Source organism: Antedon mediterranea, chromosome 1, assembly GCF_964355755.1.
Source record: "Antedon mediterranea chromosome 1, ecAntMedi1.1, whole genome shotgun sequence".
NCBI classification, from domain to species: domain Eukaryota; kingdom Metazoa; phylum Echinodermata; class Crinoidea; order Comatulida; family Antedonidae; genus Antedon; species Antedon mediterranea.
This window is the reverse complement of record NC_092670.1, coordinates 3,405,853-3,654,337: the sequence shown is the minus strand read 5'-3', so window position 1 is coordinate 3,654,337 and position 248,485 is coordinate 3,405,853. Positions and strand designations below refer to the sequence as shown.

The 248,485-nt window shown below is 33.5% G+C and overlaps 20 protein-coding genes and 1 pseudogene across 30 annotated transcripts; 12 read left to right on the top strand and 9 right to left on the bottom strand.

Moving 5' to 3' along the window:
- Positions 1–6,783: 6,783 nt before the first annotated feature.
- On the bottom strand, positions 6,784–27,735 carry LOC140053769 (sodium-independent sulfate anion transporter-like). Its single transcript, XM_072098517.1, has 16 exons — positions 27,587–27,735; positions 22,984–23,280; positions 21,673–21,889; positions 20,594–20,759; positions 19,688–19,742; positions 18,970–19,066; positions 18,223–18,374; positions 17,590–17,662; positions 17,275–17,325; positions 14,524–14,584; positions 14,108–14,304; positions 13,537–13,781; positions 10,783–10,950; positions 10,168–10,299; positions 9,557–9,653; positions 6,784–7,513 (listed from the first exon to the last, which is right to left on the bottom strand). Exons 2-16 carry the CDS (start codon positions 23,182–23,184, stop codon positions 7,506–7,508), a joined length of 1,920 nt encoding a protein of 639 aa, XP_071954618.1. The 5' UTR covers positions 23,185–23,280; positions 27,587–27,735; the 3' UTR covers positions 6,784–7,505.
- Positions 27,736–28,088: 353 nt separating this feature from the next.
- Positions 28,089–32,413, top strand: LOC140053817 (N-sulphoglucosamine sulphohydrolase-like). The gene is made up of 5 exons (XM_072098520.1): positions 28,089–28,258; positions 28,665–28,931; positions 29,283–29,430; positions 29,834–30,066; positions 30,428–32,413. The coding sequence occupies exons 1-5, from the start codon at positions 28,174–28,176 to the stop codon at positions 31,192–31,194; spliced, it is 1,500 nt and encodes a 499-aa protein (XP_071954621.1). The 5' UTR covers positions 28,089–28,173; the 3' UTR covers positions 31,195–32,413.
- Positions 32,414–32,478: 65 nt separating this feature from the next.
- Positions 32,479–37,600, bottom strand: LOC140053875 (phosphomannomutase 2-like). Its single transcript, XM_072098612.1, has 7 exons — positions 37,437–37,600; positions 36,153–36,344; positions 35,641–35,732; positions 35,429–35,528; positions 35,146–35,221; positions 34,639–34,748; positions 32,479–34,083 (listed from the first exon to the last, which is right to left on the bottom strand). Exons 1-7 carry the CDS (start codon positions 37,503–37,505, stop codon positions 33,976–33,978), a joined length of 747 nt encoding a protein of 248 aa, XP_071954713.1. The 5' UTR covers positions 37,506–37,600; the 3' UTR covers positions 32,479–33,975.
- A 316-nt stretch (positions 37,601–37,916) lies between these two features.
- LOC140053743 (sorting nexin-14-like) lies at positions 37,917–56,963 on the top strand. Of its 2 annotated transcripts, XM_072098513.1 has the most exons (30): positions 37,917–38,060; positions 38,329–38,523; positions 38,907–38,985; positions 39,297–39,340; positions 39,607–39,694; positions 39,902–39,986; positions 40,212–40,368; positions 41,006–41,081; positions 41,330–41,374; positions 42,769–42,852; positions 43,146–43,263; positions 43,414–43,569; positions 44,176–44,236; positions 44,445–44,511; positions 44,739–44,797; positions 46,114–46,237; positions 46,766–46,992; positions 47,237–47,286; positions 47,428–47,531; positions 49,666–49,768; positions 50,086–50,126; positions 50,217–50,287; positions 51,354–51,422; positions 53,240–53,285; positions 53,587–53,713; positions 54,025–54,118; positions 54,565–54,635; positions 55,055–55,150; positions 55,434–55,582; positions 56,019–56,963. In XM_072098513.1, the coding sequence occupies exons 1-30, from the start codon at positions 37,939–37,941 to the stop codon at positions 56,058–56,060; spliced, it is 2,850 nt and encodes a 949-aa protein (XP_071954614.1). In that variant the 5' UTR covers positions 37,917–37,938; the 3' UTR covers positions 56,061–56,963. The 2 variants fall into 2 exon arrangements, with proteins under 2 accessions (XP_071954614.1, XP_071954615.1); XM_072098514.1 differs by lacking the exon at positions 51,354–51,422.
- A 5,405-nt stretch (positions 56,964–62,368) lies between these two features.
- LOC140053851 (transmembrane protease serine 11C-like) lies at positions 62,369–66,181 on the top strand. Its single transcript, XM_072098575.1, has 7 exons — positions 62,369–62,409; positions 62,700–62,870; positions 63,446–63,460; positions 64,265–64,427; positions 64,550–64,827; positions 65,317–65,459; positions 65,993–66,181. The coding sequence occupies exons 2-7, from the start codon at positions 62,783–62,785 to the stop codon at positions 66,170–66,172; spliced, it is 867 nt and encodes a 288-aa protein (XP_071954676.1). The 5' UTR covers positions 62,369–62,409; positions 62,700–62,782; the 3' UTR covers positions 66,173–66,181.
- Positions 66,182–67,196: 1,015 nt separating this feature from the next.
- LOC140053841 (trypsin-like) lies at positions 67,197–71,918 on the top strand. Of its 2 annotated transcripts, XM_072098537.1 has the most exons (7): positions 67,197–67,324; positions 67,939–68,058; positions 68,326–68,496; positions 68,907–69,087; positions 69,858–70,135; positions 70,324–70,466; positions 70,731–71,916. In XM_072098537.1, exons 1-7 carry the CDS (start codon positions 67,246–67,248, stop codon positions 70,908–70,910), a joined length of 1,152 nt encoding a protein of 383 aa, XP_071954638.1. In that variant the 5' UTR covers positions 67,197–67,245; the 3' UTR covers positions 70,911–71,916. The 2 variants fall into 2 exon arrangements, with proteins under 2 accessions (XP_071954638.1, XP_071954649.1); XM_072098548.1 differs by lacking the exon at positions 67,939–68,058 and having other exon boundaries at positions 67,225–67,324; positions 70,731–71,918.
- A 526-nt stretch (positions 71,919–72,444) lies between these two features.
- Positions 72,445–79,606, top strand: LOC140045817 (uncharacterized). Of its 2 annotated transcripts, XM_072090565.1 has the most exons (5): positions 72,445–72,587; positions 74,459–74,513; positions 75,016–75,405; positions 75,886–75,930; positions 76,198–79,606. In XM_072090565.1, the coding sequence occupies exons 2-5, from the start codon at positions 74,498–74,500 to the stop codon at positions 78,759–78,761; spliced, it is 3,015 nt and encodes a 1,004-aa protein (XP_071946666.1). In that variant the 5' UTR covers positions 72,445–72,587; positions 74,459–74,497; the 3' UTR covers positions 78,762–79,606. The 2 variants fall into 2 exon arrangements, with proteins under 2 accessions (XP_071946666.1, XP_071946667.1); XM_072090566.1 differs by lacking the exon at positions 72,445–72,587 and having other exon boundaries at positions 74,484–74,640.
- Positions 79,607–81,774: 2,168 nt separating this feature from the next.
- On the top strand, positions 81,775–92,777 carry LOC140053665 (tektin-3-like). Its single transcript, XM_072098507.1, has 6 exons — positions 81,775–82,695; positions 85,967–86,037; positions 86,567–86,710; positions 89,262–89,484; positions 89,975–90,129; positions 90,468–92,777. Exons 1-6 carry the CDS (start codon positions 82,000–82,002, stop codon positions 90,688–90,690), a joined length of 1,512 nt encoding a protein of 503 aa, XP_071954608.1. The 5' UTR covers positions 81,775–81,999; the 3' UTR covers positions 90,691–92,777.
- Positions 92,778–100,555: 7,778 nt separating this feature from the next.
- LOC140053592 (uncharacterized) lies at positions 100,556–102,454 on the bottom strand. Its single transcript, XM_072098500.1, has one exon. It carries the CDS (start codon positions 102,316–102,318, stop codon positions 100,930–100,932), a length of 1,389 nt encoding a protein of 462 aa, XP_071954601.1. The 5' UTR covers positions 102,319–102,454; the 3' UTR covers positions 100,556–100,929.
- Positions 102,455–102,661: 207 nt separating this feature from the next.
- LOC140053608 (oxidized purine nucleoside triphosphate hydrolase-like) lies at positions 102,662–105,156 on the bottom strand. 5 transcript variants are annotated; one of them, XM_072098501.1, is made up of 4 exons: positions 104,986–105,156; positions 103,816–103,993; positions 103,429–103,574; positions 102,662–103,233 (listed from the first exon to the last, which is right to left on the bottom strand). In XM_072098501.1, exons 2-4 carry the CDS (start codon positions 103,974–103,976, stop codon positions 103,052–103,054), a joined length of 489 nt encoding a protein of 162 aa, XP_071954602.1. In that variant the 5' UTR covers positions 103,977–103,993; positions 104,986–105,156; the 3' UTR covers positions 102,662–103,051. The 5 variants fall into 5 exon arrangements, with proteins under 5 accessions (XP_071954602.1, XP_071954604.1, XP_071954605.1 ...); XM_072098503.1 differs by having other exon boundaries at positions 103,816–103,988; XM_072098504.1 differs by having other exon boundaries at positions 105,103–105,149.
- Positions 105,157–105,799: 643 nt separating this feature from the next.
- Positions 105,800–122,358, top strand: LOC140053576 (nuclear distribution protein nudE-like 1-A). The gene is made up of 9 exons (XM_072098499.1): positions 105,800–106,407; positions 111,683–111,836; positions 112,209–112,357; positions 116,805–116,850; positions 117,111–117,201; positions 117,350–117,547; positions 118,076–118,203; positions 118,667–118,749; positions 119,501–122,358. The coding sequence occupies exons 1-9, from the start codon at positions 106,325–106,327 to the stop codon at positions 119,574–119,576; spliced, it is 1,008 nt and encodes a 335-aa protein (XP_071954600.1). The 5' UTR covers positions 105,800–106,324; the 3' UTR covers positions 119,577–122,358.
- Positions 122,359–125,590: 3,232 nt separating this feature from the next.
- LOC140053560 (ubiquitin carboxyl-terminal hydrolase 43-like) lies at positions 125,591–146,664 on the bottom strand. The gene is made up of 11 exons (XM_072098498.1): positions 145,468–146,664; positions 140,543–140,875; positions 138,254–138,492; positions 137,621–137,732; positions 134,691–134,788; positions 134,057–134,137; positions 133,789–133,918; positions 133,207–133,332; positions 129,847–130,090; positions 129,266–129,538; positions 125,591–128,816 (listed from the first exon to the last, which is right to left on the bottom strand). The coding sequence occupies exons 1-11, from the start codon at positions 146,539–146,541 to the stop codon at positions 128,599–128,601; spliced, it is 2,928 nt and encodes a 975-aa protein (XP_071954599.1). The 5' UTR covers positions 146,542–146,664; the 3' UTR covers positions 125,591–128,598.
- A 1,185-nt stretch (positions 146,665–147,849) lies between these two features.
- LOC140045801 (uncharacterized) lies at positions 147,850–149,695 on the bottom strand. The gene is made up of 5 exons (XM_072090564.1): positions 149,529–149,695; positions 148,971–149,066; positions 148,416–148,655; positions 148,114–148,306; positions 147,850–148,003 (listed from the first exon to the last, which is right to left on the bottom strand). The coding sequence occupies exons 1-5, from the start codon at positions 149,565–149,567 to the stop codon at positions 147,975–147,977; spliced, it is 597 nt and encodes a 198-aa protein (XP_071946665.1). The 5' UTR covers positions 149,568–149,695; the 3' UTR covers positions 147,850–147,974.
- A 304-nt stretch (positions 149,696–149,999) lies between these two features.
- Positions 150,000–162,678, bottom strand: LOC140053466 (sorting nexin-29-like). Of its 4 annotated transcripts, none has more exons than XM_072098490.1 (19): positions 162,612–162,678; positions 158,836–159,038; positions 158,664–158,722; positions 158,397–158,571; positions 157,999–158,131; positions 157,570–157,681; positions 156,627–157,358; positions 156,110–156,209; positions 155,906–155,967; positions 155,706–155,769; positions 155,312–155,440; positions 154,943–155,028; positions 154,539–154,611; positions 154,247–154,400; positions 153,969–154,021; positions 153,762–153,858; positions 152,953–153,093; positions 152,660–152,799; positions 150,000–152,409 (listed from the first exon to the last, which is right to left on the bottom strand). In XM_072098490.1, exons 2-19 carry the CDS (start codon positions 159,033–159,035, stop codon positions 152,307–152,309), a joined length of 2,613 nt encoding a protein of 870 aa, XP_071954591.1. In that variant the 5' UTR covers positions 159,036–159,038; positions 162,612–162,678; the 3' UTR covers positions 150,000–152,306. The 4 variants fall into 4 exon arrangements, with proteins under 4 accessions (XP_071954591.1, XP_071954592.1, XP_071954593.1 ...); XM_072098491.1 differs by having other exon boundaries at positions 162,616–162,671; XM_072098492.1 differs by lacking the exon at positions 162,612–162,678 and adding an exon at positions 159,927–160,038.
- LOC140053528 (large ribosomal subunit protein uL16-like) lies at positions 160,104–162,381 on the top strand. Its single transcript, XM_072098496.1, has 6 exons — positions 160,104–160,182; positions 160,353–160,380; positions 160,618–160,676; positions 160,835–161,081; positions 161,881–162,043; positions 162,153–162,381. Exons 2-6 carry the CDS (start codon positions 160,358–160,360, stop codon positions 162,312–162,314), a joined length of 654 nt encoding a protein of 217 aa, XP_071954597.1. The 5' UTR covers positions 160,104–160,182; positions 160,353–160,357; the 3' UTR covers positions 162,315–162,381.
- On the bottom strand, positions 162,388–168,783 carry LOC140053512 (tRNA (guanine(26)-N(2))-dimethyltransferase-like). The gene is made up of 15 exons (XM_072098495.1): positions 168,702–168,783; positions 168,392–168,544; positions 167,910–168,086; positions 167,631–167,686; positions 167,176–167,273; positions 166,711–166,898; positions 166,355–166,580; positions 165,667–165,815; positions 164,838–164,921; positions 164,549–164,621; positions 164,315–164,452; positions 163,876–164,070; positions 163,636–163,712; positions 163,283–163,402; positions 162,388–163,154 (listed from the first exon to the last, which is right to left on the bottom strand). The coding sequence occupies exons 2-15, from the start codon at positions 168,445–168,447 to the stop codon at positions 163,034–163,036; spliced, it is 1,758 nt and encodes a 585-aa protein (XP_071954596.1). The 5' UTR covers positions 168,448–168,544; positions 168,702–168,783; the 3' UTR covers positions 162,388–163,033.
- A 108-nt stretch (positions 168,784–168,891) lies between these two features.
- LOC140053544 (uncharacterized) lies at positions 168,892–174,048 on the top strand. Its single transcript, XM_072098497.1, has 4 exons — positions 168,892–169,005; positions 170,301–170,449; positions 170,779–171,029; positions 171,671–174,048. The coding sequence occupies exons 2-4, from the start codon at positions 170,318–170,320 to the stop codon at positions 171,786–171,788; spliced, it is 501 nt and encodes a 166-aa protein (XP_071954598.1). The 5' UTR covers positions 168,892–169,005; positions 170,301–170,317; the 3' UTR covers positions 171,789–174,048.
- Positions 174,049–174,859: 811 nt separating this feature from the next.
- LOC140045785 (protein FAM227A-like) lies at positions 174,860–185,844 on the top strand. The gene is made up of 14 exons (XM_072090563.1): positions 174,860–175,024; positions 176,736–176,891; positions 177,144–177,197; positions 177,496–177,519; positions 178,288–178,343; positions 178,812–178,853; positions 179,398–179,571; positions 180,225–180,365; positions 180,760–180,988; positions 181,379–181,824; positions 182,127–182,284; positions 183,024–183,176; positions 185,321–185,393; positions 185,575–185,844. The coding sequence occupies exons 1-14, from the start codon at positions 174,904–174,906 to the stop codon at positions 185,647–185,649; spliced, it is 1,902 nt and encodes a 633-aa protein (XP_071946664.1). The 5' UTR covers positions 174,860–174,903; the 3' UTR covers positions 185,650–185,844.
- Positions 176,315–176,435, bottom strand: LOC140063726 (5S ribosomal RNA; annotated as a pseudogene).
- A 17,452-nt stretch (positions 185,845–203,296) lies between the features above and the next one.
- On the top strand, positions 203,297–215,877 carry LOC140051296 (NLR family CARD domain-containing protein 4-like). Its single transcript, XM_072096465.1, has 5 exons — positions 203,297–203,350; positions 205,415–205,445; positions 206,523–206,573; positions 214,944–215,693; positions 215,843–215,877. Exons 2-5 carry the CDS (start codon positions 205,439–205,441, stop codon positions 215,875–215,877), a joined length of 843 nt encoding a protein of 280 aa, XP_071952566.1. The 5' UTR covers positions 203,297–203,350; positions 205,415–205,438.
- A 63-nt stretch (positions 215,878–215,940) lies between these two features.
- LOC140045768 (uncharacterized) lies at positions 215,941–229,067 on the top strand. Its single transcript, XM_072090561.1, has 17 exons — positions 215,941–216,338; positions 216,602–216,764; positions 217,244–217,341; positions 218,091–218,378; positions 219,123–219,328; positions 220,831–220,920; positions 221,255–221,431; positions 221,645–221,887; positions 224,525–224,719; positions 225,129–225,293; positions 225,388–225,666; positions 225,988–226,083; positions 226,399–226,618; positions 226,818–226,841; positions 226,985–227,011; positions 227,128–227,400; positions 228,228–229,067. The coding sequence occupies exons 1-17, from the start codon at positions 215,972–215,974 to the stop codon at positions 228,788–228,790; spliced, it is 3,474 nt and encodes a 1,157-aa protein (XP_071946662.1). The 5' UTR covers positions 215,941–215,971; the 3' UTR covers positions 228,791–229,067.
- The last annotated feature ends 19,418 nt before the right edge of the window (positions 229,068–248,485 follow it).

The following is a 248,485-nucleotide window of genomic DNA, read 5'->3' as shown; positions in this document are numbered from 1 at the left end:
TTAATCGTGTTGTTAAGTCTGTTCTATTATGAGTTAATAAACACGTTATAAATTTGATTCTGACATGAGTGATGAGGCGCTTCGATAAAGTTAATTGTCAAAGTCAAGGTTAAAACAAATGTTGACACTATGTTGATTTATGGTTTTTATCGAATTAATACGATAAACAGTCATGTATTCATCCATTTTATAAAATGATGGGTGGCTAGTTCCGGAAATCACGAATTGTTGTCACTTAGCCACTTTTCCATGGGATGCAATCACTGATACATATTCCTCCTGAATATAATATTCACTCACGCTTCTTCTAAAGCTTTTTCTACACTATCAAAGTAGTTGGACAAAACAAAAGTGTGATGTGTCCAAATATGGTAGTGATATGCCCAATGGTAGTGATATGACATCATCATGTCCATATATGGGCACATCACATTTTTTTGTCACATAAAGTTTGATAGTGTATACAAGGCTCTTTTTTCTATCGGAGTTGAATACAATTCGACTTTTAAACACGTATGGTAACGTGGCACCACCGGGTGTATCTGGAAACTATCGGATCGGAGGTAAATCGGGAGTTCACGGCGCGAGTTATAGTGTGCAGTTTAACCGGTAACACCTATGTCGGATGTATAACTGATACCGACAGTCTTAAGATATGTCTCACTATCAAACTTTATGTAACAAAACAATGTGATGTGCCCATAATAATGGACACGACATGATGTCATATTCCAGAACAAAATTTAGAAAAGTTAATGTACGGCCAATGCAATATTGAAGCTTAACACCAATTAAAAAACTGATATAATAATTGCGAGGAGGCGTCAATATCAACTGTCATTTCGGAATCGGATGACCTTAACCGATGTACAGAAATGCCACATTAAATTAAAATCAACGCAATTAGGTCATGAAATGCGTTCTGAAATCAAATTTTACTTTTTGTTATAATTAAAAAATGAACACTTTAAAAGAACACGAAATGTACCAAAATGGCGGCCTAATGGAAAACTAAATCTGGTTTTTTTTAACATGATTTGTTTGGACATTATTATAATGAAAACAGTAAATGCTTCATAGAGGTTCATCATTTTAAATTTTTTTATTTTTCAAACGATAAACGTCAAAGCCAAGTGTACCAATAACGGCAATCTAAATAAGGTGAACGAACTATAAAGGATTACCCCCTTCATCCCTTTCCAATAATTAAAATAGTAAAAATAACGCCAAGCTGTCATAAAAATGACCTTACCCAATGTTCCGGGTAAGCCACGTGACCTTCAGAACGTAATTGGGTCGTGAAATGCGTTTGGAAAATAGTAGTACATTTTAGTGGCGTCGTGTTCCAAATTCACGAAAGTGAAACAATATGATCGAAGAAGTTATATGTGTGCGTTATAATAAATATAAAGCTTCATATTCATGAGACTTCACAATGTCGTATGCCCAATGTAAGTGATTTGACCAATCACAAGAAGTGACAATTCGAATGATCCACCTTGTCTTGATTGGTCAAACGACCTTGCTCTGCGAGTGGGAAAACTTTAGAATCTATAACTATTAAACAAAACAAGTGTGATGTGCCCAATTATGGTGATGATATGCTTAAATATGGTAGTGATATGAAATCACATCCTTTTGTGACATAAAATCTGATAGTGTAGACAGAGCTTAAACTGATGATGATAATGAATCTGACAAAATAGCGAGACAATAATTTATGATAATGATGATAGTGACGACTATTATGAATCCGTTCGGTCTTACTCATTTACCCGACTAAGTTGTTGACTGAATGGGCTCAGTTATCGCTAACTTTGCTGGGTAGGAACCAACGTACCCAGGTAAACGCGCCCAAAGGCAATAACGAAAAAGATAAGGATAATACAATGATGAAATTATGATGATTTCGAAACAGTGTTATAAAACAGTCAAAAAAGTCTCGCCTACACAATAGATGTGTTTCTACGGTAGTAAACATTTGTGGTAAAACGTTTTTGTTTAGGTGTTTAATGTTTGCTAGTTAATAACTTCTCACTTGGATAGTACTTTCATGTAATCGACAATTTGTGTGAATTTAAACTTCATTGCTAAATGTAAGACAACATAAAACAGACTCAGTAATATCGTTTAGTTATGTACTCTGTCCTAATCTGTTAATCGTGTGTGTGACACTTAAACGTGGCCACTCATTTCATGCCATAATTATAAGCAATTTAGTTCGATTTTCTGGCGTCACCGGATTATTATATTTAAAGAAATCCCTTAAAAAAAGCTTTTCTGAATTGCATGGATATTTTGGCTTGTAAAGCCGATTTTCCACTGGGCGAAATCGTTCGCGCGAATCGAAAGTTTCAGCTTACACGCATGCGTAGAGGGGGATTTGGAAGATGGAAACATGAATACGTGAATATGCTGACGCTTTCGATTCACGCTTTCGATTTCGCCGAGTGGAAAATGTGTTCGCGCGAATCGAAAGCGCCAGCTTGTACGCATGCGTATTAGCTGACGCCTTCGATTCGCATAGTGGAAAATCGGCTTTAAGTAGCGCGAATGCGAGGGCGTCATCATAATGATGTTGTCTGACTCGCGCGCGCGTACATATTTAGGACTGGCTAGGGGTGGAGTTCATCATAATATAGACACAATAGGACTAACTGTACAGAAACAAAAATATGACTATTTCTCCCATGATAAATTATATTTTTCAAATAACCTTCCAACAACTAGTTAATTATTGCTCAATACACTTACTTACTTTACTTAAAATGGAAAGCCCTTAATAGTATTAATTAATTTTAAATTAAAAAAATATATTTTATTTTATGTTTTTGTATAAATCCTTAACATTGTTCATGCATATAAAATGAATATTGCTTCTTAATCCTACGAATAAAAGTCCAAAAGTATATATTATTATTATTCGCCCAGATTAAAGCATCAAATCCGTAAATTAGATACACATTTTAAAATCAATAATTTAAAGTAAAACATTTCTTACAATTGGAATTATTTATATACATAACCTGGTTCTGCGAAAACAGAAGTGTAAACTTCTCTATGCAGGATCCTTGCCATCATTTATGCTATAAAACTATATTTATAAAGGATGAGTAAATAAATGTAAAATCATGCATTTTTATTCGTTTTAGCATTTTAAGAGCAAAAGATCTTAAACTGCACAGTAATTACGCAATATGCAATGATCGTTGGAGTGGCACTATACACGTAAAACAATTGATTGATGGATTGATCGATTAATAGATTGATTGATTAATAGATTGATTGATTTATTGAATGGCAACATTCAATAAATACATTTCACACTGTAAAGACGAAGACGAAGATACGTGTGTTAGCTGTTACGTAGACACCCTACCTATCGATCTTTTAATCTTCGGCGTGTACGGTAGAGTCCAGTAGATACCCTTCCTTTGGGATACCTCTATTCTAGGGACACCTCTAAATATAAGAACACCCTTATTCTAGGAACACCCCTATTATAAGGACACCCCTATTATAAGGACACCCCTATTATAAGGACACCCCTATTATAAGGACACCCCTATTATAAGGACACCCCTATTATAAGGACACCCCTATTCTAAGGACACCCCTATTATAAGGACACCCCTATTATAAGAACACCCTTATTCTAGGAACACTCCTATTATAAGGACACTCCTATTCTAAGGACACCCCTATTATAAGAACACCCTTATTCTAGGAACACTCCTATTATAAGGACACCCCTATTATAAGGACACCCCTATTCTAGGGACAATCCATAAGGACACCCCTATTCTAGGGACACCCCTATTATAAGGACACCCCTATTCTAGGGACAACCCTATTCTAGGGACAACCCTATTCTAAGGAAACTCCTATTCTAGGGACAATCACCAATTAAGAGGACACTGTGAAATGTAAATATTGTTTTAACACTATGGCTAACGCCTATTCAAGGAACAACCCCTTTTTTCTTCTTTTTGTTTGGTCTTAATAGGAGTTTACTGTAGTTCTATGGATAGGACATACACGTAGCAACAACAGACACTGATCAAATCAAAACGCCTTCATCTTTAAGCGGATTCGCAAGTGGGGTCTCAAAATAGAGTTTCTCTTCACTTAAAAATATATATCTATTTAGCACACACTTAACTGTAGAGTATTAAACTATTCTTACTAATTTAACGACTTTGTGGATAAACCACAGTATTACTACTGTATATATAAATATTTCACCATTATGATTTCTGATTTTTCTGTTTACACTTGTATACTCTAAAAATCATTATTTTATTCTAGCTTTTAATAAAAACAAATAATGTATATAAAATGGGGTTTTTTTGGTCTTGTATAGCCATGGCATTTGGTGTGATGAATAAAATGATAGTACTGTCTTGTAAATAAAGGTGTTTAAATAGGCACAATAAGCACCTCCTACTTCTATACTACTACATGTAACCATACAATGTATGATTCTTTGTTTAGAGCCAGTGTGGGTTTAGGGGGTTGGGGGTATAGTTGGATGATCATGGTCTTGATGTTGACTTTCACTGGGATTTGTTTAGAGCCAGTGTGGGTTTAGGGGGTTGGGGGTATAGTTGGGATGATCATGGTCTTGATGTTGACTTTCACTGGGATTTGTTTAGAGCCAGTGTGGGTTTAGGGGGTTGGGGGTATAGTTGGGGTGATCATGGTCTTGATGTTGACTTTCACTGGGATTTGTTTAGAGCCAGTGTGGGTTTAGGGGGTTGGGGGTATAGTTGGGGTGATCATGGTCTTGATGTTGACTTTCACTGGGATTTGTTTAGAGCCAGTGTGGGTTTAGGGGGTTGGGGGTATAGTTGGGATGATCATGGTCTTGATGTTGACTTTCACTGGGATTTGTTTAGAGCCAGTGTGGGTTTAGGGGGTTGGGGGTATAGTTGGATGATCATGGTCTTGATGTTGACTTTCACTGGGATTTGTTTAGAGCCAGTGTGGGTTTAGGGGGTTGGGGGTATAGTTGGGATGATCATGGTCTTGATGTTGACTTTCACTGGGATTTGTTTAGAGCCAGTGTGGGTTTAGGGGGTTGGGGGTATAGTTGGATGATCATGGTCTTGATGTTGACTTTCACTGGGATTTGTTTAGAGCCAGTGTGGGTTTAGGGGGTTGGGGGTATAGTTGGATGATCATGGTCTTGATGTTGACTTTCACTGGGATTTGTTTAGAGCCAGTGTGGGTTTAGGGGGTTGGGGGTATAGTTGGGATGATCATGGTCTTGATGTTGACTTTCACTGGGATTTGTTTAGAGCCAGTGTGGGTTTAGGGGGTTGGGGGTATAGTTGGATGATCATGGTCTTGATGTTGACTTTCACTGGGATTTGTTTAGAGCCAGTGTGGGTTTAGGGGGTTGGGGGTATAGTTGGATGATCATGGTCTTGATGTTGACTTTCACTGGGATTTGTTTAGAGCCAGTGTGGGTTTAGGGGGTTGGGGGTACAGTTGGGATGATCATGGTCTTGATGTTGACTTTCACTGGGATTTGTTTAGAGCCAGTGTGGGTTTAGGGGGTTGGGGGTATAGTTGGGATGATCATGGTCTTGATGTTGACTTTCACTGGGATTTGTTTAGAGCCAGTGTGGGTTTAGGGGGTTGGGGGTATAGTTGGGATGATCATGGTCTTGATGTTGACCTTCACTGGGATTTGTTTAGAGCCAGTGTGGGTTTAGGGGGTTGGGGGTACAGTTGGGATGATCATGGTCTTGATGTTGACTTTCACTGGGATTTGTTTAGAGCCAGTGTGGGTTTAGGGGGTTGGGGGTATAGTTGGGATGATCATGGTCTTGATGTTGACTTTCACTGGGATTTGTTTAGAGCCAGTGTGGGTTTAGGGGGTTGGGGGTATAGTTGGGATGATCATGGTCTTGATGTTGACTTTCACTGGGATTTGTTTAGAGCCAGTGTGGGTTTAGGGGGTTGGGGGTACAGTTGGGATGATCATGGTCTTGATGTTGACTTTCACTGGGATTTGTTTAGAGCCAGTGTGGGTTTAGGGGGTTGGGGGTATAGTTGGGGTGATCATGGTCTTGATGTTGACTTTCACTGGGATTTGTTTAGAGCCAGTGTGGGTTTAGGGGGTTGGGGGTATAGTTGGATGATCATGGTCTTGATGTTGACCTTCACTGGGATTTGTTTAGAGCCAGTGTGGGTTTAGGGGGTTGGGGGTATAGTTGGGGTGATCATGGTCTTGATGTTGACTTTCACTGGGATTTGTTTAGAGCCAGTGTGGGTTTAGGGGGTTGGGGGTATAGTTGGGATGATCATGGTCTTGATGTTGACTTTCACTGGGATTTGTTTAGAGCCAGTGTGGGTTTAGGGGGTTGGGGGTATAGTTGGGGTGATCATGGTCTTGATGTTGACTTTCACTGGGATTTGTTTAGAGCCAGTGTGGGTTTAGGGGGTTGGGGGTATAGTTGGGATGATCATGGTCTTGATGTTGACTTTCACTGGGATTTGTTTAGAGCCAGTGTGGGTTTAGGGGGTTGGGGGTATAGTTGGATGATCATGGTCTTGATGTTGACTTTCACTGGGATTTGTTTAGAGCCAGTGTGGGTTTAGGGGGTTGGGGGTATAGTTGGGGTGATCATGGTCTTGATGTTGACTTTCACTGGGATTTGTTTAGAGCCAGTGTGGGTTTAGGGGGTTGGGGGTATAGTTGGGATGATCATGGTCTTGATGTTGACCTTCACTGGGATTTGTTTAGAGCCAGTGTGGGTTTAGGGGGTTGGGGGTATAGTTGGATGATCATGGTCTTGATGTTGACCTTCACTGGGATTTGTTTAGAGCCAGTGTGGGTTTAGGGGGTTGGGGGTATAGTTGGGGTGATCATGGTCTTGATGTTGACTTTCACTGGGATTTGATTCACAGAACAAAACATGCAAGATTTGAAACGATTTTTTCCAGGATTTGAACCAGAGCATTTACCACTGGTCAAAGTCACTGATAAATAAAGTGAAGTTCTGTTAAGCTCTGTCTACACTATCAAACTAGTTTGACAAAAAACTGTACGATGTACACAAATATGGTAGTGATATGCCCAAATACGGTACTGATATGACATCAAATATCCATATATGGGCACATCACATTTTTTTGTGTCACATAAAGTTTGATAGTGAAGTTCTGTCATACAAAACACACCTTGCCCTTATCAAACATAGGACATACCACAATGCAAGCAAGAGTTGAAGCCAACACCCTGGGATTTAAAGTGAAGCATTTGGCACCGATACTAGTAGAAAATCACTTAAAATCGGTGTCAAGTTGTTGGATACAGAACACACCTTGGCCTGCAGATAAACACATTATATAGGGCATAGAACGAGAGGAAATGTTTTAAACTTATTGATAAAATAAACCATTCAATGAAATCACTGCTGACAGGTTACATTAATCATTATAAACAGATTTTCCTCAATACAGAATCAAGTTCAAATAAAGTTCCTCTTAATGTTTTAGTCATCTGAAATTAAATTAAAAAAAACAAAACGATTAATATCAGTTCAGGGAAGGGGCGGTGGAGGAGAGGGGGAAAAGAGGGTGGGGAAATAGTGTTACATCCCACCAATCTTTAGCTTTAAAGACATGCAGCTCCCATGCAACAACTATCTTGTTTTTTTTATATTTGTCCAAATTAGGTTTTTAATGAAATCTGACAATGTTAACAGAGCTATGTATTAAAACTAAATCATGTTTATTAAATTATTTACCAGATACAAAGTGAGATTCTATCAACAATGAGGTGTTGAAATTGAGGGTGAATCACAAAATAGACGTGAGGTGCCGAGAACATAGTTCTTCTGCTGTAGTGATTATACACACACATATGTAACTATGTATGCTAATTAGGAATTGACTTAATAAAAGCCAGTGGTTACTGCCTCTGTGGCAGTCAGTACATAGAAGCCAATGGTTACTGCCTCTGTGGCAGTCAGTACATAGAAGCCAATGGTTACTGCCTCTGTGGCAGTCAGTACATAGAAGCCAATGGTTACTGCCTCTGTGGCAATCAGTACATAGAAGCCAATGGTTACTGCCTCTGTGGCAATCAGTACATAGAAGCCATGTCTGTTGTTAAATATATGATCAAGTATAGTCCCAGGAGGCTTGGGTATGACAAAAAATGGAATTTGTCAAACGATTGTGTCCAAATTTAGCCTATATTTTGGTGTGGGATTGAACTCATATACACTACAAAACAGGTTTGAGCTTTGTGATTATATTCAGTCATCTTGAATTGGAGATATTTTAATGAATGTGGCAAGATACAATACAATGTTTCTGTAATTTGTAATAAATACAATATTAATGAGAGACACACAGTAAATTAAATAACATGCTTTGCGCAAACATGTTCATTTGTCTTTCAGTAGCTTACATTTGATATCAGCGCCCTCTAGGGACCATCAACAATAATGCGCTTCATTTATTTATTGCATCATGTAGGAGTAGGAGTTTGTTTTTGATCATCAACATAAATTAGTTGCTGTATGCTTTATAGGATTTATTACATTAAAATATAATCAACCAGATCCCTGTGGGGCCAGAGGTTCATAATTGCAACAAAACCAAAATACTAATATATAATATTTGTATATTTGGTATTAATTTATATTTGTATTTTTGATAATAATTCATTTTTAAATTATATCATATAGATATATATATATAGATTTTTAACTGAATGAATGCAAGGCATGTTTTATCTATGTTAACCTTTATCTAAAACACATACGATGTTTTATCTACCAATACTAGACGGCTTATCATTGTATATCTAGTATATTCGTCCATATCTTCAAAACACTTCCCAACAATTACTATTATCCTTTCCGGTTGGTATTATTTCTCTACTTGTACATCTTAGCCCTAATGTCCAAACTTGGCCTGATCATTTATCAGCGCCAGGGACGTGTTTCGGGTTGAATTAAATGAGTATATGCGCATTTCTACGATTATGATGTGGCCAATGAACGTGAACACGATTTTCATGTTTTGCCACAACATACGATCATTAAATAGTATTTGTCATCTTTTCTTTACAGAATGTGTACATACGCACATTTTTAGAATATATTTTTTGATTTTGAGATTATGAAGCTAAATACATTAGAAATATAACAATAGTGTTTGTTATCTTCTCTTTAAAGATGTGTAAATACGCACATTTTGAGAATATGTACAGTTAAATATATTTAATGATTTTGAGAATATATACGTTGTTGTTTGTCATAAAATTTCTAAAATTGGATATAGATTTTATTTTGTATCTGTAACACTAGGTTCTTTTTCGAAAAAAACAGACAACGTAATTGATTGTGTCTGTGTACATATCACAAACATGAAATAAACAACTTGCAAATGACGTGAACCCAACACTCTGTGATTGGTAAGCAAGCTTGTTAACCACCAAGATACAATGCCACTTCAAAAGATATTTACCGAATGATTTAATTTTATATTAGTTTGAAATCAAAAGAAGCATTAAACTAAAACAAATACTTACAACTTGAAGCCAAACTACTGAGGGCAGTGTTCATGTCAGCACAGAATGCCACGGCGTCACCAAACTCCGCCTGTTTCAGCTGGTTCTCAATCGTCTCCTGTAAAAGGCAATCACAAACTGTGTCAAAATTCCCAACGGTCCACGTACATTACTTTTGACATTAACATTTACAAGCAGAGATGACCGGATATTTGTTTGGTTTTCATTATCAGAATTTAGCCATAGATGCTGATGTGACCTAACAAATTGGCAGTACTGTATGTAGAGCACATACTTACTTGGCTAATTTATTTATTTATTCTTTCTATATATTATTATATAATTTTCATGGTACAGTTTAACATACAATAAAAGTAAGCAAAAGAACAGTATAAATGACAAATAAAAATATAAAAAGTAAATCAGAAGTAATTACATGACCGAGTTTAGTACATGCTCGAGTATAATCCCACTCCCTAATTCAGACACTAGACTTGATGGCAAATCGCATTATTAATACAATCCCAAAAATGTTCTCCAAATGCTATACTTAGGCCCGCTGGGACTATACTCGGTTCTATATAGTTATGGTTGTATATAAATATATTTAGAATGAAATCAGAAATACCTACATTCATTCCAGTAAAAACAATTATAACAGGCACTTGACGGGCAACTAGGTTATCACTTGGGGTGCCCTTTATGGACGCGATGTCAATACTGCCACGGCTTTTCTGAAAGGCTGCAACAAAGTCTTTTAAAGCCTAAGAACAAAAAAATTAAGAAATTACACATTTTACAGAAGGGATCAAAAAAACCATAGAGCAAGCCAGAACCATCCTTTTGTTTACTGATAATTTCATCATTGCGAGTTTTAAAATTCCTTTAAAGCTCTGTCTACACTATCAAACTAGTTTGACAAAAAAGTGTGCCCAAATATGGTAGTGATATAACATCATCATGTCCATATACCACATTTTTTTGTCACATTAAGTTTGATAGTGTAGACAGAGCTTTATAGAAATACAAGTCAGTTAAAACTTGATGTTTGGAATAAAATTAATCATATGTACAGTCCACAAGAAATTCCTGCATGTACTATTCAACGCTGTAGCGAGAGATTAAAAACAGATGAGGCAAAGATGCTTAAATATAATTATTAATATAAAATATGATTATCTCTGCTGGGAAATTGGGGGTGGGTAGTGAACAATTTCAGACGAGGCTCCTGAAAAAAAGAAACTTACTACAATAATGGAATAGTCCAAGTTTGTTATCCGATCAAAATCTATTATGGCGCCCTCAACCTTAGGGTTCATAACAATCTCACTCGTGAGTTTGTCTTGAATGAACTCAGCAGATGGATAAAACAGTCCTTGTAATAGATGAACTACTGTAATAGTTCCCAAGTCAAACTGAAATGTAAATAAAAATGTAAATAAAATTAGTTTTACGCCCATTACAGACCCACGGCAGCCAGCAGTGCAGTGTCAGCGCCTCCAAGATCAGGTATATTCCTCATATTTTTCGAATAATGTAAACATTTCTCTTTTTCTTTATACACAGGACCAACAGATTTATACCACATCCGAAAGACGAGGCAACAAGAGTGAAGCACCTTGCTCAAGGACACAATATGGCACAGTCAGGCTTGAACCCATGCCTCTCCGATCCCTTATCATTACGTCATCATCTCCCTTTGAAAGATATCTATATTTTTTATTTGATTAAATCAAAGTTACGTAACAGGTAACTTGTGAAAAAGATCCATTGACTATTTTAATTAAACAATATACTGGAATGACTTCTAAATAAAAACACAGAACATATTTAAAGTTAATTATCATTACATTCATACCACATTACCCAACCATTGTAGTACTGTATAATAATTACTACTGCAGGTGGAAAAACCTTCACAAATTCTCAGAAACTGCTCATTAGTTATGCTTGAGTGCATTCAATTCTGACATCATTAAGTTGAAAAATATGATACTAAAAATGTATTTCTGATATCCTTTGAACACATTATATTAATTTCTTTAGAGACAAAGATTCTTTGTTGTCTCAAACATAATATAATAATTATATCGTGATATTGCAAAACTGATTAATAAACTTTTAATGCAAATTTATGTTCAATATAATGTTGTTTCACGTACACACATCTCCTAAGACAGAAACATAACAGTCATTTGTATATCTTGTCTATTAATGCACTAATAATGAAGACAGAATTTATGGAAGAAAAATAATATTGTAGGAAAACTAACTAATGAAATGAATCATTAATATCTGTTGTAATTATGGATACTTAATAATTAACTTGTGCTACTTAATACAGTGTGTTAAACTAAAATGGGTAAATGTGGATACGTGATTCTAGTAACTTTTGACTTAGCTACAAACAAAAAATACAGTAGAACAATTTACTGTAAGAGTAAAACACGCAAACCAGCTTAAAATATAACTGAAGCCTACAATATTTGAAAACATTTTAAAGCAAATGTCTGTATCAAAATATAACATGAGATTCTATCTAAGCTATCCCTGCTTGTTTTGATCGTTAAGCAGTATTCAAAAGAAGAAGCAGCTCCGGGTTGGTTTAGTATGTTATAATACATATCTTGATATCAATTAATTCTCACATAATTATGTTTGATATTTATGTCATTTTATTTTGGGAATTGAGCTCGATAGACATGTAATTGCCTTTTCTCTCATTCCTTTTTATCCATTCTTTTAGTATGTTATATTATATATTTATAAATGCTTGTATCTGTATTTTTTGGATGAATAAAAGAAAGTTGAGGGTGTTTAAACAGGATAGTTGGCGTCCCTCTTCTCATCATTTTAAAGGGGGTACTTGTGTCTAACTTGGCATATATTTATATTATTGATATGATACTATGACCTCTTGTTAAAATGTTGTGACAGGAAATCAAGTATGTGTTTTATTTATCACAACATTAAGATATCACATTCCAATTAAAAAGTCCAAATGATTAAATAAACAAACTTTTTTTTTCATAAAATAAAACATACATGATTCTAGAAAAGCAGCACACAGATGTACTTTATCATAAGTTTGATATACCACACAGGTTTCAGAAAAAAAGGTTAGAGTTTAAATTTGATGGCAATGGGTGCATTTGATGGTGTGCATGGTAGACTCTAAACTAAAAAGCATCTATGTTGATATACACTGAGTGACAGTAAACCCACTTTGGGTTATTTATTCACAAAAAGTGGATATAACAGTATCATAGCAGTAGAAAATGGTAATTTGTGCTTAGGTATCAAAACAAATTTCACCTAGATACAAGTGAATCAAGTTTGGTGCAACACTTAATTCACACTAAAGTACAGAAATAAAGTTTATGCCCAGAAAAAAGTTTTAAAAAAAGCATGCACTACCCACGTCACTACATGACAAGAATTACAGTAGGATGCAAATTAGACAGATTTCTACTGTATAAAACACACATGGTAAACACATGTGCATGTATATCACTGAACAAGACACGCTAATCATTTGCACTTTCAGTTTGATCACATGCACAACAAAAATAATCACATGCACAACATAAGCTATCGCTTGCATAACATAATCTATCACATGCCCAACATAATCTTTCACATGCACAACAAAGATTATCACATGCAGAGCATAGATTATCACATTCACAGCATAATCTATCACATGCACAGAATAATCTATCACATGCACAACATAATCTATCACATGCACAACATAATCTATCACATGCACAACATAATCTATCACATGCACAACATAATCAAATTCACAACATAATCTATCACATGCACAACATAATCTATCACATGCACAACATAATCAAATGCACAACATAATCTATCACATGCACAACATAATCTATCACATGCACAACATAATCTATCACATGCAAAACTAGAAAGATCAAATGCAAAAGAACATGCAGTAAGTTTATACTATACAGCATGCATTAGAACCATACCTTCCTATTGCCAAAAAGTAACCCATCATCAGGAACCGATTCACCTCCAACCGGAACCACCGTTCCATAACCTCTATGTTGACCCCTGGTAAAAGAGTTACCCAGAAATTCTACCTTTATCTGTGGACGCGCACTCGGATAGAGTAGTATTAGAAGATCAATGCCAATCCCAATCAATGTGCCATATGCTACTCCCAAGAACAAAGAACTGATGAATGTTGCAGACAGAGGTAACAAGTCCAGTTCTGTAATTTAAAAAAAATAAGAGTATGGTTTGTGACAATGTCTGCCTATTAAACAAATCATATGGCATAATTTAATGTAGTAAATACTGATATTATCTGATTTAAACAAGTTACTTAAAGATATATTGTCCCCCAAAATCATGATAAATAAAGATTCAACAAAAAGATAAAAAATAATAATTTTTTAGGGGGGCATATATCTTTATGATTTCATTCAGGCTATAGAATATATACTATAAAAATAATATATACTTTTTGATCTATCACACTTTAATATTGTGACATTTTGGTTCTATACTTAACAAATCACTATTAAAAGAACGTACTGTTTAGTTTCCATAATTGAAGAAAAATACGAAAGTTCATCATATTGAAGACTGCGCTGATGATGACGGCCGCCAACGCCGCTTTTGGAATGTACTGGAACGCAGGAGTGATGAAGAGTAATGACAATATAACAAGAGTACCGGTTACTAAGTTTCCTGCTTGCGTTTTCACGCCTGACTGATTATTGATTGATGTTCTGTATGTAAGGAACATTTTAGTGAATTTTTTTTAAAGTTTAAATAAAGTATTTTCAGAAAGTGAAATGATACTATACATATATGATATGTGCCAATATATGGCACAAGAAAACAAAGTTTCACAAACAGTCTAAACCAAATTGTTTTGATTATTTTATAATCTTGAAAATTTGAATTTGCTAAATTTTTTACAAATTAAATAAAACTAATTTTTTTACCTAGAAAAACTTCCAGTTACAGGATAAGATGAAAAGAAGGAACCCAAAACATTACAACTACCTAAAAATGAAAAAGTACAAAAATAGAAACAATATGATTGAAACTGTTCATCTGGTTTGTAGATATAAGTTATTTTGGAAATATTCTTCTTCAGAAATAATGACGATCTATCATCAAACAGATTGACCTCTAGAGGGCCTATTCTGTTTAATACAGCGAGTGAGTGGCCGAGCGGTTAAGACAGTGGAACCGTAATTACGTAGCCATAACATCGGCAAGGGTTCGAGGCTCACTCGCTCCATGGTTCTGGTGGTAGAACGAGTCTTCTCGGATAAGGACTATAAACCGTAGGTCCAGTGTACACATAGCTCATGCTCACTTTAAAGAACCTAGTACATCTTTCGAGACGAGTAGGGGGTTACCCCGGTGCACAAACACAGCCACTGTCACACACAGCCACTGTGCAAATTGGGACTGGACCGTTTTAGAGGTGTTTACCACCTGTTGGTCCAGATCCTTCACTAACTGAGTTAGTGAGAAGTCGAATAAATAAAAAATAAATAAAAAAATAATGACAGGGTCATACAAGAAGGTTAGTTTACTAATTGTTGGTTTGAAAAAAAGAATATTTCCAAAATAATAGAAACAAACTAACTAATAGAGTGGACTTGACTAACCAGAAATAACTAATAGACTAACTAATAGAGTGGACTTGACTAACCAGAAATAACTAATAGACTAACTAATTGACTAACTAATAGAGTGGACTTGACTAACCAGAAATAACTAATTGACTAACTAATAGAGTGGACTTGACTAACCAGAAATAACTAATAGACTAACTAATTGACTAACTAATAGAGTGGACTTGACTAACCAGAAATAACTAATAGACTAACTAATTGACTAACTAATAGAGTGGACTTGACTAACCAGAAATAACTAATTGACTAACTAATAGAGTGGACTTGACTAACCAGAAATAACTAATAGACTAACTAATAAACTAACTAATAGAGTGGACTTGACTAACCAGAAATAACTAATAGACTAACTAATTGACTAACTAATAGAGTGGACTTGACTAACCAGAAATAACTAATTGACTAACTAATAGAGTGGACTTGACTAACCAGAAATAACTAATAGACTAACTAATTGACTAACTAATAGAGTGGACTTGACTAACCAGAAATAACTAATAGACTAACTAATTGACTAACTAATAGAGTGGACTTGACTAACCAGAAATAACTAATAGACTAACTAATTGACTAACTAATAGAGTGGACTTGACTAACCAGAAATAACTAATAGACTAACTAATTGACTAACTAATAGAGTGGACTTGACTAACCAGAAATAACTAATAGACTAACTAATTGACTAACTAATAGAGTGGACTTGACTAACCAGAAATAACTAATAGACTAACTAATTGACTAACTAATAGAGTGGACTTGACTAACCAGAAATAACTAATTGACTAACTAATAGAGTGGACTTGACTAACCAGAAATAACTAATAGACTAACTAATTGACTAACTAATAGAGTGGACTTGACTAACCAGAAATAACTAATAGACTAACTAATTGACTAACTAATAGAGTGGACTTGACTAACCAGAAATAACTAATTGACTAACTAATAGAGTGGACTTGACTAACCAGAAATAACTAATAGACTAACTAATAAACTAACTAATAGAGTGGACTTGACTAACCAGAAATAACTAATAGACTAACTAATTGACTAACTAATAGAGTGGACTTGACTAACCAGAAATAACTAATTGACTAACTAATAGAGTGGACTTGACTAACCAGAAATAACTAATAGACTAACTAATTGACTAACTAATAGAGTGGACTTGACTAACCAGAAATAACTAATTGACTAACTAATAGAGTGGACTTGACTAACCAGAAATAACTAATAGACTAACTAATTGACTAACTAATAGAGTGGACTTGACTAACCAGAAATAACTAATAGACTAACTAATTGACTAACTAATAGAGTGGACTTGACTAACCAGAAATAACTAATAGACTAACTAATTGACTAACTAATAGAGTGGACTTGACTAACCAGAAATAACTAATAGACTAACTAATTGACTAACTAATAGAGTGGACTTGACTAACCAGAAATAACTAATAGACTAACTAATTGACTAACTAATAGAGTGGACTTGACTAACCAGAAATAACTAATAGACTAACTAATTGACTAACTAATAGAGTGGACTTGACTAACCAGAAATAACTAATTGACTAACTAATAGAGTGGACTTGACTAACCAGAAATAACTAATAGACTAACTAATTGACTAACTAATAGAGTGGACTTGACTAACCAGAAATAACTAATAGACTAACTAATTGACTAACTAATAGAGTGGACTTGACTAACCAGAAATAACTAATTGACTAACTAATAGAGTGGACTTGACTAACCAGAAATAACTAATAGACTAACTAATAAACTAACTAATAGAGTGGACTTGACTAACCAGAAATAACTAATAGACTAACTAATTGACTAACTAATAGAGTGGACTTGACTAACCAGAAATAACTAATAGACTAACTAATAGACTAACTAATAGAGTGGACTTGACTAACCAGAAATAACTAATAGACTAACTAATTGGTTAACTAATAGAGTGGACTTGACTAACCAGAAATAAATTTCACAGGAATTACTAATTATTGGACATTGATATAGAAAATATTGTGTTCTTACCTAATGCAATTAATTCTTGATTTGGCTCAACTTTGTAACCATTTTGCCGACCTGAAAATAACATTTAATAGGTATTTAACAAAATATATTATTTGTACATAGCCCAGATGCCTGCAAGGGCTGTGATTTCTGTGTTAAAACTTTTTAAAGCTCTGTCTACACTATCAAACTAGTTTTAAAAAAAAGTGTGGTGTGACCAAATTTAGTAGTGATATACCAAATATGGTAGTGTATGACATCATCATTACCATATATGGGCATATCACATTTTTTAGTCACATGTTTGATAGTGTAGACAGAGCTTTATACACTTACCAAAACCTTTTCCTATGGCTATAGCTTCCAAGAATCCTATTAATGGAACAATAGCAATTCCAACTCCTAATATCTATTAAGACATAAAAGAAAAGAAATGTTCAAAACACAGATAATAAATACAACAGTCCGGTAGGCTGTTGGTACTCAATGTTATCTTGAGCACACAGTTTCCACCCTCTATGCCACTTAATGCTTCCATTCTTTTACTCATAAAGATGCCTACATCCATACTTACATCCATTAAGCCTGGAAGACTAAAGTCTGGTGGGCTAGGACTTGGTAGGCCTGCTGGTACTTCTACTAATAATACTTACATCCATTAAGCCTGGAAGACTAAAGTCTGGTGGGCTAGGACTTGGTAGGCCCGCTGGTACTTCTACTAATAATACTTACATCCATTAAGCCAGGAAGACTAAAGTCTGGTGGGCTAGGACTTGGTAGGCCTGCTGGTACTTCTACTAATAATACTTACATCCATTAAGCCAGGAAGACTAAAGTCTGGAGGGCTAGGACTTGGTAGGCCTGCTGGTACTTCTACTAATAATACTTACATCCATTAAGCCAGGAAGACGAAAGTCTGGAGGGCTAGGACTTGGTAGGCCTGCTGGTACTTCTACTCATAATACTTACATCCATTAAGCCCGGAAGACTAAAGTCTGGTGGGCTAGGACTTGGCAGGCCTGCTGGTACTTCTCCTGTCAGTGTAAGTGCATCCTCATGTCCTGTTGACTCTAATATCACAGCTACTAGGGCTGATGCAATTACAACAACAGCATTTCTTGCTACAAAACAATACATAAATAATATTCATACAAATTTTATTTTCAAAAAGATGCAGTACAGAACAGGGCCAATGTCAATAAGGATGTTTTCAAAACACTTCTTTGCTATAACTTATGTCATTTTATTCAATAGAGTTGGAAAGGTTAAAACAGGGCGATGCAAACTAAATATCGTCAGGTTCCTCGATCACTTAAAACTGGAGGTCCAATGTACAGTACATATCTTCCTTGTGTGCATCATAGAGGTTACTCCATGTTCTGGTAGCTTTCATCTCATGTCGTTGCATTGATATAACAACCTACCAGTTGAATCATTTTGATACAGAAAACAGAGGGTCCCAACGAGGTAAAAAATAACTAACTTTTACTTGTAGCAATTATAACAAGCAACACATGTTAAGTGTATTATTAGGTTTGGCAAGTTAATGAGTGACTCAAGTTCTGTCTACACTATCAAACTTTGATGTTCTTATATATGATAGTGATATGACATCATCATGTCCATATACAAGCATATCACAATTTTTTTGTCACATAAAGTTTGATAGTGTAGAAAAGGCTTTAGATTGCTTTGTGTTAATTTACACCAACTGACCTGTACCAAGTAGCCATAAAGACTTGTATAAAACTATATAACTTGTTGGGGCATCACGGTCTCTCTCCTCCCACTTCATTGAGGCATCTTTTAAAACCTGCAAAAATAAATCAAAACTAACTTTTAAAATATACACAATGGGAAAATAAGTGTAAAAAAGTGTTGACAACACCTCATAGTCTTCTTGTCATGCTCTTCGCTTCTTCCGTTCGCAGAACGTACATCGGTGCTGCTATTGAAATTCACACAGATTTGTTTTCATACGCAATAAGTTTTTTTTTTTTCTTTTCAAAAAAAGTCTATTTCACAATTGTTAAATAGTACATACTATTGCACACCATGTGACCCACAATCAGCTTATTAAATGACAGGAATTTATTTAGGGGTTATATAAAAAACAAATAATGAATGTATTGTATTTGTTGAATGGAAAGAAAATGTTGTTATATATTGTTATATTTTGTTTGTTTATATATTAATTGAATATTGACTGCTCTATTAAATAAGCCTTGTTAAATAGAACAATCAATCTTTCAACTCATGAAATATTCTCACCATCGAACTCGTAAACATTCATTGTGTACTATTGCAGGATTAAAGCAAATTGGAGACACACATTTTTATTAACCTACTTTATGACATAAGCAATTAAAATATATCATTAACTGTAACAGGAATAAAATAATGCTGGTAGTTATCAAAACATAAAGTAACTTACTTTTAATAGGAACAGTATAATGAGAGACACTGAACCTAATAACAGATCCCACACGCTGAAAGATAAAACACATACAAACCAACATTTATTATAAATTTAGTTTTGTTATACATATTATTTTTTTATCAGATATATAGTTGAGTTGGATAGCCGAGTGGTTAGGACACTTGACTGTCATACAGATAGACCCGGGTTCAATTCCCGACAACTCCCAGTCCACTCAGCTGTAAATGAGTACCTGGTTGAAAATACTAGGGAAAAAAAAGGCGGCGTGGAAAGGAACTGGCCACCCTACCACATAATGCCGAGGCTTAGTACAATGAGCTCCTAACAGCTCATTCCCCTATGTTCAGAGAACACGGGACTCACCTTTACCTTTTTATCAGATATAAAAACAGTACAGTTAAGGTAATTTAAAGTGACTAGCCGTAAATTACCTAACGCAGCATTCAACAGTTACAAAATGCATTTTTCGTACAAATTGGCCGTTCTATGGATAAAAGGTAATTAATCGCTAATATCGGACCTGCGGTTTAGGAGGAGATAGAGGAAAAAATGTTAGCTTAGTGCTATTATAATATAGATAATAATTAATGATATAACATCTATTGTGTATTATTCTATCCACTACTTTGTACGACAGACTGTTATTTGATTCTGTATCGTTTTTTTTTAAAATGTAAATTGAGCTTTATTGTAACCTTTTTAATTGTTTTTATAGTTCTTTTTAAAATCTATTGTTGTACATTCAGTTTTACTGTGAAGATTATTTTAACAAATGAATATGAATTACAGTTTATTTTTTAACAATGTTTTACCTACATTTTTTATACAGTTGTTTTTTTAACTTAGTATGTCAAGTAAAGATGTTTTTGGAGTGGGTGGCAGGGGGTCCAAAATACTTACTTTGTGTCTGTTATATTTGAAATCACACCAATAATATCTTCATAGAAAGCATCTCCCTCGTAACTTATACCGAACAGATTTTTGATTTGTCCAGCTCCTATCGTAAGAGCCGATGCTGTTGTGAATCCAGAGATTACAGTCGCCGAGATAAAGCTTGTCAAGGCACCTATCATAATACAAAGAAATGATAATGAATTAAATACAGAAATTAAAAATAATTGTCCTATTCCTATATTTATCATTCATACTGTACTTATGTAAACCTCTTTCAAATCCAAAAGATTGAGTTGAGTCTCCCGAATGTTAGTGGAGTGTCACAGAATGCAGTGAAGTGTCACAGATTGCCATGGAGTGTCCTGGAATCCTGTGGATTTTCTAAAGCTCTATCTACACTATCAAACTAGTTTGACAAAAAAAGTGTGATGTGCGCAAATATGGTACTTTTTTCAATTCAACTTTTATTTCAGACAATTGTCCATATGGTATAATACATTACAAAAAAAAGATAAAGGAGAGAGGATCCAAACTTTTATCAGGTATATAATGCCTCTCTCCATTTGTAGTTCATGTTTAAATCCATCAACAAATATTTATATATACAAATTAACATTCTGCTTTCGCTTTTCATTATTCTTGTGAGAAATCGGTAAGTCGAAATCCTCAAATATTCATGAAATGATAGAATATTGTTTTCCACAAACAAATTCCTCGCACTAACAAATCTGGGTTGTCCCAATAACCTCCGGAAAGCATCATTATAACAAACTTTAAGTCGGTTGATATTTTATAAAAAATGATTAGACCATAAAGGAGAACAGTACCTGTTAATCTGAACAAAAAACATTTGGTACTTACTTACTTACTTTGGTGATATGCTTAAATATAGTATACTGTATAATGGACCATATATGGGCACATCACATTTTTTTGTTAAACTAGTTTGATAGTGTAGACAGATCTTTAGATTGCTGGAGTCTCAGTGCCAAGGACGTTCTCAGTGCCATGCTCCTAGAATGGCTTTGGATTTCCCAAAATTGTTGTTTTTTTTAAATATTTTAATTTTTATATACAGTACAAACCTAAATGTAAAACTCCAATAACAATTTGGATGAGCCCGCATATACAAGCTAACGTTATTGCATACGCCGGATCATTCAACGTATCATCCGTACTGTTAGACGTTCCATACGAGGACACGAGCAACGACATAATAGCTGTCGGACCAACGGTGATGTCTTTGGACATTCCAAGAAAGAAATACACAAAACATCCCATGAAGGAGGAATATAAGCCATACTAAAAATAAAAAACAAATATTTATTATTTGGCTATAAAATAAATCATACGTTTAGTAGAAAATTGGTAACAGTAACATCAGTAGGATGATATGTCCCCATATTTACCATTCATACTCTACTTAGGCTTACTTTACAGTATGCAAACATCATTCAAACCCAACAAATTTTCATGGGTGATGAAAACAGTTTCCCTCAGTCCCAGATTGCCTGGGAGTCACGCATGGCCATGAAGTGTCAAAGATTGCCTAATACCCATTTCACATGTGCAAAATGTAACAAGTTGTAACCAGGTTTGCATAGTGTGAATACAACACTTTTACAAATTTTTATTAACAAATATGCAAATTATATAGACCTAAAATTATGATTGACTTTTCTTGTAAATAATAGTAGATATTTTTATAATAATAATGATTATCAGAATTCGGCATAAATCAAACATGTAATTAAAATTAATTTGTAATACTGTATATAATTATAATAGATTCATATTTTTGTATAATTATTGTAATATTGTTTTTCATGTTGGGAACAAGCCTTTGGGCTTAAAGAGCCATCCCCTGCTTTCCATGCTTACAACAAGCCCATGGGCTTAAAGAGCCATCCCCTGCTTTCCATGCTTACAACAAGCCCATGGGCATAAAGAGCCATCCCCTGCTTTCCATGTTTACAACAATCCCCTGCTTTCCATGCTTATTTTATAGTTTAGTCTTGTATTATTATATTTAATGTTTTCCCTTTTATTTCATTTACATTATACTGTTTTATAAATTTGTACTGCTCTTGGAAAGCAATAAATATTACTTATTTACTTACTGATAGTGATAAGAGGATCTTTTTTATTCCGATACTGTGCACATGTGTATTACCCTGATTTTAAACTGACAAATCATCAAATAGCATGCAACTATGCTTTCCTTCAGAGATTTCTCAGAGTTTGCATTATGTATATATGAAAACATGTAATTACATGTGGTTACAAGTTGTTACAAGTTACAAATTAATGCAGATGTGAAAAGGGTATTAGATATACACAATGTAACAATATTGAACAGCTAAAAATGGTTGCATATAGTATTTGTTGATACTTACTTGGGCTGGGAGCTTTGCTATACTTGCATAGGCGAGTCCCTGAGGAAGAACAGTCAAAGCAACGGTTATCCCGGCTACAAAGTCATTAATTGCGTATCCAATTTTATAAGTCGGCAGCCAGATTGAGATTGGAAAACGTGCCTTCCATGTGTCTTTGGAACAATAGTCGGAAACCTTCTCTTTTATCTCGTGCATTTCCATCGTGAGCGAGTATGATTATGGAATTGATGGCATATAATGTCTCCGTTTATGAGGGTACTACGCCCTCTAGTCTCACCTCGTTAAAATCGTCATGATCTATTAAACAAAAAATGTTATTCAATAATAGTTTTATGAGTAAATTAAAAAGATTAATTTGGTCCTCTGTAACGATTATTAAAACACTGCACGCTTAGTTTTTACTAATCTTTTCAACTTATGTCTAGAACTGATTGCAGAATACAGTCGTTGACACAGTTTGAGTCTCTAATGTGTGAACAGTACAGACAGTACCACAGTACAGAAGCAAATAAACTAATAAAATAATACTACATTACAATGACAACGCAAATATAAAGTGAATAACAGAATTAATAAAGTAGGCGATAACATTTAAGTAATTAATTTCAAGATTTTTACCATCGAGTTGTGTAATAACTAAAAACAAAACCCTATTGAGCCTCATCAGATCATGGTTGCTGGTTGAAGCCTATTCTGAGTTCACTAAAATAGTATAATATTCATGAATAACTATTTATTTATCCATTTTTTATTCAATTTCTGCCATACATTACAAAGAAGACAAAACAATTATAAAAGGAGGCACGAAAAGACCAAACAGGTGCTAAACACCTATGCTACTAGTTGGTCAACCCAGAACAGAGAAAAATAAATAAATTACGTTCTACAATAAAAGCATCGACAAGAAAGCGACCAAAACTACACACATTTTCAATATCAAAATTATTTTAAAAATAGATATTGAGATAATTAAGTAATTTACACTATATTATTACTAATTTATTATATTACACTATCACTTCATGCAAAATTGCGTATTACTGCCTAATGACAATTTTGTAGTATAAAATATTAATAATGAATAGTATATGAATTATGATGACAACATTTGAAAGTTATGTCACACAAACCATACAGTATGTTGATAATGATAACTGATAAATAAGTAAATAAGTTTTGACAAAGGAAATATATGGAGTGGTAGCTAAACTATAATACATTGTAGGGAATTTTAATCAATCTTGGCTGTAAAATATGAAAATAAGAAAATATTGGAGAAAATTTTCACCAGCAGTATGGCATTGGCAAATGTTACCCAATACAACCTTGCCTACTCTCAATTGATTAATAGTGCTCAGTTAATAATACCTAATCTTTTTCTTTTCACTGAAAATATTTCATAAAGATCAAATGGTAATTGGTGAAAAATGAAACGGATAACAACAATGAAATATTGATTGACTACACATACATACCAACATTTCCACTATCAATAAACTAGTGATGTAGTATTAAACAGTATATACATAAAGTATATGGATACTGTACAGTCTTCTTGTTCCAAAAAAAAAAGAGTCTGTGGTCTGTTGATAAACTAAAGCATTAGAACACACTGGATCTTCGGTTTATACAGTATAGATTTTAATAGTCATACACATAAAACACTGCAGCAGTGGTCCAACCTAGCATTTTTTAAATAATATAAGCTTTCAGGATTTTTGCTGGTACTTTGGATATAATTCTTCTACATATGATAGTTATTAGTAGGATATATATCAAGCTACAGTTAATGGTCATTCAAACATGTAGTTAATTATACTGTTTTACCTAATAATAAATAATTAATAATATAATTAATAATAAATAATTTCTTTGGTAATAAGAATGACCCAATGTTACATATAAATTATTCATTTAGCATTTTTTAGTTTTGTTTAATTGATATCTTTCTTTACTTTATAATAACTATAAAATAAAGTACAGTGTGGATCCACTCCATTTATCATTCAATATTGAATATCAAAACGTGGTAGGCTAGGCGCTTGACCTTTATCAAGATCGCCTAAAATGTATAAATTTAAACTTACGATACTTAGTATTGTATATTCAGGAATAGCCGCTCCATAATCTCTTTGCTTTTCTTCCTTATTTATGTTTTATATTTTTTAATTTATACTAACACATATCTTTTTATAAATATTATAATCATAACAATAAATATTAAAAAAATATATACAAAATAATATTTATCGCATAATAAACAGTCTGGGATAATTAAATTAATTGATATAAAAAAACATTACACCCAACTACTAGGCCTATCTTCATCTCTTTTTGCGGAACATCATTTGAATAATAGAAGAAGTCACACATCTACACATAATCAAACATCGTATACTCTATCTCTAACAATTTTTCAATCTTCTATCGACTAAAGCCGAAGTATAGTCGTTATCTCGGGAAAGTTCTATGGTTATTACCACCAGGTGGGCTTACTTCATTAAGGCTTCTATGAATGGATGACGAGTTGGGAGTGGGAACGCTAGTAGACCAAACCCCGTACCGTTTTTATTACGATCAATCGGGAAATTACCTCACGACGTTTATACTATAAAATAAAAGTCTATACATTGTGGATCCACTTAATTTACAATTTAAATATCCAAATTTCTTGCCAATAATAATTGTAAGTTTACTGTATGGTTTATTGGTAATAAGGGGTACACTGCACACATAAACTAAATTGGTACACTGTACACATAAACTAAAGGGGTACACTGTACACATAAACTAAAGGGGTACACTGTACACATAAACTAAAGGGGTACACTGTACACATAAACTAAAGGGGTACACTGTACACATAAACTAAAGGGGTACACTGTACACATAAACTAAAGGGGTACACTGTACACATAAACTAAAGAGGTACACTGTACACATAAACTAAAGGGGTACACTGTACACATAAACTAAAAGGGTACACTGTACACATAAACTAAAGGGGTACACTGTACACATAAACTAAAGGGGTACACTGTACACATAAACTAAAGGGGTACACTGTACACATAAACTAAAGGGGTACACTGTACACATAAACTAAAGGGGTACACTGTACACATAAACTAAAGGGGTACACTGTACACATAAACTAAAGGGGTACACTGTACACATAAACTAAAGGGGTACACTGTATACATAAACTAAAGGGGTACACTGTACACATAAACTAAAGGGGTACACTGTACACATAAACTAAAGGGGTACACTGTACACATAAACTAAAGGGGTACACTGTATACATAAACTAAAGGGGTACACTGTACACATAAACTAAAGGGGTACACTGTACACATAAACTAAAGGGGTACACTGTATACATAAACTAAAGGGGTACACTGTACACATAAACTAAAGGGGTACACTGTACACATAAACTAAAGGGGTACACTGTACACATAAACTAAAGGGGTACACTGTACATATAAACTAAAGGGGTACACTGTACACATAAACTAAAGGGGTACACTGTAAACATAAACTAAAGGGGTACACTGTACACATAAACTAATTTGTTGTCTTTAGTAATGTAAGCTTTGTCTAATCTAATATTCTTCTAATTCTAGACCATAGTAATTTTGCGTAGTTCCACCAGCAGGCATTTCATTTTTTTACAAGCATAGTTATGCACTTGTCAATTGTATGACCCACTATACGACTCCCGGGAGAGGTGCGTCATTTGTCCGATTTGCGTCATACTTTTGAACACCATGACGCACCCGTGCGTCAAAAAGGTGACTTACCTTTAGGTGACCATGACGCACCCATTTTGACGCACTGTGACCATGTTGTTTATGATATGGTGGGTGGTAAAGTGACGGACATTGACACACCTTGTTCATTGATGCGACGTACCATCTAGGTTTTTTGACGCACCCCTGCGTCAGTAATTATTTGTAAATGACGCACCCATGACGCACCTCTCCCGGGGGTCGTATAGTAAGTCATACAATTGACAAGTGCATTATGACAATGCCATGTTACATGTGGGGAAAATATTTGTTCTTTAATTAATACAACTTGGGCGAATTGCTGAGAAACACACGTCCGAAGTAGTCACGCTATTTTTTGCTAAAACAAATCTAGAATTTAAACTGTAATTTAAAACAAAACAGACATTTAAAACGCAGTCGATTTCATTGATTGTATTCGTAATAGCATAAACAGTCAATATTAAATCTCATCATGTCATATCAATTTGTACAGTATGTACTATGTATATGTATTTATTTCTGAAAAGTAAATTTTGATTATCAATATTATACAAATAAATTATTGTAAAAAAGTTAGTTAGTCCAGCTGCCACGTCCCTTGTTTCATGAAGCCATACGTCTGGTGGATGGCATATTAGCTTACTAAAAATAGGCTAGGCCGGCCCCTACCTGTTTCGCAGTGGGCCTTAGTTAGTAGGCCCTAGGCCTAGTAGGTCTCTAGCTAGGCCTAGAGGCTAGTTTAGGTTTAGCCCTAGGCCTAACTAAACTAACGAAGGGGCGAAGAAGGCAGCTAGCTAGCCGTCCTTCTAATTAGGCCTACAACTTACAAGTATACTCCCCACCATAGGCCTAGTAACTAGTAGGCCTAAATGACAAACACAAAACGTTATACTTTTATACCATCCTTATTTTTAACGACGACTTTACTGTACCTTTGAAAAGTTTTTTACATGCGCATCATCCCCACACACTCTCAATTCTGGCGGCGGCGGTGCTGGATGTATTAACTCGGCTCGCAAAAATGATCTCGAGCGTAGAAATAAGATTTAGATTTGGCTATTGGCACGTTTAACCATGTTTTGATTATACGACTCTAAATTTAACTATTCAAGATTTAACTAGCACGTTCAATATAATTGCTTGCAAATATTAACATTTTATTCGTAGACTAATTATGGATATTTGTAGTTTTTATTTATTTACTGAACCATTCATGTCAATAAAACTTTAAAAACATAGCGGCATGACCGTACGTGCCGATAGCTGTGTCCGCCAGTCAGGTGACACACATCACATGACATGTTTGTTATTGGTGGGCTTCTTCTCACTCTGTGCCTCCACTGTGTGCACTGTGTGTGTGTCAAAGACAAAATAATACAGTGTAAAGTTAAAAACAGCAGTTTTTTTTACCAAAATGGTGATCCATCCCATCTTCTTTATAATTGGCTTCTGTTTGATCTGTTCTGAAGGACGGCAAAGGAACGTCCTTCTTATTATTGGTAAAAAATAACATCAGTTTTCAACAATAGGCCTACTAGCCTACTAGGCCTATATTATATAATAATAGGCCTAAGGTCTAAGTAAGATTAGTATAGTAGCTAGAGTTTAGAGAGACTGAGAGATTTAAAAAAAAATTATATGAAAATATAGGACTCACTCAGTGGTGTATATGAAAGTAATAATACTAATAGTAATACTTGGACTGTATGTCAATTGCACAAATTGTTCAAATTGCGCATAACATATGTTACTAGGCCTAGGTCTAATTAATTTATACAGTATGGCAAAATAATATAATTATGTATGTCTAGCTGTACAAGTCGTGAATGAAAAATGTTTGTATTGTCCTCCTATACTAATTTATTTCCCAAAAAAGCCATGTTATTTTCTTTCAATTTTCATTAGGTGATGACGCCGGCTTTGAGTCCCAAGTGTACAACAACACAGCATGTAAGACGCCAAATTTCAATAAACTTGCAGAGAGAAGCTTGATCATTAAACATGCGTACACCAGCGTCAGCAGTTGCTCACCAAGCCGATCTGCCATCTTAACTGGTCTTCCACAACATCAAAATGGCCAGTATGGATTACATCATTCATATCATCATTTCCAGTCTTTTGACAATGTCAAGAGTTTGCCGGTCATGTTAAAAAGTAGCGGTATCAGAACAGGTGAAGAATTAAATTTGATTAAAAAGAGGGAAAGTTACCAACCAGCCAATCATCCCTCTCTCCCCAGTCTGTTCCTTACTTTCTCCACTCTCCTCACACTTTCTCCCCTCCCCTCACTTTCTCCACTCCTCCCACTTACCACCTTCCTCACTTTCTCCACTCTCCTCACTTTCTTTCCTCCGTCACTTTCTCCTCTTCTCCCAAAAGTCTTTAAGGCCTCATTTTACCTCTCTATAATAAGTAACTTCAAACCACCTATATTATTAATCTTAGTACACATTTCACTAAGATTTTTTTTTTGCTTTATCAAGAAATATTAATATTACACATTTTGTTTAAATATGTTTAAAGGTATTATTGGGAAGAAGCACATTGGACCGGACACTGTGTACAAGTTTGACCATGAGTGGACAGAAGAAGAGTACTCATTGCTTCAAGTTGGTCGAAATATCACCAACATTAAAAATCTAGTTCACAAGTTCCTAACAATGGATACAGGGTGGGTTGAAAAATCTAAATCTAATAGCAATAATAGAAGTAGTTGGCTGAGTATCTTAATTTTGAGGTTGAAGTACACCTTTTTTGGACAAAATATAATTTAATAATAGAATACATTGACAGTGACATCTCTTCTTGCCTTGCTATAAAAGCCTATGATAAAATGTACAATGTTGTTGGTTATTCAGGAAAGCCTCCTAATGATGAAACCCCTTTTTGAATGGTGCAGTGCTTTTTGCTTAAAATCACCGACTCCAGATTTAATTTGCATACATTTTTTAAAGGCTAAATGTAGCCCCACAGAAGCCAGCCCTTTAAGCTACAAACTACTGCATGTCTTCCAGTCTGTAAAAAGACCAGAGCCACATTATGCCCTAAAATATGTTAAAACTATTGTTTTTCAGACCTTTCTTTCTGTATGTAGCTTTCAATGACCCACATCGATGCACGGGTAGTAAGTATGGACAGTTCTGCGAAAAATTTGGTGATGCAAAATCAGGTTTTGGCTCAATCGAAGACTGGAAACCAACATACTATGCCCTAGAGGATGTGGCAGTGCCGCCATATTTACCAGACACTCCAGAGACCCGTAAAGATATCTCAGCCCAGTATACAACTTACAGTAGATTAGACCAAGGTATTTTCTTCATATAATCTCTTTTCTAATGTTAAAAGTTTAATTTAAGAAAAGTCAACTCTCCCAATCTTGGACTGGCCTGATGTCTGGTTTTCTAGAAAGCCAAAATATGTTTTAAATGATAACAAATTTGTGACCTCTTGCACCCTCATATCAGGAAAAGTCTGGTTTTGAGAGAGTTTCCCATTTTCAGAGAGACTGGTATTAGGAGAGTTAACTGTATATTATAGACAGCGATTTAACTTCAAATTAATAAAAAGAAAACTATTTTTGCATAAATGGCAATGGAATCTAATAACAAAAAACTTATGGCATGTCTACTTTGTCAATTACCTACAAAAAATTGTTTTGTAATTTCCAGGAATTGGATTAATCATGAAACAGCTAGAGTTAACTGGACACTTAAATGACACTTTGGTTATCTATTCCGCCGATAACGGCATACCATTTCCAAATGCCAAGACCAATCTCTACGAACCAGGAATGGGGGAACCAATGCTGATCTCCAGTCCGTATCATACGGAACGATGGGGAGAAGTGAGTGGCTCGTTGACCAGTACTACTGATCTAGTTCCAACAATACTGGATTGGTTCAATGTAGACTTTCCAAAGTACAAGATTTTTAGCAAAGAGGTTAAACCAACTGGTTTGTCGATGCTTCCTTTGTTAACCACCGAGCCATCATCTGGTTGGAATTCCGTGTTCTCCAGTCATGACCTCCACGAGGTCACGATGTATTACCCGATGCGTGTGATCAGAAATCAGCAGTATCGTTTGATACACAACCTGAACCATGGTGCTCCTTACCCAATAGCGCTGGATATCATGGTCAGCCCGACATTCAACGACACGCTGCAAAGAACGGCAGAAAAGAAACCGACTAACTGGTATAAAACTCTTCAGCAGTACTACTATCGAGATGAATGGGAGCTATTTGATGTCAATAATGATCCTCTGGAAGTCAAGAACCTCGCAAAAGATGCTGATCATCAGGATGTTTTGAAAAACCTGAAAGAAAACCTCGCTAATTGGCAAGAAGCTACTGATGACCCATGGAGGTGTGTCCCTGGTGGCGTCCTTTACCAGAATAAATGTCTACCACTTTACAACAGTCGTAACGAGTTATAAATATATGTTATGTATATAAATACAAAAAAACAGGGTTTTATAATAAGCTTTTTACAGCCTTAATAGTAAGTAAATTATATTTTTTATTTGTAGCTGACTTACACTAAATTCATGTGTATCACATTATTCCTGACTTTTGATCAAAGTTTTTGCACAATTAAGACTTTTTACTTACCATACGTTTGTCTTTCAACATGTAAAGGGAAAAAACCAGTTCAATTTTGTCTGTTGGTAGAGGGCTAATGTATTGAACTTAAACATTACTAAGTAAGCAAGTTTATTTGTTTAAGATATAAATCTATGTGTATGTTTATTCTGTAGAGAATACATTTATATTTTAATCCGTATCAAAAGCCTCATTTAATAAATATTCATAAAAATATTTTTATAACCAATTTTTATACTGATATATTTTATAGTAAAGTGTTTCATTCAGAATATCACACATATAATGTGAAATACATTCTTTATATTAAATTTTCATTCCAAACACAGTGCAGTGTTGTAATTGTTGTATTCAGAAGTGTTTTTGTTTGACCAAATATGGTAGTTATTAAGACATCCTCATGTCCATTTAGCTTTAGCCTATGTCTACACTAGCAAAACTAAACTTTTGTTTGCAAACCCATTGTTTGCCACCGTTTGGGTAAGGTTATGAATCCTGTCTACATTAGTTACCAGAGACTGTTATCTGAAAGATCACATGACTGCCAAAATCACATGACCGCTAACATCTCATAGATTGTTATTTGATTGACAGAGTTCACAAACATCAGGTCAAGAAGGTCCATGACCCAAGTTCAGCAAACTAGCTTTTTTGCAACTTTCCAAAGTTTGTCAACTGGTCTACACTGGTAAATTTCGGAAAACCTTTCATGCAAAACTGTGAGTTTGCAGACTAAAGCATTTCTATCTGAGTAACAATAACATGCAAAAATCTAGGGGCCCTTCAAATCACTGGGGCCCTTGACTACAATCATTTCCATCTGGACAGGTTTCAAAACTGATTTTAAAGCCTGTCTACACTATCAAACTTTATGTGACAACAAATTTGATGTGCCAATATATGGACATGATGATGTCATGTCACTACCGTATTTGGGCATATTACAACCATATTTGGGTACATCACACTTGTCAAACTAGTTAATAGTGTAGGTAGATATAACTATACAGAAAGAGAAAACAAAGATACATTTTATCACCATATTCTTGTACATCTTTATTAATTAGTTTCTTTAAAACTACTGTACATACAGTAAATATATATTATTTGGTCACTAATTGTACTGTACACCTGAGCTAAATTCTGGTTAATCTAATTTACAATACAATTAATAGATTAATACAATTAAAATTTGATCAGACACATATCTCAGCACAAACACAAGAAGTAGTAATCACATACATGGTATTGAAAGTACAAGTGGAAAGTTATTAATGGATTTTTGTGGAAAATATGAAGGTTATGAGCACTTGATTACTAGATAATTAAATACATTATTTGATTTTTTTGGAATTCTTTTATTTAAAATATTCTAAATAGCACACTCAACTTAGAACCTTCTTTGTGTACATTTTGACAATTAATACTTCATAAATACAGACATATTAAAACAAATTGAAACATGTTAAAAGTTATACAGTAATTCATTTCAAGTAATGCTGTTTATAATTTAAATCAGTTCACTTAAAAGGCACAATTTGGACAACAAATTCAACTAATAAACGAATAAAAAGACTGACAAATTGTAAAAAAATAGTTTTTAAATTTATTTTAATATAGATTCTTCTCTTTGAAAAAAATAAATCCTAATTTTGGTTTTATTTATGTTAATAAAACTATATTTAGATAAGACCATATTATACTGTGTGTTGATGAAGCACCACAGTGGAGCTGTGGCTTGGTGGTTATGATGCTTGGCTACCAATCTAAGGGTCCTGGGTTCAAGTCCTGTCATATGTCAGGGTTTTTTTCTCATGACAATTTACAACTCCACTCCCAAAGACTTAATAATAAGTCTTTGTCTATGTAGAGCATCTTGTGTATATGTTTGTCTTATATGTTCTAGTGCAGTATATGGAGAGCCATCTCGATAGTGCTTTGCACTCATGGCAATCCTCAGGGTGCTGCACCGCTGTGTTGTCATGTATGTTTGCCTGAAAATTAAATAAAATAAAAAATAAAATAAAAAAAAATTACAGTACTGTGTATCTAAGCTTGTTGTCTCTTATTTGAAGGAGAAGCCATTTCAATAAAATTTTGTTTGTTTTAATATGTGGATCAAACTTACTGTAAAACAGCTATGAAGTTTATTTAATTCTTTAAAATATAAAATATCTAAAACTGGAATCATATTAAAACAATACTGTACTACAATGGAATAAAAACAATACTGTACTACAATGGAATAAAAACATTTATCAATTAGCAATTAATTCTAGTACTAGTTTATTGCTGTAAGGAATACATTTTGTTTTATAAACAAAAAACAAATATCGGTTTCAGTGCAATAAAAACCTCTATTAGTACAAACAGAGCTACATAGGAGGTATACAAAGATGGGTACCAGAATAACGACATTTTAGTAGAACCAGTGATAAATGTTAGAGGTATGTGAACTGTAAACAGGGAATTTTAATAATTGGTATTAAATATTTAAAGCACTGATTAAATATGAAAGATCCTAATCACCATTATTACCTGATTCAAGGCATGTGCAATTATTAGTGACATATATTAGCCTCTACTAAATTAAAATTGCAACATATTTGCAGCCTTTATAGAGAGTTTAAAACTTCTGTTACTTGTTTTCTTGTATTTTCTGGACTTGTCACTGTGTATCCAATTGTTCTAGGGTCTTCAAATATCTCATGGTCATTTCCTCCCTATTAAAAAAAACGGTGGTTGAAAAACATTTAAGTTCTAAGGAGTTTCTCCTCCAGGAATATAGTATTGTTTTCAGGTGTGGATCAAGGATTTTTGGAAAGTATGGAGTTCTAAGCAAATAGAAAAAAAGTAGTTCATAATGTAATTTTAGCTGTAAAAAGAGGGGAATGTGCGACCTTAGTGCTCCTCCACCCCTTGGATCTGCACTTAGTTAATAGAAGTAAGACAATGAAAGTAGGTAGAGGCTTATGTCACCACTTATCCGGAACTTTCAATTCAACAAAATTCCTAGATGTTTTAAATACTAACAGCTCCTAAACTCCGTCACGGGATAGTCGTTGTACTAAACAATTAAGTCTAGTAAATGCGATTGATATCTTTCTAAAATTAATACTACCTGGATGAATGAGAATATTCATATCTGAAAGCAGGTACTGCATTGTTCTCTTATGTTTCAATATTGGGATATTGAAATTGTAATATAGGAAATCTATGCAATTTGTCAGTAAAAAGTCAGTAAACGTTCAAGCTTCACTTGGTATATATATACTTACAGGCATTGTTTTATCTCCAAAGAATCTTATTGTCTTATATTCCTTTATATAGTTTAAACAATAGGTTTTGTCCCAGCCTTTTGGGAACACGTCTACACTGATTTGACCACCTGCAAAAATAATATTATGCAAATGAAAAACTATAGACAATTAAAAAAATAGTTTACAATAGTTTCCATATTAAGTCTAAATAAAACACTTATTAGGTAACAAGAAAATAACTTTATTTAATATTTGAAAACTGTTGTATTGTATTTTTCAAACCTTTGTATGTAGGCATGTACACAAAAATATAATTGTCTTTTGAAACACACCATAAAAATGTCTACATATGTTTTACGTTATAACCTGCTGGTATATACAACATATGGTGTCTTTATTATGGTAAATCTGATTTAAATAAATATGTGACCTTTGACATTCTATTCACAAGTTATTCATTTTGATAATTTATGGGGACATAGGTTGAGATAGGGATTTAAATGACATCTTTAAATTGTCACTTACCAATAGCAAATATAAGGTCAGTATCTGCAAACTCTTTCCTCATTGCCGACACCATATTTTCCCTAATTTTGTTTTTCTATACAAAACATAAATATTATATTATTATTACTTTTGATAGAAATAAAAATGTGCTTTATTTGATTTGCTTATTATTGGACTTTGTATTTGTTTTTTTTTTGTTTAAATAAAAACACATACATTATTTAAAGTGTAAATACGAAAGCTATCTACTGTATAGTTTAATAACAATAATCAATTGTTTTTGATAAACGGCCAAACTGACCTGGTCAAACTCGAAAAACTGCGTTCTTTCTGCCTGGCTGCAGCTTCGACCTACTGGGCACACATTGATCAGACCACTACGAAATTCAATGAAAGTCCCTCTGAATAATAAAAAAGATATTTTGAAATATTTTATTTTGGAACATAACAGTGTTTGGATAAGAAAACTTAATTACAAAGAAAATTTAGCGGATTGGAGAGGGGGAGGATTACCTTTTAACTGGAAGTTCTAATTTTGACAAGTATGCTAGGGCGTAATTAATAAATCTTTGGACAAGTTCTTCTCCGAGGTGCTTCTGTATATTCTGAAAAATAAAAAACAAATATAAAAAACTTTAAGAAAATTGTGTAATAATATATATCTTCTGTACTCCTAGTAATGCCCATTTTATTGAAAATACTCTTTTGTTGAAATACATACTTCATTGCATACTTAATAAGAGATAACACCATGTGTACTTGTATCTGTGGAGGGTGTAAGTTTGGCCCCCCTGCCAAAATATTATTCAGGCTTTTAATTACCAACCACGATACTTTTACATGGCCTTGCTAAGACGAATCTAAAGACATGGGTGCTATATCAGATTAAACAAACTCAGATATTGCTAATCATTAATTTTAAGAATAAAAGTCAAAGACTAAGACAAAAGAGTGAAATAATACATCTGCATGGTATAACAATCAAGTGGTTACATCACGGAGCTACTCCAAGATTAAGTTCTTACCGCTCTAGCTAGAAGTTCCCCTTTTTTGTAAGCAACTAGACCATTTTCAGAAAAGAAATAGTCAAAATGGTTCAATGCCTCTTCACCACCTAACTGTTCTAAAATTTTGTCTTGGTCCGATCCTCCTACCAGACACACAGATACTTTTTTGCGTAGATCACATAAGAAGTCATCCATTTCTTTTGTTATTCTCTATATTTAAATAAAGTGGGGAAAACAAACAAATATTAGTTTATAAAATGTTTAGAGTGTTGCATTCTGTTAAAAAATGGATTTTATTTCTTATCAGAATTATTTTTTCCAATGTCAAAGGGCATGAATTGACCTATTGACCTTCAAAAGTAAGGAATTGCAACAACACACAGTGTATTGTTTACAAGCCTTCATGAGTAAACAAAACTATTATCAGGAAAAGTATTATCTATTGTATCTGACACACCTCCAAATGGAGGCTTCTGATTGGTTGATGAATGCCATGTCATACAGCAGTAAATCCAAGAGCTGATTATCATGCATGATAAGGCACAATTGTTAGGGAAATTGCTAAATAATTTCCCAGTATTTTATGAATTAGCACAAATAATAAGAAATGATCTCATTGATAACAAGGATATAATTTAATTGTCATTTTGATTCATAGAAATAAAAAGAAAATAGTAATTATTACACAACAAATAATGTGAGAAATAGAAATACTGTTAATTATGATAGTTAATAAGAATCCTACTTGCAAAAAAATGTGTCTACAAAAAAACGAAAACATTTATAATTTATAAACAACCATTTTCGTATGTATAAATAAATTATTTAACTTCAAAATATCAGATTTTTTAAATATTAATTTAATATTTTTCAAAGAAGTTTAATTATTTACAAAATAATAGCCATTCATTCAATAAAAAACAGCATTCATGATGTTAATGTTTATTATTGAATAATTACAAATTAGCCTATCTATGCTGTAAGCACTATGTATACTACTGTTTTTAATATTTACATTTTTAACCTGGTATAATAATTTTTATAGAACATTGTTTAAGTATTAAAGGTTAGTAATTTAGTAAATTTTTTTGTGAATTGTTGTCCTAACTAATTATTTTAAAGTGTAGCCTACGTGATCTGAATACGGTATTACTATTGTATTAAGGGACATATATAATAGATGTTTATCTCTATTGCATCCGTTCAACATTTTTTTAATACTCTAGCTAAGCTAGGCTAGGCCACAATGTGCGTGCAATACGTGTCTGTATGATGGTGGGCCTACCACACTGACTAACTTACCTGTCTAGGTGCTGTTAACGTTCCGTCAACATCAAATAGAAAACACACAGATTCGTCCCTTGCAGTCATTTTAAAAATCAGTTGATACTACAAGAAGTTTACTTTGAAAACAAACTTTGGTAAGTTTTATTGAAGAGAGAAATCAAGCACCGGTTACACGACGACGACTGTACCACTTATCTTGTGTGGTGTGGTGAGAGATATTGAGAGAGAAATAAATATTGCAGATACATATGTCATCCAGTCGTTACTTGGGGCCGTAGGAAAACAAAATGAAAATGTATGATAATATAGGTAGTAAGACTATCATCATTATAATAGTAATGGATAGATATATGTTATTAAATGTTTAAGAATTGTCTAACAATGTAAATTTTAAACATTAATTTTTATGAAATTTTAAATATATATTTTTTTGTTTATGTGTGCACAGCGACTTTTTAAAGGCTAAGAATAAAGAACAGCGCCCTCACAATTTTAATGGCGAATTAAATGTCAAAAAATGAATCCCGGTGTAAAAAATCGAGAAGTTACTGCTCGTAAAATTCTTGAATTATCAAAACAACACTCATCTTTCACTGTTGCATCTGTATCTTTGTTAGTGCTTAGTATTATTCTGTATAGGTTAGTATATTTTGGTTAAATTAAAAAATAATTAGCTCGAATGAAGCTAGGCCTAGCTAGCCTAGCCTACTCTTTCTATTCACCCTTTCAGATTTCACTGATTTATCCACCTTAAATAACATAGCGTCTATTTAGAGGAAGTGATCATATACTATCCAAATTTTAAAAGGGGTAAAATCATTGTTGCTTGTTAACATAGCAAGCATGCAATGTAGCACAATCAATAAAGTAATCAATAATTGTTTTTCTTTCCTTTTATTTATTTTAGTTACCTTCATATTTTGTTTGTGGCATGGGCGTTTCTGGCTGGAATTGGTTCCTTTTACATTATCTTCAACTACGTGTCAGTTTTACCAAACTTTATTGCTGCATTTGAGCGCAAGAAGACTCCAGGAAACAAGTCACTCAAATCTAAAGCACATGCTTGTGGTATATGCACAGACAGTCAGTGTTGTCGACATAGGTAAACTTTTCTCAATTTATTAAGTCTAACATTTTCTTAAATATTTTAAGGAATTGGTAGCAAGTTCTCAACGGTCGAAGAAGGGCGAACATTAAACGATTATTAAATACGGTCCTGACGATGAACGAAGTGGTGCATACAGGGCTTATATATATGGACATGAAGATTAATCTTGTCTTCCACCCTCCCAGACCAAAAGCTCATTAATATTTCCTATGTAAAAAAAACTATTTTATGTCATGTTATGTCAGTTATTGGAGAATGATAACTTTTTTTTAAATTAAAAAAATCTTTCTTTTAAAAAAAAAAATATATATACAAAATATTAATAATAATCATGGTACAGTATAACTATATGGTTTTTTTTATTTTATTAAATACAGATATTTTGTAGACATATCATCAACACAGCCGTGGACAGATGTATATATTCCACAAAGAGTTGATAAAGCTTTATCGGAGGTTTGTATCAATTAAGTTTCCCTTCTGGCAGGAGAATTATGGGATTTCTGATATATCGGTTAATAAGTTATTATTAAAGCCTGACTTTCTTCCTCATACAAAGGTATTTTAATATAAAAAACAAATAGATTATCCAAGACACTAGTGTAGTGTATCATTTAATTGTTGTGTGTTATTGTCTTGTCAAATCGTATTTTTGTGAGGGTCTCTAATGGCTGAATGGACACCCCTTAAAATATTGTTGAAATAAATTTCTTTCAATAATAACAATGATAATTTATATATTGTATATTTTTTACTTTCAATTTCAGCTCTTTGAATTGATACTAAAAGATTTTGTCTACTCCTGGTATAAGTAAGTATGATAATGAAAAACAAGTTTGACCAAAAAAGTGTGATGTGCCCAAATATGGTAGTTATATGACATCATCATGTCCATATATGGGCACATCACATTTTTGGTCACATTAAGTTTGATAGTGTATACACGGCTTTATGTAAGTTAAACTGTAAAACAAATACGGAAAATGTATGTATTTAAGGATCCCAAATATTAGGATCCATTATTTAACTAATTAAAAATAGATTTTTTTTTAAATAATATTATTTGTGAATTTACAGGGATATAAGTAAAGATGAAGAATTTGTGAATGAACTGAGGTCTGGCATTAGATATATAGCAGCAATACTTCTTAAACGTTTACAAAAGGTATTTTCTTTGAATTGAAATTCTTAAGTGAAACATTAAGATGTATCATTATTTTGTACGTAATAATAATAAGTGATTACACGTTATAAGGGGTGTCGTTTTAAACTGGTGGCCGGCACAATCCAAAATATTACGATTATTACGATTAAAGGTATCAATATTCACAATACTTTAAATTTTAAAATCATATAAATTCATATTTTACAGGTTGATCTACCAACACTTATTCTTGACAAGCTTGTTAAGAACGGCTTGTCACATCTTGATTTAATCCTACGAACAAAACGTAAACGTAAGTTGTTTTTTTTTGTAAACTTGCTATATATTTCATTTTAACATATCACTGCAGTTTCTAAAGCCTTGTCTACAATGTGACAACAAAAATGTGATATGCCCATATATGGACATGATGATGTCATATCACTACCATATTTGAGTATATCACTACCATATTTGGGCACACAAACTAGTTTGATAGTGTAGACAGGGCTTAACTTTATATTGTTCTTTCTGTTAGTAAATTCAAATGACAATTTTGATGTGGAAATACTGAAGGCCTATGGATCCAATCTTCACTGTGCTGCAAGAAGTAGAGATTATGAACTGCGATATGTTCGCCATTTACTCGATGCCATCTTCCCAATGCTTATTCCAAAACATGCAATTAACTGTCAGTAAGTTTAACTTAAATATTTAATTTAATTTTGTTTGTGAGTACTTACCAGGATAAACTGAGTTATTAGCTGAATGGACTACTGTAATATTAAATTATTGTCTAAAAAGACACTGCAAAGGAAAGTGGAATAGTCCAGTCATGAACAAAATGAAGCATTGTTTCTGTAAAATCCAAATACTGTATTTTCAATTTTTTTTCACGCTGTTGCTCTAGCCAGCTATGTCCCATGAGGACTACTCAATCATAAGCTAAAGCAAGCAGCAGTTATAGTATCTGCTGGACCCAAAAAACGTCTGGAAAAAAAGAGTCTATGAGGGCTCACAGTTGAACGATTTTGGATTCTCGCCCTTTGATTGGTTGACGCGAATCAATAGACTGGGAAGAATTTTCATGATGTCACGTTGTCTCTAGAGGGTATTCAGTTGCATACCAAACAGGTTGAGGTCACACACACACACACACAGCACAAAAATTGACCATTTTTAAATGGGCATGTGAATCATAATTTGTATGTATTTTTGCGATTAAAAGACATCTTTTTAATAATTAATCATAAGTATATCTGAAGAAAGAACAATGATTAATTTTAAAATGTCGAGCAGCGTTTTTTGTAAGAAATATTTCTTGTTTTACAGAGGAACAAAAAATTTCTTGCGGGAACTTTTAGCAGGCTCTGTTATTATACCAGCAATGGATGTTCTTGCGAATCCAGTGAGTTTTTTTCTTTTGTAACTTAACAAACATTCATCAAAAGTTCTCAATTATTGACTATGCATATCTCCCTCCAAATCAGGACCACATTCGAGACAAGAGTTCTAATCTAGTAATTTATATGTTCTCTACCTAGACTTGATACAACCAAAACATTTGTATTCATTTGGTGGTTTATTTCTGCTTAAAATTGTAGTTTTTAATTATAAAATAAAAATTAAATGTCTTTATCATTTCTTTACCTTTAGAATGTTGTGAATCTATTGCTACAGCTTTTGTTTGATGAAGAACCAGTGAGTATATTTTGTACTCTTAAAATGGACCTGAAATGGACTTTCGATTTTCAAGAAATTCACAAATGTTATTTAAATGTATCAAATTAACACAAGCCCATACAAATAAAAACAAAATGTATAGTATTTTGAGAAAAAACGAAATTTTAAGATACCTTGGTAAATTAGCGAAAATTACTCACGCCATTGCAATATTCTATTTCAACGGCCGTCGGGAGCATCTATATTCACGAAGTCACATATACACACGACGATATCGAGAGCGTATATATGCCGCCCGATAGTCTGTGAATGATCGACGGCCCGGAAAGATACGCGAAGCGTTGACACTAATACTAATTTATTCAATATATAATGTTGTTGAAATATAGTGCCCTAAAATGTACTTTGTTTGTTCTAAAACCCGAATTTAGAAGGCCTAGGCCTAGGCCTACCTCCCAAACCTTTACTAGACCTAGGCCCCAGCGCGCAGAGTCGATCCACCACCCACCCATATGCGAGGCTCCGTTTCATGTGCATCCAAAGCGATATCAACAACTTGCTGCTCATTGTCAAGCCAAAGTAAAATATGAATCAAATTCGTTTTCGAACTGCCTGATTCGTGACAAATAAATTATCATCTCATATTACTTATTTAATTCTGCTAAACTAAAAACTAAAGAAACTAACACATTTTAGCAGTATAAATTACGAACGATATACACAATACACGAACGGAAAAATATGGATACGCATCATTGCACACGGCGCTGTATCCCGGACAACGTTGCCAGGCTAACGTCTGGATTGCCAGAAAAAAACCGTTGATTTGGAGATTTTAAATCGTCATTTACTCGATGAATAACCGTTTATACGGTAATAATTTTATCTAAAAAAATTCTAAATACGTTTCTGCAAAAGCACAAGCATTTTTTAGAAAATACTCCATATATTTCAAGAGTTATAGCCAAAAAACTGCAAATTGTCCATTGGAGGGATAGGAATATATTCGCAAAGTGACATCACCCGCGAATTTTTTTGATTTTCAAATGGGGCTTTCCCCAATAGGGCGAATTTATATTTTGTAACAATATACATTCTAGCAACACCTAATAGCCCCCAAAACATCATTCTAAAATGAAAAAAATCGAAAATCCATTTCAGGTCCATTTTAAGCTCCGTCTACACTATCAAACTAGTTTGACAAAAAAGTGTGATGTGCCCATATATGGTAGTGATATTCCCAAATACGGTAGTGATATGACATCATCATGTTCATATATGGAAACATCACATTTTTTGTCACATAAAGTTTGATAGTGTAGACAGCGCTTTAGATTCAATTGTTGTACAAGAATACATTTCCCTGACATTATACCTAATTAACATAATCTATGAATATTCATTTTATGAAGATGGCAGTATCAACTGATCCTCCAACCGAACCTGTTCTCATTCTGCAGGCTTTCTGTGCAACTAACAGCAAAACAATCCAATCAGTAAGTACATAGGGCCTACATACAGATATTATAGTATTATGCTACAGTGTAAATACTGTATATATAATACATTTAGTTATGGTCAATTTTTTTTCAATTTTGATAATGTTTTCAATTGCTTGATGTTGTAGATGCTGTAATTCTAGATCGTAATTTTGTTTTTATTTGTCTTTTTTGGGTTTCTAGCATAGGTGTTTAAATCTTTCCTTGGCTTTAATATCTCTGTTTTGTATTCTGGTGAAATTTGAATTAAAACAAATTAAGATGTTTAAATAATGCCGTTTTGTTTTCAGCCTTTGCGCACTGGTTTATCTGAACTACTTTCCAATAAAGACAACACACTGTATGAATTTGTGAAATTCATGAAAACTGAGGGCGCTCTACATATTCTCAACTTTTGCCTTGGTGTTGGTGAGTTGTAAAAAGTTAAAAAGAAAATTAAAAATTAAAATTATAATTTTATTTTATTTTTTTAACATCATTTATCATAATTTTCGTAACATTAATTATCAGAATTACACAGACATCATTTGTCATTCATAAATCTTTATTTATTATCAGAGGAATTCAACCGTCGTATAATGAACTCTGACCTGACCCAGAATCAGATTCAAGTCCTCCACAAAGAAGCAAAAGACACATACCACATGTTCATAGCCCCAGATGCCAGTGATAGGATCTCATTTGGTGAGGACATTGAACAAGAACTTAAACAGAGTAAGTTGTAGTAGTATTTTGGTGATCGTGATGATAAAAAATTGTTTTTTTATTATTTTTTTTTGTATGTCTTTAGGCACATGGGGCCAAGGATTACCAATAGTAAATTAATCACTCTCCTATCAGATAGGTGGTAATCCCCCTGATACAGGGGCTATTTTGTGAACCAGTTCATTGGGGTAATCCTCTACTCGTCTTGAACAATGAACTGGGTTCTGTGTACCCTGGACCAACGGTTTGTAGTCCTTATCTCAGAAGACCTTTTCCATCACCAGAACTAGGAGAGAGTCGGCCTTGAACCCTCTCCGATATTGTTGACTCTTTAGGTACGGTAAACGGTGCCCCTGCCTTAACTGCTTGGCCAGTTGACTTGCTTGAATCTGGTGATTGTATGCTTGAAATATAATACTACTCTATATTTTAGCGATAGATTAGATAAATTCAAGTCAATTCAATTCATCTTATATTGGTCTAAAAATAAAAATCAGAAAATCTTTGTTAATACACTGCAGTTAAAATACATCCACAATGTTAAAAATAGTAAATAAGTAAAGAAAAATAATAATAAGAATTTAAATGGCTAGTAATAAAATCTTATTCTTTTAGTTATTAGTGGGCCATATGAAGATGTTATGAAATTGAGACCAGCAAATACTGCTCTTTTCAGGTAAAAACATGCAAGCTATTAAACCAAATAATACTCTTTATAGGGGCGTGTGGTACAGTGTGTTGGACGGTAATAGGGGTATAATAATAATGAAGTAATAATGTTTCACAACATTAGGCGCTATATAAATCCAGGATATTATTAAGAGTATGTAGTATGAAGTATGGTATGGCGTTTCTTGTATCTGAAGTATATATGGTTTTTACAGAGCTTATGGCCAGGCTTATGTTGTTTTGGAGACTGTTTTCTTGCCTTTGTTTTATCAGAGTGATGCGGTAAGTTACATAACATTTAAATAATTATCAGACAATGAACAATTTGTTTTATTTTCATGTAATAAATAATAAGATTTTAGTGTTCATTTTTGCTATAATTTATATACAATATAACAAGAAAATTATTGATATTGATGTTATCATATGGTGTTTACACACACCGAGTTGTCAACCCTTTCATGCAAAAATCACCCTCAATTTAACAATTTATCTTTTACTTTATACAGCATTATACACGAATCTGTGGTGAGCGACTTCAGAAGTCATTACAGCGGTCATCATCAAAGTATGTGTTTCTGAGTGTTCCCTCTAGAAGGATTGTCCCCTGAAAAGGGATTAGCCGTACTGTAGTGTCAACAAATATTTCCACTTTAATTCACTTCATTTCAAATTGTACTTAAATGATGAATCTTAAAAGATTTAAAAAAATTATGATTAGGTCTTTTGATGATTTAATGGCTATTTGCACTCAATAAATATAACCTTATATCCGCCTTTAATTTCTTCAACATAATACTGTATGCTATTTTAGGGAGTAGATTTGACACATATAAAGTGACATTAAGGTTAAAATAATGGATTGAACATTCCCTGTTGTCTTGTTAATTAATTAAATAGATAAATGATGAAATAATAATACATTTTGATTTAGTTTATCATCAGAGGACCTTTCCTTGCCCCTACCAGCCACACCATCCAGGTAACTATACACATCCCTCTCCTCCCCCCCCCCCCCCACCACCTCTAGCTCAAATTATCTTCATTTATCATGCATTGATTGCCTTTAAACTTTTTTTAAAATGTTTTTTATGTGTTGCCATAATGTTGTTGTTCCCATGAGGTTTGGCGGTATTGTAGAAAGTTTTTACATTATTTGAGATAGTCTGTCTTTGCAGTAAATTATTTGTACAAATTCTTCAAATTTTTAAATTTTTTTTTATATATTATTTTTTATATAGTATGTTTACTCTTAATTTTAATAGGAAGCTATTTTGTATCCATCTCTAGTCGCTTTGTTTTTTTATGAAATGATCTGTTTCTAGACAGCTTGTGGTCATACATTTGGGGATTGTTACTTTCTTTGTAGTTTAGTGAAATGCTACCAAATCTGTCAGTTTGTCTGTCTGTCTCCTAGTGTGTTCGTATTAGTACAGTTAACTCTCCCCATACCTGGCACTCTAAAAACCAGTAACTCTCCCATACTTCTCTCAAATTTCAAATGGTCAAAATTTATTTTTACCATTAAAACACATTCCGAATACCAGAATTTCCAGAAAACCAGATATATTTGGCAAGCCCAAAGGTGTCTAGTATTGGTAGAGTTGACGTACACATAGGTGAATCCAAGGGTGTTGATAGAATAAACCAGATATATTTGGCAAGCCCAAAGGTGTCTGGTATTGGGAGAGTTGACTGTATATTGAAAATTGTCCTGTTTTAAATATTGTTTTATGTATTATACATGTATTATGTTTCTTTTCCATCTTGTGCACTTTTAAATCTGTTCAGTCAGTCTGTCTGTCTGTCCATCAAATGCAACTCTTGACTGTCATCTTGAAGGTTATTTCTCTTTTGAAATAATTGGGGTTTTTTTTTTGGTAGGGCCAACATCAGGCGTTCAAATGAAGCATTGATTAACAAGATTGGTAGCAAGTTAAAGGGAGTGTTTCGTAGTAATAACGCTGATCAAGGAATGCCAGTAGAACCAGAGGGAAGTCAACTTAGTGTAAGTCAATGATCTTTGTAATTCCTTATGAGGAAAATAATTTTTGATATTAACAAAATAGAGAATAAAATATATAAACAATTAACTGTATTATTGCATTGATTTAGGAATCACTGCATAATGCATTGGTAAAGGGTCTTTCACACCTGCACGGTTTCGGGCCAGTAAAGCGAACGCAAGTGTTTCGTATTCATGTCATAATTGATATGCACGTAGCTGTATGAAAACGAAACATTGTTGTTCGATTTGATTCATGCCGTAACAGGTGTGAAAGACCCTTTAATCATAACTTAACATCTGGGTATTTTGCAGCCAGAAAAACTTGCATTACATTTAGGTATGTAACGTCAGTCCAGTGCAAGTACACCATGTAGCAGAAAAGCCAAAGATTACTGTCTCACCTGGTAAATGACGTCTTTTCCGTCTGTCCCTCTTAACAATCGTCATTTCTATACTTGCAGCATCATACATTACTGCATTAAAATATAGACCTTTAAAGATATTCCCACTTTTATATGTCTTATCCAGCTGAACCAAGGCCTGGAGACTTTAGATCTACAGTCTTCAGATGATGAGGCATGCCTGCCAGAGAGTGTTGCCTCACCTAACAGAGACCTGACAGCCTGGCGTATTGAGATCCCAGGCCTAACCATACTAACAGAAGGAAATAAAGATGTGTATGTGTACATTATCAATGTTAAGAGAATTGACATCCAGGCTGAACAGGGGCGTGAGACATCCTGGGAAGTACAAAGGTAAATTTGTGTTCTATTCTGGATAATTGCCGTCCCCAAATAATTCTTGCAAAAAATTAAACCTAGACATTTGGCTACACAACAATACCCCATTCTGTGATGGATGTGACAATGATTCACTTTACTGTGCCCTGACTATCTTAAAGTATCTTTTAGACATGGTATCATAAGTGTAATCATAGTTCTATTCATTTCACTTCCTTCATTTTTATGTAAACAATGAATATATATTATATCTTTCTAGACGTTATCAGGAGTTCTATGTTCTTGATAGCAAACTAAAGGAATTTCACGGTAGGACTTTTTTCTTTAGTTTTCCTGATTGAAGATACTACCATTTAAATAGTAAAATTGAATAGTAAAAAGAAAATAACTGTATGTATACATTTACCAATTGAAATTAGATGGTTTATAAGTGTTACTTTGTTTATATAGGAGGGGAGTTTGATGACGTTCCCTTGCCAACTAAGAGACCATTTGGTAACAAATCGAAAGAGTTTATTGATTCTAAGAGAAACTGCTTTGAAAAGTATCTACAGGTAATTTTTATTTTTTTAAATATATTTAGGCAAATTGCCCTTCTTAAATCCTGTTTCGAGTGGAGTTGCAAATTGTCATTAGAAAAAATCCTGACATTGGATTGGTAGCCAAGCATCATAACCACCAAGCCACAACTCCACTCAAAGTCAATTTCTATTTTTCTTTTCAATTTAAACATTTTACTTTTCTAATTATTTAACTCAATCAACATAATGCACGTGTCCTGTCTTTTTCAGAACCTTTTAACCAAACCAGTGTTACATCGTAAAAGATTGAATTCAATCAGCATATTGCATCTTTCTTATTTTTTTTCAGAACCTTTTAACCAAACCAGTGTTACATCGTAAAGGATTGAATTCAATCAGCATATTGCATCTTTCTTATTTTTTTTCAGAACCTTTTAACCAAACCAGTGTTACATCGTAAAGGATTGAATTCAATCAGCATATTGCATCTTTCTTATTTTTTTTCAGAACCTTTTAACCAAACCAGTGTTACATCGTAAAGGATTGAATTCAATCAGCATATTGCATCTTTCTTATTTTTTTTCAGAACCTTTTAACCAAACCAGTGTTACATCGTAAAGGATTGAATTCAATCAGCATATTGCATCTTTCTTATTTTTTTTCAGAACCTTTTAACCAAACCAGTGTTACATCGTAAAGGATTGAATTCAATCAGCATATTGCATCTTTCTTATTTTTTTTCAGAACCTTTTAACCAAACCAGTGTTACATCGTAAAGGATTGAATTCAATCAGCATATTGCATCTTTCTTATTTTTTTTCAGAACCTTTTAACCAAACCAGTGTTACATCGTAAAGGATTGAATTCAATCAGCATATTGCATCTTTCTTATTTTTTTTCAGAACCTTTTAACCAAACCAGTGTTACATCGTAAAGGATTGAATTCAATCAGCATATTGCATCTTTCTTATTTTTTTTCAGAACCTTTTAACCAAACCAGTGTTACATCGTAAAGGATTGAATTCAATCAGCATATTGCATCTTTCTTATTTTTTTTCAGAACCTTTTAACCAAACCAGTGTTACATCGTAAAGGATTGAATTCAATCAGCATATTGCATCTTTCTTATTTTTTTTCAGAACCTTTTAACCAAACCAGTGTTACATCGTAAAGGATTGAATTCAATCAGCATATTGCATCTTTCTTATTTTTTTTCAGAACCTTTTAACCAAACCAGTGTTACATCGTAAAGGATTGAATTCAATCAGCATATTGCATCTTTCTTATTTTTTTTCAGAACCTTTTAACCAAACCAGTGTTACATCGTAAAGGATTGAATTCAATCAGCATATTGCATCTTTCTTATTTTTTTTCAGAACCTTTTAACCAAACCAGTGTTACATCGTAAAGGATTGAATTCAATCAGCATATTGCATCTTTCTTATTTTTTTTCAGAACCTTTTAACCAAACCAGTGTTACATCGTAAAGGATTGAATTCAATCAGCATATTGCATCTTTCTTATTTTTTTTCAGAACCTTTTAACCAAACCAGTGTTACATCGTAAAGGATTGAATTCAATCAGCATATTGCATCTTTCTTATTTTTTTTCAGAACCTTTTAACCAAACCAGTGTTACATCGTAAAGGATTGAATTCAATCAGCATATTGCATCTTTCTTATTTTTTTTCAGAACCTTTTAACCAAACCAGTGTTACATCGTAAAGGATTGAATTCAATCAGCATATTGCATCTTTCTTATTTTTTTTCAGAACCTTTTAACCAAACCAGTGTTACATCGTAAAGGATTGAATTCAATCAGCATATTGCATCTTTCTTATTTTTTTTCAGAACCTTTTAACCAAACCAGTGTTACATCGTAAAGGATTGAATTCAATCAGCATATTGCATCTTTCTTATTTTTTTTCAGAACCTTTTAACCAAACCAGTGTTACATCGTAAAAGATTGAATTCAATCAGCATATTGCATCTTTCTTATTATTTTTTCAGAACCTTTTAACCAAACCAGTGTTACATCGTAAAGGATTGAATTCAATCAGCATATTGCATCTTTCTTATTTTTTTTCAGAACCTTTTAACCAAACCAGTGTTACATCGTAAAGGATTGAATTCAATCAGCATATTGCATCTTTCTTATTTTTTTTCAGAACCTTTTAACCAAACCAGTGTTACGTGGTAGTGGACTCCTTCATAGTTTCCTTACTCCAGGCACCGAATTTGTCACTAAATTCCTTAGTGACGTTAATCTGGGTAAGTTTTCAAATTAATTTCACTTTATATGGTGTTATACAGTTTGTATTGTATATCTGTTCAGTATCACTATTAGATGTGAAAGTATAAAGGAGAAATAGTTGTTTTATATCTTTACCTTTAGTTGTCATCAAATGCACACACACGTTAAACTGTCTATTATGTTATTTCTTTTCCATAGTCATTCCATCTCAATGAGTTAAACCCTTCAATTTACAAAACCTCCTTCAATTTGAGTGAAATTTGGAGTATGGGTAATTTAATTAAGTCTTTTTTAAAGGCTTTATTCATTAAATTCTGTTGTGTTTCGGTTTCAGGGAGGATGGTAAAGTCTGTACCTCAAAGGCTAATGAAAGAGGTATGGTTTATTTTTTTATGATACTCTACTATTTTATAGAAAAACTCAAAGTATTTCAGAATAATTATGATGTTTGTTTTATTGTTTTAGAAAGGACAACATCTAGAGGCATTTCTACAATCATTTCTAAACTCTGTAGAAGCCCCAAAGCCAAAACCAAGGTAAGCTTCTAACACTTATCTTTCATAATTAATTGTTTTAAATCTTATTTTATAGTTAAATATGAAAACATAATATGCCTATTTTATAACCATAAACAAAATTTTCCAGAAATTTGAATAACTCCACCACAATTTTTACACTGGTGAAAATACTGCAAAAAAATAATCTTTTCATGTCAAAAATATTCATATTTATTAGTAATGTTCCCTCCGACTCTCGTCCTCTGTTTCCTTTGTGAATCATTATTTGCATGTCACCCCCTTGTATAATGTTTGTCAATATGTTATTATCAATAAATAATGAAGTTATGTTATAATATTTTATGCAAATAGGCATGCAAATTAGAATGAGAAATTTAAATATGGCATTATCAGGTGTTTGTTTTACTTGCTGTTTAGTTATAGATAAATTTAGCAGGTGACTCAACACGAAAATGATTTGAAATGCATTAATGGCCAGTCTGGCATTGCATGAAATATTAATATAATAATATAATTTAGTGTCAGTGAAAATTATAAAAGCATCTCTCTCTCTTAATCTGTGAGGTAAAATTATTTTAAGGAAGAAAAAGTGTTATTTTGATAGCAAGCCAATATTTTGTTAATAAACCTGATGGCTTGTCATACCTGTAGCCTTAAATCCAAATAGTTAAACCCGTCAAGAGTAGCCTGCTAAATTTGTGGTGTTAGTTTAATATAGTGTTGTTTTTATTTGAAAACAATTAATGTATATAAATGAAACTGCATATATTTTATTCTTAATGATTTTATTTTCATCCCTCATTCCTTAACAATTTTATTTTGTGTTTATACAAATACTATAGATAGAGAAAAATATAAACCGAACATTTTTTTTAATAATCATTTTGTTACAATAATATCATTTTTCATTAATTATTAATATTTAAATTTGTAATAATTCACTAGTGCTGCAACAAAATGATTTATTTACAAATATAAATAAATCATTTTTTATTTAAATATCATTTTTGTTTTTTCATTAATATTAATTTAATTTTTAAACATTATTTACTCTTATTATTTTAATTGCCTCTGGACACTGAAGGAAACAGAAACCGTTTCAGAATTTAGAGGCTTTTAAAGCCCTACGTGGTTTATTTGGCCAGTTTATGGGGTAAACTCAATTGTTGGCAATGTCCTTAATAATAATTTTCACCATAGTTTGTATATATTTTAATTGTATGTCTTAACTAACCACTTTTGCCTTGCCTTATAATATTTTTCAATTTTTGAAATGAAATATATCAGAACAGTATTCTGTATTCGCTTGAATACAGCCCTCAATACTCATGCGAGAAATTACCAGTTTTTGTCAGCTAACTATGTTTCCTTCTTATCGACTGCACAGTTATAAGCTTCAGTGAAATGTAGTGCAATAGTATTATTTTATAATGGTATATTCAAGCGGGTATAGTTAATGGTATTTTAAAAATAATTTAATATTATTATTCCAGACTTTTCTGTTTTGCCTAAATTAATTTTTGAAATAATTTAGTTAATTTGTTTATTTTGATTTTATCCACTATAAACCAAAAGCAAAAAACACACTCATGCATTTATTAAATGTAATATGTATAATGTTGTATCCACATATTCCACAGTTTTTCTTTCTTTTTGCAAGAAATTATTATAAAATTAAAGCTTTCCTTACTTATAACACATTTACCAGCTCATAAAAATGCTTGGTATCAGATACGGTAGTACATTCTCTCTCTGAAATCTTTTGACAGATTCTCTCTCTGAAATCTTTTGACAGATAATAAACAAACTTCTAAACTATATATTATAAAATAATATTTAAAATGTTTATAATATAAAATCAAACTGTATAAAGAATTGAAAGGGCCTTCTTAATAAACTGATAGCCTTACATGTTTACACCTCCTTTCAAAACTAAAAAAAATAAATAAAATTTGTACTTTTGAATGTTTGGTGTTGTAAAACAGTGTTGCTATTTTGTGATTAGATTAGATTGCATGTAATTGTATAGTTCATAAGTGTCTACCTTTATCACCCAACATCCATTTTGTTTCCATATTTGCATAATAAGTATTAGGATTGTTCCATTTCCAATTGAGGGATGTTCATTCTGAGAAAAGAATGAAAGACTAGCACTGTATGTAAACCATAAAAGCATGAATTCTGCTCACCTTCAATTACTGGAAAAAAAAAGTAATGTCTCATCATTTTAATAGAAGTTTAAGTAAAGAACAGTTTGTGGATGTAAACATAATAAAAAAGTATTCTAATTAGCGACCAAAGCTACTAAGACCACTAAACCTAGATTTTAAAGCAGACTCTAAATGGGGACCTATGCTTTCATATCAAAGAATGAATATTTTCTGTGTTTATATTGCTATTTTTGTGTATCTTTAATGTCTTTTTACTGAATATATTTATATATGCTAATTAATATGTAAATATTTCTATTTAAATTTATTGATAATGTATGTACTCGATATAATGATAATATATAATATATATATATCGCCTTTTATATCGGTAAAATATAAGATTTGACATCCACTCGGGAATGATATTATGTTCTCGAGAAATATATATTCCCTCAAACAAAATATCAATCCCTTTGGGGTATGTCAAATCTTATATTTAACCTCAAAGCAGTCAATATCTGTATAATATTACTCTCTATTTACCTGTACTAACAATTTTGTTATATTGTATAATATAGTTGTTTTTTAAACTTTGGTCTTTTTAATGTTGTTTTTCAACTATGTATTTGAAATTCTCCCAATAGTCTGTGCTCATCCACTAGCATTGAAGGTGCAATATAGTCACAGTACCTTAGCCATGTGAATAACTTATAACTTATATAACTTAATAACGTATACATATATACCATCACAATGCAGGCCATGTGAATAACTCTGAATTTTTCTTTTAACTTGAGCCTATATTTTTTTATTTCAGTAAAACAGAAGTGACAGAACCCAATGCTTCTGACATGCAGAGTAAAGTAAGATTTCTTGTTTTAATTTATAAGACACCTGACTGTATTCGTGCAATTTGATTAGTTAATGTCGCATCACATGTCATTACAAATAATATTGATAATTAACATGCTCTAATGCATGTTCAGCTTTCTGTAAACATCTTGAGAATTTTTGCCATGTGACGTTGTTGTCTGAGCGCCTTTGAAAATCAACTTCTTATGCACACTATATATAATTGTTCTACTTTATTGGATTGTCCATTGTCCATTGGTTATACAATACGGAGTAGCACAATAGGCTGGCAATAATCTTTTTTTTAATTAGTTGACAGGTACAATGTTTGGCAATAATGCAGACATGCTCGCTGACAAGGATACCTTACAACAATGCTCAAACCCAGAAGCAGATATTTTACATTTGGACGGCATATTTGATTACATTTTGTATCTAGGTAAGACTCATTTAATAGCCTTTCATAAAAATTATTATTAAATTACAACATACACATTATAAATAGTTGCTTGTGTCTAAGTATATATGCTAGTTTTACCTTAAAGCACAACTTTACTGAGAATCATTATTTTTATAACGTTAGGATGTACTTATGATTTCAACAACTGTACGGCAAGCGATTGTTCCGAAATCATATGTACATCCTAAATACATTGCCAAAATATTATTCTCGCTAAAGTTGTCCGTTATCTATAGAAGGTAAAAAATGAAATATTTTGATTATTTTGTTGTTTGTTTTTTTATTTCCAGCTCGTTCTGTGTTTGAGGTTCCAGCAAGAGTACATCATTGTCTTGTCACTCTACAAAAGATATTCAAAAATCTTTTAGAAGCTTTCATTGACAGGTGATTTGCTAATTTACATAAATGTTAAATATGCACTGCTTATGTGTGTAAAATTATTTTTACACACATACTCTATGGAAGTTTGTTAAAAGTCCATAACATTGAAGTTATATATAAACTGCTATTTCACAAATTTAATGCATATAAAAATAATATGTCATCCTGTTTATTTTAGTTTTGTTTTCTGTTTTCTATTCGCATATTATAGACTTGTGTTACCTCTATTAAACAGCATACCCTCTGCATTTGCCCAAATATTATAATATATAATAGTAATATAATATTATACACAGTTTCTGACTGGTTAATTTATTCAACATTTGTGCTCATCTCATCTGTTTAGCAAAAATGCTTATTTAAATGTCGTGGCACTTGTTTATCATCTGGTACTACCCAGATTTTTTCATAACTTCTTGTTCTTTTTTCTACAATTGTGTTCATAACAGTTACCTGGGCATGAAACTTGACCAAGTTAAAAGTGAAGAACAAATGGAAAAAATTATCCATCTGCTCAAAGGTAAGTTTGTACTTAAAATGTATTTCTAGTAGTATTCATTTGCAGTGGATTTAAAGTATATATATTTACAAAACCATTTTAATAAATGTTAATAAATTTTTATCAATCAATTTTAATTAATAACTTCTCAATCATTTTTATCCATCAATTGTTATCAATAAATTTATAATCAATTTTAATCAATAACTTCTCAATCATTTTATCCATCAATTTTTATCAATAACTTTCCAATCAACTTTAATCAATAACTTCTCAATCAAGAAGTGTTATCAATACCTTTCCAATTAATTTTAATCAGGAACTTCTCAATCAATTTTTATCCATCAATTTTTATCGATAACTTTCTAATCAATTTAAATCAATCAATTGTTATCAGTCATAAGAAACAATAAACATTAATTCATTTTTTTCTTTTTTAGATGCTTTGTTTTTTGATGATGACCCACCACTTACAGAGGAACAAGAACTAGAGAGAAAAAATGAAACATTTAAGCAAATGATGGACTTCTTCCCAGGTATTGTTGTCATCATCTTATTATCATTTACAAACCGTTTGGGTAATGAGGTCAAATTTCATCAACTTGTTGACCTTGTTGAAAAGACACATTATTCTTTTGTAATAGAAATTATAAAACTGATTGGTTATAGTAGTTTTATGGCTATAATTTGCATAAATATTTACTAATACAAAATACAACTTATTTATCTTTTCACTGCAAATACCTAAACGGGAGAAAATTTTTATTATTCAAAAGAAATTTTTATTTGTGATATTGTACAATTGATTTTGTTTGTTAGGTGTACTACCATGGTTGCTAGGCAAAGATAAATTCCATGACGGCTTCAAACTGGTGTTTGATGTTTTACAGTACCCAAAGCTAAACAAACAACTCTCATACGTTCTACTAGATACCGTTATATTGGATCTATTTCCAGAACTAAATGAGGTATGTTTCAATTTGTGTCTGAAACAACACTAATAAGATCATTGTTAGCTCTAATTTAAATAAATGTTTTCCCACACTTAATCATACAAACTGACTAACCAATTGAAACCAAATATGAATGGACAATGACAAAAACTAACACTGAAAAACTAACAACTAACGATTACTGACTAACGATAAGTAACAATAGACTACTGTTGATGACTAACTTAAGCTCTGTCTACTCTATCAAACTTTATGTGACAAAAAAATGTGATATGCCCATATATGGACATGATGATGTCATATCACTACCATAGTTGGGCACATCACAATTTTTTTGTCAAACTAGTTTGATAGTGTAGACAGAGCTTTACATTGATAACTCGCTTACTAACAATACAATAATATCATTCACAATTTAATTTTACATGTTCCATTTGTTATTTTGTTTCAGGAGTTGGCACCGTCATTATCATTCAAATCAAAAACAATCTAAAGAAAGTTAGATAATGCTGAAACATTCCATCCAACTTATAGCCATCTTGAATCCTTAAAAACTCTTAAGTATTTCTATGTTTAATGTTGTTTGCTAAAATTAACAATAGACTCACCACAGCCCAGCACAGACTAATATTTTCAGGATTACAATAATGATTCCTGATGTTGTTGAAATGAATGAAAGAAAGAATAAAAATAAAAATGGGGTCAATCGTCACATTTTGAAACAATATAATATATTTAGAGTATGTTTCAATACATTTCCTTGTTTATTATAACAAATAATACAAATATATAAAATATCTATAAATTGTAAATACTGTATTTAATAAATGTATGGTTGTATGTTGTTACTCAGATGATATTGAAAGAGGGGAATATTTGTTATTTGTAATTCCCTAAAATCATTTTATGCAATATATTATTTTTAATATTTGTTAAAACAAACAAAACTATTGAGTTTACTCTGTGTATTATCCTTAGTAGAAATACATTATTCTGGATCGTGTGGTACTTCAGTCCCTGTAAACAAAATTAGACAACCAATCGTTGTATTTTTATAGCACCAGCCCAACAATCATTGCAAGGTGATGACGAGTGTCTGATGTATTACAGTGAATGGTTCCAGGTCCTAAGTCCAACATTATTGAAATTCCCATCTCCCCAGCTATGTTTTCCCCTTGATGAATGTGTAGGAACATTTCCTTTCGTTTCACAAAATCAATATTATTACTTAAATATATGTATAAATTAAGTTAGTAGCGACAGAAAAATTCTAATCATGTATACCGTAAAACGAGTATTATTAGTGACGTACGTAATAGTGACGCACTTTCTCCGATGTCGATCTAGTGTAAATATAGAAATAATCTATAGAATTATGGTGGGGTAGAATGCTGGGAGGGGGGTGGGGTGGGGGTGGTTGTATTGGAGAGGGGGGTGTATTCTGGGTGGGGGGTTCGGGGGTGTGACAATACACTATTTTTTATGTTTTAGTTACTAAAGTGCAATAAGATAGGAAAGTTTACTATGATAATAAAATATATATATGTGGATGTATAGCAGAAAATTGTTACTTTTATTGTATGTAAATTGTCAAGCAAAAAAATCTTACAATAAATATTATTGAAAACGATGACTTACATAATGCTAAGTTTGAAGTTTCGAAATCGTGAAAGAAATCTATAGCTTTAAATTAATTATTGGAATGAAGAAAACACGAATATCAGACCACAACGTTCGCTACCGAATTTTGCAAAGTAAAATCTTGGCATCGAGGAATTTGATAATCTAGATATGTAAAACGTAATACTGCGACAATGATTGATATGTTTTACTGTTAAAATAACTGGTTCTATTCTATAATATATATTTCTGTTATGAATGAAGAAATTCGATCCGTTGGCCGGTTGTGACAAAGGTAAAACTTGGTGAATAGTCGAATCTGCTAAAACAACACCACCATATGGACCGGACGTAGGCCTAAACACTGATTTGTATAAGCAGTTTAATGAGGCAAATAGTCAAAACTACTCGTAAAATTTACTTTTGTTTAAAGTAAAGATACCAATTTAAAATTAGGTATCCCCACGTCACACAATTTAGTTAAGAAAACAAAATAATACACCGTGTGCAATCGATTTCACTCTTGAGTTATGTCTGTGTTCAATGATGAGTTGTAGAAATCAGTTTCTGTAAAAGTAAATAGCATATTGCAAGAAGCAATGAATACAAGAGTCTGCTAAGATAATACAACGGTAATAGTTACTCAAACCATTAATTAGTTTCTGGAAAAAAAGTAAAATACAGGTCCAAAAATGTCTACTACACTGGTTCATAAAGTCAAAATAACCATTCACCAATTTCGATAAAAGTAAACACAGAAGAGAAAGAAGACCCAAAAATCTATATGAAATTCCACAAATCACAACTCGTTCACACCTTGGGAACATATGCACATTAGCTGAAATATGCAAATTAAGGGTGTTCAGAATATTGTAAATTATTATTAACATCCACTAAAAGTATTACTTAATGTAATTTGTATTAATTATAAATTACCAGTTATTATAGGGTAGGCATCCATTGAGAAGTCCATGAGGACTTAAGCTTCTTAGGTCTTAAAATTGTAATACAATATGAAATGAATATGCGTAGATAATGGAAATGAGAATAACAGAGAGAAATAGTTAAACCGGGTGTGGCGAAGAGTACCGTATACTTTGTGTGTAGGCCTACTATACGTTTAATTAGGCACAACAATAGTCGAAAATGCGCTTCTTTATTCCATTAGATAGCCATGAGTTAGTTAAGAAAACAAAAATAATGGACCGTGAGCAATTGCTTTTATAACACTTGATGAAAATATTCTGTTCACTTCGTGTTGGTGAACACAGAACGCCAGACGAGCTATTCGAGTGGTTCCAAGATCTAACAATTTAGCAGAACCTGAAGTAAGTTTTTAAATTTAATAATTACTTTATTATTTCATAATGCTAGTTTCTTCTCAACAACATATCATGTGCTGTAACTATGCCAAAATAATCAAGGATTAAAACTTGGGATTGATGAACGAAAGCAGAAAGTTTGAAAGTGAGAAAGTTTTAGAAGAATGAAATTAAAAAAGTTGAAACTATAGGCCTAAAGAAAAGTATCCACAATAGTAACATTTCCTAGTGTAGTAGTCATTTTTTACTGATTTATAATAATAATATACACATTTTATTTTTAGGACATCAGCAGTAGCAAAGATGAAGGTGATCTGTTACTTGTTGTTTACAGCATCACTGGTAATACTCGGTGACGCAATGCCAGCTAAAGATAAACAACATTTGGTAAGTCAGCACATTCAAACAATCTTACAAATAAATAATCCGATAAAAAGAAAAATGTATATTGTGTGCAGCTCCCCTAGGTGGCCCTACATATGTGAAAATGCGGTGTTGGATGTAAGTTAGCATAACAAAGTAGTAAAATATGTTTCAAGTCTTCTCCTGTTTCTACCTCTTTCGGTTTCTACGCTCTCTCTCTCTCCCACCTCTCTCTCTCTCTCTCTCCTCCCCTCCCCTCTCTCTCTCTCTCTCTCTCTCTGTTTATATACCTTGATTCTCTTTCTCATGCTCCTTCACAGCGCAGATCCGTGTTAAATGTTTATAATGAGAAGCAAAACAAAGTTTTAGTCGGTTTAGTATCATCCTCGAACCTCAATGTATCTGAAATTACGAGTCATTGAAGTTATTATTCATTTTTTGTTATTCTTTCATGCAAGTTGTATTCTTTAATATTTGGCTTAATTAAGCCGCGCCGTTATATACCTAAATCAGGAAATGTTTGCAGATATAACGCTTTCGCATTTAGTTACTTAACTAATTGAGGTGGAGCATCAATACAATGCTATTTTCATTGAAGGACCATCTAGTACTGGAATAAACTCCAGTCTACTCTAGAACAAAATCACATGACCTCGCTACCTATACTAAAGTACAATATAAAAAAGATGATATTTGAAACATATAGCTAGCTTATACGATCATTAAAATAATTGTTACCTATTGCCTGCATATTATGCTTACATTATATTTTAGATTTAACGCCTAAGACGCATGACCCCTCCAATTGTGGACCAGTCCACTCCTCATCCAATCGGTGTCCACACACTGTACAGCCTAGATGGAGGCCGGGGATGTCCAGGACTGACTGACGACTGCTGCTGGCTGCCAAAGTCAGCCGTAGACATAGATTTCCGACGGTGGTCCAAATTGGAGGGGTACACATTTTACACTGCATCAATGAGTTGTAACTATTTTGCATTACTTCTAAAATGTTTAACTCCCTCCATGATTGCATTATATTTCTATGATATGTTTTTATTATGCTTGATCTCACTTTGTATTTTTTTTCTTTTTCTGTCTTTTTTTTAAATTGTAATGCGTCCGTCTATGTTTTAAGTTTTATGTTTAGGGACTACAAAGACAAGCCACTTTGGCTTCTGTGTGTCTTGACCATAAACAATGTAAACTGTCTGTTGATGTTGAATAAATGTTGTCGTTTTTGCAATGCAAATACTATGAACCTGCTCAGTACTCAAATTCCTTTGCGTCAAACGAATGCGAATTTCTAGCTAAAGATACTATTTTCCATTAGCGAATAGTTCGGGAGAATCGATTATTTATGAGTTCTGATTGGTTGCACAATTTGTTCACGTCACAAAAACTAGGCGAAAATATGCGCACTAGTCAACATTTCTATTTCCGTGAATAACTTTCCTGATGGAAACAGTTTTTCTGAACGTTTACAGACTTTCTTGGTTTTTTTTCTATACTTCATCTTAGTACTCCATTATTTATGCGTAGCACGCGGCATGTGGCCTCCTTTACAAATCATTAATATTCATAGGAATAAAAGTTAAACTTACGAATGTATTAGGCCTACTAGATATTCTCAGAAGTCAGTTACAGTTAGTAGACCCAGGGAAGAGTTAAATTACAATTTAACTCTTCCCTGGTAGACCTAAGCATGACCATCCTGATAAACACGTTTTGATTTATTTTCAATATAGAAACAGATCGTAAAGAGTATAAAGAAGACAGCAGGAAGTATTGAACAACGTAAGAAGTTTCAACATTATAAATAAATGAGACGCTGCTGACCTAGAAACATTTTGAAATAGAAATAGAAACAGTCTGTAATTTTAATGTAAATTTTAATATTTTTTATAATCCAGCGTCTTTGATTTGAGACGCCATTATCTATAACTGAGTGGTTGGATTGTTTATCATTTATAATTTTACAGGTTCTGGTTGCTACGCCTTTGAGTTCACTTGTTCCAATGGTAACTGCATTCCATTTTACTGGGAGTGTGATGATTATGATGACTGTGGCGACGATAGCGATGAACAAAATTGTGGAGGTGCAGGTGCAGGTAAGGATAATAGTTCATCAACATTTTAGCGCCAGTATCACAATCAGTATTATCATCAATTTCGCCGTTGCAAATTGTTATTGAAAAATGAGAAATAAAATGTCTAAAGTAGGCCTACCATGTTAAAATTACTCTACTGTAGTTACTGCAGTAACTAGGCCTACATTTTTTTTACACTAACCTGTTTTTGTAATTCGGTTTGAATAATAATCAGGGTGTAGTAACCATGAGTTTACCTGTTCTAATGGTGAGTGCATTCCACATTACTGGGAGTGTGATGATTATGATGACTGTGGCGACGATAGCGATGAACAAAATTGTGCAGGTGCAGGTGCAGGTAAGGATAATAGTTCATCAACATTTTAGCGCCAGTATCACAATCAGTATTATCATAAATTTCGCCGTTGCAAATTGTTATTGAAAAAAGAGAAATAAAATGTCTAAAGTACCATGTTAAAATTACTCTACTGTAGTTACTGCAGTAACTAGGCCTACTTTTCTTTACACTAACCTGTTTTTGTAATCTGGTTTGAATAATAATCAGGGTGTAGTAACCATGAGTTTACCTGTTCTAATGGTGACTGCATTCCACATTACTGGGAGTGTGATAATTATGATGACTGTGGCGACGACAGCGATGAACAAAACTGTGCAGGTAATAAATAAATATAATCATCATTGTAACCATATCATACTCTCTTTAAAACGTATTATGCATTATTGTTGTGATTATAATTATGAGACAGTAAATTCTTAATCTTGAATATCTTGCAGCCTGTACTGACTATGACTTTGTCTGTGCCAATGGTAACTGTATTCCATTTTACTGGGAGTGTGATGATTATGATGACTGTGGTGATAACAGCGATGAAAAAAATTGTGCAGGTAACAATAAACTTTCGCAATAGTTTATCGTCATCATTACTATCTTTATCTTATATTATATATTAATATATATTATTTTTTATATATACAGCATCGTCATCAGCCAGTTTACCATTTTCGTCATCTTTCCCATCATTTATACCACCATCATCATTCTCACTAACATCATGGTTTCCATATACCTTTTCATCACTGCCATCATCATCATCATCATCATCATCAGTTAAACGTTTTTCATCGTCATCATCATCATCATCATTTATACCACCATCATCATTCTCAATACCATCATGGTTTCCATATACCTTCTCATCACTTCAATTATCATCAGTTGCACATTTGTCATCATCATCTTCATCATCATCATCATCATCATCATCATCATCATCATCATCGTCGTCATCATCGTCGTCGTCATCGTCGTCGTCACCATCATGTAGTGACAGTGAGTTTGCCTGTGACAACGGTAAATGCATAGAGGACAAGTTGGTGTGTAATGATTACAACGATTGTGACGATAATAGTGATGAACAAAATTGCGGTACGTTTACACCTGCATTTGGTAATAAATAATTTGTTTGCTCTAGTGACCTTTGACACCTGGTGTAGGACAGATCAACAAACTGCAGTTAAATCTAGGTTTGTAACAACATTCAAAAGCACATCAAATTCTCCAACTGCATAAAACAACTGTGAAGTGCACTAGGTACTTTCGTCACCAATGGCTCTGGTCACACGTACTTTAGCGTACTCTGCGTACACATACGTCAGAGAGAGGCTGTGACAGGGACATCATAATGACTTAGGCCTACTATTTATTTGTTTGTTTAGAAGAATGTTCTTGGGGTGAGTGGTCCTCTTGGTCTGAGTGTAATACCAACTGTAACAATGCTGGTATCCGCGAGAGAACCAGGATGTGTTCTTGCAGCAGTGCGACAGGCTGTGACGGAGAAGACACTCAAGTGGAGGCTTGTTTGAAGCTTACGTGCAATCCGGAAGGAAGTAAGTGCTATGGAATTACTAACAGTTTGGTTACTATTGAAGACCACTTCGTAAAGATATAGAAAGTAATGGTATATTAGTTTCAGATGCATGCCTGCATTTCAGACATAGTATGGGCTTTATCTGGCCTTTAAGATCGGTTCCCACTTAGACACGATGTAAAGCCATTGACCAATCATGATGCCATGGGTCATCATTGTTCCTAGGACGCCCTTGCATTGCGCTTGCGACGTCCTTGCATTGTGCTTGCGACGTCTTTGTGCTGCGGCCGTCCAAGTGGGAACAACTTCTAGCTTTAAGTAGATTTGATCTACTTTGGAACACAGACACTACGACGTCCTTGCATTGCGCTTGCAACGTCCTTGTGCTGCGGCCGTCCAAGTGGGAACCACTTCTAGCTTTAAGTAGATTTGATCTACTTTGGACCACAGACACAAATCCAAATGTTAACATAAATACCAATATAATATCAACTGTAATGTTATTGCTTTTGAAGACTGTAAAACCATCTTTCTTTGTAACGAACTCGTCGGTAAAATAGTATAAGGTTATTTTACAATCAATTTTGTTCACAGCTGAAGGATGCGGTATGTTATGCGCGATTTGAACGATTTGCGCAATTTGAAATTGCGCAAAAAAATCCTTGCGCAATTTGAAATTGCGCAAAGAATTCTTGCGCAATTTTAAATTGCGCAAGGATTTTTTTGCGCAATTTCAAATTGCGCAATCAACTTGCGCAATTTCAAATTGCGCAAGAAAATCTTTGCGCAATTTTAAATTGCGCTGCACAATTTGTAAATTGCGCAAGATAGTTCTTGCGCAATATGACACCTTTGCGCAATTTGAAAACGAACTGTAAATTTTCCCATACATGGCTAGGCTAGGCCTAGGCAGAGGAGTTTAAAATTTAGTATTTTATTATATAAATAAGACCATTTCAATGAAGATAATGTTTAATACTCACTTTTTAAGTTTTTAATATTAGTTTAAGCTAGGCCATGTAACCTAGTCAGTATCAGTAGTCCAGACCCTAGCTAGGCTAGAGTAGTATAGCCGGCCGCCCGCGCCGCGCCCGCCTGGTGGAACACCACCGCTTCGTTTTCCTTCGTCGGTTCTTCGACGGTATGCTAACTTATAACAATATTTGCACTACTAAAATAAGGAAATGCGATATTTATCTTTAATTTTGAATCATTCTTAGAAATTACTATAAAAATATGGGTGTGCATGATTTCACAATCTGTCGAAAAACCTTGCGCAATTTGCAGATTACTTGCGCAATTTAATACGTTGCTTGCGCAATTTGAAACACATGTTTCAATTCAAATTGCGCAAGGATTTTTTTTGCGCAATTTCAAATTGCGCAAATCGTTCAAATCGCGCATAACACGGTACACGTAAAAATCTTCAGCGGTCGTCTCGCATTGTTGGCGGCGAAGACGCAGACGATGGCACCTGGCCCTGGCAGGCTATGCTCTACAATAGGAATTCTTTCACTTGTGGAGGAACTTTGATTGGTAGAAAATACGTTATTTCAGCGGCCCATTGTTTTGAAAAGTATGTACAGTAGTTAGGTATATTTGGTCTTGTAAGGTTCCAAGATATTTACTAATATAGGAGGTGTTTATGCCGGCGTTGGTTCCAAAGAGAAGCAATTAGAAACTGTTTATTTCTTTTAGCAACAATGCGCAGCCATGGAAGGTAAACCTAGGTAAAAATCGGCTTGGAAAGAGCGTAGATACGGGAAATGGAGAACATGGCGCAAAAGTAAGCAAGATTATAATCCACGCTGAATATGACTCTGGGACAAGTGACAACGACATAGCACTGATGGTCCTGGAGGAAGATGTGCCAACCGATTCTGATGTCATCAACACAGCTTGTCTTGATTATTCTGGTAATCGGATATTCGATCCAACGTCATCCTGTGTCATTACTGGTTGGGGAACTACCGAATGTAAGAAACCATTTATTTGCTGTTCTTTAGCAACGTTATTTGAGTTAGCTGCAGAAGATAAAGTTATGCCCTGCTCTACTGATTGGTATTACCTCCGCCTAGCCCAGGAGGTTATATTTGAGGTTCGTGCGTTGGTCTGTTAGCAGAATAACGTAAAAACTTAGGAACGATCATTATCAAATTTAAACCATAGATAGATAATGTGGTCACGGAAAACTTCATTCAATTTTGGAGGAAATCAGGACCAAGATACCATTTCTGGACCACTTTTATTTTAATAATAGGCCAACGTCAAAACGATTCTTGTGATCCCTTTCCTCTTTTTTCACTCTTGGCGGAGTTTCTTATTATAAAATGTTTGTGAGTTGAATAGAGAATATCTGGTCAAAGATTCTCCCAATTCAACAATTAAGCCTACGTTGTTCAATGGGTGATATCGAATAGCATCTCGATTGTGTTTAAAATAATAGTATAAACATTTGTTTACAGTCGGAGGAAATGTGGCAGAGATTCTTCAGGAAGCAGAAGTACCAATAGTCGACCAGAATGATTGTATTGATTCCTACGGCAGCGACATAACAGACAACATGATTTGCGCTGGGTACTTAGCCGGTGGCGTAGACTCTTGTCAAGTAAGTTTGGTATTGGAAAATAGTTACAAGTAATGACTGTTTTGTACAGGACATCAGATATTTGGCATACAACAAAGACAACGTTAACGTAGCCCAGAGGAGAGAGGACCAAAACTTTTATCTATTGGTATATAATGCCTCTCTCCATTTGTAGTACATGTTTGAATCCATCAACAAATATTTATATATACAAATTACCATTCTGTTTTCGCTTTTCATTATTCTTGTAAGAAATCGGTAAGTCGAAATCCTCAAATATTCATAAAATTATACTGTTTTAGAAGCTCCATAGATTCTACGAATAGTGGGACAAAACAGCATACAGTTAGACTTTTTATTATTATAAATAATATCATGCTGAGAAGCAAAACCCACACACGTGTTAACCAGTTTTTGAAGGCCTGAGGCAGAGGGAGCTAACACAACCAAATCATCAGCATAGCATTATTGATAAACATACATTGGTAAAATAACATCCATATCTACTTTACGTATTATTTGGAATGTGTTTTGTTTTTCCTTTGTTTACACAGGGTGATTCCGGTGGACCTCTCGTGTGCTCGTCTCTCAATGAAGATAACAAGGAACATTGGTATCTGGTGGGGGTCACCAGTTGGGGTTACGGATGTGCTGCTGCTAACTACCCCGGAGTGTACACCAAAGTTTCAAATTACATTGATTGGATAATGGAAAAAATTGACGAAAACCCATAATATTAAAACAAAAAATTTGAAAGATTTAAATCTAAATTATGATTTTAATAATGCATCTTTTTTTGTAGATGAATTTCCGTATTAATTACTAGTTTTATTTTTTACTCTGTTCTGATTGTGGCACACCTTTTGTTTCTTTAGATGTTGATCAAATGTAATCTATTCTATCAATTCCACAATAAACCACATTATACTACGTTTCGATGAAATAATAAACGTTAATTATTGATAACAGTAACCGGAAGAAAGACACTCCTTGTAAAGTTATTTTGATGTTTTAACAAATTTATTTTTATTCCTCCTGGATATCAACAAATACCCATTAGGCAATTTACATTATTTAGCTACAGACATGAGTTTCAGATATAATATTTGTTAAGCTCTGTCTACACTATCAACCTAGTTTGACAAAAAAAGTGTGATGGTCCCAAATATGGTAGTGATATGCTTAAATATGGCAGTGATATGACATCCATATATGGGCTCGTCACATTTGTTGTCACATAAAGTTTGATAGTATAGACGGAGCTTTAGATATTCATAAATTAATATGTGAATAACGGCACCCACGTATAGTCTAATTATTGACATAATGACGTCATCAAAATGAAACATGAAGATGGCAATGTTGAAAGATAATTGTCTGAGCAAGAACATATTACAATTTGGAAGAAAGTTAAACACGTAAGCGAGATAGACGCTCTTTTTACAATAAACTTACAGAGACAATTTAAAATTGTTCTTATGGGTCTTTTCTCGTCTACTGTATAGCTAGTGTCTTATTATCATTTAAGATTGTGGCACTCCTTTTGATTTTGTTTGTCTATTTCCACATTTTACCACAGAATTTTAGTTTTTTAAAATATTATTTAATTACCAGGAAGGACGCGCCTTTTAAGATTATTGCTTCATTCTGCAGTATTATGATCAATTTTGATTGGATCCAAATTCAGGAAAAATCTGTTAAGGAAATAAATTGAAAAAAGTAAGTGATATATAAAGTAGGACTGAAGATGATAGGGCGTAGAACGCCTTGTGTATTGATAGTAGCTTTCCAAGCGTCGAGTGACACGATGAGCGGTCTAAAATCTAAATTGTTATTTCTTCTCTTGATTTTCAAAAGCAGTGCTATCGAAGATGACCATTTCAATGGTAAGTAACGATTGCAGATTGTAACGTTTTTTAACGTTGATTTTTACCCCTTTTTCCTGTTAATCGTTAACGATTTTAAACACAACGCAACTTAACGATCGACAGGAAAACAGGCTTAAATCATTTACGTCTGAGATTTGAGTTTTCTTGGTTTCCACTTGGACGCAACGCATGCTACGCAATCACAAGCGACAGTTCGTGATTACGTTGCGGCGGCCAGTAGGAATCAAGCTTCTCAATACTTTATGTAGATTTTCTGCTTCACATGTCTCCTAGTATCATATACAACCTAACTCTTAACATTGCATAATAAAGGCACCACATGTGATACAAATAGGATGCTGTATTACCAAATATTCCGTGATGGGCAAATTTTGTCGTTATGTGGAGATACAGTATTCTGGTCAAGTAGGCGTGGGGTTAAAATTGCTTATATTATAACTTAAATTATATGTCCAACAATAATTATTTAACAGCAATTTTTATAATCTTATAGATTTTGGGTTTCAATCGCAAATGTGTATTTCAAGTAAAATTTATTTAGTTTTTGTTGTTTTCAAAATTTAAAAAATATATTATTGTTGTAATGATTATTATTATTTTTTTATAATTAGGCCTATTGTGTCAGCTTTTTAACTTATTCGAATGTTCTAATGGTCACTGTATCCAACCTCGCTTTCTATGTGACGGTTATGATACCTGTGGCGACAATAGCGATGAAGAATATTGTCCAGGTAACAATTAACGTTCAAGGTTTATATTTATATATTAAAAAATATATGTTTATAGACATGCTTTTAAAAAATATTTTAAAACATAATTATTACAAAACGCTAAAATTGGTATCATTTCATCATTTATAAAAATAAAACAATAAAGAAGAGGTCAAGAAAAACAAATAGGAATCCATCACAACTAGGTTGAAATTCAGTGGGTGACAGAAATAAAAAAAAAGGTTAGAATAGTTTTTTTGAAGTATAATCTCACTTCTCTTTGTTCAGACAAATGTTTTTGGGGTGAGTGGTCATCTTGGTCTGAGTGTAATACCAACTGTACCAATGCTGGCGTTCGTAAAAGAACCAGGATGTGTTCTTGCAGCAGTGCGACAGGCTGTGACGGAAAAGACACTCAAGTGGAGGCTTGTTCGAAGCTTACGTGCAATCCGGAGGGAAGTAAGTGTTAATGTCAGATGTTGGGTTCTATTTTAAAGACAACTTATGTTACTGGTGGTTTTAACGTATCAAATAGAAAGAAGGATACAATAATCTGTACAATCATTCTGTAACCACTGGGCGTCGTGGTCTTGAGTAACAAGTGAGTTGAACGGTTTCCCTCCAAATATTACCTTTTTAAGAACCAATGACCCCTTTTGTTCCACAAGAATGCACAACAAAATCGTTAGCGTTATTAAACAAATGTGCCTTTGAATCTTTTTGTAATGAACTCTTTAGGCTAGCTTGGTCTGCAGTAATTGTTATTATATCAATTATGTTTACAGCTAAACCTTTAAATCTCTTTGTAATGAACTCTTTAGGCTAGCTTTGGTCTGCAGTAATTGCTATTCTATCAATTATGTTCACAGCCGAAGGATGTGGCACAAGTAAAGAACAGGAACCGCCGTCATCTCGCATTGTTGGCGGTGAAGATGCAGCCGTTGGTAGATGGCCCTGGCAGGCTATGCTCTACAACAAGAAGTTTTTCACTTGTGGAGGAACGTTGATTGGTAGAAAATACGTTATTTCGGCAGCACATTGTTTTAGGAGGTATGTAAGCTTAACTGTTATATATTTATATACTGGGTTCACTGTTCCTAAGATATTTACAAAACCTGGTCCCTTGTGGATTGTATGGTTCTGATTGACTATCCATCTATTATTTTAAAATTAGAAATCAGGCAAGCCAAAGCCATTAAAGATGTATTGTCCCCCTGAAAAAATAAATATTAAAATTTTTGTTGTAGAATATACCATTTTCATGTCATATAATAGTTATCCACTTTATCCAAAAATTAGATCGAAAAAAAAATTGAATGGGCTGCCAGCCAATGGATTTTCGGTTGAATTTAACCATTTATTTTTTCATTTTATAATATTTTTTTACGGAAGTGATTAACTTTATTAAACTACAAAATAACCTATTCAAAGTCTGATTTAATTAATCTTCATTTTTCATGTTTTTAGGGGACAATACATCTTTAAACATCGAAAACAAATATTAATGAAAATATAGTATGCTTTATTGACTCAAGCACTGTAAGCTATACAATAGAAAAAGAGCATCCCATATGTAGGCCTATGTATGTATGTAGGCCTATGTATGTAGGTAGGCCTATATATATAAAGTTTTCTGCAAGCCATCTTTGATGTTTTTTGGCTAGTTGATTATTTAGAGGGCTAGGTTCAATTATATTTAGAAAATAGGTCGACTCTAATCTCATGCATTGTTCATTATTTCTGCCGCAACAACTAAATTAATATCATAGTAGATAGTACTATGATATTAAGCCATTATAGTCGTTTTCATTATTTTTCAGCGAAAATCCAAAGCCATGGAGAGTAAACCTCGGTAAAAATCGGCTTAGAAAGAGAGTATTTAAGGGAAATGGAGAACATGGCGCAGAAGTAAGCAAGATTATCATTCACCCCGACTACAACTCTTTGACAAATGACAACGACATAGCACTGATGGTTCTGGAGGAAGATGTGCCAACCGATTCTGATGTCATCAACACAGCTTGTCTTGATTATTCTGGTAATCGGATATTCGATCCAACGTCATCCTGTGTCATTACTGGTTGGGGAAAAACCGAATGTAAGGAATTGTAAATTGTGTAGGCCTGCTGGTGTTCTTTAGTAACGTATTAATGAAGTTGAATCAAAGAAGGAAATGTTCGAAAATGTGCAAAGTTATAGGCTTTTCAATGTTGTGGTACATGGGTACACACAGAGTAGTTTACCGTCATTTTTTTTTGGTAAATATTTTAACCTTTTTTTTTACAGTCGGAGGAAATGTGGCAGAGATTCTTCAGGAAGCAGAAGTACCAATAGTCGACCAGAAGGATTGTATTGATTCCTACGGCAGCGACATAACCGACAACATGATCTGCGCTGGGTACTTAGCCGGTGGCGTAGACACTTGTCAAGTAAGTTGGGAAATGAAAATTTAAAAATTAAAAATATTAACACCGTCTACAATGGCAACGTCATCACCACTGGCGTACGAATATTGATAACGGTGACACATGTTGACAGCAGGCTTTTATGGTCCTATTGGAACTGCCTATTTGCACTTCCTATTGGCACTGTCACAATTAGCACAATGCTAACGTACACGTATGTTTTATTTTGCCATATTTCTTTTGATTACGGGTACGTAATAATCAATATGTTTTCCTTTGTTTACACAGGGTGATTCTGGTGGACCTCTCGTGTGCACTTCTCTCAAGGAAGATAACAAGGAATATTGGTATCTGGTGGGAATCACCAGTTGGGGTTACGGATGTGCTACTCCAAATTTCCCTGGAGTGTACACCAAAGTTTCGAATTACATCAATTGGATAAAGGAAAACATTGACGAAAACCCATAGTTAAAGCAAAAGATAGTGTTGTATTTATTACAATAACTCCTTTCAATTGTTTCTTCTATTTTACGCAATGAAAAGCGAGCTGCTATTTTTAAATCAGTTTGTGAACTATTCTTTGTTATAATTACATTATAGCCAAGGCTTTAGTTTTTCCGATGTAAAGGGTAGTTCCGGTTTAAAAAGTTTCTATTGTTTATTGTAAATATTTGCAACAACATTGATAATAATCCACTTATTTTTCGTCAATTACCGTATTTTTCGTTAATGCAGAAAGACTATCGTATAGGCCTATCATAAAAAGTTTGGGACTTTTTCATAATGTTACAAAATGTATTTTTACTGATTTTCAATTACCCTAACCAGATAACAATTTAAAATAAAGATAGCATTGTGTAAAAGTGATTGTTCCTTTGATTTATATACTTTGTCCTCAAAAAAGGAAGAAAATGTCCTCAAATTTGCATATATTACAGTAAAATTTTGTAAATTTCTTCCCTTACCTATAGCATTAACAAAAACGCCTGTAACCACACATTTTTTTTCTTAAAACCGAACTTATTTCACGATGCTCTTTCTGTAGTTATGATCAAAGTTTACTTGTTGCCAGTTTTTTAAAAATAGGAACTTTGTAATCGGAACTACCCTTTAAAATGAGTATGTATGTTATTTCGTTTTCCTGATAGCGTTTTCAAATTTTTAGATTAATTCTGAATTAGACTTACATTGTTCTCAAGTAGATTAGGTGACAAGTATTTCTTTCTTTACCTAATCGAAATAAAAATGTATTGCATAAAAGTAATTCAGAGGATTTTTTTTTCTCCAAAATTCCGTTCGATACAAATCAATGTATATCTCGTGGATGTGTAATTCATATCATGCTCAGTGAAATCAGGGAAGAGTTAAATTACAATTATAATTGTAATTACAATTAAAATTACAATTACAATTTTGTTTGTCTGAAATTTAAATTTGTTTAGTTTATAATTTACCGTACAGTTTTGAGTGCAATATCAATTGTTATGATTAATGATAGGCTTGTGATCTTAAGGTGGATTCGAATCCCACCCGAATATTCTCAAATGTAGGCTTACTTCAAGTACAATTACGTCCGGAGTATGCAATGTTTATTATTGGTGCAGGCGTACTGGAGTCTATTTCGAGAATCAATTACTCAGATCAAGTATTGATGCCGTCATTGTCTATTTTGGTAATTCTTTTGAAAGTGAAACTAAACAAATTTAAATTTCAGACAAACAAAATTGTAATTGTAATCTTAATTGTAATTACAATTATAATTGTAATTTAACTCTTCCCTGATTTCACTGAGCATGATATGAATTACACATCCACGAGATATACATTGATTTGTATCGAACGGATGGTGGTGAGACCTTCATGTCATTTGCATAATCGATCGAGCCTCCCTATTGAAACGTAACAGGAACTAAAACAGCAGACAGCAAAGATTGTATAGCGCCGCTATACAATCTTTGCAGACAGTAGTTTGTTTCATTGTAACAGACGGCGTAAGTAGTGCAGCACCACACGGCTTTTGCACTAAAGTTACCACCATACGCCTATTTATTCCTGCCATTTCTGGATAAGATTGAATTGTGCACAACTAGTTGTACCTGCAGCCTTCCTATGTTGACTATATACATGGTGAATTTCGTATCAGAGGTAGGTATAATAGGCGCATTGTGATCAATTCGACTAAACTCAATTATTACTTTTACTCGACTCGACGGCATTGAACTATTAGTTCATAGGCCTAGGCCTAGGTCAAACGGTACAATTTCTTTAAGAATTAGATTTAGCCCCGCTTAGTTATATCTTCGATTTCTCACCTAAATCTTCCTTTTTCACACTCACAACATGATATTATGTAACATGTCTATACGATTCGATCACTTACGAAGTAATTTATTTTTAAATAACAATACGTTTAAAAACATTTTAAACGATGTCAACTGCCAACAATTACCAGAATGTATGCTTCATTTTCCCCCAAAAATGTAGAAACTATAGAGGGTAGTGTTATTAAATCCGATTACACATATACAGTATTTAGAAAAAAAATTGTATTGTTAGTTTTGAAAGGCAACAACTTTTTTTCAGCTGGCGTAATAGAGGTTACATTTATATTTCATTATTATTATTATTAAAAACTCGCGCCATATTAATAGGGCCTACTGTATCAAAGAAAATTATCTCGGTCACTATTCAATACATTCATTCACTAAAACAAATCAATTTCAATTTTTTAATACAGTGTGACAGCAATATTTGCTATGATGATAGACAATTTTAGATATGTTTTACATATTGAAATTGAAATTTGATTTTAGTTACTTTTTGTTTTGTTCAGGCACTTTCAACACAAGCTTTTGCTTTTTAGAAATTGTGCCTCCTTCATAATATTGTTTTATTCATTTTAAAGATGAGAAAAAAAAAAAAATTGTATTGTTTTAACTATCTTTCTTCTCGTCATGAATTCTGTATTATATTATTTATTTTGTATATTATGAAGGAAATAAATGTTACTATGAAATGAAATGAAATGAAATAGGGTTTATGATTTTTAAAACTATGCATGAACAGCATTCTTACCTTTAGTAAAGTTAAGAGGCATTGCATTGTTTTTAAAATTTAAAAATGTTATATGTACAGACATATCTTCGCCATTTTGATATGTACAGCTGGTTTTTTATAAAACCACTCTTACCTCTATAATTTAAAAATAAAAACAGATAATAAACAATAAAACATACATTGATTTCTGGCAATTTTCTGATTCTAAAATGGCCCTAGTTCAATCGAAGTATTCGAGGGAAAAGGAACTGTTTTGAAAGGCATTTTTTGTTGTGATAAAGGTAATTTAACGGTTGCTAAATCATGTGAACATGTTACATAATCAATTGATTGATGTGGGTGTGAGAAACAATTTAGGTGAGAAATCGAAGATATAATAGTGTGGTGCTAAACTGCAGTAGCGCCGGAATTTTAACGTAATATTATTATGTATTTACTTTGGCCTATAGTTTAGCTTAGAATTTATGTAGAGAATGCAGCTTACAGGTTGAGAGGCAAGGAGACATTTTAATCTGTATCTTGTACAATAGATCTTTCCCTCGGGAATGTGGTTATTGCAGAGTCGTCAGTCAGTATTGGTCTTCTCTTTACACGCGCGGCGCCATGTTTGAGATCTTCTCCAATACCAAAAACTTCTCACACCTCTTTCATCATGCTTCACTGGCATAACACTTTAAACTCATGCTTCAACAAATCTTGCTGCAATATCAATCACCTGGTTTACAGCATTCAATTGTATAGGTTTTAACAACAATTTAAATATCCAATTGTTTAAACATAACATCATGTGCTTTCAATTGTGATATATGAATATTATTTTGTTTATCCTATTGCACAATTAAAAATCAATGATGTTATGTATAACCATAGACTTCTCTATGATATAATGTTATTTTTTTTGGTTTATTTTCATGGTTATTATGGTGTTTAAATTTCAATACCGTATTATTTGGTTTCAGGTATGGGACGCTAGAAGAGTAACCGAAAATAACTAAAATATGGCTAGTAAATTAGGTAAAACTACATATTTTTTATTCTTACTGAATTCGTTTTTGATGAAAATGTTATCTCGCAGTAATACGGTATAGGGTAGGACTAAATGGTGACATAAAGTGCCAACGATTCATGTGCATCTGTCAAGGTCAGTAATCGCTATGTAGGTGGCTATTAAACTTGCCTCAAGTCTGTAGTTATTGTATTTTTTATGTTGGTCCACCAGTCGGCGTTTTGATTTGTGTTGAAATTGTGAGCTCAGGTATTATACGTATGATACGCCATATGTGCCAAAATATTTGTCTTTTTACTAATTTTACTTTAATTTCACTAAAGTGGTTATTGTATACGTAAAACTGTTTCACACTTAGAGCAAACTGTTTATAATCTCAGATTTGCTAGGTTCTTCCAACCACAATCATTATATCACAATATCCTGTTTAAAAAAATCCAACAAAAAAAATCCAGGAGATGGAGTACTAGGAATGGCCATGACCCTTAATCAATGTTTGTTTATTTACAGAAAATGATTTCTACATCATAAGTGATGATGTAAAGTGGGAAAACAAAGTGTTGCAAGGTTTAAAAACGGTGAATCCAGAAGTTAAATGTATAAGTAGAAAGGACTGGCAACTTGGTAAATTCACAATAACAAATTTGATTGAACCAGTGCAGCGATGCAAGAAAGTTGTAGTAGGTTTTACATCTGATACAGTAGCCGACAAGCTCAAGTATGTATCGGCCACGGCTATACAGAGAATGTTGGATGACAACACCCTAGACCAGGGTAAACTGATTCCTGTAAAGGTTACAGAAGATGCTGTGATACCTCCTTTTTTGGGAACATTACCAGTGTTCAATGGTTGGGAAGATGACTTATGTCATAAGCTTCTTGGCAATCTTCTTGAGCAAGGTATATATATTTATTTTTGAATGAATTATTTTTTTGATGAAAAGATATTCAAACTTTGTTTTGTCTTGTCAATGGATTGTGCACAAATAAAAAAAATAATAATCAATGATATTTTCAACATTAGGCAGTAGTAGGCTTCTAGACATATCATCAAATAAAAATAAATATTTGCCTTTCAAATAAACACATTATTTCTTACACAATTTACTTTTTGTCTGACGAAGAAATAATAACAACTACAATAAATCATAATGTATAATAAATTGGAATAAATATAAAAGTCAAAAAAGTTCAGGAAGTAAAAATCAATTGAAAAATTCAAATAAAAAAAACTGTAAGCCATTGGTAAATATGCATACGACGAAGCAAAATCAAGATTCCAGATTGAAATATATACCGAACACTCACACTGCAGCAAAAGATAATTATTACACAGGTTTGAAGTATATATCTAATTTGTTATTTCTATTTTTTCCCCAGATATTTTGTTATCACCAGCAAAAGGCTTACAACATCACAGCCAAGGTATGTTTGTGGACAATTTACAAAGGGTTGTCATATACTGCATGCACTTAATGCATGTTTAATTTTAGTACTGTACACTATCGCAATATTGTTAAAAGTATAATACAATTAGAATACCAGTTCTGTTTAAAATATTATTGTTTTGATATCTCTCAATTCCTCATCGATATATTATTTTGCGAGAGAAAAAGAATTTTGAGCAAACAATCGATTACACTTAATAAATTATCAATGATGGGTTCTATTAATTGCCTTCAATTCTTGTAGAAAAGATAGAAAGTTATTTACTTAGAAGACAACAGAAATTGTGCCGCAGTGCAAGCAGATTTACACCAGCAACAATGAACACGAAATACAAAGTTGATATCTCTGACCTTTTCACTGATCTTCAACTACTCAAGGAAAATGAGAAAAGGACCGAAGACCCGATAACATGTGAAGATGTGTTAGATCTTATCGAATCCATACCTGCATGTAAGGTACTTATGGATGGCGAAGGGGGTATTGGTAAAACGACCATTTTAAGGCACTTAGCATTTAACTGGAGTACTTGCCAATCAATTAGAGTCTTTGAAGGTAAAATAGTATTTCTTTTGAATGTAAGAGATTTAAATAAAGGTGATGGTATCTTAGATCTTATTGAAAAGCAATTGGATATAAAAGATTTTGGTTTACGAACTAACCTTCCAGAAGATATAAAATTAATCAAAACATTCATAATAAATCATGACGATAAAATAGTATTGTTGATTGATGGGTTAGATGAATTGATATTGAATAATAGAAGCATAATTAATCTGTTTAAAAACAACGAATTTGAAAGAAGTACTGTCATACTTACATCTAGATCAGAAAACATAGATGAATTCATTACAGAGTGTAATGTACATGTGCGAGTTAATGGATTTAATGAGGAGAGAATAGGGAAGTACATTGACAAACACTTTAAGCATTTTAGAAAACCTGAATTGGGAATATCCCTCAGAAATGAATTGCAAGTTGACAAGTTTTATTTCTATCGTGAACATCCAGAGATACTCTCATTGTGCAAAAACCCAATGTTACTCCTCTCTGTTTGTATTATGTGGGAAGAAAAGCAAAATCTTCCTCAAGATAAAGCTGACCTTTTTTATGAAATCTTTCGCTGTTTTTTTAATCAGTACAACAAACAACAAGAAAAATATCGAAAGATATCTAAATTTGAAAACGCTCCAACCGAGTATGTCAATGCTATGATTTTGTTAGGAGAATGTATGTACAAAAGCTTGAAATTAAATCAGCTTTCAATAAACAAAAAGAATTTAAAGGGTAAAACAGAAATGGTTGACCTGGCCTTAAAACTTGGATTTGTTTATGAAGAAGCATCCAGTTTAAAATCAAGCTTTGACGAAATTTACATGCCTCCTCATAAATTAATAGTAGAGTCTTTGGTTGGATTTTACTTGTGCAAATTATGTGAGGGTATAGGGGATGAATGCGCAGAAGATGTAAGACGATTACTTACACCATTAGATAGTAATGAATGGCAGGTAATAAGGGAAAGTGATCATTTAAAGATGGCAAGAGAGATTGCAATTTGTTTTCTTGGTGTCAATGCCGATAAATTCCTAAACAATTGGATTACTAATAATTTATCCACATATCGCTCTCTAACAAGTAATTTGAGGTTTGTTAAAAAGCAACATGAAGTTGCAGTGACAGATGCCCTAGTTAGCTACATGACTCAGGCGGACTTAGAAATAAAGCATCACATTGATGATATATCTAATTCATTAAGAATGTTTATACATCATATTACGGATGTACATTTGGACGGAGATACACATTTTATACATCTTATTAAAACACTTTATTCTACAGTGTATTCTCACAATAATCTAAACACGTTTTGTAGTAAAATATCCGTTTTTCGCAATGGAAGGGTCCTTTCGCACATTCTAGGCATTGATACAAAATGTCCCTTAGTGACACTTAATGTAACAGGTGATGTAATGAATGAAATGATCAGAGAGTGTTCCGATAGAGGAATATCATTACAACTAAAACAACTCAATGTCCATGGCAATGATCTAAACAACAGTGATGGTATGCTATTGGGTACTTTATTGATGGTGTCACCTGAGTTGTGGTTACTTGACATGTGTAACTGCAGTCTATCCGGTGACGTAATAAATGATATGATCACAGAGTGCTTTAATAAGGGAGTAAAACTAGCATTTGAAACGCTCAAAATTAGTGATAATAATTTGAGTAACATCGATGGTATTTTACTAGCTTCTTTATTGGTTATGTCCCCTAAACTACGCAGTCTAGACATGCATAATTGCAACCTTTCAGGTATCGCAACAAATAGCATAATCAGATCGTGCTCTAATATAGAAGTAAAATTATCACTAAACTGTCTTGATATTAGTGGTAATGATCTCAGCCAAGTTGACGGTACTTTACTGGGTAGTTTATTGATTTTGCCTCCTAAGCTTGAAATAGTTAAGATGAGTAATTGCAATCTTTTAGGAACTGTAATGAATAATACGATCAAAGAATGTTTTACTAGAAGATTTAAATTATCATTAAAGCATCTTGATATAAGTGGTAATCAACTCAATGAAATTGATGGTACTTTACTGGGTTCATTATTGATCTTGTCTCCTAAGCTGTCTGACTTATATATGCAGAATTGCAATCTACCAGGTGTCGCTATGAATGGTATGGTTAGAGAGTGCTGTAATCGAAAAGTTGAATTATCAATAAAAACGTTCCATATCAACGATAATAAGTTAAACAAATTTGATGGTACTTTACTGGGTTCTTTATTGATTATTAAACCTTGATGTGTGTCATTCTAATCAATCAGGTGATATAATGAATGACATGATCAGAGAGTGTTTAACTAATAGAGTTCAATTAACATTAAAATGCCTTAATGTAAGTGACAATAATCTCAGTAGCATTGATGGTACTTTACTTGGGTCTGTATTAAATATGTGTCCAGAGCTATGGAAACTCGATATGCATAATTGTAATTTATCAGGTGACATAATGAATGAAATGATCAAAGAATGTTCTGATAAAGGAGTGAAATTACCATTAGAAGAAATTAATATCAGTGGTAGTGATATCAGTAATATTGATGGTACGTTACTGGATTCTTTAATAATTATGACTCCAAAACTGGTGAAACTTGAGATGCTTAATTGCAATCTGTCAGGTGAGTTGATTAATGACATGAAAATAAAGTATTATAATAGATTAGTTGGGTTGATTCTACAGTAGGCCCTAAAGGATTTTTGTAATATTAATTGTACTTAAGAAAGTATACAATTCACTATAATTGCTTTAGTCTATCTATATTATGTTATTTCGAAACTGTTCAGGCTTAATCATACAGAACATTAATAACAATAACATAATACAAAAAATGATTGTGAGAATAGAATAGAAAGAAATACATTTAATGAGAAATAAATTCAAAATGATTGAGCTACAAAAAAGTATACAATAATATTTTTTTTAAATATATTTCATATATTAAGTCATGTACAATTATGAATGCACATATAATGTCGGCCTAATTTTCATTTACAATAATTTTACATTAGTCTTCAGATTTGTTATGATAAGTTTAATGTTATGCCTATTATTTTTATCGTCAGTTTTAAATGGGATATTGATTAAACCAATAAATAATACATTAGAAAATAATTGTTTGCGGTTTTAATTAATTGTCTTTGAGATTTTTAAAGTATCATCAGATATTATCTCTTATCTATATAATTTCACTTTGAGTGCATATTACAAATAGTAAAATTAATATAGTGTTAATTATTTTAATTATAATAAAAAACACTTGTTGTGGTTATGATTTTATGGTACGTTTAATGTTATGCCTATTATTTTTATCGTCAGTTTTAAATGGGATATTGATTAAATCAATAAATAATAAATACCAAATTGTTTTATTGGTCTTTCAGATTTTTACAGCATCATTAGAATTTCACTTCATTCAAAATAGTGCATAATCTATATATAAATTTACGTAAGGGCAAAATTCGGTAAATCGCGCGTTATTTCTAGAATGTTTACTCGATGGTATATACAGTTGGTTAGAATCTCGGTACTGATTTAAACCACCAGATGTAACCCTGTTTACTAATTAAATTGAGTTAGATAATTAGTTATTGACAATTAAAACGAATTTAGGTTCAACGATTTGCCCCAAATAGGGGTGTTTTTCGATCGTGGTATACACTGTCTAATGGATGTCCGTCTTGAAAAATACCCACAGACAATAATACGAGGATGCTTCGCATTTTCCTATCTCCTCCTACGATAATTGTTTTTAATGGCTGAAAACCGGTTGAACAGCTCGAGTACAGCATCATAATGTTGAAGACAGGCCGCTTTTCTTTAAAAAATACTATTTTGATAGATTTAATATACGTTTATACAAATGTATTGATTTGCGATGAATGGAACATTCCAATCTGTATACTCATAACAGAAATTCGATCCATTTTTTTTCAATCTGTGCTGCAGAGGTTGGATATAATTTTTTTTTTAACGGATAATGAGCTAGCGTTTTCAGTCGCCGTATATTATGTACAAATCTTTATTATTGCATTTAAACCACCCACATCATCACCCTTCCCTCACTGGCATGAGTAGCGTTGTAAAGCCAGTAGAGGATAGGCCTACGGTGCATCACATCCCCTAAACGCAGAACAACTTTGGTGGGTAGGGTAGGAACCAACTTAAGTATGAATTGGCTCTAAGAAACAATTGAAAACCATTAGGCCTACTAATAAAGTTGAGTTGAGTTTAATTTTTATTGACGATTAAATCGATTTTATGATTTTCCTCGAATAGAGGTGGTTTTCACAAATTGTTTTAGGCCCTACATTATATAAACATACACGTCGTAGTGATGTATCGTTACATGTACTGTACTATTTCAATCGACTAGGACGGTGATAGTTTCAACAAAGTATTACATTACAGCAATGTTTTACTGTGTTTAGTGATATATTATTTGTAAAACATGAAAACAATTAATATTTCGTTACTAAATGGATAAAAAATATATTTAATATATTTAAAAATTGTTCCTCTTTGCACCCATCCTCTTCCCCATCCCTCACCCCTAATGTTACATACAAAACACAAATTAAGTTTGTTTAAATTTGACTTAAACAATTGGTCTCATTTTGTGACAAGTTTCTCTTTCGGAAGTAATTCTCAGGGTGCTAATTTTAGTTGAGTACATAAATCAGTGTCTATTTATTCGTTCCTGTAAACGACATGTATTATTGTACGTACATTTGAAATCGCCAGTTTTTTAACACTGAAATTATTATGTATTCGAGAACCATCTGTGGGCACCACCTAGATGGTACGCGAGCGAAGCGAGCGTACCATCTAGTTATTACAATTAGTATAGTGTTAATTAATGTCATTACATTTGGTAGACCTATAATAAAAAGATAAACACTATACTAGGGTTGTGGAGGGATATGTGTAGTACACAACTTGGAGAGACTGAAAGTCAATAACCTTTGTTGGTAAACATCACAGTGGTAAATGATTCAAGCAATCAACAAGGAACTAGTGTTGTTAACACAATGCAAAGTAGACACAGCGATAAAGGTATAATATGTTAAAATCCACAAGCTTGTTCTATTACGGACTTTGTTCCGTGTGACTGTTACCAACACTGTTTCTAAGGGGCGGGTCAATGAAGTTCCCATTGTGACGGCTCAATGGTCCATTCCGTTGATTGACGTGTGGGATTATAATACAAAACTAGCACGTATATAGAACAAGGGCCATGTGGCGTCCATAGCAACCGTGTAATGCATCGTTGAATATATAGGAATACTGGCAGACTGCGACGTTTCTATAAACACAAACGTGTGGAATCAACTTCAGCCGGTTTGTGGTCTAGACTGGTAATCGTTTCTGGTAGGCAGCATTGACAGGCTTAAACGCCAGTGAAAAAATAAGTGAGTTTTTAGATTGGGACTTTAAGTTCAAACTTTATTTCCGGATTGAGTGTAGAGTCGATTGTTCAACATGCAGGACTATTACGGTCAAACGATGACTTCGAGCTACTTTTCAGCCCCACGAGTCGGAACAGGGGTAGGCTTTCTCCCACCGCTAGAAAGCACAATGCAGGCCTCCTACAAAAGTTATGCCCCGCCGTATAACATAAGTCAATCGCTAAACCTGCCTTGGAAGCCAAGTACGTACTATCGTGGGGCTGAGAAATCAATGCCAGTGTCGTACAGTGCACCAACAATGAACCCTACCACCTTATACCGCGATGATATTGTATCCAGAGTTCCACCACTTTCAACGTCTGCGAGAACCGCTCTTTTCTCAAAGTACACCCCGACAGATTGGTTTAGAAGTAACAACCAGAATTACCGGACATCCGACATGACAAGAAGCGCGGCGCAGAAACTACGTGACGAGAACGCGCGAATCTGCCACGATACAGACGCACGCACGGTGAAGACGCAGCAGGAATCGAGTAAAAGTATTGGAAATAGAATCAGTGACATAAACTTCTGGAAATCAGAATTAAATCATGAACTGGATGAGATGGGTAAAGAGATAAACGCAATCACTGAAAATAAGAACAGGCTGGAGACGTCACTGAAGGAAACAGAAGGCCCGCTTAAGATAGCTCAAGAGTGCCTATTTAACAGGGAGAACAGACAAGGCATAGATTTGGTCAATGATGTAGTGGAAAAAGAACTGTTACGGGTAAGAATTTAATTTTATTTAATTGAGAAAATTATTTTTGTAATAAATTAACACAGTGATTTGTCTGTATACACCCAGACATAAAGGGTAATTTGTATTTATGAAAAAGAAATTTACATACAAGTAAAACGTTATATAGATTATATGATAATATATACTATTAAGAACATTTAACATTCAATTGAATAAATAAAGTCATCGAAATGTAGGGCCTAAGATAAAAAAATTAGATTATGGGGATGCGTTCCTCCCACTCTGGATCCGTCACTGCAAACATTGATGTGTACATGGGCAGAAGAGCAAATTAGAATCATAGTAGGCCTATTTATAGTATACAGAAATATCTAACAAACATGACCCTTTGATTAATTGTTGATAACCTGCGTGTTACCTATTCGCCTACACAACATCGATAAACTCCACCACCACTCAAAGTAAACACGTCAAACTATTAAGAAGATCAAAACAACTTAAGTCGTAAAGTACACTTTTCTTCTTTGACTTTCTATGATGACTTTCACTTGATGCCTCTGGTTATTTGCAGACGATAATTGAATGTTTATTTAAAACTTTCACAAAGATTCGTCCCATAGCAACAGTACCGTTTTGATCAAACATTCATCCATGACACGTTTAGAACAATCTCTATTCACACGATTATTATATGTAATGAGTGTACGTGTCTACAGATAATGTCTATTTACACTTCGTAAATTAACACATCCGTGTTCATAATGGTGGGCATGTCCTGCCTTTTATTCTCACTACATTACACTAGTTTTAAATTAACACATCGTACATAATGCGTAGATTATATAGACATATTCTATTTGCACTTATATCGATCCCTGCCATGGCATTATTAATTGACGCTTCTACTGTAAGTTACGCTCGTCCTGCAGAAAATATAATTACTAGGCCTCCTGTGAAAAGTAGCAAACTTTTTTCAAAGTATAAATACATTTTCCAAGCAAAATCGTCATAGGGTTGAATATTTCGACTTCATTATTATGTCATGACCATCCGTCATCAGGAATTACTTGGCTACCTTAAATTATTGGATAGCCTAACAACCCTACCGAGTCGATTAACAGTCGCTAAAAACTGGTGGAATTACATGTAGACCACATTAATTTCTGCTAACGCCAGATGCTTTAATAAACTTAAATATGCCTTTTGTAGTAAAACAATTGTAATTGTCGAGGCAGGTATTTAATCATTTACGGTATTTTATTTGCGCATGTTGAGAGTGGCTATCAACTTTATTTAAAGGCCTAGCAGATTCTATTCATAAACATTTTTATCAGATGCCTGCCAAATTCATGTAAATATCGATTCTGGTGGAACGAACATTTTAGTATAGACACAATTGGTCTATGATGTCATTTATAATCTAATTAAAGCTTGATTATTACAAATTAATATCACTTTATATTTAATTATGCAACTCTTGTACACACAAGAACGGTAAAAGTGTTTACTGTCACCATGGCATCCATTGTCACGTGTCTATACGACATGACATACATTTCAAATGGATTCTGTGATCAACATATCTTACTTTACGCAGTATGTCCCGTCTATGTTACTGTTTCAACACGTCTGATTATATCACATGTGTTTGTGTTGATAAACAGTGTTACTGCCGATACTAACTGCAACATTATATTGTAATAAATGTTGCGATTGTCGACCTTAGGCCCTATTTATTATAGGGTAAATGAATTAGGCATGAATTATAATTATAGTCAAAAAATTACAGTAAATGGTAGAAATGGGGAAGCTATGCAAAGTGGCTCTAATGCCTTTATGGCACATAATGAATCTGTGCATTATAGTATAATACTATAAATCTATGTCGCCTATGCAGTACAATCAAACAGTCACAATGATGCTACCAGTAAATGACCTTTAGGGAAAACGAATTACAATAAACTCAATTGTTGTTTTTTTTTACAAACATAATCCAAATTTTAAATCGATTTTGTGACCCTGTAGCTGCTAAGTAATATATTGTGTCTCAGCCACCATGAGCCATACAGACTAGCATGTTTTCAATAATAACTCATTTGTTTAATTTTACAGAATACAACAATTATTCTTATATTCATCTTCTTATTGTCAACGATTTTAGATACTGTTGAATGTGTTATAATAGGTCTTAGTAATCATGTTTTTAAAAAAATAATACATTGAATATAAGGCCCAAGCATATACTTAAATTAAACACATCAACTCCAAACCAGGACATAAGGTGTCGAGTGTTCATCACGACCATTAGCCAACCGTAGTGGCGATGTTTTGAATGATTTTTTACTGAAACGTTTGGTAATTGGTGTTTTATTTTAAAATGAAAATTGCCTCGGATGTTAATAGATTTATGACAAACCAATATTAAAAAGACAAATGTTTTATTTTAGAATGTACTACTGTATTATATCCGTAGCTGAACGTACGCATGCTTGCTATAAGTGTTGTTGTTATGTATTTGTTTATACAGAGACTCGAGTCTCGCACAAACAGATGACAAAATATATACAATACGTAGGCGTAAACAAAAAGTATAAACACTAATAAAAGACTGTAAAAAAATAATAACAAATAGAACAATAATTTCAAAACCTCATGTAGCCACATTATTGAATCATTGAAATGTAGTACTATTATTTCAATATTTTAAAGTTGCCATAGTTACAGTAAACAAAAATGAATATAATCCGGGAGCAAATATTGGTTGTGGTAGATAAAATGCATGCACTTGTTGGACAATATATTGCGTCAATTGTCCATTAACTTTCGATAAAGGTCAAGTCAAAACAGTTAAAGTTCTAATTACTTCTATTTTTAGTCTTTGTTTCCCTAACAACCTATTCAAGCTCTAATTAAGCTCCTTATACAATACTAATACTTTAAATCACTACTAAAAGTTTATCAAAAAGTGTACGCACTCATCACCTCAGCAATTCGCAACGATACAGATCTGCTAAATGGAGAGTTTCGTCGATTTCTAGTTATTCATCCGCGGTTAAAGTACGTTAATATTTTATATAATAAGTGATTGGTACACTTATTACCCCTTGCCCAAGGGGGCTGTAACATTAAAGTTTACGACTGCCCAAAGCGGCCTAGAAAAATTTTACTTCTTGTGTTCGCCTGCATGACAAAAAAATAGTACAAAATTCAGTCAAATGTGGAAAATAGTGTGTTGATTAAAGTTTATTAGTTTAATTTTTATTTTATAATAATAAATTATATTTGCTTTATTGTACAGGAAGTAGAAACGATACGTCAAAGCCAGGATAAGTTGAAAAATTCGATTGATAAAGCCAACGCACAACTAAGGTATGTAGCATGGTTTACCTCATCAAGACAAATATACATTTCAATGTTGTCTGAAAATAAATTTGGAAAAAGGTCCAATTAAACGTGTACCATTTTATATAAATGTAGCAACTATTAATTAATATGTTGCTTCTTATATGCAAAAGACAATAGTACCGTAGTGGAGCTGTAGCTTGGTGATTATCGTGCTTGCCTCCCAATCCACAGGTTCAGAGTTGAATCCTGCCAGGATGTAACTCACGACTCTTTCAACTCCACTCCCTAAAATAGTTTATCCCTCCTGTAGGCCGTTTCTCGCTGTTGGATGCGTATGATTTTTTTTTTTTATAAATAATTTGTTATCAAATAAACATTGCAGTAAAAAGAATAAGGAAAGAAATATAACTATGCACTCTTGTGTTCGTTATCATAAGCCTACTATAATGCACCGTATAGTTTTAACATTTGTGCCGTCACTAATGCATTCAAACTTAGCGCTTTAGAAAATGTGGGTTTTTTTGGTAATTATTATTATTGTTATTCCTAACAGCATGAACCGTGCAGCTCAGCATGAACTGGAGAAAGATGTCAACGATAAATTCAGAGCTTTTAACATAGACAATAGATGTCATCAATTACATAACAACGCCCAGGGTACAGGCTTCTACCGTGGAGTAGAAGGAGTTGATCAGACGTAAGTAACAGGCCTAGCTTTCTTCTTTTAGTAACAACTTAAAACTGACGGCTTAAACAGCGCTTGGGTGAGCTGGGCAAAGTAGGCCTAATGAATTATGATTGAATTTTGCTCTGTATTTTACGTATATTTTCAATTAAAGATCACTTTAAGCTCCATTCCTCTCTTAGTGGTCCTTAAATTGTATGTTTTGATAGGGAGATAGTAACAACGTTTTCAATTTATAAACATAAAATCTTTACTAAATATTTTTCAACCTACTATGAATAAAGTCGATTTTATAAGATAATTTAATTCAATAATAATAATAAAGAAAATCAATGTTGAATAACGACAGAATTTTTGTAATATCAGCGTGACAATGTTGCCATGACAATGCGTTTCAATAAATTGTATCTTGATATCGATGTGGTCAATAATAGACGATGTTGGGGGTAGCCGTCTCCTTCGTTACAGAAAATATTAATCAAAATACAAATATATAACTAATATCTATTTCTAATTACATTTATGATCAATAACATATAGTGATGACAGAAACTATATAGTAAGCCAAATGGTAGCCCAGTTTAGTAGTACTAATTTAAATAGTTTTTACTTAGTTAGAATTACAGTAGTGCAAAATGGTTTTAATGACAAAATGTATATTTGAAGCATGGATGCAATTGTTACCTTATTCATGTTTGCGGTATACTATCGATGGATACACTATTTAACATGGTAAAATGGAACGATGTGAGCTAAGGGCCGCCCCAATCGCGAATGTAAATGGCCTAGTCGGACACTCTGAAATTAAGCTACATCACAGAATTGTCATCACCGCGCGCGCGTACAGTAACAATTTTGAACTCCGTTTAAATATTCTGAAGCTCTTTCAAATTCAAAAAGGATGGTTCAAGTAGGCCTACTGTAAAAAAACCAGAGCATCACGTCAAGGTCGAAGGTTACATTTATTAATCTTGAAAATTTATAATAAAGTATAAACAAATGAGTAACTGAGAGGAGCAAAATAAAAAAAAGCAAATCTTGTGAAAAGCAGCCAATAAACTGGAATGTTTCAGCAGAACGCATGTACATGCCCTTATTTACTATAATCATAAAAATAAGGGTATTTTTCGGAGTACTATACCTTTCTCTTTCTTTTTCAAAATTGACAACACAAACTCATAAATTATAATTTTCTTTGGTGTGTGCAATATTGTGTTCTTTTGCTCATTGTAATATTTCTTTATAGCACTGTGTATCATATTACAGTACATGGCCATACTATTCTTTATGCAATAATATTGAAGGCCTATTGTATTTTGTATTTAGAGAGACTATTGTAAACCTTTCATCTTAATTCGAACATTGATTTTTTACACTGTGCTGTTGTGTAAATCGAGAGTTAATTGAGTAAGAATTCGAAATTATAGATATATTGACAGAGAATAAGAATAGAATGACTTCTTCACGTTTGAATTGACACAAGTCTACGATAATCTTACATGTGGCTTTTCTTTTTCAATTCAATTCAACTTTATTTCAGATAAATTGTCCATATGAAACATATAGGCTTTACATACAATAAAAAAAGAGAGAGAGAGAAATACTCCACTCATTGATATCGTATCCACTAAAGGATTTTGTTGAGGGTGTTCCTGGGGTCTCTGGGAGTGTCCCTTAAAGAATGTCCCCAAGCGCGGTACAAAACATTTGTAATCTCCACCAAACTGGTCCCTTGATAAAATATGCCGGAAACCCGGGCGGAAACCATTGCTTAGTGATAAAATAACTTTTAAATCATTAAAGATCAACGCACGGCTACTCGCCTCCTATCGATGTCAAAAACTGTTATTTTCTTACATACATTTAGTAAACATTATGTCTGTTTTTGTCGTCTATGAATACTGTATGAGAAACCCTAGAAGAAAACTTACAACGAATATTATCCATGCAGCGTATAACACTTGTAATAAATCTCAAGTTATGTTGGTCTTGTTTAATTCGAAGGAAAAAAAGACCGCTGAATTATTTATTGTAGAAAATACCGCAATATCGTTGAAACATGCCTGAAACATTCCAAGCTAGAAATACTAGGCCTACGTGAAGGAATTATCTCTCATTCACTGCTGCATTCATTCAATGTTAAACATTTAACGGAATTATAATGTCTACTTTCTTTTCTTAGTTCTCAGACTAGGCCTACATTTACTAAATTTAAAAATAAATTGATAATAATATTGCCTTGCTTTTGCAAAACACGAGGAAGCATTGTAATATTCGTGCATACGCAAGTCAGCGCGCAATTTAAACTAAAACAATTAAGCTTGTTCCCACTAGAGACGCAACACAAGGACGCAACGCAACGTAAGTGAGTTGACCAATCACAAGCGATGGATTATTTGAACTGTCGCTTGTCATTAGTCAACACGCTTACATTGAATTTACATCCTTACGTTGCGTCCTAGTGGGAACCAAGCTTAATGCGACAGCTCAGGGATGGTCCATCGCATTGTTGCGTCGAAGTGGGGATCCAATTTAATAAATATTTTTTATATTTTATTTCTAGGGTATCGTTGCCGGAGTCTTGGGCTAAATTTACCGGCGACAACATATTGCGTTCCCAACGTGAGCGTAACAATTCCACGCATTTGAGAGGAAACGGCGACAACATCATGCAGGAAACATCTAACAACATGTGGACACAGTACAACAATGTTAACGTCAGCTTCAGTGGTAGAATTGCAGAAACAATGGACGCAAGAAACACAATTCAAAGCCATCTTACAAGGGTAAGTAATTAAGAGACGGTTTGCCCCCAAAATAATTTGTAGGTCTTTGATTGAGCGTCGTCCTTTGCATCTCCATAGGATAACAACTCGACTTTCAACAACTTTGTTTATGTAGATCTCTGTCTACACTATCAAACTAGTTTGACAGAAAAAACAATATCCAAATATGGTAGTGATATTCCCAAATATGGTAGTGATATGACATCATCATGTCGATATATGGGCACATCATTTTTTTCACATAAAGTTTGATAGTGTAGACAGAGCTTTAGTTTTGTCTTGTGAATTATGAGCAATATTTGGCAATACATAAAACATACTACGTCACTGGTACCGTACAGAATGCCTGGGTAACAACACTAAATTCTGGGTACGTGGGGATTCCACGTGGATGAGGTTCGCGTTGCAATTATAGACCACAGATTAAATACTCCATAAACGTCGATAGAACAATTTCATTGAAATGATGACTAACTTTTGTTCATATTAGGTTCTTCAAGAGATGGACGAAATGCAAAACAACATCCATGTTCTTCGTAAATCAATCAAAGACAAAGAGGCCCCGTTACAGGTTGCACAGACTCGTCTTGATAGTAGAACAAGGAGACCAAATGTCGAGCTCTGCCGTGATCAACCTCAACACAGGTAAGCGTACATGCAAATCCTTACATTATTAATGAGTGATTCTTAACTATGTCCAATGACCAATCACAAGCGACGTATCATCCGGGTTAACCCTAATCCTAACTGTCATTTGTTATTATTGGTTCAATTACTCGCGTAGTGCGAACTTTCTTCGTGTTATTGTAAACAAAGCTTTAAACAAACTGCAATTTTCAGAAGTTTTAACTTCTTGCCGACACAACACAACAGACTAGGCCTAGGCACAATACAATGTGTTGATCAATCGTTAGATAGATATTTGCTTGATTTGTGCATTGGTGATAAATAAATTATAATTTATACTCCAAAATTTCTTACAGGCTTGTCCGAGAGGTTGGTGAACTATATGAGACAGTTGATATACTTCAGAACCGCCTAAGAGCAGCGGAGAGTGCACTTAGTGAGCTCATACGAACCAAGTCGACTCTAGAACATGACTTGTCCGTCAAGAACAACAGTCTGTACATAGACAAAGAGAAATGCATGGGAGTCCGAAAAACGTACCCAACCACCGCCAGACTTGCAGGCTATCGAGGACAGTAAATGGCGGTAAAACGCTATGGTTTCCGTTGGACAAAATACGGATGTTCGTTTGCGGGGCGCGGCGGTTACAGACTTGGTTCCTACTAAAGTATTAGACAAAAACAAACATTTTTGTAACGATTAGTGTGTCAATCTGAAGACTGTGCAATGTACTTTTGAGTGGCATATCAGTATCTAGCAAAACGTGTCTTTGTTGGAACCGAGTCTCGCGGTACTGATAGAAATCCTTTACCATGTCTCGCATGACACACGCGTGTAATGTTCGTTTGACACACTCATTGGCCAGCTTATACGAAGCAAAAGGAATGTTGTTCCTCGAATTTCACTCGAAAATTACATGGGATCAGGGCCGTTTATTAAACTTTTTTAAATAAGATATATTGTAAAACGGTAAAGGTTTTTACGGTGCTGTTTATGCCGCGCCCAGAGTAACCATGGGAACCAAAATGTATAGGCATTCCAAGCCACGTGATACCAAATATTATAATTGCAATGTAGTGAATCAAAATCATTGTTATCGTTATTGTATTTGTAATTTTTTTTTCATTTGAGATTATTGTTTACCAGGTCTATGTTATTATTCTGTCTACAATCTTCTTCAGTATAATTGTAGGCCTATATTTAAAATTGTTAGTAATTTTATAGGCCTAATTTACCACACATTGGTATCACACGTTCCTACTATATTTATTCACTCACATATTTTATATAGCATACTAATATTCCTAACCTATATTATAAAATAAGTGACTACCTCTAAGTTGATATTTACTGTGCTAACAAATTGCGAAAAGTAATTTAGTGTCTCGTATGTTTACACATACACATTTTACGGCAAACTTTATTTCCATTGCGCACTCATTTAAATAAAACTACGTATACGTACTAATCCTAACGTGATTATAATCAGTACTTCATTGCTTTCAATATTTACATCAGTATTAATATTATAACTGTATATTTAATTCTATTAGGTCAAGCTAGGTCACCAAAACGGAAACGCCATTGCAACCCCCGTCAGCTTCCGTTTATACTAGAAAACCATGTTTTTAGGCCCTTCTAATTTATATTCTACAATCAATTTATTTTCTATAGTATATATTTTTCAATTATAAAAGAGTATTTTTGCAATCCTGGATTTAAGTAAGCGTAAATAAGATAATTTTTTTGGCTATTGATTTGACATGCATTATTTACTCGCATAGATTTAACGCACGCGTACATCTAACGCGCGCGTACAAGTATTGATATTCGTAATGACTGTTAGTTTCTTTGAACAGAGCATTTGTGCAAATGCTGATCACTATAGCACTGTTTCATTCTATGCAACCTGATGTTACGTCATATATAGCCAAACTTGAGATATTAGTTGTATTTAGTGAAAATTATACTATAGAATTAAGTTTATTATGTTAGCATTGTAAAATGTTAAGGTAGCCCGTTGTCAGATATCCGTCCATAATTTTAATACGGTTTGTGAGGTTCGATCGTACATTTTTAAAAGTATCTAATTATGTATGGTGTATATTATTGTTAAAAATGAGAAAATTTAAAAATAGCAATTTATCAAAAGCCTTGAGAGCAATCACAGTTCTATTTAGCATCGAAATGATCAAACTATGTGCTTTAGATTAAGATAATATGGATGAACAAAGAAAGTAAATACAATCGAATGCCATCTTGACCTTTGATAAAGACATCTTCGCTTGATCTTTAATATAAATTTGCTTTGTTATTTGCAATATTATACGAAACAAAATCTAAGAACATTTTTTAATGCAATTTTAGGCGTTATAATAACGTGAAAATATTTATCTTTTTACAAAATGTTCATCAACTATTGTTGCGCGCGTACAAATGATGATATATGGTACCCTGAATTGTACGTGCGGGTGATATAACTGATCATGAAATATATAAGATATATTGTATATATTGATTGTAGTAGGCATTGCATTGTGGTATTGAACATAATAATTGCTGTGCAGTCACTGTATGTTTAATTTGTAAATTGTGAATAAAAGTGCACTGTTTAAAACACTGTATTACTTTGTGTATTTGATAGCATTGACAAATTAGTGAATTGATGAAAATAAAATAACCAACTCAACAAACTCTTTTTCGTACATCACTACCAAGCTACATACGTATCTGCTGCGGCCCTGGCAAATCATGACGTCATATCCAGGCACTTTGCATTTGCACGTGCACTTCACATTCCTCAGACCAGGTATGAGGTAACTACCTCATTTTGCAAAACTTTTACCATTGAAGATCATATTGGAATTCCTTCTATTTGTTTAGTGTAAGGCCCTACGTGTAAGGTAGTGTTGTGAGCTAAAGTATGGTAGGTGAGTTTTACTGTTTGTCCACATTTAGTGTTATGACGTCAGACTTTCATTCTTACCCATAAAACCGAATGGGCAGACTATCCCGTTTTCATGCTTTGCTGCTGCAGTGCATAGGCTGGTTTTAGTTTTTGAAGATAAACCCTTTTTTCAAAGTATGTAGTAGTGGTCTTTGTTTGCTATTGACTGTTATATTGTTTTTCTGCAACAATAACTCGTTCTACCACAAATAGACTAACCACCAATTCTAGTAGTCCCTGTATATCTTAAGGGACATTAACCCGTCATGAAATTGCTAGTGTAAAGGAAATTAAGAATCTTTGCGATGCTTGGCTGTTTTGTTAATAGTTTATCTACAGGAAATGATCCTTGATCATGGGCCGGCTGTAAATTATAGTTTTTGAAGAAATAATTACTTTATAATCTAGAATTCCTATAATATTTCATTGCTTAGCAACAGCCATGAACATCGAATGAATGACTAAATCATTCTTTCAATAATAAAACACTTTCTATAGTAGATATTACAGTATTATTGAATATGCCGAAAAGGAAATTACCGGTAGGTATCGCTATATCAAGAGGCACACTAAACACGTCTGTTAAGCATTTAAAGGCCAACTCAGACAGCGTCGTACGACGAGGCCCGACGAGACGTCTTGTCTGGACCCGTCTTTCGAAAGTCCTACCGACAGATAATCGTGCCAACGCTCCGCGACGGCTCAACTCAGACAGCCCGACGACCCCCGACGCGACTATATTGCCTGCGCTTCTGATTGGTTGAATTCAAGATGACGCAACAAACCATGCAACGCGTACGCACGCCTGTGATTGGTCAATACCCAACAAACGAGTCGTCCCGTCGGGTGAAAATTAAACATGTTTAATATGCTCACGACGACCTAAAACTACCCCCGACGCTACCTCACGACGACCCGTCTCGTCTGGATTCAACTCAGACAGCACGGACGAGTCAAGTCCAGACAAGACGTCTCGTCGGGCCTCGTCGTACGACGCTGTCTGAGTTGGCCTTTAGGCCCATGACGATTCTGCGTTTGCTGCTCGGTGGTCTATGAGAAAAGGTATAATCCCTTGTGGCTAGTCTTTCAATTTATATGTTTAGAGCCCTCTTCAATTACGGTGAAATTTCAGAAACGCGAGGGAAGGTGAATACTATTATATGCTATTCACTTACATCAAGACAATCTAACAACAGGATGCTGAGATCTGGAGATCAAAGTGTGTATCGGTGGCTGCGACACGATCAGCTCCACGAACAGATACGGCACGCCGCGGATAATGTAGTAGGCCCTACTGTTAGTAATTGTCGCTGCCAGACTTAAGATCAAAGGACTGTACGTTTCTATCTTGACAAGGCGAGCGCAGTTTCCTGTTGTTAAATTGCCTTACTTACATCATAACTCTAATAGATTGAAAGATCAGCATCAAAAGTCTCAATACGGTAGTACGATAGAGTTACATTAACAGGCGTTGTTCCAATAAATAAGTTGCTGATATTTAATTTATTTCCACCTTTGGTGATTAACGTCACACTGGATGACTTTTGGAACGCATTAAGCGCAAAAAATGATGTTATTTACATTCTATAATGCCCGTAGCATTATTAAGTTATTTTGATAGCAAGTTTAGCTATTAGGCCTATTATTAATAAGTAATTATTTTCTTAATAAATATCCACGTTCATGTTGTTTAGCATATCGTCAGACACAATATGAATCAAATTTTACAACAAAAAATAATGGAAAGTACAACATCGTTCGTACGAAGGGATAACAATTAAAATCGTTAGCATGCACACGTACGTACATAAACGCATAGCAAGTAGCAACCGTTCGTATCCAGGGGGGGGGGGGGGGTGCGTTGGGTGCAGACGCACCCCCCCCCCCCCCCAAGTCCCAAAAGGTCCACTATTTCCTCGGTTGGTATTTTTTCTTGTCTTGTTTAACTAAAGACAATATCATTATATATATACAAAATTTACATTATCAATGGTATACAAACAAAAATATGCTAATATAAAATGAAAAAATACCGGTAATTAAATTACGGAATCTGAACTGACTACAAACTCGATGTAAAACATGCGCAGTCGATCATGTGACGACAAGCAATAGCTTAGCGCTTCATGTACGCGGTAAAGTGTTTGCTGGAGAAATACAGACAACTTAACGTCAGGGAACACGTGTACTTTTTGTCGGGGAATATAATATACAGTAAAAAGCGTTCGCGTTCACTTCGTAGCTAGCTTCAGCGCCTAGAAAACCGCGACGTTTCATTGACCGTGAGAGTACGTCAGAGTGATATTATGCACTTTATATGCATTCATTATTGCCAGCGATCTAACTTACTACTAAACAATAGCTAGGTACGCACTTGTCTGGCGGTATCCCTTTGTACGAATCGTTCAACGTTGGGTCGAGACGCGTGATATCAAGTTTCATCCAGGGACCAAAATGTGTAATGTGTTATTTTCCAGGCGAAGTTTACCGACGGTTACGTCGTGTACTGCGTCGACGTACGCTACACTACAGCAAAAACGAATTATGTTAATTGTTCGTTTGTTCACCAATTTTTTAATTTACAAGTAACCTTCTGTACCGTGGGGCACCTAAAATAAATTTTTCATCCATTACTAAACAAAAAAACATGCCATTTTCGCTTAGCCAACATTATAGCTATAGTTATTACATTTTCAATATCCTGTATGTCATGAATTTCTCACCACTCGGAAGTCCAGATGGTACGCATGCATACACCTGGGAGGAATAAACTTTTTTCCCCGACTGAAAAAGGTCTACGCTTGCGTTTTTTAAGCCTCTAGGCCTGATGTTTCCAAAGTATAAAATGCAATTTTTTGAAGACCTGCAGCTCTAGTTTTAAACATTTTCTTAGCTCAGCCCCAACAATAAAGCTGGTCATATTTCGAAGAACAAGAAGTACATTTTCCGGGACCTAACATCTCTATTTTTCAAACATTTCTTAGCTCAGTCACAACCCATGATAGGGACTTATATATTTTTTTTCATGTTTTGAAGTATAATAAGTCCAATTTCCGGGACCTCCAACTCTATTTTTCAAAATTTTCTTTGAACTTTTATTTTTTAAATTGAAAAATATGGATTGAAACCGTCATCGCGAATCGTTTTTTTGCACGCAGTATTTTATTTATGCATTATAAAAAATGGAAAAAATGGCTACCCTAAATCTGATCTGATCCGTAAAGATCGTTCTGGAAAAAAAGGTGGTGGTGTTAGCATCTATATTAAGAATACCATATCTTATAAAGAAAGATCTGATTTATATGTAAATGATCTGGAGGCTGTATGGCTGGAGCTATTAGGACAAAAAAGTCAAAATATTTTAATATGCTGTTTATACCGCCCTCCAAATGCAAATTATGAATATTTTAACTTAATTATTGATTTACTTGAAAAAGTTAGTATGGAAAACACTGAAATTGTACTACTCGGCGATTTTAATATTGATTATGTCTTAAATGAGAACCTCTCGAAAAATCCTATCAATATGATCGAAAACATGTTTGTTATGACCCAGTTGATTCATGATAAAACAAGAGTTACGTCACACTCATCAAGTTGTATTGATTTGATACTAACAACAATTCCAGATCAGCACTATTTAAGTGGTGTTGCTAAAATAGCTTTAAGCGACCATTTTATGGTTTACAGCTGTTTAAAATTTAAGGAAAAAGAAGCTAAACATAAAACAATATATTATAGAGATTATAAGAACTTTGATGAAGGGGCATTCTTGCAGGGTGTCACGAAAGCTCAGACCACGAAAGCTCAGACCCCCTAAGACCTAAGATCACGAAAGCTAAGACCCAACACCTAAGATTACAAATACTAAGATATACTACAGATTAAAAACAATACTTGTTTATCCATACATAATTTTAAACACAGTAGGTTTCATTTATTACCATAAATATAATTTAATACTACCGCAAAACATAGATAAACTCACATTATTTTCGCCCGTTGAGTAAATGTATATTTTTTCTTTACAACAAACAAACTTGACGGGTTGTTTGTTGGTATATATTTACTCCATTGTGTTGGTTCAGAGGATGTTTTTCTTACGCACCTGCCTTTCTTGTATTTTGACTCCAAATTTGTTGACTAACTTTATCCTGAACACCACACTTTAAAATTAGGACTTATAAGTACTTTCAGAAAGAGAAACACATAATAACAAATAAATAAATCCTTTAAATTGATGATTTTACATATGTGTTTCTTTGTATACTGTAATGTAACTCCTCGAGCTCCCACCATGCTCAATGTTTTTGTTTCCATGGAGCGCCAAAAGAGCAACAATAATAGTACAAGCATAAAAACAGAAAGAAAACGAAACAAAAAAACTTATCATGATTTTTAAATTAAAATTTATTTTCCAGTATTTATTTCTTCGTACTTGCATGATTATACTATTATCATTACAATTTTCATTTTACATTGTTCCATCCACACTGTAGATGGACTCCACAGAGTTTTCAGCCCTCTATATAATTTTTGCTCTTTTGACGTTCCATAGAAACAAAAACATTGAACATGGGGTAGGCCTACTGTAGTACTGTAGGCTAGTCATTTTGTGTGCGAGAAAAACGTCTGTAAAATCATCAATTTAAAAATGTATTTGTTACTTTTTATGTGATTCTTTTTCATGAAAGTGCCAATTCTAAGGTGTGGTATTCAGAATAAATGTTGGGAGTTAAAATACAAGGCAGGTGCGAAAGATAAATATTTGTAATCTTAGGTGTTGGGTCTTAGCTTTCGTGATCTTAGGTCTTAGGGGGTCTGAGCTTTCGTGGTCTGAGCTTTCGTGACACCCCATTCTTGCATGATATTTCCCATTCTCAGAAATTACAAAATATTCACAATATTAATAACGTTGACAATGCATGGGGTACGTTTAAAAATTGCTTTCTAAATTTAAGTAATAAACATGGGCCTATAAAAAATTCAAGAATAAAAAATAGATTCTCTCCCTGGATAACTCCTGAAATTATAAAGTTAATGTACAAAAGAGATTATACTAAAAGCAAAGTAAATGTTAATAATCCAGGATTAAAAACTGAGTATAGAAGACTTAGAAATCTGGTTAACACTAACATTAAGAAAGCAAAGTATAACTATTTTAATAATGTAAATATAAAATATAAAAATAATCCAAAAAAAATGTGGAACGAGCTAAATAAACTAACTGGTAAAACGAAATCTAACATTAGTAAAACTATTGATTGCGAACATTTTAATGAATACTTTACCAACATAGGAGTTAAGATGGCGCAGTCATTTGACGATACGCTGCCAAGTTGGAATAATCCACCTAGTGAATATTCCTTTAATTTTATAAATGTTGATGTAAATACCATTAAAAGGAAGCTTTATAATTTGCCAGAAAAAAATTTAGATGTTCTTGATTTTGATAGTAAATTGTTAAGGTTAGCAGCTCCGTACATTGCTTATCCATTGTGTCATATTGTGAATCTCTCTCTCATGTCTGGTCTTGTCCCAGCTGATTGGAAAGTAGCAAGGACAACTCCTATATATAAAGGAAAGGGTAGTAAAGACAGTATGAGCAACTACAGACCAATATCTGTCGTTGCTCATATCGCAAAGATTATAGAGAGAGTGGTTCAGGAACAAATCATTTCTTTTCTTAGTTTGTTTGATTTGATTAACATTGATCAATTTGCCTTTTTGAAAAACCATTCTACTGTAACATGCTTGCACAGAGTAGTTGATGATTGGTTAGAAAGTTTTAATGACTCAGAGGTCGTCGGCGCTTGTTTCTTAGATATATCCAAGTGCTTTGACACGATAGATCACTCAATTTTGTTATTTAAGCTTTACAAATATGGTTTCCATGAAAATGTTGTTTACTGGTTTAGTAATTACTTAAAAAACAGAAAACAGTTTGTATACTGTAACAATAACAAATCTACACTTAAAGAAATCAATATTGGTGTTCCACAAGGAAGTGTCCTGGGACCCATCTTGTTTCTCATTTTCATAAATGATATTTCGCAGTCTATAGTAAATGGAACTTGCAGCGTTTTTGCTGATGATGTTGTGGTTTACACCTCAGGTGATACTGCTAAGATAGTAAATGATTCATTACAAATAATTATTGATAACATTGGTAAATGGTATGATGACAACCACCTCTCTATAAATACTGAAAAAACAAAGGTTATGTTACTAAGAAACAATCATACAGCTGACAGTAATGATTTAAATATACAAATTGGAACCAGTAAATTAGAACAAGTTGATAGTATAAGGTATCTGGGAGTCGTAATCGATGAAATGTTAACTTGGAAACAAAATACTCAATGTATTAGTAAAAATATTGGATATAAAATAACAATGCTAGGTAAAATGGCTAGTAGTTTAAGTAAACCGTTACTTGAAACTCTATATATAAGTACAATTCAGCCTTGTAGTGATTATGCTATAACAGTCTGGGGAAATACGACAGAGTTAAACAAAAATATTTTAAAGCGACATCAAAAAAGAGCTGCTCGAATTGTAACTAACAACTTCGATTATATTAATGTAAGGGGTGACAACATCATCCAGAACCTATCGTGGCAAACTCTTGAAGAGAAACGAGATTTCTCCCTAGCATGTCTAATGTATAAATGTGTTTACGGCCTTGCACCAATTAGATTAGTAAATGAAATTGAATTGATTCGCGATATTCACACCCACTTAACACGTGGAGTAGAAAATTTGAATGTAACAATACCTAAATACACCCTTAGTAAAATGAATTCGTCCTTTAAAGTTGCAGGCGCAAAAATATGGAACAATTTACCAATTAATATTAAATCGGCACCAACAATTACGTCCTTTAAGGCTAGATACAAATCTCATTTCTTTTCATAAAAAACTGACATGTATTATATTTAATTAAGTTTCTCTATTGTATATTTTGATTAAGACAGGACCACAATGTAAAACAGATACACTGTTATCTGATTGTTTTATCCTGTATAAATATATTATTTATTATTTATTATTATTATTATTATTATTATTAAAAAGACCTCAAATGACGCTAGAACGCGTTGCTTCCGGGGGCTTCGCCCCCTGGACCCCCACCGGGGCCCCTTGGCGGCCCCTGGCCCTCAGCCTAGTGATGTTCGCTTCGCTCGCATATCCCCCTCGTCGGGGAATGTAGCCCCCGCGTCGGGAAGATCCTGGCGCCACCCCTGCTGAGTTGGCCTCATCATGAAAGCGTTAAGTTCTGGTGTCCATCGTTCAACTAGCCCAAGCCACAACAGAGAGTCTTACATCAGTCTTTAGAACGTCAAATAACGCAAATTTTTCCAGGGCCTTCGGCCCCTGGACCCTCACCGGGGGCCCTTGGCGGCCCCCTGGCCCCCAGCCATTGTTGCTCGCACCCCCCCCCCATTATAAATGCTGCATACGGGCCTGAAAAGGGATAACAAACTACATACCAGTCATCCGGCCGTTTGTATTTTGCGCGCCTACAGAAAAGGATAGCAAGAAAAACCGTTGGTACGCACGCGTACAGAAATGATAGCCAGTATAAACCGTTTGTACTCACGCGTGCAAAATAATGATTACAGGTACTAACACGTTTACTGACGATATCATTTATTTAAAAGGTATCAATACACAAGTCAAAGTATATACACACATCATACTCTAGAAGCACGGTTTGCGAAATTGTGTTGGCGGTCGCCTTATTTTTAAGTACGAATTGCCAATGAAGAAAAACTACTGTGGAGGTTGTCTGATTGGCTGACTCCTAAAATGTTTGTAATCAAGAATTTATATGACAATTTGGCAATTCTGTTCAATGGGTAACCATTTTAGGCGTTACTGACGTCATCATAAGCAGGTGGAGGTTGGTCGTGTTCTGATTGGTCAATAATTCCGAAACCCACTTCGTTGTACATTGGGGGTGGTGGTTCGTTTGCTGTATGACTTTCGTTTGTCTGATTTATAATAAGACTGTTATAATCTGGCGGTAAACTTCCAACAAGTTGTTGATTTTCAAGCAGAGGAACTGTTGCTGATATAGAAATTGCACGGTTAGCAGACAGACTAGTCGAACTAAATGTGGGTATACCATGGCTTCCAACCGCGCTTCGGTTGTTTCTGTCCGTAGTCGTTCTTGATGGAGGTCTATGCCTAGACGAAGTAGGTCTTCTACCATAAATATCATAATCCCTGCGCCTGTCAGCTCGCTCCATGTCCCTAATCAAGTCATCTTGGCACCGCTTCAACATAAATCCACAACAGGTAAAAAAGAGCACGAATGCTGCTGGAACAGCGACGAAAAATGCAAAGTAAATACTTATTCGAGCTTCGCATTGCGTATGAATTTCATTAAATTGTTCACTCGCGCGTACTTCTTGTTCAATGACAATGTCAGCAGTATGTAGCGGTAAAGAAAGTGAACAAGATGTTTCACCAACACAGGCGTCAGCGATGTCCTTGATAAGATACTTCGTTCTGTAAAATGTAAATTGGAGGTCTAATTCAGCTCTATCATACCCTAGCGTGTAGGCAAAATAAACTATATCTGTTGAAGAGAAAGTCAAATGTACCTCAGTAACTTTGTTCAAACTACACGGTTTGAATGTTTCTTTGGCGTAACAAGAAGAACATCTATTTTCGCTCCACTTCTTGTAGTTTTCTTCTCCGCGAATTATATACAAGCTAGCGTCCATTGAGTAATCAGGCATACAACCGCGTATAACCATAGTGTCTGATTGGTGAAAAGTATGTACAATGTTAACGTAGACGCCATAACTGAGGTACAAGGTATCATTTAAAGCGTATCTTATCTTCGCTGGCGTCCTGGCTTTATTCATGACAGCATATGCATTGAAAAGAATAGGCGGCGTTGATTTTGACGTCAGCTTTAATCCTGAACAAAACAGTCGTGAATACGAATTATCATCATTTTGAGATGATCCATCCGAAAACATAATCTGATCGCCATTTCCCACTATATATCTGTCAGGACCAAATGAACCAAATCTTATGATGAGAGCTGTGATAACGATAATGGCCGAAAGTAAGGCGGCAATAAACCCGACTTTGCAGGCGACAGGTAGATACCTATACTTGTAATAACACGACCGACAACCAGGGGAACATTTATCGCAGTCAACTATATCATCAAGGTGAATTTGCCATTCGTATCCCTGCCATTCCTGTGCTCTGGATTGAGACCTGTAGGTTGAACTCATGCTGTAATTTTAGGCCCACTAGTCTCACCGGTACATTACGTTTAAGTTCAGAAAACCCGGTTTTCCTGTATGGTTTCCTATTTCCAACGATTGCATAAAACGATCTAACACTAGGAGGTAATACTTTATCAACATCACATGATCGTGCTTACACTTTGATCTGTGTGCGTTCAACCGTCAGACTCGGGATTTCAGTTTTATGACGAAATGAAGTTAGATCCGGATTACAAATAAAGTCACTCCCCTCTACTACGTCATATTCCATATGCCTCAATTACAATATATAAATGTCAATATTGAATTACGACTCAGTAAAGTAGCGGAGTGGGAGAGAATTTCAAGAGTTTATTTCAACTGATTTAAAAAGAATTGCGACCGTTTCGGTAATAATTATCGAAAGAAAGAATACTGTACATGGGAACACGGTTATTTCTTTATGTCCTACATATTTATTTCCACCATAGGTGTACCAATATAATCTGTGTAGTCACTCGATAAAAACGTACATAGGTTTCCAAACGTACAGTATACAAAAAAGAAAATGGCTGTACAGGACAGGTATATGCCTACATTTGGCGAGGAAAAAATGTAAAAAGGTTCACCAAGTTCAGCACCTATCTAGCCTAAAATACTAAAATATAGTCTTCGCAATACAGAGTTGTTCCACTGATTATGCATAACTACAATGTCATCATGACCTTTGAACCTAGTTTTAAAATGAAAAGGTTGGTCACTAAACATCGTCCAAGTTTTCCACTTCTGATATTGTATGTTCTACGATATCATCATGACCTTTGAACTTAAAATATCCATAAAACTTTTTGCCAGATAGCATTAAAGGGAACCACATGACGTCATCGGGCCACATGTTACTGAATGGGATTTCATTCTCATGGAACCACCGAGGACGCATTTCTGAAATAAACGCACAAACGCAATATTATACGGCGGGTAGACGATTGTTTAAGGAGTTTGTTTCGACTACAGTCGTGCCTTCGTATCAAGATAAGTAATGAAATAATAACAGTAGGCCTACAACTAGTGAGTCGGCTACCACGATTAAGCCTTAACCACCTTCAAATAAAACTGCAGAAAAAATGAAATACATACCTTCTGTTTCTTCAGCATTACCGTGATACTCTGTAGCCTGAAACACGTGAACCTTCAGTATCTGAGGGTCACCAATAAACTCAAAGTCAAGACGCCCTACTTTGGTGATTTCATTTAACTTTAAGCAACATTCTTCGAGCACTTCCCTTAAAATAAACATTAAAGGGAGCTTCGATTTAGAACCCATTTAAGTTATACGTCATGCACCGAAAATCCACCAACTGTGTGTTGAGGAATAAAGTGAAGAAATCTCTTAAATCGAAAGCTCTCTATTAACTACAGGATAGTAGCCTGATAATTGTTGATGTACATATTCTCCAATCAAATGATATTGGAGGGATTTCGTACTGTACACCATCGTAATCAAGAGCTAGACTAGCTACCTACCGTCTCGCACCGTCACATATAGTTTCACCAACTTCTACTTTCCCGCCAAAACCATTCCATCTGCCTTTCCCGAACCCTCTTTTCTTCATTCCCAATAGTATCCGTCTTTTTGTTAAATCGCGAATTAACACGAGCGTGAGTACCTTTGGTGGTACAGCCATTATGACGACAACCTGATCTGAAGGGTACATGAAAATGAATACAGGTACTTTGAAAGTCAATTAATTCACATAGTTTACCCTTCACGTCTATGTCTACTGCTGATCCTCGGTCGGTGTCTTTATACATTAGTTTGTCCTTTGACCTCCCATCTTCCATAATTCAAATTCATTCAACACAACTGAATTCACACACGATTTAGGAAAAGTTATATCTAGTCCCGAACCCACCTCAGTTATCTCTCATTATTTTACTAATGACATCAATCAAGATATTACCATTGACTCAAGTCACTACAAACAAATGTTATGTTAGAGTAACACATTGTCTTTCATACAGAATATCTTCAAACCATTAGGCCTAAGTTCCAACATTTACACAATGTTCAAGTAAAGATAGATTTAGTTAGCCCTAGTTCATGAATAGATCGTATACCAATCTTCATTTCAACAGATTTGAAAATATTGAAATTAAGGACATCATTTTCCAATCTGTTTAATAATAATATTTAGACAACAAAACTGTCTGATTAGGCCGATGCCTATATAGTTGCAGTAGGCTACCTCACCATAATTTTACAACATCCATGGCCTAATGATAGCTGTAATTAGCCTACCCGACGTGTGTACTAATACACATTGGACAGATAGGCCTACAATGCCCGGTAGATCTTTCTGAAAGAACTAAAAGCCTGGCCATCGGCATCATCGACACACATGGCGTGGTCTAGACTCCGGGTTACATGAAGATGTCTGACAAACATTGTGAATTAAAAATAATATACTGTATCTTAAATCGGATCCCGCTTACTCTAGTGACATAAAACACATATTTCTAGAAATATTCCTTTCTACTATTTGGCCTAACTGTCGCATCCCACTCTCACCATACAGATATTATAGTATTCACTATAATATCTCTATGCTCTCACACACGTATCCGACATATCGTTACAGTGTCAGAGGGTGCCTGCCCTGCTAAAATTGAGTAGCGCCATTAATTAAAACGTGCCTTCCACAATACACCTCCAACCGATACTGATAATCTAAATTCTAGAATAAAGATGACCACTACGAAAACCTAAACTCGAAATAAAGATATGCTGTGAGAACTGAGCAGACGATACACCTTAGAGGAGTGACAACGTGGTGCTCTTTTCGCGCGCCTTCCTTTCGGACGTTTAGAAATACTGCCCTCAATTGTTTAATCTTACTAAAGGTGGCGCACTGACAGTTATATTATTGTTGTAGGCTAAATTTTACAATATAATACAACAAATACTACATGGAATACGATTACTTGGCCTCTGAACGCAAGGATCAATTCCTGCGCAGTTCTCACAAAGTCTGTATTTCTGTGTGTTCCAATTATCCTTTTATCAATATTAACTTGAAAAATCAAGATAAGAATTGTCGTATAACAATCACTATTTATTTAGACGCATTTCTGTTTCATACCCACCGGGAATTAACATATTTTTAGTGGCATGAAAAAGATGAAAATCATTGCGTCCGATATAGCGCCGACGAGACGTTGCTTGCAATTGTCCCCCTGAACAAATATTTTTATTTTTGTTGTTGAATATGCTACTTTAATTTCACAAACTATAGGAGTATTTCACTAACCATGACTCACTTTTTTTCGGAATCTTTTTTGTAATTTTTTTTTTAAATTTGTCAAAGGGACAATACATCTTTAAATAAAAGCTTGAACAAAATAATAGGCCTTTTATTTGTTTTTGTTAGTTTGACAGTTGGTGCCTATTGTAATTTACTTCCGGGGGGGAAACGGCCTTATCGATCGGCTCTCTTCGGTGGTGGCAGCATTTACATTTAAAGTGTCGATATCCGCCATTGGTAATACGTTATATTTTTGGAATAGGCCTAGGAGGCTAGGCCTAAATAAGTTGTTATAGTTTTATATACATTAAACTGACGTGTGTTTTGTTGATTTTGATCATCTTTGGAAGTGTATGTTTATTGTTTTCAGGACTAAAATTTGAATCTATTTGTTAAACGGAGTATTTAGGTTGTCAAACTTACGCTAGCTAGGCTAGCTTGCTTCTTGTTTTTGACCGAAAAGGGAGAGGTGACGATCAGCTGTTTACGGAAGGCGAGCGTGTCGATTACTGGAAAGCAAGATATTGTGGTATTCCAATTAGGCCTACAGAAGGATACATGTTGTAATACATTTGGGATCCAGAATTTATATTTAAAGGAACAGTAGTAGAGCACTGTGTTTACCTAGGTCTATCTAATCAAATTCACTGACTGAACTACAACAGTACATCTCATTTTTGGCGGTTGTGGTTTTTTTTGTCTGGATATTTTATAAATAAAACAAAACAATAATGGAAGTAGATATTCCAAAGTTTGCCACTATAGAAGAAGAGGCTTTATATTGGAGAAATTTATCATTTGATTTCAAACAAAGGTACAGTAGGATAAATTGATTATTTTTACTTTTTATTTAGTAAATTTGGTGGGTTTACCTTTTCAGTGTTTCTCTAAATTTTTTTCTGCAAAGGATGAAATAAAGTCTGTTTTTTAATTTTATTTTTATTAACTTTTTTTGGAAGTTGTTTTTTTTCTTTGATTCTATTCTGACTCGATTGTATTTATCATTCATGTAATTGTTTTTTGGCTAAAATAAAATATAATATTATTAATAAATTAAATTATTTGAACAGCTACAACAATACAAAATCATCCTACAGTAAAGTAGGTAGGACTGTCTTGTATTGTTTTGTTTAATTAATATTATTTATAAAGTAATTTAATAAATGTTATGCAAGTTATAATTAATAATATAAATAGTAATTTGTAATGTATTGTAAATGAATATAACATGGGTTGCAAAAAAAAACGATAACAAGAACATCTACTAACTAGGATTATTGTTATCATTGACATTTCACGATATTCATTGTGAAAGGGTAAAAAAATGCTTTTGCATAATATGTTTGGGTAGATGGAAGAACTATGTCTACAGCTTCATCTACAATACAGTAAAAATATGTATTATGCTTCTGTATAGGCTATACTTTGTTGTGCTTTTCCTTGGTTGCCAGTACTGTATATGTAAAATGTACACACTTTACATTATTTACAGGCCTAGAGTAGGGTCTGTATACCCAGTAAAAGTGACCCTACCCTCTTTTTTACCCAGCACAATTATATTCCTGATGATAGAGTAAAGTACTGTTGTACCATCACTACTTAACCACCAGATTAATATCCTGTACACTTGTACCTGCAGTAATCCTAAAATATTGTGCCTGAAGATATGTTTCAAATAAAAAAAAGTTAATTACATAACATATTTCTCATTTAAAAACTAATTAAAATCTGTCCATTGATTGATAATGCCATGCATAATTTTCTACCATTTCAATGATTGAAAATGAAGGTACACTACAAACTTCTTTTTGTATGAATTTTGCAGATTTTATGTCCAACCTGTACAGTACTTGTAGTACAATTTCCTAATTGCAGTCTTTTTAACATGGCCTAAACAGTAGCCTTAGACATTTCCAGCCAAGCTAATTACTTGATACTGTAGGCTTAAGTGTGTTGCTTGAAACCCAGCACTTTCTTTGAGGTCTAAAGGGTCCGAAATTCTTTCTTACCAGTCAGTACCAGTAAAGTTTTTTTTTCGGATTAATTTGGTTGTCCTGAATTCATCATCAAATGTTTTTTCTTTGTTATTTTTCTCTGATGTTTTTCATTTTTAAAACTGTTTTTATGTACCGTACTTTGGATGGATTTGAAAGAAAAACAAACAAACAAGTATGATTTTTAAAATCCCTAGTCTGGATGATAATAAACAAACTATTAAACCACATTAGAACGAATTGAATGGATTGTAGTCATTCAATTGATTTTGTCTGGCCATGAGTTCATAAGTTGTTTCATTAACAAGTAGCACAATAGAATGTAATGACATTCTATTCACTATACTTACCACCTATTCTATAATTTTGCTGCAGATTATCATATGGTGTAGACTAATATTGTCTGAATGGTTTGCGATACAGTTTATGGTTCCTTCTTTCCGTTTTGACTTTTAAGATTTACACTAGACATTATTGCAATCTCACAGTTACCAGTTTTATCTATTGTACTGTAGGGTGTAGGCCTACATTACTGTACAGTATGTTGTGCATGATGCAGTATTCCTACTGTACAATTGAGATCAGCGCTTGCCCACTAAACATGGCAACTGATTACAGCAGCCTACTGTATACTACTATACATATAAAGCTTGTGTATTTCAATCAAAGCATTTTTTTTTCCTGGAAAATTTTAAATTAGGAAAATCAGAAAATGATTTCTTTGATATTATTGTCTGTAGGAATACACCATGAGTTGATTGCATCATTATACACACTTGCCACATCACATGTCATCTTCTATTGAGAAATATCTCTATAGCAGTAATTTATTTATAGATGATAATACTTCCTGATGAATTTGACCTTTGTGACCTGAATATACTATCCTACATTTAAACAATACTACTGTAATGACAACACATTTAACCAATTACTAATAAGTCATAATAGTGACAATAACATGAATAGTTTGTCCTTCTTACAGGTCAATCATAATATATGAATAATTTATGAATGAAAATTCATAATGATTTGAATGCATTAATTAAATGATGACAATTCTAATGACATTTTATTATACTACTCTGTATAGTTAAGATACTTTTTATATATTTTAAAATTCCAATTCATGTTGTGAAGTGTAAGAGGTGAAATATTTTGAGGACACCGCTATTAAAGGGGACACTTTCCTATGAAACAAACGAGGGAACATTATACTGTATGTTCACTATGACCAATCCCTATTCAATTGACATTCCATCATTCAAGGGACGTTTTGTTGGTGTTCCCTTGGTAGGGGATCTATTGTAATAGTTTAATACAGTATTTCCAAAAAAAAGTGTGCATTTTGCTGGTTAAGGAAAATGTACTGTATTATTGCAAAATACAAGAACTGTTCTTTTGGTAAACACCCTTGCAGGTCCTCTTGTCTACAAGACAAATTACATACTGTACTGTAGCATGGCTTATACTTTTCACACTCAGCCTCTAACTATTAGCAATTTAAGGAATGCATCTCAATAAATAACTTACTGTATGCATCAGTGCCTTTAAGGTCATTCTAACCATCTACTACTACTACTTCTTTATGAATGACCTCATTCTAGTGATGATACAGAGAGGGGGACCGGAGAGAAGAATGAAAAACGCCATTGGCATTTCTTAACTCTATTTGTGATTAACATTGTCATTTGATGCAGTTGAGTAATTTCTAACTGTCGTACAGTATATTAGAGACTTATTACTGAATATTGTTAGACTTATGTTTGATCAACGGACTGGCTGGCACAGGTTTTTTTCCAATCTACTAAAACAGTACAAGCTAGAGGTAAGCGATAAATACTGCTTTACTGTATGTTATGTATACATTAGTGTTCCTCTACTTTTGAGTGAAATCATAGAACGAAAGCCCCAGTTCATTACTAGATAGAATGAGGGTCAAACTGAGGTCAATGTTATTTTGGTGACATTTTTTTATTCTCGATGGTTGTCAATCCTTTACCGTACTAATGATCTTTAAATTGTAGGGTTGCCTCTTCTGGTTTCTAGTCTTTCTCTCTCTATACTGTATGCAATACTGTACCTCGGTTTCTGGACATCATACTACTGTTCTGTAGTTGTTGATTTGTCCATGTACAGTACTGTAGTAAATGGTGTATAATATTTTCACCTTTAAATTTATTTCAATCAACATTCAACGAATAAATGAAATACTAAATTGTATAAATTTATTAATTACAATACTTTTCTTTGAGATACTGATGGATACAATTATTGCAAGTACTGTATGACATCATGTCAAAAAAACATACAATTTCTACAAAAAATCATATTATTTACCAATCAATAAAAACAAGAATATGGAATTAGGTCAAATTATGCAGAATATTTGTTGGCTCGTTAGAAATTGTATGCATGATGACATTAAGTGGTTGCCGACGGCTGTAGAGTCTGTTACCAGCCATCAATTATTTCGCTCTTTTCATTCTTTCACACATTCGCATAAAAACATGACAGCATTGCTTACATATTCTAATACTCAACACTGGCTAATATTCACCGATAAAATATCACGCTACGAAATTGCTCTTTAAGGAAAATTTGATGCTTTAGAACGCGATGTTTGGTAGCTGCCGTAAGACGTCGATGTTATCTCATTGATTAGTTTACAGTCATCTAATTTTGATCTTAGATTTCTCGTAGGTCAGTTATTCATTTTTTGTTTGCATGTGTAATCGTCGTCCCAGTTGTAATTAATTTGTCTGTGTCTAATTTAACTATTTTCAATTGTGTAACAGTAGGTTATTTTTAATACAGTTTGACTGTATTTTTAGCAGTACAGCAATAACAATTAGTTTATTTTATTAAAATTGTACTGTTCGAGTATATTAAATATAACTACTGTACTGTTAGCGTATTTAGCTTTATAGTACTGTAGATGGAGACATACTGGTTGAAGTAGTTATATTTTTAATTATAGTTTTAAGACTAAGAAGTAAATGTTACTATATAAATTAGTTAATTTCATCAAATTTGTAATGTTAATGTTGAAGTTCACCTACAGTATTGCACAGTAATATGCGCTTGTCGTATGCTGTTTTGTTTTGTCTAAAAGCGACTTGAAATCCTACTTTACATACTGTATACACTCTGTACAGTCACACATTAATTCATTTCTACATAATAAGTGATTGCATTATGCTTATGATATCAATAATAATATTATGGTAATAACCATCACACTGTACAAGTACAGGTAGAGTACTGTATTACAGTACTTTGCCAAAATTAAAGGCCTCAACATATTACCATACAGTACTTTAACATTTCAGGACGTGAAAATAAACTCTTCACAGTATATTGATTCATGCCTGCAATTTCGCAGTTGCATATTATATTATCTAATAATATATTCATTATTCCTGAATATTTTATTTCCGATTAGAATTGTGATTCTACCTGCAGCCGACTTAGTTTGTCATTTATTTCGGTTCTACCAAGATTCCTAGTTGCCATTGTTACGTCTTGTCTCGTTTTTTTAATCGATTCTATTGATGATTCTTTCTCGACTCCTAATAATATTCTATTGTTAGGATTCTCTTTTATCTTTCTGTGTCACTGTAATTATGCTCTAGACATTAGTTGCAAATACAGTATCTTTGGTTTATATTGTCAGCCATACTTTCTAGTTTCTTCTGATTTCAACTCTCTACAATGTTGGAGGCTTCATAAAGATTTTAAAATATTTATTTTAAAACTATACCTTACTACTAAGCTAACTGTTATTTGTTAGTTTTGTTTACTACCCGGTAGGACTTCCTCAGTTATGACGAATAAAGGAATACTGTAATGTCAGAAGATTTTTAGACTTGAACATTGAAGTCAGTCTCTTGGACGTAAAGTTAGTACCTGCTGTAGTTTGAATTGTGCAGCAGTACAGTACTAGTACTACAGTACTACCCACATGTTTTATACCAGACACTACCTTTGTCTTGGTACCATATATGTGTCTATTCCTTTCACCAGAGTTTCGATAACAAGTTCATTTTGAAAAATACTTTATAAATACTGTTTTACTTTTATATATCTTTGCAGTCTTGAAGAAACGAAAGAAGATTTTGAAGAATATCAGATAAGTAGTCGAGAATTAGAGGCTGAACTTGAGACTCAGTTGGAGCACGCAGAGGCTAAAATCAAAGATCTTACGTCCAGCAACCAAAGACAGCAGATGGAAGTAGAATCATTAAAGGTAGACTGTCACATTGTTTATGAAAAGTGGTGGCAACCATAAAAACATCCTGTTTTTAGTAGCATCCCAGTGCTAGATCTCTACATAATGTAATTAACTAATTCCGAATCATATATTTGGTAAATTAATACTGTGCAGCATCATTCATATCACATGTTGTGCCTGTATCATGTAAGGTTAGGTTATGTTACAACTAAATACATATGAAACACATGTGATGTTGTAATTATTAAATATTCCTATGATACTTTGGAAATAGATACAGTACTGTACCGAGAATCGTGCTTCTGTACCAACACTTTAATTTCCCGCTTTGTTTTGCATAATATTGTACACTATACAGTAATTGTTTATTTATCTTCTTTATTTTAGGAAAGACTTGAGGTATCACAAAGAGGTTTTTTAAAACAAATTAATGAGTTAGAAGATACATTAGCGCAGATCACAGCCATCAAAGATGAACTACAAAAATATATACGTGAATTAGAACAGTCAAATGATGATCTTGAGCGAGCAAAAAGGTGCGGTTTATATTTTGTTTGTTTTTTGTTTTCTCACACTTCGACAATAATACAGTGTACAATGGATTGAAATTAAATAAATAAAAAATAAGAACATTAAAATTTGATGATTATTTTGGAGAGAATTTTTTTTGGAATGGGAGGGCTAGTTAGAATAGATACTGTAGAAAATACTGTATAACTATAAGTTTGTATACATACAGTAGAGACATGGGCGTTTCCAAAAGTGGGTGGGGCCAGGGTTGAAAGACTTTCACATGTTATTCTTTCTTTTAAGTTATTTTTTAGACAGATCTCAAGTGTACAACGTTCCAAATATCTTGCATTCATTGTAAGAAAGACTTTGTACCAACTACAGTCCTTGTACAGTACATGTTTTTAATACATAATTAATTTATGTTTTTTGAGGAAGCATAGACCAATAATGATAGTACGATATTAACAGGAAATGTGGTAGGCATCTACCAAAGCTCATCATCAGTGTGACGTACAAGAAATATCTGCAAAAATAATCAATTCAACGCTTCCTTTATCTCAGTCGTAGTATTTCCCCTGAGATCATCGTTCAAATGTCCAAATTTCTTGAACAATCTTAAAAACAAAAGACTGAAACCATCTTTCTTTGAATTATTATTCAGTTATTTATAAGTTGACTCAGCATTTAATACCTGCAGAAACTTGAAACTCTATTGTTAAAGAACAATAAATAATTGAAAAAAGCAATTGTAATATAGATAGATATTAGAATTATAAAGTTTATATCGTGCCTACATACCCGGATAAACTGACATAGACCCTTTTCCCTTGTGAGGAGAGAAAATTGGTGGTATAGTCTGTGAAGCGTGCTCTAGTCTCACAATGCAAACCTCAGTTACCATTCCCAAGACATTTGTCGCACGGGGAGGAGGGAAGGTTGTTTAATCCAGGTACAGTAAATGGCACTCATTAGACTACTGTACCAACACCACTTTTGGTTTGTGTGTGTTGTGCCTACTTAACAGATTACACAATTATTGTGTTTCTTTTACGCTAATTATGACCTTACTCAGCAGGTTCTATCATTATTATCAATGATATTCAATTTTTACTGCAAAACAAAAATATTGCCTTTTGATCTTATGACCTTAATCCATTCATATACAAGTGTACTTAAATGCAATCCGCTTTTCGATTAAATACATTACATGACCTGACAGTAGTATTCACCTTTTGTTCTTTAATTCCATTTCGTTTAGGATAAATGGAAAGGTCAGCAGAGACATCATGTTAATCAATTATTATAAAATAAGTTTAGTGTTTTATTCTTAATTTAATCTGTTTTTTAAGGTTAGTTAACCCATGGTTAACCTATTGTGATGTCACTAGGCATGGACCAATTCAATTTTTTGTTTTGATGATGGTTATGTGTTGGGATGCTACCACAAGGGGAATGTTTATGGAATGTACCATTATCTGATAGGGATGTTTCAGAAAATTGTATATATTCGAGTTGTAGCTCTCTTCTCGGAGAGAATATGCCAATGCAGGGAATGTACTGTACCATTATCTGTTTGGGTGTTTCATAAATTTGTATATATTCGAGTTGTAGGTCAATGTTGGTTTATCCAGGTAAGCTAACACCTATAGACTACCAACACCACTTTTTTAGTTTATGTAATTGTTTCAATTTTTTGTGTGTTGTGGAATCCGTATACTCCAGCTTGCTTCAGTAAGTAATTAATTTGTATAGTTGTGTAGATGCCATATGATGTATGAGTCACCAATAAGAACAATAGGCTGTCGCATCATAATAGTGCAATTGTATCCAGGGTCTGTTGTTGTTAGACCATGTGTTGCCTGGTTTACTGCACTATTCTGTAATGCACAAGCCTGTGCTAAAATTGACCTTAGGTCCTGTAATAAATCTTTTATTTTCATTTCACTGCTTCTTATTTTTTTATTTCTTCATGAAAAGGAGTTTTAACTATAGCTATTTTGGTGCAATGATACATTCAGAATGCTTGACGACTGCGATCTGCGATTGATATAAAATAAAAATTATTCTTTGATTTTTTTTTTTAAATTACCATTAAAAAATAGCAAATTTGAGTCATGTGGATAGAGACGTTAAACTAATTTTTGTTTCGGCCATCTTTTATTTTTATTTTGAAACTGTCTTTATGCAATTTGTATACTTAGGTGGTGCTTTGAATTGTGAAATAATTTTTGTTGTGATACCAATTCATGGCATCCGATTTAAACCACCCTTTCTTCATAACCAAACCATCAAATTCCACTTATGTGATTACTGTATGAATTCATTTTTCAGTTTAAAAATTCACAAGCCGTTTAATTAGCTAACGGGATACTGCACGTCATTGAGCTATGGAATGTAAATTTACTTTATTAATCAATGATACGTGCTTTGCAAATAACCGACTTATTAATTCCTTGTTAAGTCTATTTACGCATCTTGTGGTATTGGCTACGTAATGAATTACACGGTATGCAATGAAAGTACAGCCATATTGACAAACTCGTTGACCCTTCCCATGCAAACACAACTTAAACTACTGTATGTTAATTATTGTCTTTACTGTACCAGGGCTTTGCTTTGGTGAACACAGCCCTTCTAAAAAAGACCATGATTTATACCTGTAGTATTATCTGGTTGAAAATGTACACCACATTAACATTCTAAAATTGGTATACAAATATTATCATCAAAACATTAAGCAAAACAAATAAATCGTAATTTTTATTATTGCTGCTAAATTAAAAAACAAAAATAAATGTATTGTATTTTTGTAAAAGCATTTTACTAAATATCATTATCAAGAAATTACACATCAATTTATTTGACTAATTCCATCTGCATATTCAAACTTCATTGAACCGAATCATACATTTTTATGAAATATTATATTGCGGTCGTCAAATCAATACATTTGATTGTAAAGTGCTGTTGTTGTTCAGTATTTAGTTTCTGTTCACAAACTGAGTATCAGTTTCATGTTTCATAATTACTAAATTACTGAGAAATGTATTAAAAGCAAAATATAATTATATTGATTTTTATTCATTTTATTTTATTTTCCTTCCTTATTATTATTATTCCTTTATTATTTCTGTATTGATTGATCACTTTATTTCAGAATAAAAATTCCATATATTAATATAGTAGGTACAGTAGAGTAAATACCTAGAAGTTCATCACCATAATAGTTTATAAAGAAGAAATTCACAGACAGTTAATATCCTTATCATCACACCTTTACAATGGTTAAATACTTTACCATACTTAACCTAGAGGTCAACACAATCTATAAATCGCACTGTCTGGTTATAATAATACATTGTAAACTGTTTATTTCCTCTAGTCTGAAATATTAAGAATTATCCTTAATGTTAAATTAAAATTTATCTTATTGCAGTTATTAACATCTTAAATATAATTTCTACCAGAAATATTCAAATTGTAAATTTAAAAAATGTACCACTTTTTCAAATTCAGAATTTTAAGCTTTAATTTGTTATTATTAGCCAGGCTAAGTACTTACCAATACCATATACTGCAGGCTGTCCAAAAGGTCTCCCACAAAGCCCCCATGGGTTATTTAATAGTTTACATTAGCCTATGAGAAGTCCCCTAGCTGTATACTGTATGCAGTGTCCTCTCTCTAATTTATTTTCATGAAGTTCTTGTTAATATCCAACATCAAAATGTTCCTATTTTCTTCATAATTCATGCACTATACATGAAAAATGTCTACTTAATTAATTTAATATTTAATAAGTCTCATAATTTAATAATATATAGATACAGTGTAATTTTATGCCTCATAAGACAACAATGTGATTTCAATAATACTTCTGCTCTTTCTGCGTGACTGACATTGACATCGTTAATTGAAGTCTTATATTTCAGACTTTGGATTAATTAACTGAGTTAATTAGGCAAGATCATTTATTTCTTTGTCGACATAAAACCCTAAGTCAATATCTAAAAAATCAATTTTCAAATTTCAATGACCCTAAGTAAACTGTCAGTGCACTACTGTATACTAAATTTATCTTAACTTTTATAATCAAAGACTTCTAACAGTTAGTATATAATATCACAAGAACAGAGCTGTATACTACACTAAAGCTCTGTCTACACTATCATACTATTTTGCCCAAATATGGTAGTGATATGACATCATGTCCATATATGGGCACATCGCATTTGTTTGTCACATAAAGTTTGATAGAGTAGACAGAGCTTTAGATTAGCACGTCAACCTGATGGAATAGACCACTTAAGGTGGGTTCCCACTGGAACAGAGTACAAGGATGCACACACATTTCTTTGCATTGCATCCATGTGTGAACCAATCTTTAATAAATCAGGAAAGGAATGTAGTTGCAATCGCATTGCATTGTGGTATTGTTTTATTGCTAAACTTCAACATTTTTTTTCTTTTAGAACCACTGTAGTTTCACTAGAAGATTTTGAAGCAAGACTTAATCATGTAAGTATTTATGATGACATTTCACTTTGATCTACTACATTGTAAAGTAGATAGTCAGTGTGGTGGCGCTACTCAATCTCGGATCTAAGTTTAGTTTTTTGTAGAGCAGTAGATTGGAAATCCAGCAAGTGATCTAGTGTATATGGCAACATGAAGGAAATATTTATAAACAATCATAAATGTTGTTAATTTGTAAGCTTTTTTCATGCCTTGCTTACCTGGATAAATAAATTAATTATTTTATGATTTTTATTTTACAGGCAATAGAAAGAAATGCATTTCTAGAGAGTGAATTAGATGAAAAGGAAAGCTTACAAATCACAGTGCAACGGCTGAAAGATGAGGCTAGAGGTCAGTAGATCATTATTAATAATAATAAGGCATTGTTAGTCAAATGGCCGAGCAGTTAAGGCAGGGGCACCGCTTGACCATTATCATCAGACATGAGGAAGGTTCAATTTCCATATTATTCATTCATTTTATTCAATAAATTTCACAGATTTACGTTCAGAGCTAGCCACGACTGAAAACATCCCAATAAGGCCGAAAATTGACAGCCTTGTTGAGCTGCCACCCGACAATAACAGAGTAAAAGAGGAAAAGATGCAAGTTGACATGGTGGAAGGAAGTCAACCTGATAACAAACTCTTGCACGAGGCACAGCAAGCTCTTGAGTCCGCCATGAAGGATCCTCCAGGTAAGAACCAGTGACAGTGTTCTTAGATATTTGTGAGGTCTTCACTGGTGCTTTTTAGCAGAACCCTAAATTGTTGATGGGCCCACTGCAGACCTACAGTACTGTTGATCTTGATCATTGTACTGTATAATTCAGTAAAGGTGTCCAGTTCTTTCACCTAAAAATAAGAAATTAATATTTTACCTTCATATTATAGCAATATGTTAAACCTTCTCTAAAGCTCTGTCTACACTATCAAACTAGTTTGTCAAAAAAAGTGTGATGTGCACAAAGATGGTACTTAAGTAATATTGTCCAATATGTTAGTGATATGACATCATCATGTCCATTGTCTATTTTGTTGTCACATAAGGTTTGAGAGTGTTGACAGAGCTTTAGTCAGAGCATTTCCATTGATGCTGCCAGACAGACAGACAAACCACAAAGCAGCTTCTGTTTTATGTTTGTTGTCAGTGGCCATAGTATCAATAGTAAGAAGTAATGGGATAATTTTTGATTAAATATTTTCGTTTTTGATCCGTATTTTAGGAAATATAGCAGGAAATCCGCTGGAAAGTATCCGTGGTCCGTTAGTATCTCCAGGTGGAACGCCACTAACACCTACAGCACGAATATCCGCTTTAAATATTGTTGGTGATCTACTGCGAAAAGTTGGAGTAAGTTTTGATTGATTGATTAAAGTGATTATTTTATGCAATTTTTGGAAATAAATGAAATAAAAACAAAGGTAACATAACAATAAGATATACTGTATGCATGATTGTAAATGTTCAAAACACCATCAACTGAGACGAAGGCACACACCAACTGAGTCACATATATGACCCTGTCATTAGACAGACCTGGCCCTCTAGAGGTCAGTCAATCTAATTACAGGTAGTCATTCTTCTTGGTATTTTCCATCTAATCTCTCGTAATTGATTTAATGAAAAGAATTGTTTACACTTTAATACTGTATGGCTGTTGCAAAGAATCATTCATTATCATCTGATGTTCAACTCTAAACTCAACTTTTAATCTTTTCTCCTCTCATTCAACTGTTTTCACATATCATGCATGTAGTATCATATTGTATACAATTTTGTAAATGTTTTTTTGTATTCTCTAATGTTCTTCTAGGCCTTGGAAAACAAGCTTGCATCTTGTAGAAACTTTGTCAAAGATCAGCCTCGTAAAGCAACCAGTCCTGTTGATTCTCCAAGGTAGCCAACCCACTTTCTTAGGCTTTTAATCTTTTTGTGTTTTTCAAAAGTAATTAAGTGATATCTTTTTAAATTATTATAGGAAAACAAATTCATGTAGAGTTAAGGTTTATATGTACTGAAATCATCCGAATCTGTACGGTGTTATCCTGATTCGAAATCACTGTCTAGTTACTGTCTAATCATTGTTGAGAGTTTATACGTATTTTTGTGTGTGAAATATTATTTTTTTAAACTAAATTATGTAAATTTAATTTACTAACATGATATATATATATAGCATAATTATTTTATATTGGTAAATAGTGGCAAATATATACAATTGAATATTCAGTTGTCTCTAAGAACCCATACATCACTACCCAGTCTAAAAAAAGCTCTTTTACACTTACTTAGTCGTTAGGCTTTACTACTCAGTCCAAGACTGCCACGGACATTGTCAGATTTTATGATATAACTAATACTCTGTCACGTGCATGATCTAACACATTAATGTTCAATTATTTGTTTATGCTTAACAAAATGTTTAATAATATAATACATATTTAAAAAAAGAAACAAAAACTATCTAACAGAAAACTAATTTTAGATTCCCTATTTTCATCTTTTCAATTTAGTTAATCTCTTTTTTAACTTTAGGCAGGTTAATTTCTGACACCTTATGCAAATTAAGCTGTCGCCATTTATACTCATTGCATTTTGTTCGCATGCTGTCATTAGTAACATCTGTTTCATTTCCGTCTGTTTTCAGTTCTGCAAAACGGATCAACCGTACAGGATCTGCATCGTCCGGTAATGTGCATGGCATGGTCAAAATTACTGTTTGAATATTCAGAAGACTAATTAACATAATTAGCATAACCTCTTGGCTGTGGATCACTCAGTTCTGTATGTTTCAGTACTCTAAGGAATCATTGAATCTCAATGAAGTGCTATCTTAACCAGACATACTGCTGAATATTCAAATATTCATCAAACTAATTAGCATATGGAGATACATGTTATTTTGGAGAATGAATATTCATTTTAAAATTTGAATATGAAAATTAGGTGAATACACATGTTGTTGGTGCCAACAGTAAAATAAGTTAACAATATGCATTATTTAAATAAGCTCATTAATATTGATAATATAATATGAATATTAATGAAGCTCATAAATATTTAAGACAAGAATAATGCATATCAAAATCCATGACCTCAAAATGCTTTACACAGTATTAAATATTAAGACATCTTATAAATAGTCATAACTTTAATTGTACATATTTAAATAAGCTGGTGCTGCCAGATTTAATATATATATAATGTAAGTAAACTAATTTAAAGATGTATAAATGATACATTTTGAAGTGTGTTTTAAGTAAAATAAGACAGGGAATTAAATGTTGTTTAAGTACTGCCATAGATAGCAGTATAAGATAATCAAAGCCTCCAGACCAGCTCTGGTGTCCGGCCCATCAAGCTTTTAAGATCAGCTTTGATGTCCGGCCCATTAAGGCCTTGCGACCAGCCCTGGCATCGGTATCATCAAGGCCGTGCGACCAGCCCTGGCATCGGACTCATCAAGGCCTTGCAATCAGCCCCTGGCGTCAGGCCCATCAAGGCCTTGCGACCAGCCCTGGCATCGGACTCATTAAGGCATTGAGATCAGCCTTGGTGTCAGGCCCATCAAGGCCATGTTTGTTTTTTTCAACACCATCCTAATATCAATAGTTTGTGTTCCAAACATCTTCAAATTGTGAATTGCAAGAAGTATTTGAATATGTTTAACCATAAAGTTGTGGTTAATTAATTGTAAAGAGTAGGGAAAAAAATCTAATTTCTTATGTAGTTGCCTGCATCTTTTTTATCCTGTATTATTATTAATTAATATTATACAATTCAAATGTGGCCATTTGTAGTAAACCAAACCCTTTCCTTAGTGTCCCTATAATTCAATGTGAACTCTGTGTAGTAATTGCTAGCTTACCCCACTATTTTAGTAACATGTTTATCATGCTACCATCTTAATGGCATACTATCATCATAGTTTGGTAACATGATTGGTATGTACTGTAGCTTACCACCCTAGTTTGGTACCATATGACATGCTACCATCTTAATTTGGTAAAACCCACCCTTTTCTTTGTACCCCTGTTATTTAAGACCTCGAGGGAGATCTGCAAAGGTCGCTTTTCATGGTTGATATTACTACTGTATTTAAATAAATAAAAACAATTAAGAACTACATTTGAACATATAAATTGAATCAAATTACTTTAGCTAAGAGAAATATTAAGTACAATTTCACTATCTTAAATAAAATTTCACTCTATCGTAAGTAAAATTTCACTCTATCTGAAGTATGATTTCACTCCATCTTAAGTATAATTTCACTATCTTAAGTAAAATTTTACTCTATCCTAAGTAAAATTTCACTTTGTCTGAAGTATAATTTCACTCCATCTTAAGTCAAATTTCACTATCGTAAGTCAAATTTTACTCTATCTTAAGTAAAATTTCACTATCTGAAGTTTAATTTCACTCCATCTGAAGTATATTTTCAATCTATTTTAAGCAAACTTTTCACTCCATCTTAAGTAAAATTTAAATCTACCTGAAGTGTAATTTCAATCTATCTTAAGCAAACTTTTCACCATATATCTTAAGCAAAATGTTCACTATATCTTAAGTAAAATTCAGAAAGTAAAGTTTGTGCTATCTTGTATTTGTATCTCTTAATTGTTGCTTTCAATACAGCTTAAGACCACTGTAGAGAGTAGTCTGTTGGAGGTAGGCCTTTCATTAAATAACTAGTATCTTCATTATTGCATCATCAACTGTTTTATTTTCTTCTTACTTACAAGTATAGAGATGGCCTAGTACCCTTGTTGCCTTCTAACTCTCTTACTTACAAGTATAGAGATGGCCTAGTACCCTTGTTGCCTTTTAACTCTCTTACTTACAAGTATAGAGATGGCCTAGTACCCTTGTTGCCTTCTAACTCTCTTACTTACAAGTATAGAGATGGCCTAGTACCCTTGTTGCCTTCTAACTCTCTTACTTACAAGTAGAGAGATGGCCTAGTACCCTTGTTGCCTTCTAACTCTCTTACTTACAAGTATAGAGATGGCCTAGTACCCTTGTTGCCTTCTAACTCTCTTACTTACAAGTATAGAGATGGCCTAGTACCCTTGTTTCCTTCTAACTCTTCCCAGAGATGCAATGGGTTCTCCCAAGTGCACATGTGTCTCATAAGAATCAAACTGATTGGGAGTGAGCGACTTAATAAAGCTTTATTTATTATACATAATTCTAAGTGGAAACTAATAGTCTGAATTTAATTTAAGTACCTCACAAATTCTTTCTATAATTATATTTTTAGATTTTAATTTATCCATCCTGTTTTGGCCAATTAATCCATTGGAATTATCTCTTTAATGTGATATTGAAGATATTTAAAATTCAGAATTACTCCGTAAATGACATCTGGGTGGGGTACCATTATTTTAAGTGTATATTTGTACGTAGGTAAGTGTATATGCATGATTTCACTGTATATTAGCAGAAAACAATTACTCCAAATAAATTGTATTATTGCATTACAAATAATAATTAAATTTTGTTAAAGTCGAAATTTTTTCACAAAATAAAATTTCTGTACTATAGCACAGTAATTTTTTTTCTAAAAAAATGCCAAATTTCGACCCTTTTATTTCTTCATAATGTGACATTGCCTCAAAACATATTTCAAAAAGTTATTTTGGCCATTTAAAATGGCAACATTTTGACCCTTTTATTTTTTGATATAACTGTTGCCATGACACTTATTACTGTAACATGCACAGAAAATGTTACTCAAATAGAAGATATTTGTGGCCATTTAACAAAAAAGTACATGGATTTTTTAAAGTAATCGCTGTATATAATACATGGATTTTTTAAGTAATCGCTGTAATAAAGTACATGGATTTTTAAAGTAATCGCTGTACTATAGTACATGGATTTTTTAAGTAATCGCTGAACTATAGTACATGGATTTTTTAAGTAATCGCTCAGTACTATAGTACATGGATTTTTTAAGTAATCGCTGTACTATATAGTACATGGATTTTTTAAGTAATCGCTCAGTACTATAGTACATGGATTTTTTAAATAATTGCTGTAATATAGTACATGGATTTTTTAAGTAATCGCTCAGTACTATAGTACATAGATTTTTTAAGTAATCGCTGTACTATAGTACATGGATTCTTTAAGTAATCGCTCAGTACTATAGTACATGGATTTTTTAAACAATCGCTGTACTATAGTACATGGATTCTTTAAGTAATCGCTCAGTACTATAGTACATGAATTTTTTAAGTAATCGCTGTACTATAGTACATGGATTTTTTTAAGTAATCCCTGTAATATAGTACATGGATTTTTTAAGTAATCGCTGTACTATAGTACATGGATTTTTAAAGTAATCGCTGTACTATAGTACATGGATTTTTTAAGTAATCGCTCAGTACTATAGTACATAGATTTTTTAAGTAATCGCTGTACTATAGTACATGGATTTTTTAAACAATCGCTGTACTATAATACATGGATTTTTTAAGTAATCGCTGAACTATAGTACATGGATTTTTTAAGTAATCGCTGTACTATAGTACATGAATTTTTTAAGTAATCGCTGAACTATAGTACATGGATTTTTTAAAGTAATCGCTGTACTATAGTACATGGATTTTTTAAGTAATCGCTGTACTATAGTACATGGATTTTTTAAGTAATCGCTGTACTATAATACATGGATTTTTTAAACAATCGCTGTACTATAGTACATGGATTTTTTAAGTAATCGCTCAGTACTATAGTACATGAATTTTTTAAGTAATCGCTGTACTATAGTACATGGATTTTTTAAGTAATCGCTGTACTATAGTACATGGATTTTTAAAGTAATCGCTCAGTACTATAGTACATGAATTTTTTAAGTAATCGCTCAGTACTATAGTACATGGATTTTTTAAATAATCACTCGGTACTATAGTACATGGATTTTTTAAATAATCGCTGAACTATAGTACATGGATTTTTTAAGTAATCGCTCAGACTATAGTACATGGATTTTTTAAGTAATTGCTGTAATATAGTACATGGATTTTTTAAGTAATCGCTGTACTATAGTACATGGATTTTTTAAGTAATCGCTCAGTACTATAGTACAGGGATTTTTTAAATAATCGCTGAACTATCGTACATGGATTTTTTAAGTAATCGCTGTAATATAGTACATGGATTTTTTAAGTAATCGCTGTACTATAGTACATGGATTTTTAAAGTAATCGCTGTACTATAGTACATGGATGTTTTAAGTAATCGCTCAGTACTATAGTACATGGATTTTTGAAATAATTGCTGTACTATAGTACATGGATTTTTTAAGTAATCGCTGAACTATCGTACATGGATTTTTTAAGTAATTGCTGTAATATAGTACATGGATTTTTTAAGTAATCGCTGTACTATAGTACATGGATTTTTTAAGTAATCGCTCAGTACTATAGTACAGGGATTTTTTAAATAATCGCTGAACTATCGTACATGGATTTTTTAAGTAATCGCTGTAATATAGTACATGGATTTTTAAAGTAATCGCTGTACTATAGTACATGGATTTTTAAAGTAATTGCTGTACTATAGTACATGGATTTTTTAAGTAATTGCTGAACTATAGTACATGGATTTTTGAAATAATTGCTGTACTATAGTACATGGATTTCTGAAGTAATGCTGTACTATAGTACATGGATTTTTTAAGTAATCGCTGAACTATAGTACATGGATTTTTAAAGTAATCGCTGTACTATAGTACATGGATTTTTAAAGTAATCGCTGTACTATAGTACATGGATTTTTAAAGTAATTGCTGTACTATAGTACATGGATTTTTTAAGTAATCGCTGAACTATAGTACATGGATTTTTGAAATAATTGCTGTACTATAGTACATGGATTTCTGAAGTAATGCTGTACTATAGTACATGGATTTTTTAAGTAATCGCTGAACTATAGTACATGGATTTTTAAAGTAATCGCTGTACTATAGTACATGGATTTTTAAAGTAATTGCTGTACTATAGTACATGGATTTTTTAAGTAATCGCTGAACTATAGTACAGGTATTTTTTAAATAATCACTGTACTATAGTACATGGATTTTTTAAGTAATCGCTGTACTATAGTACATGGATTTTTTAAGTAATCGCTGAACTATAGTACAGGTATTTTTTAAATAATCACTGTACTATAGTACATGGATTTTTTAAGTAATCGCTGTACTATAGTACATGGATTTTTAAAGTAATTGCTGTACTATAGTACATGGATTTTTTAAGTAATCGCTGAACTATAGTACAGGTATTTTTTAAGTAATCCCTGTAATATAGTACATGGATTTTTTAAGTAATCACTGTACTATAGTACATGGATTTTTAAAGTAATTGCTGTACTATAGTACATGGATTTTTAAAGTAATCGCTGTACTATAGTACAGGGATTTTTTTCGAAACTATAACATGTGCAGAATCACATGTCTTCTGCGCATGTTACCTTAATACGTTTTTTAAAAAGGAGTTATTTTGGCCATTTTAAAATAAAAATGATGCGATAAAAATCATTGTAATTTTAAAAATGGCCAAACTTCAACCCTTTTATAGAAATATCATGATATTACATATTTTTATACATAAGTATATTTATTAGTCCATATTTTGGCCATTTTGAAAATTACAATGATTTTTATCGCATAATGATTGAATTTTGAAAAAGCTGAAACTTTATTTTACAAGAAACTAAACTATAAAAATGTTGGCAAAAAACGTATATTCTTTATTTAGTCTCATAATACACACAGCAATGATCTTGATAGTGAAAAACAGAAAGTCTGACTGCACTAGGCATTTGCATTAACTAGATACAGAGAAAAATTTACTCGCTCCACCTTTTTTCATAATTGTGAGTGATTTGAAAAACAATTTTTTAAAGACCAATTGCATATTCTTAGGAAACTGAATGAATTTATAGATTAGAATGAGACTATTAGTTTGTGGTATTACTGTATATTATTATATTTAGTTTTGTCTCAATAATACAGTAGGGATACCTCCGGGAAACCAAAAAGTGTACCTTTAATAATAGCGTTCACTTAATAGGGGTGTCCCCAATTACATTTGTTGGAAATCTCTACAATAAATGAATTTTTGGCAACTAATTTTAAGATTTTTAACTAGAATATTATCCAGTGCACCTCATAAACAATTTAAATCATATTTACTTGGCAACAATTCCGATAATTTAAATATCAAGTACCTACTTGTAATACTTGCTTACATAATTATACATAAAACATCAAGGTACTGCACTTAACAACTTACTTTATGAATACTGAGTTCTTGTTAAATATAATCATTAAAATATACTCTACTGCCCTCTACAGACATTACAACAGCGCCGCCAAGAAAATGTCTTGGGTTGGATCACAATAATAATTGTACTAACAATTGAAAAAATTTAAATAAAATATAAATTTGAATATAAAAATGAAAAAAATACAAAACAAAATAGATTTAAATTATTAAAATCACCGCCACCAAATTAGTTTTAAATAATAGAAATTAAATAAGTATTAAATAAAAATTAAAGACGTAATTAGTGTCTCTTTTGTAATTGGCAAATATTATTTGATTGCTAAGAGCTTGTATGACAAAAACATAATATTTATATATATAGAATTAATATACAAGATTTATAATAAGAATATACATTTAAAACAACTGCACTGGTAATCAGTATTATAACTAAGGGCTTTGCAATGTATACTGTACAAACATTTGACTAAGTCTATTGACCATTTGACTACTCCATTTACAATTTTAACTGATCATTGACCATTTTACTAGTCCATTGACCATGTTAAAAGATCATTGACCATGTTAAAAGATCATTGACCATTTTACTAGTCCACTGACCATTTGACAAGTCCATTGACCATTTGACTAGTCCACTGACCATTTTTAAAGACCACTGACCATTTTAATAGTCCATTGACCATTTTAATAGTCCATTGACCATTTTGCTAGTAGTCCTACACATTTTTACTAGTCCACCGACCATTTTGCTAGCCTACCGACTATTTTTTAATAGCCAATAGAGTTAAACGAACAGAACGGAACGGCAGACTAAATCTAACCCCGTTGCTGTAGAGTTTTTAAAAAAGATTTACAAAGACTAAAAGTTGTTTGACTTATATATTCTACTTGTACAAATAAAATAACAACAATTAAATAAAAAGCATCCTCTGGATTTTGATAGTAATCAGAACAAGCCAAAAAAGAGGAAAAATTAATACAAAATTGATAAAATAGACATCAATTTGTTTATACAAATATACATACATTGATCAGAGGTATAAAAATTCTGGTTTTCTGATAATATGAATAGTTACACATTTAACAATATAATTTACATTTAAAACAATTTATCAACATTTTAAAATATACAAACATCTTATAACACATACTTAGTGGTTTTGATCCATTATCTTGTTGGGTGAATGCTATAATAATGTTATCACTAAACACAATTATGTGAATAACTTATTATTTAAAAATATTCTTTATACATAGGAAAACATGGGTTTAAAATATTAATTGTACAATTGTAGTTGTAAAATTTGGAAAACAATAAATTATTTATTGTTTTTTAAAACTCTGCTAAAAAATACAGGATTATTGCAAATTTATTCACAGTACAGATTAGTTTTATACATTTTTTCATTTTCCATTATTACTTTACAAAGTTAAAATATAAAGTAAAATGTTGTAACATTTCGACTGTTAGAAGCGTGACTTAACGTAGGTAAGGATTATAGCTGGGACGTTTATATTTATCACAAAAAGTTAAGAATTGCTACTTACATACCTACCTACACAAAAGGAATGGTAATAAGGGTAGTCCTCCAGACTAAAGAAGACAACACCAAGTACTGTACATCTAAAATACATAATTGCAAATAGGTGTAGAATAATGAGAGTCTATGAAAAGGCATTCTAAACTCACCCTGGTCTAGGAAGGTCCTTTTTCTTCTGATACCTATACTTAATCTGAGTTTACAGTATACATAGATCATAGCCAATTCTCTAGGCAAATGTTGAGTAGAGTAACATTTATAAATACAGCATTACATGTGACATCAAAATGATTCCTATGATACAGTTGTGACTTGTGACAAACATACCGTATCATGGCATGTTTCATAAGATACTGAACAAAATAAGATACAGTACAGAGAATAGGGCTGATCATCAAACACCAGATAAGACTTTGTAGAAAAGACATTGTAGGTATTAAAAATGTATGCTTTTTAAAATGACAATAATTTGATCTGTTTACATTGAGTCCCATTGATCTAAAACAGATTTAAAATTTTATAAAATCTATTCCTAAAAAACAGCATTTGAAACTAAACTACTTTTGAGAAATCATTTCTAATCAATCTATGCAGATCTCTATTTATTGTACAGTAATATAGTAATATGAAATCTCATATCCTACCAAGCTAGGTTCAAAATATGGCTTTCAAAGAGTAGGCATTCTTACATAGCAGAAAAGTCACGATACACACTAATTAAATCCTATACTCAATTAGGCATTTGTAATATTGTTTCTTTGTATAGATAAATCCATAACATACTTAAGAAGAATTCAAATTCTATCTTTTGTCAGCTGAAGTGTGATGAAAGATAAAATAAACTTTATAACTATATAATCTATTAATAGAATATTCCTTTTTAAAGATCAATAAAACTTTCAAACCTAAACACTTGATTCTGGCGGATTCACACTGGAACCGTCAGCATCGGCCTCTAATGTCTGAGGCATTGGTTCGGTTTCTGTTGCTGCCTCTGCTGTCATTCTTGGTATCGGTGCATGCATGTGTTTCTTTTTGGTTTTCCGTAATGTCAGCCGCATGCTGAGCGAACGCTGTAACCTTCCTAGTGCATTTCTTTTCTTTGGATCCTTTTCAGTTAACTCTGCAAAAACAAATCAAACTTTATATTTTTTGCTCTTTATATAATGTGCTTGGGTTTTCCAAATGCATTTTAAATAGTATCAAAGAACTAGGAAGAAATTTGGAAAAATGTTTTTTTTTTAGTTTTGTTTTTCTTTCTATTTTTCTCAACTGCTTTTTCCCATCAATCAACCTCTAATCAACCTCTAATCAACCTCTAATTCTCTATCATCATTCCCTTCCCACTCTCCTTCTCCTCCAAACTCCTAAAAACATATTATTTTTACCAGCTTCGCTAAGCATCTCTTTAATTCTCTGCCTCTACCCATACCATCATCATTCCCTCCTCACTCTCCTCCTAACTACATATTATTTTTACCAGCTTCGCTAAGCATCTCTTTAATTCTCTGCCTCTACCCATACCATCATCATTCCCTCCTCACTCTCCTCCTAACTACATATTATTTTTACCAGCTTCGCTAAGCATCTCTTCGTCCTGGGAGCTTCCTTGTGAACTTGCGTGCTTGTACCCATTCGCCTTTGCTGCAGGCGTCCTGTACACCCAATGCTCGGAGGTCGACGAACTTGTGGAACTACCGGAGCTCACGCTGCCATTTGATACGCATCTGCGGTGATAGAATAAAATGTATGCAGATTTTGTGATGACCTTGTCTTCCTGTACTGCGATGACCTTTGTGTCGTCAAAGTTGTACCATTGGTTATCCGTGGGGTTTTTACAATAGGCTGTAAAACAACAAAGATAGTAGATCTAATATATTAGTTAATTGTTGGATAATTTTCTGTTTGTCATGAATTATGGTGTTTTTCTTGTCTGGTCCTTAAGACTCTGTCTACATTATCAAACTTTATGTGACAAAAAATACATTGATACACTCAAATATGTCCATATATGGGCACCTCACATTGTTTTTGTCACATAAAAAGAGACAGAGCTTTAGATCGCATGTTTACATACTCTCTTGCTGCTTCATTTTCTGACAGAAAAAAATTGACGAATTTGGGGCAGATAAATTAAAAAGATTAAAACATACCGGTATAATGTCCACCGCTCATTGTTCCCATGTGGTTGCAAACTGCGTAAAGATCGTATATGTTGCTGTCACTGTATTGCATAGAGCGCCGCCGATGATGTCGCCATGGTGACCAACTCGTGAGCGTGTTCAACGTATTCGTATGTGATCCCTGCGTAAGTCTGCGTTCTTGGTAATGTGATAAATCAAGTCCGTTGACGGGGAATTGCACCAATGTGTTTAGCTTGCTTCGTATGGAACCAGTCTAAATATAACATTGTAAATAGACTTTTGAATTGGAGTAAACATTGTAAAATGTCGGTATATTGTCACAAAATAAATAAGATAAGAAAACAACAATGCTGTTGCTATTGTTGTGTGAGAGTATTTCCTGAACAAACCTACTTGTCATTATTCATAGGATCTACTGATAAAGACATGAATCTGATGGTGATCAGACAATATATTAAACTATTGGAAAATGTGTTTGGTAATGTGATAAATCAAGTCCATTGACGGGGAATTGCACCAATGTGTTTAGCTTGCTTCGTATGGAACCAGTCTAAATATAACATCAGGCCCGTAGCCAGGGGGGTTTTTTGGGGTTCGGGTGAACCCCCCTTTTGCGCGAACCCCCTTTTACCAGCGAACCCCCCTTGAAAAACAAAAGCCCCACTTCCAAAATCGTGCAATTAATTATCAATTATAGCAGATTTTTTGGTCATTTTACTTCTATTGAGTATGTTTAAATCGATTGAATATACAGATTGTCCGATGTCAAAGTCACTGCTGAGCGTGAGATCGAGAGATTGTTGAGAGATGATGGTTATAAATATGACAGAAAAATAGACTGACCAATCGCGTGCTTCGGCCGGGCTTTTCGGAACGCACAAGATCACGTTCAGTTCAGTTCAATCTTTTTGGGGATTTTTATTTTTTTCCTGGAAATATTTTTCATTAAACCAAAGAATTTCACTGTGTAAACTTGAATAAAAATGGTGCCGAGTTAAATTGGTACGTGTACGTAGGCCTACCGTATATTTCGGTGTATAAGACGCACTTTTGACAGGCAAATTTGACCTCTAAATGTTACCCTAATTAATTTAATTACCTACTAATACTTAAATTAATTAAAAATAGTGTACTACTCTGCAATGTAGGCCTAGCTAGTTACTCACTCCTGTCTAACCAGTGTGGTAACAAGTTTATTGAATTTTTAGTTAAGGTAAATTGTCATCCTCGACTGTATTAATTAATATTACAGTACGCATTAGATATTCTACCCAGGCCTAGTAATACTCTCTGAACTCGCGGGTGTGTATTCTTGCAGCATGCAGCATCACAGCGCAACACATTTATGGAAGAGTCCATTAATTACGGTGGTGTCACATTTTAATTACACAATAACTATTTCCCTTGATCACGGTGGTTTATTTTTATTACCGTACATCTTTATGTCAACAATCACATAATTTTATAATCATGTAGGCAATAGTTCGTATGTCAAGCGATATCTAAAAGAGTGTGTTGTTATTGTGTTAAGTAGCTTCCCCTAATCTCATAGTGTATATGGCCAACAGTGCTGGCCACCAGGCAAGGAGCACATGGTTAGTGCTCTCCTCTCCTCATATTGCTGTAATGCATGCATGGAAATAGGAAAGATTTTCATATAGGCCTACCCAACATGATATTCCTGGTTCATTATCAGCCCAAAAAACTGAACATCATTTGGATTGATTTTATAATGGTCATACACACAATAAGAAGGTATATATTTAAATAATATGAAATTAAAGTTACTTAAATAGAGATAGGCTAGCCCTACCCACACAGTGCATCGTAACTGAAACAATAATTTATGGGGATTTCCCTTTTCATTGAAAGTTCAGTTGAAGTAGAGACTGATTACGATGTAATAAAGGCAATCAAACAAAATTATATCATTTGATTCTAATAAATATGTCTCAAATATCGTTGTTTTATTATTAAAATACCATTGTTTTGATTGTAAAATGTTTAAATTTCGGCCTAGAAATAAGTGCGTCTTATGCATCGACTACATAAAAAATACTAATATTTCAGTCTCCGTTATGGGTGCGTCTTATACACAACAGGTGCGACTTGTACACCGAAATATACGGTACTATTTGTTTTTTATGTTTATAGGATAAGAAATTATTCAAGGGCCTAATATAATATACTTTTTTGCAACAATAAAGCTGTATTTCATGATCAGTACTACTAACTTCCATAATACTGTACTATATAATTTCTCTGCATAACTCAGATTTTAGTAGGTAAAAAATGTCTCTGTAAGCTTATTAAAACAACCGAAATTGCTCTGAGAGCCAAAGCTTCCAGGGGCCTTCGCCCCCCTGGACCCCGACCAGGGGCCCTTGCCGGCCCCCTGGCCCCCAGCCTACAGTTGCTCGCTGCGCTCGCAAAATACTTGGTGTCAAGAAAACCCCCCCTCTGATGCATTCTGGCTACGGGCCTGAACATTGTAAATAGACTTTTGAATTGGAGTAAACATTGTAAAATGTCGGTATATTGTCACAAAATAAATAAGATAAGAAAACAACAATGCTGTTGCTATTGTTGTGTGAGAGTATTTCCTGAACAAACCTACTTTTCATTATTCATAGAATCTACTGATAAAGACATGAATCTGATGGTGATCAGACAATAGATTAAACTATTGGAAAATGTGTTTAAAAAAACCACTATTCTCATCACAATCTTTTATCTTTTTTTTTTATATTTTGAGCAAGTGAGTAGCTGAGCGGTTAAGACAGTGGAACTGTAATTATGTAGCCATAACATCAGCAAGGGTTCGAGGCTCACTCGCTCCATGGTTCTGGTGGTAGAACGAGTCTTCTCGGATAAGGACTATAAACCGTAGGTTCAGTGTACACATTTAGCTTATGTGCACTTTTAAAGAACCTAGTAGATCTTTCGAAACATGTAGAGGGTCACCCCGGTGTACTAGTACACATACAGCCACTGATCATATCTGGGCCCACTGAGAGACTAGTCTTGGACTGAAGAGGTCACCCAATATAAATAAAAAAAATATATACCGTTACCGTACCGTTCTTATTTTGTTTTAATTATTATTATTATTATTTTAGGGGTCAATGTGAGACAAGTTTGTACTTCTAATTTTGATCCCTGAGATGGTCTTATATTAATTGTTTATTATTGTTTATTGTAATATTGTTTGTTATATATTGTGACCATCTTAAAAAAATGTTTATTGAAACTTGATATTTAAATACTTATACTGTGTATATTTAATTGATGACGATTTGCATGTATGGAGGCACTGGAGTTATTGAGCGGCTATTCAAGAATACTGTAAACACCTTGTACAACACAAACCTGTTGGAATCTTTTAAGGTGAAGGATTAAGACATCTGGCAAGGACCATAGTCCTAGTTTCTTCTTTGTTCCTTGTTGGAGTTTCTTGCAATGGGAACAGTGCCAGGCATCGTCATCTTCTCCAAGCTAGGTATAATATAGAAAAAAAAATCATTTAAACAGCTAAAGCATTCTCACTACTAATATATTAATCAGTTTAATATAAATGAGAGTTGAATATCAAACTGTTTAAAAGGTACGATATTTTAACTCATAAAGTTAAGAATAAGATAGAATTTATAGGCATACGATCACCTACTGTACAATGTTACACAAAGCAGTAATCATAAGTTCAACAAATTGAAAGAATTTTTCAGGCCTCATGTTATAGAAGAGGCATATGGAATTTTCGAACGCACTATAGTCAACTCTCCCATACCAGACTGAAAACTGGAACGTTTCCAAAACCAGAATTTTCTTGAGGTCGAAAAGGTCCGTTGTATTTTACCATTAAAAACAAATTCAGAATATCAGAATTTCCAGACAGCCAAACTGTTTAGCCGAGCCAAAGGGTACTCTAATTGTTTATTAGTACACACTTACCATCTCCTCCTTGGTATACAGATCAAAACAGTCAAATAGATTAGCTCCAATTGGCTTCTGGTGAGCAAGTCTCTCTGCCTTCACACTTTCATCTTCTTCAATGTAGATGGACAACACCCATTGAGAGAATCTAAAGAAAAATTAACATAATTCTTATCAATTTTTGTATTTTGGGATCCTCATGAGACATTGCTTCTATCTAGCTAAAGCCCCGGTTAAATGCCAAAGCAGAAGAGGTGAGAAAGCAAACATTTAAAATGGAACTTGCCTGGTTCGTAAGTCACGGTCCCATTCAATGACAGCTTTCACATGACACGGTTCTCCTTGCGACTCTGATAACTGCAACATCCTACAAAATATAAGTGTCAACAACTATATAATAACATATATGAGAAACCGACTGACCAACAATTGAGATTTAGTTGAACTTAATTCTCCATATATGCAGTATAGAACTTTCAGGCCTAAGCCACAGTCAACTACAGGGTTAGCAATCACTTATTTCCCAACAAATTAATAATATGAGTATATGGTTCGAGTTTGTCAATATATTGTCAGGCCAAGACACAGTCCTCTCCACATACAGTATTACAAGTTCATACCGGTACAGTACAGTACTTGTCAGGCCTAGACACAGTCCTCTCCACATACTACAAGTTCATATCGGTACAGTACAGTACTTGTCAGGCCTAGCCACAGTCCTCTCCACATACTACAAGTTCATACCGGTACAGTACAGTACTTGTCAGGCCTACTACAAGTTCATACCGGTACAGTACAGTACTTGTCAGGCCTAGACACAGTCCTCTCCACATATACAAGTTTACAACGGTACAGTACAGTACTTGTCAGGCCTAGCCACAGTCTTCTCCACATACTTCACACACCAGACCTATACTTACTTATTAACCATTGAGTTGTGTAATGGTCTCAGCTCGTCAGCCATTATGTAACATCTATTTCCAGATTCATTAATGATTGCCAACCTGAACAATGTTCCCTGAAAACAAAATAAAATCAACAAATATTGAAAAAGTATTCAAAAACATGAAAAAATATATTCGGAAATCAGATACCGACAATGCAATGCTAATCCTATACTATTGTTACTCACAAAATTGGTCTAGGCCTGGTTGTGGTAGTTTTTATACGAGTATAGGTCTCCAAGTATACCAGATTTTATTATTCTACCAGTGTCATATAATCATGGTAACTATTTTACATAATAGTAACAGTAACACATATATAATATAATTATTGTTTTTATTTTTTCATTTTTCAAAGTATGATACTTATTTCTACATGCACCTATTACTACATACTCTCTAACAAATTTTTTTTTTTTTCAATCAACGTTAAGTTGTAACACAATCAGCCTTAATTGGTTGATCATTAATAATTTATCAACCAATACACAACATCATTATGAACTGAAATGAACACAGCAAGAACCTATTTGTGAATTTAGTTGAGAGACAAATTTGGCACAGTGCCAATCGTTAGACTAATCATCCTACCTTTCATACAACGGTATATAACTCATTGCAATGCTTTGACTGCAGAAAATAAATTAGCATCCGCAGGATAAGTGGGATGAATATTTTAATTTCTGGGGGAAAACTGTGAAACTGAATTGTAGATCATAATTGATTTGTTGATATTTTTGTGTTTTTTTGGGTTGTAGAATCTACCGGTATAAATGTTTTGTGTTTTTTGGGTTGTAGAATCTGTTTTTCACATGACTATTGGTCTTACAATGCCTTATATCTCTGCTTTTTATTTGTCAGAATTTGAATTAATATAAATTAGTAATAGTAGTAAGTTGTGGTATGCAGAAATATCTGATATGACATATATTTAACATAATAGTAACATATTTTGAATATTCTGGTTTTAAAAATACTTGTAGTGTGACAGGGATTGACTAAGTTTAAATTATAGATTCAGTGCATTGCATTTTATAAATTTCATTTTGCATAAAGCGAAGCTTATCTGGTTCAAGCAAACTTTAATACAATAAGTGGCCAAAGGTCAAGTTAAAATGGCGACAATACAACTAATAGCTATACACTGTAGATTAGTTTAGGTGTAATTGGCCATTACACCACTAAAGGTGTTAGTTCAAGTCCCTAGAGAGGATATACAGGAAAATGGAAACACCTTGAAGGTGTTAATGTATACAATAGAGGATTATGTATCGATAGATTATTTGAATGCCAGCCGAAAGTGTATGATAGTACATAAAACGTTTACTTTGTATGTAGGGCCACCATGTAGCTAACATAACAATTATAAACCAGACCAAGGTTCCTACAGTACACTAGTTGTGTCAAGTTCAATTAATACGTGTTTGTGTTTATCAGTGTGAACGTATTGTTCTTTTCACTATTGGCGGGTGGTTTTTGGTGAATTAATTTAGAAAAACAAATGCGCAAACAGTAGGCATATTTAGAGTGTGAAAGGGACGCTAGTGTACTTAGGAAGATTTAGATATTTGCTTGTGGTTGGGAATGTAAAAGATTTTACATAAACATCCTGATAACCAAATCATAAAAAAAAACTGTTTTGCTTATAAAATTGTGGCATTTATTATTTCTTCACCATGTTCTGAATGTGATATCTTTTCTATACTAATTCTGAATTGTTGCTGCTGTTTAGCCTCATGAATATTCTTATTTAATTAACAAAATATGTAAATTTCACTTTAATTCATGATAGTGCCTATAATAATAATTAATATGTAGAAGATTACAATAATCATCTTTGAAGAAGAGAAAGAATTAAACAAATTGATAATTTGTCCGGAGTAAAACTAACGGCAATGTATATTGATGATCAAATTATGAAAAACACAGAGATATACAGATAGGAGATGAATTGTATCAATTAGTTGAAAACAACATCCGTATCCAACTACATCTATTGGTCTTAGGAGATTTATACTGACAGTATATCACGTATGCAATTACACATATTGTTGTATTGATATTCTAAAAGCAATATGGATTCTCTTTCAAATACGAGATTCCGCTATTAAGGAGATCGTCTAATTTAATGGAGGAGAACCTATTAGGTGACAATTTACTTAATATTATTATTATTATAGGGTGACACTCCTATGAAGGTTACAATAGGTGACAAACCTACTAAGGTGCATAACCTACCTTAAGCTTGGTTCCCACAACGTAAGAATGTAGGCGCTACGCAAGTGAGTTGACCACTGACAAGCAAGAGTTTGAATAATCCAACGCTTGTGATTAGGGTGACACTCCTATGAAGGTTACAATAGGTGACAAACCTACTAAGGTGCACAACCTACCTTAAGCTTGGTTCCCACAACGTAAGAATGTAGGCGCTACGCAAGTGAGTTGACCACTGACAAGCAAGAGTTTGAATAATCCAACGCTTGTGATTGGTTAAATCACTGCGCTTACGTCCTTGTGGAAATCAAGCTTAACTCTCCTGGTTCAGGGTGTACTAATGTATACAACTTCACTAAACTGGTTGAGGATGCACTATAAAACTGTACTCAAATGGTTGATGGCGTACTATAAACTTTCACTCAAATGGTTGATGGCGTACTATAAACTTTCACTCAAATGGTTGATGGCGTACTACATGTATAAACTTTCACTCAAATGGTTGATGGCGTACTATAAACTTTCACTCAAATGGTTGATGGCGTACTATAAACTTTCACTCAAATGGTTGATGGCATACTATAAACTTTCACTCAAATGGTTGATGGCGTACTATAAACTTTCACTCAAATGGTTGAAGGCCTACTATAAAAATGGTGGAGAGGGCATACATACTATGACATTGTACTCACCAAGTTGAGGGCGTCATCTATGTTATTACATTCTAACGCTTTCAATATGACCTTTTGTAGCTGTTGAAACGTGACACCTCTGTCAACCTCAATCGAGACTGGTAACCCGAATCTGAATTAAGCAAGAATTATGGATCGTTACACTTTCTGATGAAAGACTAAAGGTACTTTAATCAAATTTGGATAGTTAATAGCTTGTTGTGTTATTACAAAATTTAAGCATTTAACACTTTTACTGTAGTACTGTATATTATTTTTAATAAAAAATTGATCAAGGATTAAGATTTTCTGGGAATGGTTCATTATATGAAATTACATTTTTCCATTTCAATCTGAACTTTCATATTTGGATTATATATATTAGATGTACAGAATTTGTGTAAACTGTTAACAATAATTTAGGTTGAGTGTGCTGCCCATTATTGTATTGCATTGCCCTGGAATACTATACAAGTTGGCGATAATTACACATTGTCTGAAAATGACTGAAATTGTATAAAGTTTAATTTGGTGTCATTTTAAGACGAGTCAATATAATAAAAGACAAAGGTAAAGACAATCAGTGAGGAGAGAATTCAAGTTGATAAAGTTTATAAAAATGTCTTTATTCTGTAGTATTTGTATTTATTTTACCTTCTTCCACTAACACCTGTCCCCTGTTGATTTACAAACACAAACTTGATGACATCATGAGCTTGTCTAAAGGAATGAACGTGAACGAAAGGAACAACATTAGTGGTGTTTGCCACGTCTTGTGGGTTATGCGTGATCTCAATAGCGTAGATACTGTCTCCGTCATGGATGTCACTCAACGGCTGCTTGCCAGTAAAAGACCGATGAAAACCATCATAGTACACTTCTGTCAAGATCATCTGGAAATGAGTATTTTAAATATTTAATTAAACAATAATTAGAAATAAAATAAAATTTAACAAATAGTGTTTATTTAAATCCAGTGAGAATCAATTTTGAAATGAAAACTCTTAATTTACGTGACATGTTTCGAGAATACTATTTTCATCATTGTGCTTGATAGCTGCCTGTACTGTACCTACAGTACAGTAGCAGAATACTGCAACACCTGCAGATTACTGCAGTAAATTCAGAAAAATAAAGCTACTGCAACATAGCTTTACATGATCCCTTATTTCATCTTAAATGCACGCCGAAGACTTGAACTTTCAACCTTTTGATTAAAAACCTGATGACTTTACCGGTCTGCCACACATCTGCAACAACCAATCCCCCAGTGGTTATTCAAACACACTATACTAAAACACCTTGCTTACATCTTTGCTAAATTTCCATTAACAGAAACAACTAAGGATCTCTGAGAAAACCAGTCAAACTAATTCCATTAATATTTCTATGCAACCAGACAATGCATTCTAAATCAGCGAGTTATTTGGTTAAAATTTATAATTAAGTACGCTGTCGGCTATGAGCGCAGCTTAATTAATAGCATCATGTTCTTAGTATACCAAGAGAATAGTTTAGTTAATAATACACTTGCTATAATTGGGAGTTTCAATCCTCTCTTGTAATATCTTATGTAATCTATGGAATAATATTAAACTACATGGATCTAGGTAAAAACTAAAATATGAAATCTGAAAAAGATTTGAGACTAAGAAGCTAAATTTATTAATTTTATTTATTTAATAATTTTTTTATTAATGTACAGTTGGTTACCACAATACTGTAAAAAGCAAAATGTCTATTAAGGGGACACTTAAGGGGTGCCCTGTGAAAAGGGGTTGGCTATTAAGGGGACACTTAAGGGGTGCCCTGTGAAAAGGGGTTGGCTATTAAGGGGACACTTAAGGGGTGCCCTGTGAAAAGGGGTTGGCTATTAAGGGGACACTTAAGGGGTGCCCTGTGAAAAGGGGTTGGCTATTAAGGGGACACTTAAGGGGTGCCCTGTGAAAAGCAGTCTGTCTATTAAGGGGACACTTAAGGGGTGCCCTGTAAAAAGCAGTCTGTCTATTAAGGGGACACTTAAGGGGTGCCCTGTGAAAAGCAGTCTGTCTATTAAGGGGACACTTAAGGGGTGCCCTGTAAAAAGCAGTCTGTCTATTAAGGGGACACTTAAGGGGTGCCCTGTGAAAAGCAGTCTGTCTATTAAGGGGACACTTAAGGGGTGCCCTGTGAAAAGCAGTCTGTCTATTAAGGGGACACTTAAGGGGTGCCCTGTAAAAAGCAGTCTGTCTATTAAGGGGACACTTAAGGGGTGCCCTGTGAAAAGCAGTCTGTCTATTAAGGGGACACTTAAGGGGTGCCCTGTAAAAAGCAGTCTGTCTATTAAGGGGACACTTAAGGGGTGCCCTGTGAAAAGGGGTTGGCTATAATGTTAAAAAATAATTCCCCAATCCATTTTTCCTTTAAAAGAAGCGATCAATGACATTTTCATGTTAAATACATAGGATTAATACTGCAGTCATGTTTAACTGTTCGTCTACAAACTAAATAATCAAAACACTGAAGGAATGATACTAGATTCACAATTTAAACAGAATTTACTGGTTATAATACTGCAGTAACTGCAGTATTGTAGATCACAAATAAAATCTGTCAAAATTCTTGCTGTACTAGGATACTTAATTCAAATACTGATTCTGGTAATGAAAATGGTTTTTCACCAGATGAAAAGAGGCTATTAGGCCTGGTCTTTCAATGCATAAGGATTGTCAGATCACTCACCTGACACACTCTTAAATTAAAATCTCTAAAAAGGTGTGGCATTTACCATACACCAAGATACAAACAGCACATCTGAATGTGTTGAGGAGTGCAAGATAAGGCCTGACTAAATGCTCATTATATGCCTTAAGTACTGTACATTTTTGAAAGCACACAGCAGCATGCTTAAAATAAATTGACAAAGTTGGATCAGCAGAAAAAAAGAAAAGTAACCAAACTCACTCTAGTTTCTGTAATATTGCAAGTCTTTGCTATGCTAGTTTTCAAATCGCTTATCTTGGACTCGATCTTCATTGTTATCGCAAATCGTGTGATCCTCGGCGTAGCGTCCACGTACACCACTACCACGTTGATTGGCCGTGTCGTCCTCTGTGGTAACGGTAGAGACACACAGAGAAATGGGTCAAAAGTGTTGCTTTGCTCCCCGCAGTTTGGGCAAGTTAGCGATGACCGGAATTGGGCTTGGAATAAGTCGTGAACGAAGCTGTGGTTACATCGAATGTGATTGGCTAATGCCTCCGCAGCGAGATACTCATCTGTTTTACTGTTGGAATTCTAGAAAAAGACAATAATTATTACTGTGCCAGTACTGTGAACAAACAACTTTTTAATGAATATGTTAAGCGTTGTCTACACTTTATGCGACAACAAAATGTGATGTGCCCATATATGGATATGATGATGTCACATCAATACCATATTTAGTTATATCACTACCATAATTGGGCACATCACACTTTTTTTGTCTAGTTTGAATGATAGTGTAGACAAAGCTTAAGAAAGTTAAAATGATTATTTAAGTAAGTCAGGAACTAGGTCAGGATTGAACCCTGAACCTTGGGATTACAAGGAAGCATATGTGCACAAAGCACATTCAATAGTTCTACTTTTTAGATTTTTAAAATTTATATTTTCCATATGTTAATTGTTATGAATATGATAATAATTATCGTGACGTCCATAATCACAAGCCACCATATTTTGTTTGGAATTATCTTTACAATGAATCTATCATTGATTTGTACAAAAACGATACTGTATTTATAGCTGAACAATTCCTAAAGTATAATCGGTTCTGTCTTTACAATCAACACGCATTTTATACAAACAAACTTCACTCAGTTTCGTAATTTACCGTTGAAGAACTTGGATGGACTTTGAAACAATGAAATAAAATGTTATCATCGTTTGGTTTAAACAAGAATCATACCATACAGTATAATTTAAACTGTTAAAGAATCAGACTGCATGCAAATTTATCAACAAAAATATCTAATACTGTAATTGCAATATTAGCATTTGTCAAGGATGACAGTAATTAATTTAGTTACTTTTCTGCCACCAATATTTCTGATAAATTGTAATATAATTTATTTAGTGTGTCCTAATTGTAAAATAATAATTTAGTTCATTCTTAGAGCATATACAAACAAGCTCTCAATGTGCTGCACATTATTACCCAGGTCATTTTTGGATCAAACACGTATTGAAAATAGCACATTAGAAGGTGTGGCCTCGGTTTGTTTATTGTTAGCTTCTTCTTTCTTGTACTCTTGTGGTTTGTATCATTTTCCACAAACACAATTTACTGTTCATTATTTTTAAATTGAAATTACTGTACATATTGTACTGTTGATGGCATCTGTTTAAAACAAAAAAAACAACAGTGAAGAGGTTGGACCATTAAACACATCAGTGCTCCCGTAAAACGTCCCTAACACAAAGGGGTTGGATGTGATTAAGCATAAACCAAGGTGTGAATAATAGGACTATAGATACAGTAAAGTGTTTACTCTGTACACAGGTAAATTGTAGCCTTCTGGCTAACACTGTTCAATAAATTGCATTAGCATCTTTAGCAAGAATTTATTTGCGAAAGAGTAATTTCCATAAAGAGAACGCCAGTTTATTGTTCAACATAGTAATCAACAAAGTGTTCCATTAATCCTTGCTTCCCATAGGGTTTTCCCAAAGTGTTCCATTAATCCTTGCTTCCCATAGGGTTTTCCCAAAGTGTTCCATTAATCCTTGCTTCCCATAGGGTTTTCCCAAAGTGTTCCATTAATCCTTGCTTCACATAGGGTTTTCCTAAAGTGTTCCTTTAATCCTTGCTTCCCATAGGGTTTTCCCAAAGTGTTCCTTTAATCCTTGCTTCCCATAGGGTTTTCCCAAAGTGTCCTTTAATCCTTGCTTCCCATAGGGTTTTCCCAAAGTGTTCCATTAATCCTTGCTTCACATAGGGTTTTCCCAAAGTGTTCCATTAATCCTTGCTTCACATAGGGTTTTCGCAAAGTGTTCCTTTAATCCTTGCTTCCCATAGGGTTTTCCCAAAGTGTTCCATTAATCCTTGCTTCCCATAGGGTTTTCCCAAAGTGTTCCATTAATCCTTGCTTCCCATAGGGTTTTCCCAAAGTGTTCCATTAATCCTTGCTTCACATAGGGTTTTCCCAAAGTGTTCCTTTAATCCTTGCTTCCCATAGGGTTTTCCCAAAGTGTTCCATTAATCCTTGCTTCCCATAGGGTTTTCCCAAAGTGTTCCATTAATCCTTGCTTCCCATAGGGTTTTCCCAAAGTGTTCCATTAATCCTTGCTTCCCATAGGGTTTTCCCAAAGTGTTCCATTAATCCTTGCTTCCCATAGGGTTTTCCCAAAGTGTTCCATTAATCCTTGCTTCACATAGGGTTTTCCTAAAGTGTTCCTTTAATCCTTGCTTCCCATAGGGTTTTCCCAAAGTGTTCCTTTAATCCTTGCTTCCCATAGGGTTTTCCCAAAGTGTTCCATTAATCCTTGCTTCCCATAGGGTTTTCCCAAAGTGTTCCATTAATCCTTGCTTCACATAGGGTTTTCCCAAAGTGTTCCTTTAATCCTTGCTTCCCATAGGGTTTTCCCAAAGTGTTCCATTAATCCTTGCTTCACATAGGGTTTTCCCAAAGTGTTCCTTTAATCCTTGCTTCCCATAGGGTTTTCCCAAAGTGTTCCATTAATCCTTGCTTCACATAGGGTTTTCCCAAAGTGTTCCTTTAATCCTTGCTTCCCATAGGGTTTTCCCAAAGTGTTCCATTAATCCTTGCTTCCCATAGGGTTTTCCCAAAGGAGGGGTTCTAAAAACTGTAGTTACTGTATGTGTACAGTAATCTTTTTTTTAACAAATTGATTAACTGTGAAGTCATCTGTTATGAGTTATTCCAAACAAAGTTTACCGCAAATCTTCTAATAGTAACCCACACTCTAAAATAGTAACCCCCCTTCTAATAGTAACCCACCTTATAAGTCAATCTATAATAATAACCCACTACTCTAATAGTAACCCACCTTATAAGTCAATTTATAATACTAACCCACTACTCTAATAGTAACCCACCTTAAGTCAATCTATAATAATAACCCACTACTCTAATAGTAACCCACACTCTAATAGTAACCCCCCTTCTAATAGTAACCCACCTTATAAGTCAATCTATAATAATAACCCACTACTCTAATAGTAACCCATGGGAGTTACTACTGTATTAGAGTCACAAAAACTTATGATGCAGCTGTATTTTGAAAAGGAGATAATGCATGTTGATCTCGGGAGTGGGGGAGGATTGAGTGTTTTTTAGTTTATAAAATAAAGTTAGAGTTCAACCAAACTTGTTTATTCCTACTGTTTTTTTATTATGCTATGAGTTGCTTACCGGAAAAGTTGGAGGTGGGTTACTATTTTCAGGTGCCTAATTTAAGATTAGTAATACTAATAGTAACCCACTACTCTAATAGTAACTCCCTATCAAATAGTAACCCACCCAAAAAAACAAGAAAAACCCAGGGTTACAATTAGATTTACTGTAAATAACTGTGTTTACAAGGAACAAAATATATGGTCTGTGGAGCATGCTGATAAATCCTACAGTAGGTCATAAATAATTTTTAAAAAGAAGATTATAGTTATATTTATATTATATTAATTTATCAAATGTGTGGTAAACCTCCCAGCAGGATTCTCAATCCTACTGTACAAACAACTTTTTCTGATCTTAAGCTTGGTTTCCACTAGCGACGCAATGTAACATAAACTACTGTACGTAACTTAAGAAAATGAACTTTCAACTTCCTGCGTAAAATCAAACCTTTTTTAAGCACTGTTGTGTCGTTTCCACTTGTCATTACACAATACATCACAGTCGCGCTAGACCTAAGGGCCTATTATTCATTCATTTAATGTTTTATTTCGGAATCTCTGGTTCATACAAAGTAAAATTACATATATGAATTAAAAATAAACAAGATTAATATTACTACTAATCATCTCAAGATGGTATTCCACCTGGAGAGCATCTTTGACTTATACAGTATACTATAAGGTCGTGTTCGTACGGTGGTTAAAATAAGCGCTTAATTTCACCCATGCCTCGGGTTATAAATTGAGCGTTGTTCGTACTTGAAATATTTAACCGCTTAAATGCTTAATCGACGAATCACAAACCGGAAATTACAGTACGTTCTAAGGTCAGTTGTCTTTACAACCTACGACCCCATTTTCGCACGCTAGTTTCGTGTTGTATATTTTTTACTCGCGATCTTTCTTTACAATAACAATTACTTGCTACCTTTTACACTGCTTATCCTTGCGACAAACCTTATGCCTCTTAACGCCGATAATCCTGCCGAAATATGCCTTCTCCTGACGACCATTATTTTACTCATTGACGAAGAATTTGAGCCCAATGTTACACGACGGAAACACCATCGACCAGCGGCTCCCCGACCAGCTAGGCCTACTAAGCGGTCTACACCAACAAGGACAGCACCAGCTGACGATCGCTCTCGAAGCGTGTATGGAAGAGCTTCGTAGGAGAAATGACGGGCCTAGGCAGCGAACGTTTGTCAAAATTTGACACATTGCCTCTATCGGAGATTTATTATCCTCGAAGGCCGAGTATAATTGGATTATCGCTGAAATAACCTGCAAATTTGGTGAACATTTTACCTCGAATTTTTTGTAGCCTGAGGCAAAAGTTAATTGGATCACGCGAACGGAAATCGGGAATAAGCTGGTATTTTCAACCCCTACGAACAGGCCCCTAAGACATTGCCTATAATCGAATTGAATTAAGATTAATTATTAATACTAAGGTATAGAAGTACTGTAAGACAATATACTGTACCTTGTATGTTTTGTATTTCTTCTTGGTGGCGCTGTTTAAATCCTCATGAACTTTATCCAACAACCACATGAGAAACTCTTGCGCATCGTGTTGCTCACTTCCTCGATATTGCGCTCCGTACCGCGCCACAACTTTCTTGAATTCCATAGATAACTGCGGCGTGTACTGACAAGACCATAACGCCTTTAAGAGAATCGCTAATTGTTCGGTTAACTCGCCTTTGGTACCAAATTTCTTACTGTTTCGATTGCGCTTTAACCGTTTCAAATCTTGTTTGTATTGTTCAAGAACGAAATATTCCGCTAACATGTCTGTGTTACTTAAACACTGTATAATTGAGTTTATAAAACATGTATTTCCGTGATTTTTTAACCCGGAAAGTCCTGGCATTTTACCACCTAAAAATCGTGGCGTATCACTATTAATATTGGAGTGAAACTTGGTCACTTTTGTATTCTTCTTGTTCTCTTTAAAATTAGTTGGCGGTTGCGGTTCATTATCCAGATGTTCGCTAGAGCTAGAGGAACATGAGTTTGTGTCAACGTCCATTGTTTTCATTTGCCGTACCATACGTTGAACAAGGCCACCAAAATTTTTAAGCGACGGCTTCTTTCTTGTTTTCTTGTACGATGACTTCCCGTTTATCATTTTTGACGATAACACCGGCCTAGGCGTATTATAGTCATTTAAATGAGCTTCTGATACAGTTTCAGATAGCGGCTCTAAATGATCCAAAGAATGCTGGGATTGAGTTCGAGCCGTTAGATTTTCAACGCTCATGACAACACGATCATGTACAATTCTTGGAAGGCTTGCTGTTCTTCTTTCAAAACCTCTCTCAAAACCGTCAGTAGCATTTCCATGTTTTTTATCATTCGATTTATATTTACCATCGTTGATTGGAATAACGTGAGATTGGTGTATCGCTGATCGGCCTAGACTGGCTGTCGAACCCGGCGCCATGGAACGCAATCCCAGGCCTGATGACTGGCCTCCTCCTCGCCCGTCCATCAAATTAGCCGAATGATCTAATGCCATATCTGAAGCATAACGTGATTTAATGCTTCGAGCCATGCTTATCTAAGTTAATCAAACATCAAATAACAATGTAAAAGTTCACAATATAGTTCACATTTTGAAGATTCAATATAAACAACCAACCATTAATTCCACTCTCTGCAGCAAAAGAAGATCCGCCCTTCGATCTCTCTCTCTGAATTGATGTCGAAAAGTACACATATTAGACGTGATTCCAGCCGCTTCAAAGTAATCAAATACAAATAATGTTATGATGAGAGACTATTATTTGCTAGTTTTATGTTGGAGGCGCTAAAACTTGTTTTATTATTTCTTCGACACTATCTTTGGTGTCTTCCAAATTAGTAGTACTATATAACGAGTATTATCCATATTTATTAAAGGTGCCGTATTTCTGTGCTATAACTGTGTTCAATTATCCGATATGTGTAAAAAACCAATATACAATCACCCTACCATATAATGGAAGCGTCCAAATTACGTACGTGTAACCACTGAAGCGTGGACGTTGCGTATGTATGTACGCAAAACTTATATAAATTGGTTTAAATTAATTACATACGACAAATAAAATACTGTTTGCAATTTAATTACACTCCACAGTAGAATGAACACATAATAAACAAACAATTCCTTCCTTGTTATTTTATTTTACATTTTTGTATAAGGGAATGTTGCAATTTAAATGGTAAACGTATACAACTTTCACAAATATTACTTTTATTTTATTTTATTTCTCACAGACTTTTGGACAGAATCAAACATTATACAATATCTTATTCATTTCTATGGTTATTTGATTAACAAATTAATAGATTTTTTTTAATGTGGCCCTGACAAAACCAACGAATCAATTCTTTAAAATAAAAATATATCAACATATTATTTAAATTTCTATTCTATATATAAAATTATCAAAATAATTATCTTACTAAAGCAGAAATATGGTATCCACATGCTTATATATAATTCTAAATCTAAAATTGTTATAATACAAAATATTTAAGTAATTTATATAAAATAAGCCTACAGTTTTCCTCTTCAATTAAAAAGATATTGCAAGAGACCATTTCCTGTGGTCTTGCTAAAAATCATTAAAGGTCTTTTAATTTTAGAAAGAACTGTAATATAACAGTTATATAATTCAGTAATAAATGAAATATAAAAATGAATAATTGAATTATACAATTATTAGTTTAAAATATAATACTGGATCTAGTTTAATAAACTAATAAGTCAATCCTTTTTGTCAAGGTGTGCACATTTGGAATATTAAAATTACTTGTTTAATTCCAATATGATTACAGTACATTTTTAAGGTTGTATTCTGTGTTTGATTCTGTGACAAACATACTTAAACAGGTCTTTTTTATGTAAAAATACCACACAACTACTGTATATCTTCATTGGAATAATTACAATTTATCTAGTAGTATGTTTCTTCTATCCTTCTGTTCATCACAATTCAATTACTGGTAAGGGTTTCCATATGTACTACCTATAAAAAAACAAAAAGAAACGTTAATGTCATTTTTGGCACATTGTAGAAACTAAATGTTCTTAAATGTGTAGGCATCAATACAGTATGTATACTTGCAAACATCTTACCTGAGGCAGGTGGGTATCCTGCTGCAGGGGGATATCCTGGTGCACTTGGTGGAGGATAACCTTGTGTAGGGGGTTGTGGATAGCCTGGTGCAGGGGGTTGTGGATAGCCTGGTGTTGGGGTGTAAGCAGGAGGAGGATGAGCTGGGGGTGGTGCTGGACCAGTAGGGTAGCCTGAAGGAGTTTCATGATGATGCTGCAAGAAAATAATATATCAATTTTTAAAACATTATTTGGGAAATTCATATTAAATACTAGTGTTAGCTTAAGCCTTTATATAAATCTATATTGGATATTTTACTTACATGTACAACAGTCACATGTGGTGAGTGATGACGTGGTGGGGGCACATGATGGTGATGCACAGGAGGGGGTACATGATGGTGATGTACAGGAGGGGGAACATGATGGTGATGTACAGGAGGGGGAACATGATGGTGATGCACAGGAGGGGGTACATGGTGATGGACATGACTCTTGTGGTGTGCAACGTCAGCACGATATCCAGCTTCATTTGCTCGGTGATGAGCTCCAGCTGCTCGAACCTACAAAACAAAACACAATATTTTAGTATTGTGTTAAATATAAATTTTATTTTCAAGTGCGTCATTGTCAACATGTTTGGTGCTGCACGGGTATAAAGAAATTTGAATAATATATTAATACACTGCAGGTACAGCAGAAATACATCTTTCCGGAATCTGTAAGATTAGGATTAGTTTTATGAGGATTGCTGGTCTACAAAACCTTGTTTTCTCGGTATGTGTGGGGTTAAAATATTTCCACAAAATATGTGGATGTTCTCTTTCTAGTCTGTACCCAATGTAGGTGGTGGCATAATGATTCTTTTAGCTGTTTACCTCTAACTCTGCAGCCTTGGCATAGTTACCATGCACGGCAGCGTGGACGGCTTTATTGTGGAGCCTGTGTTCTTGGCGTTCAGCACGAGCTTCTTGCTGTCAATTCAATAAAAAGTCTGTTTTAGTACAATTCTTCATACAGTATAAAAAAAATTATATATTTACATTTAAGTAGTTATGAATATCATATGAGTAATAATTTAGTAAAAAGACATTTTTGAAAATACAATATTTTCGTTTAAATTTAATGTCACATTTTTTTATTTGTTTCTCAGTCAGTGTTGTCGCACTGATATTCATCAAAGACAACGTACAGTAGTCTATAAATAATATATTGTAAGCTTATTCTGAATGCACATATCAAACCATCCTCTTTGATAAGGGAGGATGTCTGGTTCAGAATCTTTCAGCCTCAGTTTTCTATTTTCAAACCTACAACTTCGGCAGTCGGCAACCGGCAACATCAATCATACACACTGAAACAACATGCTTCTCTAAAAACTACTTCTTCTACTATCTAGCTAGGCCTAGAATAGCTAGGTATATTCGTGGTCTTACCCGCAGAGCCCGTTTTTCCTCTTTATGATGGTGATGCATTTTTGACTGTATCTGGTAAGTAAGTATGCAAGAAAAACAAGTAAAGTACTTAGCCTCAAGCCTTTAGTGTAGCTCTGCAATACACGCCTCAGAAAAGAGAGACTTTTAACCGCGACCAAACTTGGGAAATTTCACTCACGAGACTAATTTCGTCAGAGATAAAAATAGATAAAGTAGTTTTATTTTGACAACTTGCTAAACAGCGCCACCAACCCTGTTTTATCGTAAGTAGAGTTCTCACAGGTATACAACAATTACCTAAGTCGTCAGATGACAAGTTGGTGATGACGTCAGACGATAGCAGGGTTGCTCAATTCTAATTGGATCCGGTTTTGAGGTGTACCTTTGTACCGTGTACCCCCATAAAACAAATAAGTAAACACTAGAAGTTTTAATTTAATACTTTTTAAACAGTTGCACACACTTCAATCTGTGAAAGTAGGTCATAAATAAATATGGCAGTATAAAAAATAGCTGTTTTTGGATGAAAATCAACACAGTAGGGGAATAGAAGGCTATGTTATTGTTAGAAAAGCCATGGATGGACAAACTGGGTAGATGGACAATAAAGTTTTTATTTATTTAGTTGGAACCAGAAATTGAGTTGTGATAGTAAAGAAATGGTCAATAAACTATTGAAATCCTGGAAATAGGAATTAAATAAAGTGGAAATACGGAAACAAGATCAAGATGTTAAATGGATTCTACTCAACTTTTCCCCCGCCTTTTGAACCCATTGCACATAATAATATATACCGTGTCATTTAAAACATGAATAGCTGCTTATTGGATAAAATATTCCTTTATTTTGTTTCATAATTATATAGTACAGATGTTTGTTGATATTTAAATGTCAATCCCCTTTCATAAACTTTGACATACTAAAAGCACCTTTAAAATTGATTGTCCGATGATTAAAACATGTATACCCCAAATTGAAAACCCCTAACAACTCAAATTAAACACAGGTGTATAAATTCAACTTCATTATATACTCCATTGAGATCAAGCCACTGATACCCACAGCATTGTCATATTTTCAGTAATTGCCTCCTGTTGATTTACACTTTTCATAATACATTAACTGATAAATATGTTGGTATAATCTCTACCTGTTCTGTGCCTATAGTTACAGTAAACACACATTTTATACTGTTGGAAATATATGTGTAATAATATATACAACAACTTACTACAGGTAAAATTGTAAATATAAAATTCCTTTGTAAATGAAATAGAAATTATATAAAAATATATTGATATAAGCATTCTTTCTTGAAAGTAAACATTAAAATATAGCAGCCCACAAGTTATAATCTTTCTAGGATAATATACATATTCATAAGCAACCAATTAATATTCATAAATCTTGATTTGGTTTAAAATACGTTTACATTAACACACTGTGATAGTAATAACCTTTTAAAATTAAACAATAAAGTTATTATTAAAACAATCATTGGGCCACAAGCACTATTAGACAATATTGCTGCACCTTAGGAACATTAGTGCATTTACAGGTTTTAAATGGCTGGTGCTAAATTTCCTATGTTGCAGGATAGAAAACGTACTATTGGAATTAACATTACTTAATCATTGGGGCACAGGGCACTATTAGACAATATTGCTGTACTGAAGGAAGCATTAGAGCACTAATGTCAGTGTGTACAGTTAAAATATTTCTACAGTACATATCGGTTGGAGGATGAGAAACTTACTAAAAGGATTTTTCATTTTTGCACATTTCAGGAGAAACATTTATACAAATTGGAAAAAAATAGGGAATGATTTTTTTTTATTACAGTACCTATTTTGTACATAGTTATTAATTGTAATCATTAAAGTACAGATACATTTATTACATATTTTAATGTACAGCTAATAATCATAATTCAAGTTGGTATGATGTTCTGTAGGCTACACCAGAAGAAACAGCATGCTGGAATGGAAAGTGCACAAGTTTCACATTGTGTCTGCATAATCAGAAATAATAATAGTAATAAATAGTCAGTTTTAAGCACCATTTCAAATAGACAGTGTAATAGTTCTGTACAATGCATATACCATACGTATAGTGATTCTCAAAACACTTGTCAAAACAGGATTTGCAGATATATGCAGATTGTGTCAAACCTAGAATCGAGCAAAAGAGTGTCCAGGAATCGACTGTAGCTCTGTCTACACTATCAAAATAGTGTGGTAGTGATATTCCTAAATATGGTAGTGATATTCCTAAATATGGTAGTGATATTCCTAAATATGGTAGTGATATGACATCATCATTATATGGGTACATCACATTTATTTTGTCACATAAAGTTTGATAATGTAAGGCTTTAGAAAGTACATACACATCCCAATGTCCTCAAATGCATACAGTTAGTTAAAAAGACATTATTGATAAGTACTATTAATGACCAATCAGAAACCTTCATATGAATTGTCTGCTGCTGCATTTGATAACTACTGACCAATCAGAAACCTTCATATGAATTATCTGCTGCTGCATTTGATAACTAATGACCAATCAGAAACCTTCTATGAATTCTCTGCTGCTGCTTTTAATAACTAATGACCAATCAGAAACCTTCATATGAATTATCTGCTGCTGCTTTTGATAACTAATGACCAATCAGAAACCTTCATATGAATTCTCTGCTGCTGCTTTTGATAACCACTGACTAATCAGAAACCTTCATATGAATTCTCTGCTGCTGCTTTTGATAAACCTCTGACCAATCAGAAACCTTCATATGAATTCTCTGCTACTGCTGCAGTAGTTCTGCCAGATAACAATGATGATCTTGGTCTTTCTTGCTTTTTAGGTTTTGTAACTGGATCACTATTCACAAACAAAAGTATCTAGTTATTGTCTTGTTTATGTTGTTAGTCCACCAGCCAATGTTTTTATTTTTATTCCAGTTATTAAGTATTATACGTATGAAACGCTATGTATGCAAAAATATTTAGTCTAGATTTGTATGTAAAGTGAAAAAATGATTCCTAGGTACAATATTAGTAAGATACAGTTTTCCATATAATGTGTTATCAACAGAAGATAGTTGTGAGGATGTTGCTGTTGTTAGACTTACCCAAAAAATGGTAGAAACTTAAGTAGCGTGGCCTTGCAAGGTTCTTGCGTTAATTCAGCACAATTTTGAAGATAATGATTGATTACATGTCGGAGGTAGTTTTGGAGAAGTTTGCGACGGCTTTCAACAAATTTTGCTTCCTAAACAGAATAACAACATCATTCTGGCATTTATTCCAATTTGTTCTTCAGTCTCTTCACCATAATCAAAATAGTTACTCTCTCTCAGACATCATCATCATAATCAACATCAGCTTATCACATCATTGTCAAAATCATAATCATAGTCATTACCTTGTTTCCAACTGCTTTCTTTGGTGGGAAGTCAAATTTATTAATTACAGGATTGCTCTTCCTTATTTTGTTGTGGAATTCTCTAAATTGTGTATATCTTCTGTAAATATTCCATTCCTCATCCCGTATTCGAATGTAAACCTGAAAAGGCAAAACAACAACAACAAATATTAAGCTCTGTCACTGCTCACGCTATCAAACTAGTTTGACAACAAAAGGGTGGTGTGCCCAAATATGGTAGTGATATGCCCAAATATGGTAATGGTATGACATCATCATGTCCATATATTATGGGCAAATCACATGTTTTTATCACATAAAGTTTGATAGTGTAGACAGAGCTTTAGACTTTAATGAGTCATTATTTGCAGTACATGGATTACAAAATGGGATGAATTAAAAGTTTGGTAGGTTTTGACGGCATAAATTATTGAGATCTTTAGAGGGAGGACCATACCACATCTATCTGTGAAAAAGACATACACTCAGTATATATACTATGTGGGTGGAGTCATATACTGTATGGAAGGAGCCATATACTGTGTGGGAGGAGCCATATACTGTGTGAGAGGAGCCATGTACTGTGTGGGAGGAGCCATATCCTACTGTGTGGGAGGAGCCATATCCTATTGTGTGGGAGGAGCCATATCCTACTGTGTGAGAGGAGCCATATACTGTGTTGGAGGAGCCATATCCTATGTGAGTCATACTGTGTGATAAGAGCCAAATCATATGTGGGAGGAGCTATATCATGTGGGAGGGGCTGTGTACTGTGTGGGAGAAGTCTCATTTAGGAAGGCTGCATTTACCTGATAAACATGAAATGTATCCTTGCTTCTTCCTTTGATGAATGCTGAGGGAATCCAAAGATTGATTAATGGTCTTCCAGGACCTGTCAAAGATGCTCTGAAAAAGATAGTTCTCATTACAGCGTATGTACAACAAGACATTTACAATTTTAACAGTTATAGCATATTTTGGTCTTTAAGTTTAAGTTAACTTTAAACTTTTCTTACGTGTCAGGTTCTTGACAATTGACATCTTCTGATATTGAGGTCTGATCTGGTAACTGAAAAAAGTAAATATGTTCGTAAGTAAGTGCTAAGAGACAACACTACATATTATACTTGATTATATATATATTTCTATGTCTACTACAGGGGGCAAACTGAAAGAATTAGACAAGTGTTTTTCCAACCTTGAATGGAACTGGTTGATTGAGTTAGATTTTATGACCGTTGATGGTAATTTATTAATAGTTATATATGAAGTGCATTCACATGATTAAACTTACCGGTCCTCTAAGATCTACTAATTCAGATTTAAGTCTTTGAATTAGGTTTTCTTTTGCTTTAAGTACTCGCGAAAGGTGATCATTGAACTCCATCAGTTCTCCGTGCATCTCTGCAACCTGGATCAGCTTACGTTCATACTCCGCTGACTGCTCACTATAAATAAAACGCAGATTCAAAGATGCAATTAAATTTTCCCGGGAAAAGAAGTGGAAAGATTTGATTGCAATACAGAAACATTTGGAAGAACAAAAAAACAAAATCCATTACAACATCAAAACAGATCAAACTTACCTGTAATCTACAAGAGGAGGCTTAGGGTCAGGGATCAGAGGTTGAAGGTCATCCTTTCTAATACCCTTGATTCCTGTGTAATAATAATAATTTGACTATAGTTTTATTATATAGTTTTAATAGAAAGAATGTTTTATCTATACATATTATATATTATTCATTAACCTTAGAGTTATTTTGCTACTTCACTCTGGCTGTTTTCTTTTTCGTTTTGATTTAGCTTTTTCCGTATACACAGATTTTGTAGTAATTAGACTTTGGAGTTAAGTGTTTCTAAAGATCAGCAATAAAGAGTATGACTTCCTATTAAGTCTTAAGGTCATAGGTCAATTGTAAACAGCATACATCTTGAGTGTGTCACACTGGGTATAGAATACTGTAGCAGAACAACATGCCTGACTTACCATCAAGTGATGAAGAGCCTTTTCTCTGCAACATCTGTACAGCTCCAACATACTTCTTCAGTTGATGTTTGAGCATTTCATTATCTCTGCGAATTACAAAAAACAGAATTATGATAAAAAAGGGCAACTGTAGATAATTGGTTATTTTTTAATGTATACATTATCAGCGAGCAAAAGTATAGTTATGAAAAACAGAAGAAACATTAATTTTAATGTTATACAGTTATATTCGTGTAAATACATTCCATGAACATACTGTTTATATGTTAATAAATGTTTTTAGTAACTGGATGATACTGTATGTAACCCAGTCTCAATATGCAAACTAAAATGTCAACCCCAATCTTAAATTTGATAGTTCTATATCACCTCGTAAGATTTTGAATTTTTGAGTAACTTTGTTCCTCCTGGTCATCGTAATCTTTCTTAAGTTCGTCCAACTCGGCTCGTAACTTAGCTGTATGCTCCATTTCACTGTCAAGTAACACTCGTAATGATCTACAAATCAAGTTTAAAACGTAAATAGTAATTCATTTTTAAAAATAATGAAATGAATTGTCATGTAACACTCTTTCCCATCAAACAGTAAACTCAAGATTCACCACTCAACACATATAAAATACAAACATTTTTAACCAAACTACTACAATTTTACAAAATATACAAGAATTGCTAGAAATATCTAACCCAGGATTCTTTAAAGCGAAATAATATAGAATAAATCATTGAATGACAAATAACAGAAAAAAAATATTTTTCTCACTTATTCTGGTCTTCAACTTCATCTTTACGCATCATTATAGACATTAACGCTTGCTTCAAATCATCTAAAATAAGACACAATTTTAATATCAATTTGTACAATAACTTTTAATTCCAAACTTGCAGTTCAAAATAGGAAGAATTCATACAAGTCTTATTAGAATGATTAACTTTAGCAATCAGAATTAAACTGATAATTACCAGTGGACATTGATTCATATTCTGGTGAAGGTAGTGTAGAATTTTCTAGAAACTTTGGCAACCTAAATAAAAAAAATAAATAAAAGAACACTATTTAAATTCACTCAAATTGACCAAAAAAACCCAAAAAAAACCCAGATATTTCTATGTACATTAAATAGAAAAGAATATGGTAAATGAAAAAACAAATGTTGTATAATTTACTTTAACTGAAGACCTTTCTGAGCAAGTGCAACTCCCATTGTAGCACTTTCTGTTTCAATGCCAAACCCCAACATGCTTGAATCATTCGATTGCGTATCCTCTAAAAAAAAAAAAAATGTAAATAATCGAATAACATTTATTACATTAGAAAGAAAAGGCTATGTTAAAGTGGCCTTCAAAGCCACCACGAAACATAATAAAATGTTGTTCATGTTTGCTAGATAGTACCTAAATAATTATTTCTATTCCCATCCAACAGTAAACTCAACACATAGACAAACAACACATACAAGATACAAACACTTTTAAACTAAACTACACTAACAATGTTACGAAACATTAAACAAATTGCTAAAATATCTAACCCAGGATTCTTTAAAGCGAAACAATATAGGATAAATCATTAAATGTTGTTCATGTTTGCTAAATAGTAACTAAATAATGAGCTGGCTAAGAACATTCAGTCTTTAATTAAGGAAGCAAAATGAAGGGGAGTATTTGGGAAGAATAGTTTTACCTGTTGTGGCAGCATCTTGTGATAATGGTATTAAATCACCAGGTCCATCTTCACCAAACACTTGGAATAACCCATCTTGGCTGGAAGCTCTCAAATGAACAACTTCTCCATTTACTAAAACGCTTTTTTGCGTCTCCGTTGGAACTACTTCCTCAGACCCTTCAAATTCATCTGAATTTTGCTGTGAAGATTGTGTATCGCCAGCCTGTAGTTTTCTTGAAATATAATCAGAGTCCATCTTCTCGTATTGAGAGAGAAGCGATGAATCATATGGAGTTGAAGGTGGAGTTTTCCCGGGAAAAGAAGTGGAAAGATGTGATTGGTTAGTTATAATATTGTCTGAATGGGATGGATGCAATGAGGTCTTAAAATTTATTGGAATAGAGTTTGTTGGCGTTGTATCTTCTAAAGTAATAGCCTCTGACGTTCCAGCATCGAAAGAACCATCATGTAACCGTTCATTGACCTGTAACTCTTGACCTTTATCTATTTCTTTTTTCTGAGTTAACCTTTCACCTTTATATTCATAAACATTTTGAATTGTCGATGTGTTGGAAATATGGGTTGTACCACTTTTGGAAGGGGATGATTTTTGGCTTTTAGGTTTCCTTTTTGACAAAGGATGATTTTCCGTTGAACTTTTTTCTGAATCTTCATCGTCAAATGACACTATAGATGTCGGTCCTTTCTTCTTTTTTTTCTTTTTCTCTTTCTTTTCTTTGTCAAATGAACCTGAGACAAGAAAAATAGGCAAAAAATAATTGTAAATATAATGGATTGTACTTAATAAATAGATTGAATTTAATTCAATTCATTTCAGAAGTTTATGTAGAAGAAGAAGAATGTATCCTTATGTATACATATAGGCACAGTAATTAGCTTAGCTAATTTGAGACTATTTTTTGTTGCATCAGTACACCTACTGTAACTGCAGTCAACCTACCTGTGCGACTGGACACCTCTTTTGACAATACTGGCTCCTGTTCTATCGTAGTGCTATCAATCAACTGAGGGGTTTCAGTGCTAATCATTGACGACAGCGAAGGTAATGAAGCCTAAGCAATTAAAAAAATATATATCTCTTATTAATTATACCAGATCTCATCTAATACCAGTTTAAGTGTTATCTTTTGGACTGGAATTGTGTGGTCCCTACAAAATATATCTCTTATTAATTATGCCAGATCTCATACCAAACATTTAAGTGTCATCTTTTGGACTGGAAATTACAAAATATATTTTCTATTAATTACACCCAGTCTTTTTTGTTTGATACAGACAGATCTCCCAGGACAATTAAGTGTCATTAATTGGACTGATGGTTCATCCCTACAAAATATTCTTGAAATTTACGACAGATCAAAAAGCTTACCGGTTTAATTCCATTAAGTTGTTCATTGTCAATGTTAATTGCAAATAATATAGAGCCCAATCCCCTAGCCATAGTAGGTAGCATGCTTGCTCTCTCCTCGTCAAGAATAAACGACCACGGTTCATAAAACTGACTGAAAGTAGAGTAAATATAAGTTGAGACTGCAGAATGTTCCCACTAGCCGAGTCTAGCTGAGCAAATAACAAAATTTCTGGCCTCTAACTGGTCACAAAAAGCAAACATATAAACCAAAATACTTATTCATATTATTGGAAAACAGGTGTTTTAATATGTGCAGTTCAATGTATAAGCACGATGAAATCGTATCCACTCAGGCACAACCAAAATAAAAAACACAACCTCTGCACATGAATTTGTAAAAATTTGAGGACACTTACGACAACAACTGTTTATTCGCCTGCATTGTATGTAAATAACGTTCAAGCGAATGTTCATTCAATGTGCTCCGCAGCCAAGCACGCCCTCTACCAGCATCAGTTGTAATATTCTTAAGGGACGTGTACCGTTGCAGTTCATGGCGTGTAAGATGCTCTTTTACAATTGGCCAGAATACTGAAATTTAAAATGTATACACTTCGCTAAATTTAATAACTCTAATAATATAATATACAAAATGTAAACAATTTCTGAATATAATTATTTACCAGCATCTGTTTCTGTTTTAATACCGGCAATTGATGGCACTTGAATACCTGTCATTTGTCTGTAAAATAAGCACACGATATATCAATTTAGGTCAAGATGTTTTCTTTTTTTTTCTAATAAATTCATACAAAATTCAGAAACTCTAAATTGAAAACAAAAAAAATATCATACTTAATTGCACTTAGTGGATTTCCTGACGATTTCTTTAAACCGTGCATAAGTACGGTTTCAAATTGTGCACATAAGCATGATACCCTGCTGTCCACATCAGTAGCAAGTTCTGTGCGACCACCAAAACGAACCTGACACTGTTTCACCGCATCTAACAGCCGGTCTAGTAAATTTTGTTTATCGGTTTTGTTTTTATCCATCGCCTGAAAATATATCAAAATGTATAAAATTATTAAGTATAATATAATATTCGTCTATCTTAATATTACGCTGTGGCTAAAAATATGGTACCGTATCCTAACTTCTGTTTGCTAAAGGTATGATAAAGGTATGAAAACAAATCCAAAGTCCTTACACAATGACGTCACACATGTACCACCACCCCACTGGCTGATTGATTATGACATCATATACAATTTTACCGTACCTTTAGTAAACGGGCTGATTATGACGTATACAATTTTACCGTACCTTTAGCAAACGGAAGTTAGGATACGTTACCGTATCTTTAGCCACGGCATTAAATAATATTAATATTAATATACTTATACATAGGCCTAGTAGTAGGAGTTTATTTATTAAATCAAATTACCAAATTTAATTTATGACATGATTCTCAATATATATATATATAGTAAAAACACATATACATACTTTAGTATTTATAATGTATTTAATAATATTTAAAAACATATACTGATGAATAACAGTTTCTACATGTAAATTTCCTGGGGCGAAACGACCCCAAAAACAATGCCTAACATATGCCTTCTTGCCCTTAACTCGGCTCTCACACACACCCATCCGAAATAGGCTCAACCCTTGGCGCACAACAACCGCAGCTATCTGGCTCCCGCTAGCCACCAATCATTTTAAAGTAAAAATGTCTAACATAGCAATAACATAGGAAATGATCACCATTATAAAATTTATTTAATTTTAAGTAATTGTTCAATATACAGTATTTAACTTACGATTTAAAAAGTAAATAAAAACAAACCAGGTCTCATGATGAAGAGTTCAGAGGTCAATATTTTCCTCAGAGTTATAGCCTTTATCCACCAGGCCCTTCGAAGTTTAGGTCTACGTACATTTATAATAATTTTGCCTAATATCTCACAAAAAAAATAAATTTGTCGTTTTTTCAATTGGTTTATATCAAAACCTGTATGTATGCAATCCTCAATGAATACAATCCATTCTAGAACATCAAAATTATGACTAATATAAATGACTTGCAAATTTGCGACAGCCATTTCAAGCCTAAGCGAGCGAGTATAAAATGACTGCATAAGGGCGCTATTGCTCAATAATCTTTCTCTTTTCCCAACACTGTCCTTCAACAAGGTGGGTATAACATTTATGGCCATAGAAATCGTATTTAATCACTAATTTAGTGCCTTTTTTCCTTAACAAAAATGTAACGTTCATTTCACCTAATACATTTTCAATTAATTGGTGGTTTTATTTTTACAAGAAATATAGATTCTAATCTCAATTTTGTAAATTTATTTCAGGAAAAATGGGACGACGACCAGCCCGATGGTAAGTGGATAACGTAGTAGTTCGACACCTCCTCCTAGTAGGCTAGAACTGGGCTTGAATGTGGATCGGGCCCGGGCCTATAGAATGACAAAATTCGACTACACTTGAGAAATTTAACATCATATTATTGACGGGGAATTCATAAATGCTAGGCCTAGCCCTAGTTAGGCTTGTGGCTGGTATTTTATTTTTAGTTTTATGTAAAATAAATGATATATTTTTAATTTAACTTTCCAGCTATCGTTACTGCAAAAACAAACCATACCCCAAGTCTCGTTTCTGCAGGGGTGTACCAGGTAAGTAACTTGAAATAAATTAAAAGCTACATGGCAATATATTAATGGTACTTACTAACCTAAGTCTAATTTAACTAAGTTTTTTACTCCTAGTAAGAACAACATAGTCAAAAAGGCGTATTTCTTTATACTAATATTTTATATATTCTTTTTTAAAGATCCTAAGATTCGTATCTTTGATTTGGGTCGTAAGAAGGCGCTTGTAGATGAATTTCCACTTTGTATTCACATGGTGTCCGACGAGTTTGAGCAGCTTTCTTCCGAGGCTCTTGAAGCCGCTCGTATCTGTGCCAACAAATACATGGTGAAACACTGTGGAAAGGATTCGTTCCACATCAGGATACGGGTACATCCATTCCACATCGTCCGAATCAATAAAATGTTGTCGTGTGCCGGAGCTGATAGGTAAGATATAGATAACATTTTTATTTTTTTTTATAGATCTACACAACGACTAACCCAGTTGAAAAACAAGGCCAACAGCCACTAAGTCGCGTGCTACAATGCATAGTGATACCGGACCGACAGAGACCGACCGACCGACCGAACTATACTGACCGAAATTACTGAACATGTTTAAAAATGTTGAAATGTTTAAAAACATTTTTTTTTTTTAAATTTACACGTGCGTAGCCTGTCACTTTCGACGTGCTCGTATAACGTAATTTCGAGTTGAAAAGTAAGTCAAGAAAACAGAAATCGGGCAAAAAGAGTGCGCAATAACATTTAACGCGCAGTGCGCGCGCAAAAATATGCGCACTCATGGCAATTTTGTAAACGCTTAAAATTGCCTGAAATGTACTCTTATTTCATCGAAAATAAATTTTGAAAATGTTAAGCGCACATGCGCTACGCACGTAATTGTATTGTCATATGATGATTTATGCCCTGAAATTTATGAGTACCAAATTTTATTTAATTGTGATTCATGGTTGTGAAGATATGATTACAAACGTGATTTCGTTAAATCGTGCGTAGACCGCGTAATTTTTTATTGCGCACCGTGAAAACATAACCACATTGATTCCTGGCCATAAGGAATATACTGTGAAAAATTGACCTAGCTAGATTAAACTGATATCAAGATAAGGTCAGAAAGCGATAAAACGCATAGTGATACCGGACCGACCGACCGACATAGTGAACTATAGAGTCGCTTCCACGCGACTAAAAACCCAGTAAATATTTAATTTTTTTCACTTAGGCTTCAAACCGGAATGAGAGGTGCCTTTGGTAAGCCACAGGGAACAGTTGCTCGTGTCCGAATCGGTCAAACAATCATGTCCATAAGAATAAAAGAAGGAAGCCGTGCACATGCCCTTGAAGCATTCAGGAGGGCAAAGTTCAAGTACCCAGGACGACAGAAGGTACAACATATAATTGTTAATAAATGTTAAAAAAAAGCAAGTATTTTCTCCTGTCTGACATCTTTAGAAGTAGTAAGTAAATTGTAACCCCTCTTTTTTTAAACCACAGATCTACATCTCTAAACGATGGGGCTTCACTAAGTGGGATCGCCCAGACTATGAAGAAAAACGTGCAAGCGGACATTTAATACCAGATGGCGTTAGTGTCCAGTACTTCCCAGATCACGGACCTCTTAAAAAGTGGAAAGCACGCGTACTCAAGGGATTGTAAACAAGATCACATAAAAAATACAAATGTTTGAATGAAAAGTAAATAAATTTCAAAGCAGTATTGAGAATTTGTTTAATTTGTTGTTTGTCTGTGTTGTTACGATAACAAATATTTTAAGTCCATTATTTGTTCTACTGTATTTGCATAAGACCGACTTCTGCTTTAGAAAAGACAAGACACCCAAACATACATAGTTTTTGCCTTTAGTTTTCAGAAAGATTACGTCATTTGGCAATACAGTACTTGATTCATTTCATTTTGTAACAAACATAAATTTTTAAAAACATTACATCATACTTGCAGTTATGCATTATTTGGCCTTAAACGGTTGAAATTTGCAGAACTGTAGTCTGTAGCATCCCTCACCACCTAACAAATTTAAATGTACTCAATCATAACTTTTAATTTTACAAATATATATTACTGTATAATTAAAACCTGACCCTGCCATTTACTTCCCCTCTATGATGCTAAGAACTAAGATAATTTAGATTCAAGTTCCAATGAGGGTATTTATCCGATCCAAAATAAAAATTGCTTATTAATGTGTCATTACAATGGTTACAGTATCTACTGATCAAGAAGGTTAACTGAATCGCTACGTATCTTTTATTACAGCAAGTGCTTTCTTGCTATGATATGAGAACAAAGGGTTAAAGATTGGTAGGCAATCATGCCACAAGGAGTCTTGCTTCCTAATTTTATCAATTGTGTTTCCATCACGTTTCTTCAGTGATATCCTTTGATTCCAATTCTGAGTTTTCAACCGTTGTACTATCCTTCGACCGTTTTGTTTGTTCATCATTTGACGAATTTTCCTCTTTTGTCAAATCTGGTTTTCTGGAAAAAATATTAAACATTTAGTACTTCTTTTCATCAACTCAAATAAATATAAACTTTTTTATACTGTGAGAAATAAAAAAAATAGATATGGTGAAATGGTGTATGCACATAGAGTTGATATTTACCGTTTCCTGGCTCTTGATTTTGGTCCCCAGTGAGGTTCAGGGTTGAGTGGGAAGCGACTCATCTTCTGCTGTCGTGATTTGGGGTTCGCATCAGGTCTTTTCTCAAATGATGCCTCAATGCTGTAAAGAAAAGGTCAAAGGTTGTGTATTTGATATGATCAGCTCCTAATTTTACCACCAGCAACGACCTCATTGGAAATACTGAACTACACTATCAAACTAGTTTCACAAAAAAAGTGTGATATGCCGTAATCATGACCATATTTGGGAACATAATGTTTGATAGTGTAGACAGAGCTTGACAAGAATTCTTTCTTTCTACATAATATAACAATAATCACCAATCTACTTACACAGGCTCTTTGTGTAGTAAATTGTACGCCACACTACCTTCTGTTAAGCGGCTCTGTTTAACTGGATTGAACTTCTCCTGAAAATATAAATACAAAAGCCAAAATAAAAGAAAATTTAAAGTTGTATATCATTTCTTGGTTTAAGCTGGATTCTTAAGCCTATCGGGGAAATGCTGGTGACTGGAAAACCTCATTTAGCTTGTTTACACTTTTTGAACTAGTAATTTACGATCTACTGACCCACGACCTCATTATATCCCAGACGACAGAACTTGGTGCATCCGTCTTGATGGCCTCAGCTGATGTATGTGTTATCGACACTCGGTAGCCAGCATTCAACAAAGCTGAACGAAACTTTACATTTGATGGTACAGTACAGTGAATGATGTTGCATAATCGGCTAAGCGTGTAATATAGAGGGCTGTCTTGTAATTCCTGGAAAAAAAACCAATTTGTTTATTATTGTTTAAAAATACAGTAAATCAATCATTGGAAAAGGATACTTTGCATGTTTTATGGTATCATGTAATTATTTTCTGTCTTGAATTTATTTTTAGTCAATAAAGTTAAAACAATTAAAGCCATTGCCATGATTATAGAAGAAAAAAAATACGTCTTGCACAGTGAGTGTTGATAATTGGTGGCGCTTGTATTTGCGAAAATAAACTACTTGTCTTACCTCTGTTATAACAGTCAGCGTTCCTTTGATCTTTTTAAATCGTTTATACTTTTCTTTTGGTATATCATCTAGAGTACTCACAAGGTTTTGAACAAAGTCCAGGTCATGAATTGGTTCATTCCAGATAGGACCACCGACCTAACGAGAAATAACACAAATGAGGTCACGCTTTTGAAATAAATGCATTTTGATTTTGTAGTAAGAAGGTTTTAGTACCACTTTTTTTTACTCTACCTGAAAATTGCTCCCACAATCTGTGCATATTTGACCACAGGGTGGTCCTGTGGCTGGGGTGAAACGAGGCTCTCTATAAAAAAAGATAAAAAATAGATTTCAAAAATTATTCATTGACATATACAGTATGCATACTCTACAGTAAAATCATTCATTTGAAAATAATCATTACTTATTATAGCAACAGAGAAATAAATTTATATAATTCAAGATTTTAGAACTCTTTAAACTGATCCCTTTTATTTAATTAAACAAACAGTTTTAAAACTTTCAATTTCTAAAAGCTCACTTGTTTTCCCGCGGGATAGCCTTTCCAAGTCTTTGAAGATGGAAGCTATCACATCCTGTGCAATGATACACAAGCGCCCTCTTGCTGTCAGTAAAAAAATAAAATATAATCAGTGTACTGAGATACAAATTTAGTATATTTTAATATATTACATACTGTATCCACAATCCACATGTACTGGAAGTAATAAACTGAATATCTTCTTTTTTAAGACAAAATGTATAAATAATCATGTTAGAAAAACAGTATCGCTTTTTGATGATGAACAACTCTAAAATGTATATAGGAAATGTTTTTTTTTTTTTTTTTTGTATCTATTATGTTGTGTTTATTGTTTTATGTTTTTTATGTAAAAGGGTGCTGCGAAAACAGAAGTGTAAACTTCTCTATGCAGGATCCTTGCCATCATTTATGCTATGAAACTGTATTTATAAACGATGAGTAAATAAATGTGAATTGAATTAGTAATAATGTACGGTATAAGAAAACCAACTGTACATTTTGGTTTGAAAGTTTGGGTTTGGAGTAGATTTTGATTTGGATTTAGATCAAAGAGATACATATTTTAGTCTACTCCGTAGCAATGTTAGTATACTTATAGGCCTACGGGGGTCACGACTTAAAGTTCAGTGAACTTCAGTGAACCTCCATCCACCCACATTTAATACATGTTGTGTAAATTATATATATATATATAAGTGAGTGGAAAAAATAAATAAACGAAACAAAACGAAGAGATATAATAAACTCCCTCCATTATACAACCTATAGCAACTATAAAAAAAAAGGGGAAAGCCACATATTAAATAAAGCCGACATGCTCACACACCTTGCCGAGCGTTTTGCGGCCGCTTGACTTGTAAAGACACGTACAAACACTCGGAGGTAAAAATCAACTTGTACACTGACCAACGGGACAATGTGGCGATGATAACGATTGGCACTGGTTTCAATGGCTTGAAGCACTATTCGTAAAGCCTATTAAATCATTCACAATCAATTAAATATAATAAACACTGTACATTGGGCAATTAAAAATGAATACTGTATAATAATAATAATAATAGTTCATTCTTATATAACGCATATAAACAAGCTCTCAAATCTTTGCCTATCCATCGTTTCCCTCAGAGACTCGTCTGTCCTTTCTTCTCTTTCTGAGGCAGTTAAAACAACATTTTACAGATCCTTAATTCGACTCCGGTGTGTTTCTTTTCCTCTTTTTCTTGTTTTTAAATTTTTTAATATATTTTAAACTGTATATTGATTTTTAATTTTATGTAGTTAAGTTCTTCTGGGGCCCTAGACATTTCATGTTATGGAGACTCTGTTGCTTTTGGGGTCCCAGGAATAAATAAATGAAATGAAATCAATCCACTGTACATATATTAAAATAGACGAGAAGTGGAAATAATTTAAATTTAAAAACTTGAAAAGGAAAGACTTCAACTGAATAAGACTATAGATGCAACCGATGTTGAAGTAAAAAATAAATAATTGAAACGACAGAATCCTACCATCTCAGGTCCAAACTTTGCATGAAGGGACATCGCACCATACTTTGAAAAGCATGTCTCACCATGGTTACCCGATAACACGGCAAGATCTGTACATGTGACACAAAGAAGCCCACCCTCTTTGACAGCTTGAACTCCAGCATCGATGAACATCGCAGGACTTCCGTAAGGATCTAGATCAACAACATCATATTCTGGGTTTGAGCGACACTTGTACATAAGCAACCTAAATGATACAAAGTTTTTTATTTGTTTTTAATTTTATGGCAGTGTTTCTCAAATGATACAATCATTTATAAACCAATAAAATCTTAATAAAACAAAGCTAAAATAGTCCAAGTACATGGTGTACTTACGCTGCATCTGATAGGCTCGCTTTCACTAAATGTCCAATTTTATTATGTTTTATATTCCTTTCAATATTTTCAACAGCAGCTACCGAGAAGTCGTTGGCTACAATATTCTTGATACCAGGAATTTCCTTAGCATAGCGGATTGAGCGAAGACCGCTGGCTGACAATCCTTCTAGAATACTAATGCCATCCTAAAGTTTTTTAACAGAAGGAAGGTTTAAAGCTCTGTCTACACTATCAAACAAGTGTGATGTGCCAAAATATGGTAGTGATATTCCCAAATATAGTAGTGAAATGACATCATATTTTTTTGTCACATTTTATAGTGCAGACAGAGCTTTATACTATCAATACTGTGATATATTTTGATTTTATCTTTGCCAAGAAGGTGACTGTTTTTGATACAGTATCTCAAAAAATTATAGCTACAATTTCTGCCAAGGAATTTTTATTTGAGAATGGCTTTACCTCCAACTGATCACCTGGATAAACTTTCTTCAACTCTTCTTCATCTTGGGAATCGCAAGTGTTGGCGGCGTTGGTGGTATTTTTTTGTTTCAAACAAACTGTGAAATACAAATTTTACATTGGATTGAAAAAAAATTATTTACCTGAATAAACTGTAATTTAAAGAACAAAATAGCCAAATTGACTGGAAGTTTTTGGTTATTTTGTCTTAGAATTTAAATAAAAATAAACTATTGTTTAAAAAAGTATATTCAATGTTCATAATAGCATGATTAAAAACCATTATATCTGGTGTCACAGCAGTAAATATGATACCAGTTTTTAACATATTACATTGAGCGAATCAGGGACCTAGTGCCAGTGAGGCAAGGTGCGACACATGAGCATAAAAGTGAAATGTTGATATAAATATTTACTTAAAATATTAGTTGTATACACATCTTATTTAACTATACCTTCAATTCCTTTCTTTTTTAATACTTGACTCGCATGTAGACTTATAACCAAAGAACTGAAAAAAGATGATATTTTCGGTGTACTATTATTGTGCAAATAATAATTTACATGTAAATTAAAACAAATGGATGATGTCAAATAGCCTGCTCAAATCTATAAAGCATAACATAAACTCCTGCCGATGTACAGTCATTAAGAGACAAATATTATATGGAACTGATTTGAGAGGGAGGAAAAATGGTACTGACTAAAATGATTAATTTGAAATTCTTTAATACCTTATATCCCGATTGAATTCTTGAACTGGATTATAAAATACCTCATTTGATTTTGGAAATAATATTTCAGATGTTCCCTCTTTGACAATGGTATAACCTTCAGAAGATCCCTTTTTGGGAATGGTGGAAGCAGAATTAGAACTTTGCATGATTGTTGTAGCTGCCGTACTGGACATACTTCAAGAAAAAGAAAAAAATTACAAGGTTTATTCATCCAGAAGTTACAGAGTTGTCTGCAGTTGGTCGAAAGGCAGCAAGTCGACAATTTGACAGGCTTATACTATGAAGTTGTACGTAATAGAAAAAATGCAGTTATAGGAGCATTTATGATAATATAAATTAAACTCCGGAAAAAAGTGAGAAAAGACGTTTTATGATTTAACCATGGAGGTATAAAATTCCTCCATGATTTAACAATATTAATTATTAATATTAATAATTTAAGATTTTTTTAAAAACAGATTTAAACAAATAATATTTACTTTCTTTGCACCAGGCCTAGTCTTGAAACAAAAACAAGAGGTGTTCTTATTATCATTTGCAGCAATTACAAATCATAGGTATATATACTGGACGAAACGACTCGCAGATTATTAATCACGGGTCTACCACACACTGCACTGCTGGCTGGTGCGCTACAAAAATAATAATATTTGGTGAGTAGGGCCTAGGACTACCAATTTTCAGTTTAATATTGTTCAATTCATGCTGCATACATATAATAATAATATTGATCAATCAGTGATATATAAAATTTAATGTACAAAATTATATTTAAAAGATATTTTTTACGTTTTTAAAGTGCTTTTTTATCCTCCGGGGCCGGGCCGACAGCGAGTTACGCTTCACTGATTAAAGCACGTGTGGATTATGGATTATGATGATGATGTGAGAGATAAATGTATATGGTTTTACGGCCCAGACCGGTAATTACCCTCCGTTTCGTATTTTATTTTTGTTAGCACACAGTAGTAGTACAGCAGCAGCACATCAGAAAAAAGACAGAGCGCGCGCTGAAAGAAGAGAGAAGTTAGATGTACAGTATTGAAAATAAATTGGCCTTGTAATTTAAAGAATATTACACAAACAAGATCAGGTAAACTAATGTCTCCATTTGTAGGTAGTTATCTAGGCCCTAGCCAGGCTACTTGGTTTTAGTTAGGCCTATCTACTGGACTGGGCCCCACAGACAGCAGCAGTACTAGGATCGAGTAGGCCATGTTATGCGCGATTTGAACGATTTGCGCAATTTGAAATTGCGCAAAAAAATCCTTGCGCAATTTGAAATTGCGCAAAGAATTCTTGCGCAATTTAAAATTGCGCAAGGATTTTTTTGCGCAATTTCAAATTGCGCAATCAACTTGCGCAATTTCAAATTGCGCAAGAAAATCTTTGCGCAATTTTAAATTGCGCTGCACAATTTGTAAATTGCGCAAGATAGTTCTTGCGCAATATGACACCTTTGCGCAATTTGAAAACGAACTACAATCGGTATTATAATAATTTATTGGAAACTAAATAACTCAAAATAAAACATAATAAATGCGAAGATAACATATGTATAATAAATACATAACATTTATTATTACAATTAAATAATATTATCACTGTAACTTGAAATAAATCAAAATAAATGTAAAAATTAAGTTTTTAATATTAGTTTAAGCTAGGCCATGTAACCTAGTCAGTATCAGTAGTCCAGACCCTAGCTAGGCTAGAGTAGTATAGCCGGCCGCCCGCGCCGCGCCCGCCTGGTGGAACACCACCGCTTCGTTTTCCTTCGTCGGTTCTTCGACGGTATGCTAACTTATAACAATATTTGCACTACTAAAATAAGGAAATGCGATATTTATCTTTAATTTTGAATCATTCTTAGAAATTACTATATAAATATGGGTGTGCATGATTTCACAATCTGTCGAAAAACCTTGCGCAGTTTGCAGATTACTTGCGCAATTTAATACGTTGCTTGCGCAATTTGAAACACATGTTTCAATTCAAATTGCGCAAGGATTTTTTTTGCGCAATTTCAAATTGCGCAAATTGTTCAAATCGCGCATAACAGGCCACACACATCATCATCATCAAACAACGATGTTGGTTGGCGGGTGGTTTTGTCAACAGAATTTTAGACTCTCGTCCAATTCTATTTAGTTCCACAAAAAATACATAAAACAGCATATTTATTGTGTACAATAATGTCAATATTTATTAATAAAAAAAAATTATCAAAAAATAGTGAATAATTCTCACTCAAATCAAAAACCACTCTGGATATTCTTTTGTTTGTTGCTGTCCTATATATTTTGTATACTGTGACCAAATAAAGAAAGAGGAATGAATAGCGGAACATTAACATTTTCTTTATTTTTCATTTAAAATTATCTAAAGTTGTGAAAAAATAAGAAATGACAGAGATACCAGAAGATGTTGAGGGCAGTGTACATTGTATTACAGCAAGTCTCATCACCCTCCTCGCAGTTTTGATTGTTTTTAGGTTATTCCAAAGAAAATTTGTGAATTCTCATGAAAAAGAACAGGTTAGTATTTCACAATCGCAACAATGAATGTTTCATGAACAAAAACAGCGGGTACACACAAGTACTCTGACAAAATCATGCATGCATATACTGTACACCATTTTTTAATTTTTTTTACAAAATATTAAAAATTATTTTTTCAGGGAGACACAGATCCCTGATTAAATAAAAAAATAAAAAATAAAAATAAAAAAAATAAAGCAATTACTGTATATGATTATAACAGACTCAATGTATAAAAACAATTTTCAAGTTTTAAATGGAATGATTACTTTAGACAAAAAAAAACAATAATTTTGAGTATTAATTTTTTCTTCTATTTTCAAAAGGAAAATAAAGTTGAAAGTAGTGAAGAGACAGCCTCTTATAATGATATTGATGATTTGCTCATCAAACCTGAAGAAATAGAGGAGATTGAAGAATCATCGATGGCAACAGATGAGTGTGGAGACGAAGGGGATGGTGGCAGTGATTTCAGATGCGAGAGTCTTCAAGGGAAGCTGAAACAAGTGCGGCACAAAAAGATCAAAGAGAAACTTGAGGGCGATATGACAGAAACGCAGATCAATGCTGAATCCGAGTGAGTAAACGACAGATTTGTTGATTCACGATTTTGAATTTTTTGTTGTTGAAATTTTAACATGAATCATTGATAATTGAATCACATTCATCTTAATGTTTAATATTTTGATTTACTCCCTATGTATTTATATATTGTAATATAAATCAAAGAGCTGCATATAAAAGAACTGATAAAAATAATCAAAATCAAACAAGTTAAAACTGCCTCTATATAAATTTATCAATACATGTTTCGGGCATTGTCAGGTGGTGATGATATATTGTAATATTCAATCATAATGATTTTGAAATTTGAAAGCGCTAAGGATTGATCGATTATGCCAATGGACGACAAATAATTGAGGAGGGGATATAAAATACTGAGAAAAACCTGGTGGTGTAAATAATTCGAGTGTTTATTTGTTTTTAACTGTTCTGTATATATCTTTTAAATTAGGCCTACTGTGTATTTATGTTATAATTTTTATTTACTTTTAAACTTATAACTGGACCATTTTGGAAAGCAGTACTGCGTTACTGAAAATGCAATCCAGTCAAAAGAAAGAATAAATAGAAACACTGATCTAACCAATCAGCAATCAAAAGTGTCTATGTGTGAAATTCATTTAAAAATGCAAAACAATATTTAATGTTTTACAGAGCTAGAAAAACCCAGCTAGAAGCAATCTTTAAACTGATGGAACAAAGCAAAGACACATTTGGCATCGAGGACATGACAGAGGTCAAAGATCAACTGAAATTGTACGCAATCAACTGAAGTTTAGTTGTCCACAGATGCCAGTTATAACAATGCAAACCACCAAAACAGATGTATTATATTCGGTGCCATATTTTTTTTTTTTTCCTTTACTAAAAATAGAAATTTACACATTAGTACAGTATTAATATTACTCAAAATTGTTATATAAATCTAAAAGATAGGCTTGACTCATTGGCTTTAAAAAATTTCCTAGTGATAATTAGCAATTAATGGTTTCATTTATGGGATCAAGTTGCCACTAAAATGTGTACATTGTCTATGTAACCACATTGAGATAATCTAATTTCCAAAAAATGTGTGCTTTAAGCTTGGTTCCCACTAGGATGCAGCTTCTCATCCATCATGGTTGGTCAAATTACTTGCATTGCTGTTACGTCCTTGCATTGCACCTTAGTGGGTACCGAGCTTAAATGAGCAAAGATTACAACCGGTATAATGAGATGTAAATCTGAATTAAGTCCCTATGAACAAACTTAGTTAGTACCAAAGATATCAGTTATAATTGTTGACCAAAGCAGTTAAAAGGACCAATAAAACCTCAAGTTGGTCTGTATTTCAATGGTCAGCTTCAAGTTGGTCTGTATTTCAATGGTCAGCTTCAAGTTGGTCTGTATTTCAATGGTCAGCTTCAAGCTGGTCTGTATTCCAATGGTCAGCTTCAAGTTGGTCTGTATTCCAATGGTCAGCTTCAAGTTGGTCTGTATTTCAATGGTCAACTTCAAGCTGGTCTGTATTTCAATGGTCAGCTTCAAGTTGGTCTGTATTTCAATGGTCAACTTCAAGTTGGTCTGTATTTCAATGGTCAACTTCAAGCTGGTCTGTATTCCAATGGTCAGCATACAGTATTTATGTATATTTATAGTAAATGTTTTATATGTGCAATTTATAGTAAAGTAGTGTTTTATATGTGCAACTTCATTCCTTTATTAAAGCTAAATGTTTACTAATCTTTCCCACCCTTTTATTTTCGCTACAAAATGTATAAAAATATCTACTGTAGTACATATTATGTTTTATTTTCTGGAAATGAAATATACAAATAAAGTATATATACACAGTATATCATATTAATGAATAAGTATAAATACATTGTTATAGAAATAGTGGTACTGTACTTTACAAAATATCAAAGTGTAAGTTATGGTTAGAGAAGTTTATTTTTTATTTTTTTAAATTATTTCTTAATTTTTAAGGGCAACATCTATCATGATTATTCTTACTTATTCAAATAACCTTGACGAAGTAATTAAATATAGTCTGAGGTAATAAATTACATCAAGTGATATTGCATACATAATCATTTGTAACCATCATCATCTTAAAGAAGCCAGGGTTGACATTAAGTTATCCTTAATTAATAACTGTTACTGTTACCATGACTATCGTTACCATGCCATTTATATAGTGTATCACGGCCAAGGCAAGTCAATTTGCCATTACAATAATTAATTTCTTATAGGCAATATTTTTCCACTAAGCAATTAACTTAATATTCCATTGAAAGATTCAAAGATCTTAACAAAAACAACTTGTATAAAATATTCATACTTACTTCTTCAGCAGTTGAGATGTCCAGAAACATCGAGACTTTATGTTAAGCTCTGTCTACACTATCAAACTAGTTTGACAATAAAAGTGTGATGTGCCTAAATATAGTAGTGATGTGCCCAAATATGGTAGTAATATGACATCATCATGTCCATATGGGCACATCAAATTTGTTTGTCGCATAAAGTTTGATGGTGTAGACAGAGATTTATTTCCTTTTGGAAAGACATGGCGCACCACAAATTTATTTGCTATATTGTATCTCATGGGTAGTAAAACAATGCTATGGGGCTGGGTTGAAGAAGTGGTGGGAGGGGAGCATACATGGTATCACAAGGACGACAGGTGTAATCTGTGTTTGGGTTAATATTGGTCTTTAGCAGTTTTGATGATGGATTAGTTGCGTGTACAGTCCTAAAATAGTAAATGGTTTACATGAGCATTTCAAGTTTGTATTCTGGTGTAAATAGCTGTACATAGATTTAATCATAGTGTTGTTGTTTAATCTTGTATCCTCCCATGTTATATAATTAACAAGTTTTTAATTTGTGTTACCTCATAATTACAGACAGAGAAATGAGTGTTGGTGTTTCAAGCTGAATTTTAAATTGTTTATTGATATTTACACCTTGATAAATTGGTAGTATTCAATGACATAATAATACAATTCTCTACTGTATTTGTTTTAATATTTATAATGTATGGATTGTGGTTGAAAATATTAATAAACAAAACCAAATAAATTTGTTTTATTTTTAACAGATTTTTTTTTTGTTTTTCACTGTGAAATAATACAGTAATTTTACAAATGCAATAGCCAATTTAGTAAGATGAGTTTTGTAAATTCATATTGCCATATTTCCTCTACCATAATACTATTGATTGATTGATTGATTGATTGATTCTTTTATTTTTCACACAACATTCTTAAAAATATAAATAAAAGATTAAGTACAATAAAGTGTGAAAAACAGGATAACCACAAGCAAGCAAAGCTTTTAATCTGTGGCACCCTAACTTAAAATATAAATTTACAAATATATTACAAAAAATGTTTTCATGTAGTAAATAAATGAAGGAAAATACAACGTACTATAATATAACATATATATATACATCAGTCTCAGAATATATACAAAAATGTAATTAATTAAGTTAAAGTTAGACATATTTTACAAATGTTGTTTTCGCATAGATATATTGTTTCTTTATAACTATTAATGCATTTATTTAGTAATAGTTTTTTAAATATTGATATATTTTCACTCTCTCTTATATTTCTTATAAGTTGATTCCATAGCTTAGGTCCTCTATATGCTATACTTTGCTGACCCATATTAGTTGATTTTAATTTTATACAATAATTGTCTTTATTTCTTAGTAAATAAATAATTAATCATTTAAATTACAGGCAGTAGACACTTTGTGTTGTAAAAAGTATACAGTAATCTATTATTATAATATATACACAACCAAATTAAATACCGCCACCAATCACAAAAAGAAATTTTCAATAATAAACAAAAAACGCCGGTGACTAGAAAATAGTGATAAAAAACACGAAATGGCGGATATAAATCGGGCTAATTCTCCTATGAATATTTACCGAGAAGATTTACTAGAAACTAAAGAAGATATTGATCATGCTCAATCAATATTACAAGATCAAATGACACGCAAAGCTCGTATCCTTTCGCCTAGCTAGCTAGGCTAGTCATCAATAGCCGTCGATTGTTGTTTTCAATCGAGGTTGATTGTGTTGCCATGCACTCGGCGTCTCGTTACCAGGGGCGAATATTCATACGGCCTCTAGCCTACGAATTTATTGCATTATACCAATGGGTCCGGGAATGGGTCTCTTTGATTAGTGTCACCAATTTCTACATATATTTCTGTACTACTAGGCCTATCCTCGTGCATAATAAAATACCACAATACCAATCAATTTTTTTCCTGAATCAGAGGCAGCGCCTAGCCTAGAGGGTTTCCCTGAGTACTTTTTGTATTTTGTATTAATATTTGTCCTCAGTGAGGAAATTCGGATTAGGCCCTCCACGGACCCACGGCAGCCAGCAGTGCAGCGCCTACCAGATTAGGCAATGAGAGTAAAGCATCTTGCCTAAGGATGCAATTAGTATGGTACAGATAACCTCGAACCCATGCCTATCACATGCTAGTCCGATATTACTGTTATGCGCGATTTGAACGATTTGCGCAATTTAAAATTGCGCAAAAAAAATCCTTGCGCAATTTGAATTGAAACATGTGTTTCAAATTGCGCAAGCAACGTATTAAATTGCGCAAGTAATCTGCAAATTGCGCAAGGTTTTTCGACAGATTGTGAAATCATGCACACCCATATTTTTATAGTAATTTCTAAGAATGATTCAAAATTAAAGATAAATATCGCATTTCCTTATTTTAGTAGTGCAAATATTGTTATAAGTTAGCATACCGTCAAAGAACCGACGAAGGAAAACGAAGCGGTGGTGTTCCACCAGGCGGGCGCGGCGCGGGCGGCCGGCTATACTACTCTAGCCTAGCTAGGGTCTGGACTACTGATACTGACTAGGTTACATGGCCTAGCTTATTAAACTAATATTAAAAACTTAAAAAGTGAGTATTAACATTATCTTCATTGAAATGGTCTTATTTACCCTATATAATAAAATACTAAATTTTAAACTCCTCTGCCTAGGCCTAGCCATGTATGGGAAAATTTACAGTTCGTTTTCAAATTGCGCAAAGGTGTCATATTGCGCAAGAACTATCTTGCGCAATTTACAAATTGTGCAGCGCAATTTAAAATTGCGCAAAGATTTTCTTGCGCAATTCGAAATTGCGCAAGTTGATTGCGCAATTTGAAATTGCGCAAAAAAATCTTTGCGCAATTTCAAATTGCGCAAGGATTTTTTTGCGCAATTTTTAATTGCGCAAATCGTTCATAACATTACCATTACACCATCACTCTCCAGTATATACAGCACCCGCCACGATTTCTAGACGGTCTCCCATCCAGAACGCAACCGGGCCCAACGTTGCTTAACTTCGGTGATCTGACGAGAACCGGTGTTTCAACGCAGTATGGCCGTATATAATCTTACCCCACAAAGTTGGCCCAATTTCGTGTTCTATAGGAGGGGGATTATACCAGAGAACATACAGTAGTTATGCTTACCAGTTAATAATAATATAAAAAAGCCATGCTTTATAAAACTCCCACCGTGATGTCATACAATAATTATAGTACAGAAAAAAGAAGAAAGAAATGTCATATAAGCTATAATTAGCTTGTTAACCGACCCACAAGCAAGTATCAAGCAAATATGAGAATCTGAACACAGGAACGCATGCATTTAGTGTCACTTTTTGTGTTTTCCTATTAAGAACTTTCAGCATTCTTGGTTGGCAGCATCGAACGCGTCAACGAACGAATTGCAAACCTAGACCGAGAGCTGCAGATGTTCTCCTCGCTCGTAATCGACAGCAGAGGATCAAATGTGGAGGAGAGTAGAACGCCCTCACCACCCCAAGACAGAATACTTACCAAAGGTCCTCCGACTTGTTTGTATTGTAACTTTCTAATCATGATACTAACTGATTGTGTATGGTGTAGTAAATTTGGTGCACTGGCTTGTAGTACAGTAGTATGATCAGGGAGTTAACCTCCCTGGTATGATAATAGCAATATGTTATTTTTCCATGACAAAATCCAAAACACATTTAGTATCAATTATTACATATTATTTTTCCAATAATTCATATTATTACTATATTAGTTTAATATCATGATTTATTTTATAGCTCAAGACGTCAAACAATTGAATCAATTTGCAGGAGTTTACTCTGTGAAATCAAGTAAGCAATTTATTATTATTTGATCCTCTTTCCTGAATGAACTAACTGCATGATATCTATTCTACCCATCCCACAAACTCCATAAGGTCTTTTCCCCTTTTCTTACACTACCTAATCATCATATCCTTATTTTTACTTCCCTACACTACCTATTGTTCCCACAAACTCCATAAGGTCTTTTCCCCTTTTCTTACACTACCTAATCATCATGATATCCTTTGTTTCACTTCCCAAAACTACATAATAATATCCTTTTCTCTTCTCACTAACTGCATGCATATTCTTAATCCCATTTTAGGTAATCATTTATCTCTAGATGAAGGTATGGTTTTTTCTGTGAAAAAAAATTGTGGGTGTCTGTATTAATAACCACATTTTATTCAATGATAACATTTGTTAATGGAATCTTTATTTTTTCAGTCATCTACTAACTTCAATGGGTTTTGTTTATTTTTATTTGGTTAATAATCCTTAACAATATCCTATGGGTCTGTATCTGTATTTATACATAGGCCTGCTGTAGCTCAAACAATATCCTATGGGTCTTTATCTGTATTTATACATAGGCCTACTGTAGCTCAAACAATTACAAATGTTTTTATCTGTTTTGGTGTATGCTGCACATTGGATTGTTTATTAACACCTTTTCACTGGAAATGCAATGATTTTCACCTTTTTGCTTTTAATAGTGTTTATACCTAACTATGTTTATATATTTAAATTAAATAAATACTACTACTACTACTAAATTAAATACTACAACATCATCACAATCAAGTTGGCACCTTATCTTTGGTCTGTCAGCTAAGTACAATCTAGCACTAAAAATAACCTTCATAATACTGTACTTCATGATATTTATAATAATAAATGTGTCTCAAACAATCCTGATTGGTCAAACATCAGAAATAAAACAAAATTGGTTTTGTTGTGGTAACTAACACTAGGCCAGTTTGTAATACGATTTTATTAACATGTTCTATAATTCAATTTCATTCTTATGATTGCCATCAAAACTCCATATCAATTATGAATATGCTCATTGCAAATTAAAAGCAAACATGATTTCAATATTGACACTTTTTTAAAGCTTTACTTAATGATGGCAAACAGAAAGTTTGGAAAAAAGTACAAGGGACTAAAAAGGTAACATATAAATTTGCTTTCTTTACGCCTACAATTTTAAATTTAGATTAAAAAAAATAATATAGAGCAAACTAGTCTGGGCTCCAGACGGAGTTTTGTCTTAATATTAGTAAAAATATAAATATGTTTGCACATATGGCGTTTCATACGTGTATTACTTGAGTTTGGATTTTCAAACAAAAATCTAAATAAAAACAAATAAATAAAAAAAAAGACAATGAATACAGACTTGGGGCAAGTCTAAGAGCAAACAAGTAAAATAATTTCTTATCTGTTTTTTTTGGTTGCAAATTTGTTGGTATTATTATTCTAATAATATATAATTGAACAACTAAAAAAAAAACATCTTAAATGTATTAAATTTATCAGGAAGACTAAAAAGATATTATTTATAGAGCTGTGAATACTGTATATTGTATAACAATATTGCTTATTGATACTAATGTTATTTTGTGTGTTTGTGTTAAGCCAAAAGAGAAGGCATCCAGTACCAGACCAAAACTGGTGGAGGTGAGTGTTATGAATTTAGTTTTATACCCTTTTCACATAAACTGTTATCAACTTGTAACCAGGTTTGATCTCCCAATTTATTACATGTTTTTCAATCTCTGGAGAAAGCATAGTTGCGTGCTATTTGATTACTAGATGATTGGTCAGTTTGATACCAGGGCATGCACGTGCACGCAGCAACAACTTGGAACAAAAATAACGGGCCTCTTGTTGGTGTGTTTTTCTCCCGAGATTCAGGAGATTTTCCAGAAAATTGTCTTTACACTATGGAAACCTTAGTTACAACTTATTACAACTTGTTACTTTTGGCAGGTGTGAACAGGGTATAATTTGTCAATAATACTTGTTTGTAAAAGACCACTACCACCAGGGTTATTATATTTTGTTCTTCTGAGCCACCAATTGCTTTTAATTTGCAAGATTAATACAAAGCAATACAATTATTGGAAATTAGATTTTACACTTGATCATACTGTACATTGTATATCCTTTATGACCTTTATTGACCTTTGACATATATGTTTTATGTACCTTTGACACACAGTTACACCAGTATCCTGGTTTTGAGAAAGACCGACTGACGCCAATACCGTATGTTGACGTACTCAAAATGCTGGAAAGAGTAACAAATGCGCAGACTGGTCTAAGCAAGAAACATCAATACAAAGCAGAGTTCCAACGCCTCTTCTTTTCTAAGATGTCCGAGGCCATTCTGATGGTAGGTATTGTGTACACCTTGATCACTAATAAATGCTGCTAAAACCCAATAGAGTTATGGAGTATTAGGGTCTGTACAATGCTGATAACAAGGTCAAATTGAACCCTCAGACAAAAAACAAAGGTGTTCAGACACATGGCAATGATTATCATTACAGTAGAAGTTTTATCATTCTCCCGTTATTAGGAAATGTTCTGATTGGATACAACACTGAATTACAACATCAAGCAGTACACTTGACTGTTTTCATTAATACATAGTCTATGATACATCCCTTAAAACGGAGCCACAGTGTTCACTCCAGATGTCGGGTTTTTAGAAATAGAACCCGAGATTTGTGTCACTTACCTTAATCAAACGACAAAAGACCTTTTCTTTTTTATGAAATATTATAACTTGAAATCCAGTATGTGTTTTAGTTGATTTAAAAGAGTAAATAGCAAGGCCTTGTTGGTGCAGCTGCATTTTCTAAATTAAAAAATGAGTAACTGCATATTAGCTAAGCTTACAACTTATCACAACAAAATCTATTTTTAAGTTATAACCTGCATCAAACAATATGCCTTTGCTTGTTGCTACATTCCAAAAACTCTTTTTTTTACTATCAGAAATTAACTTAGGTTTATAGATTAAGATTAATATTTTTCATTCAGGATTTGTTTTGGTGGTTTTTTTTACATCGCTATCATCCAAGCAAAACATATCAAGAAAAAATATTCAATCGGGTGGCACACAACTATGCAAAGCTGTTACTATATGCTAAACACCCTAAATATAGAGATGTATTCTTTAAGGTAACAAGAGATTTTTTTTACAGTAATTAATTTAAATCTTGTTTTAAACTAGATGACACACAGTATACAAAACATCTATAAAATGTGTTTCAGGAGAATTTATTTACATTTTCTTTCAATGCAGTAATTGCATTTTTACCATATTTAAAGCTCTGTCTACACTATCAAACTTTATGTGACAAAAATGTGTGATGTGCCCAAATATGGTAGTGATTTGACATCATCATGTCCATATATGGGCACATCACATTTTTTTGTCACATAAAGTTTGATCGTGTAGACAGAGCTTTAATCATGGTGACACACACCTATGCAAAATGGGATAATTGACTGATATAAACATTTTCTTTCAATGCATACGAACAATTTGAAATTGACTTTATTACTTCTCTAGGCCTACCCTGATCTTCTAGCACAGTCTGTCTACTGCTGCTTCTGCGAAGCATTTCCAGACTCCTGGCGGCAGTTCAACGATGACTTTAAAGAAGACCTTTGTATGTTGACCTCTCAATGGATTGCTGGAACTAAAGTTGTGCCCCGAACATGGATGAAATGGAATTATAAAGCTCTTGAACCAACAGATATGAGGAAGGCTGAAATTATACAAAAAGATTCCAAAAAAGGTATTAGAATTAAAACAATCAAACAGGTCCATCAGTCTCAGTTTTTTAAACTTCCAAATACAGAGAATTATTTTTTTTTAAATGACAATGAGAGTTACTGTACAATTCCTTAAAAAAAAAACAATAACTGAATAGGTTCGTACAAAAATCTTGACCTGTGTGGAAGACTTCTGCATATTTGAGTTGGTACTTTATGTTCTTATAATGATCCAATTTGTTGCTCCTATTTGTCATGCGTCCAATTCTTTCCGTCCTTTGTCTTTTTTTTTTTCATTTTCTTGATGTACCATCATTTTTATTTGTTTGTCTCCTTGTTATGTCTTTGTTGTTCAATATTGTAATTTGTGATCTTTATGAGCAAAAAATGAAATAAACAAATTGTAATTGCAGGACGTGGTTTTAGCTTTGAATTTGAAACTCCAGGATCATCCATGCACGACGAAGACACATCCAGAAAGAATTCACAAACATCACATTTGATGTCACAGAGAAAAGCATCAATAGACCATATTGGTGTAGCAGGAATCGACTCTGACCCAAAAACAATCACAGCTATTTCAAATGCTCAAAAAACCAGTAAACATGAACAGTCTCAAAAGTTGGAGGTTAAAGGTCAGAAGACTTTGCAGCCAATCACAGAGAATGTTTCAGATGCATCAGGAAGTCTTCTAAGTCAAAAGACGGTGAAGAGTAGCAAAACATCAAATAGCCAGAGTAGTTTGAAAAAGAAGTCTGAGGCAGGTTTGGAGGGAAAGAAAAAAGCAGACAAGAGCACATCATTAAAGCAATCATCAACAGTGTCACTGAAAGGAAAGGAGAGACCATTGTCACCTGAGGTATGGAATTTGTTTTAACGAAAAAGGTTTTGGGGTATAAACTGCTCTTGATTTCAACGACATAGCACAAGCACATGAATTAAATTGTTATTGATTCAATGTACAGGTTTTTTGATACGAGTACTGTAGTTTTAAAAACCTATTTCTTTTCAAATTCACCCACTTGATTTTGGCGTTGCTGTTCTATTGATGCAGAAACCTTCTCAATGCTGATAATTCCAAATAAGAACAGATTTCCAGTCTCTATTTTTTCATGACCTTTGGAGACCTTTTTCACACTGTTTTCTTTATTTATTTCTTAGTCACATCCAGTTTATGAGAGTACGCAGTTTTCCAAAAGTGCGTTCAACGTGTGTGGTCAGAGTCCCTTGATGCAACATTTTATGCGACAAAAGAAGTTAGACAAAAGAGCTGGCATGGACATCTACTTACAACGTACAGAAATAAAGAGTCTTCCTCCATATCCTTTTTACCATATATTACCTAGTATGTAGTTGTCCTGAATCTATTAGTCCTACAATCCTTTAGTCTTGGCAACATTCTATTTTCACTATGCACCTTTCTTCATCAGTACTTTTATGGATGGTCAGTTGGAAGCACAAATAGGTACTTGACCAAATTCCAGCACAATTTTTCAGGACTTGGCTACATCTGCAAAATAACATATTGACATTTTTTAGAATATTTTTAAAATTTTATTCAGAAAAATGCAACTGTTGGAACTAGTGTAAAACGACCCAGTGCACAATGTAAACAGTGACGTAATAGCTACGAGCACTTACTGGACCCAAGGCCTCAAAGCATGAGCAGTCCAATACAACAAAGCCAGCATTGGAGGGCCCCTTAGAAGTGGGGTCCATTGCACCCTGTGCCACTGAATGTAAAACATCATCATTTTTTATAACAAGATATTTGTTCAATTAAATACAATCTTTAAAGTAAACTAATATGAATCCAAAAATAATATTTTTATTTAGAAAGGAAATGTTATATGTTGCTTTATTTGTTTATTTTATTGTAATGATTTTACAACAGCAACTGCTTATAAATTATTCATACTATTAAAGTACATTTGAAAAAGTAATTCTCAAATGTAGTATAAAGTAATACATTAGAATAGTGACCAATTAACTTAGCTCCCTGATGCAATGCTACTTTGTAGTTAATAAATCAAATACTTTTTCTTTAACTGATCACACCTTAAATGCGCCAACATACAGAGAACTTATAAATGAGACGTATCACAGTATTCGTGAACTAGACCAAAATTACCAGGAAATGCACGAGGAGGGGCTTAGAGAGCACGCTCAGTTTTTGACCAAACAGAAGGAATACAGAAAAAGCCTTTTGAGGTAATAGTATTCTTCTTTCTTTCTTTATTTCATTCACATAATCATAAACATACATAAATAATCATAGTACAAAACAAAAGAAAAGAAAATTTTATAATAAGGTAATACTACTGAAGGACACTTAAATTACACAGCTCAGTTGTGGAATGTGGAATAGGTCCAAACAAACCAGAAATGTTTAGTTGAATAGTTTCAGGAAAAGAAGTATAAAGTTGAGAGAAGGTATAGTGAGAGTTGTTTGACATAACACATAATGTTGGCCCTAGCTAATACATTTCTATATTTGCCACTTGTGTGCGGGTTGAAGACAGACGGAGATAATCAAAGGTATATAAACATGAGCATAAACTACTCATTTGCCATAATCAAAACTAAAGGGATATTGTACAGATAAAAGAATTGGAATTGTATAGTGAAAAATAAGTGTAGCCAAGCAACTATTCAAAGCCTGGTGTGTTACCTGGTGAGAAAGGTAACTACATAATATTGACATGAGATAAATTACTCAAAATCAAATACAAAGAGTCATTTGAGGTTAGTATTGTATAATCAAAAGTAAAGAAGGGTAAAGTTGAGGGAAGTGAATCGATGATTGCCACACAAATGACAGCCATACCTCCTGATGACACCTGGGGAGAAATAATCAAAGGTAATATAAACATGAGATACACAACTCAAACACAAAAGAAGAAGAGGAGGTTAGTATGAAATCAAAGGTAAACACAAGATACACTTTTATTGTGACATGCAATAAGATCACTAGGGCCGCCGTTTCTACGCAATATAGTAATTAATGATAAACTTTACAAAATGTCACAATGTCTAGTTTGATCCTTTTTATTAACAAGCTGGCTTTAACAGCACCATACTTTTTACAAATACATGAACACATCTTTCTACTCTTCCTACACTATACCTAATAGTACAGCAGTAACAGACTAACACTAAATACATGAACACATCTTTCTACTCTTCCTACACTATACCTAATAGTAGAGCAGTAACAGACACTATAAATGCGTAGCCATGTTGACTTTTATAAGACACTGTTTATATTTTCATTTTTATTTTATTTATTTTATTCAGTTGACAACTAACAGCGATGAAACCGCCACTAACAGGTTGAATCTAAACATAATAAACTATAATAATACATTCAAATAAGCAACAATAACATAAACAAAGATTGGAACATTATAGAGATTTAACAATTTTACCCTTAAATACATTTAAACTATCATAAAAAAAATCAATATCCAAAATCATAAACAGAATTGAAAGAGTTGTATAAAAATACCATATCAAAAACAACTCTACGATTTTCAAGAGAAATATGAGAAACATTAAAATTAGGACAAGTGCGAGTAAGGAATCTAATGAATTTGTTCTGAACATTATAAATACGCTGAGATTGTGTACACGAAATTGAATTAAAAATGACTGAACAGTATTCCAGGTGGGGGCGTACGACTGAACGGTACAATGACGTTAATGCTCCACCATACAAATTAAGTTATGATAAACAACTGACCAGGCCACCTCAGGTGTGTTTCACAATACGTACTATTGTACTCTGTAGCAACATACACTATGCAGATACAAACCAATTTGAGGAAAAGTAATATACGGTAATCACAACATACAGTACTTATATAACAGAATAAAAAGGCATTACATGCGTATTATTTATGCTAATTAATAATAATTGGTATAATGCAGTTATAATCATTTCATACACAATTAATTGACCAAGCACTAAACTTAAATCATGGCTCTTTCATTTAAGTATTTACAGGAACTATACCTTGCAAGAAAGAACAAAATTACTAAAGCTTTGTCTACACTATCAAACTTCGTGTGACAAAAAAATGTGATGTGCCCATGGACATGATGATGTCATATCATTACCATATCTGGGCATATCACTACCATATTTGGGCCATCACATTTTTGTTGTCAAACTAGTTTGATAGTGTAGACAAAGCTTAAGTTCAAAGGCAAATTTCCGACATGTATGTTAATTTTGCTTAAACCAATTTACACATAAACTGAGGAGGCGGCACAGGAGCAGGTTGTCTGGTTATCGGAGGAGGAAAAAAAAGAGAAATGTTTGTAATTTATTAAAATAATATTTTATTTTTTAGAAAAGAAAAGCTGTTAATGGCAAAACCTAGAGAAGTGAAACGGTTGAGTGATTTACTGGTCTTAGAATTATTGGTATGTACATTCAATGATTATGATTTCATGTTGACGACAAAATGAAGAATGGTCATGATATTGACTATGAAGATATGTCAATGATAAAGATACACAGCAGTAGGCTATACATGATATTGAATGACAGTAATATAGTAATATTGTACTATACTAACACTGAATATTTCTTATAAAATAACAGAAAGATGAAGATGAAGTTAGTACAGGAGCTGCATTGTCAGTGCAAGCTGCTCTGATGAATCAAGAAGACAGATAGCCAATCAGCTCCTAGATGAATATGAATGATGACCAATCAGCTGATTCATGACTTCACTCTGAAAATTAGAATCACCGTTATCAGTAGGACTTTCAGCCAATCAACTATTTAATAAATCTGGATGATTGGAAGATTTCAAGTGTAATGCTTACACTTATTAAAATGTATAAATGTTTAATAAATATTGATAAACACAATGTGACTTTGCATGGCCTAGATTCATTTATGTATGTAGTGTTTTTTTTTACATGGCAATTTAAAACATTTAAAATTCAAATTTTTGCAGACAATGGATTTGACCTACAGTAAGTTCAGTAGTGGTTATATTCTAAATTAATACTTCTGTGGCGTTTCATACTTGGTAATAATCACCGGGTCCCTTGGCAAGTTGTATCAATAACAAAGTTCATGTTGCAGTTTGTGAAGCATAATATTTGTGTTTTGTAAAATTGTATTGTTAGCCACACTTGAATACTCACTGTATATAGTAGGTTACAGAATGAACAACTGATAGTAGATCATCACAAAGAAGTTAAGGTTAGTTACTAATTGGTATTTTGTTTTCTAATGATACTGTTTCCCTTCAAAATGACCTTGGTACACTCTTCAGATGGACCACCACCTGGAAGCTGAGTTTAAACTTACCAAAATGCAAAATTATGATGATTACTAAGAAAAGACAATATATCATAATAATCATGTTTTGGAAAGAATTGACCGTCATAAAGATCTTGGAATTATTATCGACTGTAACTTAAATTTTATTCCTCAAGTTGATGCTGCTGTTAGTAAAGCAAATAGAATGTTAGGCATGATACGTCGTAATTGCTGGTGTTTTAAAAATTCTAATACTTTAATTAATTTATATGTTTCTCTTGTCCGTCCCCATCTTGAATACTGTAGTGTTGTGTCTAATTCGTTTTCGTCTGTTCATAGTACCCGTCTTCAAAGAGTCCAAGATCGTTTTGTTCGTTTTGTGTATTCTACTTGTCACTGTCCTCCTTTGTCTGTCTCTCTTCCTTCGCTTGTCTCTCGTCGTTCTATGTTCGATCTTCAGTTTTTGTATAAATGTATGAATTCCCGTTTCAATTGTAATTTTAACTCCTTGTTTTCCTCGTACTCGTAATTCCAAATGTAATCTTCTTTATGTGCCGTATTGTCGTGTTAATGTTACCAAGAATGGATTTATTTCACGTATTTGTCTTCTTTTTAATAATTGTGTTGTTAAAGATAATTCTATTGATCTCTTTTTTGACCGTTATAATTGTTTTTGTAATAAAATTAGTAAAATTGTATAACTTTGTATTGTTAGATTTTAAGATTTATATATATTTTTATATGGTATAGTTTATTCCATTCTGTAAGGGGCGGGTTTCCCGCTGTTGAATGAGTTTGAATAAAATAAAATAAAAATAAAATATACAATTTAAATTTTAGTTTTTTAACTAGCATTAGATAAAAAGAAAATTATTAAAGAACTTTATGTTCTTTCTTGAAAATTATGATTATAAAAGCGAATATTTATAATAATTTTTCAAATCAAATACTAACTAAAATGAACTATGGTATAAATTAATGATGAATCTAATTTTTTCAGTTACTGAAACATATATACCATTAAATGTTCCAGTATTTGTCTAAACCTGAACTTAAAAACCTAATGTATTTAGGTTGTATCAACAGAAATAAGTAATTTTAATTTGGTTTTTTCAAACCATAAATTCTGTGTTGCACAATTTAATTTTTTTTTAATATAGAAAGTAAAATATGAAAAAAAAAGAAATTAAAATTATGATATTACTAGTTGGGGAAAATTTTGTATATGTATGGATCTCTTTTAGGGAACTTTTTTATTACTGGTACTGAAAACGTACTTGATTGCCTGGAATCAATTCTTTTTAATTCTTTGGCGTTTCATACTATTTGATCATTCTATTATTAACAATACAGTACAATTGATATCAGACTTATTAATTATAAGTCTTTGTTTATGTAAACATCTTGTGTATATGTTTGTCTTGTAAACGTGATTGCCACCTTTGAGAAAGATAGTGAATTAATTCACTTGTGGCAATTTGCCTAGAATGAGAATAAAATAAAAAATAAAACAAAATTTATAAAATGCTTGTAACCATGACTGTTTAATCATGGTACAGATTAAAAGCATTCATTGGATAGAACGCATTATTCATTGGCTGTACCTCGATATACCTTTTCTTTAATTTAGAATGATAGCATAAACTTTAATTGGATACAGACTGATTGGATAGAACGCGTTGGCTAGACATACATTTTTTTTACCTAATTAAAATAAATTATTGAGATAATTGTAAAAAATTCGTCTATTAACGGTTAAAAAGTGTGACAAATTCTAAATAAGTAAATTCTAATAATTTAAGCGGCCCAAAATAAATCCAAACATACATCGCGCGCGGATATTTAATCCATTATTTCATATTAATTATTCCGAAATAACGAATTAATAATTTGAAATTTCAAATTATATTAATTCAAATTTCGAATTAATAATTCAAATTTTTTGAATTAATAATTCGTTATTTCGAATTACTTAATTGATTTGGAATTTTGAATTATTATTTTGATTCGATTTTGATTAAGTCGTTATTTTGCATTTCTGAAAGTAATTTTTTTGGCCCTACTGGGCTTTCGTAGTTTTAATAGGGAATAATACTTCTTTGGCGTTTCATAATTGAGGTCTAATACAGTACAGTTAGTGATGTTATAACTAAGGTCATGCCTGAGTGATTTTCAGGCATCATAAAATTGAATAACATCAATATGCTTGTCTGCAGCCACACCTTATATCGCCTTAATGTATATGACTGACCCTTTCATTAGGAGGAAACATGTACTAATTTTCTCTATACAACCCCAAAAAGATTAAGGTGAGTTACTAAAATGATAAAATGTTCTTTTTTTAGTAAAGTAGTTATTTTATGATGCCCTACTAGCTACTACCTATACTACTGTACTAGTAGTGTTTTTGGTGTGACATATCTTCTACTAATTTGATATAAATTTACACAAGGAAGTCTATTTTCTTGTTATTCAAATCGATGTTAGCATTATCTACAACAATATATTTAAATACTTAAAGAGACCTGCAATTTTTTGACGTTTTGTAAAACTAATATATATAATTATTATATATCATTACAATATATTTAAATACTTAAAGAGACCTGCAATTTTTTGACGTTTTGTAAAACTAATATATATAATTATTATATATCATTTTAAATACCAGTCATTTAATAACATATTTAATTCAGGGGTGGCGCCAGGATCTTCCCGACACGGGGCTACATTCCCAGACGAGGGGGCTATGCGAGCGAAGCGAGCATCACTAGGCTGGGGGCCAGGGGGCCGCCAAGGGCCCCCGGTGGGGGTCCAGGGGGAAAAGCCCCCGGAAGCAACGCGTTCTAGCGTCATTTGAGGTCTTTTTAATCAGATTTAGGGTAGCCATTTTTTATAATGCATAAATAAAATACTGCGTGCAAAAAAACGATGCGCGATGACTGTTTCAATCCATATTTTTCAATTTAAAAAATAAAAGTTCAAAGAAAATTTAGAAAAATAGAGTTGGAGGTCCCGGAAATTGGACTTATTATACTTCAAAACATGAAAAAAAATATATAAGTTCCTATCATGGTTGTGACTGAGCTAAGAAATGTTTGAAAAATAGAGATGTTAGGTCCCGGAAAATGTACTTCTTGTTCTTCGAAATATGACCAGCTTTATTGTAGGGGCTGAGCTAAGAAAATGTTTAAAACTAGAGCTGCAGGTCTTCAAAAAATTGCATTTTATACTTTGGAAACATCAGGCCTAGAGGCTTAAAAAACGCAAGCGTAGACCTTTTTCAGTCGGGGAAATAAGTTTATTCCTCCCAGGTGTATGCATGCGTACCCCATGCGTACCATCTGGACTTCCGAGTGGTGAGAAATTCATGACATACAGGATATTGAAAATGTAATAACTATAGCTATAATATAATATTGGCTAAGCGAAAATGGCATGTTTTTTTGTTTAGTAATGGATTTAGGTGCCCCACGGTACAGAGAAGGTTACTTGTAAATTAAAAAATTGGTGAACAAACGAACAATTAACATAATTCGTTTTTGCTGTAGTGTAGCGTACGTCGACGCAGTACACGACGTAACTTAACCGTCGGTAAACTTCGCCTGGAAAATAACACATTACACATTTTGGTCCCTGGATGAAACTTGATATCACGCGTCTCGACCCAACGTTGAACGATTCGTACAAAGGGATACCGCCAGACAAGTGCGTACCTAGCTATTGTTTAGTAGTAAGTTAGATCGCTGGCAATAATGAATGCATATAAAGTGCATAATATCACTCTGACGTACTCTCACGGTCAATGAAACGTCGCGGTTTTCAGGCGCTGAAGCTAGCTACGAAGTGAACGCGAACGCTTTTTACTGTATATTATATTCCCCGACAAAAAGTACACGTGTTCCCTTCGGTAACCGTCGGTAAACTTCGCCTGGAAAATAACTACATTGCACATTTTGGTCCCTGGATGAAACTTGATATCACGCGTCTCGACCCAACGTTGAACGATTCGTACAAAGGGATACCGCCAGACAAGTGCGTACCTAGCTAATGTTTAGTAGTAAGTTAGATCGCTGGCAATAATGAATACATAAAGTGCATAATATCACTCTGACGTACTCTCACGGTCAATGGAACGTCGTGGTTTTCTAGGCGCTGAAGCTATATGAAGTGAACGCGAACGTTTTTTACTGTATATTATATTCCCCGACAAAAAGTACCCGTGGGGGGGGGCCCTAGGCTCCCCGACGAGGGGGCTAGAGCCCCCGTAGCCCCCCCCCCCCCGCTGGCGCCACCACTGATTTTATTGTTGATTTACTGTAATAATAGTTATTTACTTTATTTGCATCGTCCTTAGTATCTCTGAAAATGAAACAAAAACAAACATTAAACAATCAAGAATTTATTATTTTTTTTATAAAATCATAAATGCGATACAACATTAATGAGCTGATGTCCCAGTATACCGAAATGAATATAGGAATAAACATTGGTGTGCATAAATACTGTACTCATAATAAATAATCATATATACGAAGTGATACGCACATGGACATTATAATTTGCATGGAATACTAAATATCCTGAACCATTGACCAAAGACCCCGCCAAAGACACCTTCCCTACGTTTTTTAGATCTATTTTAAGATCACAAACTATATTTAATGTAAAAATAATACTATTTGGTCCTATTACGATAACTTTTTTCGTCTTTAAATGGTTAAAAATGTGAAAAATAAGTTGATTCTAATAATTATAGCGGCCCGCTATAAATCCCAAAATGCATTGCGCGCGGATTGATATTTCTTTCAAAGATCGTATAGCGCCACGTAGTGGCGCAAGATATGGAACTGACGCTCGAAAAATGATAATTGCATGGGCAGCCATTCCGGCAAGCGGATTACCCAGTAGGCAATGCGGCACGCCACCAAATCAATGTAAACAAATAGGATTTACATCTACGCGATAAATAGTACGACTTTATTTTATCTTTCGCGTCAAAATGAAAGAACATCTATATAAAATTCGATTATATAAATTTACTCCATTTGATATTACAATTACATATGCGTATATCACTGTCCAACCTCAAACGGCTACAGAATAAACACTGACTGTATGGAGGACGAATTTTGTAGGCAGTCGGTTGAGGCATAGTTATAAATAGTGTCGCGGGGCGCAGCGCGATGCTACGCACTTCACGCCCAAGGTCGGCCGCGTTTGGCCTAGGCTGGGATGATGGCTTAGTTTATGTGCGAGAGAAGCATTTTTTGGAGATGAATTGTAATAATTGCCAAATATATTGTCCAAAACTGTCTTTTTAATTTTTCTTTTTTTAAATTGATAGGCAGGGGGATGTTCTTTCCCCTGTTCGGACCCTCTCTTTCTATTTTGTGTGCTTCAGGCCTACAAAGTTATTTCATTGCAAGGGGAATTTTACTACGATCTGCCACAACTGTAGTATACTGTACATACATTACTAGATACAAAAACAATTGTTACATTTTTTTAATTTCAAAAAGGTAAAAGTATTAAATATTAATTTTAAAAATTCATAATCATAATTTGTTCTTTTCAACCCACTTTTATTAGCTCAACTTTCAATATTACAGACAGGATTAAAATGCAATAAAAATACTGAAAAATCTCACTTTATACAATATTAATAAATAATGATGGAATAATTAAATACACTCAATAAATAAATTACGAATGTATGGTTTTAGCCTTCTTAAATACAAGGAAAATTCTATTATTTTGATTTCTTGTATTACAAAAGAAGCCGATAGGCCTAAACAACAGTACTGATAATAACTGAATTCTGGTTATTTCCTTTCACTTTAAAGTATGAGGTGTGTGAAAATAGTGAGTTTATTTGTAATCCCATAGGATACTGCTCCTTTTCAAGAATCAAAAATATAAACTATTATTACTATTATTACTATTGGCCTTTGTATTAATTCTTGTGTAAAATACCACTTTGCACTCAATCATCTATCTTCTCAATTTTACAGTATGATGACAGACATCTTTCTGAAATAGGGAAAAATATATCATTAAATTATTTGGTCACTTTTCGAACTGTTACATAATCATTTGATTACTTATGTTATTATAGTATTTTAAAATACTATACATTTTTAAATTCAAAACAAAAGTCAATAGCCTACTATTTATTAATATTGTAAGTATTCAAAAATGTTTACATTAATTAACTAAATATTTTTCAAATAAAGATGAAGAACAAAATAAATATGAGGATCAAATTTATAATTTAAATTTATTAAATAAAAAAAAACAAACAATAACATCCTCACGATTTTTTATTTCATTACATTTAATTATTTCTGTTAATGTTATTATTAATAAAACGCTATATTGTCTTGTACATGTTTATTAAAAACTCCTAATTCCCGAACAGCTTCAGTTTTTTTCTTAATCTTCCATCCATCCAAGCCTTGTTTGATCCATCTATCAAGACGCCAATCAATATCATTCATCCTCCCAGACTTTTTTTTATTAATCATACTAACTAAACTAGGCCTAGTATTAGGCATTAAATATGCCTACTAGGCCTACTACTATCTAGGCCCTAGATCGGATTGCGCAGAAACGCCTGCCTGAACTAAATTTAAACAACAATTTAATAATTTTGTTAATGTTTACTAACAAAAAAATATATATTCTAAAAACTTACCACTACAATTTACCCAATACAACACGAGAAAACTTCCCGAACAAACAATAACACGTCACACGTGAATGTGGTTCAATGGTTTATTATACACTTCCGGGGTATGTGATCGCGTAACTTGCTTGCCGGAATGGCTGCCCATGGAATTTCACTCATGCGCAGTGTATAAGAGATAGGACTTCCCTATCTTGCGCCACTTCGTGGCGCTATAGTATCTTTGATTTCTGTTTTTCTTCTGTAATTCACCCACCACTTTTCGATCGATCGTGAGGCCAAAACAAATGAAAGACTCCTAACTTTTCAGCGAAAATACCCGGTTTTCCCCAATTTATTGTATTAACAGAGTCTGGCAAAAATAGAAAGACAATTAATGCAGCAACTATACAACGTCAGGCTAGGTATATAGCTAGCGTACGATGTTCGTACGTTATCGATGTTTACCAGCTAGACCTACAAAACTAAGCCTAGCTAGGCTAGGCCTAAAGACCGTCCACGAGAGGTCAGTCGCCGCGAGCTACTTAGGTAGTGCATTGTTTCTCACTTTTTATCATAATTTACCATAAAACGTACATTTAGGACAAGGAATGACCTGGTTTAATGTTTTTAAAGTAATATATATGTATTATTTTTACAAAACGTCACAAATTGTAAGGAAGGTGTTTTTAAGCAGCTTTTTAAGGTTACAGTGATATCTTTGTTTTCCACTCTTCAAAAGGGGTGCACATGTTTACCTGTACAGTATTACTAATAATTAAATAATAAATAAAATCTGATTTAATACTTCTTTGGCGTTTCATACTAACCACAAAGTCGCTTGGCAATTTCATGGTTGAACATCATATTGAACTTTGTGTAAATATACATTGGCATGGTAGCCACAATCACCCTGAAGTAGGTTATTATTAGGCTCAGGTATATACAAACAAATTAGGGGGGTGTCACGAAAGCTCAGACCACGAAAGCTCAGACCCCCTAAGACCTAAGATCACGAAAGCTAAGACCCAACACCTAAGATTACAAATATTTATCTTTCGCACCTGCCTTGTATTGAGTGTTGACAAAGTGCGAGGCAGCGAGGCATGCGGGGCATGCCAAATATTTGTGCGAGGCATCATTTTATCATTTCCAAAAGTGCGAGGCATGCGAGGCATATAGTTTACAATTTCAAAAAGGTGCGAGGCATATCTTAACGTGCTATTATGCTATATTATAGGCCTAATAATCAATCGATACAAGCGTATCTAAATAGATTCGTGTATACACTCATCATGTTGTTTATTTTTATGTAACGATTGTTTTTTCATTCAAGTCATATCGTGTCAAATTTTACTTTTACAAAAGTGCCCAAACTACGGTTCAAAAATCTGAACGACAGTCTTCAACTTTCGATAAACAATAATTGTTATAGCGACACACTCATCAAATGACTGCAATGTTTGTTGGCATTTCGAGCGTGTTCACTCACATGTCTCTCGAACATAGCAGAGTGAAAATAATATTTTGTCACACCCCTGCGCCTAGATCCGGTAGACCCGAGAGATGGAAAATCCCTCTTTACTATTTAGCAGGTAGCGGAATGATTCAGCCCTCAGCTCAGAGGATTATTGTGGTGCATTCCCCTCCTATAGCACGTGGTTTCAGCAGCAACGCACAGACTTCTCTCTGAGCGGCGTGCCAAAGACATTTTTGACCTTCCATTCTCTAGGAACAACACGTGTACCTCTCTCGCAAATAATGTGAACAGCGATTGCCAGGACAAGTTCAATAACTGGCGGTGAATAAAAGGTAACTGATATGGCGATCCAATAACATGCCGCAAAGAAAAAAATTGCGACAGAATTCTGGAGCGCGTGTGAAAAAAGACTTACGTCCGACAATTGTAATACTAGGCCTAAAATTAAACTTTAGCTAATATGCTTAGCCCTAACCTAGATAAGAGGCCTATGTAGAAAATAATTTAATCAATTTTGATATAATAATAATTGGTGTAATATTTAATAATGATACACTATTCCTGTTTTAGTAAGCTAGGTATATTACGAACGATTTTTATTTATTGTTGTCCATGTACGTACTAATAAACCTGGCGCTAGTTTCCTTCGCTTGTATTTTTACTCCAAATTTGATAACTAACTTTATCGTGTGAATACCACACCTTAGAGGTATACCTCATGAGTACTTTAATGAAAGAATCACATAAAAAGTAACAAATAAATCCTTAAATTAATGATTTTACAGGCGTGTTTCTCGCACACTGTTCGCGAATTTCACTTATTCAATGTTCAATATTTTTGTTTCTATGGAGCGCCAAAAGAGCAACGATAATAGAGGACTAAAACTCAGTGGAATGCGTCAATTTCTCATGCATTTATTGGTGAAAAACACGTTTTATTTCAATATATTTGTTAATTTGTCAATAAAAATGCTGTAATATGTTACTGCTGATACTGTTCTGTTTTCAAAGAATAATAATCGATCCTAAATCAACATCACTACCTAGTCTAGATCTAGGACATCCTACTAAGGATATTATGATGAATTTTTCTATTTTATTCTTTAAAAGGTTAACGAAACCGTGTACATTATCAACAGTAACATTTTTCCTTACTGACAGTGACAAAATCTATTGAAATTGTACTTGATTTTCACCAAATAATGCGTTAAATATAAATGGAGTTTTTAGCCCTCTAATTAATTTTGCTCTTTTGGCGTTCCATAGAAACCAAAATATTGAACATTGAGTGTGCGAAATGCGAGAAAAACAACGTCTGTAAAATCACCAATTTAATGGATTTATTGTTACTTTTATGTGATTTTTCTTCATTAAAGTAGGCCTACTAATTCTAAGCTGTGGTATTCAGGATAAAGTTGGTTAAAATACAAGGCAGGTGCAAAAGGAAACTAGCCTAGCGGGCCTAGGCCTAGGCTACTTCAATTTCGGTGATTTCCTGCCTTGCAATTTTGAGAAATGATAAAATGATGCCTCGCATTTTTTGATGATGGTAAAACGATGCCTCGCATAAATTTCTGACTTGCCTCGCATGCCTTCCCTGCCTCGCGTGCCTCGCTGCCTCGCACTTTGTTACTACCCCCTTGTATTTTAACTCCTAGCATTTATTCTGAATACCACACCTTAGAATTGGCACTTTCATGAAAAAGAATCACATAAAAAGTAACAAATACATTTTTAAATTGATGATTTTACAGACGTTTTTCTCACACACAAAATGACTAGCCTACAGTACAGTAGGCCTACCCCATGGGCCATGTTCAATGTTTTTGTTTCTATGGAACGTCATAAGAGCAAAAATTATATAGAGGGCTGAAAACTCTGTGGAGTCCATCTACAGTGTGGATGGAACAATGTAAAATTAAAATTGTAATGATAATAGTATAATCATGCAAGTACGAAGAAATAAATACTGGCAAATAAATTTTAATTTAAAAATCATGATAAGTTTTTTTGTTTCGTTTTCTTTCTGTTTTTATACTTGTACTATTATTGTTGCTCTTTTGGCGCTCCATAGAAACAAAAACATTGAGCATGGGGAGCTTGAGGTCAGTTACATTACAGTATACAAAGAAACACATCTGTAAAATCATCAATTTAAAGGATTTATTTATTTGTTATTATGTGTTTCTCCTTCTGAAAGTACTTATAAGTCCTAATTTTAATGTGTGGTGTTCAGGATAAAGTTAGTCAACAAATTTGGAGTCAAAATACAAGAAAGGCAGGTGCGTAAGAAAAACATCCTCTGAACCAACACAATGGAGTAAATATATACCAACAAACAACCCGTCAAGTTTGTTTGTTGTAAAGAAAAAATATACATTTACTCAACGGGCGAAAATAATGTGAGTTTATCTATGTTTTGCGGTAGTATTAAATTATATTTATGGTAATAAATGAAACCTACTGTGTTTAAAATTATGTATGGATAAACAAGTATTGTTTTTAAGCTGTAGTATATCTTAGTATTTGTAATCTTAGGTGTTGGGTCTTAGCTTTCGTGATCTTAGGTCTTAGGGGGTCTGAGCTTTCGTGGTCTGAGCTTTCGTGACACCCCAAATTAGGGTAGTTACACAATTTTTGTTCTGAACACGCTTTTGTAGTACAGCGCTAGCTGTCACGTGACACATAACACGTTGTTGTTTAGTTATATCGTTATACGATCGAGTGATCCAATTAAAAGTTTATTGTTTAAAGAGCTGTTTTTAGTAGTTTATTGTTTCCGAACATCACATAATTGGCGACGAGGATTTTACTCAATATACAAAGAACCTTCAGAAAATCATTACTTACTTGGGCTACAAGGCAATATTTTAGGCCATCAGCAAGTAGGCCTAGAATTAATATCACCGATCAGCGAAGTAATTGCATTGCGGTACCGGCGAGGACGCGCATCACATTCACACTTAGCAACCACCGTAGGCTAACGACCGCCTACTATATACGTGAGTTTTCAGTACTATTATACGACCATTATTAAACAGCAATGGACATTAAGTCTTCTATTTTACCGTTCAAATCTGAACCCACGGAAACGGCACCAACTAGGTGGGAACGCTGGCTTAAGCGTTTTGATAATTTTCTCATTGCTAAGGCAATTACCGATGACGGACGGAAACGAGCAATGTTACTCCACCTAGGAGGAGAGGATGTGTTTGAAATAAGTGAAACTCACACGACGGGGAACGAAACTTATCTAGAAACAAAAGAAAAATTGACAACGTACTGTAACCCTCCAAATATACAAGACATAACGTCCGATAGAAGGCGACAGAGAAAGAAGATAAATAAGACCGAGCACATGTGTAGATATAAAAGCAGTGAGAATAAAACATCTAAAACCACTATACAAATTTGAAGTGTGTATTTTCATTATTATTGGAGTCCGGAACATAACATAAAATATCAAGTATATATTATATGTTATATTGGTGTCGTGACCAGTTTTCTTGTAATTTACATCGGCAAGACTACATCGAATCGCTGTAGCCTGACTCCAAACATTCACGCCACACAACACAGCACGGACTACGCCGTACGTTCGCTGTCTGTGGAGCCGTTCCGATACGCCGTACGGATAGTATACTCTTGTCAGAATTTCATTTTATTTATTTCGGATTGTCTACAATTAACGGTACAGTATATGATTTCATTCATACTTCGATCATCTTGTTACTGCAGTTACATACAGACATTAATTATTCGAGTACTGTGTAAGATTAAAAACGATCGACGTGTTTATACTTGCCCAGCCATAACCATGTGTGTAAGATCCTGTTCATTTATACTGTACATGGACACACGTTGCATTTTTAATTGTTAGCAATGGCTACATCAAAAGAAGAGAATTTTTGGTTTTACCTCATATTCAACAGGATACCAAACAAATGCATCGCTCTGTTCCTGAAACCACAAGATGTGGTAGAGTTGTTAAATTACCGAAACGTTTTTTAGAGTAACGGTTACTCTACAGTTTTATTTATTTATTTGTTTATTTCTTTATTCATTTTTTTTTTGCGCGGATGCAGATAAGGACAAGATATACGCAGAGGGTATGATTTTGCCGTGCGCGCGCGTAATTTTTTTTTGCACAAGTGTTTGTTACAGTAGAATAGATTTGTTTTATCCAGGTTTTTAGTTAGTGGTTGGGGGCCTCCTCCTGTTCCTGTTCAGTCATCGATCTACATTTACAGTCAAAATATGTTTTCATCAGCCTGATTATTCCAGAATATTTTGAGATTGTTTATTGTGTTTTTATTGATTATGTTTGAAGATGGCCTGTACTGTATGCTGTTCATACAGTATGTATGTGTATGTTTTATTGATTGTCAGTTTATAAGGTACGCTGTTCGTATGTTATTTAGACAGAGAATGAGTTTGAATGAATGTTGTTTCGTATGCAGTTCATATGTTGCAGGTAGAGGTGCTGATGTACGGTTTTCGTATATTATATGATTGGAGTTTTATTTTTATTGTTGCAGAGAGTGATAGATTTTTTTTTTTTTGTGGAGAATGTAGAATTGGCGGAGAGACTTTTATTTTAGATTGAGACCAATCAGATGTTACCAAGTAACCTACCAATTTACCAATCACCACACCTACCAATAAAGTTAGCAAGTTACCAATCACCAAACCTACCAAACACGTTTTTGTTTACCAATTACCAATCCTTTAACACAGATGTCCACTTGATGTTATTTAATATACAATTGCTAAAATAACCTATATCAAACTATTCATAATATGGATTTCTAAATACTAATTTAATGTTCCGAATAATACTGTAATTATTCTATAATTTGAAGAAGTGGGACACTTCTCAGTGAGAGGGGGAATAATGTAACCCTCCAAATATACAAGACATAACGTCCGATAGAGGGCGACAGAGAAAGAAGATAATTAAGACCGAGCACATGTGTAGATATAAAAGCAGTGAGAATAAAACATCTAAAACCACTATACAAATTTGAAGTGTGTATTTTCATTATTATTGGAGTCCGGAACATAACATAAAATATCAAGTATATATTATATGTTATAGTACTTTGCACCTAAACGTAATGTTGAGTATGAAGTGTTCATGTTCAGGCAAGCTGCCCAGCACCCCGCTGAATTGCTGGACAAATACTATGCTAGGTTGTGCCAACTAGCAAAGAACTGTGAGTTCCAGGATAAGGAAGCGGAAATAAAATCGCAAATTATCCAACGCTGTCAACTTGTAAAGGTCCGCAACAAGGGCTTAAGTGAAGCAAACATGACACTAAAAGCATTACTTACATTTGGTCGAACGCTAGAAGCCACCCAGGTACAAGCAAAAGCAATGGCGGGAGGTGTAGAGACAGAAAAAACTATACATGTGGTAGAACACAAGCAGAAGTACTACCAACATCGAAAACCGAAATATGGAGGGAAGCAAGGAGGTAAACATAAAGCAAAGCCAGAAACAAATAACCGTCGTTGCACAGGATGTGGAGGTTGTCATGGTACGGAGAAGCGTGATAAAGTTTGCCCAGCCTGGGGAAAACAATGTCATAAATGTAAACGATCAAACCATTTTGCTTCAGTTTGCAAGGCAACCACACCGGCAAATAATATGCACATGATACAAACTGAAACAGAGATTCCGGTACAATCGGCGAAGGCGGCAACAATTGATGTTGATGAGTATGGATTTCCTTTATTTAAATCTGATACCTTAGGAAAATATGTGAAGCCTTACATGTGCGCTGTTACACTTAATGGTGTACCAGTAATGATGGAGATTGACACAGGAGCGACAACAAGTCTAATGTGTGAAGAACAATTTGGAAACATAAAGAAAGGTAACCTGACCTTGAATACAGATTGCTTACCGAAGCTACGAACATACTCAGGAGAGATCATCGAACCAATAGGTCAGACTATGGTGAATGTGTGCTATGAGAAGAAAAGTTACAATCTTCCATTGTTGATAGTACCTGGCAAGGGTCCAAGTTTACTTGGCAGAGACTGGCTACAACAGATGAAAGTAAATTGGGCAACCGTACATCATCTAGACAAACTTGACTATACACAGATCTTTCCAGAGCTTTTCAAAAATGAACTTGGTACGCTAAAAGGTAATAAAGCAAAATTGTGGATTGATAAGGAAGTACAACCCAGATTCTTTAAAGCTAGACCAGTTCCACATGCACTACGCACTAAAGTAGAGTCTGAATTGGATAGATTAGTAGCAGAAGGGGTGATTAAACCAGTAGAATTTGCAGATTGGGCTGCACCTATTGTCCCTGTTCTAAAAGCTAATGGGGATGTGAGAATTTGTGGCGATTACAAGCTTACTGTTAACGTTGCTGCAAAAGTGGATATCCAATTCCAAACATCGAAGACCTTTATACCAAGCTAGCTGGAGGGAAATTCTACTCCAAGTTGGATCTCAGTCATGCTTATCAACAAATTGAGCTTGACGAGGGGTCACAAAAACTAACAACAATCAACACAACAAATGGGTTGTTTGTTTACACCAGGATGTGTTATGGTATCTCATCAGCACCCGGTATATTCCAACGCTTGATGGAACAAATCGTACAAGGAATTCCGAAGATTGCAGTGTACTTAGACGATGTGTTAGTGACAGGAGCTTCGCAGGAAGAAGCCAACGCAAACTTAATGCTTGTCCTAACTAGACTTCAAAATGCAGGACTACGCCTAAAGCGAGAAAAGTGTACGTTTATGCAGGAGTCATGTGTGTATCTAGGGCATAAACTAGATGCTGAAGGGGTACACCCAACTAAAGAGAAAGTCCAGGCAGTGGCACAGGCACCTATCCCAAAGAACACTTCAGAGCTGAAAAGTTACTTGGGTATGATAAATTATTATCATCGATTCTTGCGAAACCTCAGCACTGCTTTGGCACCACTAAATAATCTTCTGCGCAAAGATGTCAAGCCTGGTACCCAAAACGGCAATGCAGATGGTCTCAGTAGACTGCCGTTAGCCACTGTGCCAGCTACTGTTCCTGTTCCAGAGGAAATTGTGCTCTCAATGAACTTGCTGAACAATACTCCAGTGACAGCACCGCAGATAGCGAAATGGACAGCAAGAGATCCATTGTTGTCTGCAGTTCTTAAATATACACTCCAAGGTTGGCCTTCCGGGGTGGGAGAAGAATTCAAAATGTACCATCGCAAGAAGAGTGAACTTTCCACACAGAAAGGATGTTTACTTTGGGGTTCAAGAGTGATAATCCCAGCTCAAGGCCGAGAAATACTACTGTCAGAATTACATGAAAGCCATCCTGGCATTGTACGTATGAAATCATTGGCAAGAATTTATATTTGGTGGCCTAATCTTGACATGGATATAGAAATTACTGTTCGGGGATGCCCTACTTGTCAGCAGTACGGGAAAGCACCACCAAAAGCAAATCTGCATCCATGGGAGTGGCCAGAGAAACCCTGGTATCGCATACATATTGATTACGCAGGCCCGTTTGAAGGGAAAATGATACTAGTTATAGTTGATGCTCATAGCAAGTATATTGATGCACACATTATGGCATCAAGCACAACATCAGCTACCTTAATCAAGTTACGTCAAACCTTTGCAACTCATGGTGTGCCATGGAGTCTAGTATCAGACAATGGTACCCCCTTTACCAGCCACGAGTTCCAGACCTTTTGCAAAAATAATGGTATTAAACATATCTGTAGCTCACCATACCATCCAGCCAGTAATGGTCTAGCGGAACGAGCTGTGCAAACTGTGAAAGAGGGGTTAAAGAAAACTGTAGGTGAGGACTTGGAGTCAAGATTATATAGATTCCTGGCAAAATACAGATTAACACCACAGTCAACTACTGGTCAGTCACCAGCAGAATTACTAATGAAAAGACGTCCTAGGTCGCGACTTGATTTAGTTTGCCCTAATATGGAGAACCATGTACTGGATAAACAAGCTACAATGATAGCAGGACGAGAAACGCATGAGAGATCATTTTATGAGGGAGACTCAGTATGGGTAGTGAACTTTTCTGGTAAACCAAAATGGTTACCTGGTGTGCTTCAACATCAGTTAGGTCCAGTTTCCTTTAACGTACATTTGGACGATGGCCGTGAATGGCGTCGACACATCGACCACATTCGAAAGCGGTTTCCGGAAGAGAAAGTTAGTAGACCGCCTGAAATTACAGAGCAGACTACAATCAACTTACCAGTTCAAACTGAAGAAATACTACCGCACCAGCTAACACCAAACCAAACAACTATGGAACAATCTTCAATCAACCCTAATGATTTATCAGATACTGTACCTAAACCTACAACTACAGCTAATTCACCAGAATTGGAACCTCGCAGATCAGGAAGAATTCGCAAGGCTCCTGACAGATTAGATTTAAATAATAATTGAACGTTTGATTGGATTTGATGAACAGTTGTTTTGATGATCATCACAGATTTATGATACTAATAATTACACTACAAAGTAATGATATTGATAATTGATGTTTCGCAAATAACTTTTAGTATAACCATGTTTTAAATATTGCTCATTTTAACAGACTTTATATTATAACCCATATCATATCAAATCTAAAAAAGGAGGAATGTTCTGAACACGCTTTTGTAGTACAGCGCTAGCTGTCACGTGACACATAACACATTGTTGTTTAGTTATATCGTTATACGATCGAGTGATCCAATTAAAAGTTTATTGTTTAAAGAGCTGTTTTTAGTAGTTTATTGTTTCCGAACATCACAATTTTTAAGTTTGTTTTTTTCTTGTAAATTTCTAATATACTTTTAGTTTTGCACAGCTACTCATTTTTATTCAAGAATTGTGTTATTTCTTGCGAATAATTTTATATTTAGATTAACGCCGTGGCTGAAGATACGGTACCATATCCTAACTTCCGTTTGCTAAAGGTACGTTATAATCAGCCAATGGGGTGCTGGTACGTGTGACGTCATCGTATAAGGACTTCGGATTTTTTTTCATATCGCGTCTGTTAATGCCTATCGGCGGCGCAAGGCTGCATGGATGATGTGTGAACTGTATCTGTGACTCGACAGCCCCGGGGCCTAGCAATGTTGAATCCAGACGTTTAATAAGGGGCGACAACGTCGATGCTGTAGTCTAGAGCAAGTTTATGTGGTTGGTGGACGTTACATAAAGCATTTAAAACATGCACTCAATCTCAAATATTATTTCATTATACAACATACACTAGTAGTATTATAATCCGATATGTTGATAGCCAAATTAGAAGTAATTAAGGCCCTGTTCAGACCCGTGGCGTTAGACCGTTTTAGCGTACAACGTTACTAGCAAGGTCACGTTACAAACCGCAGAGAAAAAAACGAGGTGTTCAGACCCATAGCGTACGATTATCGTTACAACGGAAGTACGTCATTCAGGTTGTTTCTAGTTGCATATTCATGTGCTCTTACCCACGTGTTTTCATCATTATTTCCACTGTGTATAGGCCTAGATCTCAGCCCTACAATTATGACAAAATTTGCCGTAAATAAAACACCATACCTCAGCATTTATTTAAGAAAAATATAGTAAAGCCAAATTTCTGTTTCTATTGTTTTTATTTTGTATTAAAAAACATTTTCCCCAGGTTCTTGTGTTACGAAAATAAAGCAGGCCTCCTATTCTAATGATGAAGAAAAAATTGATTGTGATTAGTCTATCCAGTCCAGATATATATATATACTCATATACTCTGCCTACCGTATGCAGCTCTTTGATTTTTTAAATTTTCAATATTTTAACTTACTTCCGAGCATTTTAGGGCAAACTGTTGTATTAGACTAAATAGAAATGTATATATTCCAAACAATTTGACACCAAAAGTAACGCTATACGATAAATATTTCTTGAGATACGGTAAAAGATATATGAATAGGTCAATAAGAGGTCAATAACCTCACTTCCGGTCATTTTGGGATAAAATATTTCATTACACCAAATAAAAATATGCATGTTCTGAACAATTTGGGCCTAATCTCAATTCTCTGTGACAAGCCATTACCGAGATTTGATAAGACCAGGTCAAAGGTCAAACTACCAGAAACTGTAGTAGCGGCCATTTTTTTACAACATTTTCTGTTAGAGCAAATAGGAATGTATATACTGTGAACTATTTGACACCAAAACCATTACTCTATGACAAGCGGTTACAAAGTTATAGACTAATTAAAATGGCAGCCATTTTGGACGCCATCTTGGATTTCTCGGAGAGCACAAGGAGGATTTTTCAGGACTTTTAGTATGATGTTCCAATCATAGTTCTGGACCTTTCCTGAAAAAATTAGCTTGTTACCAAAAATTTCCGGGTCTGCCTATACTTATGAACTAATGCTCTTGGACTAATATGTGAGGGTTTTATTTTTATTCTAAATGGCCTATTTAGGCTTATATTTTTTATTAAACTTTGTTTACAGATGGTGACCATAAACAACAAGCAAATGCAGACAAGGGGCCCTCAAATACTATGAGCTGGCACCGCTTTCTTTCCCTACATAAACAAACTCATATAATAAGGCTAATAGGTTATAGTATGTAGTAGGCCTCTTTTGAAACGGTTTTCTGTATTCTAGAATTAAAATCAACATGTTTTGGCTTTTCAATAGTAACAGACGTAGGCTACATTTAGTTTTTGTCACACACGACTGCGATAATAGCGATAAATGAAGCATAAAGTAAATATTAAGCGGTTTATCACTGTTTTCGCGATAAAACAAATCCAAAGTCCTTATACGATGACACGTGTACCACCACCCCATTATGATGTAATGCAATTTTGCCGTACCTTTAACAAACGGAATTTATGATACAGTGTTAAATTAATTAAATGAGCTATGGAACACTTTAGTTTATGATTTCTTTAATAATATGATTGTTATAAGATATTTTTTAATTGATTTATCCTGTATTATTGATTGATTTATCCTTTAATGCAACATTTCTTGTTTTTTTAGAAACGAAAACAGAAAGTTTACAACATGGCAGGTAATAGAAAATAAATTTACTTTTTCAAGCAAGTTTTAAAATAAATTTTTGGAGATGAATAGGATTTACTATTCATTATGTACTATTCACACAAACTATCTATCATTCATATTGCACACATTATTGAATTATATTACATAGCCTATGTAAATACGTGAACGTGATTGGTTGAAACTGCATCACATGACTACCGCTGCAAGGATCGTAAATCGTATATCCTCGAGAACGATGATATTGAATGAGTAATTTTCGCGTAATTATCGTGTCCCCTGTCATTAAACATATAAAATCCAGCAAATTCTTGAGTACGATGATATTGACTGTATAATTTTCGTGTGAAAACGCTCGCGTTTGCCGATAGATAAACAAAAGTCATCCACTGCGTCTTGAACTCGCGACGAATTGTCACTCCATCACAAGACAACGCTTCATCCGCTGCGCCACAGAACTTGCTTGAAGAAATTAATCAACTAAACTATTTAAACTATGCATACATAGCGCCCTCATTTGTTATTAGTCCTCCCTAGATGTGATGAAAGATCGTTTGTGATTGATTAATACTCACAGCGGTAACTCGGTACGCGCGCGACGTGGCGAACATCCGGTGATTTGGCTCGAAAGACGAATTATTATTTATTTGGCCTACCTGATAATAATATTATTATTATTAATGTAGGCTTATTGATGGAAATTCTTCTGTTATTATTTAAACGACCTAGGCTAGTGAATATTTTATTGCAAGGAATCATTAATTAGAAATTATCTGTATATTATTCTTTGCAAGGTAAGGTGTCTAGGCAGGCTTGTTTACATACAATACAAAAGGAGGCCTACCCTAACAGCAGATATTCTACTTGTTGTTGGCTATGTAATATAACAGATATCACCTTTTATATCGGTGAAATATAAGATTAGACATCCCCTCGGCAAATCTTATATTTAACCTCTAAGCAGTCAATATCTGTATAATATTTCTTATAACTTTTATGCTTAATTTGTGGCATTAAGCATTGGTTTTCTTGAGGTACTGTAGAATTGTAAAAATTCAGTTCTTGTCATTTGCTATTTATTAAACAGACTCAAAGCCAGTGATACCAATGAACAAAGAGGTTAAATCAGAAGAAGAAGGTGAGTTTACTTGTAATGTTTACTATAATAATGCAAATCAGATCCATTTTATAATTCAGTTATTGAATCCCCTGATTGTCAAAAATAAATCAACTGCAACAATAATTATACAATATAATCATTGAATTTCTAAGGTGGCCAATCAAGCTGCTACAATAATTGCTTTGTACACAATTATAAGGTTTCTGAACTATTTTATCAGTATTGGATGTAAGTAAATGACATTCATTACCCTTGGGGTCATACAGGTATGACTGTAGGCCTACAGTGTATCACTTATAATATCAAACATGTTGAATACTTTTAATTCATACTGTATATCTACGAAAGCCCATTAATGCCATTTGAAGTATATGTTTTTCGAACGTAATCCGTTATAACGAATTAGTAATTCGTTTGAACGGATTAATAATCTGTTCAAACGAATTAGTAATCCGTTCAAACGAATTGCAACATATACAACAAGTGCCATTTAAAGTATATGTTGTAATTCGTTTGAACGGATTACTAATCCGTTCAAACAAATTACTAATTTGTTTAAACGGATTACTAATTTGTTCAAACGGATTACTAATCCGTTCAAACGAATTACTAATTTGTTTAAACGGATTACTAATCCGTTCAAACAAATTACTAATTTGTTTAAACGGATTACTAATTTGTTCAAACGGATTACTAATTCGTTTGAACGAATTAGTAATTTGTTTGAACGGATTACTAATCCGTTTAAACAAATTAGTAATTCGTTTGAACGAATTAGTAATCCGTTTAAACAAATTAGTAATTCGTTTGAACGGATTAGTAATCCGTTTGAACAAATTAGTAATCCGTTTAAACAAATTAGTAATTTGTTTGAACGGATTAGTAATCCGTTCAAACGAATTACAACATATACTTTAAATGGCACTTGTTGTATATGTTGCAATTCGTTTGAACGGATTACTAATTCGTTTAAACAGATTATTAATCCGTTCAAACGAATTACTAATTCGTTATAACGGATTACGTTCGAAAAACATATACTTAAAATGGCATTAATGGGCTTTCGTATATATCACCTATAATAATAATCAGTATGCCCAATTATCTATAGTAATTAACCCTAAAGTTTTAATTTTTACTTCTGAAGTATATGTTTGAATACAAATGGCATCATTATGATAGTAATAAAAATCAAACAAACTGAAGAAGTAAATTAACTATATAAGATGCTAGAATTTATAAACCGATTTTGGATTTAATGATAATTTTACAAGTACAGTAAAGGGGATCCTTGTCTACAGCATGGCATTCCTACCATAGTAAACATATCCGCTCTTTCAATATTCTTTCAATAGGCTAATTAGGTTCGTATGCCTATACGGTGCACCAAACCGTCATTGATATGGATAAAGAGAGATGTTAAGATAAATAACAATATTTCTTAATGTTATATATTTTAGTTTTTAATAAGAATATTTTCACTTTCACACTTATACAAGTTTTAGGTTTATGTCATAAAAATCCTTTGCTGCCCTCTGTTGAGTATATTTTAAATTACTAGATGGTACGCGTACGCGTACCATCTAGGTCGGGCCCACAGATGGTTCTCGAATACATAATAATTTCAGCGTTAAAAAACTGGCGATTTCAAATGTACAATAATGCAGGACAATAATACAGGAAGGAATAAATAGACACTGTGATTTATGTACTCAACTAAAATTAGCACCCTGGGAATTACTTCAGAAAGAGAAACTTGTCACAAAATGAGACCAATTGTTTAAGTCAAATTTAAACAAACTTAATTTGTGTTCTGTATGTAGCATTATGGTTGAGGGATGGGGAGGATGGGTGCAAAGAGGAACAATTTTTAAATATATTCTTTATTTTGTAACGAAATATTAATTGTTTTTATGTTTTACAAATAATATACCACTAAACACAGTAAAAACATTGCGATGTAAATACTTTGTTGAAACTATCACCGTCGTAGTCGATTGAAATAGTACAGTACATGTAACGATACACTACGACGTATGTTTATATATAATGTTAAAACAATTTGTGAAAACCACCTCTATTCGGGGAAAATCATAAATTCGATTTAATCGTTAATAAATATTAAATTATCTAACTCAACTTAATTAGTAGGCCTAATGGTTTTCAATTGTTTCTAGAGCCAATTCATACTTAAGTTGGTTCCTACCCTACCCACCAAAGTTGTTGTTGATCCTTCGTACCACTACGCTACTCATGCCAGTGAGGGAAGGTTGATGATGTGGGTGGTTTAACTGCAATTAAAGATTTGTACATAATGTACGGCGACTGAAAACGCTAGCTCATTATCCGTTAAAAAATATATATATCCAACCTCTGCAGCACAGAATAAAAATAAAATGGATCGAATTTCTGTTATGAGTATACAGTACTTGCCTTTACGACGCCTGAGGGAATAACACTTGTGGAACAGAGATTGGAATGTTCCATTCATCGCAAATCAATACATTTGTATAAACCCCGTAAAAACGTATATTAAATCTATCAAAATAGCATTTTTTAAAGAAAATCGACCTGTCTTCAACATTATGACGCTGTACTCGAACTGTTCAACCGGTTTTCAGCTATTAAAAACAATTATCGTAGGAGGGGATAGGAAAATGCGAAGTGTCCTCGTATTATTGTGTGCGGGTATTTTTCAAATTGACATCCATTAGACAGTGTATACCACGATTAGAAAACACCCCTATTTGGGGCAAATCGTTGAACCTAAATTCGTTTTAATCGTCAGTAACTAATTATCTAACTCAATTTTATTAGTAAACAGGGTTACATCAGGTGGTTAAAATCAGTACCGAAAGTACGAACCAACCATCGAGTAAATATTCTAGAAATAACGCGCGATTTACCGATTTTTGCCCTTACGTAAATTTATATATAGATAGTTCCAAATTATAAAAATTATTAACGTAATTAAAAATTATATTGGGTCACACTCACTCTATAAAGCTTATTTATGATTGCGTGACAAAAACTATTCAAGGAATGAAGCTAGATAATTTAAATTAACTAGATTGTACGCTTGCTTCGCTCGCGTACCATCTAGTTCGTGCCTACAGATGGTTCTCGAATACCCAGTAATTTTATTAATTTTAATAACTAGATGGTACGCTCGCTTCGCTCGATGGTTCTCGAATACATAGTAATTTCAGCGTAAAAAAACTGGCGATTTCAAATGTACGTACGGCAGGACTATAAAACATTGTCGTTTACAGAAACAAATAAATAGACATAATGATTTATGTAGTCAACAAAAATTAGCACCTAGAAACTTGTCACAAAATGAGTCGAAATTTGTTATTGGACTCATTTAAACAAACCCAATTTTGTTAAATTATTCTTTATATTTCTTTATTATCCAATCAGTAACGAAATATTTTTTTTATATAGGCCTATAAATAATATACCACTAAATAGAGTAAAACATTTCCGATTTAATACTTTATTAAAAGTGTCACTGTCTCATGGTCGATTGAAATAGTAAAGTACATTTAAAGACCACTAATACGTTTATATTTTTGTAATTATTAATTAATACAAACGTTGAGAAACAACTGACAGTAATAAAGTATATATTATTATGTGTTTATAATCTAAAAGTAGGAGCTACCCACACTCACAGTGATAACGTTTATTAGTATATTTGTTTATAATTATTATATCTAACAGTACCAACACACTTTTGATTCAAATGGCAATCAAAAGTGGTTAATACCTATTTGCAGTATTGTATATAGTATTACAATACTATTTCTGTTTATTCTCCAAGGGTCTATAAATTTACCTACTTGTGTTAAACCATGGAGGTATGCAATAATTTGGAATGTTCCATTCATTGCAAATCAGTACATTTCTATAAACGGATATTAAATCTATCAAAATAGTATTTTTTAAAGAAAATCGGCCTGTCTTCAACATTATGAAGCTGTACTCGAGCTGTTCAACCGGTTTTCAGCCATTAAAAACAGTTATCGTAGGAGGAGATAGGAAAATGCGAAGCATCCTCGTATTATTGTATGCGGGTATTTTTCACGATGGACATGTATTAGACAGTGTATACCACGATCGGTAAACACCCCTATTTGGGGCAAATCGTTGAACCTAAATTCGTTTTAATCGTCAATAACTAAATTATCTGACTCAATTTAATTAGTAAACAGGGTTACATCAGGTGGTTAAAATCAGTACCGAAAGTACGAACCAACTTTATATAACATCGAGTAAACATTCTAGAAGTAACGCGCGATTTACCGAATTTTGCCCTTACGTAAATTTATATATAGATAATAAGTACGTACCACAGGACAATGTCGTTTACAGGAATGAATGAATAAATAGACACGGTTTATGTAGTCAACTAAAATTAGCACCCTGGGAATTACTTCTGCCTGAAAGAGAAAATTTTCACAAAATGAGACGAATTGTTTCAGTCAAATTTAAACAAACCCAATTTGTGGTTTGTATGTAACATTAGGGTTGAGGGATGAGGAAGAGGATGGGTGCAAAGAGGAACAAATTTAAGGAACAAATAGTAAATAAATGTAATGATACACCAATACGATGTTTATTTTTGTTGTAATTACAGTATTAATTAATATTGATGGTGATGTGGGTGGTGTTTGAACTGCAATAAAGTTGATTGTACAGATATAGACGGCGACTGAAAACGTGATCAGCTCATTATCTGTTTTAAAATACCTATATCCGACCTCTGCAGTCACAGATTAAAAAAAAAATGAATCAACTTTTTTTTATATGAGTGTAGGCCTACTTGCCTTTGTGTTATTATGCCTACAGTACTTGCCTTTGTGTTATTATGCCTGCGGGAATAGACGCTTTGTGGAAGAGAGATTGGAATGTTCCATTCATCGCAAATCAATACGTTTGTATAAACGTATATTAAATCTATCAAAATAGTATTTTTTTTAAAGAAAATTGGCCTTTCTTCAACATTATACGATGCTGTACTTGAGTTGTTAAACTGGTTTTCAGATACTAAAAACAATTATCGTACGAGGTAGGTAAATGCAAAGCATCCTCGTATTATTATGTGCAGGTATTTTTCAAGATGGACATCCATTAGACGGTGTATACCACAATCGGTAACCTCCCCCCCCCCCCCCTATTTGGGGAAAATTGTTGAACCTTTAAAATTTGTTTTAATTGTCTATAACTAATTATCTAACTCAATTTAATTAGTAAACAGGGTTACATCAGGTGGTTAAAATGAGTACCGAAAGTACGAACCAACTTTATATACCATCGAGTAAACATTCATACTAGAAGTAACACGCGATTTGACGAATTTTGCCCTTACGTAAATTTATATATAGATACAAAATTAGAAACATAAAAATAATTAGAGGAATGCAAAACATTCAACAATTTTATGAAATATCACATAAATAAATGTAATGATATATTAATAAAACTTTAGTTTAATCAAGCTAAAAATATTGGGTATTGCTAAACTGCGCAAACCAAGCGCAAACGTGAAAAAACCCTGCGCAAACCTCCTCCAAATCACTTATTATTGGTTCTATCATGACCAGGACTATCATAGCAGGTAATTTATGAGAAAAAAAAATTATGAAATTGCTGTAAGTTGGGTGAAAAACATCATTGTTTTGGGTAAAATGTCAGATTTTACAGTGTAAATCACGCAAACCTAAAAAAAACCTGCGCAAACCTCCTCCAAATAACTTATTATTGCTTCTATCATGACTTGGACTATCATAGCAAGTAATTTATGAAAAAAAAATTATGAAATCTATATATAAATTTACGTAAGGGCAAAATTCGGTAAATCGCGCCTTACTTCTAGAATTTTTACTCGATGGTATATAAAGTTGGTTCGTACTTTCGGTACTGATTTTAACCACCTGATGTAACCCTGTTTACTAATTAAATTAAGTTAGATAATTAGTTATTGACGATTAAAACGAATTTAGGTTCAACGATTTGCCCCAAATAGTGGTGTTTTTCGATCGTGGTATACACTGTCTAATGGATGTCCATCTTGAAAAATACCCGCCACAAAAATGCGAGAAGGCTTCGCATTTTCCTATCTCCTCCTACGATAATTGTTTTTAATAGCTGAAAACCGGTTGAACAGCTAGAGTACAGCATCATAATGTTGAAGACAGGCCGATTTTCTTTAAAAAATACTATTTTGATAGATTTAATATACGTTTATAGAAATGTATTTATTTGCGATGAATGGAACATTCCAAATTATAGCAAAATACCTCCATGGTTTAACACAAGTAGGTAAATTTATAGACCCTTGGAGAATAAACAGAAATAGTATTGTAATGCTATACAATACTGCAAATAGGTATTAACCACTTTTGATCGCCATTTGAATCATAAGTGTGTTGGTACTGTTAGATATAATATAAACAAATATACTAATAAACTTTATCACTGTGAGTGTGGGTAGCCCCTACTTTTAGATTATAAACACATAATAATATAATACGTTATTACCGTCAGTTGTTTCTTAACGTTTGTATTAATAATTACAAAAATATAAACGTATTAGTGGTCTTTAAATGTACTTTAATATTTCAATCGACCATGAGACAGTGACAGTTTTAATAAAGTATTAAATCGGAAATGTTTTACTCTATTTAGTGGTATATTATTTATAGGCCTATAAAAAAAATATTTCGTTAATGATTGGATAATAAAGAAATATAAAGAATAATTTAACAAAATTGGGTTTGTTTAAGTGAGTCCAAATAACAAATGTCGACTCATTTTGTGACAAGTTTCTAGGTGCTAATTTTGGTTGACTACATAAATCATTGTGTCTACTTATTTGTTTCTGTAAACGACAATGTTTTATAGTCCTGCCGTACGTACATTTGAAATCGCCAGTTTTTTTACGTTGAAATTACTATGTACAGTATTCGAGAACCATCTGTGGGCACGAACTAGATGGTACACGAGCGAAGCGAGCGTACCATCTAGTTACTGTAAGTTGGCTTATTTTTGGGGCAAAAAACATCATTTTTAGTCGCGTGGAAGCGACTCTATAGTTCACTATGTCGGTCGGTCGGTCTGTCTGTCTGTCGGTCTGTCTGTCGGTCCGGTATCACTATGCGTTTTATCGTTTTATGACCTTATCTTCATATCAGTTTAATCTAGCTAAGTCAATTTTTCACAGAATATTCCTTATGGCCAGGAATCGATGTGGTTATGTTTTCACGGTGCGCAATAAAAAATTACGCGGTCTACGCACGATTTAACGAAATCACGTTTGTAATCATATCTTAACAACAACCATGAATCACAATTAAATAAAATTTGGTACTCATAAATTTCAGGGCATAAATCATCATATGGCAATACAATTACGTGCGTAGCGCATGCGCACGCGCGCTTAAAATTTTCAAAATTTATTTTCGATGAAATAAGAGTACGTTTCAGGCAATTTTAAGCGTTTACAAAATTGCCATGAGTGCGCAGATTTTTGCGCACGCACTGCGCGTTAAATGTTATTGCGCACTCTTTTTACCCGATTTCTGTTTTCTTGACTTACTTTTCAACTCGAAATTACAAAAGTGACAGGCTACGCACGTGTAAATTAAAAAAATATAAATGTTTTTAAACATTTCAACATTTTTAAACATGTTCAGTAATTTCGGTCAGTATAGTTCACTATGTCGGTCGGTCCGTCTGTCTGTCGGTCTGTCTGTCTGTCGGTCTGTTTGTCTGTCGGTCCGGTATCACTATGCATTGTAGCACGCGACTTAATGGCTGTTGGCCTTGTTTGGGTAAAATGTCAGATTTTACAGTGTAAATCGCGCAAACCTAAAAAAAATCTGCGCAAACCTCCTCCAAATCACTTATTATTGCTTCTATCATGACATGGACTATCATAGCAAGTAATTTATGAAAAAAAAATTATGAAATTACTGTAAGTTGGCTTGGCTGACACTGTAAAATCTGACATTTTACCCAAAAAAATGATGTTTTTCTCCCAAAAAAAGCCAACTTACAGCAATTTCATTATTTTTTTTTTCATAAATTACCTGCTATGATAGTCTTAGTCATGATAGAACCAATAATAAGTGATTTGGAGGAGGTTTGCGCAGGTTTTTTTTAGGTTTGCGCCATTTACACTGTAAAATCTTACATTTTACCCAAAAAATGATGTTTTTCACCAACTTTAACCGCAATTTCATAATTTTTTTTTCATAAATTATAGTCCTGGTCATGATAGAACCAATAATAAGTTATTTGGAGGAGGTTTGCGCAGGGTTTTTTAGGTTTGCGCTTGGTTTGCGCAGTTTAGCAATACCCAAAATATTTCCTTGTTTTTAGAAATAATACAAACATATCTGATTCACATACAAAAGGACAAGTGTATCCAGGCCAGTATATTTACACCTGCAACAATGCGTGAGAAATACAAAGTTGACATTTCACAGATGTTTACTGATATGGAACTGCTTATAGAACGTGAAAACAATACAGAAACCAGCAAACCAACAACATTAGAAGAAGTGATAGATGTAATTAGCTCCACACCTGGATGTAAAGCTCTCATTGAAGGACAGGGAGGTATTGGAAAAACTACCATATTAAGGCATATATCATACACATGGGCTACACTTAATAAATTCAATATCTTTGAAGGTAAAATTGTATTTCTTTTATGTGTAAGGGATTTGGAAAAAGATGAAGATATATGTGATTTAATTGCAAAGCAACTGGATATGACAGATTTTAATTTAGACACAGATCTCCCAAAAGATGCACGGGTAATTAAGAAATTTATAAAGAAACATGAAAATAAAGTTGTGTTGCTACTTGACGGATTAGAGGAATTGAGATTCAATAATCAAAGCGTAATTAGTCTTTTCAGAAAAAACTCTTTAAAAAAAAGTACTGTGATACTTACTTCCCGGTCAGAAAACATAGATGAATTCAAAAAAGAGTGTAACATACATGTAAGAGTTAAGGGATTTAATGAAGAGAGCATAGGGAAGTATATTAACAAACACTTTGAGTATTTTGAAAAACCAGAAATGGGAAAATCCCTTAGAAGAGAATTAGATATTATGTATCAGGGTAGGCAACGAAAACACGAGGACGTATATTCAATGTGCAAAAATCCAATGCTACTTCTTTCAATTTGTATTCTATGGGAAGACAATCAAAGTCTTCCTAAAGATAAAGCTAATCTTTTTAAGGAAATATTTCATAGCATTTTAAATCAGTTCAACAAACAAAACCAATTCGCAAAGCTTTCTAAATTTGAAGACACTCCAGCAAAGTATGTAAATGCTATGATTTTATTGGGAAAATGTATGTATGATAGCCTAAAAGTAAATCAACTTTTAATAAAGATGAAAGATTTTAATGATAAACATACGAGTACAGATTTGGTTGACATGTCCGTGAAACTTGGATTTGTTTATGAAGAAGCACCAATTTCAAAATCCAACTTTGAACGGATATTCATGCCTCCTCACAAGTTGATAGCAGAGTCATTGGTAGGATTTTACTTGTGCAAATTATGTGAAAGTGAACACACAGAGAGTGAAAGTACAGGAGATGTAAGGCAATTACTTACTCCTTTGGATGATAATGAATGGAAGATGATAAGAGAAAGTAAGAATCTAAAGGTGGCAAGAGAGTTTGCAGTTGGTTTTCTTGGTACTACTACAATGTTACAACATCCAAGTATATTACAAAGGCTCAGCAACTTTGATGGTAAGATATTGGTATTTATTAAAGTATTCTATTTTATATTATTATTATCAACTATTATTTACAAAATAAAATGTATCGGTTATTTTAATGAAATAACCTATAGAAATCGTGCATTATAAAATCATTCTAAAAGCAAATTAACAAGGATTATAAATTAAAAAAAAGTGAGAGGTATTAATTAAGTGTCCAATATGAATGCATAGTAATAATAAATATATAATAACTTTATTGTAAAAGTACTATTAAATACTTATTTTTTAAAGATTCCACTCCAATTGAGATACGGGCTCGAGGACCAGAAGCAGTTAGAGCATTCAATGAAGCCCTGGAAGAAGGGAAAACTGGAGTTAAACAGGGCAGAGTTATTTTTGTAGGTCTTGAGGGAGTAGGAAAAACTTCTACTATCAATTCATTACTAAGGAAAAGGTAAGAAAATTGTGGTATCAATGTTGTTTAAAACAATTTATTAAATTAAAAACATACACCAAGACCCCAATGCTCTGAATGACAAATAATTAAAAAAACCAAAAATATTTGTTTTCCCCCAAATATCACTACTATTAAAGGGGTTTGAGTTGAAAATCTATCTTGACTCACGGGACATAATCTATGTGTACATTTTAGTTTTAATATACATTTAAACATATTCTTCTCAATTGTAGGCATTTTATCATTATCAATTTATGGGAATTTACTTTTAATTAACTGATGACACCAAAACATACTTTATGAGCCAACTGAAAAATATTACTCTTTGTATATTCATTTTTGTTATAAATACACTAATAATAATATTAATATAATCCCAAAAGGCTGACTTGAAAAACATTGAATGATTAAGATGGGTTTATATATATATTGTATGGCTATTGAAGTGAAATAATAATATTCATTTTTTTCTGTAGTTTTAAATCAAAGCATGAAATAACTGATGCCATAGCAACAACAAAAACAGTGTGTTCTCAAGATGATGCAGATGAAACAATATGGCAAGAAACAGAAAGTATACATTAACATGCAAATTAAACCAAAAAAAGATGCAAAATACTAAATTATTAACCCAGTTAGCACCAAAGACTTTGTCCCAGACTTGTTCCATTTTATCCTGTTTAAAAATGTGTTGTGCTGGATTCCAAGTACTATTCGAAACTTAATACTGTTAACCCCCTTACCCTTATATATTTTTTTGGTTTGAAGTATTGGAGAGCCACTTTGATAGTGCTTAATTGTTTGTACTATTGGCAATTTTCATGGTACTCCATCCACCCATGTTTATTTTGCATTTATTGTTCTGCTTACTGGAAATTGAATTTTTTTTAAAGAAGTATACTTACGAAACTAGCCAACATTTATCAACACACGTTTGCGAACATTTCTTTTTTGACAAAGCCTCCCATATTTTTCTTGCTGCGCTGTCAGCTATCTGATGAAAGCTGCTTCACAGAAATTCCTTAATTCTTTAATCTGATTATGAAGTTATATTGTCATGTTTTATGGATGTTATTTATATAATAATCTGTTTTACATACAATTTCTTGATTACTGCTTTAATTTAAACAAATTTAAAATAAATTGATACCATTCTTACCTTGCTTCTTTTTACCTAAATTATTTTTGGTACAACACAGAACTAGATTTATTCTGTAATTACCATGGATATGTGTGTTTCTTCCTTTTAAAATGTTTAATAATAATTAACATATTCATAGTATCCAAGTATAATATACAAAATCAATTTTTATTTTTTTAAAGCTCAAGCTTCTGAAATGTATGAGGAAGCAGTTGCTAGAAATGTGGCAAAACAACTGAAAGAAAAGCAAAATGGTTCTGATGGTGATGTGCGAGAAGAAAAACGTGAAACAGCATCAACAGAAAATGCTTCTGATAACAAGAATAGTGTGCTACAAGCAGAGGTTACAACAGCATCAGCAAAACAGCCTTCTGGCAATGAAAATTCTCCCCAAAAAACACTTGTGAAACATATGGAGAAAGAAAATCCAGCACAATCAACTAAAACAGAAGAAAGCCAAATGGATGACGGTAAGTAAAAATGTTAATAGGAATTTTAAGTGCATTATTATTACATTTCACCTAATATTTCACTGTCTGCTCTACCAAAACTAAGCACTGACTTTTACATGGGTTTTTGACTTGTGGCCTGGAATTTCATATTTGATTTAAGATGGAAAAGGTGGATTAATTTAATTAAAGATTTTAGAACAGTTAGTGTCTTTTAATGTTTTATATACTTTGCCTATTTCAAATTTTTTTTCAAACTTTGTTTCATTAAAACTATGGGCCTTTGTGTCTAAAACACAACCAGACCTATTTTCAAGGCACCTCTGTTAGCTTTAGCTCTGTTAACTATATTTGTATATTAGTATTAAACAAAATAAATATTATACAAAAATCCTCAAAACAAATTCAATGAAAGACGAATATCTTAAAATTCCATCCTCACTAATTGACGAAGAGTGCTTTCAAGATACGTGGCAATTGCAAAGGCACTATATCGACAACTCTTCTTTTTGAGTAGGGAACGAAAAGCCGAGTAGAATTATTAGGGAAGCTAATTTGGAACCTGAAATCATCAGACAATGTGTTATTCTGTTGGGATCTTGGCTAACAATGCACTTTTCTATATTAATTAATAATTATAATCACCATTGCTAAAATAATTAGAATCCTAAAATAAATTATCCTAATAAAAGGCCTAGAAAAATGACATACATATTAAACATGCTATTGGATGTTTAATTTTAATTTATTTTAATGAATATATAGAGAAAGAAAAACTCCAGACAAAGATTCCTTCAAAGATAGAGATTGAGAAAGAAGGAAGAGATGACCAGATAAAGATTCCGTCAGAAATTGAAAAATTAATAGTTGAGTTTCAGAAAGAAGGGAGTGATGACAAGGTGACTAGCGACAAGTTTGTGATGAACATCTGGGATTTCGGAGGACAACAAATTTATCATGTGATGCAGCGGGTAAGTACATAAAGCCCTTTTCTCACAGGCGTGGAAGCAAAATGCCAGTATTATAGGCCCATCTTGGAATACGCTTGCCAGGTATGGCATGGTGCTATTACCAAAAAAATGGCCAGCAGCATTGAGACCATCCAGAAAAGAGCATGTCGAATAATGTTAGGTGCTACCTACATTTCCTATGACAATGCCCTAGAGGTTACAGGGTTACCTTCTCTCGAGGCAAGGAGAGACACTCTTGTGTTGTCCTTTGGGAGGGGGTTACTCAAGTCCAACTGTTTTCGAGACATGCTACCTCCTTGCCGCTGGCAGAAGAGAACCCTTAGGTCTAATACAACTAGTACCGGAAGTCTCCTTCCCCCCAGGTGTAAAACTGAACGATACCAAAGGTCTGCCATACCTACGATTGTTAAGTTTATTAATGCTAACTGATATGGGTTGATTTCCATGATTATTTCTCACTTTCTCGATGCCGTTTCGACCTTTTATATAATAATTTTAATAATTTATATACTAATAATAATCTTAAATAATAATAATAATAATGACGTACTCAATTTTATGAACGAATAATACTGTATTTTGTGTTTTATAATATATAGTTATTTTTCTATGCTGTTTGTAATTGTGCCTCTTTTACTTTTAATTATATATGTATATTGATTGTAAACAAACGTTATCAGCCAATGGCTGCTGTTTTGTATGTGTTTTTTAAACCTAAATAAATAAATAAATAAAAATTCAGGGAGATATTTTGAATGGTAGTGTAAATGCTCAGATCATTGGTAGCATTCAGGAAGAGATTCTGAATGGTAAACAGGGAAATAATTGAATGCTCACCAACTGCCAAAAAACAACAACCAATTCAAATTCAAGAGACCAATGATGCCTGCATCCAGTGGCGTAATGGCTATGAACACTCACTGGCTAAAACCAGGAGCCCCGGAGCATGTGGGGGCCCTGGGCAGTGTCCAGAGGAAAATACAGGCATTAAAATATGTCAAAAAGGGCTAAAAACGCCCTAGGCCTCCAGCCTTGGAGGGCCTGGGGTTCCTAATCCAGGGGCATCAGGCCTCTGCGTTATGCCACTGCCTGTATCGTTACCAGCATAACTATCTACAGCAGGGATCGGAATATCCAGTATATACCAACTTTCAGCTGGTATATACTGGATATTTTACCTGATGCCGGCATGGAGCCTGCATGACCCAGCATGGTAATATAACTATATTCCCCACAATTCCTCTAATAAGACAACACTAATATACAGTAGTAAAAAAATAAACAAGTAAAATATTATTCTTATGAATTCTAGCAACAAATATCTATCATATGGCAAACCTGTAATAAATTTAGTAGTAGTCTAGACTCAGCTATTTTTTTAATCTAAAAATTAAAACACTATGAAAAACAAACACTGCATTTCCAAATTTAAATTTCATTGATAATCAAGCATTTTTTTATATTCACCATTTTTTTAATACACTGTTTAATTGATCTCATAGATCTTCATGGTATCTTTTGCTGTTGTATGCGTAGTATTCAACCTTTGTGATGATCTCGATGCCCAAGCTAAAGTTTTGGATCCAACAACTGTAAGCTGAATTTTATTAGTTTTTAAACACTATTTTCAATTCCTTGATTGTGATTGCTTTATAGTGAAAAATGTATACCTTTGCTCTGAACACATCTTAAAGTTTTAAGACTTATCAATTAGCTTCTCACATCTTTTTATCCATAGACAATTCAACACAAACTACATTAATAAATGAACATTCTTTTCCTCCATTACTGAATAAATGAATAACAATAGATTGAACAATTACGTTTTTTTCAATTGTTGTATACAGTATTATACATGATCAAAGAAATTAAAATTGAGTGTTCTACAAACATTTTTTTGTTATCATATATACTTATAAAATTTAGGGAAACAATTATGACCATCGAATGACAAATCTGGAGTTCATTCTTTCTTGGATTCAGTCCATATACACAAACAGTAGACCTGACGCAAAGATAAATGGTCAGCCTTGTCCTCCTGTATTACTGATAGGTACACATTTAAATGGCCTTAAAGGAACTGAAGAAGAAAGGAAAGAACAGGTGAGTTGACTCTACCATAGAGAAATCACCATGACACAACAATGCAGAAACTTTTTTCATAGGCAGTGGATTCAATCTTCTATTTTTTTAATCCTAAAACTGGATCACAACGTTTAGCAATCACTATCTAAATAGTCTTTTGATTATTCTAATTAATCTGATTAAAATAAGAAATATTAGAAACTACATAACAAATGTATATCTTTCTTTCAGGTTAAAGAAATAGAAAATAAAATTTGGGAAGCCCTAAAAGACAAACCATATGAAACTATGGTGTGTTCAACTATTTTTACCATTGAAAACAGTGTACCATTTGAACAGAGCAATGCTTCTGCCATCATGAAACAAATACTGGATTTGTCAAAGAAAATGATTCGCACTTTGCCAATAAAATGGCTGCGAGTTCAACAAGAAATCCACAGCAGAAAGAAGCACATCTATTTACCAACTTCTGAGGTTAGGTGCAAGAATTTATAGACAATAGCGTTCAATATTAATAATTGAATGAATTATTAATAATGTGGCAATTTCTTTTATAAAGAAAGATTCACAAATAAGGTTTACAGTATTTGTTCTATATTGATTAGTCAGATCTCCATTTTCGGTATACATTGCTACTTTTTAATCATCTGAAAATGTACAGGTGGTGTGATGTAAGAGGTAAATTTATAGCCATCTATAGGTTCATATTAACATTTTCTTACCAATCAATTATTTACCTCCGCCAAGGAAGTTTATGTAGTCAATCGCATGTGTCTGTTTGTTTGTCGGTTTGTTTGTTTGTTAGCAGGATTACTCAAAAGTTATTGAAAGACCTTTACCAAAATGAAAATACAGATAGATATGTAGTCAAGGACCACTCCATTAAATTTTGGAGGTTTGTTTTTGGCATTGCTGTTCTATTGTTAATCAACTGAAACTATTGTTATTAGTTGAAAGGCTGGTTACATAACCATTCCACCAAATTTGCATACAGATGGTTGTAGTGAAAATAGCATAATCACACATAGCATTAAGGCACAAAAATAAAATTCCTCATTAAAATCCTAGGCCTGAATAAAACAATTATTTTTTTTATATTAAATCTATGACACTTTTTAAAAATTCAATCCAAAATAATATTTTGGATTGATTTTAATATTATTACTGATTAAGTACCTTTTACCTTTAATTCCCTCCATTTTTTTTATATATACTGTATGTTTTATAGATAGTTACCTTTTTGTAAATGTGTCTACTAATGTAAATTACTTTTTATTTTATTATATTGTTAATTTTTCTCTACTGAACCACTTTGGAAATCAATGCTTTAGCACTGAAAGTGTCATCTATATATAAATTTACGTAAGGGCAAAATTCGGTAAATCTCGGTTTATTTCTAGAATTTCTACTCGATGGTATATAAAGTTCGTTCATACTTTCGGTACTGATTTTAACCATCTGATGTAACCCTGTTTACTAATTAAATTGAGTTAGGTAATTAGTTATTGACGATTAAAACGAATTTAGGTTCAACGATTTGCCCCAAATAGGGGTGTTTTCCGATCGTGGTATACACTGTCTAATGGATGTCCATCTTGAAAAATACCCGCCACAAAAATACGAGGAGGCTTCGCATTTTCCTATCTCCTCCTATGATAATTGTTTTTAATAGCTGAAAACTGGTTGAACAGCTAGAGTACAGCATCATAATGTTGAAGACAGGCCGATTTTCTTAAAAAAATACTATTTTGATAGATTTAATATACGATTATACAAATGTATTGATTTGTGATGAATGGAACATTCCAATCTCTGTTTCACAAGTGTCTATTCCCTCAGGCGTCGTAATATAAAGGCAAGTACAGTACTGTATACTCGAAATTCGATCCATTTTTGTTTTCAATCTGTGCTGCAGAGGTTGGATATAATTTTTTTTTAAACGGATAATGAGCTAGCGTTTTCACTCGCCGTATATTATGTACAAATCTTTATTATTGCAGTTAAACCACCCACATCATCACCTTTCCCTCACTGGCATGAGTAGCGTTGTAAAACCAGTAGAGAATAGGCCTACGGTACATCACATGCCCTAAACGCAGAACAACTTTGGTGGGTAGGGTAGGAACCAACTTAAGTATGAATTGGCTCTAAGAAACAATTGAAAACCATTAGGCCTACTAATTAAGTTGAGTTAGATAATTTAATATTTATTGACGATTAAATCGAATTTATGATTTTCCCCGAATAGAGGTGGTTTTCACAAATTGTTTTACATTATACAGTATTATAAACATATACACGTCTTGGTGATGTATCGTTACATGTTCTGTACTATTTCAATCGACTAGGACGGTGATAGTTTCAACAAAGTATTACATCGCAATGTTTTACTGTGTTTAGTGGTATATTATTTGTAAAACATGAAAGCAATTAATATTTCGTTACTAAATGGATAAAGAATATATTTTAACATTGTTCCTCTTTGCACCCATCCTCTTCCCCATCCCTCAACCCTAATGTTACATACAAAACACAAATTAAGTTTGTTTAAATTTGACTTAAACAATTGGTCTTATTTGTGACAAGTTTCTCTTTCGGAAGTAATAGGGTGCTGATTTTAGTTGAGTACATAAATCACAGTGTCTATTTATTCGTTCCTGTACACGACATGTATTATTGTCCTGCGGTACGTACATTTGAAATCGCCAGTTTTTTAACGCTGAAATTATTATGTATTCGAGAACCATCTGTGGGCACGACCTAGATGGTACGCGAGCGAAGCGAGCGTACCATCTAGTTCAGTATAAAGACAGAATAAATAAATATATTAAGCTTTCAGTCAACTACCATATTCACCAGTAGATGTACTTGATATATAAAGTTAAATCTCTATAGTATGTATTTATAACTATGTACTGTTACATTAAAGTTGGGAAAATATAAAAAATAGAGGAATTACATTCTAAATATACTAGTACACAATGTTTTGAGAGCAGGTTTTGTAATCCAGAAGACTATTTGAAAATTGATAGTATATTAAATAAACTGTTTTTTTATTATAATTGTTTTAGAATTGTCATATGGTTTTAATCAATCTATTTTTTTTAACAGATTCAAGATGAAGTACTCAAAGAAGTCTGTAAAGTAACAGAAGGTCACAAAGTTCTGCTTGAGTATTTACATGACATCGGCGTGATTCTCTATTACCCAGATGATGAGGCACTAAGAGATATAATAGTTGTAGATTTGATGCAACTAGTTGACATGTTTAAGACAATCATCACTGTCATAGACAATAAAGATATGGTTAGCAATAAATATATTTCAATACAAAACAATGTTTTGCATACTGACGTGCAGCAACATAATGACATGCTTCAAAATTAAATTTGTTTAATAAATGTTTGAAATTTTGATTGGAAATAACTTCTCTGAGATATAGGTACCCATCATACAATCATATGAACTCAAAGATCAATACATTATTTCAACTTGGCCTGAGTAGCTTTGGCAGACATGAGTCTACAAATCCACTTTGTCATTCTGCTTACCATAAATATTGTGAACTGCAATAAAGACAAACAAAACATAGCCTACAGGTCATGAGATGTTTATATATTAGAACAGGAAAAAAAAATCAATTATAGGCCTACCAATGTTACTCTGAATTAATAAATTAAAATTTTAATTATATTCTATTTTTGTAAAATAATAGGTACCAGCTATGAGACCAGCTTGGAGGATGCTGGAAAAAGGCATTTTAAAAGGTGGATTGCTAAAACATCTGTGGGAGAAGATCTGTGATTCTGATGAGACATTAACATTCTTTGTGTCTCTCATGCAAAAGTTTGGATTAGTGTGTGAACAAAAAAATACAAAGGTATTGATACTAATGTCATATTAATATTTTAATTTTCTAGCCTATATATAGCCTACAGATCTACTAGTTTTTAAATAATTTTTTGTTTACACAGAATAATGAAAAAATGTTCTACGTTCTTTCACGTTTGAAACCACATGCCTCACAACCACCTAAATTTGAAGAAAAGCGTGCAATTTCTCTATTTCATGATTTTGGTAGCTATCTTCCAGACGATCTTTTCCAACGTGCTGCAACAAAGTTCATTGAGAAATTTCAAATGGAAGACTATGGAATTGGGCACCTATCCTATGAGCATGTAGAATTGAACATTGATGCCAATCATCAAGTCATTTTATATGTGGCTACCATTAAGCATTGTCGTATGTTACAGGTAAATGTGTAGCTTTCACACCAGCCCCAACCTATTTCACTTATATTCCCACTTTCCTGGACTTCCTGCATTGTGACTTCTGAGGACGTTCAAAGCATATTGATCGAAACTTTGAGAAACTCAATAGAAACTAATATACGTGGTGTATCGCAAACTTTATATCAATAATTGATACAAGTTGGAAAAGCTCAAGAATTTTAAAGTGTATATATTGTACAATATTAAAATGAGTGAGATTTATAATTGTTTCCACCACATAAAATTGAAATAATAAATTTTAAAAAACTACCACTAACAATTTTGATCATTTTGATATTGTAGACAACAATAGTCAGAACAAAGAGCTTCAATACTGATAAGCAAAAAAAACGGCAGCGTACAAAAGATGAGAAACCACAGCCTAAAGTCTGTAAGAAGGTAATAGTAAATAGTGGTAACAAACAAAAGAGATATACAGAATACATTAATTTTAGTTCTAAATATTTATGAGTGAACAATCTATGAAAGATTTCATTAGGAATATTACTTTAAAACTATTCATAAAAATAATATAAATAAAGTGTTTTAATATAATAAGTACTTTTTATCCTATAATAAAAGGCCACCATTGTTAAAATAATTTGCATTTATTCAACATTTGTTTAGGATTCAATTTTCATAGTAATATTGATTGAGAATATTGATTTTATATTTTCCAGTATTTTAAACATTTTGTAAAATGCCATTTTTTAGGTGCTTCGTTTCCTTCAAACAGAATTAAAAGTGTTCAGTCAGACTGGAGCACGAGGTCTTGAAGTAAGGATGTACATCCCTTGTGCATGTAGTCCAAACATTCAAAATGCTCACATGCATGTTATTCGCGAGTTTGACAAAGATGTGTTACCTTGTGGAAGCAATCAAATGAAAGTGAAACTTTACCGTAAATTATTTGGAAATAAAGTAATACCAAGATGTAAGTAACCAGATTTATTGCTTTGTCAAATATTTTACTGTTCTTAATATTAAAATAAAAAGCATTTAATTAAAAATTGGGAAATGGACGGTACAATATTTTTTCAGCCATATGCACATTAATGCAACAATACGTTTCGCTATGGTAATACCATATAAGATGAAATTACATTTATTTAATATTTATTTCTTTTTTATAGCTACTTCACAGACTGATGTTGAATGTAAGTAAATTTTAAGAATAAACAGTTTTAAAATATATAATATATCTATAGCATACTGTAGAACTTGTAATAACTAATAACAATCTTCAAACAAATAATACCTTGTGAACATTTTGTTGATAAATACATATCTATTTTTACAGCTATACCGCCACAGTCTCATCTCCAAGGTAATGATTTTGTAGATTTTATTATGACATTATAAATTGAAGGATCATATATTTGAAAACTTAATCAATTCATTTACTGTTGGATGAATTTATCTTTATTTTTGCTATTTTATAAGGTTATGTGGATGATTCAATTATTTGGAAAGTATCTGAAGAAACTGTTAACTGTGAACAGTTAGGTGTTCTTTTGGGCTTGGAATTGTCTGAAGTTACAACTATGAAATCTCCAGAAGAAATTCTGAAATTTTGGAGGAACATTAGTAGTAAATTGAATCAACTTGATGTATTGTGTGAGGCTCTAAGAGAACATGGACAAAAAGATCTTGCTGATAAGTTTCAGAAGAATGTTGTGGAGGAAAGACCTAAAGAAAAACAAATAAAACTAACAGGTATTTAAAATTACAAATGTTACAATTTCCTAATATAAATTCAATTTGGCTTGAATGAACACACTTGTTGACAATTTTCAATGCATTTTTTTCAAATGTAACATTTGAGTGGTGGCAATTGTCACAATTTGTAAATTGAGACATTACAATTTTAATTTGCGCATTGTTCATGTTTTCAAACCAGTTTATCCCTCCTTTAAATTGTTTTCTTTGACATTAATTACTGTGCATTGTTTGAAGAAGCATTCAGGGCATATTCAGACCTACAGGGTTGTGTTCGTATTATACACGACATAGGATTCCATGCGGTCTGAACCAGTAAAAGATTGGTAGAAGCCACCTGATACAATAATGACCTTTTGTTTGTTACTACAGCTTGAGGTACAAGATTAGTGTACAACACTTACGATATGAAAGTCATGCACCAATGATTTTGAAATAAAATTTACTCTTGCATACCGGAAACTTGACACTTCAGAGGATAATTATAATTATAACCTTGCTTGTGATATGAAAGCATAACTCCATGGATTTGAACATACCCTCATATCAGTGTTCAAACTAATTCCAAAAGGCAATTAATTTATCTCTGTATAGGTTTTGACTCTGACTCTGCCCAATACCTCAATTACATTGGTTGAATTACAGTAAATATATTGGAAATATATATATTGTCGACGACACTTTTTACAAAATTAAATGTGTACATCAGCTGGGCCTATCCTATGAAATGATATGAATCTGGAGTTAATGGTCAAATTCACCATTCACACTACGAGAAATACGTCATTTAAAATTTATAAACTCGTCTACTATCTTTGTTTTAGAATTGTCACGCCCGGACTTCAACGAATTGATAACAGGGGTATCTAATTGGTGTGACACACATGGCCGAGGAAAATGTTTAAACAAGATGAAAATGGTGATTAGCGACTTCATGAATAGGCCGAATTGTGAAATGACACTTTTCGATATCCAGGGGGCGGAAAATACACATGAACTAATTAGCTTGCTTATCCTTCCTGGAGTTATCAAATGTACTGACATACGTGTTCTAATCCAATTGATTAAATTGTGTGGGATGGGTGGTGTTGAAGAAGTGATAAAGCCAAAATGGCATGTACCAAAATTTGAAGATGTTCAAATTGAAACCTTTTCAGATCATCGTATAAAATTGTTAAAATTTTGTAAAAAGGTAAGCTTTAAAAACATGAAAACCATTGGACGATTTTATGGCATTAGTGAAGTAACTGATCCGTATTCTTTAATTCTAAGATTAGAAATGGAAGGGTATCTCACAGAAGGAGAGAAGATGAATGAATTCATTGAGAAACTTAGGGAATATGAAATGATTAATGAAGTTAATGCATTGACAAGTTTAGATAATTGATATTTCCATTCCCTCAATGACTACACAAAACACAAACAATAATCTCTCTCTCCGAACAGAGGAAAACATTACAAACAGAACTTTAACATCCATATCACCACCCTCTCGGATAATGGTATAGGTTGTTCAACATACCTAAAACCTAAAATCATCATTACTTCTTTTCATAACACTGTTGTGTGTTTAATTAATTTAAACAAATTGAAGAATTCCTGGAATTCCTGAATTGAACTACTAAAAAAAAACAAAGATAACAAAGCTAAGTGTCGTACTCTGTTATCATGCTAGTGAAATACGTGAATAGGACAGGCTTTGCTATCAACGATTCGTTGAAAATCGATATTTTAGGGTGTTCCCTAAAATAGAAATTAAGAGATACGTTTCAAGTCGTTATTCTAGGCTAGAAAAAGACTAACTAGAATAGAAACTGATACATTCCTAGAATTCCCCAGTGGAACTACTAAGAAACAAAGATAACAAAGCTATTGTGTCGTACTCTGTTATCACACCAGTGAAATACATGAATTAGTACAGGCTTTGCTATCAGTGATTCGTTGAAAACCGATATTTTAGGGTGTTCCCTAAAATTGAAATTAAGAGATACGTTTCAAATCGTTATTCTAGGCTAGAAAAAGACTAACTAGAATTGAAACCGATACATTGAGATACGTTATCCTAATGCTACACTAGGATAGAAATAGGACTTTACTCTGTTGGGCTTGTGTGTTAGGGTTCGTAGGTTACTAATACCACTATGCCTGAATATGTTAAATGCAGGAGTTTCACCTCAGTGACCCAAGTTAGATCTTATCTTATGTTCTAGTACCCACCTAGTCTGAATGTGTTAAATGTAGGGGTCCCACCTCAGTGACCCAAGTTAGATCTTATCTTATGTTCTAGTACCCACCTAGTCTGAATGTGTTAAATGTAGGGGTCCCACCTCAATGACCCAAGTTAGATCTTATCTTATGTTCTAGTACCCACCTAGTCTGAATGTGTTAAATGTAGGGGTCCCACCTCAGTGACCCAAGTTAGATCTTATCTTATGTTCTAGTACCCACCTAGTTTGAATGTGTTAATTGTAGGGGTCCCACCTCAATGACCCAAGTTAGATCTTATCTTATATTCTAGTACCCACCTAGTCTGAATGTGTTAAATATAGGGGTCCCACCTCAGTGACCCAAGTTAGATCTTATCTTATGTTCTAGTACCCACCTAGTCTGAATGTGTTAATTGTAGGGGTCCCACCTCAATGACCCAAGTTAGATCTTATCTTATGTTCTAGTACCCACCTAGTCTGAATGTGTTAATTGTAGGGGTCCAACCTCAGTGACCCAAGTTAGATCTTCTTATCTTATGTTCTAGTACCCACCTAGTCTGAATGTGTTAAATGTAGGGGTCCAACCTCAGTGACCCAAGTTAGATCTTATCTTATGTTCTAGTACCCACCTAGTCTGAATGTGTTAATTGTAGGGGTCCTACCTCAGTGACCCAAGTTAGATCTTATCTTATATTCTAGTACCCACCTAGTCTGAATGTGTTAAATGTAGGGGTCCCACCTCAGTGACCCAAGTTAGATCTTATCTTATGTTCTAGTACCCACCTAGTCTGAATGTGTTAAATGTAGGGGTCCTACCTCAGTGACCCAAGTTAGATCTTATCTTATGTTCTAGTACCCACCTAGTCTGAATGTGTTAAATGTAGGGGTCCCACCTCAGTCACCCAAGTTAGATCTTATCATGTTCTAATCCTTCTGCAAGGCATAAATAACTTATGTTAGGCTTTCTTAATTTACAATAATAATAATAGTAGGCATAGCACTCTGAGGATTTAGATCAACCATTCACATGAGATATTCCATAATAGGAGCTAAATCTGCTCAACCATTGGAATAGGATAATTTTAGTGGTTTTGTGAATATGCTGTCAACTTCAGTATTGAATTATCTTATTTGTATAAAGTAATTATTTGCAAGGGAAGTTAACTTGGGTTTTTGTTTATAAAGAGAGCCAGTTGAACATTAATGCCCCACCATAGGGCGGGGGAGGTATTATTTTGGAGAATTGGTTCAACCATTGGTATGGGAATATTTTGTGAGAAAACATCGCTGAAACATTTACTATTGTTAAACAATAATCTAAAATATAATTAAATATATTTGATTATTGTTAAACAAATAATGACGTCACATGACTACTACTGCACATCCAGCTTTTTTGGTAGTTGAACCAAACTGTAGAGTGCGCCATCTGCTCTACTTCGCTGCCAAAATCCGAGCACCACATTCTTAAATAGCCTATAGCTTTTTGAAATTCGATTCAAATTGGAAGTGACGGATAAATTGAACGTTTACTTTAGAACATTAGGTGTGTTAAAATGTTTGATCCACAATATAAAAACAAATATACATTGGTTGCCTACTTAAGTTTCTATTTAAAACTATGGGTTGATTGGTGCTTCCAAATAGTAATAGTATTAGTAACTAGTACTTCTTTGGAGGTAAGTCTGCTCATAGTTTAAACCAGAAACTCTCAAGGTATATTAGTAACTAGTATTTCTTTGGAGGCAAGTCTGCCCATAGTTTAAACCAGAAACTCTCAAGGTATATTAGTAACTAGTATTTCTTTGGAGGCAAGTCTGCCCATAGTTTAAACCAGAAACTCTCAAGGTATATTAGTAACTAGTATTTCTTTGGAGGCAAGTCTGCCCATAGTTTAAACCAGAAACTCTCAAGGTATATTAGTAACTAGTATTTCTTTGGAGGCAAGTCTGCCCATAGTTTAAACCAGAAACTCTCAAGGTATATTAGTAACTAGTATTTCTTTGGAGGCAAGTCTGCCCATAGTTTAAACCAGAAACTCTCAAGGTATATCAGTAACTAGTACTTCTTTGTAGGCAAGTCTGCTCATAGTTTAAACCAGAAACTCTCAAGGTATATTAGTAACGAGTACTTCTTTGTAGGCAAGTCTGCTCATAGTTTAAACCAGAAACTCTCAAGGTATATTAGTAACTAGTACTTCTTTGGAGGCAAGTCTGCTCATAGTTTAAACCAGAAACTCTCAAGGTATATTAGTAACTAGTACTTCTTTGGAGGCAAGTCTGCTCATGGTTTAAACCAGAAACTCTCAAGGTATATTAGTAACTAGTACTTCTTTGGAGGCAAGTCTGCTCATAGTTTAAACCAGAAACTCTCAAGGTATATTAGTAACTAGTACTTCTTTGGAGGTAAGTCTGCTCATAGTTTAAACCAGAAACTCTCAAGGTATATTAGTAACTAGTACTTCTTTGGAGGCAAGTCTGCTCATGGTTTAAACCAGAAACTCTCAAGGTATATTAGTAACTAGTACTTCTTTGGAGGCAAGTCTGCTCATAGTTTAAACCAGAAACTCTCAAGGTATATTAGTAACTAGTACTTCTTTGGAGGCAAGTCTGCTCATGGTTTAAACCAGAAACTCTCAAGGTATATTAGTAACTAGTACTTCTTTGGAGGCAAGTCTGCTCATAGTTTAAACCAGAAACTCTCAAGGTATATTAGTAACTAGTACTTCTTTGGAGGCAAGTCTGCTCATAGTTTAAATCAGAAACTCTCAAGGTATATTAGTAACTAGTACTTCTTTGGAGGAGAGTCTGTCCATAGTTTAAACCAGAAACTCTCAAGGTATATTAGTAACTAGTACTTCTTTGGAGGTAAGTCTGCTCATAGTTTAAACCAGAAACTCTCAAGGTATATTAGTGAATAGTACTTCTTTGGAGGCAAGTCTGCTCATAGTTTAAACCAGAAACTCTCAAGGTATATTAGTGAATAGTACTTCTTTGGAGGTAAGTCTGCTCATAGTTTAAACCAGAAACTCTCAAGGTATATTAGTAACTAGTACTTCTTTGGAGGCAAGTCTGCTCATGGTTTAAACCAGAAACTCTCAAGGTATATTAGTAACTAGTACTTCTCTGGAGGCAAGTCTGCTCATAGTTTAAACCAGAAACTCTCAAGGTATATTAGTAACTAGTACTTTTTTGGAGGCAAGTCTGCTCATAGTTTAAACCAGAAACTCTCAAGGTATATTAGTAACTAGTACTTCTTTGGAGGCAAGTCTGCTCATAGTTTAAACCAGAAACTCTCAAGGTATATTAGTAACTAGTACTTCTTTGGAGGCAAGTCTGCTCATAGTTTAAACCAGAAAACTCTCAAAGTATATTAGTAACTAGTACTTCTTTGGAGGCAAGTCTGCTCATAGTTTAAACCAGAAACTCTCAAGGTATATTAGTAACTAGTACTTCTTTGGAGGCAAGTCTGCTCATAGTTTAAACCAGAAACTCTCAAGGTATATTAGTAACTAGTACTTCTTTGGAGGCAAGTCTGCTCATGGTTTAAACCAGAAACTCTCAAGGTATATTAGTAACTAGTACTTCTTTGGAGGCAAGTCTGCTCATGGTTTAAACCAGAAACTCTCAAGGTATATTAGTAACTAGTACTTCTTTGGAGGCAAGTCTGCTCATGGTTTAAACCAGAAACTCTCAAGGTATATTAGTAACTAGTACTTCTTTGGAGGCAAGTCTGCTCATGGTTTAAACCAGAAACTCTCAAGGTATATTAGTAACTAGTACTTCTTTGGAGGTAAGTCTGCTCATAGTTTAAACCAGAAACTCTCAAGGTATATTAGTAACTAGTACTTCTTTGGAGGCAAGTCTGCTCATGGTTTAAACCAGAAACTCTCAAGGTATATTAGTAACTAGTACTTCTTTGGAGGCAAGTCTGCTCATAGTTTAAACCAGAAACTCTCAAGGTATATTAGTAACTAGTACTTCTTTGGAGGCAAGTCTGCTCATGGTTTAAACCAGAAACTCTCAAGGTATATTAGTAACTAGTACTTCTTTGGAGGTAAGTCTGCTCATAGTTTAAACCAGAAACTCTCAAGGTATATTAGTAACTAGTACTTCTTTGGAGGTAAGTCTGCTCATGGTTTAAACCAGAAACTCTCAAGGTATATTAGTAACTAGTACTTCTTTGGAGGCAAGTCTGCTCATGGTTTAAACCAGAAACTCTCAAGGTATATTAGTAACTAGTACTTCTTTGGAGGTAAGTCTGCTCATGGTTTAAACCAGAAACTCTCAAGGTATATTAGTAACTAGTACTTCTTTGGAGGCAAGTCTGCTCATGGTTTAAACCAGAAACTCTCAAGGTATATTAGTAACTAGTACTTCTTTGGAGGCAAGTCTGCTCATGGTTTAAACCAGAAACTCTCAAGGTATATTAGTAACTAGTACTTCTTTGGAGGCAAGTCTGCTCATGGTTTAAACCAGAAACTCTCAAGGTATATTAGTAACTAGTACTTCTTTGGAGGTAAGTCTGCTCATGGTTTAAACCAGAAACTCTCAAGGTATATTAGTAACTAGTACTTCTTTGGAGGCAAGTCTGCTCATGGTTTAAACCAGAAACTCTCAAGGTATATTAGTAACTAGTACTTCTTTGGAGGCAAGTCTGCTCATGGTTTAAACCAGAAACTCTCAAGGTATATTAGTAACTAGTACTTCTTTGGAGGCAAGTCTGCTCATGGTTTAAACCAGAAACTCTCAAGGTATATTAGTAACTAGTACTTCTTTGGAAGCAAGTCTGCTCATAGTTTAAACCAGAAACTCTCAAGGTATATTAGTAACTAGTACTTCTTTGTAGGTAAGTCTGCTCATAGTTTAAACCAGAAACTCTCAAGGTATATTAGTAACTAGTACTTCTTTGTAGGTAAGTCTGCTCATAGTTTAAACCAGAAACTCTCAAGGTATATTAGTAACTAGTACTTCTTTGTAGGTAAGTCTGCTCATGGTTTAAACCAGAAACTCTCAAGGTATATTAGTAACTAGTACTTCTTTGTAGGTAAGTCTGCTCATAGTTTAAACCAGAAACTCTCAAGGTATATTAGTAACTAGTACTTCTTTGTAGGTAAGTCTGCTCATGGTTTAAACCAGAAACTCTCAAGGTATATTAGTAACTAGTACTTCTTTGTAGGTAAGTCTGCTCATAGTTTAAACCAGAAACTCTCAAGGTATATTAGTAACTAGTACTTCTTTGTAGGTAAGTCTGCTCATGGTTTAAACCAGAAACTCTCAAGGTATATTAGTAACTAGTACTTCTTTGGAAGCAAGTCTGCTCATGGTTTAAACCAGAAACTCTCAAGGTATATTAGTAACTAGTACTTCTTTGGAAGCAAGTCTGCTCATGGTTTAAACCAGAAACTCTCAAGGTATATTAGTAACTAGTACTTCTTTGTAGGTAAGTCTGCTCATGGTTTAAACCAGAAACTCTCAAGGTATATTAGTAACTAATACTTCTTTGGAGGTAAGTCTGCTCATGGTTTAAACCAGAAACTCTCAAGGTATATTAGTAACTAGTACTTCTTTGGAAGCAAGTCTGCTCATGGTTTAAACCAGAAACTCTCAAGGTATATTAGTAACTAGTACTTCTTTGTAGGTAAGTCTGCTCATGGTTTAAACCAGAAACTCTCAAGGTATATTAGTAACTAGTACTTCTTTGGAGGTAAGTCTGCTCATAGTTTAAACCAGAAACTCTCAAGGTATATTAGTAACTAGTACTTCTTTGGAGGCAAGTCTGCTCATAGTTTAAACCAGAAACTCTCAAGGTATATTAGTAACTAGTACTTCTTTGTAGGCAAGTCTGCTCATGGTTTAAACCAGAAACTCTCAAGGTATATTAGTAACTAGTACTTCTTTGGAGGTAAGTCTGTCCATAGTTTAAACCAGAAACTCTCAAGGTATATTAGTAACTAGTACTTCTTTGGAGGTAAGTCTGCTCATAGTTTAAACCAGAAACTCTCAAGGTATATTAGTGAATAGTACTTCTTTGGAGGTAAGTCTGCTCATAGTTTAAACCAGAAACTCTCAAGGTATATTAGTGAATAGTACTTCTTTGGAGGTAAGTCTGCTCATAGTTTAAACCAGAAACTCTCAAGGTATATTTGTAACTAGTATTTCTTTGGAGGCAAGTCTGTCCATAGTTTAAACCAGAAACTCTCAAGGTATATTAGTAACTAGTACTTCTTTGGAGGTAAGTCTGCTCATAGTTTAAACCAGAAACTCTCAAGGTATATTAGTGAATAGTACTTCTTTGGAGGTAAGTCTGCTCATAGTTTAAACCAGAAACTCTCAAGGTATATTAGTAACTAGTATTTCTTTGGAGGCAAGTCTGCTCATGGTTTAAACCAGAAACTCTCAAGGTATATTAGTAACTAGTATTTCTTTGGAGGCAAGTCTGCTCATAGTTTAAACCAGAAACTCTCAAGGTATATTTGTTTACTATATCCTACACTCATATTTTTTTTTCCTGCAGATTTTTTTTGTATCTACAGTTTTGTAGGGCATGCACATTTATATTGTATATTTATGCATCAAGATTTTAAAATTTCCCATCTTGTCAGTATATGTTGGTCTTGGGTCACATGATTGGGTCATATAGTTTTGAACCAAAGTGCACTCAACTGCATGTTACAATATATATATATTTGTATTTAACATATTTGATTTTGTTTATTATGTAACCCAGGTTACTTTCCTCCTATTATCTGAAGAAGTCTTATTTTTGTATTTACTTTTTTGTTTATTTCATGTTTTTTTTTTGTATATTTGTACATTTGATTGGCTATAAATAAATGAGGATAAAATACTTATATTTTTGTAAATAAAAGTGAAACAAATCATATATTGTGAATCGATTTTGTTTATGTTTTATCATGGTTTTGTATGACATATAATTATATAAGAAAAATACAATAAATTGTAAGAAGCAATGGAAACCAAGAAATTAATTGATAGTTTTACAGTTATAAAACAACGTGTAAAAAAAAGTGTACAAAAGTTTAAATATAAATTAATTTGCAATTTGTAAATGTATTAGGTATCCACCATTTACATGATATATTATGCAAAAATTGAGGCCTGTTATCATTATGAAAAGTTACACAAAATCACTCCTGATAACTATGACAATATTGACAATGCTTGGTTTAAATAATGTATAAATTATTTACAGTGTATTTTTACTTGTCTTCTTTACCTCAATATATTTCACAATTATACAGATATGCTTGAATTCTTGGTTTGCATATCAACTTTTACGTCTATTTATGCGATTTATGACATTTATTTATGTAAAATACATAACAGATAAAAAAACAATGAAAGGGAACACAACTAGAACATACATAAAGCTACTATTATTATATTTCAAATCATTGGTGGCGCTGTTGAAAATAACTTTATAAAAGACTTGATGGCAGTATAGGTGTATAATATCAGTGGCGTATCCAGTAGGGGGGCCGGGGGGGCCCGGGCCCCCCCTGATTTCGTTTCCGTCGGCACATCATCGCGGCCGTCGGCAAACAAAGGTGCCGGGGAAAAAAATAAACTATTTATTCTGACAATAATTGAACTGTAAACATAATTCTTTTGAGTGTTTGTTTATTTACATATCATATCATCATTGATCCCTTCAGATCAACTATTTTTTATTTGCATTACATCTAACGAAACACGTTAAAAATGTGTAGCACGTACGTACGGCCGTACGCGGTAGATTGTTTACTCAAAAGTCTTTGACCTTACCATAAAACCTTGTTTTTGCATGCAGTTGAGCCTCTCATGACCTGAGATTTGTATGTCTTCCTACGCTAAGAGATTATATAGTTCCACATGCCATGTGCTTTGCCAAAAACCCGGTTTTTTTTCTCAATATGAGGCCTTTATTATCCAAATTTTTAAAGAAAAAGCACATATACCATAAAAAATATCCATGTATTTCATTTTTGGAACAGAATATTCCGTGAGGCTCAACTACAAAACCACCATTTTGTGATATGATGTCATCGTAAGCCAATCAAAGCTGAACTTTCTCGCGATTGGCATTGCTCACGGTTGAATGATTTAGGATTCTAGCTGATTTGATTGGTGGATGCGAATCACCCTCAGCGGAATGTTTTCTCTCGCGCGTGTACCAGGTCCATGAATCTCTCTGATCGTTACTACACAAAGTTAGAGCAATGAATTTGTCCGAATTCCGTTAAGTAAACAACTTTATATATTTTATAAGCATTTAATAACATGTTTTAGTGATATTTCCAATGGTAATACTGTATATAAAATAAATTACTAAAAAACGTAATTATATGTAATTATTTTAACCAAAAATAGCGTAAATTGTTTTACTTCTTTTGTGGCTAAAAACGATCATTTTCGGCGATGTTTTAGACCCTATATTTCGAAAACTACAGTCAGATTTTCCTAATTCTTTCTTTATTGTAATATGAATACAACATACTAACAGATAATGTTGGTTTGGTTTTAATTTTGCATCGTTATCCCATATAAGACAATATGACTATGTAATCCTAGAACATATATTGATCAGAGACGTTGTGTATGTACAGATAATGACACCAATTTTGTCGGCAAATTGGCAATTCCCGGCCCCCCCAACTTCAAAATCCTGGATACGCCACTGTATAATATAGCATTTGATACACTTAAGTTCATTCATCACTATGCTCGAACCAATTGTCTTCATCATTCCGCTATTAATATATTCCCTAGGTTGTGGGAAGAATTACCGGAAATGATTAAAAATTGTTTAATTTTAGACAGTTTTCCAACATTTTTAAATTCACTTAAATCACATGTTTTATATTGACTTTGTTGAATCGACTATTATGTATTTTATCCGTTTATTTTATATTGACACTGTTGATTCGTCTATTTTTTATTTAAATATTTTTATATAGTTTATTTTATATCATTGTTGTTACTTTGGGAGTACGGAACCTGAACTCTTGTTATAGTGATTAGATTCACTTTTAGGTTCCTGCCTACTCCCTTAGTTTCTGTGTTTTTGTTTGTTTGTAACTGGTTTTTGGCAATAAATAATAATAATAATAATATTTTAATAATCATTGATAAATTTTCACCTGACACTAAAGAGTTACATGTACACTCTTAAACCATTGCACATACTATGACAATTGTCGTGATGTGGTTTCCCGATTAATCGTACGATCAAAACGGTACTGGGTATGATCAACTAGCGTCGTGATGTGGTTTCCCGATTAATCGTACGATCAAAACGGTACTGGGTATGATCAACTAGCGTTCGTGTTCCCACCGAATCATCCATTCATAGAAGTACTGATGAAGATATCAATCTGTGGCGACAATAGAATGGACCCGAGACCTGGCTATCTTCGACTTTTAAATAATAGAAAGTTTAGAAAAATGTTTTTGTTAAACTAGAAATGTACGTTGTATGTATATAGAAAAATGGTTGTAGTTTTCAAAATTACGTTGTATAAGTTGCGATGTGAAAAACTGTTATTTGATCGTTAGTTGTCGTGTACATAAAGCAAAAATATAAATAGCCTATAATAAAATAAAATAAAAACGTTAGTAAAACTTTTAAAAAGAGTAAAGATATAAGGAAGAAAAGCAAAGAGATCATGGAGCGGCTGTACCAGAATATACAACACTAAGTATTGTAAAGTTAAAAACTAAAAATTTAGGCGATCTTGTCAAAGGTCAAGCGCCTTCAGCCTGCCGCGTTTCGATATCGTGACGTGGTTTCCCGATTAATCGTACGATCAAAACGGTACTGGGTATGATCAACTAACGTTCGTGTTCCCACCGAATCATCCATTCATAGAAGTACTGATGAAGATATCAATCTGTGGCGACAATAGAATGGACCCGAGACCTGGCTATCTTCGACTTTTAAATAATAGAAAGTTTCACCTGACACTAAAGAGTTACATCTCCATCCACCTCAGCCCCAATCACGGTTGGGGCTGCTGACTGAACACAGATTGATGCCGTTTAAAAGAATTTTCATACAATAATCATTTTTAATCTTGTAAGGGGGACCTCAATACCTCCCACTATACTTTACCCCTGTGTATTACTAAAGTGTTTTTGTTACTATTAGTGGGCTCGAGAACCCCGCTTCGCCCTCTATCAAACCCCACCCCCAAAATCTTTCTTTTTTATTCTTTTCTTTTTTCACTCTTAAAAAAATAGGTAGGAAGCTGTATATTTCCTTAATCAGCTAGTTGTGGTTTATTATACTCATTTATTTCCTTCCTTTATTTTCTCTCTGTAGAATAATATCGCATACATCTCTTATGAAGAAACACAATATTACAAACCATAAAGTAAACATAAAAACCCACAAAATTGATTTAAACAATTTTTTGAACAATAAACATTATATCATTTAAAATAGTTAATAATTAAATTAAGAAATTTAATTAGCCTATTTTATAAAATCTCTTTTATATATTAAACTCTTTTATGTAGATCCTTGAATTGTAGGATACCATGTCAATCTATAATGTCACTCTGCATCTCACATACAAATGGGTTATCATGTCTATCTCTAATCTCACTCTGCATCTCACATACAAATGGGATATCATGTCTATCTCTAATCTCACTCTGCATCTCACATACAAATGGGATATCATGTCAATCTCTAATCTCACTCTGCATCTCTCATACAAAAATGGGATATCATGTCTATCTCTAATCTCACTCTGCATCTCACATACAAATGGGATATCATGTCTATCTCTAATCTCACTCTGCATCTCACATACAAATGGGATATCATGTCAATCTCTAATCTCACTCTGCATCTCTCATACAAATGGGATATCATGTCTATCTCTAATCTCACTCTGCATCTCACATACAAATGGGATATCATGTTTATCTCTAATCTCACTCTGCATCTCACATACAAATGGGATATCATGTCAATCTCTAATCTCACTCTGCATCTCTCATACAAATGGGATATCATGTCTATCTCTAATCTCACTCTGCATCTCACATACAAATGGGATATTATGTCAATCTATAATCTCACTCTGCATCTCACATACAAATGGGATATCATGTCTATCTCTAATCTCACTCTGCATCTCACATACAAATGGGATATCATGTCTATCTCTAATCTCACTCTGCATCTCACATACAAATGGGATATCATGTCTATCTCTAATCTCACTCTGCATCTCTCATACAAATGGGTTATCTATTACATTGTACTTTCAATACTATAGTACCAAAACTCAATTGTTTTTTTTTTTATCAATGATAAAATAGAGAATAAATTTACTGAAAATAAAAGGTTTCTATTCAAAATAATTATACAAATATAACTTTATTAAAAAACAGATCTCTCTGATATAAAACTGGGTTTTGACTCCACAAAAAAACAATATTTTTAGGATAGTTCTACAATACAGTTCTGTGTCGTTTCATACAAGTTATTTGCTTTCATAATTCTGTGGCGTTTAATTCATACAATTTATTTGTTGAGTTGAAAGGAAGAAAGGAAAACCCATTATAACCATAATGGATTTCAAGCATCGAACGATTTTACACACTTTTGTTAAATAGTTGAAAGAACACAATATCACCAACTATGCATGTCTCCTGTACCACAATATAGTCCGGTGGCAGGAGGGGGAATCACCACCCGAAAGGGGACAAATTGCCATCCAACTTTTCTAGACTAGAATTTTCCGTAGATTACGAAAATGGAAGGTAATCGATCAGGATAGGAAGCGTTTTCGAGATATAAGGGGTCAAAGTTCAAAATTAACCAATTACAACAATGTATTATGTATATGTATTAAAACAAATTTATTGAAGCACAATTTGGTCTTTTATTACATTTTTATGATTATAAGTGTCTATTCAATCACCTTATGAAAAAAAAATCCTTTGTGATTAAGGGTCAAATGTCAATATTGACCAATCATAGAACGTACCTATAAAACCAAATAAAAACAAATATTTAATAAAAATTGGATGTTTTCTCATCCTATTAATCAATCATACGCAATGTAAAAGAGCGAATACATCATTTCATCAGTTGACATAAGGTCAATTTCATCAGTTGACATAAGGTCAAAGGTCAACATTTTAATACGCGTATTAGTTAACAAATAAATGCAACGTTGTCCAAACTATGATATTGATGGTTTTACAAGTAATCAAATTATTTGATTAGTAAAGTTATGTTATTTCATTATAATACTGTATTTAATCAAATCAGACTTCGATCAGGATAGGAAGCGAATAGGAAGAGATAAGGGTCAAAGTTTAAAATTGACCAATTATAACAATGTATTATATACATATGTATTATAACCAATTTATTAAAGTTCAATTTGGTCTTTTAATACATTTGTATGGTTATAGGTATTGTATGGTGTTATTCAGTCGCCTTATAAAACAAATACTTTGCAATTAAAGGTCAAATGTCAATATTGACCAATCACACAATTTGCATTTAAAACCAAATAAAAACTAACATTTAAGACAAAATGTTATGTTTTATCATTCTGTTAAGACATCTATCAATCATACACAATCAAAAGAGCACATTTATCATTACACAAGTTGACATTGGTCAAAGGTCAACATGTGAATAAATGATAGGCCTATAGGCCTACTAAATAATGCAAAGTTATTCAAACTATGAGATCGATGTTAATAAATGTAATCACGTTATTTGATCAGAGAAGTTATGGTATTTTTATATTTTTTCTAGTGCGCATTATTTTAAATATATTAATATAATACTGTAAAATAAATAATAAAATTAATATTATGACGATTAAAATGTTATGATGTTAAAATTTTGCGCTGACCTTCAATGATTTGTCACTATACAGTTGCATTTATTAGGGCTACAATATTCGTTTTTGGAAAATAAACTACTATTCATCAGAACCAGAGAATACCAATTCGTACAGGATAAGGCATAGGCAGATCCAGGTGGCCAAACTCAATCCACAACTCACTACACAGACAGACCACAATTTTTATATAGTTTGGCCCATACAGGAAAGAGTTTCCTGTATACAAAGGATTCTAAATAACCTATATGGATTTGCCCGAATGAACCTCTAAGGACCCTTTTGGGATCTCTATGTGGTGTGCTACATAAGGCCCTGTATTAGAAATTAGTATGGGGTAAATAGTTCATAGATGAACTATGGAATAAAACTAAATGTGCACCCTCAATCTTTAAATAACATTTATGGATTTGCCCAAATGAACCCAAGGGCCGGTCGTTCTCCATGGATGGACATTAAGCCCATAATGGAAATATAAGGGGTGACACTGTGAGTTCATATAGACAGGCGCGGCCCATGAATTAAGCTGCCTGCGCACTCTCGATCCTTAAGAAAAATTTATGGATTTGCCCAAATTAACCAAAGGGCCGGTCCTCCATGGACATTAAGCCCCATAATGGAAATATAATGGGTGACACTGTGGGTTTATATAGACAGGCAGAACCATGGAATAAAGCTGCCTGTGCACTCTCGATCCTTAAGGAACACTTATGGATTTGCCCAAATTAACCCAAGGGCCGGTGGTCCTCCATGGACATTAAGCCCCATAATAGAAATATAATGGGTGACACTGTGGGTTTATATAGACAGGCACATGGAATAAAGCTGCCTGTGCACTCTCGATCCTTAAGGAACACTTATGGATTTACCCAAATTAACCCCCAAAGGCCGGTCCTCCATGGATGGACATTAAGCCCCATAATGGACATATAAGGGGTGACACTGTGGGTTCATAATAGACAGGCGGGGCCCATGGAATAAAGCTGCCTTGCACTCTCGATCCTTAAGGAACACTTATGGATTTGCCCAAATTAACCCAAGGGCCGGTCATCCATGGACATTAAGCCTCATAATGGAAATATAAGGGGTGACAATGTGGGTTTATATAGACAGGCACATGGAATAAAGCTGCCTGTGCACTCTCGATCCTTAAGGAACCGATTTGGATTTTGCATAAAATGAAACAACAGCAGGTCATCTATTTAGACCCTTCTGTGGTTCTCTACTACTGTATGTTCAGTTCTACATTTGGCTCCTGTGTTGGATCAATGCATTTGGCTACATAAGTTACTGTGTTAGAAATATATCGGGTAACTAAAACTGTAGGTTCTAATATTAAGCCATGGGAAAAGCCTGTCTGTGCACCCTCAATCCTTTTAAAAGGAACCCATATGGATTTGCAAAAATGAACCAAGTGTAACTTCTGAATTCTCTCTGAGCCGTACATTCCGTTTATTGGATATAGCCTACATGGATACCTGATTGAAATTGCTCAAAAGAAAGACATTGTACTGTATAGTAATAGTATTATTCCCCTTCCACACCTCTTTGAATTAAATCCGCCCTGATAGGCTCTTATGTACAGGATTTCAAGGCAATAATCACACTTGTATTTTTCAAACAGTATAATCTATTAGATTGAATAAAAATATCTATTATAAACAATTTGCCGTTAGAAATCTCTATGCCATGTCGTTATTTAGATGAGAAAAACAGGTCAAATGTTAAAATTACAAAAAAATAGGTGTTTCAGTCACTTTTTGAAAAAAAATGTTGCATTATGGCAAGTATAAACATATATATTGTGAACAATTTGACACCAAAATTGGCTTCTTACGACAAATATTTATTAATTTATGTTTTTATAACCTTATTCAATTATGTCAAAGGTTAATAACCACACTTCCGGTCATTTTCAAGCAATATCATCTGTTATACTGAATATAAATGTATATCTTGGGAACAATTTGCTCCTATTTTTAATTCTCTCCGACCTGCCGTTACTTAGATATAGCAAAAAGAGGTCAAAGGTCAAAATTGCTAACAATGGGGTTTCCGGTAAATTTTTCAAAGAAAGTTCTGTTAGAGCTAATATAAACATATACATTGTGAACAATTTGACACCAAAATTATCTCACTACGTCCAGAATTTCCAGAGATATAGCATGTTTTTATATTGGTCAATTTTGAACTTTGACCCCTTATATCTCAAAAACGCTTCCTATCCTGATCGATTACCTTCCATATTCGTAATCTACGGAAAATTCTGGTCTAGAAAGGTTGGATGGCAATTTGTCCCCTTTCGGGTGGTGATGTCCCCCCTCCTGCCACCGGACTAATACCAATTCTAAACAGTATACTGTAATCAAACAGTATTACACAAATAATGGTACAACAAAAGGAAAAAGCTGAGTACAAGCATGGACCTATAATTTATAGGTCCATGGTACAAGCATGGAAGAAATATATATTTCCTCCATGGTACAAGAAATTTGCATGTGCAAGGAATTTTGATTGGTGCTATTTCTAGTACTAATAATTAGGAAAACTATAGTCATTGACGTAACAAACAATTAAGGCACAATTGTCTTACATTTTACACAAATAAGCTGTATAGAGTTTTAAAAAAACACTTCAACACCAAAAAATGCACACATTGAAAACATGGACATTGTTGAAAAAAAAATCTCTGATTGATTATTCAAACCTAATTAAGTACCACTTAAAAATTAAAAAACAAAATCAGTACATTTTTATTGCATTGATCTGAGATGTGAGGAAGAATAAATAAAAAAACAATTAGTGCTATTTTCAAAACAACAATTCTGAGTGTCACAATTTAATTTTTTTATTATAGCCCAAACTTCTACTAAAAAAAACTAATAATATCATTCAGCTTTTAATAATCCAGCTAGTTTGGGAAAATTGTGTATGGATTCGTAGAAAAAATGATTTAACTTTATTAAATGAGAGCGGCCTGATTAATAAGGCATACTGATCATACCAAGGTTTATCAAGAACTAAATCATAAATGAACAAATGATAGCAAGCTTTTAGAGAACCATGTTTTTATTACGGTACTCCTCCTAACAAACATACTTGATTTTTAGTACACAGTTAAACCATGGACCTATAATTTTGGTCCATGGTTTAACAGTGTGCTTGTAATCAATTCTGTTTAATTCTTTGGCGTTTCATACTTATTCATTACTTATTTTGTTCATATAACCATAGGTCCATGATATACAGTAACATCGCTTGGATTGTTCTATTATTAACAATACAATTAATATCAAATGCTTGTAACCATTGACTCCGTTATTTGTACAGTTATCAAAGTTTGCATTGTAAAGAACGTCATTCAGGGATGCCATAACTTGTTCTTTCTAATTTAGACATGATAGGCTGATAATATAGTATAAACTAAGGAAACATTTAAACACAAAACTGCTGCTGTCTTTCGATTAAATTTAGTTTTTAATTCAGCAGTGAATTTATTATAAATTTATACTTCTCTGGCATTTCATATTTGCAGGGTTCAATACAGATTGTATAAACAGCAGTTGCATTGTTATTATAACTAAGGTCATGGCTGAGTGATTTTAGGCATCATAAAATTGAATAAAATCAATATGCATTGTCTGCAGCCACAGCTTATATCACCTTAATGTATATGACTGACCCGTCCATTAGGAGGAAACAGGTACTCATTTTCTCTGTAATACCACAAAGAAATTAAGGTTAGTTACTAAAATGTTAAAATGATTTTTAGTAGTTATTTTATGTTACACTCTTTTGGATGACGTGATGTAACTAGTTCCACTATTTGATAAAAATGTAGGCCTACAAAAGGAAGTCTATTTTCATTTTTATTCAAATCACATGATATATTTAAATACTTAATTGAATGAGTTATTAGTGGTTGTTATTACAAACAATCGTACACAGTGTTTAAAGATGTCCATGATGAGGGAAGTAGGTAAATACCAACAAGTTTGTTTTATATGATAATATATATAAAATAAAATACTGAAAAACCTAATTATATGCAATTATTATTTTGAAAACTTTCGTAATTCATGCATTCACCAACAGAGGGTGTAATTTTGTTGACATTTTGTTCACATGGCAAAAATTGATCATTTTCGAAAATATTTAGGCCCTTTTTAAAAAAGTTGAATTTTCATAGTTTTTTATTTTATTTGCATCATTATCCCTAGTCTCTCTGAAAATGAAACAAAAACAAACATAAACAATTAAAGCATTTAATATTTTGTTTATAAAATCATAAAATGTGCTACAAAGTGCGACAACATCAATTAGCTAAATCTTTTGTACCCAATGAATAACATAATAAATAGGAATAAACATTGGTGTGCATATAGAGAAACACACATGGACATTATAATTTGTATGGAATTTAATATCCTGAACCATTGACCTATGAAAGATGTATTTGTCCCCCTGCAAAAATAATTCTTAACAAAATTTTTGTTGAATATGCCATTTTAATGTAACATAATAGTTATCCACTTTGACCAAAAATTGGATCGAAAAAAAATATATTTACTTGAAAAAACTGTAATTTAAAGCAAAAAAAAATGGTCAAATTGGCTGCCAGCCAATTGGTTTTTGTTTTTTTTTCTTTTCTTTTGTCATTTTATAAGTGAAAACATTTTTTTCCGTTTCTTTTTCTACGGAAGTGATTAACTTTCAGTGGGAAAGCCACTTCGCGATAATTCTGTTAATCGAACGTTTTTCATCTATTTGTTTGATTGAGTTGTGTAGCGCCCTCATACGTTACAAAACTTGACGAAGCTTCACGCGAAAAAAACTTGAAAAAAACAGAAGTTATAATTAGAATAATGGGTGTCACGAAACCTAAGACCACGAAAGCTAAGACCCCCTAAGACCTAAGATCACGAAAGCTAAGACCCAAGACCTAAGATTACAAATATTTATCTTTCACACCTGCCTTGTATTTTAACTCCCAACATTTATTCTGAATACCACACCTTAGAATTTGCACTTTTATGAAAAAGAATCACATAAAAAGTAACAAATACATGATTTTTACAGACGTTTTTCTCGCACACAAATTGTTTGCGAATTTCGCATGACTAGCCTACAGTACAGTAGCAGTAGGCCTATACCCAAAGAATATATATCACAAGAATGAGTATTCCGCGATTTTTGCATGAGAAATTAGTAACAGAGAGCTCCAGTCAGAGCCATATATATAAAGAGTTACGACATTGGATTTAAGTCGCGTGATATGCAGATCAATTTGTGTCAAACTTGTCTCCGTTAATGCATGTAAAGTATAGGAGCAAGAAATTACTTAAAACTTTTTCTTATATTAAAAAAAATGTAATTGCACATTTTACGGTGGAATATCGACGTGCACAGCGTACAGAACCACTTGCGCCAAAGAATATTGCGCACGCGTACGCTAGTACATTATAAAGTTTGATTGATTGATTTTGGAATGAAACATCCCATAACTACGTCCCATTAATAACAATTATGTAATATTTTCAATTCATAATGCATGCTTTGATGACTAAATAAAATAATAAAGTGTCGTGGATATATTTGTTAATATATTGAATAGGTATGAACAATATTAAAATAATAAAGGCAAATTATTACAAATGAAATGATGAACGAGTCTCTGAAAGTTTGTGTTAAAACACACAGAGAGCATATACTGTATAAAAAGAGGGGTGAATTTGTATTGGTTCATGCTTTGATGTATCCTGACTTGCATGTAGGCCCTAGTATTTATTCTGTTGTTATTATAGACACAATATATATATGTTACAAAATTAATACCATTAATAAAATTAATTACTAAAATAAAAACGGAATATAAGCGTTATTTCATAGACAAAAAAATCTAAAAACAAAGCAAGAACTACAGGAAACACAAACATGGCTTCTAATCTTCAATGTCGTAACTCTTTATATATATGGCTCTGGCTCCAGTGAGTGATGC

Bases quoted from the DNA above. Each gene is read 5' to 3' on its own strand.
- LOC140053466 (XM_072098490.1), bottom strand. From the start codon at position 159,035: ATGGATAAAAACAAAACCGATAAACAAAATTTACTAGACCGGCTGTTA. The intron at 157,682-157,998 runs GTAAGCTTTTTG...TTAATTGCTTAG, and splicing joins AACTTAATGGAATTAAACCG to GCTTCATTACCTTCGCTGTC. The intron at 153,094-153,761 runs GTAAATGCAGCC...TTGCCTTTTCAG, and splicing joins ATACATTTCATGTTTATCAG to GTTTACATTCGAATACGGGA.
- LOC140053544 (XM_072098497.1), top strand. From the start codon at position 170,318: ATGACAGAGATACCAGAAGATGTTGAGGGCAGTGTACATTGTATTACA. The intron at 170,450-170,778 runs GTTAGTATTTCA...TATTTTCAAAAG, and splicing joins ATTCTCATGAAAAAGAACAG to GAAAATAAAGTTGAAAGTAG. The intron at 171,030-171,670 runs GTGAGTAAACGA...AATGTTTTACAG, and splicing joins CAGATCAATGCTGAATCCGA to AGCTAGAAAAACCCAGCTAG.
- LOC140053576 (XM_072098499.1), top strand. From the start codon at position 106,325: ATGGAAGTAGATATTCCAAAGTTTGCCACTATAGAAGAAGAGGCTTTA. The intron at 106,408-111,682 runs GTACAGTAGGAT...ATATCTTTGCAG, and splicing joins TCATTTGATTTCAAACAAAG to TCTTGAAGAAACGAAAGAAG. The intron at 117,548-118,075 runs GTAAGAACCAGT...TCCGTATTTTAG, and splicing joins CGCCATGAAGGATCCTCCAG to GAAATATAGCAGGAAATCCG.
- LOC140053512 (XM_072098495.1), bottom strand. From the start codon at position 168,447: ATGATAATAAGAACACCTCTTGTTTTTGTTTCAAGACTAGGCCTGGTG. The intron at 168,087-168,391 runs GTAAATATTATT...TTTTTCTTGAAG, and splicing joins CTAGGCCTGGTGCAAAGAAA to TATGTCCAGTACGGCAGCTA. The intron at 166,581-166,710 runs GTAAGTACACCA...TGTATCATTTAG, and splicing joins GCGAGCCTATCAGATGCAGC to GTTGCTTATGTACAAGTGTC.
- LOC140051296 (XM_072096465.1), top strand. The intron at 206,574-214,943 runs GTGAGTTTACTT...CCTTGTTTTTAG, and splicing joins GGTTAAATCAGAAGAAGAAG to AAATAATACAAACATATCTG. The intron at 215,694-215,842 runs GTAGGCAACGAA...ATTTTAAATCAG, and splicing joins ATTAGATATTATGTATCAGG to TTCAACAAACAAAACCAATT.
- LOC140053841 (XM_072098537.1), top strand. From the start codon at position 67,246: ATGAGCGGTCTAAAATCTAAATTGTTATTTCTTCTCTTGATTTTCAAA. The intron at 68,497-68,906 runs GTAAGTGTTAAT...TTATGTTCACAG, and splicing joins TACGTGCAATCCGGAGGGAA to CCGAAGGATGTGGCACAAGT. The intron at 69,088-69,857 runs GTATGTAAGCTT...ATTATTTTTCAG, and splicing joins GCAGCACATTGTTTTAGGAG to CGAAAATCCAAAGCCATGGA.
- LOC140053851 (XM_072098575.1), top strand. From the start codon at position 62,783: ATGTGTTCTTGCAGCAGTGCGACAGGCTGTGACGGAGAAGACACTCAA. The intron at 64,828-65,316 runs GTAAGAAACCAT...ATTTGTTTACAG, and splicing joins TGGTTGGGGAACTACCGAAT to TCGGAGGAAATGTGGCAGAG. The intron at 65,460-65,992 runs GTAAGTTTGGTA...TTGTTTACACAG, and splicing joins GTGGCGTAGACTCTTGTCAA to GGTGATTCCGGTGGACCTCT.
- LOC140053875 (XM_072098612.1), bottom strand. From the start codon at position 37,505: ATGACTGCAAGGGACGAATCTGTGTGTTTTCTATTTGATGTTGACGGA. The intron at 36,345-37,436 runs GTAAGTTAGTCA...ATTTAAATATAG, and splicing joins CGTTAACAGCACCTAGACAG to AGAATAACAAAAGAAATGGA. The intron at 35,529-35,640 runs GTAATCCTCCCC...TTTATTATTCAG, and splicing joins TTAGAACTTCCAGTTAAAAG to AGGGACTTTCATTGAATTTC.
- LOC140053560 (XM_072098498.1), bottom strand. From the start codon at position 146,541: ATGGCTCGAAGCATTAAATCACGTTATGCTTCAGATATGGCATTAGAT. The intron at 133,333-133,788 runs GTAAGTGTGTAC...TATTATACCTAG, and splicing joins TGTATACCAAGGAGGAGATG to CTTGGAGAAGATGACGATGC. The intron at 129,539-129,846 runs GTATGTTTTAAT...GTTGTTTTACAG, and splicing joins GAGCGGTGGACATTATACCG to CCTATTGTAAAAACCCCACG.
- LOC140053608 (XM_072098501.1), bottom strand. From the start codon at position 103,976: ATGGCTGTACCACCAAAGGTACTCACGCTCGTGTTAATTCGCGATTTA. The intron at 103,575-103,815 runs GTAGGTAGCTAG...GTTTATTTTAAG, and splicing joins ATATGTGACGGTGCGAGACG to GGAAGTGCTCGAAGAATGTT. The intron at 103,234-103,428 runs GTATGTATTTCA...CGTTTATTTCAG, and splicing joins TAATGCTGAAGAAACAGAAG to AAATGCGTCCTCGGTGGTTC.
- LOC140045817 (XM_072090565.1), top strand. The intron at 75,406-75,885 runs GTATATATATTT...TTTTTTCCCCAG, and splicing joins TGGCAATCTTCTTGAGCAAG to ATATTTTGTTATCACCAGCA. The intron at 75,931-76,197 runs GTATGTTTGTGG...CAATTCTTGTAG, and splicing joins CTTACAACATCACAGCCAAG to AAAAGATAGAAAGTTATTTA.
- LOC140053743 (XM_072098513.1), top strand. From the start codon at position 37,939: ATGAATCCCGGTGTAAAAAATCGAGAAGTTACTGCTCGTAAAATTCTT. The intron at 38,986-39,296 runs GTTTGTATCAAT...TTTCAATTTCAG, and splicing joins TTGATAAAGCTTTATCGGAG to CTCTTTGAATTGATACTAAA. The intron at 55,583-56,018 runs GTATGTTTCAAT...ATTTTGTTTCAG, and splicing joins TATTTCCAGAACTAAATGAG to GAGTTGGCACCGTCATTATC.
- LOC140053528 (XM_072098496.1), top strand. From the start codon at position 160,358: ATGGGACGACGACCAGCCCGATG. The intron at 160,677-160,834 runs GTAAGTAACTTG...TCTTTTTTAAAG, and splicing joins TTTCTGCAGGGGTGTACCAG to ATCCTAAGATTCGTATCTTT. The intron at 162,044-162,152 runs GTACAACATATA...TTTAAACCACAG, and splicing joins AGTACCCAGGACGACAGAAG to ATCTACATCTCTAAACGATG.
- LOC140045801 (XM_072090564.1), bottom strand. From the start codon at position 149,567: ATGCATCACCATCATAAAGAGGAAAAACGGGCTCTGCGG. The intron at 149,067-149,528 runs GTAAGACCACGA...TTGAATTGACAG, and splicing joins AGGAAAAACGGGCTCTGCGG to CAAGAAGCTCGTGCTGAACG. The intron at 148,656-148,970 runs GTAAACAGCTAA...TTTGTTTTGTAG, and splicing joins CCAAGGCTGCAGAGTTAGAG to GTTCGAGCAGCTGGAGCTCA.
- LOC140053592 (XM_072098500.1), bottom strand. From the start codon at position 102,318: ATGAGTTCAACCTACAGGTCTCAATCCAGAGCACAGGAATGGCAGGGA.
- LOC140053769 (XM_072098517.1), bottom strand. From the start codon at position 23,184: ATGGAAATGCACGAGATAAAAGAGAAGGTTTCCGACTATTGTTCCAAA. The intron at 14,585-17,274 runs GTAAGAACACAA...TTTCATTTTTAG, and splicing joins TCAAGAATTAATTGCATTAG to GTAGTTGTAATGTTTTGGGT. The intron at 10,951-13,536 runs GTATGGTTCTAA...TTTACATTTCAG, and splicing joins TACTTTTTGGCAATAGGAAG to TTTGACTTGGGAACTATTAC.
- LOC140053817 (XM_072098520.1), top strand. From the start codon at position 28,174: ATGGTGATCCATCCCATCTTCTTTATAATTGGCTTCTGTTTGATCTGT. The intron at 29,431-29,833 runs GTGGGTTGAAAA...ATTGTTTTTCAG, and splicing joins TTCCTAACAATGGATACAGG to ACCTTTCTTTCTGTATGTAG. The intron at 30,067-30,427 runs GTATTTTCTTCA...TGTAATTTCCAG, and splicing joins TTACAGTAGATTAGACCAAG to GAATTGGATTAATCATGAAA.
- LOC140045768 (XM_072090561.1), top strand. From the start codon at position 215,972: ATGAAAGATTTTAATGATAAACATACGAGTACAGATTTGGTTGACATG. The intron at 221,888-224,524 runs GTTAGGTGCAAG...TTTTTTTAACAG, and splicing joins TCTATTTACCAACTTCTGAG to ATTCAAGATGAAGTACTCAA. The intron at 225,294-225,387 runs GTATTGATACTA...TTGTTTACACAG, and splicing joins GTGAACAAAAAAATACAAAG to AATAATGAAAAAATGTTCTA.
- LOC140053665 (XM_072098507.1), top strand. From the start codon at position 82,000: ATGCAGGACTATTACGGTCAAACGATGACTTCGAGCTACTTTTCAGCC. The intron at 82,696-85,966 runs GTAAGAATTTAA...TTTATTGTACAG, and splicing joins TGGAAAAAGAACTGTTACGG to GAAGTAGAAACGATACGTCA. The intron at 90,130-90,467 runs GTAAGCGTACAT...AATTTCTTACAG, and splicing joins CGTGATCAACCTCAACACAG to GCTTGTCCGAGAGGTTGGTG.
- LOC140045785 (XM_072090563.1), top strand. From the start codon at position 174,904: ATGGCGGATATAAATCGGGCTAATTCTCCTATGAATATTTACCGAGAA. The intron at 178,854-179,397 runs GTGAGTGTTATG...TTTGACACACAG, and splicing joins CCAGACCAAAACTGGTGGAG to TTACACCAGTATCCTGGTTT. The intron at 185,394-185,574 runs GTATGTACATTC...ATAAAATAACAG, and splicing joins TACTGGTCTTAGAATTATTG to AAAGATGAAGATGAAGTTAG.